Below are 288,358 nucleotides of genomic sequence, written 5' to 3'. Positions count from 1 at the left end.
TAGATAGATAGATAGATAGGTAGATAGATAGATAGATAGATAGATAGATAGATAGATAGATAGATAGATAGATAGATAGATAGATAGATAGATAGATAGATAGATAGATAGATAGATAGATAGATAGATAGATAGATGGATAGATAGATAGATAGATAGATAGACAGTAGGGCTGGGAAAAATATCGTTTTGCGATGTATAGCGATTCTTTTTGTGCCGATACCAAGTATCGATACGTTGATGATGTTCGATACTTTGATGATGTATCGGTCCTTTCGATACCTTATGTATTGCGCTATTTGTGTATGTGTGTGTGTGCATTTTATGGGGGTGCTATTCAAGCTGTGCACGACTTGGCCACTTGGGGGCAATGTGGGTCCTTGTATTGAGATACGTTGTTACATTGAGGAGTAGAAGATGATACGTGTCGTTACATTGAGGAGTAGAAGAAAATCACGATAAATTACAACTTGATTTTTGGCAGCGTAGGAAGAGCATATGCCTGCTAGTATTGTTTGGATCCTTTCTCTGCGTGTCTTCCAGCAGCGTTTGTGGATGAGTGCCTGTTGTTTGAGGGATTCGAGTGCCGTGATTAGCACGCTAATTTTCATGAGCGAGTTAATGGCATTTTTCGTTTTCATTGTGCATTAGCCATGAGCTAACTACATTCGGGAATAAAACGAAGTACTGTGATTTATGTTCGAATGTGCACTGTATGTAATTATCTTTGTTTTTGTGTGTTTAGTTTTACAGTTAACTTCAACTGGAGTGTAATTAACGGCTTGAAACCAACAACATTGGACTCTTTTTGAGGGACAGTTCGCTATCTGCCAAACTGTACTGAGTCTGCTCAGGGAGGGTAGAATACGTATGTTATGTTATGTTTTGCACGTTCTATAACCCACTTTTGGAACATTTTAGGTCCTTAAAGTTGTGCTTTGCGATTGGAGTCTTATTTATATTTTTAATTTTTTATAGCTTCCATTCCTGTGTCAGGAGCAGTTACTGGAGCAGTTGATGGACTTTTTAATTGTGACACTTGAAATGTCAAATGGCACTTAAGTCAAAACTTTGGAAACACATGCCTCAGTTTTTTAGATATATGTTTTTATAATATTTAGGTAACGCAATACGTATCGGATCGCAACCCGAACCTGATGGATGGATGGATGGATGGCTGGATGGCTGGATGGATCGATGGACGGACGGACGGACGGACGGACGGACGGACGGACAGATAGATAGATAGATAGATAGATAGATAGATAGATAGATAGATAGATAGATAGATAGATAGATAGATAGATAGATAGATAGATAGATAGATAGATAGATAGATAAACTATTTTATTTCTCTCCTACTCCTCAACACACAACATGTTTGACAAATGAAGATCAGTGTGACATTGTTTAAAGTAAATCAACCCAAGCTTTAAATGAAACTTACATTGGCTGGTTTCAGTATTTGCAGAGCAGTTCACCTCCTGTTGCCAGTAAGACTTTAGGATTTCAAAAACTGTTGTCTTGAAAAAAAAAAAAAACCTTGTCGACCAGAGAGAGCAGCGAAAGATGATGTCTAGATCAGCTGGTGCAGTGGGTGGGGCATTTCAACAACTGTGACTACATGTATGAATATTTGAGGTGGAATTTCCTGCTCTGGGCCACAGACAACAGGATGGACCTAGGACTTGACGAATTCATCCTACTGCAACAAACCCATGATAGTGGAGTACATTTACCAGGACTGTGAAAGAATGATTCAAGTGACACAAGTCAAGGGCCACTAATCTGGCTGGCATGCAGGACAACAGTTTCCCAACAATTTTTGATTGTTTTCAGTAAGTATGACTATTTCCCCGATTTTTTTGTTTTCATTTCACAAAAACATGTTGTGCTGAATCTAGAACTATGTATCAAGCAAACAAGAACAAAGTAGTTACGACATGAATAAATCAATAAGTATACACACTGACATGATACCCTAAAATTGTAATGGAAATATTACGTCACATAACACTGTTATTGTTTCTGTAATTAAAACCATCCATCCATCCATTACCCTAACCGCTTATCCTCACAAGGGTCGCGGGTGTGCTAGAGCCTATCCCAGCTGTCATAGGGCAGTCGGCGGGGTACACCCCGAAATGGTTGCCAGTCATTCGCAGGTAATTAAAACCTCAAAAACATAATTTATTTAACATTAAATCTGTTTCAGTATTTGAAGTTACTCCCATTCCCCCTCATTGGGGCTTTTAATTTGAAATATTTTAAAAGAAAGGCAGCCAAACTCTGGACCCCCAATAATACAGTGAATGAAACCATATTTCACACAGGGTGAAAAGTAACGTGTGGTTATATTGTTGCATTGATTGAGCTACTACAATAATGTGATATTAATTGTGGGAAAATTATACAATGATCTTATTCCTTACATTGTTTGCGTTATTAAGAGAATGACCGACCAAGTGCTACATGCCAATCTTGACTAAGCCGTCTGTCAATAGCCAAGAATTGTACAGTCTGGGTTCATTCACAATTTTTGTCTTTAAAGTACAGTGCACCCTGCTATTTGCGGGGTGAGGGATTGAGCCCAAATATGAATATAGACTACACATTTCCTATTTTCCCAAAATTCCCATTGGCCATCCTGCCAATGCTTCTGGTGCTCTTGGCTATCAGCAGTGCTAAACATCATGTTCCCACAAAAGTCAGGCTTTCAAAATAAAAGCACACCTTCATTGCCCTACACACTCAAAGATACCATATGACAATGAAGCGCTGTACAACAAGATGAATGAGCCAAGAACCCGCATAACATCTCAAAGTAGACTCAGGGAGTGCTGTGCTCTGATTTTTACAGAAACCCGGACCATTAACATTACACCAGACTTAGCCTTCTAACTACTAGACTACTGCTGTGGTGGAATGTACGCCGCTACATTAAGATGATGGATGAATACTGCTTGATGGACATTGAATTGGTGATAGTAAAGTTCTGACCTTTTTTATCTACCACGGCAGTTCAGTGTTGTGCTCATGCCAGACGTTTATATCCCACCATGGGCTGACAAAATACTAGGCTATACTACGACATTCTAGATAATAACGAGACTGCACGAACAAATGTCATTTTTGTTTCGAGTTTCACCACTGAAACCTCAGAACTGTTCTCGCAAAGTAGCCTACAGATACACGCTGTAGATGGCATTAGGCCGTGAAAGTAAAACAAACATGAGATAAGCGGTACAGAGAATGGATGGAATCTGCACATCCATTTTCTGGCTTTTTGTTTTGCTACAGAAAAACGTGGATATATGAGTTTATCCGCAAAATGGAGGACATGTTATGAAAAAAAAACATGAATAGGTGACTTTGTGAAGTTTTAACTGTTTCAGGACGAGCTATACAATATTGTTGTGAGTGACCTATAAAGCACTACAACTACTCAATATGCTACCCCCAGTGTTGCTTGTGGAGTTAAAACAAGGCAACAAGCTACAGCTCGTAACTATTCATTCACCAATCTGTTCATAAATTATGGTGTGTATTTGACTTACTCATTTATCACTGTAAAAATGTACTGATGCGCAGCCTTGGATGAGGTCCGGCTTCAACTGAAAGCTATCATTTTTACTGTGCCTGACTGATGCAACATTCCATCTACCTGTCCATCAAGCCATCCATCTGTCGACAACCCGCTCCATTCTTTCCTCACTCGTGAAAAAGACTCCCAAAGAGCCCTACCTGGAGCGGGCACTCCGTCCTTTTCCGACTGAGGACAATGTTTCTATAGATTTGGAGGTACGGATTCTCATCTCAACTGCTAAACCCTTGACTAAGAATTTGAACCAGGGACCTCTCAACTGCGATGCAGTACTTTCCAGTCACCCACCATGCTGACATTTGCAGATTAATATAAATGAAATAACTGAAGCTCATTTCTAATCCTTTCTGTGTGGCCTGTGTGATCTGCAGTGGTCGTGGATTACAGTTTTCGTTGAAATCTACATTTCTTGGAAAGAGTGTAAATAGGACTTAAGAACATATTTGCATGTAAGAACCATTGGTGAATTAGGCCCAATGCTGTATTTCTGGTGTGGTTTTATCTCACTGCTGCCACAGCTGTCTTATAATGGCCACTGCACAAATCTGTTCGGGGCTCTCCACTGGCAACGTAGCCATTAAAAGAAGAGATAAGATGAGGAGGCGGGATGGACTGGTCCATGTAGACAGAAATGAAAGACAAGGCCAGAAATGCAAAGCGAGGAGGTCTAGGGGAAAGAGGAGGAGGCCTGGCTATCATACAAGCGGTACAGCGTATGCTTTTGAGAGTAACTCATCCCACCAACCACCTAATCTCCTTTTGAATAACTTAACATTTCTAATAAATGTATTCATCAAAGGAGTTTATTACAAGGACCTGTGAATGGAGCAGAATGAGATGCTCTTCCAGATCACAACTCCTCAATTTGGTCTGTGAGGATTACAGAGAGCACAATAGAGTACAAAAGTCATTCAGAGAGGGATCTACACTAATAAGAATTGAAATAAATCTGCAGAGGGGCAGATAGAAACAACATATATTCCTGCCGAACACATTCGAGAGGCCCTCTCCAAACCAAAGAATAATACTAAGAATATATGGACTGAGATATTTTACTTGGCCGAGAAGATGGCTTTTCTAAATCAACTTAAGTTTCTCAGTCAACAGTTTTTTTTGGGTCTTTCCCAGACAATCTTCACTGACTCTATATAGTTGTTGATTTACATCCAAGCGTAGAACAAAGCAGATTCATTCATAGAAATGCAAAAAATGCTTGTCTTGGTGCGCATGTAACCAAGTTAGAAATACTGTAGTATATTGAAGTGAGTATAAGTTTAATAAGTACATAGTTTAATAAGCAGAAATTGTGTTAAAAGTTAAAAGTCATTGACCAGCAATTAAGTTATGGGGTTTCCCAATATAAGAAGATTAAATTGTGTATTGTTAGCAAAATAAAAAAATTATCTGTTGTATAATGATTTCTGTTGAAATGTGTTTTGTACAGAGCTGGGCATTCCGCCTATGTGACGGACCGCTCCACCTATACACCTATGATGGATGCCCATTTTGAAGGCGATAAACGATAGACAGGAAACTTTAACAGTTGGACTAAACAAAGTCAGAAGCCCATATTTTTCCATCTATGTAACCATCTATTTCACCACCCATCACCACCACCTCGCTGGGCGATATTTGAAACGAAAAACTCACCGTGGCATGGAAGCCACCCGAGCTGGGCATTTTACTAAAAATTTGCAGTCCATTTATCGCCATCCGCCTACAACTGGGGCACCCATCCGCCATCCGTTTGTCTGCCATTTTGTTCGGCCGGACCAAATAGTAATCACCTATAGGCCAGTCCGACAATCATTTTAAACAGGCTTCCGTTTCCGTTACCGTCTACAAACTACAACCAACTTTCACTCGACTTTTCAACATGCCGTCAGCATGGCCGACTGGGAGGACTTTGCTTCCCTCTTTCCTGCCGTTTGGACCACAGGAGTGAGCCTACGTCATTGAAAGGTACCTTTGTTTATATTGCCTTCGGGTGAAGGAGCCACTTGGGTTTAGGCTACTACGTACACAAGCATCGATCTGGCCAGCAACGGTATGTGACACTGGGTTCTGTGACTTTCTTTTGTGGTTGCCGGCTATGGCTAAAATTGATTGGGCCCGTAGATTAATACTGGACCATTTAAAAATTGATTTGTGAAACAAGACAACTTGAGAGGACATTTTATTTCTGTATTTTTCTAATTTCAAAAATAAATATTCTTATTTTGATATAAATAAGAGTATTTACTGACAGCTGGGACAGCCTCCAGCACGCCCGCGACCCTTGTGAGGACAAGCAGTATAGATTATGGATGGATGGAAGAGTGTTTACTGTGTGTGTTTACTGCCTACTTGGAAATGTATGTCACAAGTAATTTTAATATTTTTTAAGTCCAGTGATTTTACTAAGGATATACGAGTAAAAGAAGTTTAAGAGGCATGAGTGTTAGAGTTACACATGCTAGAGCGGCGCCACACGCGCACACAAACACACACACGCAGGATTCCTTGGTGTGTTTCTCAAAATCCCTTCATTAAGGCTAAAAAACACAAGCCAAGTGAAACAGGGCACGCTTTGCTGCGCTTCTGAGACAGTTAAGCTATGCGATGGTGCATGTGTGCTCAGTGGATTAGTTGTAACTGTCATTGGGGTCGATTAGATTTATAATAAAAGTGTAATGTTAGACATATCATCGGCACACTGGATCCTCGACACGTACCGGTAATGAAAGATTTGCCATGTTGACGAGTCTTTGAACTCTCAGACATAATAACCAAACGTTGAACACTTATCTTGCTGCAAGTGAGACACCCAAGCTATTATGCAATAAAATAAAGCTAAAGAGTATTTTCACACTACTTCACCTTGGTCTGTTTTAATACTTAGTTCGTTATCCCTTTTTGTGTGATTTGCTTCGTCATGTGACAAGAAGAAATCAGCAATCTAATGAAACTGATAATAAGAAAGGTGGGGGTGTAGCCCTTATTTATGAATCTGATTTCAAACTTAGCACGCAATCTAGCGACGCCTTTAAAACATTTGAAGTGCTCATTATGCGATCTACAGCCTCATTGCTGTTTTTTCTCGCAGTTATTTACCGTCCCCGCGGCTCGTACGCTGAATTTTTAGATGGGTTCTCTGGGTTTTTGGCTAATTTGGTAACTCATGCAGATAATATAGTGATTATGGGTGACTAACATTCATATGAATCTCCCGTCGGAACCACATAAAGCGGCGTTTCAGACAATAATTGATAGCTTTGATTTCACGCAGATAATTGATGAAGCGACGCATAAAAATGGTAATACTTTAGATTTGGTACTAATCCGAGGTTTAGCATGCTCAAATGTAATGGTGTTACCGTATACTACTGTTATGCCTGACCATTACTTTATCAAATTTGAAGTGCGGGCTCATTACCATCGTCCTGACCACAATCCAAGCTTTAGCAGCCGAAATATTAGTTCTTCAACCACCGCTGCGCTGTCTGAGCTACTGCCCCTGGCAACTGCTTAGTTTCCGAGCTATATTGGTTCGATTGACAATCTCACAAATGATTTTAATGCTTCGTTGCACCATTAAGACATAAAACTCATCTTAAACGGCTTACTCTGTGGTTTACTGAGGAAACCCGCTCACTTAAACAATCAGGTAGGAAGCTAGAGTGCAAATGGCGTGCGACTAAACTTGAGGTCTTCTATCAGGCATGGGGTGATAGCTTACTAATATATAAAGAAGCACTCCCCTTAGCCAAAACTAATTACTTTTCCAGATTAATTGTTCTAAATAAAAACAATCCTAAATATTTATTTGATACAGTGACAATGCTAGCGCAACAGCCGCCGACCTCCAATAGCTCCTCTCATTCAGCCCATGGCTTCATGCAATTCTTTACGCAGAAGATTGAGCGCATTCAGGACGAGATTAAGGACACCGCTCCTAAAACCCTGTTGAATTCCACGAATACTGATGTTAGTAGGGGTATTATAGCTGATAACTGTCTGACAACCCTATCTCTTTTCAAAATAGTATTTCTTGAAAGCCTAACAAAATTACTTGGTGCGGCAAAACAGACAACTTGCATGCTTGACCCGCTTCCTGGTAAACTCATCAAATAATTGTTTACAACCCTAGGACCCTCCGTCTTAAATATCATTCACTTATCACTCACCTCAGGCACTGTACCAGCAGCCTTTAAAACCGCTGTTATTCAACCTCTGCTTAAGCGGCCAAACCTTGATCCAGAGAACCTCCGTAATTATACGCTGGTTTCAAATCTCCCGTTTATTGCAAAAATTCTCGAAAAAGTTGTAGCGCAACAGCTTAGTGACTCTATGGCCGCTAATAATCGATTTGAAATTCTTCAGTCAGGATTTAAAGCCCATCACTCTACTGAGACGGCTCTTGCTAAAGTGACTAATGATCTTCTCTTAGCTATGGACTCCGACACCTCATCAATACTACTCTTACTTGACCTTATAGTGCTGCTTTTGACACCGTCGATCATAACATACTATTAGAACGCCTTGAAGGATGTGTTGGTATCTCAGGCTCAGCACTTTCTTCTTTCTCCGCAGGGATCCGTACTAGGACCCCTATTGTTTAGCATCTACATGCTTCCACTGGTGATATTATACATAAATATAACATTAGTTTTCATTGTTATGCTGACGATACCCAATTATATATGCCGCTCGAGAATATTACTAGAACCGCATTTGTCCATCTCCGTAATATTGCTAAAATTCGTACGATTCTGTCGAATAGTGATGCAGAAATTTTAATCCACGCATTTATTATGTCTTGCCTCAATTATTGTAACGTTTTGCTCTCTGGTCTTCCCATGTCTAGTATTAAAGGTCTGCAGTTAATCCAAAAAGACTCTTGACAAGGATGAGAAAGTTCGATAATATTACTCCGATATTAGCCAATTTGCATTGGCTCCCAGTCCACTTGAGATGCGATTTCAAGGTTTTGCTACTTACCTACAAAATATTGCATGGCTTAACACCTTCCTATCTCGTCAACTTAGTGAGACCATATGTTCCGATCCGAAACCTTCGGTCACAAAATGCTGGCCTTTTAGTGATCCCGAGAGCCGAAAAGAAGTTCGCAGGCTCTAGAGCGTTTTCTATTCGGGCACCGATGCTTTGGAATGCCCTACCCGCGGATATTAGAGGCACTACCTCAGTAGAAATGTTCAAAACACGACTTAAGACTTATTTGTATGATTCTGCGTTTAGTTTAAACTGTTGGCCTCTTTACTGCCGCTTATATTCTTTTTCTGCCCCCTTTTCCCAGGCTTGGAAATTAGGTGATGACGACTGAATTGGAGGTTGCTGTTTTCGATCCAACAGCAACTGACTGCTACAAGATTGGAGGCTGACCACATCCTCGGAGGCGCTGTTATGGAGATCTCTACATTGATGACCATTGGGCCCCTGCTCACTTCATCGATGTCATCTTCCTACAGCACTTCATTTGATTAACTTTCACATCACTTTAACAAACACTGTATAGTACTACAATGTGTATTCAATGTTGCCCACTCGGCATCCATTGCAGCCTGATTATCCTGGAAGGGGGATTCCCCCATCTGTGGTCCCTTCTCAAGGTTTCTCACTTTTCCCCAGATGTTTTTTTTTGAGTTTTTCCTTGCCCTCCTGGGGGTTAAGATCAGGGGATGTCGTGTATATGATCTGGTGCATATGTGAAGCTCTTTGAGACTTTACCGTGATTAAGGGCTATATAAATAAATTTGACTTGACTTGACTAACTGTGGTGTGATTCAGTTGTGATGAATAAAAGATCAATCTTGAATGTTTGAATCACAGTTGTCCATTCACTTCATAATGGTGATCTATCTACAGGTAGCATGTAAGCACGAGGCTGTTGACTACAGGTGCTTAACTTTTCTTCATGTTGCATGTGGTTTCAGTTGGTACTACAGCATCAACTTCTGTTCCTGTCCCTGCAACCAATAAGAGAAGCATCCAACCTCAGGGGTTTGTTGTGATGCATTTACATTTGCTTCCAAGTTTTACCAGCAAACAGAAAATGAAACCCGTCAACTGATTTGGACCAGAGGAAAACAACTACACCCCTTACACTACTATGTCTTGTATGTATGTGTGTGGGTTGATTTTTATCTCCTTTGTGCATTTTCACTTGAAAGTGCCATTGCCAAACAGTCCTCCTGTAATTCTACTCTTCCTCTCTCCACCTACAATATGGCTACATATCTTTTGCCCACACTGCAGATTGAAAGGAATCTGCCGCAGAGGAGAGGACGATCAGAGGGCGCGTAATTGAAAACACACAAGAGAGCCCAGCTGCCAAGGAAGGTGTGGTGTGTGTGTGTGTGTGTGTGTTTGGATGCGAGGCAACGAGGGAGAAAGTTCTGATGGACAAGAGGTTTGAATTGCGAAAGACACAAACTCACCCTGCTTGACATCTGACAAAGTACTAAGTTTCCTCGCCTCCCAAAAAGCATCAAATACTAGTTCTGGGAGAAAAGAGACTTCTGAGATCTGCTGTGTTGACTGGCCCACCCCCTTTTATTGGTGTCAGCCTATTGATCGACATTGTCATCAAACTTTAATAGGAGGCAATAGGGTTCTTCCAAAGTAAAATGCAGTGCTACCCATTTGGGACAAGTCCTACAATTTGCCTTGAATAATAATGATGTTTTATGATGTGTCAAGACTGTGGTCTGTTAAGTAAGTAAGCACCAAAAACTGTCTCGATTTAGCGAAATATCATTTAAGGCCAAATCATCAGATTAAGATAGGGAAAGATTGTGGCTTTGGTGAAAGTTACTACTTCCTTGAGTGTTACACCCCTTTCATCATGTCATTAAGAAATTACCACAATGACGTCATTTGCGATTTGAGACATAAAGCTTATGGCTGGAAACAGGAAGCCAACAGCGATACTGTATATCCCATTACAGCACCAGCGTTTTGTCAAAAACAGCCTCGACGCATAGTTGGAAATTGGACTCCTATTGCTCCCGTCTGCTGTCTCGCTGACGTCATTCCCCATGGTCACGTCGGCTGTGACCACCAAAAGGCATCTGACTTGAGCAGCTTTATTTGATATGACGAACTTGACTATATTTAAAACAGATGTGCTTCAGTTGGGCTGATAACTTTCAAAATAGCCACATCCGTTAAAAATAACTGCTTCTTGTCTGGTCTGTAATTCCACCTGTGGTCCTCTGTAAGAAGACAACAAGAGTCCATTTCTGTCCCGAATAAGCCATTTTTCCTTTACAGGTTCCAGAACGGCCTGATACCGGCTTCGCTTGGCCTGGCCTGGCCTCTGTTGCTTTTCCACTACAACAGGTGCCAAACAATTGGGGCGGGATCAACTGAACTGTGCAAGCCTCCAGTGTGTGGGTCCTGGAATAAAATGTTAAGATTTCATGAGTGGTAAAACCCGGACACTGTTTTTGCATGATGTAGCCACCCCGCAAATTACAGCCCATCAAATGCAAAAAAACTCTCTCGCGGACGATAAAATCAATTTCCACTTCCAGGTTCAAGCCAGAGAGAGATAAGACATAAAAATACAGTATTTCTACACTGCAGAGATGAGAAAAGCACTGACATTCTGTACTTGACTAAAAGTACAATTACTTATATGAAAAAAACAACTTTGGTAAAAGTATTCATACAGATAATTACTCAAGCAAACGTAAAAAAGTACAGGCTCTGCAATGTACTTTGTGAGTAAAAGTAAAAAGTGTTTTTACCGGACATTTCATCCTCATATATAATTTGAGCGCTATTAAATTTGAAAGGTCGTGACACCATATAAACTGACTGGATTGGTTTTAACTGTGATGTGATGAATCATGATAGTAGACCCACCCATTCAATATAGAATTGCTATATGATACCAATGGTTCTCAAACTTCAAAATTTCAAGGTCTTCCCGAGACCAAACAAATGGAACCAAATGGTCTACCACGCTAATTCAGCATGTTATGTTAAACTAATGTCATTTATCAGGGCCAAGCTAACAAAAGGGTAATCATTTAGCTTTACCTTGTTATGTTTTGGAACTCTTTTTGGCGGCAAGCTCATGGATTTTAGGCTTGCACAGGACACAATGGATTCACCAAGAATCGTTCTTCAAGCCGACCCGTCCCAACATTTCCCGCAGGTAAGGCCATGGGTGGGCGTCAGCCCGCTGCTGATTCGAGCCCATATTGTTGACAGATTCAACGTTAACATACTCCACGTCGTCGATCATCTTACTTCTTTTCACCTTCCAATTAAATAATCTTCTGTAGCGGGTAGCATAGCGTCTTCTCGGGTGATGTCATAGCTTGAGCTTGTCAAAGTGACCAGGGAGGAGCAAGGCCATTTCAATGAATAACCGGTACAGTAGAAGAGTGCCTTAAGAGTCCAAGGTCAATTTCTGTACCCTTTCCAGGACCCAAACATGTAATTAATTCAGTATAATCTATTATTTCAAAAACTGCTCTCGCATAGTTTTTCTGTAAATGGGAATATAAATTGGAAGTGTACAATAAACTAGGGGATAGCGAGTTTTTTTTTTTTTTAAACCCTTAACTTGATTTAACTCTCATCTCCACTACCTTAATATTTCTTATGCATCTTACATTATCCCTGATACACTAGGCAGAATGTGTACAAACATAAAAAAAGCCATACAAAAAACTGAAAGGCACACGAATAAGCGAGATCAGCCGATTCACGTACCGGATTCTTGTTTGTGTTTTTGACCAAATTTTATTTAAATTCTTAATTTTAGACAAAACTTGTCTGAACTTGTCTGTAAATTGTAGATACAATATTCGACGCAAGGAATGAGTAAGAATAGGTGATAGATACATTTTTCTGTGTTTATGGTTGTAATTAAATCCCCCCAATTTGGCCGCAGCGGCCACCTGAGAGGCTCATGCTATGTAACACTATTCGCTCCTACTTGGGAGCATCCAAAGTAGGCCTCTCGCTAAGATTTAGTACTATTAGCGCAAGTGCAATTTATACGGAGGACAACATGAGGTTTCTGTCACAGGCCTCTGAAATATGTGTCCGGAATGTAAGCCACGAGGATGAAAAGCTATCAGGGCTGGGAGATAATTCAAATTGAAAAACATGGCCATACAGTTGAATCCCATACTCCAGGTATCCAATTTCAAATGAGTACTGTGCTTGAATGCAATTCAACGTCTGGATTGTTTGATTGTTTTGGGCTGTCTGGGCTCTGAGTCATGTGGCAGTGCTCCTCGGGACACATGCCAAACTCATAGCATATGTTGGAAGGGTATGACAGGAGTTCAGTCAGTATGTGTTTTTGAAGTGCACGTACACACACGCACACGCACACACACGCATAAACATATACTGACAGCCACACACTGAGAAATGGCCTTTGTTTGAACGGTAGGGTTTTTGGCACGCATACACACACATGAATTTTGAATGTATTTGTGTTAGAGTTTGCATACTGACATACACCTCATCCGTCTGCGGGTTTTATTATATTTGTATCATTTGGGCAAATGATGTTTTGCATATATGGGTTTACATGCCTCAATTGTTACAGATGTCTGCCAAACACAACCAATGAGAGGCAGTATCCTTGCCCTTCATCTTTTGGGATGTGGATATCTTCAACATCTGGACACGTCTGTGGTTGTGAGTTGGCAAAGTTAGACGTGTGACATGATCAAAACATATCCGAGCCAGCCTTATCTTAACAGCAGCTTTTATCCGCCATGCCGACCGGTGTTCTGGTATTTTTCTGTATTTCCCCATTATTTGTGTGTTTTTCACGCTTTTTGCCGCTCTCTCCCTTTTGCTCCTTTTCTTCCTCTTGCCCCATTTTGATTCATTATGTGCCAGTTTGGGTAGTGAGGTTGGAGCTCCCCAGACCCTGGAGGGGTATTGGAGCCTTCGGAACACTGCACTCCACCTCTTCGTGCGTGGTCATTGTCAACGTAGGCTAATGGTTAAAGCGAGGTTTCAATGAGAGAGGACAAAAGGTCACTGAGGGTCACTTTGGCATCCCGACATGAAAGGAGCTCCCTGTTTCAATGAGGATTAACGCCCCCCAAAAATCCATTGATTGTAACACTACAAGTGCTGCCAGCATCTTATACATGTGAATTCCCCACCCACCTCCTCTCTTCTAGTTGGAAAATTTCGTTTTCATAATAAGAGATGACGTTCATTCTAAAAGATTTTGTTTTTCCGTACGGTGGAGTGACAAGATGACAAATTTAAAACAAAAGTGCATTCATGGGTAGGTATGGGACTATGGAATGCAGATGGAATCAAACTAGCAGCGCGTACATTTCATGTGAGTAGTATGCACAGCATATGTACTGTAATTTCAGATTCACAGGGTGGAAGGGTATGTGCACATACTGTATGTAGATGTATTAAAACAATGGCATACAGCATTCTACTTCTAAATAGGTTTCATTGCTTTTTGGCAGAAATTGAACCAATAATTGCCTGTCAAAGGCCAAAGGTCTTCTCTCTTAACCCACACGAACACAATCATACATGCACAAAAGACAAACACACAATGCAAACATCACTTAGCGTGAAGTTAAATGAGTTCGGTGTCGGCAGCACTAATGGTCAAACTCTGCTCCTTGACCCCTCAGATGCCTTTCATCAGCCGCGTGGGTGTGTGTGTGTGTGTGTGTGTGTGTGTGTGGGTGGGTGGGTGGGTGAGTGAGCGCATGTGAGGGAATTCAAGTGTCTGTGTGGCAAAAGGCAGATTAAGGTCTAGCGGCAGAGCTCATTTAGAGGTTAATGTGTCAGCGAATGAAATGAATGGACCACGATGAGGTGGAATCCCCAGCACGCAGTCATGCTGTATCCCCGACAAAGCCGCTTGCATTGCACACTCATGTCCCCGGACGTGCTCAATTTGGGTCTACATTTCAGGGTTTGCATCATGGTGAGCCTGGAGAGGAAATGAGATGAGAAACCGGAGGGAGGAAGGTGATGGATGGGGGGTGGGGGGGGGGCACTGTATGCATATGGCTTTGTGACCTTTTGACTATGCTGTACAATAGCCACTCAGTTCCAATCGTCACGTCTCCTCAGAGCAGAGGCCTGGCCACGGGGTGCCGCTTGACTGGGTTGGCACCCATTTGGGAATCATGGGCATCGTTGATAAGTACATTCCTCACTGGCACTAAAACTTTATGTCGCCATGCATCTCGTGGGTCATTATTACAGGGTCCTTCCAAGTCACATTATCCCATCGTTAACTTCAAACACGTTCCTGCGGCCCAGGTCAATCATGCAGAACCAAGCTTATTCAGGGCCATTCCTTGAGCTCCAGTGTTTATGACATGTTTTCTCACACGCAGTGTTATGACAATTCCTCTAATCAGAGACAACAGGTCAGACGAGCGTGATGCTTCTTAATGAATGCACCACTTGAATCTTTGAACCTCTTTAATATCCAACATGCCAAATGAAGTGTGATGCATGTTGTTTCAATGTGCTGCGTTGTTATTCACATCACGATTAAGGCCTCGTGTGTTTCATCTGATAAGAATGGATGCCTTAATTATCTCCACATCACTTTTAACATTTTGGCTGCATTATGTAAGAGGGCCACCCAACATTCTGACGTGTTGGATTTGCAATTAGGACTACAAAGTATTTCACAACGAATCATGCAACAGTTTCATTGTTTTTGTCAATATTTCCATGCAAATCAGAGTGAAATCTGGAAATTCTTTGCAGAGCCTGTTGAACTAAAGGCTCCGGGGAGCCCAGCACACATGTGTGTCACTGATTAATACTGCAGGCTTTCCCAAAAAATGGGAGGTTGAGGAAAAACGAAAACACCAACTATCAAAAGAAAAACACAGATTTCCCATCATCATCATCTTCTCTGTCACAAGCCAACAGTGGACGTTCTGGGAAATAAGTTGAGCGTTAAACCTTATGATTCAAGGGTCAAACACCACTTCAAAATGCATCACGCCCACATTGAACGTCTTTCACATTTTAAACCCGCATACACGCAACCATGATAAGAAAAATGGTAAAGCCACTGAGCTCCCCCAACATTCACAAGGATATGTGTGCTTTTGATATTGTGGTCGCTAAGTGAAACCGTGGCCCTTTTTTGCACACTGTGCCGTGTGCCAAGATAGGCTCTGGAACGCTGGGAATTCTTTGCACAAGGGTGCTGCAGTCTGTCCATGATATACAGTATTATTACATACATACTGTGCATCAATGCTTTGCGTTATTATGTGGCTGTGGTTAAATTACAATGGCATCCATTTACTTTTATTTTGATATATCTTGACACACCAGATGGTTTGTGTCACAAATCCACCTGGGTGAGAGATGATAGAATCTGTTTGTAAAAGAGTTCTGAAGTTGACTGAGAGGTTGAAGTCTGCCACATCTATTACAATCCAATCAATAAATTGCATACATTTTGACAGTCTTTTCCCCCGTAACAATTAGTAATGACAGAGCTCTTTAACATCAAGGTGACCAGATATCCTCAAACCACTTTTGACTTACAGGACTTACAAAAACCATTAATAGATACTTTAGGGAATCTAAAGTAACGTGCAGTTGTGCTCCTAGTCACCCATTAGTTGGCAGACATACAGGTACAGTTGTGCTTGTAGGTTTAGTAGCACATTATAATTCAGAGACAGCAATGGGGTGTGGGGTTCCCACATCCTCCTTCTGGAGTCCTGTCTGTGCCACTTTGTAGGAGTGACCACCCTGAATCCCTGGGCTTGCATATCCCTCTCGGATGGATGAACCCGTCCGTCTCCCAGTTCTTAATGTGTTGTGACTCCAGACACATCTAATTTCTAAGGTGCATGTGTGGTGGTGTTGTTTCCCTGGCACGTTCCCCTAAACACACGCCTATGGGATTTGGTTGCTTGGTGCGGGCTCACTATGTACTGTATTGGACACATACAGTATGTGTACAGTTTGGCCCAGAAGTATTTGGACAATGGCTATTTTACCTATACCACGGCAATAGAGCAGCTGTAATTTAAAACATTTCCCAAAAAGGTAACTTCACAGTAGAAGATTTACCATTCATGAATTATAGCCAACTCATATAGAATATCTTCATATTTACGGGTTAAAAATAATTTGGACAACTGACATTATTGTAAATATAATAGGGGTGTAACAAAAAACGTTTTGAATTGGAAAATTGGTTTTGACGTGAGTGCATCGAATTGTACACGATCGAATGGTTCCACTTCATATATATATATATATATATATATATATATATATATATATATTCTAATAACCAACAGCATACACCTTCGATGATTCAATCTTGTCTTATTGTAAGGCATGTATGCAGTTTGCAATTTCACCTCTCAGGTGAATGGTTGACACAGATATGACAAGAAACAACAACAAAAAATTGTGTTTTGACCTGCTTTAAACCTGCCAGATTTTGTGTCTGCACCATATAGTTTTTGAGCATACTTAGTGGAGAATACTCCTATGGTAAAGGAAGCATTTACGGCAGAACTACTGTATTGGACTCACACGCACTCCCACACTAATCCACCAAAGGACAAACAGCTTTTGTTTTTGTCATGCAAGGACTGGAGAGGCAAAAGAGGCTTCCCTGGGAAAGGGCTGTGGTGTTTGCTCTCTCCAAAAATCACCGGGCTCATTAGAGAAGACATTTCCGAGTTGGAAAGGCACACACAATACATCACACTTCACATCACTGACCTATTTACAGGGTGGCTTGCAACATATCGATAAAACAGGTAACAGGCCACCACAAGGGACAGGTCCATGCATTGCAGGGAACATATCAAGTCATCATCTTCTGGAGTTACATTCAGTGAAGGCTGATCCTACTGAGCCTTAGACGCCTATTAGACGTCTCATCTAAATTTAGACCGAAATTCACCCGTCTATAATCGGTCTATATTCTAGCCCGAATCTAGACAATAAATTTAATCCAGTTTTAAATTAAAAATAACTAAGTTGTATAAATGATGGCAAAATGTTGTTATTGATCAACGTACAGAGAAATTTAGATTTAGACTCGATTTTAGATGTCTGAATCAAGATCTCACACCAAATCTGCACGATTGAATTCAAAACAGGAAGTCCTCAAATTATGACGTACGCGACCTACGACGTTTCGACTTTACGATGCCCATGCCTCTTCCTCCATTTTGTCCCCAGCACTATAGTGACTAAGTTTACATGCAGTCAATATTCGGGTTAAGGTCAACATTTCATATACTCAAACATTTGAAATAACCTGTTTAAATGAGTGAGAGGACAGAGTTGCTCCGGCATTTGAATAATCCCCTGTGAACAACGATGCATGGCGTTGTGACACAAATGGACGTCATTTCCACTTGTTACTTTCAACTGTCAATAAAACACTTGACATTCATGTCACTTATCACAGGAATGAAGCAGTGCTCCGTCTCTGAGCTTGTTTACCTCAGCTTATGTTTTTATTTTAATGTATTTTCGTTTTTTTATACTAAGTATTTTGACGTAAATGTCGACTTTAATGGTGAAATCCAACATACGCGGAAATTCGGGTTACAGTGTAGGAACGGAAAATCAGCAACTTCCTGTACCTTAAATATTTTATGTTGACCAAAAAAATAACTGCACACCTGGATCAGAGTAAAATAAAATGCCAGTTCACACGAATGGCGATTGGGGCCTGCAGCCCAAATCTAAATAACCTTGGTACTAGATGGTATTATCTTTATAACTCTATGATACCCCTCCACTAGGAGGCAGCAATGCGCTTCAACTTTTTGTTGATCTGACGGAAGAAGAAGAAGTGCGAGAAGAGCATTTGGAGTGCCAACAACTTTTGAGTTGGACACCTATTGCTTCGAAAACAAAAACTGTTTCTCATAGACGCCGAGAAGGGCTGCTTATAGGTGAATGCTCGATTCTACATTATTGAAAATGTTGTTTTGTCCTGCATTGTTTTTTCATTTAATTATCAATTCGTTTTCAGCAAACCGAGTGCGAGTAAGCTATAGCTTGCCTGCTAGCTTGCAATTAAGTTGCCATCAATTAAACATGGTGTTAGTTGTTTTATTTTTTAATAATTTGGAAGAAAAGTGCTTCTGACACACACGTTAAGGTTATATGTGTTGCAAGAATGTAGGTGTGAGTGGGGGTTAAGTTAACCCTCTTACCATTAAAAAGGATTAATAACAATAATTTTAAAAACTTTTCTTTCATCCTTTTTAATGATAAGCACTTCGTGTTTCACGAAATGTATAAAAGCTGGAATAGGCTCCAGCACGCCCGCGACCCTTGTGAGGATAAGCGGTGTAGATAATGGATGGATGGATAGGTTTGTCGTGTATTACACGTCTGTATGACATTAAGATTCTGTAAAGGGGTTTAAATTTGGTATAAAAGTAAATGTCTATCAAACAACGTCTATAAATAGGCGTTCATTAGCAGTTATTTGAACGTCTCAGATTAGACAAGGCATATAGACATAGTCGTCTTTTAGACATCTATTAGACGGCTAGTCTCAGTTTAGGCGGCTAAAACATTTCATTTTTAGACCAGTGGTCGACCGATTTTAGCCTTGACGTCTCAGGCAGTGATTCTCAACCAGTGTGCACGAATGTGTGCCACGCGAGATCATCAGCTGTGCCGCTGGAAATTATCCAATGTCAATTATTTTGACAAAAAAATATATATTCTAATTTAAAAGAACTGTTTTGTTAATTGATGTATTTCAACCATCTATCGTAACAGGCAAAACTATCAAATATTCTTCCACTAGATGACAGAAGGTACATAATGACCCTGTATAGCCACCTTCTTGTGAATCGTTTTGCTAAGTGGCGTGCCGTGAGATTTTTTTCGATGTGAAATATTTGCCTTGGCTCTATAAAGGTGGAGAAAGACTGGTAAACCGAAAAATGCTCGGTGGGATGAGGATGATTTAGATGTCACAGAGAGAATAAAAGGAACAGAATTCACACGGATCAAACACACTTGCTCAGACAAACAAACCGCTTGTAGTCCATGAGACTTCCTGCTATCCTTGATTTATCTACTTCCTTCATACAGTACATATGTGCGCAAGAACTTTGCGAGCTCCCGCTCACAATTTCCCTAACGCGAGCCTCCAGCCCCTGCTGATGGCTTCCATGTGTTGTGTATCTGCGCTGAAATGTACCTTTTTCCGCGGCAGAGGAAGGGCAACCCGACACTATGGTATCCCCCAAAATGCCTCCTCCTGTGAAAAGCCACCATTGAAAAGGGAACCATAAAACCTTCACTTAGATGAGCTCATACATTTTCAGCATGGCCCCAGTGTAAAGCCCAATGCTGCTGTGCTGTAGGTTATACAGCCATGTCTACAGTTCAGAGGAACTTGTGGAATTGAACGCTGTAGAGAATTCAACCCAAAATTTGGAGACAAATGCAATTTCAACCCAGTGTGACCTTAGCAAGACCTCAGCGCAATAAGCATCAAAGTAGGCTACAATACATCGAGCGTAGTTTTGTTCTTTAGCCTTTTTTGTTTGTGTGTGAGGTTTGCATATTTTTCCCATGCTTGTGTGGGGTTTCTCTGGGTGCGCTGGAGAAACCAAAACCACGTAGGTCAATTTACAGTCATGTCCTTGAGAAAGGACTTACACAAGATCTGTGTTCTGCCCCCAGATGTGTGACATGTTTGCTTCTTATGCTTATAAGTTGTGGGTTAAATGCAGAGAGCATATTTCGCTGTACCTATGAATAAAATTACCTCTACAATTGATGTTTAAAGGCCCTCATAGACCAAAGCGACGTCGGAGGTCGTGAAGCATCGTGGCGTCTGAATGCGCCGTCTGTTTGGTGTAGTGGCCTCCGTCGTAGTGTCGTAACCCATCTGTAAGCGTCTTGGGGGCGGTTACGCATGTTGAATCGCCGTCGCCAGTCGTGACATTTGGTCACTCGCTAGCAAATCAGAACTCGGGGCACCAACGGGCAGTGACAAATGCGGAAAAACAGTGAGCACGCCTCCGCTGCCTTAATCTTCTTACATGCACAGGAGCGAGGGTTGACAATGTAAGTATTCAACATTACCGTGCCAAGAACGTGATGGTTTACTTCGCGTGGGAGTTCATCGTGAGCGAAGAATATAGCTGAATGCATTGTTTAGGATTTTATAATCCGCCCCCGGCCAACAGCTTTCCGGTTAGATTTTTCTAATACTGCCGCCGATGGTATGGAAGGGTATTACATCTTATGCATGCTTCAGAAGGTACCTTAATGGTCAGCGTCACTGTCTGTCGTTGCGGTGTATTCCTCCAGAGTGATGTGCAGACAGCCGGCCGGACTCCACAGCGGGTAAGCGTCTGTTACTGTTGGCCAGTGTCTTTTTGGTCTAGCTAGGCCTTAAAACTGAAATACATGGGGTGACACAAGTCACTTGTGTGCTGCGCCTTTAACATTAACTCCATACTATTTTGTTGTTTCTGTTTCAACTGTAAGAGTGGTTAAACAACTTTTGAAGTGTTTACAATGTTTAAAGAATGCAAAGAATGTTATTGTTTTTAATGACTGTGGGCAATAAAAGTTTGATGCCGGCAACAGTTTTGATCCCGGAACGGATTTATTGGACAATATATTCAGAACAATGTATTCAAGAGTCAAACAAATCTTTGGGAGAAAGACAAATATGTATTAATATGTCTTCCAGGCTTCTGCATTACTCCTTTTGTGGCGCATCAGATGGAGCACTATCACTGACACATCATTCTCTTGCTGTGCCCAAAGAGAATAATAATCCAGTCATCGAAATTTACAAAAGGCCGTTTGATTTTTAATAGGCGTGAGAATGTTTGCGTAACCTCTTCATATGCCTACTCAGCCCAGAAAGCAGTCATATGTATTCATAGCTTTTCTTGTATCTGCGGTGTAACACCATCCCTTCCTCTTGTCTTGTTCCCACCTATCCACTTGAGTCCAGTTGTTTTGAAAGGGTGGTTACATTCGCTGTTATTGTATGATTTCACAGAACCTCGCCTTCCAGCCTTTGAAGCGAGGAAGAGCCGAACGAAGCTGAGCAATCCCTGCTGTAAGCCTCAGTCCCGCTACCAGAACCTTTCCCTTTCTCACACATGGTCAAATTCTTCCTGACTCCTCATGCAACTGGAACAAATTTGTCAGCTCAACAGAATTTGAGGGCATTTTGGAGGTGCACACAGGACTGCTAGCCTGTTGAAGTTGACCTAAGGCTATTTGTCCTGGTTGAGTCCTTTGAAAATAAACAAGAGGACAGAGGATCTTAGTCTTGTGAAGTGGTAAGATTTCAGGGGCAGAGGAAAACAACAATTACCTAAGGTGTTATGGACATTAAGTGCTGAATGAGAGCTGTGCAGAGGCAGAGATCTGTGAATAAATAAGCAATGTTGGGATAGTATCTGCTATGGTGCAAACACCGATGAAAGGGTGACATAGAAATATAAAATAAACTTCATCTGACTTGGCACTGACCTCCTTTGTCAGTGTGCAACCGCTGGGTTGGAGGTGTTTTCACCGGGTGCAGGCTTTCCGCACTCAGCTTTCACAATATACACATGGCCACAGACCCTCGGTTCAAGCCTTATTGGAACTAAGGACAACAACCAAAAAAATTCATGTATTGATTGAGGAGTGCCCTAAAGAGGTATCACTTTATGTTCAGTCAGAGAGGTGCAGATCTCACATCTTGGTTACTTATTTGCAGTATGCTTTTGGAGTATGTAAATCGGATGCCATATTCAACTGAGCTTCCACGAGTAAGGTTAAAGCACTCTTCTCAACACTCAACAGAATCGTTAGCATTCCATTCCAGGATGCTGGTTGACCGTTGTTTTGTTCAAATTTAGAATACATTTTTCTCATATAAAATAATGAGACGTTGCCGTTTTAAAACCTTTATCAGTTTAAGTCACATCTCAACTTAACTGTCACACAAGAGCAAAAAAGAAAAACCTGAACTGCTCTTAAGAGTAAATCGTGCAGCCAACTTGACTTTGATGACTTATGAGGACCATAAATAAGGTTTAGTACTTCAAAGGTGAGTTACACATAAATACGTCATGCATCTTGCTGTCCATTCTTTTAGTATTATACTTTGTACTTTTCATGCATAGCCAGATGAGAGAGACTTGTACCTTTGTCACAATACCAGTAATTCTAGTTTGTGCTCATTTTATCAGTTGTGCTTTTACTTTGTGATGCAAACACAAAGAGATACAGGTTTATGTCTATGGTACTTGCCAACAGAATCCTTTGTAACAGGAATTGTACATACTGTTCATCTACCCTATGCTATGAAGTAAAAGGGATCCAAGACTGGAAAATCTAGTCGTAAACCTGTGAGAGATTGCAGTTACTGCCAAACAACAGAAATTCAATCCCTGGTCATACGACCGGTTGGGAGCTGCCAATTTAGCTTCACCCCCCCCCCCCCCCCCCCCATACATGCCATGGCTAGCAACGTATGACCTTGCTTGGAATATAGACTTGAATTTGACTTTTCAACTGGCCAATTCCAACACATCACAGAACAGAGGTTTGACATTCTCCTATAAGCACTTCACTGAATTGAACTGAATTTGAAACACATTTTCAATTCCTTTTAATGAAAATTATGCTTAAACAATGTGCTTGGGCAGTTGCACTAGTGTCAGGGATTATTCAAAGGGGCCAAAGGGATTTTGTTTGGTTTTGTTTTTTTTCATTTTTCAAATGAACAGAGATCAATGCAGGGTCTGGATTACGCCAAGTGCCGGTCCCAAGACCGGATAAACAGGGAAGGTTGGCCGCCGAAGGGCATGCTTCTATAAAACCGATGCCAAAATGTCTATGACTCTTGAAGTTGGAAAACATATTCAAAACAGCAACCCCAAAGAAGAAAAAGCTGTGATGAAGAAGAGAAGATAAGAAATGCATGTTCTGGATAATGGGCAACTGGTGAAAATATTGAGAGAAAAAAGTGGGGGGGAATCAGCAAATATGCAAATTTATGTGGGGCGCACATTGAGTATGCATCGACTGTAGTTTTATGTTGTAATATCATCATTCACCACTAAATGGCAGACATGGCTAAGTTAGGGGTCTAACACTGTACTGTAGTACAGCATGATTAGGCCTAATAATTTGTGTTTTTTGTGAAAACATGTACAAAATGTGTTCTTGGACTTTTGCTTTCTTGTTCAATAGTTTTGTGCCTTCCCTTTGCACTGGAAAAAAAACATGCAGTGATGTCTTGCGGTTATTTTGTTATTTGCTTCAAACCCTTTGTTGCCAGGTTAGGTTTGTGGAGTTTTTATACTCTATTGAGAAATGTAACATGAAAAAAGAAATACATTAGTTTTTCCCAGTCGCTTTGGGACATTTCTCAGATCAGAATTAAATTCCTCAAATCTACTTGTTCAATCTTGACATCATTGCGTCACTTGTGCACATCAAAAAAACAGTTTCTCATCTCTTTGGACAAGTTGTAAATGCTTTTGTAAATCCATGCAAATGATTATATGTACAACTTTCTGTTGTTTCCGGCATTATCCAATGCTCATGTCAAGTTGATCAAAATTTATCATCACGAGTTTCTGTTGAATTTTCTCACACCCAACAACATTTTGGTGTTAAGTCAACGTATAAGTCTTAACATGCAAAATGGCTGAATAAGTTGTCATAATATACATCAATTATCTGAACCGCTTAACCACACAAGGGCTGCGGGCGTGCTGGAGCCTATCCCAGCTGTCTTCGGGCAGTAGGCGGGGTTGCCAACTGGTTGCCAGTCAATTGCAGGGAACATATAGACAAACAACCATCATACTCACAATAACATCTAGGGACAATTCAGAGTGCACCATTAACCTACCATGCATGTTTTTGGAATGTGGGAGAAAACTCACGCAGGCAGGGGTGAACATACAAACTCCACACAGGAAGGCCGGAACCCATCCTTGCTCTGGATTAACATGGTTGCTAGAGCTGGGCATTTGACACATTTTTGCCGGTCCGTCCTCCATCCGTAACTGGAGTACCCTTACGGCCTTGTCCTTCCATCCTTATTCATAAAAATTTTCGCCCCCCGACCCTGTCCGTACTCGTCCTTTTAAAGCGCTTCTCTCCTTGCATTCCGTCGGTCAGTCCAACCCCGCCGCAAAAAAAAAAAAAAAATTCTGTGCACTCAAACATTATTTAAAGATAATGCTGGCTAATTTTCTGTGCACATCCACTTACCGTCTGGGAGTATTGTGACTGGATTAAATAGTTTACAATTGTTTAACCAAGATACCATTTAGCTGCAACACAAGCCCGTCGTGATATGATGAAGATGATGATGCCGACTGGCTCAAACCAGGGGACATCAAGTGAATATTTAATCTTGAGTTATAATGCAATACTATTGCGTTTTATTGCAAATGTTTGCCTTTTTACTTGAGACGTTTTCATTTTTTATAAAATAATTTAGCAAAATAACACAATGTTATTTTATGAGGAAACAAAGACTTCCACTTTCGGGTCATTTAAATGGTAGAGATTTTTAAGGTCTAAAGATGTCCCACACAAGGACATCGCAAGCAAAGGGATAAGGTACTAAATGTCAACAGTTAACAAAACTATTCCAGATTACACGAAAAGACAGGCTGGGTGTGTTTCTGTCAGTGAGGTGAAATGGCTGACTCCTGTGGTATTATCCATGGCATTAGATGTGTTGAACCACTAGAGGGCAGAATATGCATGTGCAGTGTGACTACTGGGAAGCATTGTGTAGGCAATTAATGAAGGCGGCTTCGTAGAAGAGAACATGCAGTGACTGAATATTTATTCGCATTAGCTTTAGCACAACTAAAGCTACGTAATCCTGCAGCAGCGGACAGTCAAGCGACATGCTGACATCATTCGCCGTTGTGCAGGCTCTGACGCTGGGTCTCATCACTTTTCGTACTAGTAGAACTCACGCTATATGTCTTGTTGAAAAATGTCCTGCACAATTGGGTAACTAGTGGTGCGTTTCAAGTGTTCCGAGGCAATCTTAGTCGTTTGCCCATTTCGCCGAGTTGGTTGGGATGAACGTTGGCCGCCTCGTGACCACGTCACACGCATGAGGGACGATTAGTGGGCCGGACTAAAATCCACCTCCGCCCTTGCTTAGCCCAACCCTTTTTTTTTAACTTGTCGCCCCCCATCCTCCGTCCCCAAAATGGGCGTGCCGCCCAGCTCTGATGGTTGCATAGTCAGTTGAATTACTCAAAAATCTATAGGCACACATCAGTATTAGTATTTGTATTAGGTCATTAACCATCCATTTATCTATTTGGTACACCTTGAACTGGTCACCAGCCAATCACAAGGCACATATAGATAGACAAACCATTCACACTCACATTCACATCTATAGACAATTTAGAGTCTTCAGTTAACCATGCATGTTTTTTTAATGTGGTAGGAAACCAGAGTACCCAGAGAAATCCAACAAAGGCATGGGGAGAACAGGCAAATGCCAGACAGGGAGGCCAGAGCTCGGATTTGAACCCATGACCTCAGAACTGTGAATGGCGTGTGCTAATCAGTCCATGTATGGCTTGTGAACCAAAACGCTAAAATTATGCCTATAATATAAAATGAGGCATTTTTACGCTCTGTGGCATGAGCAAGCCAATTAACAAGGCTAGCTATGTGTTCCTGTTTGCAACAAAAGTATAGACCTGTTGCTTTTGGATTTTCTTATGATTGTTTTGTTAATAGAGACCGAGGCAGCTTGACATGATCTTGTCAAGTGCTGCTCCTTAATATTGTTGTCCTCTGTCTCCATCATCCCACGTTTGCCCTGTAATCTTAATGGGTTAGCGTCCATCTTTACTTATAACTTCAGGCCACTGTTGTCATCACTTTTCTTCTGTGTTTATTCAATGTCCAGCCCACCAGCAATCTCAAATCAGTAGGATCAAAAGGTACTATACCACCACCCATTTTCAATATTGCATATCCTGTGCAGGATGAAGGGTTCGCCAGTGCAAATCACTGGATTACTGTTTTGTTGGTACTATCCCTGACAGACTCTATTCCAACAGAGTCAAATGAATGTGAGCTAGAAACTTGGGTTGAAAGGATATTATGATTTGAAAGCCATGTTTTGGTTGTCTATGAGTCTCTGTAGTAATTGTCATCATAGTTTATGGCTTCAAAAAGTTCAGTTTGCTTGAAAAGACAAACAAACTTGTTTTAATTCAACCGCACAGGCCTATCTGACCTTGTACAGTAAACAAACAAGTAACATACATCAGACCCTTCGCTGCATACTCCACCTCAAGTTACACAACATTCACTTGTTAATCATTTTACAAAGTCTACAAGATTTTATTAATTGTGACCCAGCAGTGAATTAACATTGTCACACTTTCACACCAAATACAAATTACGGCCATCGGTGTCCACTTGTCCCCATGTTGTCTCTTGTTTGGTGGGGTGAGGCAATGCATGCAAGCGATTGTTGTGATTCTAGGAAGTGGGGGAGCACAGCGCAGGCCAATTGGCCCTGCACAGACTTGCACAGTTAACACAGCTTGCAAGAGCCATGGCCTTGCTGCTGATATAATGTCGTGGCTCACTGGGTCACCATGAGTTCCTAATGACCCAAACAAATACATCCTCTATCCCTGTGTGTTTCATCTGCCTGCCTTTGCTGCCTCTGATTCTATTTTCCCAGTTCGTGCCATTGCATGCGCCAATGTTGATAAGGGGACCTTCACGAGCAATTACAGACAATTATGGTGCTCAAGGTCGCTCCGCTAGCATGCGAATGTCTTTTAATTGGTTTGTGCTAGCATTCAAGCATGAGACAAATAGAAAAATAACATCTTAATTGGATTTTTATCTTACTCTCAGATGCCATCATCTCAATCTAAATTATTTCAACTGAATTGCTTCACCTAGAAAAATTCAAATGTAACAATTACTTTTTGTCCCAATACGCTGAAGTGAAATAATGCTCCCAAAGTAAGACTATTCCAGACCACTCTACAATGGAAAGCATCAAAAATAATCATGTGATAGCATGAGCGTACATAAACTAGACAGTCTAATCATCTGAGACCTTTTTTTTTTTTGTCATTGTTTGTACGCGATGATCTTAACTCAGAAGGTTGCTACTTGTGAAACTCATTAGGCAATCAAAAGTTTTTGATAAATGCAAAGAAGGATTGGTAATCTTCACCACCACGTTTATGGTTTGGTCGACTGCACAATTTCTCTGATGTATGTTTTTTTGCTTGCTGTTAAGATATAACAAGTATGCCGAGCATGAGAAGAACAGTACTAATTTCACCCATCCATTTTCGGCACTGCTTATTCTACCTCGGTAGCGCAGTCGATGTGGTCAGGACATTGCCTGGGGGTTGAGTATGAGCTGGTTTACTGAATGAAAAATAAGGGTTAACAATGAAAATACATCAAGGCACTAATACAGTACGTAATTTGTGTTATGGGACTGTTATTATGAATGGCTACAGCTTTAGTACTGTTATATTAGTGTTTGAATGGTGGATATAAGATGTGTCAGTTTTGTGATGTTATGAAGTACAAATACTAATTCAATACAACTTGACTTAACTGCTTTACCTGAGTGGTCTTAGTGCTTTTCCTTTCACCTCTCCAATGCTCCACTCTTCCAGTCAGCCACACCCACCTCATTAGCCAGTCTTCTCCGCTAGGTGATGTGCGGCCGTCCTGTGCTGAAAACTTGTCGTCGATAAACCGTCATTCGCCAAAACGTAGTCGGCAACAGGGTGTGGCCGTTGACATAACGCCTGAACTGCTGTGCACAAAGTGAAAGAATAGTCCTGCCTGTAGAGTACTGACCGTTAAAAGGTAGCTCAATTGGCAGCTGGATGTAGGTGGAGCCTGAGTTGTTTGATCATTTTTATTGCCATTTACTGCTGTCAAATCACCCGTGAAATCACATTTTTGAACGTTTGTAGGTACTGTCATTCAAGTATCATTTTCATATACTTTAAAGAAGACTGTTCTCTTTCATCCATCCATCATTGTGTGTTCCGCTTGTCCTCATGTGAGCTGTAAAGGAATTTGAGTTGTATGCAATATGCAAATATGAAAGGGTAGATGGCAATTAAAAAAAAAAATCTGATGTTGTCATGTTTGTTAAAACTGTGAGTACAACCTGACAATAGTAAAAGTGTCACGATCTTTGGGAAAAAAGCCCTCTCTGGCCTCATGTTGTACCTCTAGTTTTTATTTTTTTAAAGAAGCCACCGCACACAAAGAAGAAGAACCAATCAGAGACAGGAAGCATGAATGATTAGATGTCAATCATTTGCTTCAACTCACCTGATTCAAATGATCAGCTCATCAGCAAGCTTTTCCCATGCCTGTTAACAATCACTCATTGAATCAGGTGTGATGGCGCTAGGGAAACATCTAGAACAGGCTTGATTGGGGCTCCCGAGGACTGGACTTTGATTTGATTTGGACTCGCATTAGAATGACTATGGAACATTAGAGTACATATTTAAGTGTCTGAAAACAATATAATGGACATTTGAAAATCAACAGAACAAAGCACGTACCAATTGCCGGCCTTGCCAACCCAGTTAATGAAGGATCAGATCCAGTACCTGAGGTGAGGCCAGGCTGAGTGCTCCCTGCCACACTTTAGCATCTCACCCTGTATTTCAACAGAAAATACACAAATTCAGCAATTTTGACTGTAAAATCATGGATGTTATTGGATTCAAATAAAAAAATTAAAATAACGCACGGACCAGAGTAGTAAAATAAAAATGAAGAATAATCATAACTTTTTTTTTTTTTATTTCTCATGATGCAGATGAGGCTCTTGCCTCTCCTGCATTCCTCGACCACATGTTGCTCTCCAAACAGACCTAAAAATGAGAGTGTTTGTGGCGCACAGAATTAATTTACCAGAATGATTAAAGCCATCCGTCCATTATCCGAGCCGCTTACCCTCACGAGGATCGCGGACGTGCAGGAGCCTATCACAGCCGTCTTGGGCAATAGGCGAGGTAAACCCTGAATGCCAGACACCAGTGGGGCACATATAGATAAACAACCATTCACACTCACAATCACACCTATGGACAATTTAGAGCAGGGGTGTCCAAACTTTTTGCAAAGAGGCCTAGATTTGGTGAGGTGAAAATGTGGGAGGCCGACCATTTAGCCTGACATTCTGTTTTACATGGAACACCAATAAATCCAAGCACATTTTAGCAAACCAGTCTGCCTTTCGTTTTTGCCTTTTTTAAATTTAAAATTCAAGATTCTTAAACATTGTATGTATTTTGGTCCTTTTGAAACATGACATATCACTGGCAATTAAATGTTCACATGTTTTTGGAATGTGGGAGGAAACCGGAGTACCCGGAAAAAACCCACGCAGGCACTGGGAGAACATGCAAATTCCACACAGGAAGGCCATTGCCGGATTTGAACCATGGAACTCTGTACTGAGAGGTGGACGTGCTAAGCAGTCGACCACTGAGCCGCCCAGAATGAATAAATGCCATTTTATTTTGTTTGCATTCAGTGCTGGTAGTTAATTTACTGTTTTTAATTTTATACGTCAATTTAAAAATCTGAAATACGCTATACAAATAAAATTGTATTGTATTGTATTGTATAAGAGACTGGATACACTCTAAACTGGTCGCCAGCCAATAACATGTTGTCCTTCATGTTATACAAAAAAACCCCCTCATATTTTGTTTAATGAATTTTGGATTGGAACAGGGTGTCAAATTCTTTATGGGCCACATCGTATTTAGGGTTTCAGAGAGCTGTATATGACTGTGAAGCCAAATAAATGTATAATGGCCTCATATTGCGAATCCCTCAATTTTCAACACTGCTTATCCTGTTCAACAATTTAATGAATAACTAGTTTTGAAATCAGAGGCAAGTAAAAATTGTTTGTTCAAATATTTTAATTTAAAAGGGGGATTGGTAACAAAAATGCTTGCTCAACATTTTTAAAAGTGAAGACAATTTGCAATTTTGTTATTTTAGCAAAAAAACATGAAGTCGATGAGCATAGTTTGCTTTCTTGGGCCACACAAAATGATTTGATGGGCCAGATTTGGCCCCCGGGTCTTGTGTTTGAAACTTGTGGTTTAGGACATACTTATGAAGAATACTCTGGTAACGTAAAAGATGACAACCTTTATTTCTATGGAGTTTTCATATTAAAAACTATTGAATTAAAAGAATAGAAATAAAATCTGAATGACCTGGCATTGGCCAATGGGGCACATATACTTAATATGTACACTATTCTATATCATTTCATATGCATTGCAGGTGTGCATCGAGTTAAGTTTGCTCTTTTACACATCTCCCTCCTCTGGATTAAAGTCAGGTTATCTACACACCCACTCTCAAAAATACAGATAACCACGTGCTATTGGACACAGACTTGGACACACTCTCTCAGGAACCCGCTCACCTTAGCTGTCGAGCTGAATTCTTCTACGGAGCACGCACATTGTTGGCTGCTGCAGGAGCAGTGGAGGCAGGACACGGACATGCTCTGGTCCCATCTCCAGTCTTCTTCAATATTTCATCGGGAACCTTTCTCCCGTCCCCTGGAGCCCAGCGGCCTTCTCCAGCATGCCAAATCAATTCTTTATTCTTCCAGTGCAAGCAGCTGTCACTTGTCTGCAAAAGGGGAAATAAAAACGGTTAAAAAAACAGTTTGCATACCTTTGCTCAACTATTTGTCTTACTTATTCCCCCTGGGTTTCCCGCAGCGTTCCTCTTCTTGCTGCCCTGTGAGTCCGATAAAGTAGTCAGATTTATGTTTAGCCATAAAGCAATGAATGGTATGGTCGTAAAAATGTTACTTTGAGGGTGGTAGCTGGAGAAAGTTCAGCCACGGAATCAGGACTCCATTATAGAAGCAGTTATGTCACGAGATTTCACGTTCATCAATGATATATTTTTTGGGGCGACAAGACAACTATTTGTCACAATTGCTATGTAATCTACAGTATCACATTCATCAGTGTTGAAGGACACTCTTATTTCATTTTTGGTTCTAACATGCTATGGGCGGCAGATAGAGAAGCAGTAACTTTTATTTAGCACAGCTGATGAGAATGGATGATGGAATTCACATATGGACATTTTCTTTTCTTTTTTTTAATGCTTCACTTTTTTCATATTATGGGGTGATTGTGAAGATGAGTGGAAGGGAAGGGCAAGGGGGATGTTCGGGATAGCCCAGATCCCAAGGCGATCTCTGACAGAATAGTCTCTCCAGCATGCCCTGGGTCGTTCCCCAGGCCTCCTCCCGGTGGGGCATGTTTGGAACACCTCACCAGGGAGGGATCCAGGAGGCGTCCTAACTAGATGCTTGAGCCACTCCATCTGGGTCCCCTCAGCGTGGAGGGTAAAGTGGACAAAGCTTCTCACCCTATCCGTAAGGGAGAGCCCAGACACCCTGCGGAGGAAATTCATTTCAGCCGCTTTTATCCAGGATCTTGTTCTTTCGGTCGTGACCCACAGCTCGTGAACATATGTGAGGGTAGGAATGTAGATCGACCAGTAAATAGAGAGCTTCGCCTTTTGGCTGAGCTCTTTCTTCACCACGACAGACCGATACAGCAGCAGGCGCTGCGATAATCTGCCTGTCGATCTTCCGCTCCATTTTTCCCTCACTTGTGAACAAGACCCCAAGATACTTCAATTCCTCTCCATGGGGTAGGATGTCATCCCCGACCTGGAGAGGGCATTCCACCCTTTTCTGAGGGCCGTGGTTTCAGATTTGGAGGTGCTGATTTTTATCCCAACCACTTCGCATTTGGCTGTGAACCGCTCCAGTGACTGTTGGAAAATGCGGCGTGAAGAAGCCATCAATGCCACATCATCTGCAAACACCAGAGATGAAACACTGAGGCCACCAAACTGAACTCAACACCTTGGCTGTGCTAGAAACTAGAAACAAATCCGATTTACAATGGCTTGCGAAAGTATTCGTAACCCTTGAACTTTTTGACCTTTTGCCAGGTTTCAGGCTTCAAACAAGGATATAAAATTTGATTTTTTTGGGGGGGGTGAAGAATCAACACTAAGTGGGACACAACCAGTCGTCCTGTCCCTGCAGCTGAAAAACACCCCCACAACATGATGCTCCCACCACCATGTTTCACTGTAGGGATTGTATTGGGCGGGTGATGAGCAGTGCCAGGTTTTCTCCATACATACCGCTTACAATAAACACCAAAAAGTTAAATCTTTGTCTCATTAGACCAGAGAAGCCTATTTCCCAAAGTCCCATAAGTTTTCGCAAGCTCTATGCGGACGAGGCTTCCGTTGGGCCACTCTGCCATAAAGCCCCAACTGGTGGAGGGCTGCAGTGATGACTTAGTGGAACTTTCTCCCATCTCCCTAAACTGCATCTCTGAAGCTCAGCCACAGTGATTTTTTGGGTTCTTCCTTTCCTCTCTCACCATGGCTCTTTCCCACAATTGCTCAGTTTGGCTGGACAGCCAAATCGAGGAACAGTTGTGGTCTTCCCAAACTTCTTCCATTTGAGGACTATGGAGGCCACTGAGCTCTTAGGAACCTTGAGTACTGCAGAAATTCTTTTATAACCTCGGCCAGATCTGTGCCTTGCCACAATATCTGTCTCTGATCACCTTTGACCTCATGATTCTCATTTACTGAACTGTGAGCTGTAAGGTCTTATATAGGCAGGTGTGTGCCTTTCCTAATCAAGTTCAATCAGCATAATTAAACACAGCCGGACTTCAATAAAGGAGCAGAACCATCTCAAGGAAGATCAGAAAAAATGGACAGCATGTGAGTGAAATATGAAGGCTTTTTTTGTAAAGAGTGTGAATACCTATGACTATATGATATTGCAGTTTTTCTTTTTTGATAAATTTCAGTTTTTTTTCTGTCAAGATGGGGTGCTGAGTGTACATTAATGAGAATAAAATGAACTTTTTTGATTTTTGCAAATGGCTGCAATGATAGAGAAAGTGAAAAATATCAAGAGGTCTAAATACTTTCCGTACCCACTGTATATATACAATGTATACATGCAGACGTGGGCATTCAGTCTGACCGATGGACCGGTCTGTCTGTCCATCTCACTGATGGACGATCGTTTTGCTGACGTTAGACAATAGATGGGAAAGTTTAAAAAAAAAAAAGGCAGACTAACCACAGGCGGAAGTGCATTTTTTCCAATCTATGTAATCATCAAAACTTGGTCAATTCCAAACAGGCCTCACAGTCCATCATTGATGGATGCCCATTTTGCTGATGAGAGATGGAAACGCGAACCAGACTGCATAGAGTTTATACGTACAGCACTAAAGAGAGAATCATGTGTTATTCAGGCTAAGTGCAACATTTATGTAATAGAGCTAAGGGTTACTAATGTAGCTTTGAATACAGAGACGGTTTTACAGAGAAGTTCTAGTGAGTTAAGTTTTACATTCATATTTTTATTTCTGGAAAGAGTAGGGTTAGGAGTTTGTGGAATGGTTGTTTTGAAGCCCCACACTCCATGACAGAAGGTGGCAGTAGTGCACCAAAAGTTGTTTGCCAACGGCTAAAAGACAATCGAAGAAGATGAATTCAAAGAAAAAAAAGTTATTTTATTGTAATGGGTACTTTATTTCAGTTTCGCTCATCTCCCTCTGACGTGCGTTGTGGGGCTACTGGGCTCCCTCCTTTCGACGACGTGCAACAACCGCAATCGGGGAGGCAACTCCTGCCTTGGAGAAAGCTATCTCCTGCGTTTTCTGACAGTTAGGCGACAAAAGCTGGAACGGATAACACTGATAAAATTGACATTTGCTGTACAGATTCGCAATGTACGGCGTACCTGTTTGAAAAGGTGTTTCCACCTGTACAAATTACACCGAAAGCGTACAACTTGACAGATCTGGAAATCATCCTCTACATCTTACTAGTGCAGGTGGATGTAGTGAAGTTGCTGGTGTTGTAAGCCAGACAAAAGGAAGTTGCTGGAGACAAGAAGGCAACTGCTCTGAAACATGAATTGAAATATGAATCCACACAAAATAGTCACTAGATTTGTGTGACAGAACAAAGTGTCCAAGGCAACGCAGCTTCGTTCCCATGCATGCTGGGACGACTCACGTCTGTAATTGAGACACAGACAAGCATTTAAAGCAGCACATACCTGTATTCAAGTGAGAAGTCCTTTACCGGGGGTGGGAGTGGGGTTTGAATTTTATGGCAAATATCCATCAGTGTGAAATTTAAAAAACAGCTTGCATGCTTTATGACACATTTAAGTTTAACTTGAGTAAGCAGGAACAGTTCAATTTCACTCCAATTGGCCTATTCTCTAATTATTCAGAAGACTATTACAAGCCCTAGGGCCACATGCACATTTCTGCTCTTGTTTTGACAACAGAAACCATTCGGTATGTTATGTACTCTACTTTTACTCATAAAGCACACGTTGGAGAGCAAGAACAAAGATACTTGATTTATGATCAATGCCTGCACAAATCTGAAACTCTATTGCTTATTTGAACACAGACTGACAAAGACAGCAGGAACTTACTGGCCATAACATTAAGTATACCTGATACAAAGAAGATCAATTAAAATGTCTGCGTTTACAAAGCAAATGAATAACAGGTCTTTACGACTGCTTCCTCAATAGAAGTCTTGCATAATCTTATGCAAATGTCTTGAGCTTTATCAGATAGAGACAACCAGTTCTCTTGGTTATGTTTTACTGTTGGCCTCTTCAAGGCTTCCTGTGCTTTGAATCGCAGGAGGATGACACACAGATATGCTGCCCCATTGAGGACCTGATCACAGAGCTGACGCATTGAGGGATAAATAAAGATAAGAAAATGGCTCAGATGAAAGAAGGTGAAAGCTGCGTCACCAGCCGAGTCGCACTTTAGATCACGCAGCGTCTTCGGAAACGCCCTGGATTATGATGGTGTAAATCAGACATGTCCAAAGTCCAGGCCGGGTGCCAAATGCGGCCTGTGTTCAAATTTCCACTGGCCCGCGGCCTCTGGCATAAAATTAATCATGTGTGGTCCATCAGTACTGTTGACCACAGTGAAAAATACACGTGTAAAAAAAGCTATTTTATATTTCGCCAGAAGATGGCCGCACTCTCGGGTGTTTTCGCTACGAGCGCGCTCTGCCTCTCCGAACGCACCTCTCTGACCTCTCTGTCGTATTAGGTGTCAGAGTGAACCCCTTGCTGCATGACTAAAATAGAGACGAGCAAAGAACAAGAACGTTGACAGAGAGGGCCGTTGCTTCCAGTACGAGTGGAAATTGGCATATTTTTTTCACTGAAATACAAAACAACCGTGTTTGTCTAGCTAGCCAAGAGACTGTGGCTGTTTTCAAAAAAATAAAATATCAAGAGTTACGACCAGACGAAACATGCCAAGTACGACAAGGTGACTGGTAACGAACGCCGTAAAAAATTAAAGCAAGCTGTATGGTCGCCCCCCCCCACACATCTTCACCTCACCAAATCTGGCCCTCTTTGTAAAATGTTTGGACACCCCTGGTAAAAGACTTTCGCATCTAAACGTTTTTGCCTGTTTACAGCGCCAGTCACATTCCTGCACGGGGATTAATGTGTTGTCTGGGTACTGGAATATTTTGTGATGAAGGAAGCAGCAGAGTGGTGCCCGTTATACTGTCAGTGTTAACCGGTCATCGTGTTCCCTCTTGGCTTACTCTCAGTAGATAAGAATGATGGAGCCTAATTGTGTTAATTCAGCTTCTGTGGTCACAATAAATCAATATAAATTTACCAAGGGAGAAGGTCACGACGGAGTGCCCATGTAAATAACAAAAAACAAAACGCCACCAGTCAAGAGGTACGAGATGAGGTGGTTGTTGGCTTTGTAAGCAGCCAAGAGGAAGTGACGGTTCGGTGTCAAATCATCACAGCCAGCAAAACGGTTGGCTCCTTAGAAGGGAAACACGGTTCTCCTGGATTCTAACACAGAGAGGAGGGATGGCAAAAGCCAGGAGGGAGAAAGATCCAGGAATACAAATGTAGAACATTTTAGTGGATGGATTTCCATAACCCTTCACCTCATCACCCTTTGCCGCCCTCCAAATTTGGGCCCCCTCCCTCTCTGGCATGGGAAGGAAGTCAATGGTGGGGGTAAGCGGATGAGAGCACAGGGTACCTGCCATGTTCAGCTATTATTCTTTGTTAAACACTTTTTAGCACTGCTCAGCTTCTCTCCAGTGGTTTTCATTAAGAAAGGAATCAACTTGGTTTTGCTAGGACCCCTAATCAAATCCAGACGCCTCTGAGCTTTTAATTGATGCAAGATGGACCTCCGTGTTGTACACAACTGGCTTAATGCGACAACTTATCCCATCACTACAATAGTGTTTCCCAATGAGTCCGCGAGAAAAACATCCCCTCATTGAGGGAAATCTAGGAGGGTTGTTGTTATCCCTCTGATTTCAGAGCACTGTTATTGTTGAAACAGCCCCAGACTGCTATTTACTACCACACGAGTCGCTCCTTCTGCATAACATTATTTGCATTGCACTTGGGCCCTGCCTTATTGTTGTTGGCTAATGTTGTGAATATTAGTGTGGTACATTTGCAGGCATGCCGTTAGGGCATATGTGTGTTGCAGTGTGTTTTGAAAGTGGCTGGACGTTGTGGGACTGTGTCCACCACTAGCCAGCTGACTGGGCAGGGGAGCTTGCTTTTAACTGAAAGAAAACAAGAGTCTGAATGAAAACGACATGCTCGGAGCTGAGGATGTTTTTTTTAGCTGCAGCCAAAGTGGCAGTTCCAGTTCTTGCTGGAACCTCCCTATAAAGATAGTGTTTCATTCAGCTTTTAGTTTTAAATATAACCAAGGCCACTGCAGATTTGTTTTTTTTCTAAAAATCCATCTCTGACATGATGACAGGTCAGCCGAACCCCTAAAATTGCATAGAGAGCGATAATCTACCTGCTTCCTTCTTTTTCCCTACCCCTTTCTCCTTAATCACCTGTGAGTGTTTGGATTTATTTGAAAACCAATATTAATAATTTGGAAATGTGGCCACTCCGGCTCCTGTTGAGAGCCTCTCTCTCTCTCTCTCTCTCTCTCTCTCTCTCTCTCTCTCTCTCTCTCTCTTTTTTTTTTTTTTTTTGCTCATTTCCTCCTGAAAGTTCCCTTGATGTTGGTCTTGTAGTGTTGTTTTTAAAAGGAGCGTGAGACCTGAAATTTATTACCCCTCTATAGAACAGTCAACCAGTTTTAACTCTTGCTTTAATTGGTTTTCAGCTTTCAATATTGTGGCAAGTGACTTTGGCAAACGGAAACACAGATGGCAGTAAATATGGTGCAGTGTAGCAGCTTCTGCAACTAAAATATACTTCTTGTCAGAGAGTTTGATACTACCATATAATGGCAATTATTATTTTTCATACAGTGGCTGATTGTAAAACTTTCAAGCATAATAGTAGCCTGCTCAAACACATACACAGCTTGTTTGTGTGTTAGCCAGATAAGTAGAGCTGAGCATCACCTAACCGCCATCGCGTTCCGTCCTGCATATTTAATCGACCGCGTGGTCCCGGTCAATCCCTTGTCGTCGATTACGTAATCTTCACATCACTAGCAGGCGCTTCACAAGCAAACGCCGCCAAAAAATATTAAAAAAAACAACAGACACACACACACACACAGCGTGGTGATCAGTGAAATAAAAACAATATGGGGCACATTTCCTTACGTCTGTGGGACCGCAAGGTACACAATACTGTTTTATTTTTTATTTTTTCCTTACTCGGCCGCGTGTCAGGACTGCGGCACGTGTGTGTGACGTGGTACAGGTTAAGTCCGTTCTCTATGTCGTTTGGCTGACTCGACTGGCTGGGACCACGTGGGTCGATTAAATATGCAGACGGGAAATAGGCGATGCCCAGCTCTGGCAATAAGTCGCCACTATCTTAGCTTAGTTTAGCGACCTACCAGCACTACAGTAGGAATCATATTGTCAGTCGGGAAAACGTAAGGAAAACCACAAATGCAAACTTTTCATATATCTGTTCGAATCAGATGAAATGTTTTTGTTTTTTTATAGCAACATAGGGGCCTGTGTTTGCTATGCCAGATTAACAGAGTTGGGCGTTCTGTCCCAGAGGCGGAGCGGTCCGTCTAGGATGGACGGACGGCCATTATTGGGATGGAGGACGAGGGACGTCAAGTTTTAAAAAAGGGCCGAACTCAGCTAGGGCGGAGGTGGATTTTAGTCCGTCCCACTAATCCTCCCTCATGCATGTGACGTGGTCGCAACGTGGCCAAAGTTGCTCTCAACCTAGTCGGCGAAATGGGCAAACGACAAAAATTGTCTCAGAACGCTTCAAACGCACCACTAGTTATCCAACTGCGCATACTTACTTTCATTGAGAACGCCCCGGCGGGAACGCTGTGCACTGCACATGCTCGGTGTGCTCTCTTTTTTTCTTGTCCCAGTAGTGGTAGCTGGCCGTGTCATATAGCTCGGGATGTCCGCAAACCATAACGGTAATCTTTTCGTATAATCTTTGCCACAGGACCCGCCGAGTGTACAGGACGCTATGTGTGACGCAGTACTCCCCGATGCTGGCTGCTGCGAGGCGAAGAGGGAAAAAGGTTAATTTGTATTAGAATGGACGAATGGGACGATTTCCGGTGCTTCGCTTCGCATCCCACCACTCCAAACGCATCATCCGCACCTCCCCGCACGCAACCGCGCCTGCCCGCGCGAACTGCATTTAACAATTCTCCTTGTGGCAACACACCTAATTTAAATGATCCGCTCATCAGCAAGCTCTGAAGAAGCTTGATAACGATCATGATCTCTTGAAACAGGTGCGTTGCAGCTGGGATGGATGAAAAACAGGCAGGACACTGGCCCTGGAGGACTGAGTTTGGACACCCCTGCATTACATGTAGCACCCCAGAAACTGCTCCTGCGTGATTTGTTTCTCCACACATGGACTGATGGTGTCCCAGCTCCGGAAGCGGAGGGGAAACCAGTGAGCCAATCAGCAATCCAAAAGGTTGACCAATGGAAGCGCTCCCTGGACAGGGCGTCCCCACCCATCCGTTCAGAGACTGACCTCTTTCATGTCCGCTGCATTGACATATAATAAAGGATGACCACTGTTAAAAAAAAAAGGAGTTACATTACAACTCTCGACTCGCTCACTTCATCTCCTTACACACATACAACATGTGCTGGCAAGTGGTTTGTCAAACCGTTAACCCACAAGTGGGTGCCCATAAGGTAAGCGGATTTGAAAAGTAAATTAGCCAGCTAATGAGCTTTAAACAAACCTCTGCCGTTAGCATCTCTTCCGCCGTGTCATGTACGGACACTTTTTGTTTTGTTTTTTGGGTGGGGGCGGACGTAAGGACGGAACCGCTTCAAAAGCACAAGGGCGGAGAACGATCACTTTTATGAATAAGGAAGGAGGGACGAGGCCGGAAGGGGACGGAGGACGGACCGGCAAAAGAGGGTCAAGTGCCCAGCTCTGCAGATTAATATATCACATTTTAATGCTTCATACCCAGAGAAAAGTCATTTTACTTCATTTCATGCTGATATTAAACATCAAGTCAAGAACGAGTGGGAAAAGGATGATAGGAACATTAAAATAGTAACTTTGACAAACTATGTAATTCTTTTGTTCATTCACAGACGTTAGGATCACCTTATATTCTTGGGGATTGTTTTTTCCACTGAAATAACATTGAAATAAAAAAACAAAGCTCAGCAATTCTGAAAATATTAAGTTATGTATTTGGTGGAATATTAGGTGAGCCAAGGTAAGAAATTATTAATTTAAGACCTGCGGCAGCTGGTGGAGTTTTCTCCTCACTATCTATCCATCCAAACATATAAAACACATAAAAATATACATATACACACACATATAATTGGACAGGAGTGCACATAAGTGGGGCGCCAGTGCGCATGAGCACTGCAATTTGAATAATGCGCTCCATTTCAAGTCCGTCACCACGCTTGCGCACAAGAATCATGCAACTCGGTCAGTCAGCTTAATTGCTATGCAGCCTCAATTCGAAGTCAAGCCAGTCACCACAACAATTGCTTCCTAGGGTCAACTTCAAAATAAAAGTTAAGTAAGACTGACTTACTGTTGCTTAACTTACTTATACTACGTGGTAGCGTCACTTTCTGCCAATGCGACATCCGCAAAATGTCGTCTTTGCTTACAAACCCCAAATTCCTTGCATCAAAAGAGGAGTTCAGAACTTCCATAGAGAGAAAAGCAATCAGTCATTTTGCTCATAGCCAATTTTTTCTCATCGTTCGCGTGGGAATATGTACCTCGTGCGATGCTTTGAGAGGGTAATAGGAGGTATGAATGATGTTCTGCTATTCATATGCAATGTGTCTGCGCTAATGTGTGCGATGGTGCTAAAAGGAAACGTCAGCCACAAATCATCAAAGCCATGACTGCAGGAGTGAGCTGTCTCCTCCAAGACACAAGCGGCAGGAAGTGTGCACATGAGCTGCACAGACTCATATACTGACTGCCATTGCAGATCATAAACTTTCAGCTTTCATTGTTACCAAGTAGCAGTACTTTATCTTCTCACTATGCGTCGGTCCATGCCCAGAATTTGCTTTCCTTTGCTAAAATGCTTTTCTACTTCCCCTCGCAACCCCGCCTGGTCCCAGCTTGCCTGATGGTTGCTGCAGTGCAGCTGTGCGTGTCCTGATGGAGGGAGGCCCAGCTCAAAGGGGCAGGGAACAGGCTGATTATTAGTACGCCGGCGAGAGGGAACTCTGAGCGAGTCAAAGAGAGTTGGCCTTTGCTGCACTTCAAGCTTGTTTTTCCAACCACGCACTCTCTCCAACACCCCCACCCACCGTCCTATTCCTTGCCTCGTTTTTTTTAACGCTACAGGGGTCAGCTGCTGTTTATGACATGAAAATAATGCACGAAGCACTGTCAAGTTTTTAGGACGATGAACAGGGCATGTGAGATGATTCTGAACAAAGAGGCGAGAGGAAGCAGAAATATTGCTTACTCCCATTCAAAACATGAAATGACTCCAAATGAAGCATCTGGTCCGGCAAACGATAGCAGACTTGCGTGCGTGCGTGCATGTGTGATCCTGTGCTTTCACAACATCCTTTCAGTGGCCTGAATGGGAGGGGAGGGCAGTGACACAGACGGTGATGAGAGGAGAGGAAGCATCGGCCATAACTAGCCAACATCTTCCAGCGGCCGTCTCCGATGCAGTACAATGGGACCTTTCAACGCCAGTGGAGAACAGAGCTGCGCCCATTGTGATAAGTGCATAACAGACCTGAGCAGTTTGATGTGCATCCAGAATCCAGATTCATGTGCAGATTTCGATCAAAACAGGGAGTGGTTGAGAGGATTTGTTGATGGCTGGCCTCCCTGTGAAGTGGATAGGCCCAACACAAATAAATCCTAATATAATCCTAGATGTGGTTAGACACAGCGTGAAGGGACTTTTGATCTACCCCTGAAATACAACCCTTTTTTTTTTTTTTTACATCTGCCTCAGCAAATTGTCAAACTGCTTCACATTGCCAAGAATATCACACTGACCATAGAAAGGTTCAACATTTTAATTGTATTTTGTATAGCACCCACTTCAGGCACTTTCCACATGATGAATGTTCAATACAATACAATACAATACAATACAATTTGATTTATATAGCGCATTTCATAACACCTAGAGCTGCAACAAAGCACTTTACAAACAATACAATAAATAGAACAAAAACAATAAAAGGCTGTATACATGTATTAATAAATATAGATATAAATAATATATAAATTATAAATAAAAATATAAATAAATAAAGACAATAAATTGACATAAAACACTATGTACAATATATACACTATATACACCGGAAAAGAGCCGAAAATTTCAGGTCCGATCAAAAGCCAGAGAAATGCATCGTGCTTCTTTGTGCGTTCAAGAGACCAAAGGAAAGATGTCAACGAGAACACTGACCTCTCACAGGAAGAAACTTTGAACAGAAGCAAGACACAGTGCGGGGTGGTCATCTGCCTCAAGCAACTGTCTTGAGAGGGAGAGCCAGACTAAATTTCATACCAGTAGAAAAGGTACCCTAACCCAACCCCCAAATTGTTTTTTCGTTTAACAAGCCATCACTTGGTCAGCTATTTGCTTTGTGTTTCAAGCCAAATTTGAATAATGAATATTTTACAGTCACCAATGCACTTCATCGCCATTAATTGAACACGACAACGCTCACGCACAGACTAACAGGATCCTACACTAAGCCCCGTCGAGCCACATGAGCCATGTTGTGGTAGCCCTCCCAGAACCCACACTGGCACTACATATTCATGATATAGTGCAATAAGTTTCAATGATTATTTCATACTTACCACCATAACTTTATACTGTATTATTTAATTAAGCCTGCAAGACAATAATAGTTGAGTGCAGTTACTTTTTTGCATGTCATTTTTTTTCAGGATAAAATAAAATCAAATATTTAATATTTTACATTTTCTGGCTTTACTGTATGTCTTGGGTAAATGGTAAAAATATAGAATATTACATAAATTTAAAAAAAAAGCAACATCATATTGATTTCATTGTATTTATTTATGAAATTTGTAATGGCCTGGTTGGGTCAGCATCAGTGAACTTCGGGTGGCCTGACCCAGTTAAGTCGTGGCCACCGGCGCACAGTTGTTGTTGCAACTTTCCAGCTTGTCCCAGCTTGTCCGCAAATAATTACACGTTATAAAAACTGTTTATGTCTTTATATTCTTTTTTTTCTTATGTTTCACTTTATTGTTTCCTCTATTTTTCTATCATAAAAACACAAACAAAAAAAGATTGTGGTGGTTTGGAGGTGGGGACAGTAGACGATTACATAGATGGAAAAAAATGCTCTTCCGACTATGCTTAGTCTGACTATTTTTTTTATTTTTTAGGCTTCCCATCTATCGTTTATCTCCAACAAAATGGGCATCCGTAATAGGTGGATCGGCGGACCGGTCTGTCACATAGGTGGACTGCCCAGCTTTGCGTAAAGGTCATGTGTCATCTTCCAAACCGCTTATCCTGTACAGCAGGGGTGTCAAAGTCAAATGGACGGAGGGCCAAATAAAAAAATTTGCGACAAGCCGAGGGCCGGACTGATAGAATGTTCATTGAAATTTTTTTAAATGTCCAGATTGGATCGGGTCCTTCGCGCCTGCTGATGATGTCACGCTTTATATTTCTGTAATATATTTCTTTGCCTCCATGTTTGTCACCCCCCCCGGCTGTTGTGTTTTTATGTTCGTAGTTACTAAATAAAAAATAAAGTACATTACTGCTACTTTTGCGAGGCAGCTCGTACGTCACTGCCGCTTATGACCCGAGAAGAAGCCGCTGCCCGTCTTGAGAAACAAGATCAGTGGAACGTTTGCGTTTCTCCTGCCAAACTGGAAACAATTTTCTGGTTGACTCGGGTTGCAAGATTGTATGAACTGTACATAATGTGAAGTAAAACGGAGAGGATCATATGATTGGTATTATGTCTCTAGCTGACTCTGTTTTAGAGTGGCAAGGTATGATTGTGGGTGCTCCTGTCAGAGAACACAGGCCCGTATTCCACTTGACACGTCTATTTACTGTGGTCTGCAACAACACAGACAAAGAATAACCTAGCAACATCATCCAATGCATATCAATTAGTTAACAATATGCCTAAACTGTATTAAGCAATTAAACAGCCAAACAATACATACGATACACATTCACACGTTTCATCACTAGAATAGTAAGCATACTAGCCGAAATAACTAACTAGTGTTCATCAACGTGACATCACTCACGAGAACATATCTATGCTATTATGTACAGCAGTTACCTGACACGAACCTAAATGATTAAACCGACCTTTTAAGATTTACACCCAACAACAAATGTGGTGAAACACGGGAAATCTGCAACTACTGAGTTTGCTGGCACAAACAAACTACTGGCTAGCTGTGTCGAAGAAGGAGAAAGAAAAGAAACCACGTTTCTCGCTATCGACACTTAGTGATCGAGGAGTGTTCAATGCCTGCTCACAGTGTGGGACATCTCAGCATTACATCGAAACTCAATAAAAATATCAAATGCCAACAATTACTAATAATAAAACAACGTGAGAGTTCTAACATGAAGTATTTCTTAATAAAGCGTGTTTTACTCCGAATAACTTTTCACCACAGTCCGATTCTGAAAGCCACGAAAAGTGACGTGAAGTCTTGAGTCGGCATGTAGACGACCGAAGGACGATCCTCGCAAAAGTAGCAGTAATGTTCGTTATAACAACAGCCAGGAGTTGGTAAACATAGATGCAAAGAAATATATTACAGAAATAGTGTAATGAATTGGGTTATTTGTGTTGTGGTCGAATTTGTGTCTTGCCAAGTTGTTTTGTTTCCAAGGTTAATAAATGCATTGTGCGGCTCGCTGGATGGGACGGCATGCGAGCGACAGTAACGGAGGACAGCGTGACTGAAAGGTTGTCGTACTGTATTGGCATCGGCTGCGGCCCACAGTAGCCGGTTGGACTAATAAAATGTGATAATTAAACTACGTCCGTGTTCTTGGAAGACGCTACAGTATATTTTACAGCGTGACGTCATCAGCAGGCGCGAAGGACTTCTGCTACCTACACCGGCTTGCTACGGGCCTGATCTAATAAAGCAATAACATCCCAGGGGCCGTAGAAAACCTTCTCGTGGGCCGGAGGTGGCCCGCGGGAATGGACTTTGACATATGTGCTGTAGAGGATACGCGGTGTGGAAGATGAAGATGATGATGACACACATTGCTCATAGTTGGTTTTACCTCTGTTGGCTAGAGCATTTAGAACAAGGAAGAGAAAAAACTGTTTTTTTAACATACACCAACAACAAAAACGAACAATGACTGTGGTAGAGACGGAAATGGAGATGTCACCATGAAAAATGTCACAGTAAGCTAGACCTTCACAGTTAAGGCACCAACCCTAACTATAATAACTGTTATCATAAAGTAACACTGTTGTTTAATAAATCAAGTTTTCACTTTATCTACCCTTGGTACCAAATCTGGTAGGCGTGATTCCTGAAGATTGTGTCCCTTGTTCTGCCTTTGAAGACTGCACAACCAAGACTTGGGAATGATGATTTTTCTTTGTGTCCCCCACTGGAAGTAAATGTAAATAGTGTGATGTCATACTGCAATAAAGGGTAATTGGCCATTCAACCCCAAAGATAAAAGAGACAGGAGAGAACTGTGCACTCACATTACACAAATGGTTTTGAATGTGTTGTCACACATTCTTACATACCATTGTAGCACAGAAGTGAGAGTTCCATACAAACGAATCAATGTAGAGCAGAGTGTTTATCGCCACACCATGCTGTAACTACTAAGACCAGTACCTTAATACTAGGACTACCAGGATTTTGAGACTGTAAGACAGGGGTGTCCAAACTCGGTCCTCAAGTGTCCTGCCCGTTTTCCATCTATACGAACTGCAACGCACCTGTTTCAAGAGATCATGATCGTTATCAAGCTTCTTCAGAGCTTGCTGATGAGCTAATCATTTAAATCAGGTGTGAATTGGAAAACGGGCAGGAAAGCGGCCCTGGAGGATCGGAGTTGGACACCCCTGCTGTAAGAAGTATCTGAACTTTACTTTACTTACGAGACCAGTCAATTTGACGGAATGCGCTTTGGTGCGCTCTAGCAATGATGTAATTGACTAAAATGATTATAACTCACTGTTTGAGTGTCTAATAGAGGTATTTTGGTCATTAAAATTTTATTGTGAGTAAAATGTAATGTAAATTATGTCATAAATGAATGAGAAACAATTTGACCTCTTATATTGTCCCAAGCGGCTCTCGCGCTGCGTGCTTGTCAGCTGTTATAAAATACAGCTGGTTTGGAGCCAAAGGAAAGGAGACGTGTGCCACAAATGGCTTTACTGCACTTCACTTTGAAGAAGAGGACGCAAATCCGAAGTACGGCACTTAAAACAACTGTTATGTGCCCTGAGGCAAACTAAAAGGTTAGGATGAGGAGGCAAAAATAAAGATTCAAAAAGTACACATTTATTTTGGCACAAAGTAGCAACACAAAATCACTGGACTCTGAGATGGAGAAAACTATTGTATACTCAGGAAAACAAAATAGCAATTGAAAATCACCTTGCTCAGGGAAATACTCATAACAACAAAAAAAGTAACTAGATCACCGGGCGTTTGCGACTCTAGGGGCTGGAACGCGTGGCAGGAAGGAATGGGCAGCAACATGGCGAGACACAGTGTGGAGGTCGAGGAATCTTCCAGCACAGAAGCAAGGAGAAAAGTTGGTTAAATAGGCTGGCATCTAATCAGACTGATGTGGCTCAGGTAAGTGGTTGCGTCTCTGCCTCTGAGTTCAGCCCCACTTCCTACCACACTCCACCACTGCAGAGAGGGAGGGGCCCAGGGAAAGAAGGGGAGAGGCAGGAGTTTCCAGAGAAACATAGTAAGGGCGGAAACAGAACCATGACAACAACTCCGTCCTGATCGCACCCCGGAACACTTTTTTTTCCATAGGGGAATCATGTCAACAAACACCACATTAGCTCATTATTTTATTTATTTCTACAGTCTGGCATGCACTACCCACAACATCATGACTATCACATTCAACAGCCTTTTATACTACTCGAGACAACGCTCCTTGGCCGTCGCAGAGGGATTTTGTTTTACTCTGACAAGCTGTGTCAGCAGAGCAATTTATCCTCAGACTCGTCAATATTTTGAAGCAGATGTAACGCCTCCTCTACACTATAAGATGTATTCGTTTTTTTATCGATCATGGTGACCAACAGCCTTTCTCAATGCAACCACTGGTTGCTATAGAAACCTGGCGGCGCCGTCCCAGCGCAACGTGCGTAAGAGTAAGTAGAACCACCAAATTGACTGGGAAGCTGTAATTAAAGAAATAATGACTCATAACTATTTTTATATTGTTTAATACCATAAAATTGCACCATGGTAAAAATATATACAGAATTAGGAAAAGTTAAGAGGCCAGGAGCATTTAATGTGTATACACGCAGAGTAAAAACACATCAAAGTTTCAAAACAGTCAAAATGACTGCTCTCGTACACCTAGTCTTAAAGGTTGGATGAACCGTTCCTGCAACTGCATGGGTTTTCTCCAGACACTCCGGTTTGCTCCCACATTCCAAAACTATTCATGGTAGGTTAATTGATCACGCTAAATGTGATTGTGGTTGTTTGTTTGTCTCTGTGTGCCCTGCAATTGGCTGTCAACCAATTCAGGTTGTACCCCACCTTCTGCCCGAAGACTGCTGGGATAGGTTCCAGCACCCCCGCAATCCTCTTGAGGATAAGTGGTTTGGATAATGGATGGATGAAACTCCAAAGTCAACCTGAACGTTCTTGCTAACCCCTTTTCTGCACTACAGCAGAGGTGGCAAAAGTACTCACACACTCTAAGCACAAGCACAGATCATCGTGTAAAAACAAAGGAGTCTGGTAAAATCAAAAGGACGGATTCAACTTCTTAAGTAAAACCTTTTTTTTTTTTTTTCAAAAAAGTACAGAAGCCTGTGGTTTTTGGCTGGCATAAAACACAGGCATTCACCAGGAATCATTCGCCAACAACTTCAAAAAATGTTCTTAACAAAGCCATGGATGGGGAATAACTTGTTGTTTTGTATTGTTGTTATTGCTCCCTGGGTCACCTACCCCCATTTCGGCGCTGTCCCTGTTATTTTTGCCTTCTGAGTGTCCTCGATCTCAATCAATCAAGATGTCAACCAACGTTAACCTATTAACAGCTTTTTTACATTGTGCCATTATACATGGAGTTTGAAAAAAGGTAACAAGCCTCCTTTAACGAAGTAGAGAAGAATAAAAAGGCAGATATCTGCCCAAATGTAGGGAGTAAAAGTAAAAAGTCATGAGAAAAATGAGTAAAGTACAGATACGTGCAAAATCGGCTTTCATCCACTGCCAGCCCTCCCAGTCAACATGCATATCTGATATAAATTGCTGTCAATGGCAGTGAAGTGCAGTAACAACGTATTTGTGCTTCGTTACATCCCACCACTGCACTGCTGACCTAGTTCCTATACGTATTGGAATGCAATGTTTTCGAGGGGGATTTCGAGAATCTGAAATTCGACTCTAGATAATACCTTAAAATAGCCTCAGCGGAAGTGACCTCGGGTGACATGAGACACCCGCTTAAAGGTAGTGATTGTCTTGTTGGTCTGGATTCTTTCTGCAGCTACAGAGAATCTTCCCAACTCTGGGCCATTAAAACAAACAGGGAGGTCCCTGAGCACAGTGCTTTGGACAAAGGTTAAAGCAATATCCCCCAGCACTATTCATTTCAGAGGATCTGACCCACTCACCAGCTTTGATCTGCTCTCTCACTCTGCCCCGCTTTCTCTATAGCTCATCCAGAGCTGCTGAGGAGGTTTGAGGGTGAACGGGCATTTAAGTATAAGTGTCAAATGGGCGCGAGCAAGTCGGCCTGTACCCAGATTGGAGGGTGGGTGTGTTTGTGCGTGTACACGCATGTGTGCATGTATGTGTGACGGAGGCCCCTCGAGGAAAAAGCCCATCCCTCAGGCTGTTTACCTCCACCAGAGCAGTTTATTTGACCCCTGATGATTTAGATGCATAACCAAATAAAAACATGCCTGCGAAGTTCAAACAGCTAGTGACGCATAAAGGGTGCATGGGGTGGGATAGCGCCGTGTTCAATGATAGCTCACAGCTGGACCTCCCTGCCGCGGCACCTCGAACAGTCGAAACCCAACGAGAGTCCAACTCACCACTGGACTACTCGAGAGTTACTTGAACGTCACCCTGAAGTCTGGGAGTTCAAACCAAAATCGTTCATTTCAGGTTTATTTTCAATGGGAGAGGGGAAAATTTTGCATACTATGTTTATTACCACGGGGCAGATTTCATCATATTTCACTATTGTGAATATTTGGTCATTTGTGCAATCTTGTTTATGTTTTGACAGGGGGAGCATTGTTGTGTAGCAACGGATTCATTTATATAATTTCTCAATGTTGTAAGCACTTACATAATGGCCCATTCATTTTGGATTGAAGTGCGTTTCCTTGCACGGCCCCTCAACCTGCAGCCTTTGCGACACACACCCACATGCTCAGTCAGGTTGGTAGGCTTAGACCCTTTCTCAGATCCTTCGTAGACCCTTTCTCAGATCCTTCGGATACTTGGACGAGCAGCAGCAGATGCGCAGGTTAATGTCAAATTTTACTGCCGCAAATAGATGCTGGAAGAAGACTCTGAACTTTGGAAAATGTATCACATTAACTAGAGTGAGTCGTAATTTTGAATTGATAAATCTGTCAAATTTAGTGAAGGTTCATGAATCAATTTCATAGTAAAAGCTGTAAATTTTCCCCATCATCTACACACCCTCATCTGGATATTGTGATGCAAGTAGGTGACGCGGGACTAAGTTCTCAAAATAGGGTGTTTTCTTTTAGTGCTCAGTGATTAACCCAAGTCCCAGACTAATAATAGTAGTTCTTCTAGTGAACTATTTATTAATATGTTTGTTTAAAACCTAAAAGTAATATTTGAATGCTTAAAGTTTACGTTTACATTTTTCAGTCTGTGTTTGGAGTTGTGTCCGCTGCATGCGTCACTGAAGAACAAAAGATGGGGCATCCATGATGTACAAAGCAGTGTGGGTCAAAATTGATAGCGGCTTTACTGACAGGTGACAACTGAATGGAAGAACATTTAGAAAGCATTTCCCAACCTGCGGCACGGTGGGTGATTTTTTAGCACATCCGCCTTGCAGTGCAAAAGTCGTAGGTTCAAATCCGGGCTGCAACCCCCCTGTGCGGAGTTTACATGTTCGCGCCTGCCTGGGTTTTCTCTGGGTACTCTGGGTACTACAAATCGTGCATTGTAAGTTAATTGAACGCTCTAAATTGTCCCTAGGTGTAATTGTGAATAGTTGTACGTCTATGTGTGCCCTGCGATTGGCTGGCAGCCAGTTCAGGGTGTACCCCGCCTACTGCCCGAAGATAGCTGGGAAAGGCTCCAGCCCGCCCACGACCCTCGCGAGGATAAACGGGTCGGAAAAGGGATGGATTTTCCAACCTGCTGCATGCTTCTGTCATACTAGAAGCATTTGGAACAGTGATTTCCAATGTTATCTATGCCTTGATCCATAGGTCCCGTAAAACATGTTTCTGTTTTTGCGTTCGAAGATGAAAATGCCAAAGTCATTCTGCACAGTTAGAATATATTTATCGATATGCAAAAAGAAATTCTATACTATATGAAGGGCCAAAGTGGACCCCTTTCAAAAAGAAAAAAAACTGGCAAATCTTTCGCAGTGCTGTTTGGGGACCCCTGATCCAGGAGAAAACACAGAACAAACCCCGCATGGTCTCTCACTTGTGCTTGAATAGATGCACAATAGCGCCAGAGCTTCCACTCATAGCTCCTGCAACACCCTGACGCAGACATATAAATCTGCCTTTACACTCCCTCCCAGTAATGGGCCTTGGCTGTGGTAAGCAGCTTGAAATAGAAGACGCAAAGAGGCTAAAAAGAGATAACACAAGCAAGAGGCAGCATTCAGTAGTGACAGATGCATTTAGCAGCCCAAGGTGGCTTTGCTCCCCTCTGATAGTAACCAGCAGCGGTAACAAAGCGCCATCAAAAATGATCAGCCAACCGTGGCAGGCTAAATTTGGACATGCGTGCAGTGGACACTGACACAGTAAGAAGCATCTTCACAGAGGCATCAGGTGAAGGAGACAGCAAGAGAGCATCATGAATATGAATCCTGCTTAGGTAAAATAACAAAAGAGGAAGGTGACAAAAATCTTTCCAGGTCCAAATGTAAATTGAGAAGGGGAGAAGAGGTGCTAAAATGTTTTTTGAGCTCCAAGCGTGTTCCATGACTGAAGCAATGACCTTCCAAGTCAGTCCTGTGTAAAATGCATCTGACATCACTCACAGAGGCTTTTCCATTCCACACTCTCAGAACTGTTTTATTTGGACTATGTGATGGTCTAACACTCCATTTTAACTTACACACACTCACTCTTTTGTACCGCTGTGCGCAATGACACACACATGGCCCCAGTAAGTGATTTCAGAACGGGTGATGTTCCTTCAGTAGACCCAACCTGGTTTAACGTTTGACTCATGTTGCCATTTAAAAAGTGACCTCATTCCAAACAGAGGAAAACCCTGATGGATATATTGGAACAGTGGCAGGGTACCCCCACATCTCTGCCATGTATGATAGTGATCTCATAACACTGAGTGACGTTATTTTTCTGGAAACACAAGAAGCCACGTGATGTCAGCGCATGGCTCCTTGAAGCAAACGGACAATCAGAGCACACATATGTCTTACTTTATGTACAGTACTGTACTGATGTCACATGGCTGTTTTTCCTCCAACTAATTGATGAAGGGGGGAACATGTTTGTAATGGCTGTTAAGGAATAAACCGAGAATAATCAAGCAGATTACTTGGCTCGGCACCGTCTTGGCTTTGCCAGCAGTGCGGCTTTGTGCTGGTAAATATTTGCTGTTAGCTGAGTTGCGTGGCATCGGTACATCACAGGGACATTCTGTGTTTCCCAAACACTCGGCCGGTGACGTCAGGAGGCACTAATGATATTTAACAAGCCCACCCAGTCCAGCATCACCCCGTAAACAACCCTGATGTACCCTTAGTCCCATGTCCAACTACTTTGCAGCACCGGAGAACCCAACACCCACTTAACGCGGCCGCTTGCGCGGCGTGTTGTTTTAAGGCAACAAAAACAGACACGCGGCTCAGCGCAACCTTTCGTAACCTCAATTCAACGTTCCCGCCTTAACTGAGTCGTTGCAGGCGAGGGGCTGCTTAGTGTTGGCCTACTGAAGAACATGGCTCAGCTGTTTTCATGTGAGGAAAACCCTGTCAGATAATTAGAAAATAAGGGGAAAAAAAACAACACAGATGAATAACTGGAAAACCCATAACATCACCCCACCGAACAGCGGGAAACAGATAAAGCGCCCCCTCTTTTGAGAAAGAACAGTGCCGAGGAGAAAACAAAGAAGAGGTGGAGAATGGAAAAGTGACAGTAAAAAGTCATCGTTTGTGACTGATTGGCGACCGTTTCCAATTAGAGCGGCGGACGACAGGAAAAACAGAGGCAGGAAAGAAAGGGGTTGCCGGGGCTCAATTCCATCCGGCAAACCTCACACACCCACACAGATGCGTGCACGCACACCCACACACACACACGCGCGCACACACTCAAGAATTTGCATGGAGCAGAGTTTTCCAGCGGGAGCCCAATTTGTGTTTGGGCCCACTTACACTCTCATATTGGGCGGTATGATCTCAGCTCAGACTGTGGCTGAATGTCTGTCTGTTTGTAGGCGGGATTCTGTCGCTCCTACATCAGCGTGCTCATATTTCGCGCTCATGCACATGCACATGCACAAAAGGTGTGATACGTGTGTTTGTATGCTGGCAGACATACATGACACATTGTGTGTGTGTGTGTGTGGGGGGGGGGGGGGGGCAGCCAGTGTGTCTGACAGTGGAGCAGAGGTCATGCTAAGGTTGGGATGAAGTCAGAATGTAATTATGCGTCAATGAACCGAAGGGGAAGTAATAAAGACCAGCTGCATGTTGTGTGACTCTTAAAGTTCCACTTAAAGCAAGCTGCACTCTCTCTGCTCTCTGGCACGATGTTGAGCAGGGGAACACACAGTACGTTATGCTCCAAGCCTCAAAAATGGATACAGGGAAAGTTGAGCAAAATACAAACATGCTTGAACACACACAGAGACATTAGCAAAGAGCACAGTCGGAAGCAAATAAAGAGATAATAAGAAGGGGCAAAATATTTCCTCTCGTATTGTAAGGGGGCGGGGTTGCCAAGGTGACCTGGCATGCGGCCAGGGATAGCGATGGTCACTTAGTGCATATATGGCTGGAAAATGGGGTATAAAGGGAGGGCAACACACCAGGTGGTTTCACTCGGGTCTCCACTGCCTGCATCAAAAAAAACAAAAAAAAAAGAAAAAGGGAAAGGAAGGGAAAGAAAAAACATCAACTGGCCCGTCAAAAACAAAGAGGAAAGGGAGAACTGTATTCCCCCCTGAATGAGCCTCCTTGACTCAATCCCTTCTGTGATTCCCCACATTTTCTGCCTCTCTCTGTTTCCTACTTTGTCCGAAACCTTGCTTTTCCCTGTTTTGCTTTCTTTCTTTCTTTTTCTTTCTTTCTTTCTTTCTTTCTCTTTCTTTCTTTCTTTCTTTCTTTCTTTCTTTCTTTCTTTCTTTCTTTCTTTCTTTCTTTCTCTCTCTCTCTCTCTCTCTCTCTCTCCCTTTCTTTCTTTCTTTCTTTCTTCACCTTCTACGTATCTGACTCACTCAGTTTTCCCGGCCGGCCCTGCCATGCATAGATATCGTATCCACCAACAGTAGCCCACAAGTGCCTAGCAGAGAACCCCCGGGGAAGACTGTGAGGGGGGTGAAGGCCTCCCAGCAAGGCCTGCTGTGTCCAGGCTGACACAAGTGAGTTGAAGGGAGCGCTCCTGCCTGATAAGATACTTACCATATATCTGGAGACATATGAGGGGAGAAACACAAATTGTCTGGAAAAACTCATAGTTCAGCTACAAAGCGGGTCATCATACTACCAATATTAACAACCAGAATCGCTCTGTTGAACAATCGCGGGAATAAATTGTGGAGCCCTGCCTTTGTTTGTTCAAACCTTAGCAGCCACTTCCTGGTTCAAGGGGGCTGGTGTAAAATAACAGGACCATACAATTTCTGAAGCAGGGCCTTGTGAACAGGTCTATGGATATGGCAAAAAAGACAAAACAAATTCTTTGTGCAAAAGTGGAGGGAAAAATATCTTGAAGAAAGATTTGTTGAGCCATTACAGCAGGCTAATTTCTGGTTCATGGAGAATGATGTTTGACATTAAGAATAGTTAAGCAAGATCATTTGTATTTGGTGGACTAGTTTCATAGCGCTCATTTTTCCAGCTGCATTTCAATCTGGCTTTGTCAGGATTGTACGGTTAGAATAAATGGTTTCATTCTTGGCACACATTCGTCACTGTCAAAAAAATTCATGGTGATTGTTTATGTCCCACAGTTGTTGCGTTGTCAGCTAACATGACAGCCAACAAACATGAAAATACTTGCTGGTTGGAGGTAATAAATACATTGGCTGACCTTGGCAAAGGAAATACAGTACTAAATTTTCCATTGCACAACTCATATAGGCTCACCTTCTGAATATCTCTGATGTTTGTCGTAAAGAATTATGCATTATTAACTGTAAAATAAATAATAAGACATTAAATCAAAAACACAATTACAAAAAAATTCTTAAACTTTCCTCACTTTCCTCACTAATGTTCTTTGTATATACTACAAAAGTAAAAAGTACGTTGAACACAACTACCACTGCTTCTTTTGTATTTTCCCCAGAATTGGACCTGCAGCACACTGTGTCACTGATAAAGATTTACTATTCATTTACATTTCAAATGAACGCTACCAGTTTTGTTGGTGACTTGATGATTTCACAAGTGCAAAACAACTTCCTTTGGATTTCAAGGTATTTTACCACAACAAAGAATTATTGTTGACTTCCAATCAGCATTATTTCCATGGAAGATAATACTGACCAGTCATACCATCAACAGTATTGCAGTGTTTAGGGATTGTGGTCAATTTACTCACCCCCAAAATATGTTCTGAATATGGAAACATTTTCCACTGGGCTATAATATAATGAGTAATAAAGCCAAACTCAACTGGTTTCCTTTATGGTATCACTTTTCATAGCTCATGTTGTGCAAGTTGTTTTGTTTTTTTCCTAATTCAATGCATTAGCCTATATGCAAAGAACAACAAGTGCTTCAACATGTGCTAATCCTCATTAAAAAAAATTACCAAAGGCCCATTAAACAAGTCTACAGAGGAGGAAAAAAATTGATTTTAACCTCTGCTGAGTTCATACATGCTTGCAGTGTTCTGGTAATGTATGGCTTATGGGATCCCATGAAAGTATTTATGAGTTATTGGGAGCTCATGAAGGGAAGGGAAGTGGGGGGCACAGCTTAGATCGTACAGCTCAGCTTGCTGGTAAAGGGAGGAGGGCTAAATTCCATGAGCTTCCAGGAGAAAAACAAGCACTTTATCAGGGAAAGTACAAGTCACTTGGTCCTGATGTGGCCACTGGAGTCTGCTGTCAGAAGCGAGCTACGTTAACAGATCCTCCGCAGTCACCAGTCATCCCCAAAACATGTGGTTCCTGTAAAAACAAGCCCAACTTCAAGCACCCCTGCCACTATCCAGTCACACTGGCCGCTCAACAAGGAGAGAAAGATGTGTTTTTTCCTGAGGGTGTCCCCTGTGGCTGTGATGTCTCTGTGTGCGTGTGCGCGTTTGTGCCCGTGTAACACAGGGGCTGTTCATTATTTGAATGTCAAGGTTCACACCATAACACTGCAACTGGGATTCATTTAGATGAGACTTAGTCAGGACTGCTGCTGTTTCTCAGCTCCATGCCAGTCTTGGCCAATTTGGATATTGAATGGAAAAGTTTAAACATTTACATTTTGCTTTTGATTTTTTTTTTTTTTCTGCCATTTTCCTTCTGTTCTTGATCATTGGTGGAAAGACGGGAATAGCTGGAAATTGGGGGACAACAGGCAGTTATGTTGGACTTGGGAAGTAGCCAAGGGACACATCACAGTGATTGCTTTGTAGTCAATTGGAGTTGGAAAACATCTCAAATGCTCACAATTACATTAAAAGAGAAGTAGCTCAATAACAGCAGAATGAGGTGGGACTTTGCAGTTCTGAATAGAACTAGAAGGTCATTGAAAATATGAGAAAATCAGTGAGAAGGTTTAGTCAAACCCAGGATAAGTTGACCAGGCTGCTGCAAGTGGAGTTGGTGTTTTGCGCTCTACAGTGGCATGTACCCAGCTACTGCAGCCACGAAAAGAAACTTCATACTTGGTCTTGGCAGCTCCGTTAGATTTGATGGCTAACTCTCTTCTACGTATGTGACAATCCAGAGTCATTAACTACACAAGCCTCTGGAAAAGACAACACCTCCCCTCGCATTAGATCTAGAAATGGATTTGGTAAGGGAAACAACCGCGCTGTCTGGGGGAAAAAAATACAGCACCTGAAAAACACATCACAGCACAATAAAATAAACATCATTTCTCATGTCTAAACCACTGACAGACAAAAGCACATCGAACCAAAGGCAGGTTGGTGTCAGTGAGATATCCTGAGAAGCTTACCCAGGACGCAACAGGGGAAGGGCGGACACAGCTGGTTCCAAGGTGGGCTTCTGACCACCAGGCCAGCCCTGAGCCAAACAGATGTCCGCAAAATGGAAATCCTATGCAAAAGAAAAAGGAAGTCACAACACAGGCGTATCCTGCTTCATTAGAAGTTTCTAACCTCGAGCAGGCTATGACAGCCTTGAATGAACGTGAGCGTTGAGTGTGAGAAATTCTATAAACTGCAAGTTTTGCGGAAAAAAAATCCTCATGCTAAAATGGAAAAATTGTCAATTGGCATACTTGTTTGTATCCACCGGTTACAACAGGCTACTTTCTGCTGGAGAATGACAGACGATATTGGGAATAGTTTGGCAAAAAACATTTGCATTCTGGCGCAAGTGGAAGAGTGCCATGGAAAAAACAACAACCCTACGTTGGGTTTTATACTTCCATATATACCCACCATCTGAATATCAGTGAATGTTTTTGGTGGAGTCCAGAATATTTAAAACTTTTTCAACCGCCACAGTCAACAATACAATTGCGCATTTGATGTCAAACAATTTGGAAACAATCAAAAGTCGCACAAAGCTGTTATCATTTGAGACGTCACAGTAAGTGAGTATTGCGTGAGAAATCAGCGAACCTCACGAAACTTCAGCTCAATGACAATCAGTGCATGCGTTTTGCTTTTTCTTTGGCTTTTTTGTAACACATAATGCAAAAGATGAAGCAGCCTCAACAAGGAGCGTTAAGAGAAGAAAGAAACAAGTTGGGTACAATTTCACCATCACTTTCACCTGTTATTAAAGTTAAAGTTGAATGCTTTTTTTTAGTATAAAAAAATTTTGGCTTTAACATTACACTTCTGTAATTTGTAATCAAAGTTATGACTGACTTTTACTAATAACAGTGGTTAACTTTTCACACGTGCACGACTTTTAAAGAAGTCTGTCCGTCCGTTTTCTATACATCCGGTTTGTCACGTGAGGAACAGAATTTGGACCCAGAAGCAGACAGGACACAGAGGTGGAAAAACAGTCTTAATATACAAAAATACAAAGTAACAACAGCGTACAGGGTTGGATGCAGAAGGCAAGGAAGACAACGTGACGTTCTGTCAATGTGTGACAATGTGTCACTGAGCAACTCGAGCTTAAAGACGGAGAGCGGAGACCAGCTTCAGGAGAGGGACATGAAAAGAGAGGGTCGAGTCCAGCGGGTGGCCCTAATATTGAGCACACAGGAGGCCACGCTTGAGGGGAGGATGGCTGCAGGGCCTGCGCGGCCGGAGTAGAGTCGGAGGGCGGCTGCAGGGCAAGCTGCTCCTCGGAAAGTCTGCTGTCTTTTGTCCGGCTTCATTCCATCCACTCTCATAGGCTAGAATCCTGAATTCACTGCATTCCCCTCTCAAAATACTGCAGCTGACTGAGAGCCCTGATATAATGCCATTAACCATTTGCCAGGTGACTGATAAAGGGCTGATCGAAGCCTCTACCCATCTCCACAGAAAAAGAGGCAAATGATTACAACATCACTGACTTTAACTCCCACAAGGATTTGTCTGATAACAATAGGCCACAAGCTCCTACCGTCCCGAAATATTGTTCAGGTGACGGAACGTCAGTGAAAAAGTGAAGCGGCAGCCGGCGAGACGATCACTCCGTGATTCGAAGGTGAGATGGGTTGGAGCAGGTGGTGACGTCTACATGAAAACTGTGAAGTCTCTATCTACAAAAGTCCAAACAACAGAAAACAGGGCTGGATGCAGAAGGCATGGAAGAAAACTTGACGTTCTGACAACATGTCACTGAGCAACTCGAAATAAAACCATAGCAAATGACATCAAGGACCCAACCATAAAACCGGCACAACCAGTCACAACACGGTTGTCACTAAGACTGTGGGTGAGGATGAGCCAATCCGAGTTTACTTTGGCCGAGAGATGATAAACAACCTGGACTGGTTGCCTGTCAATCACAGGGCTTGTTTATATGTATTGTGGGAAAAAAGCAATTCCTAGGAGACCATTTGTTTGAAAATTTGAAGTTAGATCCGATTGTGATCAACCTTAGAGGTTGTGTTGTGCCCAAGATATACTACTTCGACACATACTGTAACTAAAATACAATATAAAGCCAAAGTATTCAGACACACTTCTTAATGAGTGAATTAATCAACCAATTGTATGCTTCCGACTTTGTGGGAACACTTGGAGAATCTTTTCTGTTCCAGCGTGACTGTGCCCCAGTGCACAAAACAACGTCTTTAAAGTCTTAAAGTCTTTAAAGTACTGTAAATGCATGCTTGGATGATCTATCTATCTGACCTTAAAAATGCTGTTCTGTAAAAGCATAAATGGACACAAATTTTCACAGAAACACTCCAAGAAAAGTCCGCCAAGTAGAGGAAGGTGTTCTAGCTGCAAAAGTTGGGATAAATTCCAGATTTTCTTCCAATTTCACTCTCTGTGGGTTCAGTTGTTGGGTGGCCAAATACTGTTGTCTATACAGTATAGTGTATCTCATATGGCTAGAGCCAAATGTGTCTTTCACCCATTAGACCATATAACAGTCATTTCTCAGCAAAGGATTGAATGTGCCAGATTTGGTTATGTAATGCAAATGCTGCATTGAAAATAATCACTGCATGAATGTGTGTATTAGGTTAATAGAAGTGCACTGAAAGATGGTCCACCCGCCAGTAAAATTAAAATGAGGACACGCAGCTCCAAAACCTCCACGAGTCTCCAACACACACTACTCTAAACGTTGTGAAATCTGTTTTGAAGAGCCATCCGTGTAATTGCGTGTATGTACATAAGTATGTTCATTGAGTTCTGCCAAACACAGAACCATTTAAGGTCATTAGCCCGCCGTGGTTGTATCTGCTTTGTGCCTCAATGGCAACTTCCTAAACACTTAGATCCACTTGAATAGAACTTCCAACACACACATGCACACACACGCATACACGCACACACATAGCCTACATAACATGGTGTATGAGGAGCTGAGATGGGTTGATATCAGAATTAGGAGACGTTACCTGAAGTACATCCAAGGTAGACTACAACACAACAACCAATCGATTATCAAATTAATCGCTAATTATTTTTGATTGTTCACAAATAAACAAATAAAACTGTGAAACAAAGCCCTGGAACAACTCTAAGGGTCCTATTTAGATGAGACCGATTCAAAACAGTTGTGACAGACCTTATTCCAAAATAGAAGACATTCATTTTTCCCTCACAATTTTATACGCAATGCCCCCATAATCACAATGTAAATAAAAGGGTTTTTGACATTTTCACAAATGTATTTTTAAAAATACTGACAAGGCGGCACGGTGGTCAACTGGTTAGCATGTCCGCCTCACAGTTCAGAAGTCATGGGTTCAATCCCGGCTCCGGCCTCCCTGTGTGGAGTTTGCTTGTTCTCCCCGTGCCTGCGTGGTTTTCCTTCGGGTACTCCGGTTTCCTCCCACATTCCAAAAACATGCGTGGTAAGTTGATTGGACTCTCTAAATTGCTCCTAAGTGTGATTGTGAGTGCGGTTGTCTGTCTCTGTGTGCCCTGCAATTGGCTGGCAACCAATTCAGGGTGTCTGACAAATCCCATGCACTTTCGTATTCACAGCCTTTGCCGCGAAACTCAAAATTGATCTCAGGTGCATCCTGTTTCCACTGATCATCCTTGAGAGATGCCTACATCTTAATTGGAGTCCACCTGTGGTAAATTCAGTTGACTTGACACACCCCTATATAAAGTTCCACAGGTGAAAGTGCATATCACAGCACAAACCAAGCATGAAGTCAAGGGAAATGTCGGTAAACCTCTGAGAGAGGATTGTTTCGAGGTACAAATCTGGGGAAGTGTACAGAAAAAAAATGTAGCTTTGAAGGTTCCAATTAGCACAGTGGCCTCCATCATCAGTAAATGGAAGGAGTTTGGACCCACCAGGACTCTTTCTAGAGCTGGTTACCTGTCTAAAAAGAGCAATTGGGGGAGAACGGCCTTGTCAGGGAGGTTACCAAGAACCTCATGATGACTCTGTCAGAGCTCCAGCTGTCCTCTGTGGAGAATGGAGAACCTTCCAAAAGGACAACTATCTTCGCACTACTTCACCAACCAGGCATGTACGGTAGAGTGACCAGATGGAAGCCACTCCTTAGGAAACGGCACATGGCAGTCTGACTGGAGGACTCTCAGACCACAAGAAAGGAAATTCTCTGGTCTGATGAGACAAAGATTGAACTCTTTGGCATGAATGCCAGGCGTTGTGTTTGGAGGAAACCAGACAACACTCATCATCTGACCAATACCATCCCTCCATTGAAGCATAGTGGTGGCAGCATCATGCTGTGGATATGTTTTTCAGTGGTAAGAACTGGGGAATTAGTCGGTATTGAAGGAAAATGAATGCAGCAATGAACAGAGACATCCTGGATGAAAACCTGCTCCAGAGTGCCCAGACTAGGGTGAAGGTTTACCTTCCAACAAGACAACAACACACAACAACAACAGCCAAGACAAAGAAAGAGTGGCTTCAGGACTACTCCGTGAAAGTCTTTGATCGGCCTAGTCAGAGCCCAGACTTGAATCCCATCGGCCATCTGTGGAGACAACTGAAAATGGCTGTCCACCGACGCTCCCCGTCCAACCTTATAGAGTTTCAGAGGCGTTGCAAAGATGAAGGGGCGAAACGGCTGAGAGGTAGGTGCCAAGCTTATGGCGTCATATTCAAAAAAGATTTGAGGTTGTACTACTAAAGTTGGAACAACAGAGTATTGAGCAAAGGCTGTCATTACTTACATACAAGTGACCATACAAGTCAAGTACCAACAGCCTAGTAGGTAAGATGCCTTTTCATCACCCTCTTCTGCAACTGTACTTAGTGTTTTAATGTACAAATGTGCTGACTGGCACAGATTGTTTTGACTTATTGGATCTCTTCAGAAAATCAAATGACATGGCCTTTTAAAATGTCAAGATATGTTCTTTTCTTTCTGATGGAACCAGTAACCCTGTTCAACAAGTGAGAGCATGAGTGCAAATAGTTCCTGGAGAAGTAGTAATGGATTATCACTCTCGCCCGCATGGTATTCTCTTTTCTAACCAGCACAACAACTGCTGCCACTTTTGGCAGCATACCATTGAATTGTAGAAAGTCAAAAACAAGCTTGGAAAAATACTTTTGAATTAGGGGAGACACAAACGGGAATAATTGCATGACTCTTTAATAGTATCAGCCATTACAACTTTAAAAGGTGAACTCATTATCACCCTTGCTGCAATCATCAGGTGTTGGGCCACTATAAAATGAAACCTTTTCTAATCCTGTTTTCCCTTGTTTTAGCTGGAAATATATAGTAAGTGATCCTTCACTTAATGTCGCCTCTAGCTCAAAATGTATAGTGACCTCACTTTCGTCTTTAGATATTTTATTGTCAAATACAGAAGCTTGTTAATTCTACATAGAATAGCACAGGCTGAACAGTTCGAGTCAATTTTAAGACAGAACCAGAGTAAATGCTTAGTCAGAGCTGGGTGCGTTGAAGTGATTTTGTTGTGAGTAAAGGACCTCCTAGATGATAAGACTTATTACTGAAGCAGACAGAGATGAGGTCACTTTCTGAGGGGTCCAAGGGAGGTTGTGTTATTCCTTGGAATAAGACTGTCAAGACAAGATCCTGCTGTTCTTGAACTCTAAAATTCCTTAATGTTCAAACTCCAAAACTCCTCTCATCAAACACAAAATCAGAGAACAGTTGGTAAAGTGCTTACCGTATTTTCCGGATTATAAGGCGCTACTCTTTTCCTGATTTTTGAACCCTAGAGCTTTTAATGTGATGTGATTTATTTATGATTATTTTACTGACGAGTTTCAAGCCATCTTCCTCCATAGTCTCGTCACATCTGATCAATGAAATTGCCGACGCCCTCATGCCATTTGCGGTTGCAGTGCGTACGCGGGCTCTGAGAGTCAAATACGGAAGTGTTGTGTGCGTGTGTGTGTAGCGGTACGCGGCTGTGTGGGAGCAAATATAGAAGATATGGTATAAAGTTGAGAGAAAGTAAGCAACTTGAGTTGCGTTTGATGAGCGTAGTGAACAAGTGCTATAAATGCAGCCACCTCAATGCGACACTCGTCTCTGTTGTTTGATTTGCGACCGACTTCCACCATTGCTGGCAATGGACGACATGATAGCAAATCCGGTCATGGAGTGACAGCCCCTCACAGACTTATACAATACATTCTTTTTTTTTTTTTTTTTTAACTCACTGACTTATTATATAAGTTCATGCATCCCCTGCGTCTCCCCAAGACATAACAAAGTGATTTCCAAAGGCCCCACTGCTGTGTGGAGAAGCTCTGTGGCGAATTGGCCTCATGTGACAACAAGAGAGAGCCTGAGACGTTGCTTCACTGTGTTCGGCATTGTTTGGGAAAAATAAAAGCATCGTCTTTAAGTTGAATAAAAATAATCCATCTGTGTGACCTCTTTCTTTGCGAATATCCCATGTTATAAAGTGAAGACCCGCGGCTATTAATACGAAGCGGCCAATCGGTCTACAAAAGTGTTTTAATGGCTGAATTTAGTTGTTGCGGCTTTGTAGTCCGGAAATTACGGTAAAGTTGAGTATCATGATCATGGATCTAGTTTTTTATTTTATTTTTTTTCAGTACCGTTTAGGTTTGCTCAGTGGCATATTATCCTTGACATCATATATCAATCATTATTTTATTTGATTTAATGTAACCAAACACTAATGTTGTTTTTAAGTGTTGCCTTTTCAGAGAGCACAGTTCAGCACTTACAGTATCATCTGCCGTGAATTTATTAGACCTCTCCATGGATGAGGTTAAGCCATTTAATTTTGTAACTGCAATATGCACACCAGGGCGGCACATGTGCATTTCCTCTGAGACAAAAACACAATGAATGAAAGATGATGCGCACAGTGCACCTTCTGTATTACTCATATACACAAACATGTGCGCAATATGATTCATGATGGCAGGGTGGCAGCATGCTCTCGCCAGGAAGTATGAGAGATGAGATTTAAAGATGAGTGCCGGCCTGCCCAAGCCTTGTTCCTTAATCTGCAGTGTTCTGCACAGACACACATGCACCGTTGCAAACACAATACACAAGCAACCCACCCCCTTCAGTCCGGCTGGAGCACAGTCCATTTAATGCCAAACAATCACATGAGGTGGAGTGTGGGTGATCCATTGCATATGGTTGAGAGGAAATTTACACACGCCATCCATTCATTTGCTTAGCTGTTTATGTATGCTTAATTAGAGCACCATGTCCTGTCACCAATTTGCAAAACAAATCATACATCTGCAGGCTAATGAACCGGCAAAGTATTGCGTAATGTTTAATGTCTGCTTCATTGCCTTTATGTACAGTGCTCACAGAAGGGTTTCATAAATGGGAAGATAATCCCATTAAGATACACAGATACGTTTAATGAGCAAACCTGCGGTAAAAATATTGTATGCGTCATGTTCTCACAAACAAGCACCTGCTTTCCCAATGCTTACACACATGTGGTCCATACAGTAAACTGTTGGCTGGTTACCGTCTCAGTACAGATATGTTATTTTACCCTGTTGCCATTTTCCTTGGTCGCCAACCACAACACAGTTTGGAAACTTAACATGGATCAGTTCCCATCACTGCCGTTTCATAGTGTTAGATTTTTCCAGAGTGGAGAAATTCTGTTTGTTTTTACTGCTACTGTCACACGTTCAGCAGCCCTGCATTCTGATTCATAGTGCAGAGCTGACAGAGCTTCTTTGTATCATAAATGTAGCTTGCTAACTGTGCTACGTAGGTCATATGACACATAACTACGACACTCCACCTGAAGCTATGGAATCATGCATGAATTAAAAAAAAAAAAAAAATCGCCTAAGAAAATTGCATACGCCACAGCTTTCTCTTTAAATCTTTGTGGACAGTAATTTCAAGCACTGAACAGGCGCAAAAGTAAACACACATAGTAGTGGGATAAACGTAAAGTAACTGACAGCTGTCCATTCGCATATTCAGTGAGAAAGTACAATAAAATGTAATACTTTCATTAGATTGCTTTCTTCAGCATACTCCTCTGCACAGAAGAGACTATGGGTGATGGTGGGGAGGAAAAAAAAAAAAACTCCCGATCACATTCACCTGATGCCACATCATATCATTATAACACAAACCCTGTTATATTTACTTCTGGGGAACACTCCGGCGCAGGAAGCCTCTATAACATTGTTTTTCCCTCCCGTTAAAATGTCTGTGTTCTAATAAAACTTCGGGGGGTTCAAACCCGCAGCTCCCATGTTTCAGCTTCCAGGGGGAAAGGGAAAGCTGAGTCACCTGAGCCTGCCTGTGGGCTCCAGCTCTTTGTATCCATCTCATAGTGCTTTTGGAAAGGTTCTTTCTCCCTTGGCTTTAAAAGCAACTGTGTGGCAAAGAAAAGATGATCTCAAAGAAAAGGTGGAATTGATGTTGTCATAAATGTTGGCAATTTTCAATATAGCTTAGCCTGTTCAGGGTCGCATTCAAGTCATAGAGTATGCTATTCACATTTTTTTTCATTTGGTTCCTAGGTCCAGACCAGGTGTTTTTGACATGGTTTTCTGCTACCCTGGTGGATTATGTCCTTGCCCGCTGTGTGTGTAGCATTGATATTTTTACAGTTCAATCAAATTCGACTTCATTTATGTGGCAACATCTGACAACAGTAATTTTTATGGTTTTATTAGTATGTCTGCAGTGCATGATTTCCGTTCGGTATTTTTTCCCATAATGCCACGGGGTATTGACTTGGCATGTGCACAGACACAGATGCAAAATCGGAAATTGACACAGGGTACATTTACAAGTGGACAGAGACCAACTCATGGTTTCCTTGCTTGGTGTGCACAACAGTTTTAATGATAGCATTCATATTTGTGCGTTTTGCGCTGTTGTGAGCGTGAACACAGCCGACTTGTTTCTCCGCCAATTGAAGTGACTACTCTCATTCCCTTTGAATTCTGCATGCTAGAGAGGCGTGCTGATAGTCATGACGCGGTGGAAGAAGACATTGATTTGCTTGAGTCCTACGGCAGGTCAAGGTGCGCAATTTTATAAGGATCTGCAAGCGGACCTCCATTGCGGCACCGTCCCAGGGCAACGTGCGTAAGATTAAATAGAGCCGTCAAATTGACTGGGACGCTGTAGTTAAAGGAATGATGACTCGTAACTATTGTTATACTGTTTAATACCATAAAATTGCACCATGGTAATGAAATATATACGGAATTAGTAAAAGTCAAGAGGCCAGGAGCATCTTATATCTATTTACGCAGAGTAAAAACACATCAAAGTTTGAAAACAGTCAAAATGACTGCTGTCGTACTCCTAGGGTTAAGGGTCTATGATGCAATTTGGGAATTGCGCACTGCTTAAGGGTAACTGGGCAGAGATATGATACGTTTAGTAGGCAAACCCATTGTCATCAGTGCCTATGTAACGCTATCGGTTCAAAAGAATGCGGACGGATGAATGAATGAACGGTGAAAGCAACAATAGGAGCCTTCATGAGTCATGATGTTGTCGGCGATGGGAGGCCTTCTCAAGATGTTGTCAATACAATAGAGATCAAGCTTACACACACACACCTACACACAAACAGATATGTTACAGGGAACAAGTGAGGACAGAAGGGGCACAGCAAAAACAAAACAGACCATAATCACAACACACCAAGGCAAGATCGATCTGTTGTTGAAGATATCACAGAGAGAACATTTGAATCACAACTAGCTTTGAGAACACTGGGATATTGTGTGATCCATATATAAACTGTTACAATAAATAGTTTAGAAACTTGTGTGGATTCCCTTCCTTTTGTTTGTCTCAAAGAGACCCAGTAATCTCTCTCTGCAATGGAGACCCAGTTTCTGAGGACAGAGGTAGCCCGTCACAAACGCTTGACTACATATGCAACCGGCGTACTTTTGAGTGGTAACACACAAGGGTGATACTTACAAAGTTTTCACTTCAGAGCACTAGATAAGAGTCAGACTGGCTCTGCAGTATGCAACATTAACTGGGCACGCACCCCCTCTCTCTGGCTGCATCTGACTTGGGTCCAGCATCCAAAGCTGTGGGCTGATGTTGTTATTGTTATTTTTCATGCTGAGACCAGGAGTACCTGCCAAAAAGTGCAATAACAAGACCTGGAGGGCCTGTGCATTTCTCTGTGCTGTGCTTTATTGGTACAGGGGAGCACCAGCAATGACGCCTGTGGACAATCAAGAGCCAATTTGCTGAGGGGCGGGGTGGGAGATCAGCCAGCGTATGGTCTTTTTCTTTGTCTTTCCTCAGGCGGCAAGTCATTGTCAGACAACCGCCTCCGCTCGCTTCTTGCTGTGCGTCATCAACCACCACAAGGTACCTTATGGAGAAAGTAATGTCTCACTGAGATGCAAAGATATTTTCCTCATATATACACGCAAGGTAAGATTTATAGGATCGGAACATTACTTACAATGGGACCTTTTAGTAAGACAAGATTTATATGAATTGCAGTGTTTAGGCATTCCACATTATGTACCATAACCATCGTCTAACTTGTTGAGTCACCATCCCATATGGATCCATATTTTCTGGCTGTGTTTCTTTATTTTTCACTTTGGGAGTTTTCTATGATGAAGGAATTAGATGTACTTATTAGAATACAACTCCAAGACAAAAACCCTAACCCTAAAACCCACATTGCAGTGATAGCAATTACAGACTGGCATTTTATATTTCAAAGATTAACTATGTGGTAAATTAGCAATCAATTAATGAATAATTTATTTCTTAAATATCATGTTTTTAATGGAATAGAAGAATACATGTTAGACTGCTCTTAACTCCTGATCCAATACCATTGTTGATAATGCCGACAGGTGGAGATGGGTCTCTGCGTTTTGTGCTGGTGTGGCACCAGACAGTGCAAGTGGGCTCCCTCCTCATTAAGTACAGAATGAGCTGCTAGCAACTTAAATCCGTCCACAGACGTTTTTTGGGCCTACTCCAAGGCATTTTGGTCTTGTTGGGGCTATAGGGAGGCTAATGTAGTAGCTAGTCGTTATTAGCCAATAATTCTTTCCATTGTAGTGTGTGATCTGTGACTCTATATAGACAAGTTGAAGTACATAGATTATAACAGCAATAAGATGTCATCTTTGAAAACTACTGATGCCAGTGTTAGTTTTCACTATGCAATAACAGGAGCGCAACGTGACAGACGCTGGCTCATAGAATTGCAGTTGGATGTCTCCCCAGAGCCCACATGGGATATTTATTCCAGCAAGACTGACATACCAAAATTCACTTTAAGATGGTCCATCCCAGATGGTGGAAATTTTTCTCTTTCATCTTTTGGGTTGGACTTTAGAAGTGCACCTGGCTCAGCAGTCTCTTTTGCATTAGCTCAGCATCCAGCTATGTAGTTCATAATCAGCACAAATGTACTTTACACAGGTAAAATGAACACAACATACATTACAATGCAATACATTTTTATTTATATAACGCATTTCATCACAGCTAGGGCTGTAACAAAGCCCTTTACATACATACAATAAAAAGGCCATAATATAACAAGTGGTGCGCTCCACGCACACACATTGTATTTCTACTACTACTACTCCTTCATTCCCACCCCTGTTTGATCTACAAACAGGACAACACACTATTCCCACTTCCCTTACCGTTCCAGTAGTGTGACCGAGAGTGCAAACTCAGTAGTTCTACTATAGCTTGAACTTGGAAGCATACATTGACGCATATACACTCACCACTGGCGAGACGCCGCAGGGCGCAGGCGACACGCTGACCGCTCCATCCAGGAAGTAGTTTACGAGTGCCTTAAATAAGGTTCATGGGTCAATGGGACGAGAATTTTTTTTTAATGTTTTATTAAATGACATGTTTTCCATTATTTATGAGTGGACAATGTGGGGCCATATTTATACAGATTCTATTGAGATTAATTATGCTTAAAATGACCTATGTCCTAAAATAAAAGTAAACTAGAGCGGATTTTATTCAATGATATGTTCTGTTTTGATAGATAGGGTTTTTTCATTTTTCTGTAACATCATGTAACATGTTCTGAACGCCCGAGTATGTCATGCTTGATATGCGGAAACAGAAATTAGACTCACTGGAGTTCATGCATGACACTGGCACATAAACTGTAATAGCTCCACTTGCAAATGATGTAGTCGGCCGTGCATGTTGTGACGTGGGAAATTGGAGACTGCCTTGCAACTCCCGATTGTGCGTCAGTGTGTGACCCAACCCTCATCCCCGATAGTGATGCGGGTGCTATTGAGATATTTTTAAGATGATAATGATTATAATTTGTTCAATGATTTGATTTCTATCACGATTCACAGGGATTGTTCAACGCTGGTGTCATATTTATGAATGAAATATCATGAGGTCCACCGCACACGTCCGCAGAGCGCCGAATCTGTCTGCCTGCGCCCAAATACACCAAAATCGCATTAGACCACGTGCGCTGCAAAATAGACCGCCTTTTAACCAGTGTCAAATTTAGTCTACTTTTTGTCACCAAATTGGGAGTTGCGCTGTGGGGCCCAGAAGTAACCCCAGTGAGACGTAATGCATCTACCAAATCCACAAACACGCTGAACCAAACCATTTCCCCGCCCCGTTTATATGACGAACGCAGACTACTTTCTGTCAACAAATTAGCAGGTGCGTCATTCGCTAGGCTGCTTCACACGCCGGCACGCCCACGGCCCCATGCTAGACTATTTTGCGCTGGAATGAAAATGAAGTCACACTCGTTTTTACACCAAGTGCATGGATGACAGTCTACCAAAATAGGGCCCCTCAGGTCTGCGGCCAAGGACCAAGCGGTGCATCAGAGGGGATTGAGCCTTTTCGACCGCTGGTCCTTCCCTTTGGAATGACCTCCCATTGGATGTTAGGCAAGCCCCCTCTCTGTCCACTTTTAAAACCCGGTTGAAGACACATTTCTATTCTCTGGCTGTTGATCTGACCTGAAATATTCGTCTCTTTTCCGGTGTCTATTGTATAGACATGTTAATTTATTGATTCCATTTTGTTGTATTATGGCTATTTTGTTGTTTGTATGTAAAGTACTTTGTTACAGCTCTAGTTGTTAGGTGCTATATAAAGAAAGTTGTATTGTATGGTATTGTATTATCACCTCTTTCAAATCACATCCTTATTTCTTCATTATGATCAGGAGAAACCTTGATAACCAAAGTGATCTCCCAGTGTGCAGGATATGACTGTCTTTAGAGATTTTATAGTAAAAAAAAACTAATTTTGCTTACGTTGTGGTATTTAGTGCAGCCCACATTCTTGCTGTGTTCCTGTATTCTGGTTAGTGAGGACATTTTCATGTCACCCCCAAAGATGTTGGTTTTAATGTTTAATCACAGCAAATTACTCTCAATCACAGGTGTCAAACTCGGTCCAGTGGGACATATTAGGTCAACTAAATTCTTTTCCAAGATGACAGTCAACCTACAATTTGATTTGGGATGAAAAGAAATTGAATATATGCCGGTCAAACTAGCTCAAAACTGACCAGGCAATGTTTTAAGTACCATTATAATATCCTCAACTGGTATGCAAGTAGATGAATAAATTAAACAATGTCCATAATATGTCCATACATAAATTGTGTTCACGTTGACTTTTGTGAGAAGCGACGATTGCGGTAATGAAGGCGCAGCAGAAGGATTGCCTACCACGTGTGTTCCCGTGTCACAGTGTGTTCCATTTCTGGTTCATCACATTTCTCATTTTCACCATCATTGGTATCCCCTTGCTGTGGTTTCCATCACACAAAAGCCAAAGAAAAACATGTGTGTGGAGTGAATCTTTTAGATGCTGTGCTGAGTCTTGCGAAATTTGCTGAAGGCAAGCATGACGGTGGATTGGAATGTACTGTATGTACAGTATTTTTACAGGACATTTTGGTCAATTTAAATCTTGTGACTCTCATTGGCCTTGTCACACATGCGGGAGTGGTGGTAAGATTGTGACACATGACTTACGTGCTCTTCCTCAAAAAGCAATAAAAATTGAGATTTTTTTTCAACTGGATCGTATTTCATTACCAAACATAAACACAGTAACAGTAAATCTGTCATTTCAATTTGCATTACCTGGAACCCCTTCTGTGTGCAAAACAAGACCGCTTTGTTAGTACTGTTGGGATACAATAGCATTGCTTTATTCGACAGGAACTAAGACACATAAGATTTAAACCAAACAAACAAACAAAGCACGGCTGTAACAAAAGCCGGGCGCAAACGAAAGGAAATTCCAATCAAATAAATTGTCATTTCAAACTAATTTGGATATTTGTTGGCAACCTTCAGCGAAGCAGAAAGTTCAGTTACATGGACAACAAAGGAGTTAGTGATACATGGAGGGGTGGCTTCAACTATTGGGACGTCAGTGGAACCCCTCAGACCTTGGTACACCCCCCACATACTGGGGAAAGCCCACTCATTCCATCAAACCTATTTACATAACTCATGGAGAAAATTAGCCTTTAGTAGTTAGCTTTTTCCATGAGCGCCACACAGTAGACACGCTGTTACAATAATTGTCCTCTAACACGAGCCGAAGGCACATAGTACAGTATTTACAGTAAGAAAATAAGGACAGGGGGTATGTGAGAGGGAGCAAAGGAAACCAAGAGAGAGGGAAAATGAAGGAGAAAGAAAGGAAAAAGTGCTGAGCAGGGAAAGTGAGTGGGCTTCCACAGATTTTCCCCTAGCACAAACACGTCCACTGTTGATTTTTGTCATTTTCTTGGCTCTGTCAAATACAGTAGTTGGCAGGAGAATAAGCTCTCTGGTGGTTTGTATGACTTGTTGTCATGGGCTTAAAGGTGGCTTCCCGCTGCCTCAGCGTATGTGCCTTCCCTCCCTCTGTCATGACCCCTGTCCCTCTCATCTGCATACTCTTATTGACCACACTTTTATTCATTCACTCGTGGCCAGGCGTCACTTCTGTACATCTTTGGAGAGATTCCCAAACATTTTATGATGGGAGGAGAATCAGGCAGCCCAGGGAACCCATAGATGTACTAGGGCCCGGGCAGGTCCAATTACTACTAACAAGCCATCAATATGCAGAGCAAGTCCTGGAGCAGGCTCGGCAGAAAAAAACACGGGGAAAAAAGTAAAAGTGAACGAAAGACAGAAAATAATGCGGTTCTTACGAGGAGGGAGAGAGAAATCTGTCTTTACAATCCCCTGTATCGGCCTGCCAACTTTCTGCTGGCTGTTGGTAGTGCGGAAATGAGAGCGTGCTAGATTCTCCCCTCCCGAGAATAACACAAACCCTTCAAAGCTCAAATCAAACACACAAGCCACGTCACAGGAAACCATTTTGAAGCGTAAAACCTCCCTATGGGAGCTCCATTTGAATGCTGCGGGTATGCGCTGCCTTGCTCGCCCCCTGTGCCCCCGCCCACCGCTACCACGTCCCCCATCGCTCTCTCAAGGCTTCGACCACAACCTAACCCGAACCACACTACCTCTCAGACGACAAGACTCCTTTTCACTCCTGTCCATTTCTCTTACTTAATCTCTTTTTTTGCCATTTTGAACTTTCATCCATAAAAGAAAAAATACCCATGATCAGAAGCAGATAATTGATGACTTATCGGATGGGATGGATACTCCCGTTGATGTCAGACAACATACATTGCTGTATTTGAATCCTTATCCAAATCATCAGAAACATGTAAGGGGTTCCACGTGACATCACTCTTAAAAGTTTTGTGGAAACCAGTTTTGTAACTTTGTGATTAATGCTGTCTGTGACTGTGACTACCTTACTACTTGGAAATGACAGATACGAATCAATCAAAACAACAAATATAATGTTGGTCTAAGATTCTTCTACAGTACTAGAGCTCAATAGATCACGCCAATGCCATTTTAGGGTCAAAGGACAGCCTTCTATGCTGACGTCTTCTGCCCTTGAGCCCACCTCTCATCTCAAACCCAAACCATAAGTTGTCGTAACTACGCCCCCCCCAAGCCAAATCTCCCAAACCACCTCTTCCCTCTCCCTTTGCTCCTTTTCCTCCACTTTGCCTGGCAATTGAAGCACAAAGGTCAGAAGGGCATATGGGAGGCAATCACAGAAGTTTGTTTTGGCGCTCTCTACCCCGACACTAAGTCCTTGGCTGTGCAGGAGCAATGTCGCCACCTTGCCTGCTTGCTGCCTGGGAAACAAACACATCCTTAATCACCCAGAGGCCCCTGCATTCGCCAAGGCCACACTAGTTGAGCCCTGTCTTACAAGCCGCGGCCAAAAAGGTTGGGGCTGCATCTGGTACACTCAGGCCATACAAGTCGGGCTCTATCTACTGAAGACAGGCTGCATTAATGGCAGCCAAGCAGTCAAATCAAGGTCATGCTAGTTGACTATGGGTTGTTGAATCGGGGCCAGCGAGTACGCCAAGACGTTCTAATGGAGCCCCGATGGCCACACGTAGGACAGAGAAGTTGAAACTCGTCAAATAAATCCAGGTCACAAACGTCCAGTCATGCTCGTTGAAATTCGGCCAGAAAAGACTGATCTATTTTTGGCTGAGTGAGCACTTCTGTCATTGGGTTGGCTAAGTGTTGGATAACAGTGGGATTCTCTGACGTAAGTGGTGTGCAGCTGAGGGTTGGCAGCTAAATGAAATGCAAGGCAGGAGACCAGAAGCCATTTAAACCAAAGATAAGTTAGACCTGTTGTCTTACTCCATCCATCCTGAAAAAGCCTTAAAAATGGTGCTTACCACTTCCAAATTACTCTTTCACCGTTTGAACTTTTAAAGTAAGTTCCTAGGCACTGTTATTTCATGCTTCAATCAATATGAAAATGACAAGTACAAGCGCCAACAAAAATTAACTCTTATCACCGACGAATGAATCGGAATTTGTAGTTACTGTAATGATAGCGGTGTTCCAACTCATTTTCATGCCAAAGCAAAAACATTGGTCGACTCTCCAGCTAAAATATATGCCATGACGCAGCTACAATACGTCATTATTTTGTGCTTTTTTGGTTAGAGGGGGAAAAAAAGACTCTTTATTGTATGTATACAAGTATTTGGGTGAAAATGACATCACACTATTCAGGGCTCAGGTAACGACCAATCATGGCTCTGATTCAGAATGCAGGTCAGCCGTGATTGGTTCTTACCTAAGTCCTGAGCAACTGTGACAAAATGGCTGCCCCCTAAAATGGCTAAAAAGGAATGAATCAACTCTTATTCCACAAACACAATATTTAGAATGCTTTGTTTTAACTAGTGGGCCTGCATAGAAGACATTCTTGAAAAAAAACATGTTTGGGTTGACTTCCACTTTAAGTCGACTGCTAGCTAACACGAATTTCTTTCTTTATTTATTTATTTACACAAGAGTGATATAACCAGTGGCATAGATGACGTAGGGTGGGTGGGTTTTGTAAACCCTTGAACGCATTTCAAACATCTTTTTTTTAAAAGTAATGTTGCCGTGGTTGACCCTTGGCAGGTAGCACGGATACATATAACTGGGTCACTGCATTGTTTTGGGGGGATATAAGCGCCAATTCCCCTCACCCCACACCACGCCCCCACTTTGAAATGATCCATGCGTCTATTGAATGTGATTGGCTCAGCCGCTCAGACGGCGACTGTTTTTTTTCTAACAAAAAGCAAGGTAGAGGATATTTTCAATTGCAGACGATTAAAGAGGAAATCAACCCAAACACATTTCTTTCAAGAATATGTTCCCAGTGAGGCACGGTGGTCGACTGGTTAGCACATCCGCTTCAGTGCAGTATTTATCAGAATGCCTTGTTTCAACTAGTGGGCTTGCATAGAACATACGTCTTAAATGTATTTTATTGTAATTTTATTTGGTGTATTTATTTGTATCGGGATTGTGTTGGGAAAATGTTATTTATGTTATAATGGTCATGTAATGCCATTTATCTATTTATTTATTATTATTATTATTATTATTCAGCCATCCATTATCGATACCGCTTATACTCACAAGGGTCGCGGGCGTGCTGGAGCCTATCCCAGCTGTCTTCGGGCAGTAGGCGGGGGACACCTTGAATTGGTTGCCAGCCAATCGCAGGGCACACAGAGACAAACAAACATCCGCACTCACAATCACACCTAGGAGCAATCCAGTCAACTTACTATGCATGTTTTTTTTTAATGTGGGAGGAAACCGGAGTACCCGGAGAAAACCCACGCAGGCACGGGAAGAACATGCAAACTCCACACAGGGAGGCCGGAGCCCGGATCAAACCCACGACCTCTGAACTGTGAGGCGGACGTGCTAACCAGTCGACCACCGCCCTATTCTTATTCTTATTCTTATTCTTATTCTTATTCTTATTCTTATTCTTATTCTTATTCTTATTCTTATTCTTCTTATTATTATTATTATTATTTTCCTGTTTTATAAGGGCTTGGGAAAGGGTGTATAGGAGCCATATAGTGTTATGAGTGGGTTCTTCCTTTTTGGGATGAGCGTGTTGTGCACGAGCCGAGAGAGCGCACACTCCACTTTCAGTGATTGGTGGTGTCACCGGAGGGAGTGGTTTTACTTATTAGTAGTTTCACTCACCTGTGTTTGGTTTGATCTTGTGGTGAAGTGAGCGTGGGGAAAAACCTTTTGCTGACAAATTATTGTGGCGTAGTTTGAGTCGTATGCAACATTAGGGTGGGAATGGATGGCAATAAAACAAGGCACTTCTTGCAATTCTAATCAGTGTCATAGTCTATTCCTGGCTTACTTATTCCTTACTTTGTTGGTTCTTTTTCTGTCCCCTATTTGTATGTGCAATGTCGAGCCCCATTGACCTCAAAACCCATGTGGGATACAGCCTAGCTACACCACTGGATACAACTCTTCCATCAACAGGGTTGCTGTTAATATAGGAAGAGAGATGGTTGAGAACTCAATGTTCTTTTGGGGTAATATGGTGTTTGTGAGGTTTTTCAATGAGCACATTCACGTTTCACTAAATGTTATTGTGACCACATTGGTACAATTTTGACAGTAAGAATCATACTCCAGGGTCGTAAACAGACCTCAAAGAATCCCCTGAAGAGACATCCTGTTAGTATGTTCTGGTTTAGCCATTATCCACATACACACACGATGATTACTGCACTCTTGAAGCTGTGCTTTGTCTCCATTGGACATAGGACAATTAACCTTGAGGCTCTGCGGGTGATATGAAAAGATTAGAAAACTATGTTTGACTATGCTTGATGAAAAAAGACAAGTTCACAAGATCTCATTGCTCAAAGCAAAAATAATTCACCCAACCTTGGAGACCCATTATTATGTTTTAAGCTCGAGTAAGTCGCAGGCAGATACTGAGAAGTGATAGACCCCCTCATCCCCATCCAGCCCACCATTCAGCTAGGCAGTAGCTGGAGCACTAAGCGGGTACATGAAGTGCTGAGACCAGACAGCACTTCCAAGAAGTTCAGCATCAGGGATAATTCTGTGTTATTGACTTGGCATAGTCTCCAGCCAGTACAATTCCACCAGTGAGGGCTCCACTGACTTTGAAAGTTTATGTAGATCTGTGTGTGTGCGTGTGCTCCCTTGAGCATCTTCATACTCCAGACCAGGCTATGTGCTCTGCAACCCAGATGGGTGGCCAGGCCACAGTTGATTTCTGTTGTTCTGTTATGATAATTAAACCCATTTGACCCAGTGAGTCTTATGCGTTTTGTCTCTGTAGGCACGCACACGCGTACGCTGTACATGAGCCAGCGCCACCCTTATCTTTTGCTGTTCTTACAATTGTTTTGCTGATATTAAGTTGCTTAACATGCAGATATCAAAGAACTGGACGAGCAAAGTAGCAGTCATGTGCTAGAGGACCACTGCATTGATGAAGATGCTAACATAGTTTGGGAGTCGAATTACATATAATGCTCCAGCTTTAGCTGCAGTTTACTTGGCAACCACTATTATACAATCTAAAAACAGTTGGGTTAAAAATAACACAATATTGGGTAAAAAATGGACTGATCTGCTAATTGGGTCAATTTGACCCACCTTCTTGCGTTGTTGGTTGTTTTGTAGAAACTACCCATTTTTGGGGTGGCTTTCTGCAAAAACAACACAGAAAGTTGGGTGGATGAGTTTGAACTGCTGTCATGCATACCAATAGCATATCAAACTAAATTTACAAGATCTCAATTCTATTCTCCTTTTTTTACAAGACATATTCCAAATGAAATTGTGCCCTCAACAAGCGATGTTAAATGAAGGGCACAAAAGGAACAAGCAGAGCTGGGCATTCCTTCCCAGGGACGGAAGAGTCCGCCCATTTTGAGGACGGTCGGGCAGAGGACGAGAAATCTTTTAAAAAGGACAGACTAGGCAAGGACGCAAGTAGGTTTTCGTCCGTCCCTCTTATTGTCCCTAATCGGGTCAAGTACCGGCTGATGTGTTTTGTTGGATTCCTTTAAAAAGCAAGGCTGCCTGCTAAGCCTGCACAACACTGGAGTGCTCTTTTATGTGTGTTCCCTCCCTACAGTATTGTTCTCACAGCCATAGTTTTCCCTCTAGTGGATGCCCATTTCACTGACAAGGAAAAAAAAAAACACTGAAAGCTATAACCCGGAAGCAGAAGATGTTCATTCTCCTCCTAAAATAACATTGCTTTATTTTGCAATAATCATTTTTATTGGGAAATAACACAATAAAAAGTGAAAAGGTGCTACAAAACCCAAATTATTACGCATTCTTAAATATTCTCGTGATGTCCCCTAGCTTGCTCCGTACATTCACCTCATCACCATCATCATCATCATCTTCATCATCACATCACGAAGGTGGTTGCTGGCAGCTAAAAGCTATCTTAGTTAAACAGTTGTAAACAATTAAATCCACTCACGGTACTCCCAGCCGGTAAGTGGATGTGCATAGGAAATTAGCCAGCTAATGAGCTTCAAATAATGTCATTTTAATTTGGGCAGCTTCGGAGGATGGGTGGGGGTGTTTGGGGGCTTCGGGGGGACGAACCGACGGAATGTAAGGACGGCTGCGCTTTAAAAGGACGAGGACGCACAGGGTTGCAGGACGATAATTTTTATGAATGAGGACGGAGGGACGAGGATGGAAGGGTACCCATCGTCGCGCTGGAGGACGGCCCGGCAAAAAAGAGTGCCCACTTATGGGAACAAGTCAGTTAGTTAGTGACACGTTTTCAAAGTTAAGGGAAGCTGTTTTCTATTTTTGCATTTCACAATTGACAGTCATTAACTACTTTTTCCACTTGTAAAAAGATGTGCAGTTCATCTGTGATGCCACTTACTTATGTCCTTGAAACACCATCATGTTAACTGTTGACATTGTTCAACTAATTTTATATTTGCATGCAGTTAAGTATGCTACAATGTTACTTACAACTACAAGGTTTTATGAGGATGACTGTTTGACTTCTGCAACAGATTACCATAGGTGGGCAGTCCATCCCGGGGGGCGGAACGGTCCGGTCCTCCGGCCCAGCCAGACGCCCATTTTTGGGGCGGAAGGCGGGCGGCGACACGTTCTAAAAAAGGGGCGGGCTAAGCAAGGGCGGAGGTGGATTTTAGTCCGGCCCACTAATCGGCCCGCATGCGTGTGGCGTGGTTGCGAGGCGCCCAAAGTTCAAATCAACCTACTAGGCGATATGGGCAAAGACAAAAATTGCATCCTAATAGTTCATACACACCACTAGTTATCCAACTGCGCAGAATGTTTTAAGGACATACAGTCACAGTGTCAGTTGTCCTGCTACACTTGAAGATTAAAATCAATCTTCTTCACAACATGACAACAGCTTTGCCTTTAGAATGCATACTCTTTTTTTTCTTGTCCCGGTACTTGTAGTTAACCGTGTCATATGTAAATATTTAGTTTTATATTTTGCTATTTTGATTTTGTGAACATTCTCAAAACTCGACATATTCTGTTTAAACAATTCAAGGGTTATTTCTGTGCATTATTAATATACATTGACCAGTTTGTAAATATGCTTGTTGGTTCTGCATTGTCTGTTGTAGCAAGGGGTGCATTCATTAACGAGAAACACAGGGGCACTTGTATGACATAGATTGCGCCCATAATGCACAGTGTTATTGGCTCATGCGCACAACGGCTCTCTGCCGTCTGTCACTAACAATGCGGTGCTTACAAGATCGCTACATACCAACGGGCTGTGTGCGCCTCGTGATTGAAGGTTCAGGTAACATGACAGATGAAAATCAGCTGGTATTGGTAACCTTTGCATCGACACCATCGACATTCACAGAGCCTTAAAAAAGAAAAGCAAATACATGAAGTGTAAACGTGATACTTAACGAAACCATTGATCACGTTTAGGATACAGCAAATTATTGGCCAACAGTTACATAAATGTGTCCATTAATTCAGAAGTCTTAACATTGATCTATTTCGCATCCGCTGCATTGAAATACAAATAATGAACGCTGTTAAATAAAGCAAGCAGTTACATTACAGCTCTTGACTCGCTCACTTCCTCTCCTTACACACATACAACTATCTCTCCCGCGACGTCATGCACGGACGCTTTTTTGGGGGGGGTGGGAGCGTGCGGTGTAACGGGGTCGGGGGCTGATAATTTTTATGAATAAGGCCGGAGGGTCGCGGCCGGAAGGGTACCCAGGTCGCGGCGATGGGGGGCAGGGAACTGACCGGCAAAAAAGGGTCAAATGCCCAGCTCTGCAGATTACTTACATTTCCATTATTTGCAAATGGCAAAAATTGTTTCCCTCAAAAAAAATAAATAAATACATAACCAACATACCACAACTTCATGTTTCTGCTTTACTGGATGTGATTTTATTGCCTTAAATTAGTGCTGCAGACAATTATGTTTAATCTGCTCAAAACAAAACAAACAAGCCATGTTTGAATAAATTGGAATTGTTTCATGCAAATCCAACAATGGTGAAAAACAGTACCCAGACAAGTAAAACAAAACTTTGTAGCACCAAATCAGTCCCTATTCTGGTAACAGGCTGAATTTATTCTGTACATGGAGTTTAATATCTTTATTTGACAGCTTTTTGCACTCAAAAACGGAAACGATTTTCATAGTGTTTCATGGCGGAACGCAGTGCTTCTTTGTTCTCCAAGTAACAATAAATAGCCTACATTCATTCCAGTGTGTCCTTCCTCAGTTGTTGCTCCTGGCTCTCAGCCAACAAGTGTATAGATGTGAGTACAGTCAGACTGTAAATATACTGTATGGGCACCGTGGGGCCGCATTAGGGTACATATTATCGTGAATGGTTTACACACGCACATGCAAACACACGCTCACACACACAATCACTTATGGGGTGACAGAGTGCACTGGCTGAGCTCTGATGAACCAATGGCAACCTGGGGAAGGAGGAATGTGGATGGCGCTGGTCCAAGAGAGGCCTTCAGAATCCTCAGCAGGCTATCCTGGTTGTCTTAGAGAACACAAGTGTGAGTGTGTGGGAGTATGCTTCTGTCCAAGATGATGGTCAGGGCTGTAATTGTATATCCAGGAGTGTGTGTAATTTTTACAGTCAGTTGGACATGAATTGTGACAATGGAGTGTATATAACGCTCCCGCCTTCAGGCTAGTGTAAGGCCTGAATACTATTACTATTGCATGGTCGATATACAATTGCCACAACATCACCACCACACTAATTCCAAATCATTATTAAATCAAATCCGCTGCCTTTTTAAAAGATAATTGTATGCGACGGTTTTGAGCGATACTCTCAGAGAAGCATTAATTTGGAAACTATCTTTATTAATGTGGTTGCACATTGCAGAAGTGGAGAACTGCTGTGCACTTATATGTTTCATGTAATTCAGGGAATATCTCTAAGCGCAATCCGAAAAAGATGCAATGAGAAGAATATATATTGGAAGGTATGTGAAGTCAGCAAACTCTAGTGTGCCGCTACTAGTCAATGTTAAGAATAAAAGACGTTGACATCTTTTTACAATTTTGTGACAAAAAAGTGTGTGTGTGTGTGTGTGTGTGTGTGGGTGTGTGCTTGCGTGTGTTGAAAAGTGAGTTTTTTTAGGATCTGTTAGTTGTATTCTTAATAGCTATAATTTAACAATAATTTTCATTACACAATTGTTTTTTGAAAATTTGATATATGCCCAAATAGATTGCATTCAACCTTCAATGTTGCACTGTATACAGCCTATCCTCAAAAATACAGTATGATGTCATGCAGGTTTCAAATGTGAACTGCAGTTGTAGAAACAGGGTCATGTGTGCACTTGACTAATGCACAACTGAACAGAGGAAAGGAAGAGAGAGGAGTAGGAAGGCAAAAGTAGAAGAGTGGAGGGGCTGCTTAAAATATTCAACCTCCCTTCCATTAACCAACCATGTACGGATGAGAACACGACCTGCACTGTACATGAGTCTGTCTCATGAGAGTGAGAGGCATGGTGCTCAGTGGGAGTGGACCTCTTTCAGCCAGTAGCCTTTAAATCCAGCTCAGCATTTTCCCAGTGATGTCATCTCTTTTTCACTTGTACTTCAGCCTCTTCCCTATCTTCATCACCTCCATCCCTTTCCTTTCATCCGTTCAATAGATTTGTACAGGCTGTTTTGTGTTGCCATCTTAGCTATTTTTTTTTTAACAACACAGCAAGATGCCAGTCAGATGAGAGGTATTTTAAGTGTGCAATTTCACCGATCACCAGTTATTTTGAAAGATGACCTTTCCTAAAGTTAAGATATCATTTATGATGTTCACTTAAATTGCTTTCACTCTCCTCCATCCACGCATATGTGTGCCAGGCATCATTGTCACAATCATGTACAGAGAGAAATGAAAACAAATCTCATTGAATGGACCTGGCTGAACACACCATGAATTGCTATAAGAGTTGTAGCAAACATGCTCTTTTTATAGATATGATAATCAGTGCCCGCTAATTATTTCGCTTATAAAACCCATCCGCAGGCCACTGAGCACCGCACAGAAGGACAGACAAAAAAACAAAAATGTCTTACTGTTGTTTTTTGCGGAGCCTATGTGTTAGTCTCCCACGACGGCCCACACCATCAGTTACCTTCCAAAGGGCAACAGATGCAGGGCCATGGACTTATATAATGGGTTAATTTATTGGCCCCTCTCGACTGAAGCCAGAGGGCAGCCATCTTATGTTGCCACTGTTCCAAACAACCTGTTATTTTTTCACTGAAAATACTGTTATCAGTGCATGTTTTATACTAGGATCCCTGTATGGAGTAATAAGTAGGGTTGTCAAAAGATTTAAAAAAACAAGAGAGATTAATTAATTATGATCTGTAATTAATTGATCTAATCAATCTATTTTTTAATCTCACTTAAACATTTCTGAGAAAATCTCCAACGCCCCCCATTATCTGTCTGCATGTATCTGTATTTATGATGTTTATATATTTTTCTTTCCATTTGCCACCTTGAGGAACTGTTTTTCACATTTACCAGCCAAGTGCTAGCTGGTTTCCGTTTTCACGACAATCAGTGCAAAATGAGTTAAAGTTGCACTCACCATCAGTAAAGTGTCCAGTCACCCCCAAATAACTGCGGTTGCAAGTTGAGGTCCAGTGATCTATGGTTATAGCCAATTTGTCAGAGTCCCCCACCAAAACATCAAGATTGCCTTTTTTTCACCGTCATATATCTTGCTGATTTTAGTCATCATTGCAGTCCTGTATGATGGCTCATTTGACGCTGTTTGAAACACCTCACTTAATCCCTTATCTTCAACTATGTTGATCGGCCTGCAGTTCATCGCTATTCACTTGGCAAGAACATTTGTCAGCCCGTCGGTCGCAGACTTGCTCATACGCGGGCTGTTCTTCAGTTTAGTTTGGCGAAGAGCTGTGCAATGGCTCGCTACATTAGCGTGTTCGTTGCTATCATTAGCTGTGGCTTTAGTCGCGGCTGGTGGTGGGCTTGAACTGCTTCTTTGGTAAACAAAGTCCTTCTTATAAAGAAGGCATTTCACTCTGCCTTTATCAATAGTGCCGTCAGGGACTTTTTTACATTGACCATTGATCGGGCCAACATGCAACATCCATTTTCACGTCTTATCTCTGCTCTTGAACTTGCCCTCTCACCTAAAATAGGAGGTTATGCCAAACACAATGACAGCCAATCAGTGTCTACTTCAGGGTGTGACACTGACCTTTGCTTTTTACACCGGCAACAATTCAAGCATAAGCCCCACGCATCAAAATTGATCTCATCATCATAGAGAAACAGTAAAGTTAGAGATTCAAATTTAGATTAATGCGATTAAAAAAAATTAACGATTTAACTCTGACTGTAATTAATTGATCACAATTAATGCACTAATTTGACACCCGTACTAGTAAGAGCAACTCAAAAAAAAATCACTGTTTGCATCCACCATTCATAGTATATTACCTCAGTATCATGAATCAGGCCTTACAAATGTTAGATTTCAATTTTGCAGCAAATGTTGTCCTGAGGAGCTTCGTTTAATTTCATTGTTCATAGTTCTGACAAAATAATGCAGATGATTCACAAGACCGTACTGTGCGTTCTTGATATCAAGAAACAGCTAATGACCGATCGGGCAGCAAAACGCTGAGCTGTTGGGCAGCCATGATTTGATATAGCTACTTTGACAAGACAAGTTCCTCAACATAGCTTGTGTGGTGCCCTCTCCAAGGTAACGCAGAGTAATTGAAGCCGTTGTGCAAGGTATATGCCATCAAAAACAGGCAACATAGCAATCCTACCTTTTAAAATCACTATTGATAATTATTGTAAGGAATCATTTACATGATCAGTCTTCACCTACGTGAATATGATGAATTATTAACAATCTAAAATTAAAGGTCATTTGAGCAAATTAGTTATTTCAGAATGTGTATTAAACCGGTAGCCCTTTGCATGTACCAGTACCAGTCTCCGAGTTTCACAAAGGTTAGTGACCCCCGGACTACAGTGATGACCATAAACCCTCAACAAGTTGTGCTAGTTAAATTGCAAGCATGCCTCAAAGGACCCAATAATAGCTCTGGGTCCATAAAGAAAGGCATCTGGGCTCAGGTCTGGACCGGATTGCGCTTACTGATGAATCCTGCCTGAGATGCTTACTGACTTGAAGTCTCACAAGAAGTTTCTGAGCAACACTATGTTTTTTTTCCTTGGGAAGGATTGATGATGTTGGAACTCCAAACTGAACTCTAAATTGTAAATTGTGACTTGAAGGCATACAACCTTGGAGGTACTTAAAAATACATTTATAAGTGTTGTCAGACTTATTTGTTTTGGGTGTCCTGTAAAAGAGCACCAGTTCCTCTCTTTTGGACACTTTTTTTTGAAAGTTCTTGGCAGGAGGCTTGTTCTCAGCTAAGTGCTTCAGTTGTGTCTATTTAGATGACATGTCTATCCTGTTTGAATGGACGGGGTTTAAATCAGGAATCAGTGGGGTCCATACCATCTGTTGCAGGAATCCTTGTGTGATAGTTCCATAGAGACCATTTCTTAAAAGACCTTTCTGGACTCTCGCGGCGTAAAACCAGAGTCTCAGTTAATCCTGGCAGTGCCGAGCTGCTGGACAGCTTCCAGTTCAAAGCTTGATGTTAGCTTGATGTTCCCTTTGTCTTTTTTACTGTCACTTTTCTTGGCCTCTACACGGTAGTGAGCCCCCGTTTATCGTGAGTGATACATTCCAGACCCACCTGCAATTGGTCAAAATCTGTGATACAGAGAGACATTAAAATACATTACATTAGATATATTAAAAATGTATTTTTTTTTGTACCCCTCCCATACATTTTAAACACATCTAAACTAATTAAATCATATGTAAACTTATGAGACACACTTTTAATGTTTTCCTTCGCACTCTGTTACTCTCCAAATTAGCAGGCTTACTTCATTCTGTTCATTTATCACTCACTTTTGAAGTTTACTGTAAAACTGACATAAAAAAAGAAAAGATTCAAGCATTGTTTATTTAAACACCAAAATGTTCATTCAAGCATAGGATTTCATATAACATAAATCCACTATCTAAACGCTATCTTCCATCCATCCATCCTTTGTCTATACCGCTTCTCCTCACAAGGGTCGCGAGGAGTGCAGGAGCCTATCCCAGCTGTCTTCAGGCAGTGGGCGCGGGACACCCCGAATTGGTTGCCAGCCAATCGCAGGGCACACAAAGACAAACAACCACTCGCACTCACAATCACACCTAGGGGCAATTTAGAGTGTCCAATCGACCTACCAAGCATGTTTTTGGAATGTGGGAGGAAACTAGAGTTCCCGGAGAAAACCCACACAGGCACGGGGAGAACATGCAAACTCCACACAGGGAGGCCGGAGCCGGGATCGAACCCACGACCTCTGAACTGTTAGGCGGACATACTAACCACCGTGCCGCCCTTAACGCTATCTTAAAATGTGAAAACGCGGATTAATGGAAATTAACAGCTGTTACGTATTGTAAACCTTCATACACACAACTGCTACTTTAACATACAAGGAGCAGCAATACCTACAAACATATAGAATACACAATAGTCACAGGCGAAGGTACAAGTGTAATGCCTTGATGCTGTATTCAAACAAAATAAAACAAAAAAAGTGATCATTTAAATATCAGCTTCATGAACTGTGATATGGGGGAACACTCTCTGCAGGACATTTTGTAACCTGTAAGTAGTCTAATTCATTGGGAAGGATCACAGCTTCCTCTTGCCGATGCACATAATTCTATGCATTATTTATCTACATCTGTCCTGTCCTTCACATAGTATATGTAACCTCAAAGTCAAAGGGCCTGCTACGTCTGTCTTAGTTGTGCATCTACACCAGCACACCACAATTTGCATCCACAATGACCTTTCTCTCTAGAGCTCATTAAATGGCAAGGCGCTTATCGATACAAATTGCCTCTCATTATGATTAAGGAGCTTCTTGCTGATGCTTGCAGTGAGTTGGGGGCAGACACTCTCTGGTCTGTCCAGAACAAGGTCATTACAAAGGATGGTAGAGCCACACTTTGCAAGGAGGAACACAGTAGGAAATTAGCCAGGTTCTTCACTCAGCTGTCACTTAAAACGACAGCATTGTAAGACTCAGTAAGTAAGACTCAGAGTTGCAGATCTTCATGTCACCCTGTATCATTCTTCCACTGTGAGTAATATGACTACGACAGTCTATCAGGAAAAATTAAAAAAAGCAACGTATGCACCATAATATTGCAAGACTAGAAATTGCTGCTTCCTCAGAAATAGTAAAGAATGAATATGCTCACAGAATGTGCTACAGGCCTAAAATGCAGGTGAGCGAAACTACAGCGTATAGTGTTGGCTAAATTCATGTATTGTACACAATTTACAAAAATCTCGAGATAGCATGAAGTGTTTCTTCATACTTTATATGTAGATGTATGTTGGTGTGTATATACATGTGTATATTTACATAGGTTTTACATTCTTTGATTCTGATTCTGAATGTTTACTGTTAATGTTATACATTAACGGCTACATGATGCCGCTGTCTCTGTGTGACCTATATCTTTGCTGCTGTAACGCTGAAAATTTCCCCACTGTGGGATCAATAAAGGCCTTCTTATTCTTATCCTTCTCATCTTAAAATATACCCCCTACGGGCTATGAGCAGCATAGGAATGACATTATAGTAATTTGATTGGAAGCTTATCAGTGGAATTGCCCTTTCCTTGAATTTCTGTGCTCTAAATTCGTAGACGTTGCAGCTGTGGTCCGGTGTCAAAAAGGCCATGGAACCCATGGATGTATGCTTGTATTTGCTTACAAAAAGCACATTTCAACCTGTCTGGCGGCCGTCATGGCCAGAACCGGCCCGCAAATACAGCGGCCGCCCGGAAAAATGTACAGATTTTCCCGAAATTCCCAATGGCCACCCCGCCCCTGCTGGAGTCACAACATTACTGCCATGTCATTGCCGAATCGCTGCTTTTTCAGCTTATTCGTAGTTCAGAGTACTTCCAGCACACTCATTCTAACTGAGACTCAAGAGTAATCCTGATGCCGTTTTTAATCATTCTTTGCTAATTGTCTAGGGGAAATCACATAGCTCTTCTGTCCTTTGGTCTCTTTAGTGTTCTGTCTTCTGTATGGCTTTTTTCATCTTGTTATTATATCAGAACTAACTAAAAAATACAGCATTTGTTTTGTTAAATAACAACACACTCATTCTGACCGAGTCACACGTTCAATAGGGTTGACTCCCACAATGCATTTGAGAGGTCTAAGTCATAAAATCAGCAGCAGAATGATACTACTCACAAAAAGTTGGGGATATGGAGCTTTCTGGTAAAATTTCAGGACCATAACATTTCCAAGTGAACTTAATTTAACCCTCTGTAAACTTTGGAATGCTTGTACAATTGTTCATTGTCTCAGTACTTTTTGCACAAGCTGCTGTTCTCTAACAAGGTCCCGACCGTCAAAACTTACAACAGGGTTGTTGTTTTTTCCAAGGTCGACCACTTCTATGCCTTTCTGTGGCTCTTCCAGTCTGCATGTAATTCTGTTATAACTTGCTGATGACCCTCTGTGTCACTAAAAGCTCACTTCCACGATGAAGATCGTTTCAGCAAGAATTGTAGTTGAACCGGGAAATCGATTGATCGAAACACACCAGTAGTTCATTTTTCCGTTCATTCACCTCCCTTGTTAGAGAACAGAAACACTGAACAGTTGACTGTTGAGTTTAAAAGTTTAGACATGGTCAAATCTAGTTCACCTGTAAAGGTTAGTGAATTTTAGTTTGTCAGCATTCAGGTCTTGGCTTGGCCAGTTTGATGACTCAGTCTGCTCTTCCACTCATCAGCTAAAGACAAACAAGGCCTGTGGCAACGGTAAATGAAGCTTACTGTGGATGCATAAAGCTGTCTCGTAAATGTTGGTTGAACATGATCTATACATGTTATGTAAATGACAATGTTCCTGCTGTATAGATTTGGGGGTAAATGTTGCATTTAGTGGTCGACCCTCACATACTGTATGTTCTTTTCTGGCAAGAATATCTCTCATCTGGTTTATTCACAACCAGAAACTATGCAATTTGGGCTGAATTTCCACATCTTAATATTCAAAATATGAAATTATATACTTTTGAAAAACATCTTAAACCGGAATGATTATTACATTCCAAGTAAATCCCTGTGTTTACGAGCAAAAATATGAGCATACCATTATTTTAACTTCGTTATGAAACGCCAAGCATTCCCTCAAATTAAAAACAGACTTCAGGCCATTATGTGTCGACTACCAGTGAGTCACTCAATTGTTTAACACCTCCTGCAGCCCCAATGTGATTTTGCTCACCAACTTACTCATCAGTGCGAGCAGCAGTGATCTCATCAATTGACTGTCTGACAATTCTCTGAAAAACAAAGTTCAAATCGTTTTCAATGTGTCATCATCCAAATGTGTTCAGTCAATCCAGTGACGAATGATCAACAAATTAGCACCTATGAAAAATGAGGCAATGCAATTTTCCACCAGTGAAAACCACAAAACACAACCATAAAAAAATAGTAAAGGGAAATTATTCTAATTTTACCATGTCCTCACTTCTCACTTATTTAAAATAAGCTAGTGAAATTGGACCCAAAAGTAATGAATTGCAGTGGTTGACTGTCCACATATGTAAATATTCATTCACTTTGATAGCTATAAAAAGGTACTGGTCGACTGGTTAGCTCGTCCACCACACAGTGCAGGGGTCGTGGTTTTGAATCCGGCCACGGCCTTCCTGTGTGGAGTTTGCATGTTTTCCTCGCGCCTGCGTGGGTTTTCTCCGGGTACTCCGGTTTCCTCCCACATTCCAAAAACATGCACTGTAGGTTAATTGGACACTCTAAATAGCCCCGAGGTATGATTGAGAGTGCTTGTGTCTGTGTGCCCTGCGATTGGCTGGCAACCATTTCAGGACCCATGTGAGGATAAGCGGATTGTATAATGGATGGATATATATTCTTTTTTTAAATATCATATCACAAATACACTTTAATCACTAGCTGAAGTTAAGGATGAAATAGTCACAAATCTTAAACTGGCCTGAATGTCATCATTTGGATCTTTGCATCATTCTGTGAGAAATGAATGAAAATGTCCCAAAAAAAGACAACTGAGAATTCTTGTATCCTCACCAATGAAATGCATTCTTCCGTTCTCCACAAAAATGTGTTCTGTAGTTTTTTGTATATTTAGATTAAAAACTACCTCCCACAGTACAAGTCATTGCTTGAAGACCCATGATGGAGAAAAAATGTGCAAACACATCGCAATGAAGGGGTGGGGGGGTTATGGTCTGGGGACGAAGAAGTGGATATAATGAATCCACTTCAAAGTCGCATTCATATTTTATACATATTATAGTGCCTGGATTGTTTAACTCTTCATAGGCTGTTATAGTGTACAATGAAAAAGTTGGAAATTCTGAATTGCAAGCCTGACTTTTTTGTTGTTGTTACTGAACGATCTTTAAAAGATATCTTATAATTACTACTATGAAATAATGTTCATTGTGTTATATGAATCCTTATTATTACTAGCCTCCTTTGCTGATTGAAACAAAGCAAGTACATAAACACAGCAGACGGAATAGCTGAGTAATAAGTAGATCACTACACTGAGCACTGTTGAAAATCACTTTAAAGCAGCGCAGGGGGTGAGCGGTTCCAGGCAGCGCACAATGGGCCAACAGGATCAATATTGACATTTTCCTTAGTGATAGCAGAGTTGGCTTTCTGCGGGTCGGGGACCGGACCTTTTGTATGAGCCAGCATTTTGTGGTCACGGCTGGGGGACACTTACTGTAACCTTGGCCCGCAGACATAATGGAGGGTCTGAGCGGGCCTGGGAGCTATCCCTCCCCTTTATGGGCCTTTTTACCGTAAGAGAGCTCAGTCCTCCAGTGGCCCGATTCAATCACAGATCATTACTTTGTCAAAAGAGCTACCAGACCACGTTGGCACGTGTGCGGGCCGGCTCGTGTGGCGAGCAGCAACTCGGAGAGCCGGTTGTTGAGTGCAGCAGTCATGGGAGATGAGGCGAGGAGAGCAAGAAAAAGCAAGCGCACCACTTTTGGGCAAGTGACTGTTTATTGCCTCTTATTGCAACAAGCAGTAACAATTAGACAGATTTTCTCAACTTATGGCAAGAGGTGCTATAACCAAATAATAAAACACTCTCCATGATGTTGCTTTGCTGAAACATCTCAAATGTTGTTTACCTAAATTGGTCAATTAATCCGAGGCAAACTCATAAAAAGAAAAGGATGTGGGTTGTCCTGGTGGTCTCTTCCAACTGGCTGCAAGTCAAAGCTGTAAGGGATACCACACCACTTCTGTTAATGCTGTGTCAGAGGAAGACCAGTGTAGAAACATGAGGAAGAGGGAGAAAGATGGACAAAGGTCACAGACATCAAAACTTGGTGTTTGGTAACAGTGGAATGGAAGTGCAGAATGGCTTGCTCAGACATTTTCAGAAATAGACAGATAAAATATATAGTTGCTTGAGTAACTTTACCCTTGATGGTCAAGGCACTGCCGGCCACCAGCTACTGTATTTCTATACCGGTACTTGTATGTTACTTTAAGGGAAGTTGCAGGAAGACTTAAAGGACTGTCCCAAAACTTTAGTCCAGGGTATCATTTTCACTCATTTGATTTAACTCATTAAGTCCTGGAGCGCATAACCGTGTTTCTACCACTAGAGCCAGGAGCGCTGTTGCGTCTTTCTACTTTTTAAACCGGGGGAGTGGATACGTCACTGTCCTTTTTCAATCCAATTCTCCTTCCCTTAGCCAACTTAATGCATCAGAATATACAAGTGACGGTGTCGCGAGACCGCGGAGGATGTCGTGGAATTTTTTCGAGCCGTAGGTAGGCTAATGGCAGATGCCGTCGATCGCCGGGAGCTCTGATTAAAGTAAGTAACGGCAGTGATATATAGACGACGTGCACGACCAGTGGAACCAGTCGAACGTGATATGATATGGTTTGTAGACAATTACGATATTGACGTCTTTGTAACAGAATAGAGGATGGTAATTACCAATCGATTTTTAAAAAATTAAAATAGTGCTTCTCTTGCACTGACACTGTTATTTTCACATCTTCGATTGAAACAGTAAATAATAATAAATTGTGCCTGTGTGATAGCCACATGTCGAAGCTCTTTAATTCTTTTGGAATTATGTTTCTGTCTGCTTCAAGGGTAATTCCAAAGGCGACCTTAGATTTTGGGGAGCTGTTGAGAAAGCTGCTTTAGGCCTTAATAGGTTAAAGGGGAAATCAACCCAAATAATCACGGCTCAGCTTCAGAAAACAGGACAGCCGTGATTGGTCGTTACCTGAGCCCTGAGTAGTTGTGATGTCATTTTCAGTCGACAGAGAGTGACAAAATGGCCGCCCCCGGAGATGGCTAAAAAGGGGTGGATTTTGCTGCTGAACTCATATTCCACAAATGCAATATTAATCAGAATGCCGTGTTTCAACTAGTAGTATTCTTGAAAGACACAGTTTGGGTTGACTTCCTTCTAAGAGGGCTTTATTATGTTAACATTTTAACATGAACAACAGTTAATTTTTCTTAACACTTGCAACAATGGTACAAATATTAACATGTAACTTAAAAAATAGCCCGTACAGCTAGATTGTACATGTACAACGTTCGTGTTTGTTATTCACTTCAAATGCGATTTCCGAGCAAACGCAATTTTGTGGGAGAAAAGATGTGGCGCGAAAGAAGGAGGTGGGGGAAACAAAGTCTCAGAGGAGGTCATCTGAGGTGATGGAGGTTCTGTAGGGTGGGATAGTTTCATGAAACACAGAGGCCGGGCCTTTCGCCCCCAGTGGGGATTCTTTTTTGGCTCCAGTTACTGCGGTCTCACAAAACATGCACATATACACACGCGCATAGGAACAGATGCAGACATGTACGCGGCATCCCAACAGTTGTTTCTTCGATGTGTTTCAAGCCAGTGAAACAGCCTCCGACCCTCCCACACACGCAGTTCCCAGTAGGTGAGCCGCCTCAGAGTCCGAACCACTCCGTGACCCCTCCTCTCCTCGGGTCAGGTTTCTGCCTCTGCTTCTCGTCCTCCATGAACTTCTCCTGCATCTCTTCCATGGAACCCTCTGCTGGTGTGCTGATCTTTTCCGGGAAGATGTCAGGGAAGGCGAACGTCTGGCCTTGAGCCTGAAGTACAAAGTCACCAACAGACCAAAGAATTGATTGACGACAACCGAGAATGATCAAATGAAAAAACATTGAAACTAAAGACGTTTAAATGATGCAGGATGCAGACACAAAAAGTGAGATTTGGAACGCAGGACTGCACTCTACCCCGCGGCATTATATTCAATGGTTGTACAAACACTCTTCTCCCCCCGACTTTCAATTTCTTCAACTCACTCCTGGATGTAATCTCCTGCCTCTCTCCATTTCTCTGGTCCTGATTTATTCAGAAGTAAAGGATGGTATCCATTATTTATTCCATACCAATTTCTGGCCATGGCTAATGCATCGCTTGCCCACCAGTCTGTCAGGTTGGTGTGTAGTACAGTGTATATACACACACACACACACGCACACAAACCCACACTCAGGTCAGTGGGTGCAGCATGCACACATCCAACACCGTCTGTCCTTCTTATCCTCTCCAATGGACACCTGGCAGAGCCTTTCAACTGGAGCCAGACAGATTATTGCAGTCCTGAAATGACTCCACTGCATTCACAGCCAGATCGTAAGCAGTGATCACTGCTTGGATTGTGTGAAAATAATAAATCATCATAAATCAATCCTCCAAAGTGATCTATGGTTGCAAACACCGTAGTTCACACCAGAAACAGCTTCCACTTGACAAATCCACTTTAACACCTCCGGTGTTATTTGGACATTTTTTTTGTACTTTTTGGTGTTTTTCATTTTTTATCCAATCCAATCCAGTTTATTTGTATAGCACATTATAAAAACAATACTGTTACAAAGTGCCGCACATAGTATATATGTCTGTGAAATCACAACCAAAGAATATATGAAGAAATAAATACATAAACAATGAAAATAAATGAATACATTAAAAAAAAAAACACACAGAGGAACACAAAACTCACGCTGTGTTAAAAGCCAGAGAATAAAAGTGGGTCTTAAGACGAGACTTAAATCACTCGACTGAGGTGGCCGTTCTAATACGGAGGGGCAGAGCATTCCCGAGTCTGGGAGCAACCACTGAAAGAGCCTTTTCCCCCCTGAGTTTTAAGGTTCGTTCTCGTCCTCCACAAGAAGGTGCTGGCCTCCTGACCTCAGTGCGCGCACTGGACTGTAAACCTTGATGAGGTCAGTAATACTGTATAGTTTGAGGCCAGTTTTTACATCAAAAAGAAAGCATTGAAAAAAACACTAGGGTGCTGATACTTCACCAGGGTTGTTAAAACATGCAGAAATTCAAAATAGCACCATGCTGCAGTTTCTAAATTATTGCATCTGTGAGAGGCAGATTTACACGAGGTTGTTGTTAAATGGACATTTTTGTCCCATTGACTCCCATTATACAGTGCCTTGCCAAAGTATTAACCCAAAGTAAAGTATTAAAATTTTAAAAATAAAAAAAAAACTGAAAATTGCCATGTGTATATGTATTCACCCGCTTTGTTATGAAAACCCTGAAATGCTCTGGTTCAACCAATTACCTTCAAAAGTCACATGAATAGTGAAACAAAGTCCAACTTTGTGCAATCTAAGTGTCACGTGATCTGTCAATAGATATACACCTCTTCTGAAAGGCCCCAGAGGCTGCAATACCGAATGAAGAAGCACCACTAACCGAACGCCACTATGACGAACTCTCCAAACAAGTCAGAGACAAAGTTGTTGAAAAGCACAAGTCTGGGTTGGGTTATAAAAAAATATCCAAATCTTTGATGATTCCCAGGAGCATAATCATCAAATGCAAACAACATGGCACCAAAACAAACCTGCCAAGAGAGGGCCGCCCACCAAAACTCACAGACCAGGCAAGGAGGGCATTAATTGGAGAGGCAGCCCAGACACCAAAGGTAACCCTGGAGGAGCTGCGGAGTTCCACAGCACAGGCTGGACTATTTGTCTATCGGACCACAATCAGTCGTACACTCCATAGAGCTGGGCTTTATGGAAGGGTGGCCAGAAGAAAGCCTTTACTTGTAGCTAAAAATAAGAAGGCACGTTTTGACTTTGCACAAAGGTATGTGGGAGACTCTCAAAAATTAAGAAGAAAGGTGCTCTGGTCAGATGAGACTAAAATTGAACTTTTTGGCCATCGAGGAAAACGCTATGTCTGGCGCACACCCAACACATCTCATCACCCCAAGAACACCATCCCCACAGTGAAACATGGTGGTGGCAGCATCATGCTGTGGTGATGTTTTGCAGCAGCAGGGACTGGGAAAGTGGTCCGAGTCAAGGGAAAGATGGATGGTGTTAAATACAGGGAGATTCTTGAGCAAAATCAGATTGTCAGTGATTTGAGACAAGGACGGAGGTTCACCTTCCAGCAGGACAATGACCCCAAGCATACTGCCAAAGTAACACTTGAGTGGTTTAGGGGGAAACATATAAATGTTTTGGAATGGCCTAATCAAAGAACAATTCTATTCGGTTCGACTCAGTGGGATTACGATTTGATTCGATATTATACGGCTCAGTTCTTTTTTGTCGTCATTTTACAAATATCTGAAGGCACGTGTCAGTACTGTAAATGTGCCATTTCCTTCACTATTCGATACATATCTCGATATATTTTTCAAAGTGTAGTTCAAGTGCACTGGCACATATATGTGCACGCATGTTTGTGCCGATCAATCAAACAATCCTGACAAACGGTGTTCCTCCAAAATAACTGTAGGCTACTTGCCAAGTGTTTTTGAATATTTTTGTGTGCACGTGCGCGAGTGTGCAGCACGCGCATGTCCATGACGAATGAAAGGTCTGCCCACAAATTCAAAAAATGCACTTGTTATTATTGTTTGAATCCCTACTCATATTGCTCTTGCCAACTGTTCATGTGCAGATATGAATATATGCTTGTGTGCACACGCGTATGGGCACACACGTGAAAGTGGTTGAAAGTAAAATAAAAATTAAAGAATGACTGAGTTATCACACGTCAAACGAAGGACCATTTTTTGTATCAATTAACGCGAACCAAGTAAAAGTAGACTAACACTGGGGGGGTTATTTATCTCAGTCCAACATCATGAAATAAACTGCCAGCACTGTATATCAAATATTCAGTTTAAACATGTCAAGTACTTAGTTTGGGTTCAGTGAGTAGGCATAAAAGAATGGGCCGACTCTGATGTGCATGTTACATTGTCTGCTTCCAACCCCCGCCCCCACCCCAAATACCAGGAGAGACAAGCCTTTCATTACCACATAGTTTGGTTTGATTCCCAAGAGTCAGACTGGAGTGGGCTTCCAAAACCTTTTAAAGTGAGAGAACGCAGAGGGAGCTTTCACTGGAATTATTATTGTATATTTACGCGGGTTCATTACGTATACGGCCAGGTGCAAGTACATGTTGTGTACGTGTTTCTTTCTCAGTTGATATGAGACTAATAGGCACCGGCTGCTTGGTTTACCTCAGCTGCTATCAATGACTTGATAAAGGAACAACAGTGACTCAACTCTTAATACCAACAATAACAGAATGACATTAGACTATAATCAATTCATGCGTGATGTCAGGTCACACATGCAAAACAGGATGTTTTTGACATCAGTGGACGCTCTTTACCATGAGTGAAAAACCTGCAGAAAATGTGAGCTTTTCGCCTTTCAAGTGTGTATGATTGTGTAGAGAAAAAGTCCTTTACCAAAGCAATTTTACACATACCTACATTCTTAGCAGATTACGTCATACTTCCAACACCTACTCTCTCTATTTACCTGGCTGCAAGATGAAACAGTGCCATCATGTAAGAAATACTACAGCTATAAACCGTACTGCTGTTTCATAAACCTTTCCAATTCTAGCACGTTAATACTACACTGCACATTTTTTTTGCCTGTCACAGTCTTCATTTTAAAAAGCCACTCCCATCTTGTGTTGATTGCTGACCTCTATGAATGAATATTCATATAGTATAGAATTATTTATATGTATGGTGAAAGGTGAAAGTTGGCACGTCTGACTCACAGTAGAGCAGTACACGGTTCAAATCTTGGTTAGACTGAGTTTGGATGTTCTCCTGTGCTTGTGTGGGTTTTCTACGGGTAGTTCGGCTTCTTCCGGCATTCCGAAAACGTGCATCGCAAAACTGAACTGAAGACTAACTGCTTCATGGGGGGAAATAAAAAGGTTTTTTGTCAATGTTACCCGCAAATGGTGACCAAAAAGTTTTTGGGCCTCAAGACAAATAACACCATGGGGAAAAAAATCTCCAGCTTACCCATGATCCTAATGAGGATAAGCGGTACAGAAAATGAATGGAGAATCATAATCACACACAATATAATACAGGCATTACGGCGTTTCGATTTTACGACGCCTGTGCCTCCTCCTCCGGCATTTTGTCCCCAGCACCACAGTGACTATGTTTACATGCGGTCAATATTCAGGTTAAAATCTAAATTCAGATTTCTGAAACATTCTGAATATCCCGTTTACATAATTGAACGGGCAGAGTTGCTCCGGCATTTGAATAACCCACTGTGTACGGCGATGCACGGCGGCATGACTCTAATGGACGTCATTTCCGCTTGTTACTTTCCACTGTCAATAAAAAACTTGATATTCACGCCACTCACCACAGGAATGAAGCAACCGGTTTCCTCCTCACTCCGAAATTGTGCTTTTGCTGCGTCTCTGAGTTTGTTTACCTCTGCTTATGTATTTGCAATGGGTTTCGCGCCAAACAACGCACTTCCGCATACATGCACTTCCTGTACTACAAAGACCAGTATTCCTCTGTGTATGCACAGAGTGTCTCGATCGTGTCTGTGCGCGCCAGCAGTATCTTTGCCTTTTTCGCCCCCTCTGGTCCTTTTCCATCCACTTCTCAGCATTAATGCTACAGCATCTTATGTTTTTATTTTAAAGTATTTTAGTTTTTTTATACACAGTATTTTGACGTAAATTTCGACATCAGTGAAATCCGACATACGCCGAAATTCAGGTTACATCGCCAATGTAGGAACGGAACTCGTTCGTAAAATGAGGACTCCCTGTAATACCAACTGAGCGCTATGAGAGATATTTGTAATTCCGGAGCATCCAAGCATGAATTATTTTAGCTTAATGAGTTTAACTTTTTCTTTGTCTTTCTGTGGCTTTTTTTTTTTTTTTTTACAACACTAAAGGACCAGCCCGAGAGAGAGTGCAAAGAGAGCAAACAACGACACATAAGGCCCAATCAAACGTCACTCAGATTGAATTGAGTGCCGTCACGTAACAATTACAAGTGGTCAAGAGCAGTTAAGGACATCTCGACAAAGATGAATCTTCTTTGCTAATAAGTGAGACCCACCAAGAAATTAACTCGTGACGCTGAAGTCCATAAAATAAAAAATCAGATTATTGGCTGCAGGTGTCATCCTGATTGTGTTCAATGTTCGCTGGACATATTTCTGCAGCCAGTGAGAAAGCTGTTGCAATCTGTCTGAAAATAATTCATTACATTACAGCACGACTTAACCTGTGTCCCCCTCGGCCTCAAAGTGCTCCCTGTGGAAACATTCTGTCGTGTGTGGCTGTCTGCCTCTCCCCCCTTGTGGAGTTGTCTGTGTGAAAGAGAAGTGTGTGTGTTTCTTTGTTTGTGAGCGTGCGTTTGTGAGTGAGTGAGTGAGTGAGTGAGTGAGTGAGTGAGTGAGTGAGTGAGTGAGTGAGTGAGTGAGTGAGTGGGCGGGTGGGTGGTTAAATGGAGAAGATTGAAGGTAGGCCAAAAGGCAAAGTTTTGGCCTCAATTCAATTGGAAGAGCTTTTTCCTCACCCCATCTTCACCAAGCTCTCAATTGAATCAAGCTGCCGTCTTGGAATACAGTGGTCTCTCGTTTATCGCGAGGGTGACGTCCCAAAAATAACCTCTTTTGTTGCAATTATTATACAGTGTTTTAAGGCTGTAAAACTCAACGTTAATTTTTCTCTTATTTAAACATGCTCAAAGTTCAAACCTTAGTAAGAAACAGAAGTGTACTTTATTTTCATTATTATTATTATTGTTGTACACATTACTAATATTGTTAATTTTATTTTATATCAAAACAAATGACAACACCTAATTTACCCTCCTGTTATGTAAAATGTTCGTTTCTTAATATTAAAAACATTATGTGATATTTTTTGATGATTAAACATTAGAGCATATCACACTGACCCATGAACATTGTTAATAAATGATCACAACAGGAAGTTAAAGTCCCAAACATCTGTTTAAGATTAAAAAAAATGTAAACATTTTCATAGAAATAATGATGACAAATTTTTAACTAATGAAATTAATTTTAATGAACAACATATGAAGCAAACGCATCGTTGTTCATATGAACAAGATATGAAGCAAAGAAATCAATTTTGACTATCTCACGCTTCCTCTGACTGTCCTCCTTCCACCTGATGCGGCTCTGCTCTATAGCGTTTTTTCTATTCTCCTTTGCTGAGAGAAAAACATAGTTATAGGCAGTTGTGGCCTGTTTGTTCTCTATGTGGCGAAAAGATGAGAAGAAACTGACATGCCACTTTCAATTAGATTTGAAAACGTAAGAACGAAACACGAAAGGTCCTGGTGTTCTGAAATTCCTTTCTACCCGTCGAGACGTGCGCATGCAGTAAGTGTTTTCGTCGGAATTTTGTAACTTTTTGTCCTACATTTTGGTGTTTGTTTTCCGTTATAGCTTTTAAGCATTTTGTGTTTTCTTGTAGTAGCTTTTGAGTACAGTAAGTATTCTCTAGAAATGAATCATATTTGCATTGCCCAATCTTTCCTTATAACGGAATTTCCTTATGTGGGAAACCACTACGATACATGTCCTGTATAAACGTGCAAGTATGTTAACAAAATACATGTGTAGCAAGTTAACAACACAAGCAATATAATAATAAACATTTTACTAAACAAAAACTGCACTATAAAATACAGGTTTATGAACAAAATACAGTACAGTATAACAAACATGGTCCAAATACTGTTGAAAAAAATACTGTAACACCAATGCAGTACAGTACTGTACTTAACTAGAGTAAACTGTACTGTATTTTTGTTGACTTTTCTGAGACTTAGGAAAAAATGAGTCTATTTTGAGTTGTTGTGTTGGCTTCATTCTTTGCTGTATGAAAATGTTTGTCTGCGTATCATACAGTTTTGTTGCTCATTGCAAGTAACTGTCCCGTTGATCATCACTGATGTCTGGTGATTCTGGTGCATACAAAAGGACACGTTCATTTACGCCACTGTACTTCGTCCGTCGAGCCGCAAGCAATTTCCTGTGAGCAGGCAAACTGCTGGAATCGTACTGAGTCAGAATCGATTCCTTGTTTTTCAAAGTCTCGTAGATTTTAGTTTTTCGACTCCAAGTGTCTCCTGGATGTTTTTTACTTTGTGTCCAGCTTCGCTTAATCGAATGCATTTCACTCTCTCTTCCACACGGTCATTACCGTTCTTCTTCATTTGGACGCCATGAGCTACAGACGAAAATGTAAATGAATACATTTAAAATCTTTTGCAATTTCAGCAAAACGCATGCCAAAGAAGTAACTTGCGCCGTTTTTTATCTGATAATGGCGGAGCGGTCAAAGTTTTTCCATAGTATCGAGTGGAAACTGCTTGAGTTTGCGCTACTGCGGGCTTCGCTATGGCTTCCGGGTTCCGGATACAATACCGGAACGTCGTTGTAAGGAATCGATCGTTAATCTAATATATTAGTAGAAAATTTAATGCATACGTTTTTTTTCCCCGGTCACAGTTTTTCCGTAGTATAGAGCGGGGACTGTTTAAGTTCGCGCTACTGCGGGCTTCGATATTGGTTCCGGGATCCGTTGTCAGGAATCGATCGTGAATGTAATATAGGAGAAGAAAATTTAATGCATACGTTGTTTCTCCGGGTGAGGGAATTTCCGTTTGACAGAGGTCCATAGGTGGGAATACTTACTGTACAGTGTTGATCTGTTGACCACATTCATCACACAGTGTATGTATACCACACTCAATTGTCTCATTCAATTGTCAGGACGTCCTACCTGCTTGCTCTTCCGTGTACATATCTTCTTAAGGCATTTTAAAAGTTTTAGTACCAATCTGAATCCAAACAAAACAAGCCAAAAATTCACGGTAGTATTTTGGCTGTCAATTTAGCCTTCGGTAGGACGTTTTGCAAAAGGTAGGATATCTTGGCAGAACAGGATGTCAAATCAGCCTTCGGTAGGAAGTTTCTATGGGGTAGGATAATTTGGCAGAAAATAGGGGGTTCTCAGTTTACGATGGAGTTCCGTTCCTACGGCAGCTACGTAACCTGAATTTGTACCTAAAGCTAAATTTAAACTGCAGGCAAATATCACCCAAATCGGATTTTTTTGCCCACATGACCTGTATCTGATTTTTTTTGTCTGAACAGCTCAATTCCAAGGTTTTCAAATCCAACCTGAGTCACTTTCATTCATGTGGTCCTAGATCGAATACGGATTGTATTTTGGGAATGCGACCTGAGTCTGAACAAACAGCTTGCATGTATCCGACCTATAAGTCATCAAACGCCCAATATACGCTCCGCGCGGGCGGAGGAAGGCAATCTGCTTGGAAGGCAGTTGTCTACTCTTGAGTAACAGCGGTGACTATATTTGACTTTAACTTAATCCCACCTGAAACATGAAGCATAAAGTGGACATTTGTGGTAATAATATAATCCAGCCACACAGATGTTTAATTTATTATGTGTGGCAATTGCATGAGAAGACATCTTTAGTTGACACCTCTACCAGAGATCAGCAAGATGAGCAGCTCGCTATGCGTCTCCTGACAGAACACAACCGGCACTCAGTGACTGACAAAACGATAGTGATGGTCTGATTGGCTGAATCAGTAGATACGGGTATTCTATCATGACTCGCCAGATTTAAATGGAGAAAATACAAAATAAATAACACAAATAAACTTACACTGACAAAAAAAATATGGTAAATACCGGCAGCGCAAACCCGGAGCCCATGATGGAGGGGGGTTATACTTTATTTTCGAGTGGCCAAAACACCATATTTCTTATCTGTTTTTTAGCCTCAGGAAACATAGCTAGAAAACCGTTTTAGTTACACACTAGGAAAGTGAGTGAGCTGGGAATCCAGACGCATAGCCCATTACTTTACATCTTTACTATGTTGACCACTATTAGGTTTCTAAGGTAAAATAGTTAATTCAAGAAAATGTCCCCAAATCTAATCAAGGTTCAAATCCAGCATGTAAACGCTGAGAAAGTTTGGAAGTAAAAAGAAATGGGAAAAACGCATACAAAGAACAGTTTTGTTCTATGTGACCTTTGCTTCAATTTCCCACAAAATGCCCAAGGAGTACAAAAATAGCTTTTGGAGGGAAAAGGTTTTGTGTATTCAAGTCTAATATTTTTTCCTTATGAAAAAAAAGGAAGCAAAGAAAATGCTGCGTGTCCGGCAGCCTTGGAATGCATGTGAAATCAATACGAGGAAAATGTGAGCAGGGTGAGTCTTGTATTATTCATAGGCTGATACTTAAGTATGAAATATGGAAGGCATAGTTGTCCTGACTAGATGTGTTAAAATGTCCTCGATAAAGAGGGGAAGGTGCCCATGCATGTCTCTCTTAAACTTTTTGTCTGATTAGAACATCATGGCGCAGTCACCTGCTGTGAGTACAAAAGGTTGATTCAAAAACGTTGTCAAATGTCTTTAATAAATAAATTAACCCTGATAGTATTTGTAAAAATTTGATCTAGCTAAAACAATAAAACCAAATACATCAAAAAATAGAAAACTTCCATAGGCTGAGATCAGCCTTTCTTTTGTGGTGTCTCCAAATTTCGGAGCACTTGTTGAGCTCAGTCGGATGTGAATGAGCGGCGGAGTTACGTACTCCAGCTTCTTGGGTGACCGCGCATGAGCGAATTTGTGAATAAAGGAACTCTCGCTGAGGTCAGAGGGTTTTAAAAAGGCTTTAAACAGTCTGACAATGTGACTGACTTTCTATCAGTTTTTGAGGAGGGCTAATCCAAAAGCCTCTTGTGAGAAATTGCATCCACAAGGCAGTTCATTAAATAAATGCAACCAAATGTTGGTGGTCTGGCCTTTAACTATGACCAAATCTGAAAAAGAGGTGTTGACGAACACAGTGAGAAATCTCTTGAGGCAGCGGGTCTTGTGGCCGTGGTGGCTGTGTGCTGGATGAATCATATCGGAGTAGACATTTTGACAACTGATGGAGTGTGCGGGTGTTTGCCGTGTTTATGTGTGTGAGTGAGAGCGACAGAAGGTATGCAAGTTGTGGTTTAATCCAGTTTTCACCACACGGTAGGGGAGTCTGGCGGACTACAGAAAGAGACCACAGTGGTGAGGTTACAGGGATTAGAGTTGGGGGCGACCTCAGTCTCAACGAGTACATGTGCAGTCTGCGACTGTGCGTGCGTGTCAGGAGGCTGTGTGTGAATCCGTGCCAGTGTGAATGAAACCTATTCATCTTGTGTTGACTGAGCGTGCATCATGCCCTTTTTAAAGAAGTGATGACTGAAAATGAAATGTCGACAGACACAGTTTCTTATTTTTGACTTCTGACCAACACCACACACACACACAAAAAAGGACAGCATTAGGAGCCATCACATAGAGTATTTGCAAGTCAGCCTTCTTGGGCCTAACCACAGGTGAAAAATCTACCTTGTTTTAATTTTCCTTTTAGTTAACCCTTGTATGGTGTTCGCGGGTCTGTAGAACCCGTTCGGTTTTTATTAAAAAAATTATAAAAAATGACCCAAATGTAATCCTGCAAATACGATGAAAATATTTAAAAAATGTACCTGTAATCTGATTGTGTTTTTTTTTCTGTAATTATAATGGAATACAGTCATTTTTTTGGTATTCTGAATACGTAATGCCGGTAAATGTATTCCTTTACTCCCCAAGCCTGCTTTGAAATGAGATTAAAGGAAATATAAAACATGATCTAGTCGTCAATATTAAAGCTAAACGTGAACATGTCCCGCAAACAGGTTTTTTGCACACGTCATGCCATTGCAATCTTTGTAGATTTGCATAATATCATACAATTGAGTGTGGGTTTTTTTGTATCTACAATAACTGAAAAAAAACAGCTGAGGGGAAGTTGGAAAGGCAGGAAAGAAGATGTAAAAGTTGGAGGGATGAGGCAAGATGACTGTAAACAGCTTCAGCAGCCAGGCCTCTGGGTGGCCCACACATTCACTCTTACTTTCTCAATGACACAGAGAAAGTCAATTACACTCAGAATCTCTCTTCACTGTTGCTTCTCTGTCCCGACCTCGGCCCAACAATCCAAAACCAGAGGAGTGAGGGACAAATGTGAAGATGAGGAAGCGGTCTGTGTGTGTGTGTGTGTGTGTGTGGGAGGGGGGGGGGGGGGTGCGCGCGTGTGTGTGTGTGTGTGTGTGTTGGCGTGTCTGCGTGTGTGTGCGTGCGTAGGTGTGTGTGCGTGTGCGTGTGTGGTGGGGGGTAGTTTGTGGTGAAGGTTGTCCCCTGCACAAAATCTGATTCAAATTAGTTCTGAAGAAAACATTTCCTCTCCCACGTTTCTGTAACCATCATACGAAAATATGACCACTAGTGAGGTCATTTGGAGGTGCTCCATTGTGTCAAAACAGTCTCGGGTAGAAGAGGGAGGTCTGGAAAGGTCAGATGAGATTGCTCTGTTGATACTGATTCAGTTGTTTGGGTAATCGACTGCCTCATCTGGATTTTAAAAGAAGTAACACACTGTCAGAGAATACAAATGTTTGCTTTTTGATTATCTTAAAATACCTTCACTAAATTTAACAAATCTATCTTATATATTGTCATTTATTGGCATAGTTGCCACTAGGGCATCCAATGTCAAGTGTACAATTCAAACAAGAAATCAGAGAGTAGACGTATGCCAAAGTTTAGAAACTTGTCAAGTGTGAAATCAGAGTGAAAAAGAGTGAGAGTCCATAATTAACCCTTTCATGCATAGTGGTCACTACAGTGGGCAGCTATTTAAAAGTTGCTTTCACCTACAATAATTAATCTACATTTTTAAAAATAATTCAAAGCCTGCAATGCATTAATTATGATTTCATGTTATTATTTAAAATATAAATGTAAATTTAAAATATAACCTAAGCTTAGTACAGAATGCTCCTGTTATGGTTCTAAATGTGGAGATGAGATTCTGTTATTCTGTCGGCGAGTACAGTATAGACTCAAACAGTTCGTACAGAAGAAAATTATATTTGCCTTAACAGGGCAATGTGATTGAGCATTCTGGACAGAGAGCGTCTCTTGCATACATGCTCAAAGTGTATAAAATAGGTATGATAATATTTGCTGCTTATTTGCATTTGAGTTGGCAGAGGGTTTTCAACCAATATAATCTGGGAGATTTAAAAATACAAGCTCCAGTTTAATATTTTTGCTTGCCATAAGACGTTCAGTATTTTATTGTTTAACTCACCTGATTCTGACTGGACGGAGGGTCGGTGCTGCAGGGAGCACATCTAAAAGGCCAACGTCTTTGACGGTACTCTGATACAGTACTTCCACACGATATGCTTAGCCTTGTTCATCATGCAGACTCCATTGCACGATATCATCTTACTGGAGGTTAGGGCTGTGCAATTAATTGAAATTCAATTATGATTTCAATTATTACACTCCACGATGACAAAATTGGCATAGCCGTAAAAAAATGATTATTAATACTAATTTTGAGTTGTTTTGAGGCATGCACACACGAGTTACTCTCCAAGCTAGCTAGCTAGCTAGCCAGCCAGCCAGCCAGCCAGCTAGCCCGCACCCCGCAAGTCACACTGCACACTCTCCTACTCAACGAATCTATTTAACCATCGTTTGGTTTACGATGATGTTATGATACACCAAAGCAAGAAAACACAGAGTTAGATTTGGCGTCGTACGCAACGCAAATCTCAGTCGTTGAAACACTGTCCGCAGCAACCCCCACCAATCAACATCGGAGGGACACAAAAACATAATCTATTGCCCGGACAAGGCTTCCAAATGTTTAGGGCACGGACTCGACTTCGCAATCGGCACGAGGGACTTATTTTAAAAAACATATATTATGCAAATATACACTACTTTTACTAGCACAACAATAGAAACCATGCTAAACATTATGACTGTGACTTAAGTTAAATTTCTTGTGTAGTCTATAATATGAAGTCGAATTTTTTGTGTTCATTTTTGTTCCAAGTTGCTTCAAATGCAATTTGCAAACATATTATTGGTCATTATACTGTAATACAGTTTATATATGGCCTACTGTAATTTAGAAGTATTGTATAGATTACTTACTAGTATGTAACAGTCAACATTTAAATTAGTTTGACCCAATTAGCATATTAGATTTATAATTTATCAGAAGCAAATTACTTTAACTTTGTTTAATATGTGTAAATATTACTTTAAAAACAAAACAAAAAAGGCTCCAGGCAAAGGTCTAAATGTATAGATGAATAATAGCATGTCTGTTAATCTGTCAAAATTGGCATTTTACTCCAAGCAGTTTACTACTTTGACAATTTATAAGTGCATAACAAGTCAACTTGTTTATACAAGGAAAACCATACTTTCATTTAAACATTTGCACTTTAAATTTTTCTTAAAAATAATAAATTTAATAGATGTTGTTGGATCCAAAATTAACTGAAATTATTATAGCGTTTCAAATAATTTTTTCTTAATATTTTTCACATGTTTAATTAAACCTGTTCTTGTTTCGTAGCAAAAAATAAATAATCATTTGAATAATTGTGATTAATATTTTTTTTTCATAATCGAGCAGCCCTACTCGAGGTGTTGCATGAAGCAGACTGGCCGTTTGCTTTCACGAAGTTAAGCCACACTTACGACTGCCGCATTTCGGCATTGACACACAGTTCTACTTCATTAGTGTCAACAGACCAGGCCACCATTACACCATTACATGTATGGTTTACGACTTTTAAATATTAGCTATGCAAAATGTCCATGACTCTTCTAAAATTGCAGAACATTTTAATTTTCAAGGATTTGGAAAATTCCTTTTCAATTTCCTTAACCTTTCCAGGTTTTTCATGACCATACAAATGCTGGGATAGTTACATCAGTTAGCCTCACCAGCTTAAGCTATTCTGATCGCTGATAGTCTTAAAATATTCATACCAGCAGGAACATGGAACTGGCTGCGAGGAAAGAGGGCAGCAGGGCGAAGTGAAGCTCCATCTTCTCGCCTAAATGTTATATTATCCAATAATGCGAGCGACGGCAACAATTGTGTGACAATGAGAGCTTTCTTCATAGCACACAACAACCAACATCACATCACTGCTTTATGACATCATATTGTAACAATTGCCATGGTATGGGATACAGCCGTACTATGCTATAAGTGTGTGGATATATTTGACCAAAAATAACACCAGTACCATGGTCACTTGCAAAATATGCAAGTGACCATCCTCAATAATAACAAAAACACGAGTGAAATACAGTAGAAACAGTCAAATAAAGAAATGTTGATTTTTAGTCTGACGATGTCCTGTCTTGCGACAGACACGCTATGGAACACTGAATGAGACCAGCCGACTTACTGAAGAGAAAAACATGCAGTGCTCCCACGAATGACAACAACTACATTCAGTGTAATGATGAGTTGTACTTGCATTTGTTTCCATGTCGGGCTGCCCAACAAATCGAAAAAAATTTGACCAGTTAGAGGCAGACTTAAATGTGCATCGCCACCCAATCTTTGGACATTTTCGAGGGGAATTACAATTAATTAGCTAAGAAACACATTGAGCTTCCTTATTTTGCCACATGAAAGAATATAAATTATTTCATTACATAATAAAAATATCATATCTTTAGGTACATAAAAGTTAAATATCACAATTACATTGCTATTGTCAACATTCATATTGCATGTTTTTCCAAAATCGTGCAGCCCTATTTCTATGCCTTTACGTAAAATTGATCCGTAAAAAAGGTTGCAGACCGCTGTTATGTCCTGAAAAAATACCAATGACGTCACTGGGAAAATATCAATAAAATCATCGATTAATTGTCTTTTATCACATGGCAGTTAACTACAAAAAAAAAAAATCTTTATTCGTTTAACCTCTTATACACGATCAGTAAACAAATAATTGTCCTTCGAAACCCTTAGAAATACTTACAAACTTATTCATGCTTATTTGGGACAACGATCAAGAATCAGACAGGTGTATGAATAAGGTTTAAGGAACAGAGACTGTACAGTGTGTCCGGTGAGACATAAATACGCATGAGTAAATACCTCTGCCTGGTAACAAACTAAGCACGTGTGCGTTTTCATGTCCGGGCATGTCTGCTCCCAGCCAGCTACTGGAGACACTGGACCTTGGTAAGAGAGCTCTCAGGAAAAGGATCATCACCATCGAAATACACACCCAACCACCCACAAAGATGCTGACATCCATCTGGTGTTGAAGTGGACACTAGGATGATAACAACAACTAGGGACAACACAAGCAAATATTCCCATGTTAGATGCGATGAACAACAAGCGGTGAATCAGATTGCCTTGACCTCCCACTTTTATACCTCACACCTAAACCTTTTGAACCCCCATGACGCACACACACACACACACATTAACAGCTGTTCACTATCATTATCCCTTCCATCTATGTCACCCCCAACCCCCACAATGTACCCCATTTCTCCCTCATGTAAACAACAGCCCCACCCTTTCCATTTCAATCACCTCTGCCTAGCAGCTGAACTATCTAGGCTATCAAACATACTCGTATACACTCTAAGACCCCTGCACAAACACAAACACACGCACACACATAGAGTCACCCCGACGTACGTAAACATCCAGGCAATGCCCCTGCCCCCTCTTCGACTCTCAGGAATGCACGGCCAGCTGGTGGAGAAAATAAAAAACGAAGACGCATAGCAAAACAGGAAATGCATCAGCAGGGGCCTATCAGAGGGCTTCATCAGGCCAGTGGCAGCCCAACTGAGAACCTGGGTGGTGCCGCATGCTGATTGGCTGATCAAAGTGGCAGCTGTGTCATTATAGGTCAGGGGGTCAGGGGTAATCAAGAAAGGTTACAAGCATGCACCTTTGTGCATGTGTGTGTTGCCATAGCTATCTAAATGAGGGGGAACTGGAGGAAATATGGTAGGAAATGAGGATGATTCCAGAAGATGCTGCTGGATGAGAGACAAAGTAAGGATCACTTGGAGAAAACAAAAGAATTAAGAGATAAGAGATAAGGACATTTGAAGCCATTACGACACCCCCACACACACGGTGTCTTCTAAACACTTGTTACGCTTCCTAAAATTAAGGCTGTAAGGCGTCAGCTAGCTACCATAACTATTGTTCTAGTTCCATACTTTTGCGGAGGTTCTTCTTTGGTTGACACTTAAAAGCCGGTACGGGAGCTGAACGGTTGCAATGGCAACCAGCCCTCAGCCTCCACAAGGACCCACAGTGCCAAAACGAGCATAAACTCACCAGGATTTTACCTTTGGCTACAACGCGACGTGGGATCCAAGTTAATGCAAGCAATTTTAAACTACAATCAAAAAGAAAAATTTACAGCCTCCAGCAGCACACGTGACGCTTAACATTAAATTCTGAACGCAGACTATAATCAGCAGCTTGTGCTTTACCATGCTTGTACTGCCTAATGCACAGGGCTCCGATACTCCGTTTCACATTCGAACAACATTCAATTTCTGATCTGACCGGTCTGAGTGGAGCAGTGCGCGTATTTCCGAATTAAAAAAAAAAAAAAAAAAAAAAAGAATGGTTTTGACTGGTCCGACTTAGAAGCAAGAAAAATAGCACCAACATAAACCTTCTGAAAAGCGAGGTAAATCTGCAATAGAGTAACCAAACCACAAGGTAGCGAGGGAATACTGTAAATCGTTTGCCTACTAAGGTGGAAATAATCAATACCCATTCTCTATTTTTTATTTTTTTTTGTTTGAATGCTAAAAATAAAACAAAAATGACTGACAATGAAAAGAACAATCACAAAAATTGCTGATGCTATTGGTGATTCACTATGACAATAAATCGCAGCACAGACGTAGAATCAGTGACAGTTGAAACCATTCAAAACAAGCTCTGCATTTGACATTTCAAAGTGGATGGTTAAGACAGTTTCCCGTCATTTATGCTTGCTTTCCACTATGCACTCTAAAACGTACATACACAGTAAACAGATACACACTTTATGAGTTCTCCCAAATCAGAAGACACAAAGGAAAATGAGCGTTTTCAGCAAAGCTTGAAAAACATTTCAGTTTATTGGGCTCAGCACCAGACTGCTTCCACACATTTATTTACGAAATGTAAACACATTCATTAAAGTATCGGCCCATTCCTTCCTCACAAAGATTTACAATACGAGAATGGTAAGTGAAAAGGGGAAGAAGGGAATCAAAACAATGAAAATCTAAAATACCTGACAAAAAAATTATTCATAATAAATACGCAGTTATAATTTAGTCACAAGGTTTGTACTTTGTGTGGCAAAAATGGGGGTTGTTACAATTCAGGGAGGTAGATTTTTACAGACCAAAAAGGGGCAAAGCAGGACTTTGGAGGTCAAGGAGAGTCTCGTTGGCCACACAACCTGGTTTGCTCCCCGTTGGGCGTGTCTATTTGGCTAAGTCCTTTAGGGCATTAGGGACCATTATTCTAGGGGCAAGAAAGTCATCGCGAAACAGGCATAGCGAGCCTTCAGGGTCGACAAGATTGACCATCATGTGGAATTGGTTGTCAGGTGTCATGTTCGAACAAGAGAAGAGGACAGCGTCCCCGGTTTGCGTATGAGTTAGCAAACGGTTGCTATCCAAGAAGGGGCAGTGTTGTGCGCCCCGAGTGGGTAGTTCCACTTGGCAGAGGGGAAGGGTGATCTGTTGAGCTTCGGCGGCGTCCCGCTGTGCTTCGACGTCAACAAGTTCGGCTTCAACGGTGCTCACACGATGATTGGTTGCTTCCAGCTGTGCTGTCAACTCAACTTCCTGTTAGTCTTTAACCTCAAGCTGGTGTTTCAACTGGTCAACGTCTATGTCGCTGTGCTTTAATTGTGACACAAGATTCAAAACTAGGGACCCGAGCGTTTGAACGAGGGATTTATCCTTTGAGGTTTTGCTTTTAGCATCACTCATGAGCTGAGCGATGTTTTGGGTGTCGGGGTCAGACTTTTAAGTGAATCGGCATAACACGGAATAAAGTCTTTTGTTGTTCCAGCGCTTCGGGGTTTTCAAATGGGCTCGCATTTTCACAAGGCTGCGCCATGTTTTCACTTGAAAAAAACGCTTGGTTTTCGTTACTCGCCGTGGCAGACATTCAATTAAAGTGGAACGGGGTGGCGTTGTTTAATACGCACCCAAAAAGTGTTCGCAAATTTGGCTTTGTGGTCACTCAAATGATTCCGAAAGTGATTTAATTCAACATTAGTACACCGAAGGTATCGCTATTTTGAGGGACAATCAACTGCTTGAGAACGGCAATTAATTTATTAACTACTTGTACGTAGGTCAATAATTAAAGTTATCAAGTGGTGTAATTAATTGTCACGGTTGTTTGAGGTCTTGGCTGTGGGATATAAAGTTACCACAAGACGGCGCGTTAAGTGCGGATTCAAACCAAAAGTGCACACTAGGTTTGAATTGTGTTAAGCACGGTTAGAGCTAGGTTCAACACTGATGAAGTGTATTCACAACATACTGAGGTTCTTCTTCTGATAAGACAATTCAGGGTGAGCCCGAACAGCAATGTGAAACAATTTAAGTTTTAAATGGCCATAGTGGTGTTTGGGGCTCGGTTAGGTGGTTGGAGATGATTGTAAAGTCAATTGGGAGAGAAGAACAAATGAAAAATTGAAAATGAATAAATTAATTGAAATAAGTAAATAACTGTCCAGAATTGTAAAAGTGGACAAAAATGGTTGCGTTAGATGCAAGCTTATGCGCGGGGAAATGCCATGCTAGAGTGTTGACTAGGGGTGTAACGGTACAACTGTGTGTATTAATACGTTTCGGTATGGCCACTTGCGTTCGGTTCGGTCCACTTATTAGTTACAATAATTGTAAGTGTTATTGTATGTATTTTTTTCACAAAAAGTGTATATATGTACTGTAATGACAACTTGGCTTTAACTTGAATACTTAGATGTGTCATAGGCTGTTGCTGCTGAGTGTTTAAAGATTTCAGTGTCTTAATAATCAAAAAAATTAAGAGATCATTATTGTTAGTGTATTTTTTATTCTGGTGTAATTTCTTAGACTATCACCTAAATGGTTCACTTTTATTTATTTTTTCGGAAAAAAAAGTACAGTTTACTTTCATCTTTCATCTTTATAAAAAAAAAAAACGAACCGAAGTTTTAAAAAAAACGAACCGAACCAAAACGTGATTTAGCGTACCGTTACACCCCTAGTGTTGACCAGCGAGAACTTGGAAGTACTGTACAATAAATGGAATAATCAAACAAAACAACCAAAAGAAAATAAATGGGTGGTAATGAGAAACAAAGAAACGAAAGTAAATAAAATGAAATAAGATAAATAAATAACGTGTGAAATTGTAATCCGAAAGGTACCAAATTTACTTAAACTCACAGCGAATAACTTATCAGGAAGAAGGAGTGCACTAACTTTGATTTTGGCTGTCGCGTAGTAGTGACTGAAAATCTCCAAGCGATGGAGCTGTTGCACTGCAGTAGAAAATTTATCGGCTTGACAAGTTTGCCAAAGCGACCGAATTGGGCAGATATTTCAAATGTGGTTAATTAGACCAACAGCTCCACAAATTAGACCAATAATGCGTTTTAAGAGTAAGTGGATAAATGACTTTATCTCTTTAATCCCAGCGGTGCCGTATGAGTAACGATTGCAGTTGCGGCGATGTGTTAGTGTGGCAAGAAGTGGTCTTTGAGCATTGACCAGTCAAGCTTCATTTACACAGTTGCAAGCAAGTAGAAGAGCAATCAGCGATCTCACTTGAGAGCAAGCATCGAAGCACAATCGACAAGAAATAACTGCAGTTTTAGCAGCTAGCAAGCAAGCTGGCTTTGCCAAGCTTCCGGGCGCGGCTAACGTAGCGGGGAGCCACACCACACACAAACACGCAGAGCTAACAAATTAGCACACAGTGTGCTCAATCAGCACAGACGCGCTGAAACAAGAGTTTGTAACAACTATTCAGCCAGTTTACAGTGACTCAGTCTTCTCCGGCGCAGATTCCATGCGCGGAGGAAATGCCCCAAAACCTACGAGGCTCTTACGTGTCTAGGTAGCTAGTCTAGAGACGTGAACGGGGGGGGATATGAATGCTTCTCCAGTGACCAGGCTTCGTGGCGCACTAGAGTGACTCGGGCCTAGGCAAACGTACGCGGAGGGAACCTCACGCAAAAACATGCATGTACAGTATAAATAAATGGCGATCATTCACTAACTTTCAGCGTAACTGACGTCACAACGTCGACAAAATGTATTCCAGGTTTACTGAAACTACAAATAAGCACAATCGTTTCTCAAAATACCAGCCAAAATATAGAGGCTGTTTGAACCCCTCCCCCAAAAACATTTTATCAAGTTACAGGTTATGTCATCGGGGCTCCTGTTCGAATATCACCTTAACAACTATATCATCAAATGAATTTAGAAGTCCAAGAATGGTTTATACCTCTGTCTAATTTTGAGGATGGCATACTGCTGCTCACCCTTATTGAGCTTACTTTAAGGATGCTTCAAAGGCTCTCAGTAGGGTAGGGTAGATCAAAGTATGATGATTTTACTGCGGAAGGTTGAGTTTGATTTATAGATTGGCAGGAAATAGTCAGAAATGCCACATCTTTTGCAGTCACCCTAAAGAGGCCTACCATCTACTTCCCATTATTCCAGCCCAAAACATCACTTCACCAGCTCCTGAACCATCCAAAGTCGAAGCTAATAAAACCGCTTGAAAACTAGTGCTCATGTATTTCTGAGCCCACTCCAAATGTTTCTCCTTGTGAGAATGGTTCAGTGGCTGAAATACTGTGTCATGCTAGAGTGCAAACAATTGGAGGTCCTGCATGGAGATGCTATTGGGCCTCCAGACGTAAGCAACTTCAAAGACTTGCTTGCAACTCATGAGTGGATTTTTAAAGGATTTGCACCATGGACCTAAAATAATCTAAAATAACTAATTTGCTCTCCGGATCACACACCACACGCAACTGATTTAACATTATGAAATATATATATTTTTTAATGTGTTTTTATTCCCTGTGTAAAGGCATTGGACTACTCTGCACTTTTCATCAGCAGAGCAATCCCTTCTTTTTCCCCCAAAACATGACCTGCTTAACACTGTGAAACTACTGTATATAATTTTCCATTAATTAGGCTCACCTCATTGAAATTTATCAGAGGTTTAAAGGACAGGACATACATATGCAAACACTTTCACACAAAAAATGAAGCCCAAATATTTATTCAACTTCAATTTTACATACATAATATTTTGGAACAAAGTGTACGGTATATTCGAATTTTGAAAAAGGCATTGTAATTTATAAGGGGTGAAAATGGGCCAAACACAGAGGGCGATGAGGGCAAAGCGCCACAAGTTAAACATGTTAATTGATGTGATAAGCAAGGGTGAGGCTGGCCAGGGAAGGGAAGGAAGCGGAGCGACAGCCAGGCAGACAGACAGGGCTGTGTGAGGAAAGCCTGTGTTTGCGTGACTAGGTGAAAAGGAAGAAGAGGGAGGGAATGAGAGTGCGAGCCACAGCAATCCAAATAGTTCAAAATAATAAAATTCCTTACAGATAAGCAACATTTCCCCGTCGAGCCGGCAATAGAAAGAATCGGGGCTGGGCACCCACATCCTGCGCCCCTTCCCACCACCTTCCCAGCTTGATCAACACATCGGCAGTAGGCTTCGGTTATTTGTCAAAGCCTTTATATTGTCTACTCTTACTCATCAACAATTTAATGGCACTGTATGCGTGAGGAAATTGTTTACAAAGGGACCAAGAACTGCTGTCATCCATGCAACGGTTCGGAAAAGCAAAGTGATCCATTCTTCTGAATGGGAAACCCCTCGTCTTGTTTTTGAAGGGGGCCAGTTTAGGGGTTGAAAAGTCTGTGTGTTATTTAGAGAATATAAGGAGTCACATTTGTTAAAAACAAAAGTGATTGATTTTCAAGCTCAAGGGGAGGATTCTACTGTGAGTAATATCTAAGAGTTGGCTAATTATTCAATGTGTATGTTTCCAATTGAACAACATCAACCTCAGTCACACAAATGAAATCTAGTGAAAGTGTGAGTGAAAAAAAAAAAAAAAAGTGAAATCTTTGCTGGGCCCACCAAACCTCCTAAAAAAGTGTTGTTGCAACTGCACAATTCAATTCTTTCTTTCTTTATTTTTATTTAATGGAGATATATCCCCCACCAAGATGTCTCTCAAGGGTTAATACGTTTACATTTTTAAGGCAGCAGACCATGAAATCAGCTATGATTGCACTTTAACAAGGCATTTCTGACTTGCCAATGAACTTGTCTCATCTCCCAACCCTACACCACACACAAAACCCTAAGGATCTACTTTGAGGTAGCAAAAAGGCAAAATAAAGTGGTATGCACGGAAGAATGGGTCAGTAAGAACGAGGCAAAACGTTGCCATCTAGTGTCAGTCAAACAGAGATATAAGCCATGTTCCCCTTCACATTACACTTAACAAGGCAGTTTACACATCCCCATTTGTGTGTTGTCTCTCATTCAAACTGGGACGCAGGAGCCACGCAGGAAATAAATGGTTGTCAAGTGAGCATCTTTGTCTTAGTCATAAAATAATCTGTCTGGAGCTTCCTGTTTGTTACCCTGCGGTCAATGGCCAGTGCTTTGTCACTCTATTCACTGGCCTACAACAACACACACGTTACCCTGAGCTGAAAACAACAACAACAAAAACCTAAGGTGTTCGTTGGGGTTAGGGTACGTTTATGTATCATGAAGCACTGCAAATGTTTTATAAATTGAAACAAAGATTTGGGCCCTTTTGTGTAAACTGAGTTTCATATTTGTAACTTACATCAGTCTTTCTCAACCTTGGGTATGCGTACCTCGGGGCACATGAGCACATTGCAGGGGGTATGTGGAAATATTTTATAATTAATTTCCCAGATCAATAACCTGTGGCAGAGCCGCTCCCGATTCACAAGATCTGCACGTCAAATCAAGTGTCTCATTAAAGTTCAGACGACTGAAGAGAAAAAGTAAAACTGGGTTTGAATAGGATTCTTCTGGGTTTGTTAAGTTTAAATATCTGTTTTATCAAAGGCGCTCCACTTTTTTGTGGTAAATGTTGAGTAATAAGACATTTTTTAAAATGTTAATTCTTTAAAAAAAACAAAAATTATTATTTCAAGGCAACATACTTTTTATTTTGGTTTACTTTCAAGTAAAAGGAATACAATGTCTGAGAATGAAATGGTCAAATTAAGCTAGATCAAATTATTTTAATTTAATAATCAGGTGTTCTACATTCAACTTTTAGAGAATCATCAACACTGATGCCTGAGGGGGTGCTCATGGTATGACAAAAAGGTTTGATGGTACACAAGCCAAAAAGGTTGAGAACCGCTGACTTCCATGATGATGTGTCAACGTGGAGTAAAATCAGCTGCCCACGTCATGACGATGTAGGACCACATTGTGACCACACATTTGACCATCTGTGTGCCTCGTCTCCCTTCTGTTGCGCAGTTTCCAAAGCTTTGCTTTGACTTTTTTTGAACAACTTATCTGTGCTGATTGTATGAGTTTTAAAGTTGAAATTGACTACAATGCTGCCAGCGAGCACAGAGGAATGGTTAGGCACACATCTTGGCTCATCTCTGCTTGCTTTCATTAGGTGCAAAAACAAATGTCAAGCAAACATTAACTCATGTAAATTTCTGTGTTACATGGCTGCAAGCTTCCCACAGGTGCCTGGAAGTGCCATGCGCCGCCCAACACAAAGAGAACGCTAACTGTGGTTCCTCCCCACTTGACCTCTGAAAACAACATGAGGAAAATGTCTGAGATTCCTTTCCATACATGAATTTCATCACCAATTTTGAGGAGCATGTTGGGGGTGTCAGCTAATCCTGCATATCTTGCTTAGGGAGAGGAAGACAAAATGTTTGAAATACTTAAATGTTTAGGAAAAGGACCCTGCAACAAAATACAGTGTGGCCTTTCATCAAGTTATTGATCGATTTAATCGATATAATTAAAAAAATAATTTAACACGTAACATTCCTAATACCCTTTTTTTGGGTTCAAGATTGAATGTTATTTTTAATCAACTAATTAGTTTTTAGCTCATATACGACATCTCCTGCCGGCGCTGGGGATTTACGTCAAGCACGCAACACAGATCATAGCGGCGAGAAAGATTCGATTTTTAAGACGACACAATGCGTTCACTTGTGTGGAAACACCGGATTTAGCAAGAAAGGAGATTGTCTTAACAGGACGGTCGCTGTGTAAAGCCATTGCAAATGCCAAGTGAAATGTGATGGGAACACGCATCTCGACCGGCATCACAAACAGCAACACACGTGAATGAATCAACAGCAGTGGCTGCCGTGCAAGGTAGTGGGACTGGGACAGACCAGAAAGGTGTTGCTGCATTATTTATTCAAAAACTCGATAAATCTACTCATGCTCAAAGTATTACTTATTACGTACACACGTTTTGTGCATAAATTGGTGCGTATGCACGGTTACATACATAATCACAGCTTAATTTAATGTGAAAATATACAAGTTTAATACTTATATATATATAAATACATTATTGCACAAAAGAAAATACTGAATATCGTATTGATATATTCAGTACTTTATCAAGGGGTTTGTTTACACTGATGTTTTAATGCATAAAATATTATTCTGATAATAAGGTAAATTAGTGTATAAACCGGGAACTAGTTTGTTCTGTTCCACTTTGTTCATGCTAGAATTTTAAGAGAACTAGCTTGTTCAATGTTGCTGTTTTTTATATTTTGGATTGAGTAAAGCTGAGTTGGTTTTAAAATAAAATCCAATTAAAAGAATTCTATTGTTTATTTGGCGTAATAGGATATATAACTAGGTATAGAGTTATTTACAAAAATGGTAAATGTTACTGTTTAAAACTATCATATTGAAATATCGAAATTGCAGTATTGAATTGTATCGTTCAAAAAAATTGGAATATCGATCACTTTGTTTTGTTCCACCCATGGCATTCAATATCATTCTATGATATTCAATATAATTTCACATCAAATATCGTTCAATATCATTCCACCATATTCAGTACAATTTCACATCATTCCATATAGTTGAACATCATTTAATATCATTCCATCTGATTCTCAAGCATTTTTCATATAGCATTTCAGCCTTCACACACACAATTTCTCTAGAAATTGCATTCTACAGTTGAGTTTTACAGTTTATAGGTTCCGTTTATGGTGGAAAATGTTCTGGAATAATTTATCGACTTGACGTCATTCTTTTATACAAACACAATACAAATCAGAAAACTGTGGCTTTTGAACAGCGTGAGTAGACTTTTTATACCCACTGTTTATGACCTCATCCTCTATGGGGAATCTGATGACTGGCATTTAACTGTATCATTCAGAAATGCAGGGAGCTATCCAACAACCCATTCATATATTCCCAGCGTCACTCTCCCGGAGCTTTCAACATGCACCCTCATCACTCAGCTCCCTTAAGTGCTGCAGCTGGCAACCAGAAAAGCGTACTTGTTACTGCTGCAACTCCAAAAGAGGAAGAGAGGGAGAGAGGGACGGAGAGAGAGAGAGAGGCAGAGAGAGAGAGAGAAGGAGAAAAAAATCTGACCTAAACTAAACACAAATGTAAATTACGATCAAGAGTACATAAGTGGTGCATATAAATGGTGCGCAAGTGTACATAAGCCCTGAAAATATGAATATAAGTGCACCAGATTCAAGTGTGTTATTGTGCATTTGCGTACAAAATATTTTAATCACTTAAAATACTTTTAAGTCATGGAAGGCCATGGAAAGGCTAATCATTGTGATATATTTTCAGAGGTAGGAGTGGGCCTCAGTAAAAGATGTCCATACACATTCTGGGGTCAGTTGGTCACCGTTATTTTGACATTATTATCAACGTATTTACAATTATCTTGAATGTGTATCAATGTGCAAAACATTTCTATACATTTCTGACAGGGTTCACATTTTTCAAATGATCCTGCTTGTAGGGGCTCATCTTTTTCTCATGTCATACAGAAGAGCGATACAGGAGGAGGTAGACATATTTGGGGGAAATGAGGCGAGGCTTTTCGATCTCATTTCATGGAGGCGTGTACTAAACGTGAGGTAGTGTCATTGGCGCATTTAATAAATAAAACGTCTGCATGGCTGCATTACTACTATCACCACAAATGTCCACTTTATACTTCATGTTTCAAGTGGGAATAAATGAAAATCAAAAATAAATAATAACATTAATACATCGGATTTATATAGCAATTTTCTGGACACTCAAAGACGCTTTACAATAGATACAGTATTCATGCGCTCATAAATTCACACTCTGGTGGTGGTTAACTACATATCGTCGCTGTCATGTGAAAAACACTTATCTCCATTTTTTTCATTTTCTTATTTTTACATGAATCATGTTTCCGCGTTACAGACGCATTTAATTGAAAATTAAAAAAGTTTCCAAAATTGGAGATTTTCACAGGACAGAGACGATATGTAGCCACAGGTGCCCTGGGGCAGGCTAACGGAAGCGTGGCTGTCAGTGTGCGACTAATGCCCCTGATCACCCTTGCTAAGGAGTTTTAATTCTTCTTTTGGAAAATAATTTTGGTTTTGTTTTTTTGATTATCAAGATGGGTGAAGTGTCTTGCCCAAGGACACAACGACACATGACACAGACAGCGGGATTCGAACAGCCAACTGTCTGGTTGCTGAACGACTTGCTCTACCTCCTGAGCCACGGCCGCCCTGGCAACTTTAGGGATGTAGCGATTAATCGAAAATCGATTTAAAATTGATTTAAATTGTTTAAATTATGCATTGATGTAAAAAAATTAAAGAATTAATTGGCAACGCCATGATAACCATAGCCGCTCTCTCATGTCTCTACTGTAAAAAAAACTGCATACGCACATTGCGTAAATTACTTGGACACTAGAACTGCCAACATTAGATTACTAACACGACGAAGATTAAAATCGCCTGCAATTAATTTGCGCAGTCTACACTTTTAATTAAAAATTTTATTATTTGGCGCTGTGTTTTCCCTCAAAAATGTCTCCCGTTGGCTGTATGCCTGTCTGCAACGCACATGCGCAGTAGTGGTAATCTGGGTCGTTCGTGACATAAAACAGAAGCATTGTGGGTAATCAGTGTTAGCGTTAGCAACAGAGTCCGAAAGTGTGGGCGCATTTTACAAAATGACTCAATACGATGTAAATCCCCCTTTCATAGCAGCACGGTTCTGACGCTAACATGTTGTAGCATCTACTATGGATTATGGAGGCATTAGTCAGCAAACTCATGTTCATCGAAAACCAAAACATAGTTTTTGTGTACCCGCGGTTGACATCAAACAGCAAGAAATAAATGTGCACGTCCACTCATTTCCACTTCAGTCTCTGTAAATATCCTGACTCCTCATTAACAAGAGGGGTTATTCATGGAGTCACTTATTTCCTAATTTCTCCCAAATTTATCGAGAAAACAGAAAATGACAACTCTTTTCATTTTCCTGATCAAGAAATATATCAAATGAACTTGTTAGTGAAAACATGGCCATCCCGGCCCCACCGTGACCCCACCGTCCCTTTAACAGCAACAACTACCACCCCAACAATAAAAAACATACATACCTAGGTAGTTAGAATATACTAATTTACAGAGCTGGGCATTCCGTCTATGTGGCGGACTGATCCGTCTATCCGTCACTGATGGACGACCGTTTTGCTGACGGTTGACGAATGGTGTGAAAATAGAAGTACTAAGCATATTCGGAAGCTCTTTTATTTATTAATCTGTCACTCATCTGTAGTCCGTCATTAGTATATTTTTCGCGGCGGGGCTTCGATGGCAGCGGCGAGGAACAATAGTGACTTGTAGTTGCCTGGGGGGTAGATTTGATTGATGGACCAGGCTGTGACCTGGCTTCCATGGCACTCTTTCTCTCTTTCTGTTCAAATATCGGCCAGCGGGGTGGTGGTGGGTGCGAGTGAAAGTTTAGTCGGAATAGCCGACGGAAGCCCATATAAAATTAGAGGCAGACCAGCCTATGGACCGGTACTATTTTTCCCCCAGGAAAAAAAGGCGAATGACGGACGACGGAAAGGTACCCACACTGCAGACGGATGACGAATAACGGACGCTCAATTTTTAATAAAACGTCCAGCTCTGCTAATTTACAGTGCTAAAAAATTATGTTCCTCCTAATCTTTAAGGTTATTTTCCATTCCAGGTGCATACCACATTTGGAATGTGTAGATCAAATTATGCATATTAGAGAAGCAAAACAAAACGTTTTGGATTAGGTTTAAATAAAAACAAAATTAAAAACCAATAAAATGTTTATTTTATTTTTATTTAGCACAGTGCTTTTCCCTAATTTTTACTCATGATTTCACTCCGTTCTACACAAAAAAATAAATAAATTCAGAAAAAAGAATTGGTGCCGAGGAAAAGTGATATATGTTTCCAAGTATTTCTTTTGGTATTTATTAGGGATGTCATGACATCCAAATGTCACGATACGGTAATATCACGATGCGAACCTCACGATACGGTATCATGATATCATTATCATGATATTGTGGAAGGATTGGCGATGTATAAAAAGCTCACGATACTGTATAAAAGTTCAAAATATTGTAAACAAAAAAAAGAGCTCATTAAAAAAAAAAAAAAAGAATCACAATATTCTGTTTTTGGTACATAATAATAGCATGCACAAAGAAATAGGCTGGGCCAGTCATGCATTGGCTCAGCAGCGCAAGGCATCATGGTCTATGTAGTTCACAATGTGTTCGGCTGAAGAGGGCCGACGGAGATGATGAATATTTGCAGGTATGACTGATTTCTAGGACCTTTTATTGGTTATATTATTGTTCATATGATCAATAATCTGTTGAATTTCTGTTTAATTTGGTTGGCAGTGTGTCTATGGTTTCTTTAGAACACGAAATACAAAAAAAACAATAGGGACCTCGCTGCTCATGTCCTAATAAAATAAACATGAGCAATTGCATGTAAATGTCTCTCCACAACGCTAATTAGCTGTGGTCCTAATTCTACATATAGTTCAAATAGTACAGTTAACATTGACCTCAATGTACAGTGTATAAATGACCTACAATGACCAAACACCTAATATTGAGGCACTGACTTGCTAATGCACGCACACATTGTGAATCGGGTCAATTTGTGGAGGAACTCAAATGTGTTATGTTCCCCTTCATTTGGCGATTAGCGTGGGTCTTATAACATAGGTGGCAAAAACATGCATCAAATTAAACTGCACTAATAAACTAACCACCAGAGTGTAATGGAACTGCACAAATGCAAAACAACTTGGGCTTTGAAATAGATATGCTGCTATTAATATCGTGATATGACGACGATGATATATCGTGGCAATTTTAATATCGCGATTTTGCCAATATTCTGACATCCCTATTATTTATAGTTTCATAGTATTAGTACAACTCAGCATAGTGTATAGTTGTTGGCTCCATTTTAAAATGCACTGAACATTTACAGTTAAAAAAAAGTTAAGGCCACAGTATCGCCTTCAATTTCAATTACTCCATTATTTTTAAACATGTCAGAAATGCTGGTACAAGCTGCAAAGTTTAATACCAGATAAATGTACTTTCATCTTAATTGTCTTTATAATTCTTTTGTACATACCTTGAAGAATTCTAGAGGTCATATAAGAGCAGGTGCTTGTTGGTGCGATTATGCTGCGATTTACATATGATCTGATAAGTCGAGTAATCGCAACAACGCTGGTGATTAGTCGACTAGCAAAATAATCGTTTGTGGCAGCCCTACTTGACACGCTTCCGCCAAACATCACTGTGTATTGTGTTTTTGGATCGCTGCAGCACTACACTAGCGCACAGAGTATGGGTGCAGGTTATCCTTTGAGAACAAGACCCAAATTGTTATATGCACTCCTGATTATCATGAATACTGTTCCAGAAGGAAAATTATAGTACATTTGGAGTATGTATGAAAAGTCAAAGGTGACAGAACGTATTGCTTTTTTTTAAAAATGAAAACAACCTCTAAATGGTATGATTCTCTCTTTCAGTAATGATGAACATGATCAAAGAAGGTGGTTATAAATGATAGCCTATCCTCTTGAAGTCATCTAATGAATCAACACCTATAAGGGATTTTTAAAATAAATTCAGTCCTGACAATGAGTCACACGGAGATTATAAAACAAAAAATCTTCAAAAGAGCCCTAAAAATAAACAAAAGCTATATTGACAAGAAAATGGGGTCAAAAGTACAACGTCAAATTGGATTTTCCCCGAGTAAGCCTCACGGAGAATCAAACAGACGGAAGTGTGAGAGCTGACTGCAAACATCTTAAAAAAACCTTTCCTCCGAGCATAGCCCTTAGCTATGCATGAATCCAGTTTCACTCTGACACATCAGTCGCCGTGAAGTGTAGCCAGACCTAAAAACAATCTAATCGACAAAAGATTGTTCATTGCTCAACTGCTGTTTTTTCTTGCCAGCACCACAGCATCACAGCACCAGCACCTCCACTCTATAGCACACAAACATCCCTTGATAACTTTGCCCTGTCTCTGGACCTCCCAATTTTGGCATGACTCCATCATGACCTGATTCAACTCCAATGGCTACTGCACGCATGTGCACAAGCACACACACACACACACACACCCGCACACACACCCGCACACCCCCACACACACCAGCACGCACACGAACACACACGCAGAGGCTCTTTACCCAATAGTTGTGTCACCCCCTTAGACTGAGGAAAATGTCCGTCACGGAACCCCGCTAACAGGAGGCCTCCCCTCAACCACAAACTAAGAGTAAAGAATGAGAGAGAGAGAGAGAGAGAGAGAGAGAGAGAGAGAGAGAGAGAGAGAGAGAGAGAGAGAAAAATGTATTACAGCTGCAATAGTAGCTGATGGAGGAAAAGATGAGGGTGGAATGGGGGCCTCGGTGTGAGCATTGACCTACAGAACACTCTCCCACATGTGGAGTCAATTAGGAAAAAACTTGTTTTGTACCAAATGCTGCAAAAGAGAGCGTTTCTGTGTGTGTGTGCGTGTGTGTGCGGGTGTGTGTGTGTGTGTGTGTATGCGAGAGAGGGGGAGAGAGAGCGAGTGTGAGCGAGTATGGGGTAGCAGAGGGAGCATGTTTTTACAAAAACAATCCAAAGAAATAGGCTCCATATACCTTTTATATCGACTTTAAGAACAAAAGAACCTGCAGTTTGATATTTCTGGCTGCTGCTCACCAAGTGAGCATGATTGTAATTATAAAGTAATTGAAGGCAAACACTTATCCTTTAGGGCAGGGGTCGGCAACCCGCGGCTCCTGAGCCACATGCGGGTCTTTGATCTACTGGGGGACTTTGGAAAATAAATAATGAATGCTTAACTTGAACTTGTTTTCATTTTAGTTTATTCGTTTTTCAAATATCATTCTTAATTTGACATTATGGTGCTCTTGTGACATTAAAACAAAAAACATTTGTATTCATTTATTAATTTTTTTGTTGCTCAAAATATGCCACACCTGCAGCCAAGATTTATTGAGCTATTCGACTGCTGGTAGATAAATCATGGATAAGGAAAGAAAATTTTCCAAAGAAAACAGAACATTCAATGCCACGCCCTACATAAACTACAGACAGTCCTCAAATTACGACGTACGCGACCTACGACGTTTCAACTTTACGACGCCCTTGCCTCCTCCGGCATTTTGTCCCCAGCACCATAGTAACTACGTTTACATGCAGTCAATGTTTGGGTTAAGGTCAAAATTCAGATTTCTGAAATATTCTGAATATCCCGTTTACATGAGTGAGCGGGCACAGTTGCTTCGGCATTTGAATAACCCACCGTGACGGCGACGCGCGGCGTTGTGACTCAAATGTACGTCATTTTCGAGTGTTACGTTCAACTCTCAATAAAACACTTGATATTCATGTCACTCACCACAGGAATTAAAAAGCCGGTTTCCACCCCGCTCCAAAAGTGTGCTTTTGTGCTGCGTCTCTGAGCTTGTTTACCTCGGCTTTTGTGTATTTGAAGTGGGTTTCGCGCCAAACACCACACTTTCGTATACAAGCACTTCCTGTATGACAAAGACCAGCATTCCTTGCGGTTGAGCATTCGCAGAGTGTCTCGGTCGTGTCTGTGCGCGCCGGCAGTAGTCTTGCCTTTCTCGCCCTTCTCTCCTTCTTCTCCATCCATCTCTCAGCAGTAATGCTAAGTACAGCATCTTATGCTTTTTATTTGAATGTATTTCCATTTTTTCATACCAAGCATTTTGATGTAAATTTCGACTTCCGAAATCCGACATACGCGAAAATTCGTATTACGCCGCCAGTGTAGGAACGGAACTCGTTTGTTAAATTGAGGACTTCCTGTATATTAAAATACAAACATTGTTCACAAGCTCACAGATGACAGCTAACAATCGTGTGAGTGTGAAGATGAAGGTGACGTCTTGATTACAGCCCTGACGTGCTGACGCTCATGTGCACTAAAGCTCAGGAGCAAAAATCACATTAGGTAAAATGTGTATTTTCATTGGCTATTATCTAGCCTATACATATTTGACAAAGAAAAGTGAACTAGGAGTCCTTGAGTAATACCGTGGTTAAAAAACATGCTCGAGGCATTTTTTTTCTGCAGAGTACCCACTTATTTACATGTACACTGTCAGGAAAGAAGAAGTCAAGCTAACCACAGCCAACAATTGTTCATGCTATGCATGACGGTAACACGCCACTAACGCGGTAAGAAAGCCAACTTCAAAATAACCATATGGACATCAATGCCTCGGTACGCTCCCGGCAGCATGTCGCGGCATAACGGCTGACTTGAATTGTCTTCTGGACTGTGTTTTTCAACAACACGTCATCCGGAAATAACGTTCAATTGCTAATTAAGGGCACTGAAAAAAACAACTTCATTATGCTGACATTGATGTACTAGAGTACATCGCCTGTTGCCAGCGTTTAGCGACGGCTCTAGCACTAGCAGCTACCAATACTTACTTTTCAAAGAGAGTTTTTATACATAAATGACTTGGCACACTGATGCTGACAGCCTGATGCAATTGCCGTTCCTAATGATCACTTTATAACAAACCAGGCTCACTCAAATGTGCTGTTTTAGAAAGCAAAATCACTACTGAGGTTCTGACATTTTTGGGCAGGTTCTGAGATTTGTCTAAAATCTCACCAACGATTTTAGGGAGAAAAAGAGTGTGTTGCTAAGCACGGTTTAAAAAAAAAACTGTAATTACCTAAAAATGAAAAACAGTTGGCCCCTCCATGAGCCGTCATCTTATCGTGGTGGTGGGGGTTTGAGTGTCCCAAAGACCTAAGTTGTCTGGGGTTTTAGGCCCCCATGGGTCACCCATGGCAAACAGGTCCTAGGTGAGGGACCAGACCAAGGACGGCTCAGAGACCCCTTATGATGAATACAATTAAAGGATCCAGTTTTCTCTTGCCCGGACGTGGCTTACGGGGCCATTTTGCAGCCATTGCAAATGAGAATCAGTTTTCAACTTTCAAATAAAAGGTAAATAAAAAGATAAGTAAACAATCAACAACACTTTGACTCTGTTTTTGTAGTTGACACATTTGAATATTGATTGTATATTTTGAAGTTATCAAATATGTTTTAAGATACGCAATAATATAATAACTTTAAAAGTAACATAGTTTGAATTCTATGTTCTAAAGACAGAGTGTGAAGTAAGCTTGGCCAATCATCTTTTGTATAATACTAACAGCTAAGACTATTTTAAGCATACGCATGGATTCACTTGCATTTTATGATTTATTAAATATACCTTAGTTATGCCTAGGGTTGGGCATCATTTGAATTTGGACAAGTCTGGTTCCTAATGATTCTCGATTCCGATTCTTAACAAAAAAAAGTTATTTTGGGGAAAAAAAAAAAAATCACAAAAATGTCTTTGTTCTTCAATTTCATGAATTTTTTACTGTTTGTGAACTTTATTATGAATTACTCAAAGGGCTGTTTTTAACATATATCATCCATCCATCCATTATCTGTACCGCTTCTCCTCACAAGGGTCGCGGGGCGTGCTGGAGCCTATCCCAGCTGTCTTTGGACAGTAGGCGGGGGACACCCTGAACTGGTTGACATATATCATTATATATTTATTTTTTATACTTTTTGTATTTTTTACAAGAGCTTTATTTTTGAGAAGTTGAAGACAATACAATAATGCAGCTGTTACTGAAAGCATGCTACTGAACACCAATTGATTGGCAAACCTTGTCTTGCTTTAGAAAGAAAATATATATGACAAACACAACGCTGCATTTTAAGGGCAAGCAAGGAAAGTCTATCTAATCTAAGCAGTCTATGTAACCATAGGATGTATGTGTATATGTACAGTATGTATGTATATGCTGCAGCTGTGTATGCTATTAGATAAGTATTAGCTGGATATGTGCATTTGTGTGTTGAATTTGTTGGCTCAATGTTAGTATTAGACGTACTTAGCCGATTTTGACTTTGGGTCATGAGTCGCATCGCATCAGTTCTATGGCTAGGCGTCGGCCGAATGAGCCAGCCGGGCCGGCCCGGGCAGGAACAGCCACTCCGCGAAGGGCGACTGCTACCACCGCGGTGTTCCAGCGGCCGCCGATGCTGTGGAGATCCGTGGGGTCCGGCACACGGCCAGTGTCGCCACCGCCGCGGCCCACGCTTGCCGGCCGGCACGAAGCAAGCAAAGGGGCTGACCGAGAGGAGCACGGCAGCTCGAGTGAAGGTGAGCGACGCAGCTTCAGCGGGAGGAGGTGTTGTGCGCCGTGCGCACACTTTTTTTTTTTTTTTTTTTTTTAAATCAGTCTAACTTCATCTTCTTCATCCTTAGAAAAGAAAGCATTTCCTTCCACTGCTATGCAGACGACTGTTAAATCTACATATCCCGGTGAGCAAAAAAGACGCACTCTCGATAAGACCTCTTTTGTCCTGCCTAGCGGACATCAAAGACTGGATGGCAATGAATTTCCTATATTTCAATGAAAAGAAAACAGAAGTTATGGTGTTCGGTCCCAGTGGCTCGTCTCCATCCCACCCTGTTGACCTGGGCCCCCTGTCTTCATATCTAAAGCCAACAGTCTTAAACTTGGGTTTTAAAATGGACAGTGATCTTAAATTGGACCAGCAAATCAGCGCTGTTGTAAAGTCGAACTTCTTTCACTGGCTATGGTAAAGCCCCTCCTTTCCCATCAGCACTTAGAAACGGTCTTCCATGCCTTTGTTACATCTCGGCTAAATTACTGTAATGCATTTTATTTTGGAGTCAGCCAGTCCTCCCTCAAACGTCTCCAGTTGGTCCAAAATGCTGCTGCTGCCTACTAACTGAAGCTCGGAAGATGGAGCATATAACACCAATTCTGGCCTATCTTCACTGGCTCCCAGTGCATTTCAGGGTTCGATTTAAGATTCTCTTATTTGTCTATACATCATTAAATGGCCTTGCCCCGGCGTACCTCTCTGAGCTCCTCCACTCCTACGCACCTTCCCGCAGCCTCAGGTCTGCGGACCAGGCGCTGCTCGAGGTGCCGAGGACCAAGCGGAGCCTCAGAGGGCATCGAGACTTCTCTGTTGCCGGTCCTTCCCTTTGGAATGACCTCCCATTGGATGTTAGCCCCCTCTCTGTCCATGCTTAAAACCCGGTTGAAGACACATTTCTATTCTCTGGCTTTTGATCAGACCTGAAATTTCCGCCTCTTCTCCAGGTGTCAATTGTGTTTTATGTTAATTTATATGCTTTATTTGTTTATATATTTTTTTATTTATATCTTATATATTATTTATATCTATATTTATTAATACTCGTGTATTACAGACTTTTATTGTCTTTATTTATTGTCTACTGTCTGTAAAGTGCTTCGTTACAGCTCTTGCTGTTATGAAATGCGGTATATAAATAAAATTGTATTGTATTGAAACTTAGCACCGACATTCTAAAATCTGAACGGTCCCGGGAGAACCGGAATTAAGGTCCTAGTTCCACTCGATTCCCAGTTCTCAATGCCCAACCCTAGTTGTGCCTACTAGTACTATCATATTGTAACAAGAAATAACGCTAATTTGACAATGTGGGACACTAACCCACTGTGACGTGTGCGCTCAGTGCTAGCAGAATAAACGGACCAAATAAGTTATCATGTGTAATTTAGAGCATGGAACAGCATCGAATTTCAAACAATAACGCAAGGCTATTAACCGTAGCCTACCTATCTTTAGTCGATTTCTGACTGGTTTTGTATACTTCCCATGATGCGCACTGCCGTTGTCTTGACGTGACGTTTCACTTCTGAAACGGATCAAACTTCGGAAAAACGATTACTTTGTCGAATATACCAAATAGAAATTTTTTTTTTTCATGCTTTGTTTTTTGTATTATGTTTAATTACTTTACTTAAACTTCATTTGGCATTTTCTTTAGACTTGAGCTTTAACTGCAATGATGTTTAAGAGTCTTAGGGTGTCAGTAATGAGTAACAAAGGTCATCAGTCTCATTTGCATGATTTACCAAGAACTATGAGTTGCGGTGGAAATGCAAACCACCTGGGCCACAGGAACTTTGTATTACTAGGAATTTATTTTACCAGAAACTAAATGTTCCTGGGTTTGTTGGTGGAAAAGTGGCTAATGTCTCCCAGCTGGCTTAGGAAAACCTCGGGATCCCCCAGGAGGAGCTGGACGATGTGGCAGGGGAGAGAGAAGTCCGGGCTTCCCTGCTTAAGCTGCTGCCCCCGCCACCCGACCTCGGATAAGCAGAAGAAAATGAATGGATAAATGAATGGATGAATGAATGCATGAAAACCAATTGGTCGTTCATTAAGTGGTAATGTGTTTTTTGTCTTCTGTAAATCTGTACTTATAATTGCTCTTTAACCGAGCAAAAAAGATAGCTACATACCTGAAGTGTACTCGTATTTTTACTTGAATTAGAAAACTGACTGCACGCTCCACAGGAGTGAACTCAACTCACAACTCGGGGGGTATACAAATGAGGCAGGTGGGCATTCATTCTATGTCAGTACAGTGGTAACCTCTACTTACGAAATTAATTGGTTCTGGAAGAAATTTCTTAAGTAGAAAATGTTGTAAGTAGAGACGTGTTTTCCATGTAAATGCCCTAATCCATTCGAAGCCCCCAAATATTCAGACATAAATGTTTTATAAAGCATAAAAATGCATCAAAACATGTAACAAATACATGTTACAATTGCACAATAAATAAGAGCTGTGCATAATGTAAAAAACAAAGAATAGAGTAAAGAATAAAAATGATGGTCGTTTACCTTTTAATTGCTGTCCTCATCGCTTTTTGCCCTCTTTGGTTCATGTTCTCTCTCCGAAGTATTTTTTGCCTGGCGTTTTGTAAAGAACTGATTTAATAACATGGCGACTGTCGATACATTACAAGAGGCAATATTTTCCTGTTGAGGCGTTTTGTAACTTGAAAATTTCGTATGAAGAGACGTTCGAAAGTAGAGGTACCTGTGTACCTCTACTCCTGACTTGTGTTAGATTAGGGCCAATTAATAATCAGATACAGTAGGTGACTTGAGCTAGACCGTTGTGTCACTGTGCCCTTTCCTCCTGTTTCGGCATCTTTCTATTTATATGCACTCTGGTAAACATATCTAGTTAGAACCAGTTAAGATCGTAGAGCCACACTTTGTAACATGGGCTAGGCAAAGCTGCCCTCCTGAAAGAATATTTAAAGAATAGCAACCAATTGGACGGATCAGACTTCTTACGCACCTTGCAGTAAAGGATCCACGGCCATGTCTCAATCTTCCTGACATTCATTGAATAGTTCAACTGAGAATATGCAGTCTTCTGGTAGTTACTGTTAATATAACATAGCGAGCATCAAACATAAAAGCAGAGCCGGGGGCGAAACGGCCTGGCCCGCCGGCCCAGACAGACACCCATTTTTGGGGCAGAGGGTGACCCGTTTTAGTCCGGCCCACTAATAGGACCGCATGCGTGTGATGTGGTCGTGAGGCACATCAACCTACTCTGAGATATGGGCAAATGACAAAAATTGCATCCAAACACTTGAAATGCACCACTAGTTAGCCAACTGCAGAGGAGATTTTAAGGACATAGGGTCAGTTGTCCTGATACACTTTAAGATTACATTCAATCTTCTTTACAACACGACAACAGCTTTGCCTTTACAAGCATTACGGTGTAAAGCATGGCAGTGAGATCATTGTTTGTTGTGTGGTCCTCAGTCATGGTTTTCTAAAGTAGAATGCATACATGTCCAGAATTTTGCTCAGCACATTCATGGTGGGAATGGGAACAAATCTAAATTAAAAAGTAGTGTTTAGAATTGTGGCAAAATTCATATATTTTTGTGTCATGGTGCTTTTTTTTTTATGAATTGAATGAATAAGCCACCACCAGTCTGCAAAGTGCTGTCAGTGACAATCATTGATTGGCTGTCAGCCAGGAAATGCAAATCAGTGCATGAGATAGATGAATTTGTAAAATGGTATACAATTTATTTAAGTTCTTTTAACCAAACAATATTGTATTTTTAACTGTATTGCATTGGTTCAAGTAAAACAATTTTCAATGTTTAAAATGCAGTAATATATCAATTCTGAAAGGAAATATGATCCTTTCCACATATATTAACTGTAAAATTAACAATGAATAATTGTTCAGATTTTTACAATATGTTGCCTTGAAATACATACAGATTCATTGTTATTTATATTACAGATTTTTTATGTCATGATTTTACAGCATATTAATGTTAATTTCAGAATTGTCTTTACAGTGCAGGTAGAATAAGCTCCTCACTCACGGTTCTCCAAGCCTGTTCTCTTTTTTTCTTGTCCCGGTACTTGTAGTTAACCGTGTCATATATAGCCCAGTATATATATTGTTTTATATTTTGCTATCTTAATTTTGTGAACATTCTAAAAACTCGACATATTCTGTTTAAACAATTTAAGGGTTATTTCTGTGCATTACTAATCTACATTGACCAATTTGTAAATATGCTTGTTGGTTCTGCATTGTCTGTTGTAGCAAGGGGAGCATCTATTAATGAGACATACAGGGGCACTTATGTGACGTAGCTGCGCTTTTCCCGACAAAGCAGAGACAGCTTCTGTACGGGGGCAGACGGCGGGGTCGCAGGCCGATAATGTTTATGAATAATGACGGAGGGACGAGGCCGGAAAGGTACCCAGGTCGTGAACAGAGGGCGGACCGGCAAAAAAGGGTCAAGTGCCCAGCTCTGCATAAAAGAACCGGGCAAAGATTCCGCCAGAACTTTTCACTTGCATAGTAAATATTCACATTCCAATCCATTTCCACTGTATTACTAATACTTGCCGAAACTACAACGTTTTCAATTCAGATTTTATTGTGCAAGTTTTGACACAACATAAATCTTAAGTATAGGTTATACTGCTTAAAAACCAAAAATGTCAAGTTAATGTTTAGACCAGCAGTGCAAGTATTATCCACAAATTTCACACACCACATGTTTGTGTGTATGGACAAGAATTTTTGCAGTCGAATAGAATTTGTTTGCCTGACTTTGGTGCGTCTGTTCAGTCAAAGACATTGTAAATGTGAGAGTGAACGGTTGTCTGTCTATATATGTGCTATGCAACTGGCTGGCAGGTCAGGGCAACCAGTCTAGGACATGTGCCTTCTGGCACACTAGGTTTATTGGACACAAAAGAGTTATGCGGTGTCTGAAATTTAAGACTAGTTGGGTGGAGGCCCTTTCAGAAGTGGTACTGGCCCCTTAATGTCATAATATAAAACTTTTAAGTTGAGAGATTTTTTGGTATTTAGCGTCTTTGTACTGTATAACTGCATTCATGCAGTCAGTAACACTGACCATGTGAACACATAGAAATAGATTTTTAAAAAAAAGATCACTCACCATTAGCGACACTTCAAGGTGACCAGTCAGATTAAGTTTTTATGAAGGTATGAAGTTAAAGGGACGGTGGGCCCGGATGGCCATGTTTTCACTAACAAGTTCATTTTATATTTTCCTGATCAGGAAAATGGAAAGAGTTGTGATTTTCTATTTTATCAATACATTTGGGAAAAATTAGGAAATAAGTGTGTAGTGGCAACTCTTACTGCTTTCTTGCCACTGTAGGAACAACCAGTTTGACGCGACAGATATCTTCCCTCTCAGACTTTTCGGATCTCGTTTACTGAAAAGGAAAATAAATACAAACACAAACCAAATCCTCGCCTATTCCTATTATAGTCAACTTGTCAACATATGTTCGATGATTCTTTCATGTGTCTAACGTTGTCGGTCAGAAAACTGTGTGACCACCACCCGACCTTCTGAATGAGAATGAATGGCACGTCACATGACCAATATATAATCAACTAATACTACGTACGTGCGTTACTTAGGGGTGATTAAACACGGTTTCCTACATAATACAAAACTAATATTCCCTCTTTCATAAATTTACACATTGTGCATCAAAAAATAATATTTAAGAAAATAATAATAATGAATTCAAAACAAAAACAAACATACTTTTTCAATATGGCCCTTACATTTCCGGCCCCTAATTGTTTACGCTATGGGCTGAACAATTACCCAATATGAAATAGCACAAGAGCCATCAAACTATGAAAGCTAAAAAAAAATCAATTCAGTCCAGTGTAAAAGTCCTTGAAATCTTCATGTCGTCTCCTGAATCAAGCAGAGCTTACTCACTGGTCTGTCCAACTGACTGGTCTTCATCTGTACAACAACTCGCCTCACCACACCTTGTGCATCAGGCAAGGTTCTTGTGACCCAGCCCATCATCCAGGAATTGCGTGGTGCAGCATCGTCCACTATCAAGACGACTTGAAAGTTCCTCCTGGGTCTTGACCACTTCTGTCGAATCTGGAGTAATGGCAAGTACTCTTTGAGCCATCTGGTCCAAAACAGGTCTGCAATATATTGCAACTACGGCCATTTTCTTCGAGCATACTCGTCATCTCGGGAGAAGATTCCAGGAGGAATGCTGGGTTGTGCTTTCAAGAGTAGTAAGTGATTTGGCGTCAAAACGTCAAGATCACGGGGGTCGTCTGATGTCAGGGTGAAAGGTCTGCTGTTAATGATGGACTCCACCTCACACATTACGGTTAACAGACTCTCATCATCCAGTAACTGTTGTTTGACAATTGATTTCAAGATCTTCCGTACTGTGCGAATCTGTTTTTCCCACACGCCACCATGATGAGAAGCTGCAGGGGTATTAAAGATCCACTTCACTCCTTTATCCATCAATGCATAGGCAATTTGCCATTGGTTCAATTCTCGAAGAGACTCACGTAGCTCTAGCTCAGTGGCAACAAAATTGGTTCCATTGTCTGAACGCATTATCTTGGCTTGATCTTTTCTGCATATAAAGCGGCGGAGCGCATTGATGCACGAATCGGTGTCCAGACTATGGGCAATCTCGATGTGGACAGCCCTTGTGGTGAGGCAGGTAAAGAGTACGCCATACCTCTTTTCATGGCTTCGTCCCCTCTTCACCTCGAAAGGCCCCAAAAAGTCCACCCCTACGTTCGTAAACGGAGGCTGATCTGGTATAATGCGATCCAATGGCAGATCTTCCATTTTTTGCTCTCCCGTTCGACTGTTGAACCTTCTACAGACAGTACATCTTGAAATGATGCCTCTGATTGCTGAACTTACTTGAAGTATCCAGTACTTGGTGCACAGCTTGGCCAACATGTAGTTACGTCCACAATGTCCTATTTCTTTGTGGACATGTTGCAAGATGAGAGCAGCGATCCGGAAACTCCTGCAAAGAATTACAGGGTGCTTTGTCACTTCTGGCAGTGACAGTTTGGAGAGACGTCCGCCTACTCGCATGATTCCATCCTTCAGAAAGGGATCCAGTTTGTAGATTGGGCTAGTCTTCCTCAAATGTCCACTGTTTCGTAGAGCTAACATTTCTTCCGGGTTAGTTTGTTGCTGACTAACCCGTATCAGCTCATTCTCAGCCTCTTCTAGGTCTTCTATGGTGAGCAAGGTTGGCTGAAATGTCATCCTAAATTTTCTTATGTGCTCTGTTGCCAGCTGCTCTTGGTGGTTTGGCTGGCTCTCAGTCAATCTGACTTTGTCCATGAAGACCTTACTTTCTTCCCTTAGGTTCAACTTCAACTGTTTCAGCTTGAAAATCCACACCACTTCTCTTTTCAGCTTCATCCATTCATAGTAATGCAGGACTAACTCATTTAAGGCCAGTGCCTTTTCCTGTCGATCCTTTTCAACATTCACAGCACATGATTTGACTTTGGGATCATCTTGGGGTAGGTCTTTCAGATAAGGCACTTCAGGCCAATCTTTGTGAGACTTCAGAAGGAAACTTGGGCCTAGCAACCATGTCTTGCTTTCAATGAAATTTTTCACTTTCATTCCCCTTGAAGCTTGGTCTGCTGAGTTGTCTCTGGACTTCACATAATGCCACTGGCAAGGATGGCTACGTTCTCTTATCACAGTGACCCTGTTTGCGACAAACGTCTTAAGGCGGCTGTGTTTGTGCTCAATGTATCTCAAAACTGTGGTGCTGTCGATCCAAAGGATGGAATCTTGGAGTGGCACTTGCAGTTCACGTCGCAACATCTGATCCATCTTGACAGCCACCACTGCAGCTCTCAGTTCCAGCCGCGGGATTGTGACACGTTACAAAGGAGCTACCTTTGCTTTTCCCATCAAAAGACACTTCTCCCCATGTGCCATAGCCAGTCTCTGATGCATCGGCGAAATGGTGTAATTGTGCTGATTGCACAGGTCCAAAGGTCACTGGATTCACGCACCTTACTGTGAATCCCTCCAACAGATTCATCTCTGCCAACCATTTATGCCATCTGCGGGCATGACAGTCCTTGATCTCTTGATCCCAGCCGCATTTTTCTTCACATAGGGTCCTTAGGATCTGCTTTGCGGGCAGAGTAACTGGCACCACGAACCCTAGGGGGTCGTATAATGCGCTGACTATAGACAGAATCCTGCGCCTTGTCATAGGCCTTTCAAGAACATTCAGTTGAAACTTGAAACTGTCTGAGATGGTGCACCATTGGACACCCAAAGCTTGCTCCATGGGAGGCATGTTGTGGCTTAGGTCCATGTCTTTCATACCGATTGCACGATCTTTTTCCTGGATGGTCGACAGAACAGCTTTACTGGAACTGACCCACTTAGTCAACTTAAAACCACCCAAGGCACATAAGGCTCTTAGATTCTTCACGAGCTGAATTGCTTGAGCCTCTGAGGGGACTGACTTCAAGCAGTCATCGACGTAAAAGTTGCAGAGAATGTTATCAGCTGCTTCTGTGCTTGCTGTTCCCCTGTTGTCTTCTCCTGTTTTCCTCAAGGCGTAAGATGAGCAACTGGGTGGAGACATAGCACCGAAAAGGTGAACAGTCATTCTGGATTCTTCCATCTTTTCACTTAGGTTGCCCTCTGGCCACCACAGAAAATGTAGAAGATCAGCATCCTCTATAGGCACTTTAACCTGATAGAACATGGCCTTGACATCTGCCATCAGCGCCACTGGTTCTTGCCTGAATCTGACGAGAACACCAATCAGGGTATTGGTAAGATTCGGGCCCTGCAGCAACTCATCGTTTAGAGAGACTCCTCTGTTGGTTGCTGTGCAATCAAAGACCACGCAAGTCTTTTTTTTTCTTAGGGTGGAACACCCCGTGGTGGGGAATGTACCACACCTTGCCATCATCACGCTGCAACTGCTCTTTGGGAACCTTGACAGCATATTTTTTCAATGACATCCTTCATGAATGTCTTGTAGTCTTCATGGAACCTTGCGTCTCTTTTCAATTTCCTTTTCAGGTTGATGCCGCATTGTTCTGCGATACAGTGATTGTTTGACATTCTGACTGCCTCATCTTTCAGTGGCAGGCTCACACAGTAATGCCCATCCACCAGTCTGGCTGAACTGCTCACCAGAGACATGAACTTGCAGTCCTCCTGTGACATTTCTTCTTTATCTTCATAGTCACGCTCTGGGAAATTTGTGTTGTACTGTTGTCTTATCATCTGTTCTATTTCAACAACTGAAAGATAATTAACTGTGTGGCTCTCATCAGCGTCGCTCTCTTTCACACTTCGTAGAGGCCCGTTTATCACCCAGCCTAAGGATGTTCGGACTGCATAAGGACCACCTCCTTCACTATGAACCACTTGCCATGGTTCCATGGCCTTCGGGACGTTGGTGCCTGTGAGCAGGCCAACCTCAGAATTAATCTGAGGCAGAGACACATCTTTCAGATAAGGCCAACATGCAATGTATTCCTGCTTGGGTATGTTCTTTTTCTGAACTGGTATGAAGCTGTGGGTGTATACCCTGGACAATTCTATGTATACGTCTTCCTCCACACCACACACTTCTAAGTCTGACAGGACAAATGTCTTCAACATATTACTATCACCTGCTCTGCTACAGCTCATGGTGGTGGTGAAGAATTTGTGTTCGTCTGCCCTTGAGTTTCAGGTTTCGTAGAAGGTCTTCAGTGCAAAAGCTTGTGGTGCTGCCAGGATCCATAAAAGCATACGTTTTCACATATCTATCACTCCTCTTAGATTTGACCTTAACAGGCAAAACAGCTAATGCACATTTGCTTCCCACCCCAAAATAGGAACAAGCTTCATTAGACACACATGCGTTGGAGATTTCCTCACTCTCAAGGTTGTCCTCTTTCTTTCTTTCAGCGGCCACGCTGTCTTCTTTTTCCTTATCAACGGGCACACTGTCTCCTTTTTTTTCCATGTGCAACAGGTCTGGATATATTTGCGAACATGTTTGACACCTTTTCTTTTTGCAGTCTTTGCTGAGGTGTCCTGGGAAAAGACATCCGAAACACAGGCTTTTGGATTTTAGAAAATCCAAGATTTTCTGTAGTGGTTGTCCTCTAATTTTCCTGCACTCTGCCAAAATATGTTTGTTTTGGCAATAGACACAAGGCTTCTGAAAAGCGACTAACAGTTTTTTTAACTGTCATATTTTGTTCCTTTTCTTCTTGCGGCGCTTGAACTCCAGTAGCAAAACTGCAATTTCCCTTCTGACTACTTTTCCTGGCATGATAGTCCCTTTTGCTCTTCCCTTCCTTTATTGCATGAGGCTCAGACATACTTCCAAATAGGGGATTTGTGATGATCTTTTCCTGGCGATCAATGAACTCGACCAAGGCTGAGAATCTTGCACGTCCTCTCCCCTTCTCTTCAATTTCAAAAGCAGTCACTCTCCACTTCGTACGCAATTTATAGGGAAGCTTAGAAAGAACAGCTTGCATATTAGTGGGGTGGTCCATCTCCTGCATGAACTCCAAGTCTCCCATTGTGTTCTTACAGCCAGTTAGGAACAGCGCATAGGCATTTAGCGCTTTACCATCTTCTTGTTTGATGCTAGGCCAATTCAATGCCTTCTCCACATAAGCATTTGCTATCTTTAACCCGTTGCCGTAGTGTTTCTTCAAGAGTCTTCTAGCTTCCTTGCAGCCTTTTTCAGATGGCATATGCTCACAGCTACGGACTAGTTCAGTCGCTTCCCCACTGGTATGTTGCTCTAGGTAGTAGAACATGTCTTGATAGGTATCAGCTTTGCTCTCAACAGCACGTTTGAATGATCTAATGAACGACTTGTAAGTGAGCGGGTCACCAGAACCTCTTTACGTGGTAAGGTTAACAAATTGTGCTGTTTAACAAGCATCTCTGTGATGACATTTTGTCTTTGTAACACCTGATAGAGGTCGTTGTCATCATTCATTTGTCTTGCAACCTGTCTCTGGTTGCTACCAACTGGCTGGTGTAATCCAGGACCAGTGCTCCCTGCTACTCTTCCCACTGATGGCTGTTCACGATCATCATTTTCCTCCTTCACCTGGCGTCTTGAGGACGCGCTGGAGACATAGCTGCTCGTCCCATCATCATATGACTCCAAAACGTTCAATTTCGCTGGTGACTCTGCAAGCGCTCTTTCCACTTCCAACTTCTCTTTCCTAGCCTTTAACTGTGCTTCTTCCAGCTCCAAAGCCTGCTTTTGTTCCAATACTGCTGCTCCTGAGAGAAGAGCCGCGTGCTCTGCTGCCTCTTTGGTGCATACAGCTGACACAGAGATCCTTAATGATCTTCTTGACACACCTGAGGCTGATTCACCTTTAATCGTATGTCTACAATGCTGTAGATTAATTTGTGAAACACTATCGCCCACATCAATGCCATCTTGTAGTTAAACATCTGAAGGTGCAATCGGAAACACTTTTATTTTCTCACACTGATGACTGACTCAATCCAAAGAATTTTCCATGTATTCCTTTAACGCAGTTAATTTGTTACTGAACCATTCCTGATCCACTTTCCTTGATTCCTCATCCAACAAAGGAATTATGGCATCATTCACTTCTTCTATTTCTTTATGCATGTGGCACACATCACTTTGCAAGAGATTCTGAATTATGTATACATCTCCATTATTTTGCATTAGCCTATCTATTTCGTTCATCTTGGCTGTGAGTCTGCCAAGCTTTCCTTTTCTCCTTCCAATCAGACGATGCAATTTGTCTTGCAAGGCCTTTTCAGTGGGCTTTGGTGCCCTCTTCTGGCCAAAATCGGCGGTTGTCTGTTCCTTCTCTAGATCGTCTGCCATGATTATTAATTGTGCACAATTCACTAGCAAATGTCCAAATAAGTGAACCTTTCCAACATCAAATGCTACTGTCTTTTAAATTCCTACCGTTCTAACCTTGTTCGGTCGGAGTCACTGGAGGGACCGATTACAAACTTTTCATTGGAAATCGTTGTACTTTCATTGCTTATAATGTCCAAAAACGGTGATCAATTGGCACCAAACTTTATGTGGACATCCTTACTAATGACCACTTCAACATATCGAAAGGATTAACTTCTCCGTGGCTGATTTATAAGAATGAGGAAATGTGGAAGTGAGCATGAGCTACATAGATTTATGCTGGAATGAGCGCACACTGCCTCTTTGCTTAAAAAAAAAACTGCTTCTTTGCTGATCACGGTTAGGACGAGCGAGGCATTTAATACCAGTCAGGATATTTAAGAGACTTAAGTGGGAATGAGTGGACGTGCACATTTATTTGGATGAGGAATGGCCACAGTTTTTCGACCGACAACACGTCGTGGAACGTAACAGCCGAAACAGTACGTTCCAATGCGGCCACAATCGGCTGTACAGTCAGCCTCCTCGCTGGAACTTTTTGTTTGCTGAACATTGATGCTTGTTGGCGGCTGCAAGCGGTGTCGGACAACGCACGCAACTGCTTGGGAGGCAACCCCGCGACATGAAGACACAGGCTCATGATCACCTCCACACGCTGCACGGACAGTAAGGAGCAAATGTTGTTGTGCTAACGCTTTTTGTTTTAACAGCCTGAAGCTAGTTGTTGCTATTAGCCGTACCGTTATCCTACCTTTAGCCGGGGAGGGAAGGGGGTGGGGGTATAAAGCTCCAATCTGCCTGCCCTGCTGCAAGCTGCCGTCTCCCTCCTGGGAGTTGACACGAGTTTAGCGTCGCTAAATGTCCAAAATATAAACCAGTCGGGGTTCATGTGCGCATTCATGCTCTTGTCCGCTTCAGCCTGTGTAAGTGGAGAAGGGATCGCCACAGTATTTTTGATTTCGTGGAGGTGATCATGATGAGATCACGTTTTATGTCAATAAATCCAAACTATTGTGCAGAACACTTTTCTACTTTTACAGGTTGAAGTGGACAAGAGTAGTAATGTGCATTTGAATTTTGGTGGCGATCGGTCGCCGTTTTAGACAACAGAACTGACAAAGCGAGCAATATTCCCACGCTTGGCTCCCTCCCGTGACGTGGACAGCTGAGACCGAAAACATAACATAAGCCACGCCCCAAAAAGGGGCGGGGAAATTTGTCGTAAACCTAATCGCAAAAGAAGTCCTTAAATCACTCCAGAATCTTTTGAGGTGGGAATTTTAGTATTGATATAATTTTTACATGCAAACCATATATTATATAAGTGCCAATGTTAAGATCATCCAAGTGTCACTTTAAGTGTTTATGAAGGTAACAACACAGTGTTGTAAAGCAGTGGTCTCCAACCACCGGGCCACAGAACAGATGAAAGAAAAAAAACGTATGGTACTGAACTTATTTATTATCCGAGGTTTAATTTTGAAAATGTACCGAATTCTCTATGTTACATCAGTCTATGACTGACTCTTGACGCATGTCAAGATGCTAATTGTCTCAATTGCATAGGGCTACTATTAAACCCACAAGATAGCAAAATAAGTTTAAAAAAAAAAAAAAAAGACATATTTGGAAAGTTTCTTTGCAATGGGGAAAAGGCTCAGTGAGGATTTAACACAAGAACCTCTACCCAAGAAGAAAAAGAAAGGTGCATTTCACAGATAACATCAGGAGACCTATTTGAAATATGGATTTATCGCAACAGGTGATTCCCATTAACCACACCCGCTCTGCACAATATGCGGCGAATGGCTCTACAATGAGTCAAAGAAGCCTTTAAAACTGATTTGTCAACAAATTTACGGGTCTTGAGAGCGTCATACGTGATGGCTAATGGCATTGTTAAGGCTAAAAAGTCATTAAATATTGGTGGGAAAAAAATTGATTTGTGTTTATTGTTGTAGCATTCACCTTTCAAGGACGCACACTGGAAAAGGCACAAAAAAATTCTCTCTTCAAAAACCAACACCTTTGACGGGTCGTAATTCTCGTGACAGCAGCCCATTCTTTAATTGCTTAACAATCTGCTTATCACACAGGTCACTATCTCTCTCTCCCCTCTTGCTCGACCGCAACTCCAAGAGCTACAAATGCCATTGGTGTAGACACACATTCAGCCTCCCCATGCATTTGATTTTCTAAAGAGGGCAGGGCATCCATTCAGTAAACAAGACTGAGCATTGGCTCAGTGTTGTTTACTGAACTTTCGGTGTTATATAAAAATGAGATTCATCTTAAATTAAAGATGGAATTAACCTAAAATACCCTTATATTTTGCTCCATCCATCAACAACCAATGACACAATAACTTCACTACCCAACTTTAAAAAGTCCACAGATGGCACAAAAAAGCGAAATACTCCAATATTCTTACATTTTAGAGCACAAATGTTAAAGTCAAGGTTTTCTACGGCCCCTGCGATGATATTGATTTATTATTAGATCCGGCCCGCAGCAAGCCGGTGTGAGTAGCTGATGTGATTGGGTCCTTCGTGCCTGCGAATGACGTCACGCTTTAAAATATATAGTAGCGTCTTCCAAGAACACAGACGTAGTTTAATTATCACCTTTTTATTAGTCCAACCAGCTACTGTGGGCCACAGCCGACGCCAAAACAGTACGACAACCGTTCAGTCAAAAAAGAGCCATGGCTCCCATCTTCGTCCTCGGCTCCTGTCGCTCGCATGCCCTCCCATTCAGCGAGCCGCTCGATGCATTCATGAACCTCGGAAACAACACAACTTGGCAAGACATACATTCGACCACAACACAGATAACCCAATTCGTTACACTATTTCTGTCATATATTTATTTGCATCTATGTTTGCCACCCCCTGGCTGTTGTTATAACGAACATTACCGCAACTTTTGCGAGGATCGTCCATCGGTTGTCTACGTGCCGACTGAAGACTTCACGCCACTTTTCGTGGCTTTCAGAATTTGATTGTGGTGAAAGGTTATTTGGAGTAAAACACTCTTCATTAAGAATTACTTCATGTTAGAAATCCCACGTTGTTTTAGTATTCGCAATTGTTGGCATTTGATAATAAATTCATTGAGTTTCGATGTAGTTCTGAGATGTCCCACACTGTGAGCAGGCATTGAATGCTCCTCAAGCGCTCAGTGTTAATAGCGAGAGACGTGGTTTCTTTTCATTTTCCTCCTTTGACACAGCTAGCTAGTAGTTTGTTTGTACCAGCAAACTCAGTAGTTGCAGATTTCCGGTGTTTCACCACGTTTGTTGTTGTGTGTAAATGTTAAAAGGTGAGTTTAATCATTTAGGTTCGTGTCAGGTAACTGCTGTACATAACCTTGATATGTTCTCGTGAGTGATGTCACGTTGATGAACCCTATTTAGTTATTTTGGCTAGTATGCTTACTATTCTAGTGATGAAACGTGAATGTGTATTGTATGTATTGTTTGGTTGTTTAATTTCTTAATGCAGTGAATTGTAATGTTCAAGCATATTGTTAACTAATGGATATGCATTGGATGATGTTGCTAGGTTATTGTTTGTTTGTGTTGTAGCAGACCACAATAAATAGACGTGCCAAATGGAATACGGGCCTGCGTTTTCTGAAAGGAGCACCCACATTCATACCTTGCCACTCTAAAATAGAGTCACCTGGAGACATCATACCAATGACGTGATCCTCTCCGTTTTACTTCACATTATGTACAGTTCATACAATCTTGCAGCCCAAGTCAACCAGAAAACAGTTTCCTGTTTGGCAGGAGAAACGCAAACGTTCCACTGATCTTGTTTCACAAGACGGGCAGCGGCTTCTTCTCGGGTCAAAAGCAGAAGTGACGTACGACCTGCCTCGCAAAAGTAGCAGTAATGCACTTTATTTTATTTTTCATTTAGCAACTCGGAACATAAAAACACAACAGCCAGTGGGGTGACAAACAGAGGCAAAGAAATAGATTACAGAAATATAAAGCGTGACATCATCAGCAGGCGCGAATGACCCGATCCAATCTTGACATCTTGACATGAAAAAATTTCAATGAACATTCTATCAGTCCGGCCCTTGGCTTGTCGCAAAAATTTTTATTTGGCCCTCCATCAATTTGACTTTGACACCCCTGTTTTAGAGGGTCTCTCCAACTAATGCGTCTTATGCAGCTTTAAACAAGTGATTTCCGATCTGTTTCTCGTGACTGCTAAGGTAGTCCTCTATTGTAGTGGAAAATTGACCACCCCAAACTGAGGCAAGTAGGGCCAAGTATACAGCTGTGGCAAACTGAGTACATACAGTGCAGTGGAAAAGGGGCTTCAGTGTTGAAAAGTCTCCACCCCCCACCGTGAACAAGACAGGAGTCAACGAGCTTATGTTCTCAAAACAACACACAGACTGGGAAGAAGTAGACGTGGACATGTGTCTTCTTACCAGCTGAACATACGCTACTTTATAGTCAGGCTGCTTCACCCTCTGGTTAAGGTGATTCCTCTTCTTGTTGGAACCTGGCAAATGAAGAACAGCTGATATTACTTAGATATGTATTGTGTAATCATCCCATAATGCCAATATGAAATGTGAGACAGTCATACATTTACATGGCACAGAATAAAATCTAATTAGGGCATTTGGTTAACTGAAACCAGACCTTTAAAATACATTTAAAGACAAGTGAACTGACAACACTGAAAACAGGATTTCTATTAGTCAGACTAATAGACACTGATTATTTGATCTTCATTACATACATGTTATAGAAAACACAACATTTAAGTCCCAATGGAAAATGGTATATTTTCCATAACAAATACCTAGTTGTAACTCTCCATCACAAAACGCAATGTATACTTAGACATGATGCTCAATAAACAACAAATCAGACCAAACACAGATTATTTCTTTATTTTTCAGTTCTGGTGTATTAGATTATTTTTGTTGTTTATTCAAATTTGGAAAATGAGGAACTTTCAACTTTACCGTAACATTCGAACACATGGCATCTGCCTAGGGGTGGGCGATATGCCAATATTAGATCTTTAAGCGGTTTAGCGTGTTCACGATCTCATAAAGCCGAAAGATCGTTTGATCGTCCACATTGCATATTCTAAACAGTTTAGCTCTATGGCGGCGCAAAGCCGCTGACGCATATACCCGACCAACCAATCACAGCACGCACAGTGCACCGTACATGACATTACCCGCTTCCCTGTTTGTTTGTATAGCGGGAGGCTATAGCGGAAAGTCACCACGAAGCAGAGTTGGTTCTGAAAAGAAACTCCACATCCACAGTGTCGATTTGGTTTGGCTTTTCCTCGGAGGAGAAAGCGCAAACCAGTTATTTGCAAAGATTGCAGAGACTCGGTTCGGACATCAGCGCCGACAGCCAAAGCAAACGGAGATCAGACCATTGGTAGCCGGAGAAAGCCGCTCGCTCCAAGCTAACGCAACCCACGGTAACACAGTCATTTAACAAAGGCACTCCATAAGAAGAAAAAACAAGCAAGCAGTGTAAAGAAGTAACTGAGGCAGTGACTTATTACCTTGCTGAAGACATGATTCCCATTAAAACAGTGGAAAACAAGGGGTTTAAAAGTCTCTTCAAAGCTTCAAAGCTGTGTTTTTATGTTTACCTTTTATGTTTACATTCACTGCACATTTTGATAAAAATTTTCACTATTAAAATTAAAACCAGTTCATAAAGCTTAGCTGTCTTAAAATGTTTTTTTTTTCTTTTAGAGTTTTGTATACATTTTAAATATGTTTTATATGTTTAACATGAGGACAATGGTCAGAAATGTGCAATTTAGTCTTAAAAAAATGATATAAAAAGAATCATGATAAAATCGTGATTTTATTTTTTTTAAATCGTGATATGATATTTTTGCCATATCAGCCACCCCTACATCTGCCTATAACAAAATACGGCCAAACTGGAACACTCTGCATCTCAAACTAAAAACCAATCAAGAGTAAGTGGGAGGGGTGGAGTATGTAACCGATATTTGGGTAATAGTGAAAGGTAAATGGGCTTCCTCTACTTTGCGCAAAATTAATCAAAGAAATTGTGACAACCACCCATTGAGCCATTATTATCAAGTTATCTTCCAGTCTTGTTGGAATAACAAGACGATGCGTTGATTAATTTTCTGGTCAAACAAAGGTCTGCATAGTTTGGGTCTAGGTGGAAAAACAAGAAACTTATCTTGTTGACTAGGGAATGCCGGTTAACCACTTGCCCAGCTGGAGATGATAATGACATCATGTTCTTTCTTGTCAAATCTCACCAAGTGGAGGGAGGACAGGGGACTTGGGGAGTGAAAGTGGTGTGTGTGTGTGTGGTAAGGCGGGGAGCAGAGTTGTCAGACGAGCAGCTTTGCATCATATACATAAATCAAATGCCATTTCTTTCTTAAATTAGTGCCAACTTAGTACAGTATGTAGACGAGAAAAGGAGTTCAAGAGTAACTCATCTACCAATATGTATGACAGGCCAATGGCCAGGTCATCAAAATGCTTAAATCCTTTTGACAAGTTGCTGTGGGTCAAGTCAAAAGGCAGTGAGTGTCAATGATGTTGCCACGGGAACAGTTGTATATTATAACGTGAAAAAACAAACCTTCCACTGTAGTCATTTGAGTGTACGTGTCCTTGTCTGGTACATGTAGCTAGTAGTCACGAGAATGGCAGCCCACTGCTCGGGGAAAGCCGTAAGCAAAGTTGTAAAATGCTAATACCCTCCCTCCTCAATACAACTGGAGGTCCCTGTGCGAGTGAAAGACAGAGGTAAGATGTGTGTGGTTCTAGGTGTATTTGCGGTCACGTTGCTGAGAAAATCCACAGGGAAATATGACTACCTTTGTAAGACATTGACCTGTCCCTCCATAAACAATTAAATAACTACCCAGTCGATCCAAAGACACACACTAGCATGTTGGAAAAAACATTTCAACTTCAGGTAATCCTTTCCAAACATATACAGAAACACAGGCAACGCTTTCATAGAATGCTCACAAATGCAACCACTCCCACTTTCTCCCACTTAGAGATTGCGGTTTGGCAGCCAGATATCACATTACAAATCCCAGACCAGAAGGGTATCCATGGTAACGCCTTCCAAAATACCCCTGACTACCCATGGAGGGAAGAAAGGGTTGGTTGCACCCCTCACTCTTTTTTGCTTCTTCCTGTCTATATGCTACCAATGGAGTGGAACTCTCAACATAGACAGGGATACCTTCTCTGACGCACTTGACTACAGAATCACAGAGGCCCCGAAAGATCCCTTTCTTCGATAGCCGCCTCTGCCAATGTACCAGTCCTCCTGTTTCCATCTACACTCCTCCTAAGGGGCTCTCCTTTTTGCCAATCCTTAATGGCACGACCCTAGTAAACATTGTTGATGAGTCTTTCACATGTAGGTTAGGGACGTATATAATATTCCCTGTTACTATAGCTACATATTGTTACACGTTTTTACTTAAACATCTGAATTAAGTTGTATTGTCTTCTGTACAAGCATACAGAATTCAATAACCATACAATTTTCAAAAAGATGTGGCATGTCTCATTAAAACGGTTTCTAGAATCCAGTAATTTAATAATTTTCAGCCTAATAATGCAGAGGTCATTGGTTCAAATCCCAGCTCCGGCACTCCTGTGAGGAGTTTGCGTGTTTTCCCTGTGCCTGTGTGAGTTTTCTCTGGGTACTCCGGTTTCCTCCTACATTCCAAAAACATGCATGGTAGGCTCATTGAACACTCTAAATTGTCTGTAGGTGTGAATGGTTGTTTATCTATTTGTGCCCTGGAGATGGTTTGTAACCAGTTCACAGTGTGCCAAAGACAGCTGGGAATAGGCTCCAGCATGCCCGCAACCCTAGTGAGGATAAGCAGCTTGGGGAATGAATGAATGAATGACTTATTTTTGACAGCCTGTTTACAAATGCTGTGCAATGAAATCAAATTCTTACACCTTATTTGGAAGGCAGACATGCAAAGTTCAAGACACGTCTAAATGCTAGAACTAGCAGAAGGCTCAACTTAACTGTTTTAAGGAATTTAGAATATCTCAGTGAGCGGCAATGTGGCAGTATGAGACCTCATCAAAACACAAAACTCTTTGTCACTAACAGTATTTGTGTGGGTCACAGTCAGCGGAATGGTTCAAATCATTCTACAGACCAAATTCATTGTCTATGTGCTCTAGAAAAAGTACAGATGTATGCATGCTTTTCAGTTGACCCATGATTGTAACATGTAACACATGATTGCAACAATTCCAGGGAAGTAGACCCTGAGTATGTGGGATTGTACCTCAAAGAGAAATTATGTCTGATCAAGAAAAAAATCAGAGGAAGCTCTGGGGGTAGACCTGAAAAGTGGCCGTTCAACTTGGGTATAAAAATAAAATATTTATACAGCACATTCAGAAAGTATTACAATCCTGTTCAGTGTTTTGATGTTGCAGCTTTAAATTTTTTTTAATTTCACCCCTAAGTAATCTACCATCAGTAAAGCAAAAAAAAAAACTAAAAGCTACGATAGCAAAGCACACAAGTAGTGGACTGTTTGCTGTGACTTATATTCAATATTGAACTAAACCTTCCATTCTAGTACAGTATACGCACATGCATTCACAGCATAAACCTCATAGTAATCTGTGTGATGTGAATCCATCTGTGTTCAATTCAAATACAGGACATGACTTGGAAAGACTGACAAAGTATATAGTAAAAAAACAATCCATGGGGTTAAAGGGACTGCCTGGAAGGACTCAGAGACAGTATTGTGGCAAGGCACAGAACTGGGCAAGGTTACAAATAATTTTCCGCTGTACTTACTCATGTTCCTAAGAGCACAGTGGCCTCTATAATTCTTAAATGGCAGAACTTTGGAACAACCAGGACTATTCCTAGATGTGGCCACCCAGCCAAACTGAGCAAACGAGGTAGAAGACCTTTTGTATGAAGGGTGACCAAGAAACTCTGCCTGAGCCTCAGAAATTCTCTGAAAAGATGAGAGTAAGTGCCAGAAGTACAACCACACAATCTTGGAAAGGCGAGGTGGTTCCTTCCAGAATATTGGTTTGATTTGTAAGACATTGACCTGTCCCTCCATAAACAATTAAATAACAAAATACTTATTGTCCCAAGTTTCTGCCATTTAATCCAAATTCAAGTCATATTTCAGTTTTCTCAAACATTCTATATAGTAGTGGGTCATGAACAAAAGAAAAAGTTCAACGATACAAGGGTACGAAATGACTTTCCTGTGCAGGGTGTCCGGACTCTACCTGAGAGATTAGGGTGAGGAGCTCTGCAATACGGGAGGTGCTCAGAGAAAGTAGAGTCGCCGCTCCTTCGCATTGAGAGGAGCCAGATGAAGGTGCTCTGGCATATTCTTTTGCTACGTTCATAGCAATCACGGATGAGAGTTCCGCTTCGCTCTATTCGCTAGCGTTTCACCGCGGGAAATTTGCGTGCTGCAGCCGCTCATTCGCGCTCAGCGGAGAGGGGAGGAGCTCCGCTTGGGCGTAGACGACAGCAGCATTTTTCAACATCGCAATCAAGTGGCCGATACTATGCAATGCAAACAATATTGCTATCTTGGTAAAGTTCAGGACGCGGTGTGACTGTGTGTGACGTAGAATGCTCGATGCCAATTGGCTGCCGCGAGGCGAAATGGGGAAAAAAGTGAATTTGTTTTATATGCGACGAATGGGCGAATTTTCGGTGCTTATCTCCGCGTCCCACCGCTCCAAACGCATCATGCGCCGCCCCGCATGCAACCACGCGCGAACTACATTGACTCCAATTGAATCGCGCCGCCAGAAACGCTCCCAACTGAATTGGCGTGAATGCAGCATTAGGATGATCCAGGACGCCTCCCTGTGGGGGGGAGCTCCTAGAGATGAAAGACGTCATGCTCGAGAGACTATGTCTTCTGATTGGCCTGAGAACGCCTTGGGATCCCACCAGAAGATTTGGAAGAAGTGGCTTGGGACTGGGAAGTCGAGGCTTCCCTGATAATTTGCTCACCGCGACCCGACCCCGCGTAAGTGGAAGAGGATGGATTGATGGATGAATATTTATAGAATAAAATAATTTCAGAGATATCACTTATCTTATTTAACAGATGCGATCAGTACATAGTAGATATTCTTGAGACAGTGCCAAACTGTGGTCAATAAATATCTGTGAAATATTCGTTATGGACCAGTGAAAAGACACTCACCAAACTGTATCCTGGTGCGGACTTCTCCCACTGGAACATTGTATATCTTCTCCAGGTAGTTTTTGACATCATATTTTGTCATTCTGCACACAAGACAGCCGGACAGAGGCGAGAAAAACCCACAGGTAGGTTCCAGAAAGGAGAAGAAAAAGATGGGTTATATAAAGTATCTTTAGCAGTGTTCAAAGAGGAAGTCAACCCAAATGTTTTCTTTTAAAGAACACGACATTTGGATCAATATTGCGTTTGTGGAACACGAGCTAAGCAGTAAAATCCACCCGCTTTTGTCCATCTCGGTGGCGGCCATTTTGCCACTTGTTGCCAACTGAAAAAGACATCACAGTTGCCCAGGGCGCAGATAACGACCAATCATACCTCAGCTTCAGAAAACAGGTGAGTCGTGATTGGTCATTACCTGAGCAACTGTGATATCATTTTCAGTTGACGAGAAAGTGTACAAATGGACGCTTAACTCATACTCCACAAACGCAATATTAAACTGAATTGCCTGTTTAGACTAGTGAAGGCGCATATAACATATTACTGTAAAGAATATTTTGGGGTTGACTTCATCTTTAAGGGTTTATAATGTTTCTGTATAGAAATACAGTAATAGATGCTCAGTCATTTATATTCCCTTAAAATATAGTACCGAAGAGCAGGCGCTACATCAAACATACTTTATCATTCAGATTTTATCCCTTTGTGGCATAAAAAGACAGGAGAATACAAATGTGAGTGTCAGTCTTTACCCAATTAGCTCTTTGTGTGTATTGATCGAGCGAAGTGAAATCCTATACAGGAAGCAGACCTGGCACCAGCCAATCTGCTGGACCATTCAAGCTCCTGCTAACCCACTGGGCAGCATTTGAAACGCACTGCTTTGACCAGAGGAAGAAAGGCTTTTAACTGCTAATCAATTTAGCGAATTTGATTAGCCTGGTAGAGAGCACTTCCCAAATGCATCTGACAAAGTGCTTTATAGTGACGCTGTGGTCTAACATAAGTAGCTCAGCTATGGTGTCTTCTATCACATTACATGCTTCTTTGATTGAGTGGGATAATGTTTATGCCTGAATTTCACTAAGATGCAACACAAAGTCTTAAAATGTTTGAAAAATATAAGGTGAGGCAAAAAAAAAAAAAAAAAAAAAAAAAAATCAATTCTGTGAACACAAACTCCTTTAAATTCAGGATGAGGTCTCGTGTTCCATGCTAGACAAGGAATTTTCCACTATAATGGCATACTGCTGGCAAAGATGACTTATTTTTATGAAGACCTGGTTGTTAATCTCTGAATTTCTTAATAACTAAGACAAATTATGATTTGTGGGCTGACAATTGAAATGGCCTACTGTGCATACAAAGTGCGTCATAAAAGACATATTTCAAGAGTTTTCCCCTTCGAATGTAATGGTCTATAACTCGGAACTGCCTGCAGCCGTTGAGCTTTTATCCACATGCATTTATTTACCTAGTCGTTAATGCTTGATTTGAGTAAATACCCTCTTCTGTGACATCATCAAGAAATAAGCACAGAGAGTGATGATGAGAGACCAGAGTCCTGAATCTTCGGCTGCAGCTCTCATTCATGTGAATTGGACCCAGCCAACGTTGCATGCGCTTGCGAAATATTTTTACCCCAACCTTCCATCCATCCATTACCTATACCGCTTATCCTGACAAGGGTCGCGGGGAGTGCTGGGGCCTATCCCAGCTGTCTTCGGACAGTAGGCGGGTGACACCCTGAATTGGTTGCAATGCACATGCTGTTGGCAACAGGTGTAAAAATGATGTTCTATAGGTAGCTCTGATGGAAAATGTTGGAGAGTACCGCAAGCGCAAATTAAGCTTGAAGTGAAGGAATTAGAAGTCTTAGTGGAACAGGCAACCAAATAGATTATGGAGTTAGAAAAAAGAAAACTATCATTCCAATCATTTCGGGGAACCAGCAGCAGCATAAAAGCCCTGCTTTGTTTGAATTAACTCATCCTGAGTGCATGGCAACTGGATATGTCTGCCCATCCTGTCTAACATTGCATTTAAAACTTGGTACTGCACACCAGAAAACCTAGGCTGCAGATACCAGTAACAAATGTCACAGTGGGCTGAAATGACGGAGACGCAACGAAATACAGACTTGAAAGGAGTTTTGTCAAAGGTGATGTGGCATGACTGGCTCCAAGTCAACATTCATTCGTTCAAAGAAGCATTCAAAATTGCATTGCTGTCATGCTCATTGTTGTTTCTTTTGAAACATGTTTACGCAGGTCTATGCTGGCACTGCTGTGCATGTCAATTTGCAACTGACTTTCAGACACGGTATTCAAAGATGCAAAACCATTCATCGTTTTCAAGTTTGATAAATCACATTGTGTGTGCTAAATCAATCTAATTTACATATACTCCTCCCAGAACGTGTAAATCGAAGTGCTCGTTTCACCCGGCTCGTAAAATGGGTTTCACAACTATGTGTGTGAGCGACCAAGTTTGCAAACCTTTATGTAGTGAAAACCTTGAGTAGATTTACACCTTCAGGAAACCGGAGTACCCGGAGAAAACCCACGTAGGCACGGGGAGAACATGCAAACTCCACACAGGGAGACCGGAGCCGGGATCGAACCCACGACTTCTGAACTGTGAGGCGGACATGCTAACCAGTCGACCACCGTCCCTACTGGTTATATTATCATCATTGCTATTATTACTATTGTTCTTGTGCCATTATGTAAACCCATTTACCCATTTGCCCATATTTCTAATTATAGGTGTACCAATCCGTATTAACAGAATCCGGTATAATCGAGTAGTGAACTACGCTTAACAGCATTTATTAATATAGTAATCAGTTATGGATATGGAAATGTATTGCCTGTGGTTTCTATTATATATAATACTATTTCTTGTTATAGAATTAGCGGGGTATTAGAAAGTATTGTAATAGCTTGTTGATGAAATGGAGATAAAAGGGGTAGGAATATAAAAGTATACATGTACTTCTTCCTACTCCTTTTTGAACATGTGATGTATGTCTGTTCTTTTTTTATGCACTTAAAAGACATTCCTTTTTTGTTGGTTGCTGTTTTTTTTTTCTTATTTTATTTATTTTTTTCCTATATGTTCGAAATAAAGCGAAGGAATTAGGCCTCAAGTGTGTGTGCAGAACTAAATCGGGGAATGTGGCATATCCATTTCTAATATGGGATACATAATCATTCTATTGTTATACACATTCAAAATACTCTGCAATATTAACTTTCAATATTATTGCCTCGGGATGAGTGAAAAAAAGGAACATTTAGTATTCTACAATTGTTGAGCCCTGAATAGTCAGCAATTCGTTGTCTACAAGGCACAATGAGCAGGGCTGCCCAATCAAAATGGGCTAATTTCAGCAAGACAAGAAATGAGTTGTGTGAAATGTAATATAATTCTTGATCCTTGATATACAGATACATCACACACGTTAGTGAGACGGGTGGGAACTCTTTACAGTATATTGTGGGAAAAAAACATATGTTGCTTTTAAATCAATTATCAAGTGGTGCAAAAATAAGACAGTGATTGATTAAATACAGACAGAAACTAGATAAACGTGCCCTTTTTGGGGCCCATGTGACATTATTTGACAGTATTTGGGGCATTATACTAGACTGTTTTTGTTGTTCCACTATTCTGCCATTACGCATACATACAGATTAACCTGCATTCTTCTGACAGACAATCGCAGATGAAATTTATACACTGCTGTGACCTTTCAAGCTTCTGGGTGTTTCTAAAAGGTGGATTTACTCACACTGTGCCAAGAAGATTAAGAGTATCAGTACCAAATAGTTGAGAGTGGTCTAATTACACCTGTGCCCTTAAAGCACAAGGTAGTTGAAAGGCCACAGCCCAAAAAGTACAAAACACTAAAGTGGCATATTTGATGGCACGATGACAACAATTGCCCCTTCATGAGCCGTCACCTTACTGTGGGGGAGGGGGTTGTGTGTCCCAATGATCCCAGCAGTTAAGTTGTCTGGGACTTCATGCCCCGGCAGCGTCGCCCATGGCAAATAGGTCCTAGGTGAGGGACCAGACCAAGCACGGCTCACAGACCCTTAATAATGAATGTTAACATTGGATCCAGTTTTCCCTTGCCCGGACGCGGGTCACCGGGCCCTCCTCTTGAGCCAGGCCTGGAGGTGGGGCTTGTTGGCGAGCGCCTTGTGCCCATGGGGCCCGGCCGGGCTCAGCCCGAAAAGGCAACGTGGGTCCCCCTTCCCATGGGCTCACCACCTGTGGGAGGGGCCAAAGGGGTCGGGTGCCCTGTGAGCTGGGCAGCGGTAAAAAGCAAGGACCTTGGCGGCCCGATCCCCGGCTACAGAAACTAGCTCTTGGGACATGGAGTGTCACCTCTCTGGCAGGGAAGGAGCCCGAGCTGGTGTGTGAGGCTGAGAAGTTCCGACTAGATATAGTCGGCGGGTTCACCTCCACACACAACTTGGGCTCTGGTACCAGTCCTATTGAGAGGGGTTGGATACTCTTCTACTCTGGAGTTGCCCAGGGAGAGAGGTGTGCGCATACTTATTGCCCCCCGGCTTGGCGCCTGCACATTGGGGTTTGCCCCGGTGGACGAGAGGTGCCTCCTCCGCCTTAAGGTGGGGGGATGGGTTCTGACTGTTGTTTGTGCTTATTCAACAAAAAGCAGTGCAGAGTACACATCCTTTTTGAAGTCCTTGGAGGGTGTGCTGGAGAGCGCCCACCCTGGGGACCACATTGTTCTGCTGGGGGACTTCAATGCTCACGTGGGGAACGACAGTGAGACCTGGAAGGGCGTGGTTGGAAGGGACGGCCCCCCTGATCTGAAGCCGAGTGGTGTTCTGTGATTGGACTTCTGTGCTCGCCACGGATTGTCCAAACGAACACCATGTTCAAACATAAAGGTGTCCATATGTGCACTTGGCACCATGACACCCTAGGCCGCAGTGCTATGATCGACTTTGTAGTCGTATCATGGGATTTGTGGCCGCATGTTTTGGACACTCACGTAAAGAGAGGGGTGCAGATGTCAACTGATCACCACCTGGTGGAGTGTTGGCTCCGATGGTGGAGGTGGGGAGATGGATGGATGGATGGATGGATGGATAGATGGATGGATGGATGGAAGATGATGATAAGCCAGAATGGCTCCTCCATTGACGACTTCTCTCTTGGAGATATTTTCATAGGTGGGTGGTTACTAACAGACACTGGAATGTTGATAGCTTAACAGATCTGACAAGAAAGCGAAAATTTTTAATATTCTTGGACTTTTTTTTCCCCCATCTGCGTTCCTTGATAAAACGTAATATAACATCATCAGCCTGTACTGTGAAATAACTACAGGTGGGCAACATATCACATTTTCAGAGCAATTTGTGGATGCTGTCAGGAGCATGTGAAAGCATGTAATAGTACATTTATAATGATGTTAGTATGATTATAATAAAGTAATATTTTGTACACACGGGAGCTAGTGACACTTCTTATATTTGTCTGATGATTAACATTCAACTAACACATTTAAAGACAGGTTTAATGATTGATTTACGTCAGCCAATTGCCCAACTCTAGGCTTGAAGCGGAAGTCAACCCCCAAATATTTTTTTCCAAGAATATGTTCCCAGCAGGCCCGCTAGTTGAAACAAGGCATTCTGATTCATTTTGCGTTTGTGGAATATAAATTAAGCAGCAAAATGCACTCGTTTTTAGCCATCTCTGGGGGCGGCCATTTTGTCTTCTGTCAACGGAAAATGACATCACAACTGCTCACAACGACCAATCACGGCTCAGATTCAGAAAACAGGTCAGCTGTGATTGGTCGTTGTGAGCAGTTGTGATGTCATTTTCAGTCATTATTATTTCACATCTAACTTAAGGTGAAATCCAAATAAATCATCACATACAATAACATTAATGCACACAAACCATAATATTAAACCATTAAGGCCTAAAGCCTCTGGCTCAACATCTCCCCAAAACCTAAGGGCGACAATCACCCTCTCAAACCTGAGGTTCTCCCGGAAATTCAACACCTACAAAATAATTGGTATCTTAGCCCCTGTAGCAGATCGAAACATCATTCCAAAAGAAGTTTGCTTAGACATGTTGCTTTCACACAGGTCCGAGTTTATTATTAATTACTGTTTCAATCAAAGATGTAAAAATAAAGTGTCAGTGCAAGAAAAGCACTATTTTAAAAAAATGTAAAAAAATAAAAATCGATGGTAATCGGTGATTACCTTCCCCTTTTCTGTTACAAAGACATAGAAACCGTCATTGTCGACAAAAATATATCTTAACTACATATCACGTTCGACTGGTTCAAAGTCCACAAGCCCGTCGTCGAAATCATTGCCAGTACTTATTTCAGAGCTCCCGCAAACATCTGCACGTCCGACATTATTCTATAAAATTCTGCGACATCCTCCGAAGGGTCATAACACGTGGATATTCTGATGCATTTAATTGGCTGAGAGACCAAGAATTGGACTAAAACATGACGTAAACGTTCTCCTGGCTTTAAGGGTAGAAATGTGGTTATGCGTTCCCGGCCTTAATGGGTTAAAGCGAATCACGTCACAATGGTTCAGTGTTAAGAATGAAACAGAAGAGTTGTTTCCTGCAAAAATGAAAGGCCAAATAAAGCCGCCACTCATTGTCATTCTGCCCTCCTGTGAGCTTTAGGTGGAGACACACACTCAGTACCTCAATACTCTCACCTACCAGACAATACGTATCCAGAAATTGCTCAACACTAAGTATCAACATGATAAAAGTAGACTTTCTCTAGAGAGACAGCCACTGAGAAACCTGAGACTTGACAAGAGAAAGGAAAGCTGAGAAGTTGAGAATATAAGAGCAGCGTGTGAAGGATTACATTTATTGTTTAGGGGTTTGCTCTGACAAAAGGACGGAAATAGATCAAAGAGTGGACTGTAGAAGTCACAATACAGAGGTGGTCTGTATCTTAGTAAGTTTGAAGCAAATCAAGCTGCTCACTCTAATAAAGTATATCTAAAAGGGCTTTAACATTCTTGCCATTGAGTACAAACTCAGCCAATACAATGTGAGGACAAGTATACCTGTGGTAACAAGTATGCTTCCTCCTTAACCCATTAAGGCCTAAAGCGCCTGGCTCAACAGCTCCCCAAAACCTAAGGTCATCTTTGGAATTACCCATAAAAACCTGAAGTTTTCCCAGAAATTTAACACAAACAAAATAATTAATATCTCAGCCCCTATAGCAGACATAATTCCAAAATAGAGAGCTTGGACGTGGCTTGCACACAGGTAGAATTTATTATTATTTACTGTTTCAATCGAAGATATAAAAATAACATGTCAATGCAAGAGAACCACTATTTAAATTCAAATTTAAAAATCGAGTGGTAATTAACATCCTCTATTCCAGTGTTTTTCAAACACTGGGCCTATATATTGTCAGGTGTGCCGTGGGAAATTATCTAATTTGTGTGCCTGTGCGGTCTAGCGCCTGGCAGCGTAATCACACTGAGTAAGTATCAATATGAAACATTAAAAATACTTTTTCCTTTGTGTTTGCTTCCTATTCAAGACTTTATAATATAACATCATTCTTCAATGTTAAAAAATGCTTATATAAAAAATACAACACACATTGTTAAAATAAGCTTTTTTTTTTCACAATTTCAGCTGGTGGTGTGCCGCGGGATTTTTTCAATGAAATAAATGTGCCCTGACTCAAAAAAGTTTGAAAAACACTGCTCTATTCTGTTACAAAAACGTCAATATCATCATTATCTACAAACCGTATCATATCACGTTCGACTGGTTCCACTGGTTCAAAGTCCACAAGCGTGTCGTCTACATATCACTGCCGTTACTTATTTCAGAACTCCCAGTGATCGACGGCATCCGCAATTAGCTCGAAAAAATTCCGCGGCATCCTCCGCAGACACCGTCACGTGTATATTCTGATGCATTGAATTCGCCAAGAGACGGAGAATTGGATTTAAAAAAAGACACAGACGTATCCGCTCTCCCGGCTTTAAAGGTAGAACGACGCAACAGCGCTCTCAGCTCTAGTGGTAGAAACGCGGTTATGCGCTCCCGTCCTTAATGGGTTAAACGAAAGTTGAGTTGGCAATACTTTAACAAGTCCCAAAATAGGTATTCTATTTGAATTTCGACCTTGAGGTATCCATGTTGCTGCCTCGTCTAAGCAGAAAACTGCACGTTGAAAATAGCGGTGGTTAGATGAGTTTTTCTCAGTGGCTTTGGTACATTTCTCAGATGAGAACTGAAATTCAAAGAACTACTTGTTTAAACTTCACATACCGGTAATCGATTAGTGTCATTTGTTCAAAATTAAAAATAAAAAATTGTTTCCCATTTATTTGAATACGTTTGCAAATGCTTTGGTATATCCATAGAAATTATTACACTGGTCAACATCAAATTTTAAATCAGATGGCTTTACGCGTCTAAAAATGTATAATTAATTAATTTGATTTAAAAAATGTCTTTACTTTTTTTCTCACTCATTTGATTTTTGTGATATTTTCATTTATGGTTTTTAAGTTTGACCTATAAAAATGTGCGCAATACATATTTTTATCACGCGTTGTAATTTATGGACCGTAATTTATGACTTTTCAGAGAAAACCTCCACCTTTTGCTGCACCTAACTAGGGCTGCCACAAATGATTATTTTGCTAGTCAACTAATCAACAACAGTAGTCGCGATTAGTTGATGACTAGTCAGATCATATGTAAATCGTGGAAGATTGCACCAGCAAGCAGCTGTTCTTATATCACCATCATTATCTTAAAGCTTGAATTATTTAAGTCTGACAGAAGTTTAGGTATGTATAAGATTAAAGATTAGCTATGTACAAATTAGTAATAAAGACTATTAAAATGATAGTACATTCAACTTTGATTAAACTTTGCACCTTGTACCAGCATTCCTGACATGTTTGTAAATGATGGAGCAACTACAATTGAAAGCTGTGCTTAATAATTTTAGCTGTCAATGTTTACTGCATTTTAAAATAGAACCAAACACTATACACTATGCAGTTGCGCTATGAAATACAAAAAGAAATGCTTATAAAGAAGGTGAAGATGTATTGTTTTGGGCAGGTGTGTTTGCTGGTGTGACGTTTCAGAGGCTGGGGGCACGATGAGCATAGACTTTGAAGTATTTCCAATGTCACTGGCTTGGTTTTTATACACTTTTAATCAGTTCAAGCTTCAAATTACCGACTGAATGTATTTGTAGGCACAGTAGTAATATGTGGATGTGAGTGTGCAATAAGGTATTATACAACTTGAATTTAGGAGTGCCTGGAACTCAAACAAGCAGGGGTTTTTGGAGGTTAATGTCAAAAAGTGCTTTATTTTCCGTGGAAACCGGGTCGAAATGGCTCTTTGACTGTTAAAGGTTGCCGACCCCTGGTCTAAAAAGTCAACAAGAAGCAGTTGTTTGTTAATTTGTTAATTAACGTGCTCTGTTGACTCTCATGACATACAAAGAGGTTAATTAGCTTGAAAAGGGCTTCCAACTTCCCTTATGCATTTGAAGAGGAACACAAACATGTAGTGATCACCACGGTGATAGCGGCATCGTTTGATCCAACAGGTACAGTATTGTACAGCTGCCAAACAATGGCGGCTGCTGTTAGGAAGGCTCAGTTTCCTCAAGTCAGATTACAGTGAGAAACCACAGCATGGTCCAGTTTCATAGTTATTAGGCAGGATAGTTGCATAAAATGTGACTAAGAACTAGACTGAACATTCTGTTCAGCGTTGTTTTTCTGTGTTGTGTGTATGTGCCTTTACCCATGCCAGGTGAGGGTAATAAGTTGTGAAAAAGGGGTAGTGGGAGGAAACCTAGAAATCTGATGATGTTCCTTCAGAAGTGAAGGGAAAATGGTGACAGCACAAAGGTTTAAGAACAATCCAAAGACAAAGAAATACGTTTCTGTGGTAGGACAATCCAGGTGTCTGGCACAGAAAGTACCCAAGAAAAACTGGTTTTAATTTGCTATGCGAAAGATTTTAAATTTACAAAAAGGCAGACTGAACAAAAAAAAAGGATGGGGGGCATAAAAATAAGAGATAAAGCTATAGCTAATAGAAAAATCAATGAAAATGCAAATAACTGAGATTAGGCAAAGCAAAATATGGATTATTATTAGATTATTAGTATTCCTCTGCGCAAGTGGAAAGATTATAGTCTACATATCAAAACAAACGTTTTGGCAAAGCACAATGTAACACCGATTGTTTTATGCAGTTTGTGAAAATGTACAGTACGCATGAAAATAAATGTTATGAAGGCACTCAGCAAAGTGTCAGGTAGGTTAAGAAATAAAGACAAAACTATTTACACCAAAATCTAAGGTACCATTAGGGATGTAACGATTTATCAAAAATCGATTTTATATCAATATAAATGCATAAAATATGCATCGATGCAGGGCTGGGCCGATAATTCGATATCAATATGTATTGCGATTGACACGTGATCGATATCTATAGAAAATGCAATAAAACACTGATAGAGAAAAAAAAGTGAGAAAATAAACCCGATCGCAGCATGGTGCGTGATGAAGGCAGCTCGCTTCCGCCTCCAAACATGAAGAAGAAGCGTTTAACCCATTAAGGCCTAAAACGCCTGGCTCAACAGCTCCCCAAAATCTAAGGTCGCCTTTGGAATTACCCTTGAAAACCTGAAGTTCGGCCGATGCCGATACCGTACCGATACCAGACTTTTGGAAAAAAATAAAAAATAAAAAAATAAAATAAAAAAAGATATATATGAGCATTTTTTTTCTTGTAATTCTAAAGAACTGCATACTCACTTGGATGTAAAACCATTGCTATCATGGCTTTGTCAGACTTAAAAACCTTTGAGAAACAGGAAAAAATAAGAAATAATATACACAAGGTATCTTTGAGAGAGATTGTCTCGGATTAATTACAAAAGTTCCTACTCGCCGGCGCCGATACCAGCATTTTAAGCGGTATCAGGATACTTGCCGATACCAGTATCGGTATTGGAACAACACTAATGATAACCCTATTAAACACCCCCGGATGGAGCCGCGGTGTACAAGTAGAGGAGTTCTTCTCTTTGACATGCTAGCGGCAGTTAGCCTTATCCGACACCGGCATCGCACTCAAGGTAAAATCAAGCAAGTAAAATATGAATGGACTATGGCAATAATGAGTCCGCTAAAAAGATAAAAGTAGTCCTAAGACGGTTGGTCAATGATAATGTATGCAGTGCAAGAGAGTATTTGTTCACTTACATTGGATGAAAATTGAATGGAGGCTAATATATGTGTCAACAACTGCTTTGGGGTAGACTTAATGCAAATAAGCATTTACAATGCACGGTTTGAGGACAAACTGCACATTACACTACATAACAAAGTACACAAAAACAGTTAACTGTTATTTAAAGAAAAGATTTAAAACTAAATCAATAATTATCAATATTGACTGATAAATACTTAGATTGTGACAGTTTTTCAAACATCTCTCAGCCCTTCTAAGCACATTATGTTTAAAATTGAGTTTATTTCATCTTTATATCAACCAGTTTATTTCACTCTTTCATCGTTACATTGACCTTTTATTAAAGGTTAAGTATTATTTCAAAATCCCAAAAAAGTCCCAAAAAAGTGAAATATGTTTCCTGACGACTGTACACAGGCGTTGCCCCACATGGAGGGGTGTTTCCAAGCGAAAATACACAAGGGCAACAAAAAGAGTGTGCTGTGACAAGACGGCTATTACACTTGCTGGAGTTGTGTGGGGAGCGATACTGTTTGAGCTATCGATGCCTGTGATACCACTAAGATTGATTCTTCAATTTAAACATTGAGACGTTTGATACTTCAGTCCTTTGAGGCTCTTTATTTGCAGTATACCACAAAGCAAAGCGGACCATCATTGATCAGTTATGCGAATTAGGACACCGATTGCAAAATTGACAAAATATTCAAAATATCGGCCAATCAGATACAGCCGATCATATCCATGGAAAGTCTTAAAACATTAGTGGGTTCTTGCCATGCACCTGTGTCACCTATCCAAAAAACTTTAATGGAAATCAGTTGTGTTGCTTTGCTTTACCCACCTAAATAATTAACATGCCAACCAAATAAAGGTGGGGACAACAATAAGCCTTTGCCCTTTTACGCTTGCTGGAAGTTTAAAAAAAAAAAGGGGGGCGGGGAGCTCTTCCAACGGATAAAGACCCTTTAAAAAAATAAAATAACAAGATTACCTACAATTAACAAGCATACTTGTTCTTGTAAGAACACATGCTAAAATATGGTAAATCCTCACATTTTTGGCTGACTTTATGAATCAATCAGACACACATAGCCTGCTAAAAGCTAAAATACCCTTATCCATTGGAAATATTCGGTCATCACATAGCATATGAATGGACTTAAGTTTATCATATAGGAGGAAAGAGTAGTTTAGGCATTTCTTCTCTCACAAGCAGCCCCTTCGGGGAAGCATCCTTCTAAGTTCAAGTTTGCTGTGAACGTGTGAAAGTGGCTTTTGAAACAAAGGCCACATTGTGTTAAATGCTTGAGAACACCAACATTACCACTTCTCATTAACAGCTGTTCAGCATTACAATTTATCAGCACGAACAGTGCCTACGCTAAATAGGCCTAACAACAGCTTTTATGGCCATAATAATTCGTGAATAAGTTGGAGTTGACATTTGATGTGTCACTATCTGTCCATCTAAGGCTTTTGTTTACGTAGATCAACGAGCCGCGGACCTGTACCCGGCAGTGCGAGAAAATGTGTACAGTAAAACCTCTGAAAGGTTGAATAGTGAAAAGTGTTCTGAGATGCTAACGTTTGTTCGGATTTTGAAAGTTTTTCAAAAAGTCAGTTCCATCAGAAAACCTTAAAACACTGTACAGGCAACGTCTTTAAATGCCAATATAGAAGACTAAAAAAATTATATTCTAAACAGTCTCACAATCTTAAAAGTAACTTAAACACTGTATTAATATACAAAAACACCAAAAACATGCATGATGTGTGCTGTGCGACTTGAGACGCATTTTTTCTGTCAAATCATGGTCAAATTTTGAATTGAACATCAATGGCGTTTGGCTTCAGAGGTTTCTCTAGCACACAGTTGTCAAACTGATCCTTGAGGGCTTGCTACCCTACATGTTTTAGAAGTTTCCCTCCTCCAACACACCTGATTCGAATGATCAGGATCATTATCAGGCTCCACAGCTTGCTGATGAACTGATCATTTGAATCAGGTGTGTTGGAGGAGGGTAACATTGAAAACATGCAGGATAGTGGCCCTCGGGGACCGCAGCAGCATGTATGTATGCTTATACAAGCGCCGCATGTTTACACACGAAGCTCATACCCATACAGTGAGAAGTGATCACATATGGTAATACTTCCTTCCATCAATAATTCAAAATGTGGGCCAAGTCATGCATTGTGTAATATCACATTTTACCCACTTTTGACAGCATTTTGCCAAACACATTTGTGTCCACCCGGTACACGGACACATGCACACAAACATGCACACACACAAAATTATATAAGCATTCTTGGAATTCGGCAGACATGAGACAAGAGTCACATTAGTAGGAGGCCAAGCACCTGGATGAACAGATTACAGTCAAAAACCCACCAGAGACCCGTCTTAATCTTATATTTTTCTCCCCAGCACAGGCTTTGGACCTCTCAGTTCTGTTAACCTCAGTGACCTTGACTCACAGAGGTAATCAGAATCTACTTGACAACAATCTTCTGTTATATTTCATGAAATAAAGTCATACTGTAATGTGTTGCTTTTCAAATCTACCACACTCCCGAGGTGTGGAATGGATGATTTCAAATCAGTAAATGTGCATAAAAACACAAGAGGAAAGATTGCTTGGTGTGATGCCTTAATGACCTAAGCGAGACAGACAAATTGGATAAACATTAGGGATTAGTGCAACATAGCCGTGTGGAGTACCACACAGTAAATTACACCTGACAAACATGTTCTTTGTGTTCAAGTGTAGTCAACAACTCTTGACAAGATTTAAAATAGATAAATAAATAAATAGATAAGTGAACATGAGAACTCTTATGAAGAGTGGATTCGTTTGGTAATTCGTTTGTAGGGTTATGACATAACAAATAAATGGAACGTACTTGTACAATGTGGAGATAGACCGATATCTTTTTTTCAGGGCCGATACCGATACCAATTATTAGTAGTCAAAGAGGCCGAGTTCAGGGATTGCCCAGGGTCATTAGCATGTCTTAAAAAAGTTAAATGAAAACTTAAAAGCGAAACTCCACCCAAACAATTTTTTTTCAAGAGTATGTTCTATGTAAGCCCACTAGTTGAAACAAGGCATTCTGATAAACATTGCGTTTGTGGAATAAGAGTTAATCCACCCATTTTTAGCCATCTCCGGGGGCGGCCATTTCGTCACTTCTGAAAATGACATCAACTACTCAGGGCTCAGGTAACGACCAATCACGGCTGACCTGTTTTCTGAAGCTGAGCCATGATTGGTCTTTACCTGAGCCCCGAGCATTTGCGATGTCATTTTCGGTCGACAGCAGTGACAAAATAGCTGCCCCGAGAGATGGATAAAAAGGGGTGGATTTTGCTGCTTAACTCATATTCCACAAACGCAATATTAATCAGAATGCCTTGTCTCACTAGTGGGCCTGCTGGGAACATATTCTTGAAAAAAATGTGTTTGGGTTGATTTCTGCTTTAAGTAATCGCTCCCCATCGTTTTCTACAATAAATAAAGTTTTCAAAATAACAGAAATGTTAAAATTTCACTTATCTTTGTTTTACTTTCAAACAAAAGGTGCAGAGTATTCCCAGGGTCAGTAGAATCTCTTATAAAGTTAACTGAAAATTTAAATGAATAGTTGCTTGAAGTTAACATAGTTTAAAATTGAATTTATACTGGCCATCAGATTTTAAAAAAGGCTGATGTCGATATTAGTTAAAATGCTGAATATCGACGGCGCCGATAATTGGCCTGGCCGATAGGTCTATCCCGAGTACAATGTACTGTATATTTGAAATGCAGAGTTAGTATTAAAAATTGAGCATTTAATTGGGAAATAAGGTGAGGTTAAGTCAAGGTATCGGTATGCATGGCATTTTCCAAAGGACATTTTGGAGAATGATCACTGAGATTTTGCTTTCCTTAACTCTGTTGACTTTAATATTGGCGCCTAAAGGTGACGAAAGTGGAATCTGGCAGACAGTCATAAAGCCAAATAGTTTTTACTTAATTTTGACTTAGCTTTTGACTTCCACTATACTGTCTGTGTACGCCATTAGCAAGTCATCATTGCAACACGGCACAATAAAGGGGACCAAAAGGCGCTGAAAGAATTCTGGACAGCTGACTGACGCTTCTGACTTCTGTTATTAAGGTTGTCATACCACCTTGTGGCCATGATACAAAGCGCAGTCATGTTAAAACATTTTGGCCTCAAGTGTGAAAGGATTTCCTGAAACAGTAGTTTTGACTTTCATAAAACGCATAAAACAATCGATTGATTGTAGAATTTGAGGTTTGAGGTCTCTTCCTTAGATTATAACAATTATAAGGTTCTGTTGATTGGTTGTCGGCTTATCGTTAATGTATGAGAAGCATGGCCATGGAACTATTCTCTATGTATGCAGGGTATTTTTGTTTTTCAGGAAATCACCAGCTTGAGTTCCCAGACACCACTTTGTACAAGTTATATTAGAACTTATATTGCTACAATAATACTATTTCACACTCTCATTTACACTACCATCGCTTATTTATTATGATGAAAAAAAGGTACCCAAGTTAAATATATATATATATATATATATATATATATATATATATATATAAAACAAGTGAAAGCAACACATGAAAACACAAAATACTATATACAAAAGACACCGCAAAACAGCAGAAAACCTTCAGTCTCATGTCGGATCAAAAGCTGGAAATGAATCGTATTCAAAGATCAAAGAAAGCTATTATATCAGTCTTTGAATCAATATACAGGGAGTGCAGAATTATTAGGCAAGTTGTATTTTTGAGATTTATTTTATTATTGAACAACAACCATGTTCTTAATGAACCCAAAAGACTCATTAATATCAAAGCTGAATATTTGGGGGAGTTGGAGTGGGGCTTTTTTTGTTTTAGCTATTTGAGGAGGATATCTGTGTGTGCAGGTAATGTGCATAATTATTAGGCAACTTAACAAAAAACAAACATGTACCCATTTCAATTATTTATTTTCTCCAGTGAAACCAATATAACAGCTCAACATTCACAAATATACATTTCTGACATTCAAAAACAAATCAGTGACCAATATAGCCACCTTTCTTTGCAAGGACACTCAAAAGCTTGCCATTCATGGATTCTGTCAGTGTTTTGATCTGTTCACGATCAACATTGCATGCAGCAGCAACCACAGCCTCCCAGACATTGTTCGGAGAGGTGTACTGTTTTCTCTCCTTATAAAACTCACATTTGATGAGGGACCACAGGTTCTCTATGGAGTTCAGTTCAGGTGAAGAAGGAGGCAGTGTCATTAGTTTTTCTTCTTTTAGGCCCTTTCTTGCCAGCCATGCTGTGGAGTACTTGTATGCGTGTGATGGGGCATTGTCCTGCATGAAAATCATGTTTTTCTTGAAGGATGCTGACTTCTTCCTGTATCACTGCTTGAAGAAGGTGTCTTCCAGAAACTGGCAGTAGGACTGGGAGTTCAGCTTGACTCCATCCTCAACCCGAAAAGGCCCCACAAGCTCATCTTTGATGCTGACGCCAGCAAGGTATAGGTGGGGTACTGGTATGGGCTGGTATCCTCAACTGCCAGTGGAGATTAAACTTTCGCCAAATGTAGAAACTTTTAAGTCCAGGTTAAAAAAAATTCTGTTCTCATGCGCCAATGCATGAAATCGGCACGGCATCGGCACATTTAATATTTTATCTATCTTGCTTTTAATCCTTTTAAACTAATTATTCTTTGTGATTTTGATTTTTGTAATTCTTAATGTTTTATTTCTCTTTCTGATTGCTTGTGATGTTTTATGTAAAGCACTTTGAATTGTCTTGTGCATGAAATGCGCGATACAAATAAACTTGCCTTGCCCTTTTGAAACTAAATATGAAAATGAATGAACATTCCCTCGATATTCAAATTTTTTGGCACCCACCTGTAAATATACAAAAACATGTAGCCTGGCATAACGCTTCATGGCTCTCTTCAAGTAGTAAGATGTAAGACTTACTCCATTGGGACGCGGAACTGGACAGTGTCAGGAGGCTGCTCTTTTCCAGGCCTCACCAGCGTCAAGAACCAGTTTGGTCTGAAGAGTCTCAGCTGTGGGTTACCCAGCTGGTGTAAAGGATATCTGCAAACAGAACAATGTCCACTTTTTTAAAAAATGTTCCTGTTACGGAAAATTTTATTTTTAATTGGTGTGATTGGCTGACGACCAGTACAGGGTGTAGTACCCCGCTCTGGCCCAGAGTCTGGATGGATGGATGGATGGATGTTTGAATTACTTGTAAAGAAACAGCTGTGGCAAGCATTACCGTCATGCATAAAATAGTTTTACACATTAACAGCTTTCATGGACTGAGAAAAGAATTCAGAATGCAGTACTGGCAATATAGCACTTTTACTTTACATGTGTTTGTGTATCATCAAGGCTCGAAATATTTAGTTTTTCTTTGCAGAGCAGTTTTGCGAACAAACTCATCTGCAACATATACTGAACATAAAAAAAAAATCACTTCATAGCTGTTACCTTACACATATAAAAAAATATGAAATCTTACAATAATACTATAAACTGCTGTATTGGTTCAGTCCGTAGTCAGGTGACCTCCAGATGCATGCCACCGAATAAGGAAGTGCCTTGGTTTGGTTCAGTGACATGCGTCCAACTGAGGCGGCAGCACGCAGGTGAGTGGTTGATGTGTGTGTGTGTGTGTCGCGTAAGTGTTGAGTGTTCACCCTTGACACCCACAATGGGGTGAAACAAATGAGTCCAAGCAGCAGGAAAACAGTTTGTTGATGTGTAGGACAGTTGGACATTTGTACGAGTCCGCGGGGAAACAGTTTAAATGACACTTGGCTCCGCGGCAACAAAGAGCATGGCGAGTGCTCATCTCAGCTGCACCCTTCAGCAAAGACAGTTCGCGCCAGTCAGGGAGCATTCAACGGCACTCTGTCACATTATCCCCCTCCTCCATGAGGTTGGTAATGTGCGACAACCTTGACAGGTAATCCACCACAACATTGGATTTGCCTGAGCGATGCGAATCCAGAACTGGAACGCCTGGAGGGAGAGGTACCAGCGGGTGAAACGGCTGTTGTGGTCCTTCATGGAGTTAATCCACATCAGAGTTGTGTCTTCAGGTTGAACTCTCCCTGGCAAGTAGGATTTCATGCTCTCCAGAGTCCATTTGATACCCACGCCTTCCTTCTCCACGATGGAGTACCTGGGTTTACGTGGCAACAGCATGCGGCTCAGGTAGAGCACAGGTTGTTCTTCCCTTGGAGCACTTTGTGCCAGGACAGCGCCCGGTTGCACTGCTCAGGTCGAACATCGCGTCACCCAAGCCGGTAACCAAGGTATCTCGCCTCCACTATCGTCCACTGACACCTGGCAGCAATAGGCGTCAGGCGGCCTTGTGGATCTGGCCAAGGACTCGCCCCAAATGCATTGCCCCTAAGATGACCACATCATCCAGGTAGGCAGCACTGCAGTCCTCACACCCGTGCAAGACACGGTCCATCAGGCTCTGGAGAGTGGCGCATGCTCCATGGAGACCGAAGGGCATCACAATGAACTGGAAGGGTCAGCAGGTATCCGGAATGCGGTGTAGGGGCGACTGGATGCATCCAGGGGTACCTACCAGTAGCCTTTACCAAGGTCCAGGTTGGTGATGAACCTGGCCCAGACAATCTTCTCCAGAAGATCCTCGATGCAGGGCAGTGGCTAGGCATCAAACTCTGACATTGCGTTGAGCTTCCATGATTTGATGTAGATGGAATAGTTTGCTTTTAAAGGTGCAAATGTCATCTGAAGTGGTGACTCTTTAAAGACGAAGGAATTGCTCCTCCTCTAGCCACCTCTGTTGCGTGCTGGCCATTATGTTCAGCGATTCAACTCAGCTTTTGATTTGAACACTTATGCTAGTGAGCCTGCAGGAGATGGGAAGTTTATATACTCGGTGAGATAATTTCACAATGGCAACAACAAATTGGTAATGGTAGTCTCTCTCCATTCCTTCCTGCTCGCGTCACAAAGCTGCACTCGTTTTCTCTCCCTCTGGCCTTGCTCTACACCAGGATAGTAAGGCAATGAGGTCGGCCGCTCTGTCATGACGCTGTGGGTACGGGGATCGAGAAACTTTCAAGTCATGGGAACATTTATCCTCATCCTGCAGTTAGTATGCTTGTCATTATTATTTTATTATTGGCTGTCTTTTATGTTTTCATAACCTCAATTTTGCTGCATCTGCACCATAGAACGTGACAATAAAGGCTTTCTATTTTATTTTATTCACTTTTTCTTTGTTACGGTGGTTGTTTTTGTGACCTATAAACAAAGTTGAGTTGAGCGTGTCAAAAGAAGCTGTGGAAGTCCATGTTCACATGGACATGCATGTACCGTGAAACAGCAAAGGGCTCATAAAATCAGTTGATCGCTTCACCGACACTTGGATAACTGGAGCAATTAGAAAGGTAATATGTCATTTCAGTAACTTGATGTCATTGCAGGAGACAGTGAGGATATTATAAAGACTTTGATGCTGTCAATGCTATGAATTAGACTAGAGACCGAAAATTATCACGCCGTCTGCATAGAATCCATTGTACCTTATGCCATCTAAGGGAGTGGAGAGTCACTACACATGGATTAGGGCTGTGCAATTAATCAAAATTCAATTACAATTATGATTATTATACTCCACAATTGCAAAATGAGCATAATTGTAAAAAAAAAAAAAAAAAAGATTAATATGCATTTACTTCGATCGCCCTATGTTTGTTTACACAAGGAAATCATACTTGAATTTCTACATTTGCACCTTTTTTGTATTTTATAATAACTCATTTTATAAATGTTGTTTTGTCCAAAAGGAACTTACATACCTATTTGTCTTTATATTGTTTTATGTTTAAACATTTTTTTTATTTTGTATCAAAAATAATTGATCGTTTGAATAATCGTGATTTCAGTTATCACCAAATTAATTTTGATTAATATATTCTTTCATAATCGAGCAGCCCTAACATGGAGGAACAAAAATACTGTACATTATTTACAGAAAATTTATAAGTGAAATTGGTTTTCCACAACACTTCTAAAGAGGCTGATGTGCCATGGCACAGTGGCTGGGAATTACTGGAGTAGGTTGTAAAGTGGATTCTGCTTATGATGGGTAGTGTTCCAGGTAGTTGACGGGGCAGTGAGAAACTAGCACAAGTTCCGCAAAACAACAACTATGGCTACTGACAAAGTAGAATTTAAAGGACACACATTTTGCAGAAAGGGATCAAATGATTGTAGGGCAACAGTTCATTTGCAAGTGAGACGACTAAGCTATTTAGCTTTGTATAGAACCCAATTCATTTGAGCTGCAGCCCAGCCACTACTACGTTTGGATCTTGCTTGTTTTTAGCATTCCAGGCTAACACGAGTGATATGTTGCAAAACTCTGTTATGGTTCAGTGTTCAGTACACATTCACCGCCTTACCTCACACAGACAAGACAAAAACACAAAATTAGCACAAGTCTTGCAAATCTGTAAACTGGTGATGCTAGCGTTATAAATCTTGAGATGGAGAGATGAACTAGGTCGGATGAACGTATTCGCGCTTGTTATTCTAAATGAAATAGTATAGAACGCAAAAACTTACAGTAGTCTCGTTACTGGCATCCTTGTTATGGGTTGTTGTTACATACAGGTAGGTTTGACACGTTGTATGTTTTGTAGGCTTTCCAAGGTTGTTTCAGCAGGACATGTGCGCGTACTTCCGGGAACAAACTCACTGCGCGTGCGCACCAATGTGCACAGGCGCATTGGGCAATGCAGGGTGGAAACTTGCAACGCTGGGATGCTTACCCACCGTCCACACTTGCTCGTTTTACTCGGATCTGTGTTTGGATATTTGTTTGTATACAACGTCGTACTTACAGTGTGTGAGGAATCCTGATATTCATGGCCCCAGTTTATGTAAGCACCAGCATTTTTGAAAACGCGATCATTTATCTTTCAATTGTTGTGTTTTCAAGAAAAGCAGGTAATCAACTATCAATTGCAGTCAAATTTTATTTTGTTAATTTGCATTGTAAATGTTAATTTAAAAAATGCTGTAATTCGGGAATATCTCTTGAAATTTGTGATCGTGTGTGAGATCTTGTTGCATTTCGTTCCCCTTTTGCTCCTGGGACCATTTTTTAAATGTAACTTATTTTTATTTTTCAACTATTTGCTATTCATATTACCATATCGTACAACGTTGTATTTGGGGATAATACATTTGGACCTACAAATGTGATGCCCTGAATACAATAGTGAACATCAGAAGTCATTTAAGACATAGATTGAACTGCCGAATTTATCAAAACTTGATTTCTCTGTGATAAAGATAGGGAAGGTCACGACTGCTTGTGTGATCCTCAGATTGTGGAAAGATATACTGCATCACCACCAAACGTCAAACAATGGATGGAACTGATGTCGCAGACTGTATGATCAGTTGGCTAGGATCAATGATGATGTTGAGAACTTCAGGCGAACATGGTAGCATTTTCTCCAGTTTAATAATGGAACGGTAAGGTGATGAATGTTACTTGTTTTGTTGTGTATTTTGAAGATTATTTAGTGTATCCGACGTCATGTGTGGGGACATTTGATACAGACCTTTTGTTGCTTGTTGTTTTTGAGGAAGTTCTACCGTGTGTTTGTGAAAATTAGTTTTTATTTTTGTTTGTGATTGTTTGTTTATTATTGTTATTAGTGTTTTTGAATTCTTCAAAATTTGAATAAAAAATGTAATTACAAAAAAAGAATACTTAATGTTGGAGCGTTCCAACTGGCACACGCTTCATCACTCAGTACATGTAGGCCTAAAGAAAGAGCAGTAGAGGGAGACTCTGTCCCACTTATCTAACAGAAGGCGGTTGACATGTCATTGAATGGAACTGGCCCTTAAAATAAACCACGCTACTATCTGGGATGACAGCCTAATTGTTTCTCTTAGTTTAGTTGAAAACTTCATCAAGGCTGTTATGCTAGATATCGGTAAGTATATCTTGAAAAACTACTGGGCCAGTTTTTATAAATGGGATGGACAAAGAGGAAACCATCACGTTTGCGTGTGACCAAAGAGCAAATCCAAGATAGTTAGCTTTTCTGTCCTTACCAGTTCAATATACAGTATACAGTAACATCCATCCGTTTTTTTATTCCCCTTCATCCTTATAGGGTCGTGGCTGAGTTGGAGACTATTCCTGCTGATACTGGGCAAGGGGCGAGAACTGGTCTGAACTGGTCTCCAGCTAGTCACAGAATTTTCAGACAAATTCTCTGCTCTCTTGGGACATGAGATGATACTGGAACATCCCCAATACCATGAGACGTGTGTGCATGTGTATGAAGCTTCGCTAGTATTTAGATTTACTGGAAGAGGCAAAGGCTGGCAGAACATTGATTTCTTGAAAAGTTCTGTCCAGTTGGACCAAATTACTTGTTGTCCCTAGGTTTATTTCCTTCCATTAGGGAAGGTTTTGCTGCTTCTGCTGCCGTTATGCCATGATCCTGTAAGAACTGTGGGCCCATGTATGCATTCTCTCTTGCCATATTCATTCCAACCTTTGTCCACATGATGTTATCAGTCCTGCTTGTTTTCCTTCTCTCTGGCCTCCCCTTTTCTTCAAATTCTCCTTCGATGGTCATCTGTACTACACTATTTGGAAGTCACACTGCAAAAATGAACTGTCTAAGTTTAAGAAATAAATACTTGTTTTGACAGGATTCAGACTGAAAACAAGTGACATTATCTGGCAGTGCAGTAAGATAATTACACTTGGTAAGATTTCTTGAAATAAGAAAAATTTTCTTGGCTTTTGAAGAGAGAGAACTATCTCAAAATAAGTGATGAAACACTCATTTTAAGCACTATATTAGGTAAAAGAAAGTTGAAACTAAGCTATCATGCTTTTTTTTTGGAGTGGGGGCAGAGTACCTGGAGAAAACCCACACAGGTACAGGGAGAACATGAAAACTCCACACAGGAAGGCCGGGGCCAGATTCAAACCCACAACCGCTGTGCTGTGAGGCAGACATGCTAACCAGTCAACTACCATGCCACCCTGGAGTGCACCAAAAAGTTTAAATGAAGTGCATTGATATTGCTACATCAGTAGTTACTAGGAGGTTCTTGAAACAAGTTTTTACAGTTAAAAGTTCTCTGTAAACATCAGCTATAGCATCAAACTGAGACTTTTGACAGTAATTTATCTTATTTTGCATGTAAATGAACCAATTTTAGGATCTACAAACTAAGTAAGAAATAAAAGACAAATAATGTTAAAACTATATTAATAATTACAAACTCTGCTCTTACATAGTATATTAATCTCAAAACAAGGTCAAAAAGAATTTTTAACTTGATATAAGATTCAAAGTCCTGGTTAGATAGCTACATTTTTACAGTCCATTGTCCCTTCATACAGGTCTTCTTTTCTTCCTTTTCTCTCTAACTGGGCAAGCAGACTGCCTTTCTCTGTTAATTCTACCCGTTGGCAAAAACAGACACTGGTCTTCTTGTCTTTCAAACTGACCTGCAGCATTCTGCACCATACCCACACATCAAAGGCCTTTATCTTCCTCATGTGACTTTGATTCAAAGTCCATCTTTCCCCACCATACAAGGCAATGCTCCACACTAAAGATTTCACCAGCTTTTCATTTATTTTCAGGCCAATCTCTTCTGCCTTCCACACACCAATTAGCTGACTGGTGGCATCTCGCGCAAATGCTAATCCAGCACAAATCTCAGGTTTACAGTCTGCATCAATTCTAACCATGGATCCAAGGTGTTTGACTTTGTCTTCTTGGTTGATTCCATTTTTTCCAAGGAAAACGTGTTCTTTGTTTCTATGCATCATTACGCAAGTTTGGCAGATCTTATGTGTTGACAAAAATTCTGGCGGTACTCCAGAGCTTCTGTTTTTTTCTGCTTTTGCAATTACGGTGGTATCATCAGTGTAGCTGACATTCCATGTTACTCTTCCTTCTTCTTCTTCTCAACTCAACTCAACTTTAGAGCACTTTCAAACAACCACCACTGCATACAAAGTGCCGTACATGAAGCGTTAAAATAAAATGACTAGATTACATTGAGTTAATAATGTAAAGTATCACAGAGACTTCATACTTAAAAGTTTTTTTATGCTCAGCACACCACAAAGCTGCATAATGTGTAACTTGTATATGACCGTTTTTAAGACCTGTAACGGGGGTACTGCTCTCCTTACTTTGGAATTAGCTTCCATTTTAAATGTTTTTGCTGAGAGGTCAGTATTGCAGGTGTCATAATGTGTTTAATGGCCTGATAAAGGGCAGGGTATGTGACGCCCTAAAACACATGCACTTGCGGCCCCTCACACTGCAAACACATGCTGTATGGTAAATGAGAGAGTCTTAATCATTCCGCTTGTACTGATTCCAATTAAATAGTTAAGCGCCGCAATATTCATTACGGAAGTGGGAAAATGACAATTTTACTGACACTGCTAATCTGTGTGTGTGAGAGAGCACCACAATGAAGGTTCAGGTCTGGGCATTGGAAAGTGGCTGTTTATATGACTGGACAAAGAGGGAGAAAGTGAGAGAGGTGGATAGACAGATGGAAGCAGTCCGGTTTACAGCAATGTCAACTCGCCAAGAGTGGGCGCTTGGAAATTTCCCATCTTAAAAGCAGCCTGGGACAAATTGTTGGTATTGAATATCCTGTAGAGAAAATAAAGGCAAGTTGTAAATTAAAGATCCAGACATGTACAGTAGATGGAAAGGTTGCAGAGAATAGTGAGGCCTCCTGTTTGAGTGATTCCCCTGAAGCTACTTTGCCTCAAGAAAAGATATCCGCAACTTCCTTTTGCCTAGAACAAATTACATCACTTTTTAAATTCGTGTGTACCGTCAGGATTTCTCATTGCAGATATCTACGAATCAGTTGCAGATAGCTGTTATGTGAATTACGGATATGAGGAAGCGGGTTGTAGATATAGTATAGTAATTTTGGCCCTCATTTACCACGTACGCACCAATTTGTGCACAAAACGTGCGTAAGCAGTGACGCTAAAAGGGGTTATGCACCATATGCGCCGCATAGGGGCGCTGTCTGTTATGTGGCTGCATACCTCACAGAAAGTAGGTAGTTGCGCCCCTGTGCGTACGCATGTAATGTGATTCTTCATTCATCAATTTTGTGCGAAGTCTGAGAACAAATTTAGTAGATCCTCAGACCATATGAACAAATATTGACTGTGTCATCAGTTGTCACTGAACGAGTGACAGCAGTAAGCTGACCGAAGTGCGAAGAAAATGGGACGCTACGCATCATGAATACGACGGTGATTTTGCATATATGCTCAACTTGTCCTAAGATTCCTAAGCATTTATTAGTAAGTGAGGCCCAATGATACCACGGGCCCCATGTGAGCTGCCTTGCCATAAGTAACACTAGATGAGGCCTGAACTATGGAGACTGAGACTGAACTACATAGTGACCACCATCTTGAACCGCACTGGTCCCGCCCCCCATTTAATTTATTTCTATGAGACTTAGGACATCAGCACACTCCAAAATATCATAACTTGCTGAATTTTTAAACGATTCTCATGCAATCTCATTTTTTATTTTTTTTATCGTCAGACGTGGCTACAATAAAAAATAAAAATCAGTGGGCGTTGAAAATGTTTTTACATTAAGCCTGTATCTCACTGAGCGGTGAAGTTTTGCAAATGTGTGCACATGTTGTTTTTTCGTGATGGTTCGTTCAAGGTCAGAAACAGTCACAAAGACGCTTGTCAAAAGCTTTAACGCTTGCAAACGGTTTTTCTCGTCGCAACAAAATTTTAACATGTCAACATTTCCTGACAACAAGAAAAGGTGTTTGCTACCGCTCGCTGGTATCTGCGAACGTCTTGCGAGCGTCTTCGCAACCGTTTGCGACCTTGAACAATGCTTGATGAAAAATCACCATTTGGGCCTTGCGCAAACACTCGCCAACCCTCGCTGTTCAGTGAGATACGGATTTTTAAGTTCGGTACATGTACCACTATTGGTATGTGGGCTTCCTCTAGTGGTGCTCAGTTTGTACTATGTGGCAAAGTTCTTAGCAATATGAATGGATGAAACCATCTCAAACACCATCTTAAGGCCTCTTTATACTTCCGCGTACATATGGGCAACAACAGCCACATTGGATTACCTGACCAACGCATTGTGCTGCGCAGCACGTTGGCAACATGTGCAAATATAGCGCACGTTCTCTCTTGTGATTGTTCCATTTAGTCACCTACTGAGATGACATACAGTTTTCCCTGGCTCGGTTCTTTAAGGGTAATTTATTTGTCACTGGAGGAGAGGATCTGCAGCACACAGCTTGTTACTGCTGCTGCAGATGCTGCTGCTGCTGCTGCTGCTGCTGCTGCTGCTGCTGCTGCTGCTGCTGCTGCTGCTGCTGCTTGGACACACGCACGTACCACCTTCGTTGGCACCTTCCCGATCGACTTTGCAATACAATTAAATGCATCATCGTCATCTAGGTCCCTTTGTTCTAGCAGGCCCGATATCCATTGTGGTCACTGTCGCTTTGTTCATTATTCGGCCATTTAAAAACGCCGAACAGAATTGGCCAGAAAAGCCAGAGGAAATTCCACCCAGTGGTGTTCTAGTCAATATCAGCCGTAGCGACACCCTGCGACTTTGAGTGAAACATCAACACATTTTCAAAACAATGCGTGTGGGTTACGCGCGAGTATAAAGACAAACTGTGCGCGGCATTGCGGAAGCTGCCCACGTGTATATAATGAAGCCTTTACACCCCAAACGCATGACACTTTTGGACAAATGAGTGGATTTAACCCCACCCCAAAAAAACCATTCAGTTGATTTTTACTTTTAGAAGTTCGAACTCCTTAATGATGGCACACCACCAAACAAAAATGTGACTAAAATTATATTGTCCTGAAACCAAATATGTGTGATTGTAATGGAAGAGCTTTAAACTGTTCTGCTTGTGGTATGGCATGTGTGAACATACCTTAATAGCCCCATACCACGTTTTTTTCTTTATAATTTTTTATGTCCCTTTATCAGGTTTACAGGATAATTTTGGATCTTAATTTTATGACACAACCCACTTAGATTCATAATTACACCCATAGCAACGCGCTAATGCAAACAACAAAAAGGCGAATGGGCATGTAAATGGACCAGTTTGTGTAGTTCAACTGGCTTCCACATTAACTGTCTCCCGATTCCAGCTGTGGCCGTTCGGTCACCCCGAATTGGTTGCCAGCCAATCGCAGGGCACACAGAGACGAACAAACATCCGCACTCACAATCACACCTAGGGGCAATTTAGAGTGTCCAATCAACCTACCAAGCATGTTTTTGGAATGTGGGAGGACACCGGAGTACCCGGAGAAAACCCACGCAGGCACGGGGAGAACATGCAAACTCCACACAGAGGCCGAACCCACGACCCCTGCACTGTGAGGAGGACGTGCTAACCAGTCGACCGCCGTGCCGCCCCAATAGCTTACCATTCTTCAAAATCTGAGTCTCGTCTCCACTCGGGCACAACACTTTCCTCGCCTGAGCATCTGGCTCGTACTTGTATGGTCCAACGTACATCATGCCAACAACCTTCTCTTCCCCCAACTCATCAAACACCTGGATCGCCTCAGATAAGTTTGAAATATCGCTTTCCAAGTTGATTTCTGACCGGATTTGTACACTTTCCATGTTGCGCACTGCCGTCGTCTTCTTGACGTTTGATATCTGGGTTGGCGCTCGCCAAGGTCTCACTTCGGAAAAACGATTACTTTGTCAAATATATGAAATAGAAATGGGGTTTTTTCGTGCTTTATTTTTTCATGCCTTTTTTCTGAAATTACTTCACACTTAAGCTTTAAAATGTGGAAATGTATTTGTAGGGTGTATGAAAGCTTATGTTGACGAAAGCGTCGTCTACAAAATATGCCCAAACACAGCATTCTAGCTCTGAAAGGAGATTCTCCAAAAATACATTTAAGCAATTTATTCCACAATTCCTCTGTGATTGTCAGATGGTTCAAAGTTTTAGCTTTGCGCAAGACACATGTGCATTATCACTGCTCCTTCCATTTTTCCTGAGTTGAGTGGATGTTTAATAATCATTAAGTGAATAAAAGGTATAGAGCAGGGATGATGCTACCCGGGGTTTAGGGGGTGTTCTAGCCCCATCAGCAATCTGTGTAGCCCCAGTTAAGACCCTCGAGCATTTTATCTGATATACTAAAATATATTTATAATTTAGTTTCGCAGCCCCCATTGGTCAACCCCACTTTAGCCTCGGGAGAGAAAAAATCTTGGAACCGTGCCTGGTGTTGAGTCTACGTTTCAATGACGCTGAATTAAAATCCACACGTGTTTTGCAGGCTTTTTCCACCACATACTCTAGATGTCAAACATGTGACAGACTCATTTTGACCTGACAATGGGAAAAATGAATTTTGATGTCATGGGACCAATATAAAAGAACCCAATTTTGGATCAAATGTGTTCATTAGGAGAATGTAATGTTATTCAATATGTGCACGCTGTCACATCAACTTAAAGGTAGTTGCAAGCAAAATGTTTTATCATTAGAAGGTCAGTATTGTGACGTTTATGCTTTTTTCGGCACAGCTAGGCTTTGCACAAATATTGTACCACATAGAGTAGGTGAAACTCTTTCTATCACACACAATCTTTTTGCCCTTGCCCCTCTGCTATCAACACTAATGAAGCAGTAGAAGATATGGCCAGTTCCGGACTGATTCCTTTTTTTTCATGTCCCATATTCACACTCTCTAAGGGAGTGGATGCATGCCACTCAACAGTTCTCTGCCTATTTATAGCTGCAAGGGATGGAAATGGGTGTGGGAGGGGGGTTGTTGGATGGTGTGTAAATTCAGACATCCCCCCTCCCCTGGATGTTCCGTTGAAGTCATGAGCCTGACCTCTAACCCAGGAGCCTGACCGCTGCACTCCACATATTGAACTTGAGCAGGCACACATGCTTGAATACATTATCCTGTTCTCTTGCCCCTGACAGAGTTATGTGTTGGATTAGAAGCTGAGGGGGGTCTGACATACATAAACAGGGACAAGAGCAACTGATCTTCAAGGTATGTCAGCCAGCACCTCTTAGGACATCTGGTGTGACTCGGTGGAAGACCTTAACCTACCAACATAACAACATTGCTCAAGCCCCGTTGTTCTTTTTATTATTAACATTATTGTCATTGACATTATGATTATTAAAAGAGAAGTCCGAGTGAGTCTGAGTTGTGTCATTTTCTTAGCGGAATTCTGACATAGCGCTTAAGATGTATGAGATTGTGTACTGCAGCCACTAAATATGCACTGATTTAAGGCACCCTATATGTGGAACTGCATGTGTCAAAGTGTGGTTCAATGGCACCATGTTGACACTGTGATTCCAGACACAATGGAGTGGCAGTTCGAATACTGATCATTGCCACCTTGGACCAATCACACTGCCACTGCCCCCTTTGAGCAACACATAAACAACATTGTTGCCATCAAGTGTCTTACAAATACAAAACCAGACACTGCACTCAACAACGCTCATGTCTAAAATAAACTTTGATTGATTATGAATACAAAATTATTTCAGTGCTATTGATAAATGTACTGGCTTACAATTAAATTGAACAAATTACAAATGTGTTTTTGTAGTCTAAATAGCATGCTTCATATCAAAACTAAACCATTTGCCCCATTTTATTGTGTTTGGTCCTATATGTTAAATTCAGACATTCATTTTTGTTATTTAAGTTTTAATGTTAATTCACCTCATTGTACGTGCATATTCACTGCTGTAATTTGACTGATTGATCAATTGTCTGTTTTAAATACTGCATGTGATCCTCTTCAAACTAAATCTTGATAGATACACTGATAAAAATGTTGTTCTGGATTTATTAAATTGTATTTTGTCAAGTGGTTTCTTCAAATAAAATAATTTGAATCCAGATATATTTTGTAAGTAGACTATACATCTACTTAAAAATCTATCTGAATCCAGATGATTTTACTTTGTGCAACCACTTAACAAACTAAAATGGAGTCTAGATAGATAGATAGATAGATGGATAGATAGATAGATAGATAGATAGATAGATAGATAGATAGATAGATAGATAGATAGATAGATAGATAGATAGATAGATAGATAGATAGATAGATAGATAGATAGATAGATAGATAGATAGATAGATAGATAGATAGATAGATAGATAGATAGATAGATGGATTGATGTAAAAACATACATTGAAAAGAATAATTTTAATCAAGTGGAAAAAAATTCCAATGTCTAAAAACGAAGACTGTTAATCAATGAAAACCTTCAAACTCCATCCCCTTTGCGTGTAATTTGTTGTACCACATGACACAATATATCCTTACCAATTAGTTGACTATGTCAATAGCCTGAAATATTTCAGCGCTGTCATTTTTTTTGTCAGGCTGACATCCTCCTCTGCTCTTCAAGAATATACGGAATGCCACAAGATCAACTGTGGCTAAGGTATGGAAAATGTCCCCACGAGTCAATTCCCGCACGACGTCTGTGACCACGCACCCGAACGCGCCCCAACTTCCAGTGCTTGGATTGTACACACTTTACGCACGCAGAGCGCACGGATAGTGCTCGGCCACGCATGGGGGGTCTCTCCCTTTCCAAGTCGACCTTGGCCGCTTCGTCCACACTGGAAGCTCTACTACTCTGGCAAACCCTCCCGATCCCCGCCACCCCCCACATTTCCCTCTCTCCGCCTTTCATGTGAAGAAAGAGCGCGGCGTTACGTCAGACTGCGGGGCAAGCGAGAGCGCGTCGTGGGCACTGCTGCCAAACTCCGCTTGGGGCAGCTCACCACTTTACTGCGGCCAATGCACATCGAAAAGTCAAGCTTTTTAAAACAGCGGCGCTATGTGGTAAGTCAACTATCCATTCCTGCTGTTTTGCTACCCACACCGATATCTTTACATGGCATGTCTCTATTGCTGGTACAATTGACAAAGTGCCACACGGTGTAGGGCGTACGTGTGCAGATAAGAAAAGAAAAGACAAATCATACACTTACACCGGATGGCACGATGAAGCAGCAACAGAGTCGTTTGGCGCACAGAGCTTTCTGCAGTATTTCTTGGTGTTTGGTTTATTGCTGATCTCAAAAACAACATGCCTCACGCTCGAAATAGGAACCCTAGCCCCATTCCAGAGGTAACATGGGACACGGGCTTGAAGGAGATGAACGAGACGTGGAAAGGAGCGATAGCGTGTCTCGGGGTGGCCGTCTTCTTTGTAATGACCATTGGGATCATATACTGGCAAGTGGTGGACCAGCCCAACAAGAACTGGATCCTTAAGGGGACTTTGAGCGGACTGATCTGGGAAAGAAGAACCCACTCGCTGATCATCCAGACCCTGACGGAGGACAAGACCTACGTGGAGATAGACCTCGGGAACGTGGGGAACCCTGACCTGGAGGTCCCCTTCGTGAGGAACCTGTGCTGGCTCAACAAGACCGAGTTCTGTTACACGTGGGACGCGGTGGCCGAGATCAAAATCTCACTGGATGTGAATGAGGACACGGAGACCGAGTGCTACAGTATGACCTGGACGCCGGTGCAGTGCCATGTGCAGCTCAAGGTAGGCTGCCTCTCGCGCTCATTTGTGTTCATTTGGAATGAGACGATTTTTACGCATCTCATTTTACGTGCACACTTTTTTTGTTTGATGAAAGAAATTATTTATAAAGTTGTTGAGTCGGTACATTTTCAGCATAATTCAAAATAAATCCACTCACTACGTACACCTGCACAGTCTAAAATACCAGCGGTGAGAATTGCAGATTAACTCAAACTGTCTCAGGTGCAAGGCAAAAGCTTCACTGATAAGGGCGCAGACTTTTTCATTCATGTTTGATGTATGGTGTAATTTATGCTTTGTCCCCAAAGCAAATAACTCATTTGGCTTTTATGATAGAAAAGGCTTGGGGACACACTGATCTAAAAAGAACCAATCAATCTAAAAACGTCTATAAAAACTAATAATGCCCACTTGTGGTATAGCTGTATTAAAATGATAATGATAAACAATAATGTTTTTATTATTGTGGGCGTTGTTTGCATTTGTGTAGAATCCAACTGCATCCTAAGGAGTGCAGTCTGTAATATTTTTGCTCTCTCACTGAGCTAAAATAAAGGGAAGCAAAATATTAGAAACGCCTCTCTGCTCTTATGAATTGCAGTTGCACACACCATTGCAAACTGTAACTTTGATAATAATTATTGTTTACAATACTGTATTGTAGCAGAGTCAGAATTGAGCATAGTTCGATTATTTTACCCAACTCATTTTATTAGATGGGTACATGTGTAGGCCTTTATCGTTGTGCCATGATTGTAGGCTCCTGCTGTGACTGAGTTTGAATGCCACAATTTATATAACAATAAGAATTTTCTGTTCATTTAAAGCAAACATTATTATATGCATGACGTCTCATCAACCACAATCCATTGTTCTGTTTTAAGTCTTCTATATACTGTATGGAGTTACAGACACTTCAAGCATGCCGTATCAAAGCATTTGTTTTTAACTAGACTGGCACATATTGTACTTTTCCTCGGCTTAATCCTCAAACACATTTCACTATTGGGATGCTTGGCGAGGTTAATCTGTCCCCACCATAACTCCCTGTCATGTGGCGTGATTGCATGGGCTCAGAAAATCTTTCCAAACACACAATTTCCCAAATCCTGCTGGCACTCAGATGACCACTTGGCGGCCCTCCTAAAAGTCTTGAACAGTGCTCAGACTTAAGCAATATAACGGAGCTTTATTGTGTTTGTCTCGGGGGGGGGGAAAAAACTTTTTTTTTTTTTACAAAGATAAGAAGGATTAGTCTTGATTGAAGTATTAATTTTAGGATTAACAGCTTTGGTTGTATGATGCAGTCCAATCAAAATGCTGTATGACAGTCATGTCCAGCTCCGGTCCACGATGGCCACTGTCCTGCATGCTTTAGATGTGTCCCTCCTGCAACACAGCTGATCAGGGTCCTGCTTGTTTTAGATGTGTCCCTCCTGCAAAACACCTGATTCAAATAATCGGCAAGCTGTGAAGAAGCCTGAAAATGATCCTGATCAGGTGTGTTGCAAGAGGGACACATCTAAAGCATGCAGGACAATGGCCCTTGAGTATATATATATATATATATATATATGCAGTGGAGTGGTCTTCTATCACCTATGACTATGATCACAATAATTAAGTAAGAGCATTCATAACACAGTTCTTGCACTGGATCTTGTTTGTGGCATATGAATTCATAGGTGGGCACACTGATTAGTAAATCGAACTGTGTTCGTTTGAAGAACAGAACACTGTTCAAATAAGACATACATTTTTGTAAAATGTGACAACTGCATTCATTACATCACGTAACTGAACCCAGCAATTGCGAACAGACATTAACTGCATGTTAATCATAAAAAAGTTGCTCGAGCAACATAGTTTGTTGTTATGTTTTCAATACATGACAACTTTTTGGGCCTGTCAGGACTGCTTCTCCATGACAAACGTATCCTGGTATGGCGGCGCCAGTGTCAACGGTCAGACGTGGCCCATTAATGATCAAAACGCCACCATGCAGCCCTTCGTGGTCAGCGATCTCAAGGAGAATCCCTCAGGTTTCGGCTCAGCTCTGGAGCGATACTTCCTCGGCTCGTCAGGTAAGCGCTTGTACTGTAAGTCATTTTAGTCACTCAACATGTTAAATTTTATGCGCAGTTGGACTCAAACCTTTTACAGTGACACAGCGTTTTGTGTGTTAAGAAACATGACCCCAATTTAGGGGCCATACAAAGTGTGGGTCGAATCCCAGGGTGTGAGAGAATCCCCCTGAGGATTCTATGTTTACTCCACCACCCCCACCATGCATTATACACTTGTTTGTTTGTGTGCGAGTGTAGAAAAATAATGTGAGTGGCTTCTGGAAAAAGCATGCCCAAAATATAACCCACTAGATGGAGAATTGGCCCATAAATAAACTGAAAAACAATACTGTCCATCACCAGTATTTGAATAAATGCAATTTACATTGGTGAGAATTAGACTAAAAACTTTTTAGCAGTCACCTGTAACGTGACAAAAGTCGAGTCGACGTTCATTACTGAATGATGTCACTGACACTTTTTCAGCAAATAACAGCAGTCCCCAAACTTTTTTGCACCGATTTCATGTAGAGACAAATCAAAACAAATGATTAAATGTACAACTAACGATTATGCTGAATGTAGTTGTTTTAATTCATGGGAGCCCTGCGCAACTTTTGCGTCAACATGCCGGTTTTGTATTGTGTTCCATAGCATAACGTGTTCAAAGATGGGACATTGTAGCCAAGTTAAAAGACAATGTCCTAAAGTGACAAGTGTTGTCTTGTTGATTGGTGAGTTGTATGGTATGAATAATGCATATTATTAGACATGGCATTTTGCAGACCAAGATGAAGGGCCACATTTTCTTGCCTAGTGCAAGTCTAACTGTGCGCATGTGTAGCGTTTTCTTTCTTTTGGTATTTTCCTAAACTCGCACAGGTGGAAGAGGGCATTTGTCTTGCGTATGGAAGGCAGCCTGCTCCCGGCCAAACGAAGCAGCTCCCCTCATTCCATTTAACGTCAGGGCGGTCAAAGCACAAACAGTTCTTGACATTACGGAAGCAGAAAATTACTCGTGTCATGAGATTGGCATGTGCAACTATACAGGTAAACTGCAAGATTTTCCCTTGCAGTTGTCAAATAATCGGTTCAACGAGAAAGAATAGAGGCACAAGCATTTATCCAGAACGCTAACTTTTCTGACTTCACATATGCACACTCTCGACTGAAGACAAAGCTTACGTGAATGCAGACACACACATTTGGAGTGTTATGTAATACAGTGGCAGGCGGAACAAGGGTTCACATGCCTCCCCTTTACAGCTTTAAAGAGGGTGACCCCATAAGCCTTTTCTTCTTAGTTTAGCTTTGTAGAGAGAGAATAAAAACTCCACACGGCATCCCACTAAGAGTTGTTTGAATGTCACCAAGTAACCACTCACAGGCTCATAATGTGTATAGCTCCAATTATAGGAAAGCAATGGGACCAGTATGGTCATAAGAATTTTTTTTCAAATTGTTTTTGGAAGTTCTCTTAACAAAAGACCCAAACCCTTACAAAATAATTCTCAGTTCTTAATCTTCAACAAAGTCCCTGTAATGCTGAAGGCACCATAATATTAGTATGAATTATTATATCCTCCGACTGGAGGATCACACAAATGTAATGAGCAATAATTATGTTCAATCATGACTCATTTAAGTGTGTGAGTATTCTGTGGAGTGTTTGCTGAAACAACCTTGAATTTTACAAATTTTGAACATTATGGCAATAATCCATTACAGGGTACGGACTACTCTTGCAAGATTTGCTGATGTAATGCCTGATTCAAAGTCCAGAGTGCAACTTCATTTCTTACCTGGAAGGACTGGCTGTGTGTCTGCCCAAGTTGTTCTTATGTTCTCAAGTTTATACGTATGTGTGTGTTTTCTGTCGGTACACTAAGTTCCTCCCACTTTCTAAAAACATGCTCGTTAACAGAGATGGGCATTCGGTCCACCCAGGGATGCAATGGTGGACAGACAGACAAGATGTTTTTTTAAAAAGGACGGACTAAGCAAGGACGCAAATGGGTTTTCGGTGAAATGCAAAGATGGAAGCGCTTTAAAAGGACTAGGATGGATAGGGACAGAGGAAGGACAATTCTTTTATGAATAAGGACGGAGGGACGATGACAGAGAGGTCCAAAGGTCGCGGACGGACGATGGAGAATGGACCAGCAAAACAGGATAAAGTGCTCATCCCTGCATGTTAACTTAGTTGAAGACTCTAATAGGTGTGAATGCGAGTTGTAGACTGTTTTTAAAAAATCTTAAATAGAACTCAATCACAGGTATGGGAGAAAAGCATTGTTTTTAACATGGATTTAAAAGCATTCAGACTTGGACCTGACTTCACTTCTCTTGGCAACTTACTCCATTTGTGTGCAGCATAATAGCTTGATGCTACTTCACCATGTTTTGCTTTGAGACCTGGACTCCGCTAATTGCCCTGAGAGTGCAAACCTCTAAATCACCTGGCTTAGACTCCACTTCAGCCATGATGCTGAACTAGATAAGTGGTAGAAGTTGGATGGATTGAACATTCACAACAGACTTTCTACCACATAGTCACTAATATTACCCCATTGCCTCATTACTTGCACATTAAAACCCCACTCATTGAACAGCCAACCATTTCCTACCACTTATGCTCAGTGCTCTGCTCAGTGTTTAAGAGACTCTGCAGCCTATCCAAAGTGACCTGAGACTGATTGCTCATCAAACATACTACAAATTGACTATAATAATGATAATAATAATAATAATAATAATTGTTCTGATTTACAGAGGAGAATAGTCATTCTTCTCCTTCACGTTTTGATGGGAAAAAAATGAGGGAGTTTTTGTTTTGTTTTGTTTTGTTTTGTTTTGTTTTGTTTTGTTTTGTTTTTTTCCCAAAGACATACCTCACAAAGAGCAATGCCCTGGTAACAATAAAAAGTCCCTCACGTATTGATCATTTAAATGGAAAAAGTGTTGATGGCATCCGGGCACAAATCCCAGTCCCAAGTTAAATGCAGTTTATTGAGGAAATCAAACATGGTAGTTTGTGTTTGATATCAATCGTTCAACATGTGAGACGGTGTGTTGCTGTGAGGCTTGTCTCCACTGGCAAGACTGTCACTGTAAAAGATATTTTCAAAGCAGCAGGGAAGAGGAAAGTGTGCCTGACAACCTAAAAGTGACTTGTGGTTCAGCTAAAGATAGCAGGCCAGACTACCGGTAAGTAAAAGTGAGCAGCAAACTAAAATAAAGACAGAAAACCTAATGAAGAGGCACAAAACTGCAAAGTGAAGACCAAGTGGACTAGTGAAGCAGAGACACAAGAGAGAGATGCAGTACAGCAGAGTATGAGTGTTAAATTTGATAGTGTTACCAACTGTAAGAACTTATAGATTTAGCTGTCTTTATCCATATAAAAACAAGTGGGAGGCAGTAATGTCTCAAAGTTCTGCAAGGGGCTGTGCGGTTACAATGGAACCGTTCCTCAGAACCTCTTGCAACATGGTTCGAGAACGCAGGTCAACACTGTCACTGACTCTGTCATCTGATTGGGCGACAAATGTAGACATTTGTTTAAGTGATGCGGCAAGGTACTCCACTGCATAGGCCCATTTTCCGCCTCCGGTGTAGCTGTACAGAGTCGTGCCTATTTACACAAACTGTAATGACTTTATATGTATCTAATTGCGTCACAAGAATAGCTCAGCACACATTCGGCATGACCACATTACATCTCATATTCTCGTTTAGCAAATGTGTAGTGTGTCTTGTCGAAGACGGAGCTATTTCCAAATTTGTTCGAACAACACAGCTGCCTGCAGGCTGCATCTGTAATTGGCAGAATGTACGTGACCGGAAGTGATGAAAGCTACTTTGAATTAAAGACATGTTCAAATTAAATAACTAACAAACATAATGTAGTTAGTTCTTTATTTGAAGTAAATAAAATGGTTTTCACACTTTTTACCAGTCCAAAAAAAAATAAATCACACAAACGCTTTACTTGGTTGAGGGCACGGAGGCGGACCTTCCGTCTCCCTGTGAATAGGCTTTCCGTTCACAAGACGTGACAAGGCTATAAATATTTCGGGCTCACATATACACAATGGCAGCACGAACGACCCCGGAGTGAACCAGGTTGAGTTTGCTGTAATGCCTTATTTCGCGGATCCAGTCAATGATGTCATTGATATATTCTACAAATTATGACATTACAGTAGATCAGTGATTTTGCATAAACAAGGTTGATGTAAATTAACAGTATTCATACTTGAAAGTAAACGATGTTCATATTGATTTTCGTATAGGCCATTTTGTACTGTTGGGCTCTCTCACACTCACCGGGTCAAGTGCCTTTTGGGGCCGTTTAGACTCAGCTCAGATAGCTCACAGTGGACGCGAGGACTTATACAAAATAAAATAAAATATAATAAAAGATGTAGCCGCGACTATCACGCTCGCCCGCTCTTCATGTGTTTTTCATTCACATTTTCCACAATAACCACATCACTTTACACTCACACTCATCACTGCTCAGTGATACGACATATGCAGGAACCTATGCTAAGCTAGGTTAGCTGGATAGGCTTTAACATGCACCGAGCAATTCAGTGGATAAAATAGTGATTGGTGTACTGTATTGGGGTGCTATTCATATTTTTAATATTTTTTAAAATAGTTGCTCCAATGGTCAGAGAAGCCACTGATTCGAGTGACAATATATTTAAGTTGGCGACACTAAAACCATGTTCAAAATAAAAGCAGCGTGTACTTGGTGTTTTAATTTGACTTCCTAAGGGCTGCAGAGGCTGTGGACAGGCCGGATGTGGGCCGCGGGCCCTACTTTGCACGGATGTGCAGTAAATCTTTAAGTTCATCCATGAGGTTGTTGGGTCGGAAAAAAAATGTGCACCAAACAACAACCACTGGTGCGCATCTGAGAACCACCCCAAATTTTTTTACGTGCACCCTTGAATATAATGCAGTACAACAAGAAGACTGCAAATGCTGCAAGGTCACTGAGCAGCTGCCCAATGAAGAGTTGCTAAACACTCTAAGAAGAATGACTCATTTAGCCAGTTATTGCTTTGTTCATCGCAAGTTGTCATCTCCCGTATGCAAGGGCTACTGTAAGAACATTTTCCACAAGCCCACTGAAATGTTTTCATCATGGACAATAAGCAAAATGATTGAATAAATACATTTTGGTTCATATAGGAACGTGTATGCAATTTGGTTTCTTTTCTAAAAACATACCTGGCATCTATATCAAAATCCAGGCATGATATTGCCTTTGGCAGAAGTGATATTAACTTAATGATAAATCATAAGCTGAGATCAAATTAAGGGAAATATGATTAGAGTGTACATTTTTATATCACTGAAGACATTTACTTTATGCAACTCGTGTGATCACACATTAGGAAACCAAATTCTCCCACGCTTTGAACATTAAAACAGATTCATGATCGTAACAGAGCCGAGTATAACGTTATTAAGTGTGTCACTATTTTTTCCATAGGTTGGTTTGGAAATATAAGACTTGCAACATTATCCAAGTTATATGGCCATCAATTTGTTGAGGTTGGGCATAGAGATGAAGTTTCCATTGTAAGGGAATTCATGCTGAGCACACACATGTGCTTCCATATTTCGAAGTGCATTTTACAATCCCATTCCCGTTTGTTGAGGGCACAGGCGTTGTGCATTAAACACTACGCATTGAACTGTCACAAGGTAAAACAGCATTGGCCATCTAGTCCAAAGCAGCAGGGCGCCAGGCGGCAGTGATGTCGTAGGGTCGACACGCCACCAGTAAAATTCGTAAAACACAGATGACGAAAAGACTCTTTTTTGATAACAAAAATCCTCATTTTTGTTATCCATCATTACCTGCAGATTTGAAGGCATGCAAACAGTCAGTCAGGCGTATGATTTTCTTCTGAGGGATGGTGGAAAATATTCAAGGGAAGCTTGGAGTGTTTAAGGAATTCTTCTAAAAATAGCCCGCCGCCCCATTTGCTTCCCCTCTAACTCTTGGGGCACACCACCTTGGCTGTAACCCAAGGCTCCAAACCTGTTTCCCTTTCTTTAAATAACCAACAGAGTCCCACTCGTCCGTGATCGAGGGATACTGTTCACTCAGAGCTGTGTGTGTTTGTGTTCTATACTACTGCGCTTATATAAATCACAGGTTGATAGCTTGATGGGTGCTCACCATGGCATTGTTCGAGGAATTAACATTGTATTGGAATCTTATGGTCAAAAAAGGAACAAATATACAAGCCTTCATTGATTAGCTTGTCCAGTTTCCGTGAGGCACCACAATGTCATTTCCCATAAAAATTAAATATGACTCAAGAAGCCGCACTTGCAAACACTTTCCACCTCGCGTGCACTCGGGTAAAATACATTGGCGCAGCGTGCCGTAGCTGCACACCATTGCACAAGGCTACTGGGTGTCTGGTGTATGCCGGTCGCCTCTTTTTCCACTGCCTGCATTCCACCTCCATCCTTCCATAAAGCTGTAACATTTTCTCCACTGGCCCACTTTGCACTCAGCTACAACTTGGTCGTACAGTTCCGCCTCATGAAACCTTTTGAATTCATGTCAGCACGTTTTGTTTTTCTCTATAGCGATCTGCATGAAAGGAGATGTGACAAGGAGTTAGAGGGTGACCCGATACCCTGTGTGGGAAGGGAAGGAAGCTTCCATGATACAAGTATCTCTTTGACATTATCCGTTGCAAACACATGAGAGGTGCCCAGCTGAGGTGGAAGCTCCTCACTCGCCTTTTTGCACGCCTTGTGATCTGTGAAACTATGAATCGGATTAGAAACGGTGTGCTGCCTGCTCCTGGTTCCTGCCTGCTTGAGAACAGTGCACCTATTGAAACTAGAGAGGGCAGCAGAAGTGAGCCAAACTCTCAGCCTGAGTTCTCAGACGGTCTGCCGGCTCCAGAAAACACTCTTACATCTTAATCTGTTGAACAATTGAACTCTAAATACCTCTTTGGCTACTTGTGGAAAGTATATGAAAATCGCAGATTAGGTCCGGTTGATACTGTCTGAGAACAGAAACAGCCACAAAACATGACAGGGTAGGCAAAAAAATTGAGACTAGTGATGATGAAAAAACTGTGAGTCAGTCAACGGTTGGGAAGCGGTAAGGGTAGAGGGGTAACCGGAGACCAAAGAGACATTCCTTGTAGGGCACATATATCTGGAGAAAAAATTCTTTTTGATCTTCTTTCACTTTTACTTGACATGCTTCCTAGAAAGCTGCACTAAGTGTACAAGATGAACACATGCTGGAATTACTGTATGTCATTGTCACTTTTGAAGTCATTTGTAGCCTAAACCATTGTACACTTTTCAAAATGTTAAAGTGAACACTAATATTGCACATCCCAGATCTGGGGTCATGCGATCAATGGAAATCCATATCATTAACGCCATGATTATTGGTTTCAGGAAACTCTTAATACTCAATATTGTGTATGGCGTAAATATAGGCATGCTTCAAATGAACCAAGGGATAGGTGATTTCTTTCCAAACCTGGATCGAGGTATCATTCTGCCCCTGGACAGTTTATGGTGGGACACAATGTTCTGACATGTCTCGTGTGTGCTCAATTGAACCCAAACTTTGGGGACGGCTCAGTCAATAGCATCATTGTATTTATCATCCAGGAACAGCTGACATACTTCCAGCAACACGCATCAGCATATGCTCTCATATGCCATACTGTACCCCCCACCCCACGACTCCACTGTTATGGAACAGTGCCTTTCTCTCCAATAATGACAAGATCCACTCGTCTTGGGTAAATAATATTCAATTATTAATATTCATTTTGGTTTTGTGTGACGTACTTGCCCCTTAACCGAATAACTTTGGAACACCCTCAACAGCAACAACTGAAATCAAGCATTTTCTAAAACTGGCGAGAGTCGTTCACATCTGTGTGGAGATATTTTGGTCCACTCTCCTTTGCCAAATTGCTTTAATTCAACAACATTGGAGGGTTTTTGAGCATGAACGGCCTTTTTAAGGTCATGCCACAGCATTTCAATTGGATTCAAGTCTAGATTTTGACTAGGTCACTCCAAAGAATCTTCATTTTGTTGTTATTTTTTTAAGGTATTCAGAAGTTGACTTGGTGTGTTTTGAATTATTGTTCTTCTACAGAAACTAAGTGTGCTTCAGTGTGAGGTCATGAACTGATGGCCAAACATACTCCCTCAATTTTTTTTTTCTGGTAAAGAGCTGACTTCATTGTTCCATCAATCACAGCAAGTTGTCCAGTTGTCCATACAACCACCACCATGTTTGACTGTTAGTATGGATGGTCTTTTTCTGAAATGTTATATTTACACCAGGTACACATCTTCCAAATAGTTCAACTTGTCTCCCCAAAGTTCTGGTAAGCATTCAGATATTACTGTTGTTGTTGTTGTTTTTTCAGAAGTAATACAACTCTATATGTTCCTTTTGGTCAGCAGTGGTTTTGGCCTCGGAACTCATTGTTGACCAGTCCATCCCTTATTGTTGAGTCCTGAACACTGACCTTAATTGAGGCAAGGGTCACATACAGTTCTTTAGATGCTGTCCTGGGTGCCTTTATGACATCCTGTATAAGACGTCAGGCTCTTTTGTAGGCTGGCTGTTCGCCACTGTTTCATGTTTTCTCCATTTGTGGCTAATGGCTTTCCGTGTGGTTCGTTGGTGTCCTATAGCTTCAGGGATGGCTTTGTAACCTGTTCCAGATTGATAGGGGGTAGATTCATTATTTCTAACATGTTCTTGAATTTCTTGGCATTTTGTTGCATCAATCTCTTGACCAACTTCATTTTGTCAAGACAGGTTCTAGTTAAGTGATTTATTGATTGAACAGGTGTGAAGGTAATCAGGCTTGGGTGTGGTCTTAGTTCAGTTAGTTGGTTTACATTAAATAGGGGAAGTGCTTGTGTTTGTGGATTTGTCCATGCATAACAAAAATATTGACTGCTCATTTAGGTCCATGGTCTCCAGTTCACTCTTAAGTCAATTTCTTACATGTCTTTCTTGTGCACTTTCAAGATGTAGCGATTCTCCCATCTAGGGTTCTGACCATGCTTAACCTGGAAATCTGCACATAGCCACCAAAGCAGGGGTGGAGCTATGGGTGGGCATAGGTGTGATTACAGTCTGCGATTATTTATTTACTGGACAAAAATCAGTTCCAATATTTATATTTAAAAAATAAATCTTGATATTGATACAAATGTGTTTTTTCATGAACTTTTTAATAAATCCAATACAAACAATTCAATCAGAATACCATGCTCAGAATTGAACGTTTATGAGCCAGTGCCTAGCGAGTGAGAGTTGATCATGTTGCCAAGCGGCTTAATGCGCTTGTGGCGCACACGGGATCAAATGCAAAAAAAATCTATAACTCATAGCCCATTATTATGATGAGTCTAGTTGTTTGTCATTGGCGCTTAGACTCCAAGCCCCATAAGCATGTGGAAATAATTCTCACAGGTGAAGAAAACAGTCCACTGGTGCTGATCCTTTACCAATGAATGATATGATGTCGACACTCAGCCATTTGTTCTAATTTAGTAGGGACACATGCCCCTTCCGGTCGACCGGTTAGCACGTCCGCCTCACAGTCCAGAGGTCGTGGGTTCGATCCCGGCTCCGGCCTACCTGTGTGGAGTTTGTATGTTCTCCCCGTGCCTGCGTGGGTTTTCTCCGGGTACTCCAGTTTCCTCCCACATTCCAAAAACATGCATGGTAAGTTGATTGGACTCTCTAAATTGCCCCTAGGTGTGATTGTGAGTGCGGATGTTTGTTTGTTTCTGTGCGCCCTGTGATTGGCTGGCAACCAATTCAGGGTGTCCCGCGTCTACTGCCCGAAGATAGCTGGGATAGGCTCCAGCACGCCCGCGACCCTTGTGAGGATAAGCGGTATAAATAATGGATGGATAGATGGACATGCCCCTTCCGCAGGTCAGCACAAATCAGCCAAGTCAGCCGGTGAGAACTATCACCTGCCATCAGCGGGTGTGAAGTGACTCAAAATTTAAGTCATTGGGGGAACGGGTGTACCACCGGATTTGTCAGGGAATGGCGTCATTTCAAGGTCGCCCCACCCAGAGTGCATACATTTCATGAAGGTGCATAAGTGACACATTTAAGTCAATAGGAGAGTTGTTGTAGCCCAGAAAGTGTGCAACTGACTTAAGTACAGAATATGTCCCTTTATTGTCCACCCTCTGGGCTCTGCTGCCACTATTATAAGCAAGCAGCGACCACTGTGGACATTATTAATATGTCTGTAATTCTTGATATTTGGGGTATTTTGACGAAAGCATGCCACAGACATGTTAATAAGACACCTTGGAATGTGTTTATATTGTGAAAAAATGCATACATCCGCTTTCAGGACTGGGGGTTGTATTTATGCTTTGCTTTGTACCATGTACAGTAGTTGCCCTCAGTATGAAAGACATTGGATGTTCAATAAATATTTTTCGATATATACAGTCAGCAACATCTGTTGTCCAATTTGGCGGTCCTGGGTTAGAATCTCAGCTCAGGCCTTACAGTGTGGTTCTAAACTGCCCATTGGTTGTGAATGTAAGTGTGAATGGTTGTATGTCTATTTGTGCTCTGTGATTGACTGGCAACCTGTCGATAGTGTACCTCACCAACAGTCAACAAGCGGATTCAGTTACACTCATCCTAATAGCACATTTCATACTGGATGAGTTTGCAATCAATGTTCTATACATCGAGGTCATATTTTGACTTGCATTTCTTAAAATGAGTTTGCATTTGTTTTCAGGATCAAATTCTTGGTGAAATATGTGAGAGTATGAGTCAATTAACTAAGATCTCTCCTGTTTTCTACCTTGCAGGAGTTGCAGTGCTGGTGTCTCCTGACCACCCTCTGCAGCTGGGGCTGGACAGCAGACAACAGTTCTGTTTGCAATCACTGCCGAGTATTGCGCTTCTACCCCTGCAGTACACTGTTTGTGTAGCCAACAATGTGAAGGCTGTACACCAAGAAGCAATGAAGCAGCTTTCCCAGCTCACTAGGGAGATACCCGACATGAAGGCGCTTTGGTAAGTGCTTTGGAGGTGGATGAGGCATTCGCAAAGAGCTCATAGAATGGATTGATTGAGTGGACCATCATAACTCGAACCCAATCCATTTCATGAGACTGCTCCATCTTCGATTTACTTGGATTACAAATAATTCTTAAAAAAAAAATGGACATGGAGGAAGAATCACCATTCAATATTTAAATGGTTAGAAATGCAAAAGGATGTAAATGTTCCATTACATTTCTAGAAACTGAATGAAAAGCCTTCAATTGGAGGTTTATATGAAGTATTCCTTAAGGACACCTTTCTTTTTATTTCAGCATTAGAGCTACAATTTCCATTTCCATAAGAGCTCCTACATACAGGAACATGAGAAATATGACTTTGGTGATTATTAATTTAGGGCAATTGGGATGTAAACCTTTCACTGGGTGGTAATCAAATACATTTGATAAGAACTGTAAATTGATGGACAACTACCAGTCCACCCGTTTTTAGTCATCTCTGGGGGCGGCCATTTTGTCACTCTGTCGACCGAAAATGACATCAAAACTACACAGGGCTCAGGTAATGACCAATCATGGCTCACCTGTTTTCTGAAGCTCAGCCGTGATTCGTCGTTACCTGAGCCACGAGTAGTTGTGATGTCATTTCAAGTCGACAAAACGGTCGGATTTTGCTGCTTAACTCATATTCCACAAACGCAATATCAATCAGAATGCCGTGTTTCAACTAGTGGGCTTGCAGGGATCATATTCGTGAAAAAAATATGTTTGAGTTGATTTCCACTTTAAACAGGTAACATAAAAAGATGGCAAACCCTCAATGGTATTATTTATTGCATATGACATTTTGAAATTTTGGGACAAATTTTAGCAAGCATCATGAAAGTTGACGCACATGATTTGGTTTTGTGGGCCACATAAAATGATATGGCAGGCCACATCTGGCCCCTGAGCCTTGAGTTTGGCATATGTGCTGTCATGTCATGTAAATCTAAACTCTACTACAATTATCATTGTTCAAAAAAATTGTTGTAAGTAAATGTGGAGCAATAAAGTACATTCGGTGACTAATTCATTTTTCAGTCAACTATCCTTATCATCATCAAAAAATTGCACTGTAAATTGCGCAGATTAATTTGTGTATAATTCCTTACAGGCTACCATCTTGGAAGCTCCTCAGCAATGTGGATTCAGGACTGAAAGTGGAGAGGGAGCTGAGGACCTTCTCTAATCGGCTTCGAAGACACCAGCTAGGGGATGGAATCATCAGCCTTAATGAACATTCCACCAACCTCCTCTCTGAAATGGTACATGCTCTTCAATATATACAGTATAGTGCTAAACTTATGATCAGCCCGGCTTCTATCTTCACTGTGTCAGGCTGAATTGCAAGCACATGTCCCACCTGTGAATGTGCAGAAAGGGGAAAATCTTTTTTTTTTGTAGTTCTATGTAAATCTTACTCAAAATTGCTATTATCTCTCTATTATCTCTATTATTATCTCTTATTTTTTAAACCCAAATTACACTACCCTTTCTATGCGTTTTGGTCTGTCTGTCCACTCAGCAATTGTGGTTTAGATAATCAAACTCTATATTTTTTGGACAACTTTGTTTTTTCCCTTAAATGGTCAATATTTGTTTTGCCTGCTTAAACTGACGTTGCTGTTGTACATCTCTTAAGCGGCACTGCAAACACGTCATTCAAGTATGAGGAGCTTAATTACAGGGCCACCCACCATTCACAGAAAGAAGCACCTTCATATTCTCTATTTTCCACTTTGAAGCTGACAAGGGTTCAATGGTCAAGGGCTTAAATGTGGACAGCGGGCAGAGATGAAAGATTTTACTTGAAGTAGATTTTCAGAGAAAAGACTGCTAAGAAACACGGATAAGGGTAGTCTGGTTCACCAAAGAGTCATCATGCGGGGGTGAAAAAAGAGAATACAGTGTTCAAGAACAAAATATTATTATATACCTTTTTTTTTTTTACTTTCCTAAACAAACAACAACAGCAAAATAATACTTGTGTGGCCTTTAAAATGATAAAAATGCTCATTTTCAAATTGCATTCACTAATACAGTACATTTATGATTTAGGATGTAGTTCGTGGATGTCCTACTGCAGTGTAATGCAATGTACTTTTGATGTTCCCATAGTACCTACGATACATGAGGGTAGCAAAAGATTGTTAACGCCTCTCATTAAAATGTAGTGAAGTTCTACACTGACGAAAACAACAACCACAATATCATATTCATGCTGGATTCATACTTAGCAGGCAGCGAATATTGTGTCCATGAAGTGTTCTTCCTCCGAATGTTTTTGGACATTTCCAAAAAACAGAATCAGCAGGGCCTCTCTTAAGTATATCAAAATCAATACCAGATAAAAAATAAAATCAGTAAAGACTGCTCACTGGGAATGTAACAGGAACATTGGATGGGAAAAAAGTTCATGTAACGATGAGATCCTGACACCCCAGCTCACTGCTGTGCAACGACCTCAGAACAAAAAAGACAAGTCTTTCACATAATGGGCTCTATTTTCAAAGAAAGGGTATCTGCTCCTTGGTACAAATGCTGATGGATCCTGATTTCCACATCGGCACTAGAATCTTTGTGCAATCGCCATTTTGGTTTCACGGTCTTCGCCAGGCTGGGTGGGCCAGCACAGCAGAAGTGTCTTGGAAATGTGCCTGGCAGTGACAATTTGGTCGGACCACATCTAACATGGGCAAAGGGTAGACAGCTGGTCTAACATGACGTATTTCATCCGTAAATACGAACAGCGAGCATCAAAACCTCTGAAACATTCTACTCTATTTCAAAACTCATCCAACTGCAGCTGTGGGGAACACACAAACAATCGGGGGCGGGAAGCAGCCTCCAATTGCCCACACGGCGCAGATGTGCTTCCGCTATGTCGAGAACCTCGTGCCCGACGAGCGTGCTGCATTTAAAGGGAATGAAATGAAAATGAAAGTCGGTTGTGACCACTTCCACGGCGGCACAGCTTTGCCTCCCACAGATCCGCCAGCCTGCACTCGTCCTTAGAATTACCAACATCGGTTCTAACCCGCCTCCACGCCAGCAATATGTTAATGAAAGCCCTGAAGTCCAAGCGTCTGCCCAAACGCACGCACGCCACCTTGGAATGTGAGCCCGTTGCGAGTTCAGGAGGTGTGAAAGAATGAAAATATAGAAGTAGAATAATCCATTATCTTGGTGAGACGAATTTGCTACCCACATGAAAATACTTTTCTGGTGCATTGAAGATATAAAACACCAGTTTTGTTCCTATCATAAAGTCTGAGCAGAGCACACAGTGTTGATGATGGAAATAATTCTACAGCAATGAGACAGGCAACAATGATCCTTTTATTTCCCTCCAGTTTTATTGGTATTCTGAAATTATCAGTCACAGGTCAGTTCTTTTTCATTGCAGTTTTATGGAGAAAAAAAGAAACACATTATATTACTGTTGGCATGAGACTATGTCGGTCATGTAATCATTTTGCGTCATTTCTGAATTTAATGACTGAAGTGTGCAGTTCTTTTTCTGTAAAGCAATTGGTTTAGTATTTGAATAGAAATTCATTTGTACGTACATTTGTTAGGGTGCCAGAAAAAATCTACTGCATAATACTGTATGTTCTAACGTCCCTTTTCTTCACATTGCTGTTTCGCAACCTGGTTTTAACTTTCTGTGTTCTTATATCACACCATTAGGTAATCTAGGATTAGTATCTGACATTACATGAACATTCCAAAGGATTAATTTAGGTGTTAAATGGTTCTGTTTGAGGTCATTTGACACAGCTGCAGTCAAACTGGGAGACATTGGACTATAGAACCAAACATCAGAATGTGGACATTTTAATATGTTGGCAGTGTGTTTGTGAAATTATTAATGAAATATTGTGAAACGAGGCTGGACTGAGTCTTCTGGACAAAAATATTGGGACATCTCACCTTTATTCGAAAATAGAAAATAAATTGCAGCTACAACAGCTTGGTCGGTTCGGGGAAGACGTTCTTCTCATCTGGGGGACTTTTTTTTCTCGCTTTCGTCCTGAAGAGATTTCAAACTTCACCAATGTTTGATATTAGGGTATGGAACTCCCAAAGGTGGGGTTGAAGTTCTTCAACCAAAACATGTCTCTATGGAAATGTGTTGCCAAAGGTACAAAAGGAATACATGCTTTTGTCCATAAAATGTACTTCTGTCTCCTAAACATTCGCATTTCTCCTTAGGACCACGACTACCTCAACAGCAGAAAGAGGGGGGCGTCAAAGAGACCCAGCAGGGACCTCCCACTTGTGAAGCTTCTTAACATTTCCGTCACTCTGTCCCCTTTCCTGAGCGTGGACACCACGCAGTTCCATACGTCTCTCATGGACGGCACTGAGGCCTTCTGGCTTAGTCTCCCCTCGGCGCCTCATGGACATCTGGTGAGAGGAAACGTGTGCGGTTTACGGTCAACACTGTTTATTCTCAGTTATTCTCATCTTCTTTGAGGACCGTAGACAATAAAGCCATCAATGCGTTTCCATTCTAAAGGTCCCCTTGATGACTCAGTGGCGAGGGAAATTCTGTGTAAAGCTAAATGTCACAAACCCAGGAGCGGTGAGCTGGTTCCTGGACAGAGTGGGAGCCATACAAGCCCATTTGGGAATGGAGTATATCCTTCTGGAGGGGGGTGAGAGGAATCTCTTTGAGGAGCAGGCCCTGCGGCCACCCGAGGCTCTTGGTGGGGACACATATATCAGGCTGCTGGCTGACGTGGCCGCCCGAATTGGAGACTCCACCATCATGTCAGCGGGGACAAGGTGCACTGTCAGATTTGTTTCCGACCTATTTCTAAATAACCGTTCTGCTTATTATAACCTGTTTGTTCCCCAGGTCTAGCCACAAACCAGTGTTTCTCAGGATGACCCCTCTGCTGTCTGACTGGAGCCCAATGGGCCTGAAGGGCATCATTCCCTCTCTGCTACATCACACTCTGCTGGGATACAACTTCCTCATTCCTGATGCAGTAGGTAATACAGCGTTTTATAGGTCACTTGTTTGACTTATATATATATTAAAAAAGGGCACAATTCTCAGCGGATATGTACAAGGTGGCCACACTACAGGCTGTGGAACTCTCTCCATCTAGCCATCAATCCTGGAAACAACTCTCAACTAACTTTTGTGCGGGAGGTGGCGTAAACCCTGTACATTTGCAATTAATCATAGGGCATATAGACAAGTAATCATTTACAGTGGACACTTTGTTGAGAGTCTTCAGTTAACTTAAAATGCATGTGAGAAACCACAATCAAGAAAAGCAATAAAAATGCAAATTTCACACAGGAGGGCCTGAGCCAAGATTCAAGCCCTGAGACTGAGAACTGTGAGACAGACATGCTAACCACTAGAGCTCAGACTCACACCAAAAGTCTACATTCGCTATTCTTATTCACATTAGCCACCGAATGACTGAATCAACTCGCATGGGTTACTCAATGTACTTTTGCGGGAAAAAAAATCATAGTCCAACAAATGAGAGAACAAATTTGATAAAAAATGGTAGAATGGAGGGCACGTCCTGTAAAATCCAGTAAATAACCTTCTTTTTTTCCCCAAAAAATTATCCCAAACTGAAGGGGAGTATTATACACAGAGCTTAATAAGAAACAAAAATATCACATTGTTTAGACATGTACCAGTAGCTAGGCAGTACTTGGGGGTTGTAAAAAAATAAGTTAAATTAATATAAATATAATCACTGATTTATAGCGCAAATCAAACACAACATAGCTCAATATACTTCACACACATTTAAAAGTAGTTACAAACAGACGTAAGAGATTTAAAAGTAAAGAAATAAAAAAATTACCCACTAAAACATAGGTATGTGAAAAGAGCATAGTTTTAAACTTGGATTTAGAAGCAGTTTTGAATCTGTATTCATTAATATTCTTCACTCTGCTAGAATATGAGCAAAGGACCATATTATACAAAAGTACAGAGACAAAAAATGCATTATAGGAATGATTTTGGGGGCGCTGTAATTCTACACAGGTGTGTGTTATTCATGGGATTTTACGGTATATTGTGCTTTATTTTGATCATGTGTTTACAAAGCCATATTCAATCTCATTCGAACATATAAGAGTGTAGCATACACTGGAATGTTGATGCAGCATATCAACACACGGAAACGTTCACCTTTTTACTTTAGCCTCCAGGGTCCTGCGACGTATCCTGACCAACGGCAGAACAAATGACATTTTTTCTCTTTGGTCCCATTTTAAATTAATCTATGTTGCTAGCTTCATCCTACGCAGCGCTAAACTAAGCTGTCAGGTCTAGCATCCAAGTTTGAAAACTGACTTTCATCTGTTGCTAGCACGCCATTAGCCGGCCAACAGCCGAGTCGACAAAGGTTTGATGCAAAACTAGGACAGTGAAAATTAAATAAACTAAGGTAGAAACAAAATGCTAAAGACAGGAAAACTGGAATTACTTACATGTGGGAAAAAGCATATGGGCAAATAACAAGGAGCAAACAATTTTCCATCATTCCAGAATTTAGAAACCTAACTAATGATGATGCCCATCCACTCGAACAAAGGCAGTGGGAAAAAAACTAACTATTCAGTACTAAAACACAGGCTCATATTGACAGAGAGCTCACCGGACACCGCCGGAACTACGGCACTTTCCAGGGCTTCCTAATAGCACACGCACTTGAACTTTGTCCCTACGGGGCCTTCATTTAGAGTAAAAACCAACAATGTATGTGAAATGCGGGGGTGTTCTGTTCAAATGAATTGTGCTTTTACATGATAAAAGCCCCTGCATCTTTTGTTCGTACAGGTGGATCTCTATCTGGAGACATGGTCACAGATGAGGAGTTGTATATCCGCTGGCTGGAGATTGTGTCCTTCCTCCCTGTAATCAGCTTCCATACACCCCCATGGATCTGCGGAGAGGACCGGGTAAATACCCTTTTTTCTCCCTGTTAAATTAACCATACACAAACCTTAAATACAATATCATACTGGCAGTCTTCTGACAGGACCAAACGATACTTAGTTGGACAGCACCTTTGTAGGTATCCTCCCCCTGCAGAGACATTTTTACAACAAACTGGTTATTATTCAGTTGATCATGAAGAATCCACTTGATTTTGTGGAATTATTTGTTGATTCATTGCATTAAAGCAATAAATGCACAATAGATTGCACTGCAGGACTTGGCTTCACTCACCAGAGGCGCTGTTGATTGAGTCTTTCTCGGTTAGTGTGCGGTATTAAGAAGAAAAACAAGATGTTCAATCCGGGAAGGAGAGCAGCATCCACATAGACTCCTGCTATGTGGCACAACTCTTGCGGGCAGCGTTATTCTGCTCAAAGCAAATATGGACATCAAAACAGGAGTCGGAAACATTCAGAGAAAGATTTTCCCATCCCATTGAAAAAAAATCATTAGAGATTTGTGGATGGAATTTATTCAAACCTCTACATCAGGATGCAAATGTAAAAAATTAATTCCAACACTATTATCATCATCGAAATGTTATGGATTCTTCCTTGACCCATCCTCTACCTTTCCAAAAAGTTTTGTAATGTTGCAAAGTTTCCTGTGTGCTGGAAGGTGAGACTATATCATTTGAATTCCAGAGCGGTCAGCAAGCAAACTTGTGAAAACGGAATTATTCATCCACACATTTATCCAGACCCCCAGTCTGTAAGATGTTCTAAAAAGGAGTGGAATATTTCCTCCGCTCATTTTAACAATGGAAGACTGCTCGTGGAAATAAAAGAGAGCACGGCTTAGGCTGTTAAGTGAGCCAATAGTCTCTCCAATTGTTGTGCAGGTTGGTTCCCACGAGAAGATGCTGTATCCAAACACGGCTTTGCCCCCTGCAGGAGGGTTCTTATCTACTTGATCCCTCCTGCTGTTTGCTGCATGGCATCAAAACATACCCTACAGTCTGGGAGAATCCAGTGACTTCTCACAATGTAGAGCCGGGTTCAAGTATCCTGAACAGACAACATTCAATGTTTGTCGAGAGAGGGAAGACACACCACACCACGTCGTCCGCCTGGCGCATGCACGCAATAGGAGTGATGGACTGGCCCCCTCCTAACATTACCTGTGGTTTTGCGATCCATCTGTTCTGAATTATAATGTCTGTTCTGGATTTACAGCTCTCTTACACTCTGGCGAACCATCGGAGCAGGAACGATAATGAATTTAAGGGCAATACTCGGAAAAGTACATAGCTTTATATTGCTAGTTAAACGTTCCATGAGTATTTGACAAGCGCGACAATCAACTTATTTATTTTCCTCCTGAGAGAGCAAATTATATTGGTTGTGACTTGTGTTGCAATGTCAGAGATAAAAAGAGACCTTTTGGGAAGCTAGTCAGTGTTTTCCATGTTGGCCTCTGCACTGCTTTCATTTAATAAAGTTTAGATGAGGTGAGGCAGACTAGGTATCTTTGAGGAGACCACTACTCTTTAGTGGGCATTCCATAGTAATTTAAGACTAGCACATCCTGTGCAACTTATAGTGTCACAATGGAAGTGAACTGTTGTAAAAGATCATACCAACATAAACCACTTGGCTACTTATTTAGAACACTCTAATCAAACCCAGCACATTCCTTCAAATGTTCTCCATATTTTATTTTATTTATTAACAGCGCATCAACTATTGCTTTTTTCATGGGATACTGTAGACGATGTGACCCTTAATGGAATGTGCAAGTAAATTACCCAGATGGAGAGAGAAGAACAATTTGAACCTTGTCAAAACCACAAAGTCAACACTGAAGTGAACTGATGCTTGAAGTGACATATTCACACATGGACAAAATTGTTTCTTTTGTTTAAGAAAGAAAAACCCACAATGGTCGCTGAAATAACCTGAAAAGGACAAAAGTTAAATAAGTACAAGTAATTATTGAGAATCGAGCAATGTTGTATGTTTGTGGTCAAATAGAATTATATGAAAAGTAAACAAATGCAACTGACCAGTATACACATCCTTTTTCTATACCATTCTACAGTATACATACTGTATTGACTCAGACAACAATCTTGCCACTAATGGCCGTAGAAGTGGAAGAGATGCACAGTGATGACGAGCACGAGTGACGTGTGTGTGTGATAATAGTAGGGGAGTTGATTAATGGACGAAGAAAGCGGGTGAGTAAGATCAGTCCACAGTGGGACAAGCACACACTAACTGCAAGACCCATCCTGTATGTCATAGTCGACCATCCACGGCTGTCACAAACGAATCATTTTAGAATCGATTATCAATTATTCCATCGATTAATCGAGTAACACCCCATGCACCAGATCACTTTACACTCACACTCGTCACTGCTCAGCGCTTAGTGATGAGACACAGACAGGAAGCTGTGCAAAGCTACGTTAGCTAAAGAAGCTGTAACGTGCAACGAGCGGTCATGACAATTCTTGGCCCTTGTAAAGTAGTGATGTGGCGTACTGTGGCGAAGATTTTGTTTGTTCAATGTTAATTCACTTAAAAACTCCAATTTAAAGCTGTGATGTTGTTAACTTTAGCAGCAACGAGCAGCCGCCAACGCAGACGCTGGCCCAGCGTCACGCGGTTTCAAGTTTCTAATCTCCTCCAGCTCCGCTTTACATGATAAAACCATATTTTTCTCCCTTTTGAGTCTAAAGAGACCACAAACCCTTTGTGTCTTAATCTCCATAAACATACTGTATGTTGCCAGAAGAGTGTGCCCGCAGCTACAAATGTTCGTGCGGAAACACCAAAGTGGCCAAACATTGATTCCATGTGCTGCAAATACAGTACAGATTTTCAAATATATTATCGATTAAATACAGTTTAGAGGCCCGCCCCTTTGTTCAGACCAGTTTTTGTGGTCAAAACAACCAAGTTAGTCGATTTTTTTTCCCAACCCTACATTTATCCATCCAAAATAATTGTTATTTTGCATAAAAATGGCCTAGGCTAGAAGAAGATTGACAACACCCACTGAGCTGCAGCACGGTGGCCAAGACCGCACCCTGGTTTAACAGGACAGATTTCTCTATGTGCTCTGTTACTGACTGGGAATCGGTCCAGTCGGCCTTTCAACTGGAACAGGCTCCAGCTCCCCGTGACTCTCTGTAGGAAAAGCGGTCTGAATATGGATGGATGGACAGATGGACGGGCGGACGTATAAGTGAATGGCTGTCATCCCAGAAGGACGCCTCTTCTAAAGATGATGTACTGTGGTCTGATGAGACCAGACCAAGATAAACTTATTTGACTCGGGTGGGGTCAAGCATGTGTGATGGCAACCAGGTGAGCAGTACAGTGCCTACAGTCAAGCATGGTGCGAGGAGTTTCACGGTCTGATGCTGCATGGAGCTAAACCTCACTGAGAGAACCATAAATACCTAAATGTACTGTGACATACAACACTAAAGCAGAGCATGATCTCTTCCCTTAAGAAAATTGGCTGCAGGGCAATATTCCAACATGACAAAAACCCCAAACACACCATCAAGATGACCACTGCCTTGCTAAAGAGACTGAAGGTGAAGGTGATGGACTAGCCAAGCATGTCTCCAGACCTAAATCCCATTGAGCATGTGTGGGGGACATCGTCAAATGAAAGGTGCAGAGAAGTTCATGGTCTCTAACATCTATCAGCTTTGTGGAAGAGTGGAAGAGGATTGGAAACTTGGAGGCTCTGGTGAACTCAATGCCAAGGAGGGGAAACGATGATGACGCTAGAAAATATTGGCACACAATTTGGACATTTTCACTTAAGGGTGTACTCACTTTTGTTGCAAGCAGATTAGACGTGTGTGTCGAGTTATTTTGAGGGGACAGTAAATGTACACTGTTAACCAAGCTGTACTCTAACTACCGGTACTTCATGTTGTAGTGAAGTGCCATTCCTTCAGTGTTGTCCAATAAAGACATGAACAAGAACGTGAGGGGTCTACTCACTTTTGTGAGTTTCTAAAAAAAAACAAAAGAAGAAATGATCACTGCATGGGCTTTGGTTCACACGTTTTGGCTAGTAACACGTGACCAAGACCAGGAAAAACATACCCTAGCCTTTCTGCTCATATCATTTAGAAGTGTATTTAAGTGGCAAAGGTTTATAATGAAACCAAAATGATTTGTGTTGCCTGTGCTTTGTACTGCAGTGTTGTTTGTAGAAAAGTATCGGTTTAAAATCAAATACAAGAGAGTGCTACAGTTTTACTGGTATGTAGTCTAAGTGATTGATACGCTAGAATTGCTCTAATAGAAAAAAAAACACAATTTAGATTAGCCATCTCCAAAAACATACTGATTTTGAGGTGTGCGTTTTTGTTGCGCAACGTGTGCACGCTTCCATATTAATGTTGTATCCTGTGCTCTTCTTCTGCAACCCAGGTGCTAAACTTAACTCGGATATACATAACAAAGCACCAGAGGGATGTGGTGCCACTCATAGAGAAGTATGCTGAGGAGTGGCAGGAGACAGGAAACCCCATCTATCGGCCCATGTGGTGGCTCTGTCCAGGGGATCCGGTGACCTTCACCATTGACGACCAGTTCCTTATTGGAGACGAGGTAACCTTCCCTCACAATCTCGTACAGTGGGTGAATCCAGACATTTGAACTTTTTTTTTTTGTGCACGTTGCAGGTTCTGGTAGCACCAGTGGTGGAGAAGGGGGCAGTGAGGAGGGACATTTACTTACCTGACGGTGGCTTCCAGTGGCAGGACAGCCAAAACGCTCAGGTTTTCGATGGAGGGACGTTCCTACAGGACTACCCTGTGCCCTTGGAGGCGGTGGGTGTTTTCTTACGGCGAAGATGAGTTGCACGTGACTCATCCTGTTACTGTCTTCTATCGTTTTTGACACTCGTGCTGTTTTAAACTTGCACTTTTTCCACAAGAGACCACTGACCCAGCCTCAATGCTATGAATTGAGACAACTTGTCAAAATATATCTTTCTACTTGCACTTTACATGATTTCTAATTTTGTTTTCCTTTGGTTGTATTTTTCTTCCTTTTTTTAACGAACGTTAATCAGTTTTACCTCTTGGCTGATTTTGTTTTTTTTGTTGTTTGTTTTTTGTTCTGCTTCTTTGTATGTAAGTTCTGGCGAAATGTGTGTGTTCACACACTTTATTTTTGCCTCTCTACAGTCTATGAAGTTATTAGCTGCTGCTGCCTCTCTTGATCAGGAGGAGCAAAGCTAGCCCCTTGTTGCTTAATATGAATCTGAATCTCTCAAGAAGACCAAATGAAATGAAATGAATGTTGGAATGGGCTTTATTGAGGGAACTTTAGCTCACGAAAGCTTTTTGAGGACACAATCCTTGCTCACACATTTTGAAAGAAGGATTTTACTTGAACTTCTTGGGCCACAGGGCTGATGTTGGAATGAATGTACTTCACCCACAAATTGTCACTGTTTTTCAGAATCAACAGACACGCCAGAGTACAGTATATCCCCTTAGCACTTAATTTCTTTAATTTTAATACAAAGTATATGTATATATGTTGCAACCCTAGTGAGGATGAAGCGGTATTGATATGATATTGGATGGATAGAAATATATATATATATATGCTAAATCAATGTACTACTCTTTTGACCTGTTGACACCTGAATGTCCTTGTAAGTACTGTAGGCCACATGACCCTGAGGCCAAGGCACTAATATTGTAATATCTCCGCTTCATTTGAATCTGTTACTAACTTGCTGCGAGGGCTTTTAATAGTCGTCTTACAAATTTTCTTTGTTGTCCATTTTGTCCAAAATTGCCCTCAACAACATCACAGTGGTGGGAAGGAAATCATACAGAAATGCATAAAACAAGCAACCTCTGCTGTACATGTCCACATTTGAATGAGATCTATCAAAAGGTCTGCCATGAAAAACAAAATAGTGCTCAATTTATTGTGGTTTTGTTTTATGGACGTGTAGAACTTAGCTGTATCATACTGAGAGATACTATTTTGGTAAGTTTATACAGGTGCACATCACTGCTATTTGGATTTATTGTACAGTTTAATCTTTGGTAGAGTCTTGAGAATGGATTTTTTACTTGAAAGTCCGATACACTTAAACAAGTACATTTTTTTTCTAGATCGCTCCATCTGCACAGAAATTTCATTCTGCTGTCTATAATAGACTGAATGGCAATAAAGGAAGTCTTGTCATGCCCCTCGTATGATACAGTACAGTGCAAAGTACAACAACGATAATAAATATATTGTTGGTGATAGATATGAAAAGTCTACACACCCCTGTTCAAATGCCAGTTGGGTTTTTTTGTCATATAAAAGTAGGAGACCAAGATAAATCATTTCAAAACTTTTTACATCAGTATTGTCCCCTATAACCAGTACAGTCAACTGAAAAATTTTAAGAATCTTTGTGAGAGGTGAAAGTAAAGGTAAACAACTTGGATAATGTGGTAGCAAAAATGCGCACAGTCTCTTATAAATGGTATATGGCAATGTTCAGACTTAAACAATCACATTCAAACTATTGTTAAATGAGAGCACACACGTGCCACCACTATAAATTTCAGCTGTTCTCGTCGGGTTTTTGCTGACATTGTTCATATGTTTTGCTTTCTAGCAGAAGTCTGAAAGTTTAGCGCTAACACTGATTGCTATTTTGAACTGGACATATTTTTGCTATTTTGAACTGGACATATTTTTTTCCACCTTGACCAAGGCCCCAAAACCTGTTCATGATGCTGCCAACCATGCTTCACTATAGGTCTGGTGTTCTTTTGGCAAGGAACACCATTGTGTTTGCACCAAACATATTTTTGGAATTATGGCCAAAAAGTTCTGACTTGGTTTCATCGGACCATAACACATTCACGCACATGTTTGGGACATTTGTCAGGCAAAGTCTACTAGAACAGATCAAATGTATTTGGGGTTAATCAGAGGCTATTTAAATAGTTTGCAGTTGTGTGCAGATTCCCATTCAGCATGCGTGTGAATGCGATTTCTTTATTCTGAACACAGCCAATTCCAATTAGAGGGTGTGCACACTTTTTCAACCACATTATTTCACTTGATTATTTTTACAGACCCTCCTGGAATGATTGCTTTTTTAAAATTGAGTTGTACAGGTTGTATTTCACGTTAATGGTGGAAAAAAGGAAAAAGGATTTATCTTGGTCTCATTTTTTTTTCTATCACAAAAAACTGGTATTCAAACAAGGGTGTGTAGACTTTTTCCAATATTGTATATCCACTATATGAACTCTCTTCCAGTGTCAGAGTATCAAAAGTGAGAATTTTTATCATTGTAAAGCCTAACTAGACCCTATTGTAGGCAACTCCGGTCCTTGAGGGTCGCTATTCTGCATGTTTGACACCCCTGAGCTAGACCATAGATCACAATATTGTGCAGGTCTGTCATAGGAATTGTACGGTGGGGGAATTTAAAGAAAAAAGAAATGTTTGCATGGCAAAATACGTTTCGTCCAGCAGCACTGAGCTTATCTCACTGCCAGTTAGTGTGTTAGTTATTGTCTTTGGCCATATTCACTTGTTTTTCTCCCCCCATCCTGGCCGTAGTCATTGCTGTTGTACTGTGGAGCATTATATTTATACACTGCCTTCCTGTGGGATGTAAATGGGGTCGGCAAAGCATTAGTAAGGCTGTGTATAGATCAGTCATGTAGTCATGTAGCGTCCTCCTCATTGATTTGTCTGTTATCCAGGGCAATTGAAACAACAACAATAATAACAGGATTTCGCTAGGCTTTCTTGCTAATTGTGTTGAATTTTACCACACTGTGCTGGACTAACCTTGACGTCACATCCATTTCTTCAGTACAGTAAACGGTTTCATTTTCATATGTCTCCTGGGCTAAATACTCTGGCTATGTTATACGTTATCAAGAAATTTCGATATCCTTCTTCATTTGCAATCATATTCAAATTTACAGAAGTAATCACCTTGCACAACGAGACAATGCTTTACACTACTTACTCGACAGTATTCCTTTGGCTTTTATTTAAGTGATGTGGAGATACAGACGGACTGAATGCTTTACCCTACATTTTCTATAACTGACCCCGTTTACTGTATCAACACTCAGGTCTACTGAAGTCTATCCAATCACCAAATGTCTTAGTGCAACACATTGATGTCTTAATCGAACCTAAAAATGAATGTACAATGGACAAACTGTGATTTTCCCACCCGAGCCATTCACCGGCGGAGCTGTACAGTTCCCAATCGTAATGCGTTGCAGAAATGCTGTGGTATGTTGAAGTAGAAACTGCAGGAAATGCTTTGTTATTCGCTCTAACGACTGAGCGGACTGTGCCTGAATTTAATCTGGACAACACGAGTGCCTGGATTATTACAGTATCAGAAATGTACATATTACGATGACTGTGCCATTACAAATGTTTTTTTTCTCTTCTGTAAATCAGAGAATCAAGAATGACTAATTTGCAAATAAAGTTTACATTTTCTTACTACCTCGAGTCTGACAGTTGACATTTATGGAACATGGTGGAGTTTTTATGATTTTGCCTTTATACCCCACCGCCATGGATTTGAAATAAAACATAGGAAAAGTAGACTATCAACTGTACTTTAAGAGGGTTTGAAAAAATACGGCATTCACCCATCACCATTTAGGAGCTACAACTTTATTACTGTTACTTTATTCGACACATACAATATGTTTATGTGGTTATAGTTTGCATTGGTGTAAGAACTTCATCATACTGACACCTGTTTCAATTTTTTTTCTTTTTTTTGGGGGGGGGGGTGACCTTATTTAGAAACATATCTAAGTATGATGCGTGCATTTCTACACTACTAGTTGGTCATTGCAAAGCCTAATGAAGTGGTTGAGCGCATAACCTGTATCTATTGCTTGCTGCACCGGTATGTTTTTAAATATTAGGAACACTTTTTTTTTTTTCTTTCCTCATGTACCTACATCACACATGAGAGATTGCTGAAGACTTACTAGTAAATTACTACGTCTTCACAAATTCCTTGCAATCCAAATAAAGGTTATTGATAGTTAAGGGAGCTTTAAGTGGGAAGGATTCGCTTATGGTAGTCACATTCAGCCCAATCTCCACTGAGCCCCTCGTCCTTACCCTGCGGTCTTGGCTCCCGTCTCCCCTGGGGCCTCGCTCCTCTCCCACTTTAAGACAGGTGCAGCTGGCTGGAGTCATGCGTGGTCCCTCAGTGCCAACAAACAAGCTCACGGTCTCCATTTACACCCTGGCTTTAATCGCTCACATTCAGAAGGCGCTTTTTTAAATCTAGTTAAGATGTGGGAAAGCAGCTCCATGTCAGCTGATGAAAATGGGACAAATTGTGCACTTGCCTCAATATCCTTGCATGATACTTATGTGTCCAACCTCATTGTATGTACTGCACAATAAATCATCTTGCTGCGTATAATCCCAAAATATTAAAAGACGTGCACATTGTTTCTTCCAGACAACAACCATAAAATAACATTTCAATTATTTTTATTTTCAATTAATATTCAACATACCGTAATTAGGCATAGAGTATTCCCATCATTGTCCAACAGTGCTGGAAAAACAGAGGGAGCAAAAGCAGTACATGAATTAAGATGGTGATGTGCAGGTTGCAGATCTCTGTCAAAGTCTACTTTTAGAAAGTGCAAGTCAAGGCTTTAAGTTTCAGTGTCTGCTCTTGAGTGAATGACTTTTGCAGCTTGACAATTAAGTATACAATTGGAGTTCTTACTCTAAAGGAAACTATTCGGTTTGCAAGGATCTGTCTGACTTCTCTCTTGTGTTTGGATTGCAATGACAATGTGTTCTTCAGGTGCAATGACCACATTTTTCTGAGGTCATTGCGGGTCAGCACAAATATTGGTTTATGTAAACATAACTATAAAGGTGTGAATTTGGATATGAAAATGGGGCTTTCTTTTCTTGTATTTTCTTAATCTGTCAAACGAAGGTTCCCAGAGGAAAAGAAGAGTAAGCGGACCTCAGGAATGCAGTCTTGAAATGTTAGCCTGCTATCGGAAGCCCAGGCCAGGGTGACATCAGGGCGGGCGTGTGTGTGCTTGAGTGTGTGTGTGCTTGAGTGTGTGTGTGTGTGTGTGTGTGTGTGTGTGAGAGAGGGAAAAGGCGACTGCCCACGTGGTGGGCAGGAGCTCCAGAGACAACTGTCATCGCTTCCTGCTCGTGCCCTCCTTGGACATGTGTCACCTTGTGATGCCTTTAAACAACTTCCTTCAATGTGAGTGACTGGCTAAACCTTCCCTGGGACAATGACTACAAACACTACTCTCTAAAACGAAAATGAGCATGAGTGCTGTGTGAGTGACCATGTAGGGAGGTGTCAGGTTAATGTGACAATAAAAATGTAATATAAAGAAAACGTTTTTTTTTTTTAAAGCCAACGATGAATCAAAGTTTTAACTATCTGCAAAAACAAACAGATGTAAGGTTTTCATAATTACACTCTGATAAAGTTGGAAAACTGATATTCAATATTCCAATAATGAAAACCTAACAATTTGGTGCAGAGGAACTGCTTGTAGATAAATAGATTGAAAGTAGGATCTCTTTACCTTTTATACAAGTTTAAAAAAATAAAATAAACATAAGCATTTGACTACTAAGTCAACCCAAACATTTTTTTTTCAAGAATATGTTCTATGCAGGCCCTCTAGTTGAAAGAATGCATTCTGATAAATATTGTGCTTGTGGAATAGGAGTTAAGCAGCAAAATCCACCCATTTTTAGTCATCTAGAGGGACGGCCATTTTGTCACTTCTGTCGACTGAAAATTACAGTTGCTCACTGTGATGTAATTTTTAGTCGACATAAGTGATAACATGGCCGCCCCCTGAGATGGCTAAAAATGGGTGGATTTTGCTTTTTAACTCATATGTCACAAACGCAAAATTAATCAAAATGCCACGTTTCAACTAGTGGGCCTGCATAGAACATATCCTTGAAAAAACAAAAAAGTTTGGGTTGATTTCTCGTTTAAAAACCCTCAAGAGTTCATCTTCACTTAGAAGCTTGCCAATAGCAAATGCTTACGATGAAACCAAAAGCGACAGCTTGATTGATTTAGCACAAACAGACAACAAGAGATCATACTCAGTTTTCACACAGCTTTCTGACATTCACTTTATTGTTAAAACTTTTGGTATGCATCAGCTGCTTATAATTTTTTTTTTTTTACCTTAAATTAGAAGCAAACATATACAGCATCATCTTCAAAAACCATGCAGCAGTGTAAACATGAAAGTTTACCGATAAATCATACAATTACATACTGGCAAAGGCCGTCGAAAATAGATCAGAGAAGTACTTAAACCAGAAAAAGAAAAAGACAAATATGCATGTCTACCTCTGTTCGTTGTGCGTTGCTAAAAATAAATTAAATAAAATATACTGACTACATATACACAATAGAAAAGCACTCTATGCAAGACCACCGCTCCATATAGGTGTGTTTCATGATGGACTGGAAAGTAGATGTCCAAACCCCATTTTCTGTTGCATGGCTGATAAAGAGTTGCAACTATACACACTAATGATGTCACAACTTCAAAATGGACTAATAAAACATTGAATTTATTGTGACGTGACAAAATCACTTCAATCGTGGAGTGTACAACAATTAGCTCGTTAATGAACAATTGTGGCCATACACTTTGAATGCGCGAGGGACGTCGTCCCTGATACGGCTCGTCGCGGCCGCATCGTACTGCATCTCAACTACCGCTGCACATGTACATGCTGGAAATAAAAGCACTTACTACACCAAGTTAGCAAACCCTGAGGATGAATACAAGACAAACTTTTGTCGCTACATCATACATTAACACGCAACAACTTAATAGCATGTGCATGATTCGGAAAGGCATAGTGGGGCCACCACTGATGGAAACAGCTCTCAGTCTTCAACAATCAAACTCGATCGCTGGCCCAAACCTGATCATGAGTTTTTAAAATGCTTGACAATCAGCACGATATTAAATCTCTACAAGTGACGTTTGACAAGTCGGGGGTCGTGTGCAATTACGCAACTGCAACACTTGAAATGAAAGCCCTAAAAGTAATCAAACAATGGGACAAAGCAGCAGCAAAAGATCTCACACCACATTGCAAATTAAAATCGTAAATATTGGATTTTGCTCAGTGCTTGAGATGACGGAAGATAAAAGTGATGCTAGATCTGCTCTCGTCTCCCTTTTTGCCCTTTTTACACAAGCGGTTCATCACTAAGGCACTGGTGCGTACAGTCCTGTAAATAGAAATGTTGATCTGCGCACTAGCTTTAGCAAACGCCACTAGAATCCCCAATTTTTCATATGCTTACAGTCCACATAAACACCTCACAAATAAAATGAAAGCAAGGTTTGTAAATGCATCCAAATCAACCGTTTGTTACTGTAACATCACCTAAAAATACCCCAAGTCTATATTTGATTCTGTACAGCTTCAGGAAGAATACACGTCGTATGATCGACCAGAGAAAAGCCGTCACTTGGAATCTTTGTACCCAAGCTGGAAGAGGTCAAGTATGTCCAACATGGCCTGTCTGATGTTGCTACCAAACCGGTGAGAGTCCTGTCCAGAACAAACAAATTGGAACATTCAAACAAATACAAATACAACTCAAAAGGGTCACCATAGTAAAATGCAGGCGAGCGTACAGTTTCTGGGCTGGAGTGTTTGCTGGAAATGTGGAAGTTGATCAGGTTTTCTCCAACGATGATGTAAGACACACCATAACCGTCATCAGCCACCTTAGACGAAGGAAGAAAAAAAGACAAGTGCGATTTATCCCAATCCGTGGAATAAAATGCCATATTCTACAACAATCGGTGTTCCGTAGATTCCATTGAACTGTGTGGGAACCTACCGGTCCAAAGCCGCCTCCTGATGACACATACTCGGGGTGTCTGACGAGGTCAAACAGCTCCACCTGCTGCAGCGGCGTCTGGCTGGTGGACAGCCTCCACGGCTCGGACAGCACCTAAAACCAAAAGACCTCAAAATGATCATACAGCTCTGGAACAAAGTAAGAAAACACAATCTTATTTGTAAGGCTACTTATTAACAGAGACCACTTTAAACATACACAGTAATCCCTCGCCACTTCGCGGTTCGAGTTTCGCGGGCTCCCGAAAAGTATTCATCAAAAAACAAAAATGAAAAATACAACCATATTGCCGAAAGACACATTGATTCAAGAGATGAGTTGACTCTGAGGTTTTGTGCATACCGGCGGGCACTCATAAAAGGCGCGTGCGTGATATTTGTATTTTTTATTCTGGGGTAATTTCTTAGAATATCACCCGAATGGTTCGCTTTTTTTTTCTTTTTTAATGTACCATTTACTTGTCATCTTTTCAAAATAAACATTTAAAAAAAAGAAATCTGTTTTTTTGTACCGAAAATATACCGAAGCGAAGTTTCCAAAAAAAACGTACCGAACCAAAATGTGATTTAGCATACAGTTACACCCCTAATAAAAATTAAAACTTTAGCGTAGTTATTAGCGAACGTTCCGCCACAATGTCGGGGGTTCACAACGGTGTAACAGAGGCGTAAATCCCCCAAAACAAAACTTTCAAATAAATATAAAGTAATAATAATAAAAATAGTATTAAATCATCCTCTACTTTGCGGTTTTTCACCTATCGCAAGGGGCTCCGGTCCCCATTAACCGCGATAATCGAGGGATTACTTTATTTGTCAATAGTTACTTCAAAATTATGTTTTAATGCTAAGAAAGATTTTATGATCCGGACAGTTTGAACCTGGGATTTAATTTTGAATTTCAGGTCAACAAGTATCTTCAAACGGATGTGTTTAGATTTTAGAGGTTTTGCTGTACTTTTTTAGCATTTATGTCACATCTCGATATAATTAGAGTTAAACGTGCAATTTAAAACCTTTTTTTTTTTGTTACAACTGTCATTATGACCTGACAGTAGGACAATAAATCCCCCTCCATCGCAGGTTTCGGGTTCACAGACCGTTATTTCGCCGTTTTTTTTTTTTTTCCAGATACAGTCACTAACCCTTGTGTTGTCCTAAATATAGTCTATTTGGGGGTGTATTCTATAACCGAGCAGTAGATGGCGGCACACAACCTATTGTAAGTCAGTAAAATTTCAGAGATGAAGAACACAGAAATACGGTCTAATCCCGAAGTCATTTGCACAAAGCTACAGAAAGCAATGGCAGGAGGTTCATTTTGTACATCATTGTGAGATGTTAAGTTCAGTTTGTTTGGAAAAAACGGGTTTGTTGACAGTACTGTAAACAGCTCATACCTCCTTGAGGAACGGCGAGTCTTCTCCCAGGTACTTGGAAACCACGTAAAGACAGAAGAGGTGGCGATCAATGCCCATGCCAGTCATAGCCAGGCGGTACATGTTTTGGTGCTTCTCTGATGCAAGTTTGAGCAACTTCAGACGTTGTTCTCTCTGAGAGAGAAGAGAAGAAGTGTTGGTCCGCATTAGCGTAAGGTAATACACAATAGGAGAAGCAACTGCAAAGAAAGGTGTTTCTTACAGTCTCGTCTCTGATCATGGAATGGACAAAAGTGCACGTTTCCGTGGTGCAGGACCGGACAGTTTCGGTTCGACCCTCACGGAACAAACGGGTCATGGAGGCTTCATAGGTCAAGCAGAACTTGCCCTTGTCCTGTTTGGTGATAGGACATTCATACTGTCATCCTTTTTTATTCATTTATTTTTAATGTCACTGATTATTAATAACAGCATATTGTGGTTTGAAATTGTGACTGCCCTCTGCTGGAATTCTAAGCATCAGTTAACAGAAAATTCTGCATCTTCAGATGCTATAAGTGAAGCTCTTACGATATGTGTAAAAGAAAATGAACATCATTATGCATCAGTCACAAAGGAAAAAAATGAAATAAAGTCAGAATTGGGACATCGTACTTTTGTTGAAATTGATAATCACAAAAATAGTGTGATTTTACAAAACCAACTAATGATATTGACTTTTTTTTTATTAAATATACACATGCTGAAGCACTGCATATCAGACAAGCAGATCATGCTGCTTTGTGATGAGGAATGTAAAAAAAATTCAGTAACACTTGAGCTGGCAATCAATTGTGTGGGATTTATGATTTTCACCTACTAAATTTAGAACTTAGGTCGTGTTATATTCTAATATCATGACTGGCAGAACTTCAACTTTTTACTGCAATGTTAATCTGTTTTCTCATGACTATTCTGTTACTCAGATCTTGTTTTCTTTTCAGTGACAATCTCATTTACATTTCCAAAATACTCAAATGTTTGATTGATTACTATGATTAATGTAGAAGACGTGGATGGATATTGATATTTTGGGAAAAAAACAAATATCAGAGCTGAAATACAGGACAAAATGTATAAAAATTCCCACAAAGGTCATTAATTGGTAGTGTGCTATTATTGTACCATACTATTTTAGTGGTTGGCCAGGGAGCTGAAAGTACAAACCCTGTAATGAGCCAACTGCAGGGCAATCTGGATAAAGGCATCAGGACTGGTGCGGCACTTCTTGATGAGACCCTTGCCGAAATCGTTGAAGGGGAAAATGTGGCTGTCCACATCATCTGCAAGAGTCCTGGCAACTGTCAGTGAATAGTCGATGATCCCTTGGCACTAAAAGAAATGCAAAGGTGACATGCTTGGCTTAGCATATGTACACTGTTGACAACATATTTAGTACACTTTTCAATTAACATAACATTAATGTAAGTTGCTTATGCTCTTTGCATCCAGCTAAGACTAGTGCAAGTACTTAGTGCAACCAGCAGGGGGAGCCAAGTCCTGTGGTAATGCACATCTAAACTATAGCTTCTCTTACCTCATTGGTGATGTCCCACTGCAGTCTCTGGGGAGCAGGCAGGTTGGGATGGGGCTCCCCACAGCAGTGCCCATCTTCAGTATAGCCAAGCTTAAATGGGTCCATGGAAAGCACATGCTGTAAAACAACATATTTCAAGTCAAGCGATACTATTCTTTCAATGGGTTGGTGTTTTGAAACACAACAGCTCGACAAGAATATCATCAAAAGGACAATTACACACCTCCCAGAGATGACCAATGATTGGAGCATCAGCCCAGGAGTGCTCAGCATTCAGACCCATGGTGCCATTCTTAAAAACTATCAGGTTAAATGATTTATCAAACCACCTAATTAAAAAGGGGAAACACCATCAGTGTATTCAACAGGTTTGTAATGCAACCAGGGTGTTTTTTTTGGGTGCATCTTTCCAACCTGTCGTAGCACTTTCCATGGAGCAGAGACTTTGCATAACTATCCAGAGACTTGACTGGGCTGCTTTCGTCAAAGCGCTGCTCTGTTTCGTCCAGGGTGACGAAGAAGGCCGCCTTCTCAATGGCATCCAGAGACTGCTTGTTCTTGCCACGGCTGAAGTAGGTGTCACGGCCCTTTGCCCATGGCGTCCTGCACAGAGATAATGAGTGTCAAGCAAAACATAAGTAAACATGTATTCAATTTGTTATTTCTTTGCACAAAGTACAAAGAAAATAATTCTTCATTAGGTTTTTCACAAATACAGTGGAAAAAGTGGTTGGCCCCTTCCTGACTTCTTGTTTTGTTTTTTTATTTTGTTTGTCATATTTAAATGTTTTCCAACATCAAACAAATTTAAATATTAGTCAAAGACAACACAAGCAAACACAAAATGCAGTTTTTAAAGGAAAAATCCAAACGTGCATGGGTGTGAAAAACTGGTTGTGCAACTTGTGCCCCACACTTTTTACCCCCATTAAAACAGAACTGTGGTTTATAAAAGCTGAATTCAATTTCTCTAGCCACACCCAAGCCTGTTACTGCCACATCTGTTCTCAATTAAGAAATAATGTAAAAAGGACCACCCATGCTTTCATCGGTCAATCTCGTGCAGGGAATGTTTAAAATTATAGTTGGAGCGGCCGATGGGCGATTACTATTTGGTCCGGCCAGACAAAATGGCGGATAAACGGACGGCGGTAGGGTACCCCGGCTGTAGGCGGAAGGATTGATGGACCGCAAATTTTTAGTAAAATGCCCAGCTCTGAATAATTCTCTTTGGTGCATACCTGCTGTACGCATTTCCGTCTCTCTTCCGCAAAACGGGCATCCGTCAATAATGGACTGTGAGGTTCGTTCGGACTTGACCAGGTTAGTTATAATTACACAGATGGATTACTAACCACTCATATCCGTCTATGCGTCGCCCATCCTTTTTTTTTTTTTTTTTAAGTTGCCCGTCTATCGTCAGCTAAACGGGTGTCCATCGTGGATGGATATACGGACCGGTCTGTCGGTCAGACAGAATGCCCACCTCCGCTCATAAATGGTGAACGCAATTGACTGATGCTGCCATGCACGCACCTGTCCCCTGCAGTAAGTGCAGCAAGTCTCTCCTCTCCTGGCGCGGGCTCAGACTTGTCAGCCAGGATCCTCTCCATCTGCTGTTCGATCTCCCGTGGCAACAGAAGCCGTCCATCATAAAACATCCAGACCTTGAAGAAGCGCCCTTTGTGGTACACGGCTATGTGTTTGCTCTCATTGGTGTGCTGAAGGATATCTAGAGGAGAAGCACCACTGGTAAGTTGCAGAAGGGTAAACGGTCGCGGAGGAACAGCGGTGCTGTTTGGCTGTTTGCTTGTGTACTCTATACAGCCTCACTGAAACTAATTAGATCTGCAGTGCATACAGAGAGTATTCAGACCATCTTTATCACCTTTGTTGTTGTTTGTACAATTTGATTGGAGACCACCCGTTTTAAATTAATTTGACTGAATATGGTTTAGAAATTTGCATACCAGTCTATTTGAGGGCCTCGCAGCTGAGAACGCATTTTAAAGCAAAAATCTAGCCCCGGTGTTGAAGGAGCATCCTGGAAGCTCATTCAGGATTGCAGCAAGGCACAGATCAGAACAAGGCTACAAATTATATGCTGCACTTCTGATCCACAATTCAAGAGGAAGTCAACCCAAACATTTTTTTCAAGAATATGATCCCTGCAAGCCCACTAGTTGAAACATGGCATTCAGATTAATTTTGCGTTTGTGGAATATGAGTTAAGCAGTAAAATCCAACCGTTTTTAGCCATCCCAGGGGGGCGGCCATTTTGTCAATTTTGTCGAGCGAAAATGACATCACAACTGCTCAGGGCTCAGGTAACGACCAATCACGGCTGACCTGTTTTCTGAAGCTGAGCCATGATTGGTTGTTACCTGAGCCCTGAGCAGTTGTGATGTCATTTTCGGTCAACCGAAGTGACCAAATGGCCGCCCCCAGAGACGGCTACAAATGGATGGATTCATACTTATTCCAAAAATACAATATTTATCATAATGCCTTGTTTCAACTAGTGGATTTGCATAGAACATATCCATGACAAAAATATGTTTGGGGTGATTTCGCCTTTAAAAAGGAAGAAGCTCAGAACCTTTAAATCCGAGTTACTTTTTCGGGTTAGGATCAGAATACTTTCTGAATGCACTTCACAGTAAATATGATCTTACGGAAAGACAGCTGTTCACGTTTAGATGCATCATTTACTGCGATCATTCAAAACATACATGTAGCTCTTGTGAAACGACGATGTAAAACAGTCAGTGAGATAATCTAATGGGAAACGGAAGGGAGTACCTGAGTGAAAAAGGATGTTTGAAATGGAGGACGTGCAGGAAGGAGGATGTAATGTGGAAGAGTTTGATGCAAAGCTTGTGTGAACAGTACCGTGCAGCATCAAGACAAACCAGTTTGGTATGTTCAATGCAAACTAAATGATCATATTGTCTTTCTGATGCGTGTAGTGTTCAAACAACCACTGACCTTGTTACAGGCATAGACCCCGAAACACCAGTACTACACATGCATATAGTAAGTCTGCTCTTCTTTCTCATCTCCAATAAAACTGCTTATTGTGACGACTACTGGGAACATGTAATTGTACAATAAATGTGTTTTACAAATCATTGACTCCTATATTCTTTTCTGAAATGTACCTAAAACCCGTATCTCACTGAGTGGTGCAGGTTTGCGAGTATGTGCGCAAGTAGAGAATGTTGTTTTTCTCATCAGGGTTTGTTTAAGGTCGCAAAGATGTTCGCCAGCACTTTTAACGATTGGAAACAGCTCTTCTTGGAAATTTTGAACATCTTCAAAACCCTGACGAAAAATCGGGCCATGAGCAAATACTCACCAACCCTTGCCGCTCAGTGAGATACGGGCTTAATCTATTTATTGATGCTTGACCATTAAAAGCATTAAATCCTGTCATTCATTCAAAGTTGAACAGGTGAGTCAATTAAACTGTTTCTTGTGCATTTCAGTTTATTTAGAAATATTTCAAATTAGAAAACGTCAGCACCTCAGGTAGCCGAACATACAGGCAATTTCAGGTTATGCGTGCCAAGGAGATGGGTGTAAATACAACTGTTTTTAGTTTGAAAAATAGCTTGGATATTAGAAAAAATGTATTAGATGCATGCATTAGACATCAATGTTAAAAGCATATCACAAACCCGAATTCCAATAAAATTTGGACATGTGTCAAATGTACATGAAAACAGATTATAATTATTTGCAAATCCTTTTCAACTTAAAATTTACTTAAATTGAATACACTAGATAGTTAATGTTCAAACTGATTTTTTTGGAAGTGAGGGGCACAATTCACTCATTCTGAATTTGATGTCTGCACCAGATTAGAAAAAAAAGATGGGGCGTGTTTAGCAGTGTGTTAGATCTGGACTGCTGGCAGGCCAATCTAGTGCTCACTCTTTTACTATGAAGCCACATTGTTGCTGTAACACGTGCAGAACATGGCTTGGCATTGTCTTGCTGAGGAACGTGCATGAGAGAGACACTGCTTGGATGGCACCATACGTTGCTCCAAATCCCGTATGTACCTTTCGGCATTAATGGTGCCTTCACAGATGTTACCCATGCCATGGGCACTAACACACCCACATACCATCACAGAGGTTGACTTTTGAACTTTGCGCTATAACAATCCAGACGCTCGGTGCTTTTCCTTTCTGGCTCAGAGGACACAATGTCCAATGTTTAATCTGAAGTGTGAACTTGTCAGACCACAGCACACCTTTCCACTTTACATCAGGCCATGCGGCTAACAATGTTAACTGACTGTGGTTTTCTGAAGTGTTCTTGAGCCCACACGGCAATATCCTTTATAAAATCATGCCGGTGTTTAGTCCAGTGCCGCCTTAGTGATCGAAGGTCAGCGGAATTCCAATTTGGTTTGCAGCTACCGTGCAAAGATTTCTCCAGATTCTCTGAATCTTTTGATATTATGGACCGTAAATGATCCTTAAATCCATTGCAACTGTAGATTGAGAAATGTATTTAAACTGTTGGACTATTTGCTCATGCAGTGGTTTACAAAGTGATGAACCTCACCCCATCTTCGCTTGTGAACAACTCAGCCTTTCGGGGATGCACCTTTTATATATCATCAAATTCAAATTGAGGATTTAAAAATAAAACAACAACAAAAAAAACTGAAAACGACATTCATCAGGTTGAACATTTAACATCCTGTATTTGCAGTGTATTCCATTGAATATGGGTTGAAAAGAATTTGCAAATAATTCTATTCTGTTTTTATTTACGTTACACAACATCCCAAATTCACTGGAACTGGAGTTTCTATGATTATGATAAAGATCTACTCCATCTTATCATCTCATTTGTGCCCACTCAGATGTCAATCACTGTCCTGAGATAAAAAGTGCTCCCTATTGAATATACACTCCCCAGCGACCTTATTAGATTGACCTATTCCACTTCTTTTTAATGCAAATACCTCATGATCAGCCAATCAACCTGCAGTAACTCAATATATTTGGGCACATGGACAAACTGCTGAGGTTCAAATGAGTCTTCAGCATGGGGATTTGAAGTTACTTTAAACGCAACATTGTGGAATAGGTACCACAAACTTCAGGCACTGCTAATCCATCCTCTGTTCAAAGGCCACATTTCACTCCACCACTGTAGTTGCCTCCAATTGTGACGGGCGGCAGTTAAGTTTCCCACTTCAAAAACCCAGGCAACACCACATTGAACACATCAAACAAGATGAGACATCCATGGAGTACAAAGGGGTCTCCATTTTTTGGGCCATTTAAGACACATTTTATTCTAGAGGAGAGTGAGTGCTGCAAGAAAGTGAGGCTGTGGCGATGAAATATTTAACACTGTATCGTTCAAAGCTAAAGCAAAATAACAGGTTAACTAACTGTTAGCGTTTTTTGTTACGCGTCATCAACCGTTACAATGACACGCTGATAACGAAGATGACAATATAGATAAGAAACCAGCAGAGGTTTATGTCACCCCATAATATATAGTACCTCATAATACCCAGTTTTGTCACTGGAAAGCGTCAATTATGAGTAGAACCATATCGAGCAGAGTAGGTGCCATACAGTGGGAAATGGGCAATAATTATCTTTCTCTATTGGTCAGAGAAAAACCTATGTGCATTAAAGGACTGGTAAGACTGATTAGAGGTGACAAAAAGACAGTGCCGGTAAGTCACTAACTGAAATATGCAAAAGCGCATGCCTGAACACACGCAACACATTAATACCTGAAGAAGAAGCGCAACAGTGGAAGAAGAAACAACCAGAGAACAGCCCTGTCAGCTAAGAACAGGAAACTGAGGTTGCAGTATAACGTGGCTCGGTGCTGCATCACATCAATAGTTTTGTCTCATGATAGTGGTGTGACGCAGTCATTATGTAGCCTCAGTTTGGGCTTCATTTTGTACCAAGTGAGTATTATTTCAAGGCCACAGTCTACTTCCTTTATAACCCACCACGAAAAAAAACTGCACTAAAATGGCTTCCAGATTTAACACATTTAAATCCAATAGAGCACAGCTCCTTTGGGATGTAGCTGTCGCGGCCCAGCCGCCTAATTGGCAACAACTGTGACATGCCATTCAACATGAGCCAAAATACACCACCTAATGGATTTCATAACATCAGAAATTAATCTGTTTCCAAATGCAGAGTCCAAGTAGGTATACGCAATAAATAACTAATTAAGTGGCTGTAAATGTCCAATTTAGCAATTAGTGCTTGAATATAATAATTGTCATTCATCACAGTTCTCATGCCAGGTCAAGATAGTTGGTCTTGCAGATCTCACCCACCATTTTTTACAAAGAACTTCGCCTTCAGCCACATGCACATTATTCACCATCTACTGGGTCAGAATTTTTCCACAGACAGACAAAATTTCCCAAGGAGAATAACAGTCAAGAGTAGCGTGGAGTAGGCAACACTGCAAACTCTACCTGTGTCTACACCTGGGACACGACTGGTGTTGAACATACGCTCGTATTGGGCGGAACACATGGGAATAGTGTTTAGGAGCATGAGCTGAAAAGCAAGAGGGGAGAGTCAAACAAATCGAGATGACATTCTAAATCACCATAATCCAGATAGAGCAGCAGACACACACCTACAGGGACAGAAGCATGGATGAGATGGAGAGGAAATGATGAGGATTGGTTTGATAGGCAGCAGGAGGAACCTCAGAAGGCTGCCAGGGGAGAGGATTTAAACAGAAACCAGTGACCAACCCTTTCAATGCCAACAGCAAAGCTCTGATATCGCCAATGAGACTACTTTTCAGAAATACATCACCTATGACTTGCATTCATTTTAGAAGTAACATCTATGACAGCCAATCGGAGATTGGATTGTTTCAAGGCTTTGCTGTTGGGAAAGAATCAAGGAGGCAAGGGGTTTCCAATGGCTGCTGCCATGGGTCACAGGGAAGGGGGATGGTTCAGAGGGTACAGCACAAGTCCCCTCATCTTACCTGTCTCCAAACCAGGGAGGCGGGTAGTGTTAAACATCCGCTCCCACTGAGCCGAACACAGAGGAACCTTGTTTGCCAGCAAGTATATCTAACGCAGCATCCGACACAGCGAAAGGACAAGACAGTAAAACAGAGACAACTGAATGTGAGTGTTTAACATTGCAAGCCCATGCATGGGGATTTGTACAAATTTATACAGAAAGTGAGTCTTTGCAGCTGAGGCCAGTGTGAGTTGACGCAATATACTGTAGAAAATGTGCCAGGATTACGTTGGGATACTAGAAATTTGCATGTCGGCATCATGCGGGTTGGGTGGGGAAAAAAAGGAAAGGAAGGAGTGAAGGTAAAGCTGGCAATACATCTGGCCAACAGGGAATTCATTACGATTCACTCATTCAACTGCGCTCTGAAGAAACAGAAGGGCAAGTTAAAAATACAAGAATAGTCTCACTTTGCCAGTCATCAGGACAGAATCTCCATTCATTTAACCAAGCAACAACTGTGAGCCAGTAAAACACCCCACAAGCAGTGAGTTCGAAATTTACAGTTACAAGTGTTGAGCACTCTGAACATGGACAAAAAAACCTGCCATATAATTGATTTGACTAATGAATCATTTAGAGAACAAAGCATTTGTACTGCACTGACAAGTAATGGGGTAAGAATGCGAGAACTCTTAAAACGTTGCTCCATACTCACTGGCTTGATTTGGGCTCGGTCAAGCATCCTCCTGTACAGCATAATGGCATGAATGGCATTACCTGCTCTGGCAGCCTGAATCGCGGTGGGGAACACATAAAGGAAGTCCTGGGGACAGAAGAGGAATCATACACTTGGTATAAGATGTGCCAACGTAATTAAAATGAAGAGAGGGAATCAAATCATGTTACTGTTGACACCTTGTATTAATGACGGAAAAGTTGGACCACTGTGCAGGTTCCCAAATGATCAATGGCTTAAAGTGGAAGTCAACCCAAGCATACTTTTTTTCTCCAGAATACGTTCTATGCAGACCCATGAGTTGAAATACGGCATTCTGATTAATATTGCGTTTGTGGAATATAATTTAAGCAGCAAAATGCATCCACTTTTAGCCACCTCAGGGAGCGGCCATTTTGTCACTTCTGTCGACTGAAGATGACATTGAAGTTGCTCAGGGCTCAGATAAGGATTGGAATGCCCTACCCGCGGATATTAGAGGCACTACCTCAGTAGAAATGCTTAAAACACGACTTAAGACTTATTTGTACGATTCTGCATTTAGTTGAACTGTTTGTTTTGGCCTCTTTACTGCCGCTTCTATTCTTTTCCTGCCCCTTTTCCCCAGGCTTGGGAATTAGGTGATGACGACCGAAATGGAGGTTGCTGTTTTGATCCAACAGCAACCGACTGCTACAAGATCGGAGGCTGATCACATCCTCGGAGGCGCTGCTATGGAGATTTCTACATTGACCAGTGGGCCCCTGCTCACTTCACCAATGTCATCTTGAGGCAGCACTTTATTTGATTAACTTTCACATCACTTTAACAAATTATTAATATTATTACTGTACAATCAATTTACTGTGTGAGAGTTCCTACCATGGCATAGTAGTTGCTGTTCACCATGATGGGCCCTCGACCCCTAAGGTAAATATACTCTTCCCACCAGTCACTGACCTGTGATGATGCATGAGGAGAATGGCAAAGACAAATGTGAAGTAATAACATGAGAAAACATTCTATCAATAACAATTTGAAGGGGTAAAATAATCATTTATAACTCACGTAATTGGAGGCCCACCATGACTTCAGTTTGAGGTACCACTGCAGTCTGGGACCCAGATTCATCTCAAACTCCCTAGCCAGTCCCTTCATTCGTTTAAACTGTTCATCATCCATTAGTGGGCGGACTGACTCGAGGTACTAAGCATTAAAACCACACGTAAGGGAAAGGCACTGGTTAAAAGAAGTAGAGCTACAATGTTAATTCATTGCTAAGGTAAGGCTGATGATGACATAGCCTATGCATGAGCATACATATTACATTAATTGTTCAGCTAAGGCTACAATAGCTAAATCAGAAGGAAAGATCTTTGTCAAGCCAAGTAGACAACAACCCTTTTCCTGAGACAGAACATACCCTTCTGCAGGTATCCTTAACAGGTGGAACAGGCAGCCGTGGCAAGGAGTTCTGGAAACTATAGAGCATCGGTTTCCTTCCAGAGAACACCTTAACTAACAACTGGAAAACAAAAGCTGTATTACTCATTTGAATGTGTTGGCTTCAGATAGAACTGACACCAAAACTGTCATCTTGTTAAATAGATGACGTACAAATCAGGTTTAACTGGCACTGCAAATTAATCATTTAAGTAGAATAAACATAATAAACCCTTAATGATCATGGGAAGTAATGGCAAATCGGGCTAAAGTAGGTGACCGTTTTGAACAATCAGAAGTAAAAACAATGTAAAACATTGACAAATTCCTACATGTGTCGATTGTTGAGTATATGGAGAGCACTCAGACAAAAATATTACAACAATGCTTGTGTCTCACCATCCACAATCGAGTTGACCAGGATACTGAGCCATGGCGTGCATACATCCAGCCATGCCATGACAACAGACACTTGAGGACATTCCTCATGATCATGATTATGGTCACCCATAGACCTGTGCCCACCAATACCCCACCAACAATCTTCTGACTGTCTGTAGACATATATTTACTGCACAGAGGGGGAAAAAAAAGAAAAATAGAAGTTATAAAAAAAGAAGAACTTATACATCATTAACAAATTAAGTAAGCAGGGTGTAACATAAATATTTCCAAATACAGTAAATACAGTTCTTGTTTAGAACAATGTTTCTCAACTTTTATTGAACGATGGCACATATTTCACCTCGGAAAATTGTTCACATCACACCACTTCGCAAAACTGGATATACAGTATACGTTAATTATGTACTTTTACGTGTAGTGGAAGAACATTGAATTGTTTTGCCTGTTGCTTTATGTGCTTGGCATACAAATTAACAAAAAATATATTAGAAAATAATATTTTTTTGTCCAAATAATTGACATTGGATCATTTCCTCCGACACACCTGATGATCTCTCACAGCACACTACTGTGCCACGACACACTGGCTGAGAACCACTGGTGTAGAAGATATCTTAATTTGAGTCACCACTAAGCCAAGCACAGCACTAATAAACACACACACACATATAAAATCTGACATGTTCCGTCCTGTTATTGATTTGCATGCAGTCAGAATGGTGCTCACCTAATAGGCATGTGTTGTCCCAGTTTGGCAATCAAGCCAAGAGATGGATCCAGCTGTTTGTATTTATTGTACGACATGTAAGACACGACCACAACCATGAAGCCAGCAGGGCTACCTGGGTACACACCAGTCATAACTCCATTCTGTGAAAGGTTAAATGGGACAAAGAAGGTCATGGAAACAAATATTGACACTGATTTATAGTCAAAGTAGGATAGCTGATTATGAAGACAATGTTATCACTTTATTGTGTTTGAGTGGTAGGTGTGTAAAGAGCCAAGTAGTACAAAGGTATAACACAAAGAAATAACAGGCATCGTATGTGTGAGTGAGCGATCTAATAGAAGCAGATTAATATAGACCAATCGACGCAATTATAAAGGACAATATTGTCAAACCTCAAGATCAAGCTATCAGGGAGTAATTTATTGCCAAAGCAAAAGACAACTCTACAGCAAGTTAGTAAATAGGTTGCATCAGTTCGGTAAGTGCATTTGAGACGGCCCCATTTGATTCAATCATGCAAACAGAGTGCCTTTCACCTTGAAGCGAATGAATCTTTTCTTCCACGAGTGAAGACCAGAGAGGTAGATTTGGCGCAAAGCCTCATGGCACAGCTGCAGGTCGATGCCATCTGGGGTGACAGTGAACTGAAAGGCCACTGCCTGGTGAGCTTCTGCCATGGTGGCTGCTTCTGTGCAAAGTTACTGAAGGAAGCACACAGAGAAAAAGAATGCCCTCATTAGGCATCATGAAGAAAACACTGGTGCATACCGTGCACATTTTATTTGCACCTTTTAATAGACAATCATTGAAGTGGAAGGCATTGTGATAAAAAAAAAGGACGTGTTGCACGATAGAAGTTGTTCTGCTCATGTTTAGCACCTTTGAAGTGACAGATGTGTCATGGGTTGTTGTTAACACTGTTTAGTTATTGATAGGACCTTTATGGCCGTTGCCTCTTTGAAAGTGACCGAACCTTTGAAAGTAGCAAGCATACCTGAATAAGGCAGGGGCACAACAAAATTAGGAAGAAGCCTCCATAATGTAATTCAGGGATTGCATGGTTGCTGCTTGTGCTGTATGCTTATGTGTCGTCACTGGCTCATGTAGTCTCTTCAGAATTCAATGACTGACTGATTATTGCATAAACTGTCTTTCATATTAATTAATGCTTCAATTGCCTTTGCCTCAGTATTCTATAATGTGTAACAGATATGATATTGTTTGTTGTAATGAAGATTCATTGCTGAAAAATATAATGGAAAGTACCTTGAAAAAAAAAATCACAACTCTTATCAGCCCTAATTGAAAAGGACACAAACCACAACTAAACCTGTGATCAATGAAGACACCATCAGTGTCAGAATGTAGACCATGGGTCTCAAACTTCTGGCCCATGGCCAATTGCAGCTGGCTGGATGATATTTTACGGCCCCCTACTCGACATTGTGTTTAATGTTAGTACAGTACAGTACATCTAGATAATTAGATGCATCGTGATGTCAACGTCAGCATTTAGCAGAGTAAGCTTTCAACACAAAGGTAAAAGTCTTACAAGGGCATCTGACTATCCTCTTACACACTGGCGGTAATCTTTTCACTGCATCATGAACCCCCAGACTATAGGCAACCACAAAACTTGTCAACTATATGCAAGTGTTGGTGAACTATGTTGGTGAGGCATGCATGTCGTGTGTGACATGCAGTGCACTCAAATGGGCATTAAAACGGTTAACCACATAGTCAGTAAAACCCAGCTCGTTGTTTCATCAATGCCTTTGTTTATTTGTGTTGGCCTCTCACGCCATGCTAGCAAGGGAAAGATATAAAATCTATTTGAATGGCTTTATATTAGCCAACAGGTTAACCAAAAATCATGGCAATTACACATTTACGGATATCGCATAATCAGTTAAAAATGTTCGAGTCAGCGTGCCCTGATCTGACCATGGGACCAGCTGATGATCAGCCCTACAGACAGAGCTTGCCAGGGAGGAGACCAGCCCACATTATGTTTAGATTTTGAAGACAGTATAAATGTGAGGGCTGCATGTTTGACCGTGCCCTTTTCTGCCCTCGCCCGTCTCGGGTGAGAGCATTTGCGGTAATGGACAAGCTGCCCAGATCTGATCATTGTAGGATTCTTGAACTTCAAAGATGGAAAAGAAAACAGATGAGCAAATTCAATCGACTTGTGTGAGTCTTTATTTACATTGGGTACCTTCTTGAAAGATAAAACGAACATGCATTGAGTAAGTAGTTGTTTTATAAATTGCTATTTGGGCTTATGCCCTAGAGACCTGCAAAACATTCCAACAAGATGAAATATGCAAATAAACAGGTTATTTTAGCACTAGCTAGCAGTTGATATGACGCAAGTGGATGGATTTGAAATTGGTCCAAAAGAACGTGGGTTCTGCCATTGGCCACAGCTAGGGATCCTGGAGCATGGAACGTAAAGACGGAAGCGCTTTAAAAGGATGAGGACGGAAGGGGTCGGAGGACGATTATTTTTATGAATAAGGACGAAAGGGGCGAGGATTGTAGGGTGCCCGGCTTGTGGACGGAGGACGGAAAAAAATTGTAAAGTGTCCATCTCTGTGTTTTAAGAGGCGTTTACCATAAGGATTTTCATGCTTTACAGGTAAAGCACAAAAAATGCATTTGAACAATCAATTTACGTCTGGACGTTTATAAGAGTTTATCACTATTGTGGAAGGCTCACGATGACACCAATGACAAAGGGAAAGTCCAGATCTCCAGGCTGAAGGACACGCCGTATGGGTATTTTCAATCCGCCAGGAAAGCAGCGTCTCCGCAGACCGCCCCTCCCCCTCCTGATCACATGATCCAGCCTCCACTGCAGAAACTGGGGGAAAGGTCGCTGAGCAGTGCCACTCGCTAGGATACAGCGGAAAACTGGAAACAGCACGAACAAACCCTCCCACGCATGTCCAAAAGCATGTATGCTGTGCTGCTTCCACTTTATAGAAAAATAATTTGAGCTAATTTGGCCATGCTTCTTAAAAGATTCCCCCCGGTGGTAATAAATCGAGGCAACCACCCCCACTGTCATCGTGCGTAACGTCGCTTACGTGCATTACAGATTTCACCGTCCCGTCATCAACTACTCACAATTAAAATGTGCCGTCACAACCAAAGTCCTCCAGAAGCACGAAATTCTATAAGCAAAGACGCACAACATACGTGTCTTGCATTAATAAAAGCTATGGGAGGCGCCACTAGAGCACGTGCTCCGTCAGAAACTGGGTCACTCGCTTGCACCCCGGTGTAAATAAACCATATTCTGTGTTTTCCATGCAATAATGCACTGCAGCCTTCTTGGTGATAAAGCTTTCAACTGCATCGTGTTTCTTACGTGTTGATACACAAGTCCAATCCACAACGCCACCGGGTTTTTTTTTACTTTATCGAGCAGGTGAAACCATAATATGAGTAATTCCTAGTTTTATGACTGTTTTGTTTGCATCACAGGCCACCGTGACGCATAACCTAACCCAATTCATTATTACCGAACGATAGCGTGCCCTGTATGCGTCCATGACAATGAATGACCTCTATTCGCACCATTGCCTGCATACATGTTGCGAGGACATCTTACCTAGTGATAGTGCCACCTGGACAATGGAACGCATGGTTCTAATCAACGACCGAAGAGTGTTTAAAAACGACTAACAACAAAAGGCCTCAAAACTTAATTTAACAACCTGTGGTAGAATGACGAGTTGCTTCTAAATTGAGTCAAACATTTCCTACTCTAACAAGCTTGAACATTTTTCCCTGACTCACGAAAGTTGGAGTCTTTCTCATACGCATAAAAGGGGCCACACGAGTCGCTCACTGCACCGTCAACTCAACTCACATATTCGAATGGACTGCACCGTAAACCATTTGGACCATGTTCCGTCACATTTATCTGAAAGCGTTTGTGTTGTCAAATCCGTCGCAGCCATATTTAGTGAACGCTCCGGTGAGTTAAATGAGACCACGAAAAGACGCAATTACACGGAGAGCTTTTACTCACCGAGCCTTTCTATGAATCCGAGAGTTGTGTGGAAGACTTTAGTGTCTGGACACAATGTGACACCGTTCGGCTGCTGAGAGTGCGGACCGCTAACGTTGCTACAAGCTATGTGAATGAGAGCTTGTGTACACCGCCTGCTTCTTTTGCGACGTCACGTTTGTTCCGAGTGGAACAGCGCCTTGTGGAGGACCGTCCCGGTATTGTAAGAGGTAAGTGAGGACACCAAAAGGTGACGTCAGGATTTTTGCTTGCTCGTAGTACTGTAAGCCTTTTTTCGACTGTACTCCACGTTCTTGTCAATCAAACACTAGCACGCAAATTCCAACCACTGTGCAGTGGATCAGGTAGGGGAGTTTCTAGACCGCCTAGGGCCCCCAGGCAGCCCCGGACTCTGGACCCCCAAATATGAATAGGTGCCATCATGTCTTGATCTCGAGATCCTCCTCATCACTTGATGTCAATATTGCTTGAAAAAATACACAGTAAAATCGAATCAAATAGCGTCTTACTTTGATTTGAAAAGTGTTGCTGTTGTTGTGATTGTTGTCCCAAAAACTTCAGCAAAGCATTTTGAGGAAGAAAAAGGGAAAAGGAAGAAGTATAATAAATATGTTTACTTAGCTTGATTTAGTACATTTGTGCCACAAACACATTTAAATAAAAAGTTTCAAAACAAAATAAAATCGCTACTGTTGGGACAAAAATATGATTATAGTCATTTACACTCAATATTTCAGAGCTGTGGAAATATTCATCAACAGCTGTTTACAGTAATAATTTAAAGATAACATTGAACTTATTTTTTCTTAGCCACAAATTCAATATTCAATATTAATATGTTTCTATTCCAAGCACAAGTTTGTAGGCCTACTTCCCGGTGGCTTCAAATGATACTTTACACTGATAAGTTACTTGAGTAACTTTTGCAACCTGGCTAAAAATAACATTTACCTGTCCTGTGTAAACACATTTAAACACAAACACACACACACAGTGTCTGGTAGGAGTTGTTCATTGAAATGGACCAATATAAAAATAATAAAATAATGGATTCATGAGTTATAAACCACCAATTGACGGTGATTCACTATACTGTATATTTTTTGGTGACATTTTTTGTTTGGTGTTTGCTGAGAGCTTTTTATAGTGTAAAATATGTGCAGAGACTAGCCAAAGGTTGGGAAAGACTAGCGTAAACTCGTAGTATTTGTTTTATTAATTGTTATTTACTGTTAGAATAATAGGTCAAATACTTGCAAAGATATGAACTAATCCAGAGGTGGCCCCATCCTACACATGGCCCTAAGCAAAATTTTATATTAAGGCCTTCTTGTAGCTCATTTCAAGGGGATTTTTCCCTACAGGGATTGTAATGAGTATAATACATTAAAAACAAATAATTACACCACATCTGTGGTCTGGGGTTAAGTTTCCAAGTCATAAAGGACTGAGTGTGATATGCAATATCATCTAGGTTTAGACAAACAGACTACAACAGCAAAAACAACAATCATCTGCAAGAACAAATAAAATCACTTGGATATACTGTATAAAAATAACCTAACTGTACAAAACAGAGCATTGAATTAAAATAAAAAACGAATACTTAAATCATGATGTAACTCAACTGAGGTGGACCGAAAGGTTAAACAAATATATATATATTAAGTGTAATAATTATGCCCTTAAAACTATGTAAAAAATGCAAAAACTTGAAAAAATATAAATAAATTCAAATAAACTTCCATAATCCAAACATTTAACTTTCTTTCAAACCCCGGAGGAAAATAAAACTTTCAGGCACTTTTGACTGTTAAAGGCTGTTGGGGGCCCCAAGGTGGTCATATGCGGGTGCTTACCTGGTTTATACCTTTGTTCAATTTTGCCTTGGTCACGCTAAATATAATTTAAAAAAAAATCCCATGCACTTTTGCAGTCCATCTATGATAAGTGACAAAACAACAATTTGAGGTAAACAAATACAATATATACACACATCAATAAATAAATATCAGATACTTGTACCTATGTTGGCAAAAGATGGGTGCATCTCAGTAATTTAGAATATCATAGAAAAGTTAATTTATTTCAGTATTTCAGTCCAAAAAGTAAAATCCATATTATGAACATTAAAAATAATCTTTGTGCAGTGTACAATATATGAGAGCTACTACATGTTTAACAAATTATCACTAGGGGGCGCAATACGTTAATGCTAATAAAGCAATAAATTCAAGACATGAGACATACATACAGCGTAATTGTATCATGCAAAGTTTATTCTTTTGTGTGAGGAAGCTCTTTCAATGTGGTTGCACACACATCGTCTTAGTAATGGTGATGTGTTCAGAATTATGCAATCAACTTGAAATTCATGTTAAATGTGAGTGAGCACACACTTGCCGCCAAATTAATGTGCCTCTGATTAACCCCAAATAAAGTTTAGATGTTTTTGATGCTCTAGTAATCTCTTCCCCTTGACAGCATTAGACTGTGCAACAAGAGGGAATAAAACGGTGCACCTCTTTTATGCTAAATATGTTAAGGGAACTCTTCTTGAATATTTGAATTAAAAATGTATGTGTTTATCTATCCATCCATCTTCCAAACTGCTTATCCTCACGAGGGTCGCAGGTGTGTTGGAGCCTCTCCCAGCCATCTTCTTGGGGGGGTACACCCTGAACTGGTTGCCAGCCAATCGCAGGGCACACATAAACAACCATTCACACTTATGGGGACACGTTCAATCTCATGTACAGCACTTTGGTACCGCTGAGATTGTTGTGAAAGTATTTTCTAAATAAAGCTGAATTTAGTTAAAGTTTAAGGTATACAGGTCGAAAAAAGTCACATCACATGTGGATGTGTGACTTTCTGCTTAATTACACTTAATAAACCAGTGAATTTTCTTAACATGATCTTTTATTCTTTTATTGTTTTTTATATTTATATTTTACGATACACTGTTTGTCAATTACAAACACGTTACAACAAATGTTAAGGGGCTGGAACTAAAGTGACCAGATCCAAACTCACCAGATGTGGCACAGGGAGTATGCTTGTAGGGGACAATGTGGAACGCAGCTGATGCTCGCGACGGACACCAAAAATGCATATGACGCAGCTTGTCAACTGTTCAGTAACATATAATATAATAAACTGTAACAAAATAACAATTATAGATCTACAAATAAAAACACATCACACAGAATTGCAGTTTAAATCATCTGCAGTTACAAAAATACAAAATCACAAACTGCTAGTAAAAAGGTAAATATCTGAGACATTAATATCAATAGGACAGGGGCGGAGCCAGACGTGGCTAATGGGTGGGCCTGGAAAAATCAGGGTGGGCCTAAACATTTCTCTCACTGAGCGCAATCCTCCTATCCCGACACATTGTATATTCAAATAAAATGACAAAATGAATAATATGAAGTTCAGATCCTCCTTAGACAACCACAATTATGCCATTCTTAATATTCAATACAATAAAAAACAATGAAACACATACTCAAAAATAATTTCATAATAATTTACAAAAAATGTAAAAGTATTTTTTTTCATGAATCTCACTGGGTGGACAGTCTGTCAATCTAGCTCCGCCCTTGCAATAGGAGCTCACAATAAAGGCTGAAATTAGTCAGTCTCATCATATCTTGAGGTAGATGCACTTTAACAATAGTCACACACAATAAAACCTTGTCAAATCTTAAGTGAACATGTAGAGCATGAAGTGCAGTAACAATTTACTACGGTAACAAAGACAATCCAAACAAAGACGGGCTACTACAAATACTGCAATTCAAATTAATTTCAAATTAAACAGCCACAACATAAAACGATAAATAAAACAAGAAGTATATCAAAAAATAGTCAGGAGATAACAGTAACTACAATAAATTCAGTTGTAAACAAATGTGTCCACCATAGCAGCACTACTCACTTCCAGAACCAAGGAAAGCACTGATGAAACACACTAGGTTATGTCCATCACAACTCAAGTCTTTCAGTTTTCTGCGTAACAGCAACAGCAGCCACAAAGTTCACAGAAAGCTTTATCTGGCTCGTCTTTCACTGGCTTCACCCGCGGACAATGAGTTCCCAGACCTTGTTGTAACTGCATTTCATGTTCTTTGCAGTCTTCTTACTTCCCTTAGAGTCCTCCATTTTCATTAATTCATCACAAATTACTGGAACGCGTCGCTAAAATGCTTGTTTTTGGTAGGCGTATCTTTAAAAACAACTATTGCCTGCATGTGCGCCCGGCTGTTTGATTGACAGCATACCCCTGCCTCTCACAGTCTCGCACGCAGACAGTCACACCAGCCCGAACACCATACGCCCCCCCCCCCCCCCCCACACACACAAACAGCCTGAGACCCGCCCCCATAATAGCCTCTACTGTCGTTGTCTCCTCCTAGCACACAGGCGTTTAATAGAACACAAGATTTTAGACGCACGTTTGAAAATTGGTGCCTGCCGGTCAGACATGCGGTACAGCGTGTCAATTTGTGGGACGTATCAAAAATCATTTAATGCGGGACAGTCGCGCGCAAATCAGGACATATGCTCACTCTAGCTGGAACGGATGAATGGCATTACATTTCACTTCATTGTGGAACATTAATTTGAACAAAACAACACTAATAAATATATAATTCAAACAAATACATGTGAAAATAAAAACATAAGCAAATAAATAAATGGGCTTCATCTAGGTACGTTATCTGTTTAGAGCAACTCACTCAGAAGAACTACTGTAAATACAGGATGGGGTTGTAAATGAGCGTGAAGAAGAAGCTCTTTGTTGAGACGGAAGTGAACTGACATCATCAAACATGTACCAAACCGCTGTGCGCGTGTGAGGTGAGCGCGCTCCTGTGCTGCTCGCGCGCGTGCGTGTGTCCCAACAGTCACCAAAGAGCCGCCTCGTGCCGAACAGCTGCCGCTTGCCAGCTCGTGGCATGTGCAGATGACTTGACTTGAGCAGGGTAGGGGAATTAAGTCCGACCACAGCTTCGATTTGGGGACTACAGCAAACAACCGTTATTTTGTTTTTTTGGGGCAAGCATGCTAACAGTGACATGAGCGGCTCCACTGGACGGCGAAGGAGATAATGAGAATAGTGGATTTTGTTTCCACTCGTTGGTTCATCGTAGAAGAGAACTCACTCCAAAGGTAAGCACAAGCGCCGGAAGTAAGCGTTAGCGTTCGGACTGTAAATGTGAATTATTTCATTTCGTTTGATAAATTTCTAATTGCAGCTACACTATAGCTAGTGTTTGGGTGGCCACTTACTGTAGTTGATGTCACCGACCAGTTAGCGCTTCATATTCATTTTGGTTTGTTTTACAACTCGTAAATAAACCGAACCAGTAAAAGAGTTTGAGTTCGCAACGCTTGTCAGTTGTTGTTAACGCTCTGATCAAACACTGCCGTTGGCAGGTAGAGTATAGTAAATTCACCATCCCTTTAAAAACACACAATTAAACCCTAAAATTAGAGGTTCATTCATTTCACCCTGTGTAGTTTAAGGCACTGTCAAGGCAGACGTTCCCAGGGTGTTGAATTGCACGCAGACGTCATTGTGACAGCAAACTAGTCTATTACCTTACACTATCTGTTTACAGTAAGGTCGCAGAGAAGTAAGAAACCAACATTCTTGGGCATCATTTAAGTGTTTAATGATATACAACGCTGTGTGTACATGAATGTGTGAAAACCTTTTCTCAGTCAGACTGGAGTATGTGTACTGATAGTGATAACGGTTTTGATAACCACTAAACCGATACTTCAGCATTAGAAGTAGGCCAGTGGCTGTTTTGCTGTGCTATGTCATCCATGCCCAGACCTCTTTCGAACGTTCACTGTGCGTCTTAACTGGTTCATATAGGGGGAGGGGGGAGGCCACAGACCATTTGAATGGGAAATCTCTTGTAGGACAGCGCTCATCCTCCATCCCATGCCAGATGTCATTGTTTATTTTGTGTGTTTTGGTCTTCAGTGTAATGTAGCAGATGTGCAGGTTGCTATTTGTAGGTGTACCCTGTTCTGTAAAATTACATGGCGATGCAATGTTTTAAAGATCACAAGAGTGACAGAAGGTATAAAGCTGACTAGTTCTGTAACACTGGTCACTATCTGATTTGTTTGCCATCATAACCTGTAAGACAAAAGTGACATTTTAACATCCCTGGTTTAATTGTCACACAAGAGTAAGTAGTCAATCTCTGACGGCTAAAATAACACAAAACTTCTCACCATCATCACCATCATCTTCCAAACCGCTTATCCTATAAAGGGCCGCGGGGAGGTGCTGGAGCCTATCCCAGCCGTCAACGGGCGAAGGCAGACTACACCCCGAACTGGTCGCCAGCCAGTCGCAGGGCACACACAGACACCGTCACTGAGCGGGAATCGATCCCACGCTGCCCGCACACAACTCAGGCGTGTGTACCACAACACTATCAGTGACACAACTACTCACCATTTGATGAAATATAACAGGTGTGGTGTTTGAGTGGAAAAGCGCGCGCTGAAAGTGAGTCAACTTCATGCATTCAGGTGTTAAAAAAAAAAAATCATCAAGCTTTCCGCTTTACCACTGTTCCCTTCCTCTCTGTGGTGGCATTAGCAAACTACACTTGAAGTTCATCCTTGAGCTGAATTCTGCATGGGATATGCTGTAGTCTTTCATGCTATGCCGACATCTTGCATGATGGCAGTCGCACCTCCGAGTTTGGTTACTTTCCAACCATATGACCTGGAGGGTGTTTGATTTGTCACGTTCCATTGTATTGCTCACACAGATGTGCTGTCTCTGCATAGTTTGTGTCTGAGGCTCGATTTTAAGCAAGGTGAGGGAAAAAGTTCAGTCATTTTCCATAGTTAAGCCTGGAAGATTTCTTGTAGTGCAATTTACCTTGTGGGCAAAGAGTAATGCTAATCAATGACTGAATCACGTTTCTTAGAATGACACACTAATTACAGGATCACATTACATGACATGTCATCGGATCGTCTCATGAAGACCTATAGCTGCTATTTTGAGATCACTTATAAATGTATTAATCCTGTAAATCATCCATACTCTGCGCAGAAATTGTGCCTGTAAATTCTCATCACATAAGGATGGTGATAATCAGCACATAATGGATATTGACATTCAGAATCATTAAGTGTTTTTCATTTAATATAAAATAATTATAACGGCCAGTGAACACACAGCCCCAGCATTATTGATCTGAAAAAATAAGATTATCACTTGAATAGAATAATCCACATCATAAAGAAGACAACATATTACAATTATGACATCACAGTAATTAAAAAAAAACAAAAGCAGTAATCCTTACACGAGTTCACATTTGTCCCATGAGTAAAACACAAATGACTAAATTCATTATGGGATTTTATTAACCACTCAATCATCAGAACAATGCAATCTCGGCTCTTCCAACAATGTTGTAACATTGTAAATCTGAATTGAATTAACAATAATAGGCCTATTTTTAGCACATTGTGTTGAACAAGCTGTGCTGTGGGCATGCTGCCACTTTAATTGGATGCAATTTTTCTCAGCAACAAAACACCACAGGATTTCATAATGCAACATTAAATGTGTCAAAATGGTAGTTATCATTTGAAATTCAATCCTTTTTGTACTGAGAAGACCCAATTGGTCAGTGACATGATGTCCAAAATAACTGTTTGAGTTTGTATGAACGCTATATTAGGCTTTTTGGGAAATTCCCTCTGCGATTGTTTCTACAGTTAGATGTGCTTCTGCTCGGGAATACATCATATTTAGGAGGATCATCTTTGTTGTAGGACTGTCCCTTCCCATGTATAGTACCATAATCCTCTTTTTGTACTTGTAAACATTACGGAACATAAAAACTGTACCGGTACTTTACATCATCAGCAGTGCGACAAAAGCTTTTCAATTTAAACTAGCTGATGGTGGAAGTGGTTGAATTCATTCATAAGTAACATTGTCTGACTATGGTTCCCTAGCTACGTGAATTATTTAGTCTGTTTGGCATTGCAAGACAATCCAGCATGTGCTACAGTTGCAAGATTGTAGTGATATTCCAACAGTGAAAGTGAACAATACATTTTTTTCTTTGTGCTTGTCTATGGTCTGGGATTGCTTCAGAAAGATTGGCCAGTTAACAAGGATATTTTTAAGACGGTCTATATTGTCTGTACACCGGTCATTAAAATTGTAGATGATAGCTTTTTGTTTACTTTATATTTTTTTTTTCAACAGTCACTGCATCATTGCCAGGAAGATGCTTCATTTATGAGACTCTGGCTTCTTGAGTATGATCTTGTGGTTTTATTTTTAAGAATAACGTTCCCTTGACATTCCTGCCCCTCTCATACCACCGCACTAAAATATTCTCAGAGTCTGGGAAACAACTGGCTGGCCAGCCATTCCAGTATCTATAACTTTGTGGTCATTGTTATATTTAGGCAGCCCACCCCCTCCCCAAGGTAATGATAGAGAAGCAAGGACAGCACCACGGGTGTTCTGGGCCTAACACACATGCATAGTGAAGTGATAGAGCCCACCCTGAGTCTCACCATATAAACCTTAATATGTGGAAATTGTTGGGTAGGTTTTGGGTGGTGTTGGTGAGTCTCTGCTTGCTGTGTTATCAGCTTTGTAAGAATGATAAGGCCATTGCCACAGTGGTGGCTCTTGCTCCTTGAGGGACCACAAGCTATTCTGAGCCTTTTTCTTTTTCCACTGACACCCTGTGAATGGTTCACCCATGGGTCACAGAATGCCTATGTAGCTACTTTTTTTTTTCAATACAAAATCAGAAACACTTTTACCATAAAAAGAGATAGAGGAAAAATAGAGGCTCAAACAGAAAATAAGTAAAAAACAAAACAAAACAATAACACCCAACTGTATACCAATAGGTGTTAGCGTGGAAGTAGTGGAATCTCCAAGGTCAAACAAAACCAATTTCCTCCATGTTGTTTTTCGTTTTATTTAAATTGATTATACTGATTATAATCACTGAAGGGAAAATTGAATTTGAACTCTATCTGTATGTTGTTTTGCACACGACACAGAGAACCAGACCTCACACATGCAGGCATGCAAGGAGATGTCAACGTAAAAGAGAACGCAAACGTTGCTCTGCACCTCTTAAAGGGGAAGTCAACCCCCACATGTTCTTTACAATGTTTTATGCAGCCTCACTAATCTAAACACATTCTGATTAATATTGTGTTTGTGTAATATGAGTTATGTTGTAAAATCCTCTTGTTTTTGTCCGTCGTAGGGGACAGCCATTTTGTCACTTGTTGTCGACTGAAAATGACATCACAGTTGCTCAGGGCTCAGGTAACAACCAATCATGGCTCAGCTGCAGAAAACAGGTGAGACGTTTTTAGTTGTTACCTGAGCCCTGAGCAACTGTGATGTCATTTTCAGACAGAAATTACAAAATGGCGACCCCCTGAGATGGCTAAACTCATATTCCGCAAATGCAATATTAATCAGAATGCCATGCTTAGACTAGGTGAGGTGCATAGAACATATTATTGCAAAGAAAATTTTGAGGTTGACTTCCGCTTTATACCTGAGGGGTAGAGGTCAGTGCCTTCCTTTAGGGCACCTCAGCAGTAGTCAGGAAACAAACCAGCATCCCGGTAACAACTAATGTAGTTTTCTTTCTTTGTGTCTGCAGCTTGACTCAATCCTCTGGTTCCAAAGCGCAATTCCTTACACATAACATGAGTTGTAATCTGTAATGATAAATACGACTGCGAACCTCAGAAAAATGGTGCAGATGTGCTGACCACCGTCCACTGTGCTGCTCTTTAGAGGTTACACTGTATTCAAATAAGCTCTACGCTATTGTCGACCATGCTTTCCTCCAAGTCAATAAACAAAGCCATCAAGTTATCAGAGAGAACTCAGTCGGAGTGTCAAGCACTACATCATTTTATTGTCTGTCTGTCTTTTTAATTTGACGTACTGAGTGTTGTGCCAAGAAGAAAACAACCAAAACCAATAACTAAACCTAGGCTGCTTGTCATGCCGGAAAAAGAATTGGCTCACATGAACAAAACGCACAGGATGTATTGTGTTTAAGACCTTGAGACCAGCTTCCTGTCCATCTATACAGTGAAGCAACACAACATCTAAAATCATTGTTATATCTTTCGCTGAAATGGGCAATCCCCTGCCCCATCCCATTTATCACCATCTTATCCTAATTATTTACTTCCTCGAGACCTGTGTGCTCACTTTGTCTCTGATATTCATTAAAATCAGCTGTAACCATGTGGGCCCTCAGATCTGATCATGTGTAAATTACAGCCATGTGGTCCCTTTTTACCAGCATATTGTTATGAATGCCTGCTGCACAACAAAACGTGTTTTGGAGGTCCATGTCCTAAATGATCGCAAGGGTGACTGAATTTAATACTTAAAAAGATGTTGAAAGCCTTGACGAGGACACCTTGTATTCCATCCCTTCATTAATAGTGACCAAACAATTGTTTGTCATTTTTACTCAACTGATCAAATTGGTAACTGACATGATCAAAAGGCATGACATTGGTGTGAAAAACTGCAGATAACAATTAATTTCCCGAAACAGTAATAATTATTAGCCTTGTTGTAAAAGAGAAAACAAATCCTTTCTGTGCTGGAGCTAATGCAGTCAAACCAAAGCAAGTTTGCACATGTATAGTTAATGGCTTACTAGTGTTGGGACAACCGCTGAGGATTGACTACCGTAATCATCCCGTGGCAAAAAGGTCTTCTCGGGTCTTCCAGTTACTTACGAATGCCAGACTCTTAATCTAAGATTTTCATTTTCTCTAATGTAATACTCAGTTGTAAATCCCGAATCAGCTTAAGTTTGATTATATACACAAAAATAGATAATCAGGGGATGAAAAACATGGAGAGAGCTGCAATGATTACTTACATTTCGGATTAGTCAATAGACATTTTTTTGTTTACAAACTAAGATGGTGCACATTCACTCAGTGTACAAATTAGGGTCTCTCTCCTTTTTTTTTTTAAAGAACATTAGCTTTCTTCAAAAGATAAAAATAAATTCAGTAGCATATTTGAGATCCCATCTATAAAAATAAATTCAGTAGCATATTTGAGATCCCATCCATTAAAACCTGTTGCTTGGACTCAGCAAAATAGTTTGATTTATTCTGATTGAGTCTGGCGCAAAATGCTGTGCGCTACAACAAGAACAACAAATGGCGTCATCTGTATGAAGTTGAGGTACATCCAGATACTCTCACAACTATTCCAGCAGCAACACTTAATTAGATAATCCATTATTCCATCATTATTTTCCATCAGTCGATTAAAGACATTTTGACCAAAAGATGCTCAAAGTTCCACTATTTTTTAACGGACATCTGACAAACAATTGTCTATAAGCTACATAATGAGTAAACCACAATTCAGAATATTTTGCAAACTGTTTGAGGTTAGAAATATGCGCTGAGAACAAGTTAGAATTTGAGCTTTATGTCATAACAGGACCTGATGTCTCTCAGACCTCTGTCCCAAAGGCTTGTATCCTTTAAGCAACCAGTTTATCACCATGTAGTCACCAGAGAACAGTTGTTGCTTGGATACTCAAGGTACTTTACTTTCTGTTTAAAAAGTGCACCCAACCACTTCCGCACAGCCCTCATTTCCCCACTTTCTTATGACACACACATAATTAGGACCCAGGCCCACATTTTTGAGATGCTAAACATGAACGTTTTTAAAACAAGTTAGTCTTAAGTCTATCTTACTTACCTTGACATTTCAACATTTGGAAGGACACAATTTGAAGTGTCTCAGTTATACTGGCAATAACATTAACGGAAATTTGAGCTGATAATTTGAGACTTAATTCAGATAAAGGTTTTATTTCACACTGTGCAGTTCTTGTTCAACCTGTTGTTGAAGGAGTGGCAGTCACTGGTTTCCTTTTCTTCCTGACACACAATACTATCTGTTGTCAGAAGACTCAACACAGGAAGTAAACATTTTGAACCTATATGATGAAGCAAAACAGCCCTAGGATACCGTTACAAGCTGTGGATCATGGTTTCAATCAATTTTGTTTGGAATTGGATGAAAATGATGTTTGTCAGCGTTTTCTCACAAATCATGCTTTTAGTATGACCATATGTAAATAATTTGTAGGATTTTAAAAAAGCAGTGACTGAAAGCCTTATGCACATTGTAGCATATCATCGCTGTCCTCTGAAAAATACTTGCTGTCCATTTTTTTCATTTTTCTCATTTTTACATAAATGGCGTTTCTGGGTGTTGTTGATAAATGGCTTTTGCTTTGCATAGTCGAGTTTAAGTAGCACCTTTTGATGATATTATGGACCATGGATGAGAAAATCCCTAAATTCCTCGCAATTGTACGTTGACGATCAATTTGTCCTTTTTCTCGCAAAGAGGTGACCCTCACCCCATCTTTGCTTGTGAATGACAATTCAGGGAAGCTCCTTTTATCCCCAATCATGGCACTCACCAACTCAGGCTCCTGCAGAGCTTTCTGATGAGCTTATCATTTGAATCAGGTGTGTTGGAGGAGGGAAACATCTACAATATGCAGGATAGTGGCTCTCGAGGACACCCGGAGTAGGACACCTGTGCTTTAACCATGTTTAAAGTAAGTCTCTGCTTACATCCACAAGGCACGTGCAGGAACCTGCAGAGTTCTCCTTTTACATCCTCTATAGGGTGGCCAACATTTTGTGCTCAAGGGTCACATTTTGATTTTGAAAATACAGGCCAGGTTATTTGTAGATGAGGTAAATGTAATTGGTAATCTGGCCATGATAAATAGGTTAGTTTATTTTCAATAATAATTCACTCTCTTTTGGATTATCCATCCTTTTGTAAAATAATTTTTTAACACTGCTTGTCCTCATGAGGGTTGTGTGTGAAAGGATCCTAGCCCAGCTGACCCTGTGCCGGGGGACACTCCTAATTACGTCACCAGTCATTTGCAGGGATAAGCAGACAAACCATTCACAGGCACACCTGATGATCTCTCACGGCACACTAATGTGTCGCGGCACACTGATTTGAGAATCACTGGATTAGAGAACAGAACGGCCCCCAGGCCATACTTTGCCCACCCCTGCTCTAGTTTGTACGGAAGAGGATTAGGGTCAGTGGGGGGGAAAAAATAGGTTGGCAAGATTCTCGCTTTTATCTCAGAATTCTGACTTTAAAGTGGGAATTCTGAAAAGTGAGCATTCTGACTTTATTCTCAGAATTCTGACTTCAGAATTCTGAGAATAAAGTCAGAATTCTGACTTTAAAGTGAGAATTTTCTCTTTAAAGCCAGAATCCTGACTTTAATCTCAGAATTCTGAGAATAAAGTCAGAATTCGGAAATAAAAGTGAGAATCTTACCAATTTTTTTTCCCCCCCCCACCGGCCCTAATCCTCTTCCGTAAATTTGCCTGTTGGTCCTCCAATAAATGCTTAATAGTAGCACAATGTTAAAACCTTACCCAGCCCTACACAGCAACAAGTTGACAGAACAAAAAAATGGTATGGTCTCTAACTGGGAAGAAAGGGAGAGTTGTTTGATGGAAAGCAGAGAACAGCAAAATACATTTGTTGAGTGATCTTGTAAAACTGCCCACCTGTTGGACAAGAGTGTCAGCTGTTGTTGTTTTTCTATGACCGTTAAAACCACTGTTACTGAACCCTACTATTTATTTTACCTTCCTTAATTAGCCACCTTGAACATTGAGGGTGTATTTTCCATATTTATTTATTTATTTATACATTTTCCTTCCTATGATACTACTTAGTGAGTGACAGTGACTCATTTGATGTGCTGGAGTCAAAGCTGTATGTTTTCAAGATGCACTTTTTCACCAATGATGAACCTTTGCGTTGCAGGAAGTGCATTTTGTTGTCTAACATGGTTGATAGACACAAGTAAAAGGTCTTTGTGTGTTTGACATGTTGTGTTGACACCTGTTTCAACACAACATGCCACGCAAATTGCCTGAGGTCATAGCTGGTAACACATGCTAGCAAACATCAGTAAAAGTCTTCCTCTTATTCCTACATTGTAAGAGGAAGAGTTGTACTCTCACAGTGTCACTTAGTTTATTTGGAGAGACGCATGAACATTGTCTATCGTAAATGCAGAGTGTAAAAGAGAGTGTTTATGGTGTTTATTCTTATGCATTTACGGCACTGGTTTTTGCTATCCACTAGTTGGATAGGTTGATCTAGAAAACATCTGAGCGAAGCTGAGCGTTCAGCCACTTCTCTTTGTTGATATGCAACTATTTCTCTGTAGATTTGTTGATAAGAAGGTAATTGGTGTTCTTTGGTATTCAAATGCCTCTTGTACTTGTAGTTGACAAACACCCTCAAGGGATTAGCATAGAAATAATGTTAAAAAAGGGCCAGTCAGGATCTTTCCATTCTCCAAAACATTTGTGTTATCAAGAATGTCATGATTTAAAGCAGAATTACTTGTGATACAATAGTAACCTCTGATAATAAGTTCTCTATACCTTTTCTTGTGTTTAAGCCATGAAGAAGGACATTGACACGCTAATAGCAGAGGAACGTGCTGACATCCTTTCCAAATATGACAAGGTGAGAGAAGCAGAAATGCATAAACTGCTGCACCGAATTATGTTGGCACTTCACACAGACAATGTTTACTTTACATTTAGCGAACATTAAGCGAAAGTAAAGTGTCAACATGGATCTAAAAATACTGTTTCCTTGACACACTGGCCCATTTTTTCATTTTCTCTTCATATGTGTTTGGCATGTTTTTGTTTCAGGGCAGGCAAGAGGGTGTCAGGATTGACCCTTGGGAGGATGCTGACTACAGCATCTATAAGGTGACAGATCGCTTTGGCTTCCTGCAGTAAGTTAACCAGCTGTAAGGGCTGACATTGTTTTGCTTACCCCATATTCCTGTTTTTATCCACATGGTTTATTTTGTAATGTTCTATATGTCTTGATCTTTTACTTTAGTGAAAAAGAGTTACCGACACCCAGTGTGCTTGAAGAGAAGGTATTTATTTAAATGGAGCCGAGCTAATGTTGACTATTTTGATTGCATTTTGCCCCTGCATATACCAGTGTCTAATGTCGATATGTCCTAGCATTTATGCATTTTCCATAATGTCCTTCCTCAGCAAAAGCAGCAGGAGATTGAGCGTGTGGAGAAGTGGCTAAAGATGGTGAAAAACTGGAGCAAGTATAAGAACAGCGACAAGGTGCATTCTCTCTCCTGCTTTGGACATGCCCTTTTGTTTTATTTGGTTGTTCATAGACTCTCAACTTTAATTCAGCTTTCTTGAACTACTCTCGGTGCAAACTGCGGATACACTTTTAATAACGTATTGCATGACTGTTAGTGATTAGGGCTGCACAATATATTGAAAAAATATCAATATCGTGTTATTGGCGCATGTAATATGCATATGGCAAAGACATGCAATGAGTTTCTTATGTAATTGTATGTTTTTTTTCTGAATTTGACCAGATGTCAGATGCCAACTTATATGTGCATCACCATCTAATAGTTGAACATTATCTAGGGGAATTACAGTTAATTAACTAAGAATACATTGAGCGTTCTTGTTTTGCTGCTTGAAAAAAAAAAATCCTTTCATTAGATAATAAAAATGTAATTTCTTTAGGTGCATGTTAAATATCACAATAATATCGATATCGCTAGTCAACAACCATATTGAATGTCACGTTTTTCCAATATTGTGCAGCCCTATTAGTGATAATTAATACTGTACAGTACATCTACAATAAGTCAGTCTCACTTTATCTAATTTAACCTTTATTATATACAATGACAACCTGGTTAGTACTTGTTTAAGTACTTGTCAGGTGTTGAGTGTTCATTAATTTGCGTCTTATTGTCTAATTCATATTTGTTTAGGGCTGATTTCCAATGTAATTGTCCAGGGCTGTCTATTTAAGCCCCAATCTCCTTTCACTCATTAAAATGTAATTGTTTGTATTGTCACTCTGTACTGTGTTGCAGTTGGTGAAGCGTGTTTATAAAGGCATCCCCCTCCAGCTAAGAGGCCAGGCCTGGGCCTTACTTTTGGACATAGAGAAGGTTAAAAAAGACAATGAGGGAAAATATGAGGTGTGAATCAGACTAGATCTGTCAGGCATTAGCTCCCATCATTCTGTCCCATAACATTTGTTTTCTTTTTTCAGAAAATGAAGCTGCAGGCTCGCAACTTCTCCACAGAGATCAAACAGATTGATTTGGATGTCAACAGAACCTTCCGGAACCACATCATGTTCATGGACCGCTTTGGAGTCAAGTGAGTCCTTCTTTAACGAGGTTCTGAGGAACAGCTTGTATTTGAACTGTCAAAACATGTTATTTGATAATTGTTTCAAATTACACACACAGAACTGTTAAGGCACTTTGAATATAATTGTAATTTCATTGCAGCTTGATATTATTACATTAACATTTCACTGTCCTTGCAAAGGAAGTGACAGAGCTAAAAGTTTTCATCACAAATGTCTTCGGCTGTTGTCTTTGGTTATGTATGGGGCCATCCGGAGTTCTCGTTTTGGATTCTTTTCACATCACAAGTTCAGGTTTTTTATGCTGGTGTCTGGTTAGGCGTGACCTTTTGGCTTGTCTCTGTTGGGAGGTCCCCATCACACACACACACACACACACACACACACACACACACACACACACACCCCACACACACACACAGGCACACAGACTAAAGCACAGTTTCCTCCTCTCTCTATTTTATTAGCCTTCCTGTCAGTGCACGAAGCCCCACAGGAAATGGCATTTATTCAAAAATGTGCACTGACATGACGTGCTCATACAGAACAATTACATCTACAATGACCTATTAATTTGACATCACTTAGATTTGGGTATGGAAGAAAACATACACTGAAATTTCATGTCAGACTTTAACATTTTTTGTAGCATACCGTACATCACGGTGTTCTCTCCCACAGTTGAGACCAAGTGAGACCAAAACACAGCTCCATCCTGCTTTGTTGCCCACTCTTTCCCTTACAAGTCAACAGCTGTCCCCCACAACACACCCACGCACAAACACATGCACACACACACACACACACACGCACACACACCCCCACGCACGCACATACTTATACACTCCTACACACGTGCATGCGTCAACACCGGCCACTATTTAAAGTTCCCTTCCTGCCTCAGTCCGTAACTACATGTATATTCTTTGGGCGCCTGGAAGGAAGACATCCTCTGTTGTTCGCATTAAATTTGTTAACTCCATATGCACATGCAAACTCACACACACATGTATGCGCGCAGACACTTAATGGCAGGCTTTATATATAGTTAGTGTGGTAACTGGGAAGAAAGGGAGAGAATGACTGGCTGACTGTTTGATGGATTGATTCACTGACTGACTGACTGACTGCTCAATGTATTACTCTATGTCCCCTCTAGGCCCTTTTTAAATGAATTGGGAACTGAAGAAATAGACTAGAAGAGGAAGTTCTCCCTTATGATAGTACACTACATGCTCTAACTGTATATACTATATATTCCCTAAACTGATAACTGCTAACATATATAGTATATGGTTTTACATCGTTTTTGTAATGGTTAACCCACCAATACGTAGAGGTTCTTGAACCAAAATTATATTTATTTTTATATATTTTTAGAACATTTGATTTATAAAAAAGAGTAAGCATGTTAATATATGTAACCATGTCAAATTATAGTTATTTACTTGTATTCCAGAACAGGAAAAAAAAGGCCATTTAATTGAATGTTACAGAGATGCTGGCTCTAATTTTGGCCAAGTGACTTTGAAATTTCTCATGAATCATAAAATGTCAAGAGTATTATGTAAAGCACATCAAGATGCTGCTTGTTTTCTTCTCATTTTTTATGAAATTACTTTTAATTGAATCTAATACATTTGTTAACACTATACTTCAGTCAATTATTGTCAGGCTCTAAAGTGATTCTTCCAGCTATTTGAATGTGTGAATGTGCTGGCTGGTGGCGTCAATTTGGGGATATATGGTCATTTCGTCTTGTTTTATGTGACTCCAGAAAACCAAGGGGGCATTTCAGCTTCTCTAATTGTAAACCACTCATATTTTCAAAATAACTGTTGGTTTCTATGTTCCCTTTTCAGGCAACAGGCACTCTTTCATGTACTAGCAGCCTACTCTGTCTACAACACGGTAAGAATATGTGGATTAGCCTCGGCATTCACAACTGCATGACATAACATCATGCAGTCTCATCAGCCAAGACAAAAAATCACCTCAGTGGTGCTGCAGTTATTACAAAAATTGTATTAAATAATTACAAGAAATGTTATTACCAATAACATAAGTATTGCAAAAAAGAACTCTGCAAAGTTGTCTCTTTTTGTCATGTTGGTGATCTTTTGGTGCAATACGTTATTTATGGGTTTGACTTCAAAGTATGTAAGTACAATGAAGCAATCAACTGAATATGTATGCCTACCATTACTCATTTACACCCACATCTCTTCGGCTTCATGCGCGCCATATGACATGTCAATGCAAATGAGGCAATTAGCACAACAGTTATTCAATTTGCTCTTGGTTAATTACACACGTTTACACATATGCTGTGTAAAGATGAATATATATTTTATAAATCTTAGAAACAGATGTATCGGTGGTCAGGATTCCTTGCATGTATTGCATTTGAAAAGGCCATTAAAGGGGGAAGTCAACCCAAACACATATGTTTTCAAGAATATGTTCTATGCAATCCCATTAGCTGAAACAAGGCATTCTGAAAAATATTGCGTTTGTGGAATAAGAGTTAATCCACCCGTTTTTAGCCCTCTCTGGGCGCGGCCATTTTGTCACTTCTGTCGACTGAAAATGACATCACAACTGCTCAGGGCTCAGACAACAACCAATCATAGCTCACCTGTTTTCTGAAGCTGAGCCGTGATTGGTTGTTACCTGAACCCTGAGCATTTGTGTTGTCGTTTTCAGTCAACAGAAATGACAAAATGGCCGCCCCCGGAGAGGGCTAAAAATGGGTGGATTTTGCTGCTTAATTCATATTCCACAAACACAATATTAATCAGAATGCTGTGTTTCAACTAGTGGGCTTGCTGGGAACATATTCTTGAAAAAAATATGTTTGGGTTGATTTCCGCTTTAAGTGTCCCTGTATATTTTCCATATCCGTACACTATATTGGTATGATTCTTTAGGATTTTAACCACATCAACTCAACTGCAGTACAATATTGTGAACATTAAACAAATACATGAAATTAAAGACAACTGAATGAATTAGTCTTCAGAATACAGTGTATACCGATTTCTGTCACTTGGAGTGAGGTTGACATATTGCCATGTTCTTCATTTGCAAATACACAGGAACACGTCAGTGCTCACAAACCACCATCCAGTTCTGTGTTTTTGTTCTGGTAGGGATGTGTTGGCAGTTCCTGTGTGGAAGCCGTGTTTGAGGCATAGGAAATGGGCATGTGCTAATTCCCATTTTCCCATTTTCCTCCACTCACAATCTGCTCAATAAAAAGTGGGTCAGTGGGAGAGCACGAGAGTGAAAATGGGAGGAAGGGTACTGTTGATGGTGGTGGGACAGAGGGGGTTTGTCCTTTCGCCTATGTGACAGCAGAGAAGAATGTGAAGAATGTTGTGTAACCTCAGTGTAATCACATTTACTTTTATCCTTTCAAGGGTACTGCGAATGGGCAATCCCTAGGCCCAAATATGGATAAGGGCAGTTTGTTCATGTTACTCACTGTGGGTTCAAGGTGGTAGAAATTCAAGATGAAGACATCATAATTCTGAAAGTGTACATTTGACCACGGTAAATATTTGAACAGCCTTGGTGTAAATGTTTATAATATTGTCGCAGCGCATACAGGAGGTCTGTGTGGTCTAAGTGCAAAAAAAAAAAAACACACAGGTCCGCATCAGACATTCAGTACGCACTTAAACCCTCGTCTGCAGCCCCGTGCGTGCTCTGATGAAATATGAATTATTCCTCCTATTTGCCAGTAGAGTTGAACTGTCTCCTCTGCCCTGTTCCGCAGGAGGTGAGCTACTGTCAGGGGATGAGTCAGATCGCTGCTATCCTACTCATGTACCTGAATGAGGAGGACGCCTTCTGGGCTCTGTCCCAGCTCCTCACCAACAGCAAACATGCCATGCATGGTAAGACAACACAAATTAAAGTTGAATCAGAGCTGAAAAATGATTGGAGAAACACCAGCATTTTGGCGTTTACAGTATGCGTCCCAGCATTCAGTAACAAAAAGTCATCTCTACAACAGATCCAGTTGAGTAACACTTGGGTACACTTGTGTAAGATCTTCTCATACACATACAGTAGTAAATCTCATTCTACGTTACCTGAGCCCTGAGCTACTCTGATGTCATTTTCACTTGACGGCTGTGACAAAATGGCAGCCCCCTGAGATGGCTACAGATGGGTGGATTTTGCTGCTTAACTCATATTCCACAAACGCAATATTAATCAGAATGCTGTGTTTCAACTAGTGGGCCTGCATAGAACATATTCTTGAAATAAAAATGTTTAGATTTAAGGATATAATCCTACCCCCTCAGTGCAGTTGGTGTATGATTGTTTCATTTGAAATATTGTGTCTTCTCCAGCCACCATGTATGGTCTGCTGATGTGTGTTTTTCCACTGCGCTAGGTTTCTTCATCCCGGGATTTCCCAAACTTCAGCGTTTCCAGGCCCACCATGAGCGGATACTCTCCAAAATGCTGCCTAAACTAAGGAAGCACCTGGTGAGTGACAGCACATTCAGATCAATCTTCTCTTTTCGCTCTTCCTCTCCATGTTGGAGGACCAAAGGGACATCTTACACTAGTGCTTTCATTTTTCAGGGATACCATAGATTCATTTGTCATATGAAAATCTTAACCAGCCTTTTCCTTATAAATTCCTGCTTCACAGGACAAGGAGCAGATGTCATGCGGGGTTTACACCACCAAGTGGTTCCTCCAGTGCTTTATTGACCGAGTGAGTGTTTGCTTTGATTCCCAATCCGTCCATTTTCCTATTTGTCCTGTCCTGTACAGGGTTTTGTAGGCCAGTGGTTCTCAACAGTTCTCTCTCTGGGACCCACAGTTTCCTATTGTTGTAAAGTTGCGAACCACTTTATTAGAAGTTAAGAACTACGTTTTTGGGGTGTTTAAATATAGCCTCTGAAAACACATGTCTGGTAAATGATATTTTTAAAACGCAGTTTAAAATGAATTTGATGTCCTGCCAAAATCATATTGCTAGCTGTGACGTCCGCCAGCCAGAGGCAGAGTTGCACTGTATTTGTTTGCGGAGTAAACTTGTCACAAGATCACACGGAAGTAACAACACTTCTTGTCCCTTTCCTAATATATTCCCGGTGAGAACTTGGTAGCACTGCCTCTGTACTATCCTGGCAAAAAAAATCTGAATACGAATGCATGCAACCTTTTTACTATCTCTCCGTAACGCCCACACACAAAAGGAAAAAAAAGGGTCAGCTACCAATTCTGGCACCCTGGCTATGTGAAACATTACGTACACTACTAAAGGGCCCTGCTTATCTTCAGCTGATATAATATAAACCGCCATATCAAGGAATAAACATTTAAATATCTTGAATTTTTGCGGTCCATTTTTGTTGATTAATCAATTGGGAATAAATCCGTCACGGAAATCCTTTATCACAACACATGCAATATCATTTTTATCTCTGTGCTGTCTTGTTACATAACAGAGCCCCTTCACTCTCACCCTGCGCTTATGGGACATCTATGTTCTGGAGGGAGAAAAGATGCTGACTGCCATGGCTTACACAACCCTCAAGTTACACAAGAGTGAGTATGAGACCCATTGGCTGGTCTTCCATGCTTTGTGTCTGTACGTGTTGGACACATGTCATGCAGCTTTTTGAACTCAACATGGCTGCTGTTGCTATACCGCCGCGCGCAGCCTTCTGGTTGGCTGCCCCCTCACCGGATGGCTTACATAATGCAAGTGGATCCGTTGCTATGGAGAAGAATGGAAGGCTGACTTTTCATTGGTTGCTTCTACAGTTTGAGCATTACTTTGACACAGTGGATACTGTAACAAGCCTGTTGTGAAAGTACCACGTTTAACCCGATAATGAATTGTTGTTACTCCATAGCAGGGGTCTCAAACGAATTTTGGTCGCATGCCAAGTTGTACTTTGTTTTCCTTTAGAGGACTATTTTGGCTTTGAAAAACATCCGCAGTAAATGTAGTCACTTCGTATTATTGCATTATACACAATTGCCCCTGCAAATAATTGTATCTTCGATTGAATTAGAAATCAGAAGTCCCAGAAAATTGTGAAACATGACATAGACTTATTTTCTTTAAGGGGCCACATTAAACTCATTCATGGCCATTGACATATTTATTTGTCTTTTCACAGTCCAGCCATTCAATCCCAGGAATGTATTTATAGTTTGTTTTTTTTTTAAATCCAAACGTATCAAATGTCAATGGGTAAAATAATTTCTGAAAATGTCTGGCATTAAGTTAAGTGATGTGGTAGACCAGATCTGGCTTCTGCACTTTGAGTTTGACACTTATGCTCTATAGCAGGGATGCGCAACTTAAATGCTGGAGGGGGCCACAACCTTTCATTAGTGCTGCTGGGAGGGCAAATACGTACTTCCCAACTAGATCCTTCCATCCATCCATTATCTGATCCGCTTATCCTCACGAGGGTCGCGGGCGTGCTGGGGCCTATCCCAGCCATCTTTGGGCAGCAGGCAGGGTACCACCCTGAACTGGTTGCCAGCCAATCGCAGGGCACACAAAGACAAACAACCATTCACACTCACAATCATACATAAGGACAATTTAGAGTGTTCAATTAACCTATTGTGCATGTTTTTGGAATGTGGGAGGAAACCGGAGTACCCAGAGAAAACGCACGCAGGCACAGGTAGAACATGCAAACTCCACACAGGAAGGGCGGGGCCGGATTCGAACCGACGACCTATGCACTGTGAGGCAGACATGCTAACCAGTCGGCCACGGGCTCATCTGTTTTCTGAAGCTGAGCCATGATTGGTCGTTACCTGAGCCCCGCTCATCTGTAATGTCATTTTCAGTCGACAGAAGTGACAAATGGCCACCCCTTGAGTTGGCTAAAAATGGGTGCTTTTTGCTGTTTAACTCATATTCCACAAATGCAATATTAATCAGAATGCCATGTTTCAGCTAGTGGGTCTGCATAGAACATATTCTTAAAAATATGTTTGTGTTGACTTCCTCTTTAAAAAATATTTGGTAAAAAAGAAGTGTCTATACCGTATATATTATATATACAGTATACTGTATATACATATATATTTATTATTTTTTATTTTTTTTTATTTTTTATAAAAAAATATATAAACAAATTAGGGGGTGTGCAAGTGGCCACTGCACTGCTCTATAGTGTTTACATTATAGCCACTTTATGTGTCCCAATTCTTTGTGTCCAATCAGAGCGTTTGCTGAAGTTTCAGTTGGAGGACCTGAGGGAGTTTCTTCAGGAGCAGCTGGCTGCTTCGTTCCTACTTCCAGACGACGTAGTGGTGGAGCAACTACAGGCCGCCATGTCGGAGCTACGCAGTAAAAAGTTGGACCAACCTCCTCCCGGTACATTCTTTTCCCACATTAACATATCAAACCGTTTGCAGTGCAGACCGGTGATGAGAAATTACTTTAAACACACCACCACACCACAGGATAAGTGCTCAAGATAATCTTTTGGAGCGATCCGGGAGCCATCAGGCATTTGCTGACTTCGATCGCAAGAGAGGGAAAATTCCCACGTTATACTCGATTATCATTATGCATGTTCTTCACTCGACATACAAATTGGGGTTGGAAAACCGAGGGCCCTGTGTATGCATTTTTTTCTTGCTGACACCTTTATCTATCTGTCTATCTATCCGTCTATTAATCTATCAATTTATTTATTTATTTTAGCAAAGTCAGAAGAGCTACCAATGAAGCCCCTTGGTCAAGAGAGGCCGATTCTCCTTCTCCTGCGGCAGCCTGGCTCTCCTCTGGAGGTCAAAAGTGATCTGCAGCCCCTTAGCCAATCGAATAAGGAGAGCATCACCCCACAGCACATCAAGCCCCAGGACTCAAAAAGCCCCGGCAGGTCGAGCACACCCTCGTTGCGATTATCTGACCCAGCTGCGTTGCTTCCCAAAGCGACATCATCTACCTTGACACCTGGTAAAGCGCCTCCATTACCTCCCAAACCAGCAAAACCCTATGCCAAGGTAAATGATGGCAGAGATGTGAAGGAAAAAGCACAAGAAGAGAAACTTTGTCCAGCCCCAAATGCTCAGGAAGAGCCTATGGATTGGCCGCCCCCTTATGAAGCGCCCCTTTTGGATGATCATAGTCTGCCTACAGAGATGTTGGACCTGCCAGATCTGCCGCCTCCGCCATTGTTTGACTCTACACAAGAGGAGCAAAAAGTCAGCCCACTGGCCCAGCACCGTTTCCCTCCCCCATCGGTGGCAACATTAAAGCCATCTCCAGAAGCGCCCCCCAAGTCGCTGGTGTCCCCGCCCCGCGGCTTCACAGTATCTTCCCCTCCCAAGCCGCCTCCCCCGAAACCCACCAAATTCCCCGTGTCCCTCTATGTTCCGGCATCTTCGGGCGACAGGCGGCCTTCCAACACCTCCCAGTACGACAACCTGTCCGAAGCGGATGACGACGATCGCTGCCCGGAGAGGTTGCTGGGTTCCACCCCCGAGGAGGTTCCTTTGGACAGAGACTACGACCCGGCTCGCTATCCGCTGCCTCCGCCTCCCATCTTCATCCCCCCGTCACCGTCTCCTCTGCTGCCCTTGCGCTGCGCTCTTCCCAGTTTGCCTCAGGAGCCGGAATATGAAGGAGATGATCGCTGGGTGGAGCACTCCATCATCATCCCCCCTCCTCCGCCCAGCTTTGCTGACAGACTCTCTCCCCAGCGCTGTCACAGAGCCACCTCGCCCGGCGCTTACTCCAAGCCTTTCTCTCGGGGCCCTAGGGACCATTCTGCCTTTCCGGCCCCTCTCTTGTACACCAGGTCCCCCCCGGGCCACGCCAGATTCTCGGGACAGTCTACGTTGGGGGTGCCGGAGGTTCAATCCAGCCCAGACTTTTGCAGGATGCCTCCTGCTGGACAGCCGCTTCCAAAGTCGGTCACCTTTTGAAGTCGAATTCACATGTTGACCGATCATACCAGTATCAAGCATTTTAGTTCAAAGGCCAGTCGCTGTTCAGTGTGTCTCCACGGCTAGCCGTTTCAGCATTTATTACATATTACACTAATGCGCTGAAGTTTTTATGTACTACTCTGTCCTTACTAGTAAGACCATTCAGCACATTCTAGTAGAATGACTGTCTTGTGTTTTTTTCCAACACCGAATAACATTTCTGTGCACTAGTAGAACACCCATCTTACTAGTGACATTTTTTCCCACTACTATATTACATATCTGTGCACTTGCAGAACAAATAGGTCTTAATAGGGAAGAAATGCTATTGTCATTATTGTGTCATTATTCTATGACACTACTGCACACTAGTAGATTAGCTATGGCGCAAAAGTAGAAGTATCTGTGCGCTTCTAGTTCCACTTATAAAGTGCTAAACATTAACTATGGTAGTATAATTTTATAATGTTACTAGTAGCACACGGTAATGAACTAGTGCAGTTTTGTCTCACTAGTAACTAATTATAATTGTTCTATTAGTGCGCCCCATTCATTCTACAAAGTTTGCAGTAATGTCACACAGTAGTGGGAAATGTGTTGTCTTACTTGAGAAGACGTATTAGTATATGGACAATTCAGCGCTTTAGTGGGATATTTAATAAATGCTCAGACAGCTCGCCATAGTAGCTCCAAGGGTGTTTTTATGTTTTGTTAACATGCCCACATTTCTACGACAGAACCTTTTTTTTATCAGATGTTTTTCAATTGTAATTTTGTACTTAACTGCTGTTTGCCTTGTCATGAATATCGCTTGTGCATCGACGTTCCTGCTTTTTTTTTTTTTTTTTTTACTGTATTGTCGTTTCATACCATATCTAGAGGCTCAAGGAAATGCAGCCAACATTACTTCATGTACGGTTATGTTGAATCTTTTCCTCCAAAGTGTTTTAAATGGAGTCCAAGGAGGGTGTCAAGGTTCATGTTTGGTCCTTCGCTTCCCTTGAAGCCTTCGCTGAGCAGTGAGCTGGCTCACAACTTTTCTGTTTAAAGACAAAATGTATTAAGTATCTTTAGGTCAAAGAGCGACAACATACAGTGGTTGGAGTGTAAACTAACAGAAGGGAGGTTGTGGTGCAACAAGTTCATTCTTTTCTTAGGCAGCATTGATGATTCTGCTGTTACCATTTGTTGTTGTCATTTTATTGATTACAGACAGTGTTAGCTTTTTCTTTCGTAATCCCACGTTGTGTAAAACGATGAAAACACTTGTCATGTATTTGATAAGTAGAAAATGATCGCTTATGAACAACATCTCCATCTAGTGGTGGTCTTTGTGTCTGTTACATCCTGTATTGGTTGTTTAGGGGCGATGCTTTTGACATGATGACATGCCGCATGGACATATGGTTGTATTCTTTATGAAGGCATTTCAGGGACCATTGTGAGAATATGAAGATGTATTTAATATCTTTTTGTGTATACTGTATGTTCAGTCTGAGGTCAGGTCACTTTTAACTTGTTGTACTGGCTCGGTGTAAATATTCAAAAAAAAAATTGAAAGGCACTCAGAGATTGAAGCAGAGCACACTATTTATCAGGATTGATGCTAAATCCCACAAAATATATACTGTACATTATCGCTGTAAATGTTGTACTGCCTGTTAAATTAGACATATCAAAAAGATCTAACAAATGAGCACCATATTTTTAATCAACCAATTTATCTTTTTTTTCTTTTGTTTCCTTTTTTTGACCCACAAACAGCAAAAAGAACAGCCCTTCCCTGGTGGTGCTAAACTGGTTTCTATATGTATTCACTCCTAAGTATCAGATTCTAGATTACAGTATTCTTGAAGACTTTCAATATGAACCTTTGCGTGGTGGTTGTATTACAATTCATTGTGGTGGAGGGTTGGTTGCAGACCAAATGGGGGCTACATGTCTACATATTGCTAATATTTGTCACTGTCCAGTGAAAAGCACTGTACTGTAGCCCAAAAATGTATTTTATTTTCATTTTGGACAAATGAAAATTAATTTTCATCCATAAATTTCCTTTATGACTCATCTTGTTGAAAGTTGCAGGGAGCTGGTGTCCACTTCCCAGTTGACATCTGATGAAGGGCAGATGACCTCGTGGACTGGTGGTCACATGTCAAATGAGATGACCATTATTATTCACAGTGACTCACTTTGAATTTGGGGATGTACAGTATGCTTTTTGTTGGATAGAAAACAGAAATGGTGCACATTTTCTTCCTTCTCACTAGGACATCTGGGTGATTATTTGGTTTTATTGCACTCCCATAAACATGTACCGTACATGTTGGTGTTATGTTCCAGGTGTGCAAAATGCAAATTCTGTTAAATTAAAAAAAAAAAAAAAAGATCTAAATACCCTGGTTGCACTTTATTCAATGACTTCCTCCCCAAAGCATAACATTTGTGTGGTTGGAAAAAAATCACATCAAACTTACAAACCCTTCAAAATGATCTGAAGGAGAACTATATTTTTTGCACTCAATGTAAAATGTAACAATTGATGATTTCTGTGACAAAATATCTCCATGTGTTTAGTATAAATATAGATTTTGTACAAATTAGTGATTTCTTTCCCACTCAAAAGTCAATATACAAGATCAAGACAAACAGGATGGTTAAAGACAGGTTGTGCATACATACATTGAAGCTTGCATGTTAACCATTATAAGTTAGGGATGATATCAACATGATGTCAGTCCATCTGTGGAGGAAGGCCAGCAAGTAACGAGGCACTCCATGACTGGTCAGTGCAGTCACCACCCTTCATATCCTCAGCTGACTCATGAGGCTAGTGAGCGAGCTGATGCTCTCCTTCAGCTTGGAGTCTTCCTCCTTCCCCAGTGACACACCAGCCAGGCGCATGGAGCCGTTTGACCCCAGGAGGCACGGCAAGCTGAAGAACACCTCTGCTCCTATACCGCTCCAGCCCTAGACAAAGAAGCGCACATGAACCACCTGTTAAATATCATTTGAACACTGATTGTGGGCCTAATTATGAAGAAATATTTGTAAAGTTATATCTCAGAAATACTGATGTCTATGTTCTTCCTCGAGGTCAGGGATGTTCAAGTGTTTGCCTTTGAGGGTCACATACAGAAAAAGTATGTGCATGTGTAATGATCAAGTTTCACTTAATTTGCCTGAAAATTGACTACAAATAATGTATCTTCCCGCATCTGTTTATCCATCTGTGATAGCAATGCACAGTAACAGGCAGAACAATAAAACACGCTTCCATTACATGGCAAAAGGTACAGTTCATATCCACTTTTTGAGACATTTATGTCTGGTGTGCTGTGACATTTTTCTCATCTACAGTATGTGCCTTGGCTCAAAAGTTGGGCAACACTGCTGTAGGTCAACATATGATAGGCAGTTCAATATTTAAGGGAAAAAAAATCATGTTGGTTGTAATGGTGATAAAGACGTTTTAGTATGATATCTAAATGTAAAAATTGTGCGCTATCTTAACATTCAAATTATTTTAAAAAACCAATATTGTGTAACAGTCAAATGTATTTGCAATTTTAAATAAAAAGTGACAAGTTGAACTTTTTAAAATGTATTTGTCTTGCAACATTCAACTTTTTTTTTTTAATAAAAAAAATTAACTAGTGTACTTTCTTCCTTTTTTGTTTACCTTGTTAATGTGTTTAACTTCATTATTAGAATACATAGGGCCAATAAAAAAAAATGCAGCAAGTCGCAAATGGCCCCCAGGACAGCATAGACACCCCTGCTCTTGGTAATGGACGCCAAGATTACTGTATGCACCCTCTCACCTAAAAGTGTCATTAACTCATTCAATGCCAAGGACATATTCATTTGTCTTTTCAAAGTCCAGCCATTCAATCCCAGGAATTTATTAATATTTTTTTCTCCCAAATTTTTTAAATTTAATTTTAATTTTATTTTTCTATATTTTAAAACGTTGGGGTAAAAGAGGGTCTGAAAATGTCTGGCAGTGAATGAGTTAAAGGTTTTGGAGAGGTTGATTATAAAACAAATAGATCCCAATTGTGGTGCTAGTGATGAAAATATATGTTTTTATAATGACGTGTCACCTGGGCAAGAGTGGTGATGGAGTGGACTTTTTTCCTATCCGTCAGGATGCTTTGAGTGAGATCAGCAACAGATAAACCAACAGACCATGAACGCTGACCTCGATTCTTCATGATATCAAAGGCTCTGGAGGGACACGTCACACACATGTCAACTACTCAACTAATTTTCAAAAGTCCTTACTTTAATCCTTTGCTGGAATTAAATGAATAACTGAGGACCTTACCTGCCGAGCAGTGGTTTGGTGGAGCTCGATCCTGAGATTTCCAGCGGCTTTTCTGAGCCCGGCTCATTGTTACTCATCACAGGGACTGCGTGAAAAAGTGCTGACAAGTTAGTGTCAATGTGAATCAGTACAAAACTAGCAGGTAGAGCAGCATAGCTGGCTAAGTCAATACTGTACAAGTGAAGTGGCAGCAAAATTCAAAAGAATGGAAACAGCTCACTGAGTGTTTCACATTCGCATTCACCTTTGTTGTCCGAATGCTCTCCGATGACCCAGGCCTGTTTGTGAGTGTTTAAGGAAATATTCAGAATGTGACCGAGACGCTCAGAGTCCAGATTACAGCCGGCCCCGATGACTTGTGTTGGAGGGAGGCCGCTCTGTCTCCATGCAACGTGTGTCATCACATCCACTGGAGAGAAGGCAGAAAGACAATATATACCGGTACTTTTTGGACAGATCTTCATTCGTTGCATTAATTAGGCTCTTCGTTCACCCTTAAGTGAAGAACAGGTTTCTTTTTATGGCTGTTGTTTGCAGTGATATACAACAGTAGTGCATCATCACAAAAGCTGCGCCTAATATTCTAGTGATAAAATATTACACAGCTCTTAGTGTGTACAAACGACAACAGTTCCAGCATGACTGTGCCCCATTGCGCAAAGCAAGGTCCTTCAAAGGATAGGTACCAAGCATACAAACTGCCCTGTACTGAACTTTCTTGCTCAACAGCAGTAGGTGTAATCATTTCCGAATGTCCCCACACCTTTGTCCACAACAGCCTTGTGTCCGTCCGGCGGGCACTTACCCGGCTGAGAAGCGATGATCATGACGGCGCCGGGGTTGAGATGCGACAACTTTGGAATGATGCCTCTGAACAGGTCCACGTTGGTCTGGACCACGCTCACGTACGACTGCTCGCTGCTCCACGCGTTGGCGGTCACCACGATGACCCTGGAGCCCTTGGAGGCAGACAAATCTGACGAGAGCGGAGGCAAAATGTCAAAAATGGCTGCTGCGTCATAGACGGAAAGTACCGAGCTGACGAAGAATGTGGGAAATTCCTTGCCAGCAGAATTGCTCTCGATAGAATTTAATCTAATGTAATCGAATAGAATTTCCCCCTAGTGCAGTGGTGTTTTGTGCTCTAGGGGCCAAATCGATTTTTGAAACAGACGGATGGTTCAGATCATTTGTAGATGGGGTAAAAAAGAAAAACGGTATGTACTGGTTGAGTGGGTATTTTTTTGTGTGGCTGTGTGAAGAACTACACACCTTTGGAAATTTCCACCTTTGGCAGCCGGAATATCTCCAGATCTGTGCTGCCCCCCTTTGTGGAACTTTCGGCAACATCAATGAAGACAAGCTTATCTACTTTACACTGTGGCGGAACAGAAGAAGGGATTCGTGTTTTGTACAAGGCTTAGAATCAGTTCAAAAATATGACAGACAACACTGTGCAAAAATCATAGGCATCATCGAGAACCACAATTCATTGGGCTAACGCAAACATCTGGACTGTTGACAAAAGTCAAAAGATTGTTGCAGACCACTTCCAGCTTCATGGAAGACGTGGACTGGTTGCGAGCCAATGGCAGATTGCGACTCACCATGGAGTTATTACCGAGAATACAGTTCACGTTGAACACATGGCTTCCCGATCCCTGCAAAAATCATCTCTTTCTACCTGCTGTCACTATCCTTTATCACGCTATCTCATCTCAGCCAGTCAAGGCAGACGGTCGCCCCACACCAAGTCTCGGGCCTACTTGCCGTTTCTTCCCTAATGGGAGATTTTCTTTGCCTCCACCGCCTAGTGTGTGGTAATTTGGGGTTCTGTTGTTTTTTTTTTTTATGTGTGAGGAGCATGGTTCTGAACCTGCTCCCGATGGAAAGTGTCAAGAGCTAATGTAAAAGTAAAACTGACTTCATTTTCTTTTCTTTTCTTTTTTTTTTTTACAAAATTGGCACATCAGAGGCGTATTGGCCTGTGCCTTTTTGGACGCAACCCAACAAAGTCGAACAGTGGCGATTAATTTCAACACAATAGGGTCGTGACTTGTGAGCAGCGGGGGATGAAGTGGCGGCCTTCCGCCTCTGACACAGCTCTGATACTACGTTGGAATCTGGCACAGGTGGAACCTAATGTACAAACGCCACACTGGAAGGCCATACACAAGACTCAAGGCCAGAATCTGCGATGCAGACGTGCCAACCACCAGGCTACCGGGCTCCCTATATCCATACCTTGATCCCGATCCTCACCCAAATTGTAACAGTCCTTCATTGGCTTATACAGTTTTGGGAAAATTACGTTTCGTGTACTCCCAATGGCGTTTGTCCTATTTGCACAGTACTTTGTTGAAAGGTGAAAACCTTGGCCAAAATGCTTATCACTGCGGCCATTCCTAAATCCCCTCCTCCGATAACAGAGACTTTGTGGACTGGGTGATCATGGTGTCTGACGGTACCTGAAATTGAAAAAGGTAGAAGCTGTTAAATAGCAAGGGGTTATAGCACAAGCAGAGCAGTTGAAGTGACGTACTATCATTGATCCGGAGATTATTGACAAATGCCAGGAGCTCCTGTGGATCCTTCTGCCCTGCGGTGTTAGAGGACAGGGGAGGATCCTCTTGAAACTTGGAAATCATCTCCTCCAGAAGATACACTACTGATGACTTGGGCTGCATCGGGGGAACAACTCATGAGAGCAAGTGACATTGAACATTTACAGACAAGGGGAGCGACATACGTGATCCCAGTTATGCAACACAGGCAGGTAGATGCGTCCTCGTGCGTCCACGTGTTTGCCCTCCCTGATCATCATGTCTGGTGTGGGCCTCAGGAGGCAAATGGGAGGCGTGACTGGAAAGGAGTCCATCAGCCACAGCTGGATGGGGAAGTTGTAGGAGCGTCCTTTAAGAGCAAAAGACATTGTTGGGCTGCATCACACAACAATCAACCAGACGCTCCCAAATACAAATCTTACCTTCATACTTGACCGGAAGGTTCCCATTCAATTTCAGGAGCTCTTTCTGGGATCCATCATTGAATGCTACAATTTGGAACAGAGGTTATAGTGAGACACCGTGGTCGCCGTGTACGTGTATGTGCGTGTGCGTGTGTGTGTGAGAGAGAGAAAGAATAGTGCCCTTGCACAGAACTCACTATATCTGCCCACAGAAGGGATCATCCCAGGGAAGGCGTTCTCAATTTTGTCCAATTCTTCAAGAGCAACATCGTGGAACTTGTACTGAAATTAGACAGACGTGCAGATAGGCAGACAGCTAATCCATTCAAATACGATACGGCATAAAGATTCAGTCTATTATTCATGGTTTGTTGCGATTCTTTCTTATTCCGATCTATTATTAGATTAAATCCGGTTTATTCTGGTGGTTGTGTGGGATTCCTCCAGCATGGCTCAGGTGAGGCAGTTGGAGCGGGTTGTCTCCCAAAACGAAGATTGCGGGTATCATCCTGAGCCCCTGTGAAAGATTACGAACCCAGAGTTGCTCCTGATGCTGCGTCATATGAGGAGAAAGCTGCCGTGAGGGTGGACAAGCGCTATACAAACCAAAGCCCATTTACAGTCCAATGACAAACGTGTTGGGTCAATTGAAAACTCAAAACTGCCCTCATGTTGTAAATTTGAGGGTGGATGCTTGTTTGGGGTATACTTGCCTTTCGCCTAAAGTCAGTTGTAAGACGTAACCTACTGAAGGCTGTAGAACCAAATAAAGGAAATTAAGGAATATATTTATAGATAGATAAAACCCTACCGACGTGTGAAAATTAATTGAGTTTGCGTGTGTGTGTATGTAATCTACTAGTACTAGACATTTGCCAACCACATCAGCAATTAGGTGAAAATTAGACGAATTATGTATTGTCAATTTCTCTTGCGGATCTAACGCAGAATAATATACATTAAGGTTTCAAAGTGATTCAACGCTTCCGTGTTAAATTATGAAAGACTAAGTCACGGAACGGGTCCAGCCAGTTGTTGACAGCTGATAGGGACAAGCTTGTTAGCACGCTGTGCTGGCCGGCCGGCAATTTACAGCATTGCTCATCGTTTTCCAATCAAAGTCCTCAATCTTGGATTGCGCTTTTAACTCACCTTGGATATGACCCGCTGAATTTTCTCCGAACGGAGGTCCATCTAAGAATGCTTTAATTGACAGCGTTCACTCCGGGTTCTTGCTTCCTAACAGACTTCACAAACTTCCGCAAACTTTCTCGAGTAGCTAAGGTAATAACAAGCCCCACCCATTTCTTAGTCAAGTACGGTGGCCCGAGAGGAACAGATGTAATATTTTTTGACGCGTGTAGTAAAGGACTTCAAATTACACTAAAACTAAACTAACACTAACACATCATGCACATTGGGGAAAGTGGGATGTCAGGAAACAGCTGTTGTTTGCTAGGACAAATATAAACATGATTAAAAGTCTGTATTTATCATTAATATGTACAAACTGTAGGAGGTAAGAAGCCAAAGTATGTGGAGGAAAATCCAAAACATGCAAACTAAGCTATCCAAAACTTTTAACCTTAGATTGACTGCAAGGAAAACCTGCTTCCCACGAGTCCACCACAACATTAACCAGCAAATTCTGTGAAGACACAGCCCTTCCAGATATTTGTTTCAAAATCTTTTATCAAGAAACAATGTTACACATTTTGTGTAGTTAGAATCCAAATTCATGTGAAATATGGTACACCGTCTGTTCAAAAATAGGTACCACTGGCACTGTATACCAGCTTTCAACAAAAACACTCTTTCACACTCAAACGTTACTTTTTGAAAATGAGACTTTGCTTTTGATGGAAGGAAATAAATATTGGGGAGAAGGAAGGGAAAAATGTCACTTGCATCTAACGCCAGAAACATCTGTGCATATTTTGCTTTTAAAGGTTATTTCTTGATCAACTTCTACCAAAATCATGTATCCTCCAAGGTCATTCTGTTTCAATGTCATGTATCACACCTTTCAGTGATTGAGAAAACAAGAGGAGAAAAGTGAACATAACATTGTGTATGCCGCTGTGCTTTACATGAAGTAATGTCAAACACATTGTCCTATAGCTGGCCAGGTGACTGGAGTCTTTCTTGTCCATGACAACAATTTCAAGTGATTCAGTTCATTTTTTCCTCTTGGCAGTCGTCCTTTTCATCTCCTCTTGCTCTTTTCGCTCCTCCTCCAAATCTTCTTGCACAGCCAATTTTAGACTAAGACAGGCAAGGAAAAAAATGACAGTGAGTAAAGGCAGCGCAAAGGCCACAAAATACCCGGAAATGCAAAATCAAGGCAATCCATTTCGTTACCTCCTTGCTTCTTCTTTCTGCATATCTCGCCAGCTGCTCTCCATGAATTTGAGAGCATAATCACTTTCATCTCTGTATCTGTGTGGGATGGTAAAAAAAATAAAATAAACAAATAAATAAATCATACAATCATTGACTTGATAGTAAAAGATGTGAGTAGATCAGCAACCCTTACTTGTTTCGGTCATAGCCAAAGATTTCCTTAATGTGTTTGGAAACCTCCGCCTGCTCATCATCTCCATCATCAATAAAGTCATCCATTTCAGAATCATAATCCTCTTGCTCCTCATATTTTCTCTTGTATGCTATAGTGATGGGTGGTAGTGTTGTACCTAGATAATAGATCAAGAAAAAGGAAACAATTATGTCTGTTATAACAATGCAGTTTTAACTGATCTAACTAGAAATGCATAGTCATAGACAACAAAGGACTATTTCACCGGGAATGCCAATTGATAATACTGTACACATACTACATATTTGTCGCAAGGCCGTTGATAATTTCGAGTTTATTCTAATAGCTTTCGTAGTTCAAAGTGCGCCCGCACTTACATGTATTGATGCAACGATTAATCGGGTAATTATCAAATTAATCAAGAATTTTTTGGGTAACCATTTACTCATTTCGAGGGAATTTGTTTAATTCCTCGAAATTTCAGTCTCCCAACAGTAAATCTTCTGATTTCTATAGTCTTCCATGAAAGCAGACTGCTTATCTTTGAGTTTTTTCAAAATAAGACATTTGCAAACATCAGCTTTTACTATGTAAAACAATAATCAACATTCTTGCCAATTCTATGACATGTTACAGACGAAACCAGTATCTGAATCATAATTCATTTACGTTTGTGCATCTTCTGCATTTGAAATACGGTCCTGTTTTTGGATAACAGGATGAAAATTAAAACTTTTTTTTTACCAGATTTATTGATTAAGCAACAAAACAATCAATGTATTAATCGATTAATAAAAAGGTTGGTTGCAGCCCTACTTACAAGCAACACCTGCATGAACCCAAGTTACATATACGACAGTATTATTCAGTGATTAAATCATTATAAACAAACCACTTTCCATGAGGTTCCTAAAGTGCTACAATAATGCTGGTAAATTTAAAAAAAAAACTGTTTCAAAGACTGTTTGGTTTGGAGGAATAAAGTAAATCGCAGTCTTGCATTTTCTAAAAGAAAAGAGGAAAAAAAAAATCTGGCAAAATCATTGTTGTTTTTTGACTGCCCCTCGTATATATTACTGAGCTGAATGCATATGGAGAATTAATCTGAGTTGATTTCAAACTGCCTCAAAACAAACAAACAAACAAAAAAACATAACTTTCAAGTACATCCAAAAATGAAAAAAATAAATAAATAAATTACTGCACACACCTTAGTTACTTAACCATTGCTATTAGAGTAACTATGTATTATCTTGTTCCGTACTGTACTGTACTGTACTGTACAGTGATCCCTCGCTACTTCGCGCTTCAACTTTCGCGCCCTCGGTGCATCGCGGATTTTTCAGAAGCATTCATAACAAATTAAAATTGAAACAACACAGCCATATCGGCAGCTATACTGCAGAAAGACGCATTGTTTCAAAGATATGAGTTGACTCGGAGGCTTTGTACATACACACAGGCACTCATAAAAGGCGGTGACTGGATTTACACAAGTGGCTTTACTTTTTCCACTGTGTACTATATGTGAGCTGACTGGGTGTGCATCATCGCTCTCGTCCACTATTCAAATGTGCCGTTGATTTAGTCAGAGTCAAGCCGGATACGTTCTCCTCCGTATTTGTAATGATGTCTTTGCTCTTATAAAGTTTTGTAAAAATCGGCTAGTACAGTACAACAGCTGTGTTTATGTCGTGAGCGCAGCGCGCTCCCGGCCGGTCGGCACGGACGACTTAGACATCGCCAAATAAAGTGTGAAAGTGTTTGTTAGTTTTGTCTTAGGTTGTCTTAAAATAGCTTACCTTAACTACAATCCCGCGTTGCATTTTATCCAACGGACTTTATTGATGTTATCGTGCAAAGATAAAGTTAATGCGGCGGCCATGCTTCTTCTTCGTTTTTAAATGAAGTAGGAGGCAACAAAGGGAACAAAGAAGAAGAAGAAGAAGAAGAAGAAGAAGCGGCCGTTTTTACTTTCACTTTTCACGACGACCACGACAAGCATTTTAAAGTGCAGGATTGGATAAATTACACTATGGTATTCTAGTTAAGGTAGGTCAATTTTATGATAAAAATCAAAACGTTTTAACGTAGTTTTTAGCGAACGTTCCGTCGTGATCGTCAGCTGCTGCGGTTGAAGCTCAATTCTTATCACAACCTGCAGCTTTGTATCTATTCTTCATTTTACATTTTTCAAGTTAAATTGATTGTGTAACAAGTATTTAGAAGTGTGGGAACCATGCCAGGGTTCGCAACAGTGTAACAGAGGCGCAAATCCCCCAAAATAAAACTACAATAAATATCATACAAAATAATAATAAGTCCGACGCTACTTCGCGGTTTTTCACCTATCGCGCCAGGTTCTGGTCCCCATTAACCGCAATAAATGAGGGATCACTGTATTGTCTTTTACCTGGTGGTCTGTTCAGAGGTCTGGTTGGGCCTCCTGCCCTGGGGGCCATGCCAGGTCTTTGTGGTATGCCTGGCCGAAGGGGAACACCAGGTCGGGCCCCGCTGACATTTTTGGAAGAGATGGTCTCAGACACCACAGTGCACTTGGGTCTCCCAGGTCCTGATCCAAAGCTGCCTGAGGGTTGCCTGTTGGGTGGGGGGCCTCCGCCAGGAGCTCGCCCTGGTGCGATTGCTGGCCCTGCGCTAGAGGTTCGACCCTGTCCAAAACCTGGTGGCCGGCCCCCTCTGCCAGCAGGATGAGCCTGTAAGCCACGACCACAAGCCTTTGGCGGCGGTGTGACCGCTGGCCTTGCCTGAGGTTGGTTCCCTTCTTTAGGACGGCCACTTGACGGAGGTCTGACCATGGGATGACCACTTGATTTGACTGCAGGATTGCTTGCAAACCTCGGTGGTTCTCCTTTTCCTGAAACTGGACGCTCTTGCTTTGCGGAGCCACCCTGAGTAGGTCTGTTTTTTTGTGGGTTGCCATTTGAAGACTTGGGTTCTCTGACAGGCGTGCCATGAGGCCTGGACTGAGGTGTGCCTGAAGGTCTTCCTTGCGCGGATAAAGTGCTCTCTTTTTTTAATCGAAGGTCACTTGAAATGCTTGATGCATGACTCGACGAAGGCTTAGGGACCGCCTGTTTGGCTGAAACCTGAGAAGTGGCTTTTGAAGGAATTGGGATCTTGGGTCGGTCTCTTTCTCTCTCACCACTGGTGACCTTTGAAGGTGTTGCTACAGACTTTTTCACTATCACATTGGACTGATTGGGCCTTTCCGCTAAACTCTTTTGTGGTTTAGAATTCTTCGGCTCTTTTTCAGACACGTTTTTTCTTAGAGTATTAGAAGTAGATGGAGGCTTGTATTCTCTCTCCGTCTTTACGTCTTTGTTGCGGCTCCTTGCTCTGCGTTCCATCTCGAGCTCCTTTAACTCGTCAGCTGTGCGGAGCCTTTCTTCCTTCACTACCTTTCCTTTTAGCTCCACCGGCTCGTATTGCTTCTTCTCAGCCAATTTGAGCAAGTCTGCAAAGTTCATGCGAGGTGGAGCAGTCTTTGGAGCGCCGCTAGTTTTTTTAGGGGAGGCTCTGGAGCCACTAGTGCTTCCACCAAAACTTGAGTCTTTGCCGGGTCTTAAAGGTTCTGGATCTTGTTCAGGCTCGGAATCTGTCTGTTCATACTCATAATTGTCTTCATCATCCTCTGGGTCAACTGAGTAATTTCTAAATTTTTCTTCACTCTCTTTTTTTTCCCTCTCAATTTCCTGCTTTGTCCTCCTCTTCTTTGGAACATCCACCACTGGGATCCCGTTGTAACCTCTGAAATTGTCTTTCGTTCTCGAAGCCATGGCTCTCGCTTTACGATCAGACTTCAGCTCAACCCTTTTGGCCAGAAGATCTTCCTTTTGTCTCTTCAATTCAGTTTCTGAAAACATATATAAATACCATTGTATAAACAATTCACAATGTACTCAAAACAATTTGCATTTCTTACCTTTGACTCTGGCCTCATTTTGTCGCTTCTTCAGGAGTGCCTGCACAGCAGCAGGATTGACGCCTTTTGACTTCGGGTCCCTTTTAGGGGGACCGGCTTGTAAACTATATCTTTTCTGTTGAAAAAAGGAGAGCAAAAATTATGTAGAGAGAATCTTCTCCAGTCAACATTTGACATGAAAAGACAAAGCAGGCTTTAATGGCTGAAGTTAAAGTCAGTAATGTCACCTACTACATGACTAATGGCGCCACTACAAAATGTTATTCTTATCCTATAAAGTTCGGTCCAAACCTGATGTTCCAGTTTTTTTTGTTACATCTATTTGACTAGAAATCCCCCACAATATCACCCAAACCAACACCTCTCTCAAGACTTGCATACAATAATATTAAGAGCCTTTTTATTACGTATCCCCCGAAACAACATACAGACAGCTCATAGTGGTGACAAACCTAAAAGTGTGTCTTAGTCTTTTTAATTGCGGGTCTCAGGGTTACAGTTGCCCTCAAAGGGCCCATTACAACTACAACAGCTGATAAATATCATTATATGCCCCTGCATTCAGTTATTATCATGTTGAACGTTAACCAATGAAGTGATGGGTGACATCAGAAGGGGGAGTAGTGACACATACTCAACTACAGTGGGACGTGATGCTCCACATGACATACAATTTGGAGTACAGCCAAAATTTGGGTTTAAAATATGCCTGCAAGTTGGAAAACAGGTAACACCTAAAAATAAGATGAGCAAGGAGGATTAGTGATGCTATGTTTATTTTTGTTTCAAGAGTGTTGTATTGTTTTTAGCATAAGCGTAGAAGGTCGACGGTAGATCTGAGCAACTCCGGTCTTCGAGGGCCGGTATCCTGAATGTTTTGATTCAAATTATCAGGCTCGTTAATCAGCTTCTGTGGAGCTTGCTAAAGAGTTGATCATTTGAATCGGGTGTGTTGGAGCAGGGAGACATAAAACATGCAGGATACCCTGCATTTGCAATTGCCCACCCCTGGTTAGAGTCTGCTTATGCTTCTATGGCAACAAATAACTGCGTAAATGTTACTTCGTCGCGTCAGTTCATGAGTGACATCATGGAGCGGTGTACTATGCGCATTTGTACTTAACGCAGTTACTCAATCTAGTCCTTTATTCAGTTTAACTTAACATACTGAGACAACCGTGGCGATCTAATACATGCTATTTTAATTGGCGCATGCAGAGCAACTTCAACATGCTACCAGATGTGGAAGTTAGCAGCAAGTTTGCTAACAGATGCGTCATTCGGAGACGTCACTGACAGCCAAGATGAGCTGGCATTTGTGTACCCACGGTTGGAGACGAACCCCCGTTTTTCTCGATATTCAAGAAAAGATGTTTGCTCATTTCACTTACTTGAATAATGCCGACGTCCTGGTTTTGAGTGGCGATTGACAGCACGTTGTCAAAGTCCATCATGTTAGCAGCATATAGTGTCAGCTGTCTTTTGAAGCAGGAAGATGTGAGTTTAGCGTCCTGCCACACAACTCACACAGCTGTAACACTGGATATGGCGTGTTACGCGTAAACGCCACGTATCTCTTATTAGGAACTTATTAGAGAAATGGGTCAGTTGTGTGGCAAACAGTGAGGTGCAAAACTACAGTACTTTGCGCCTCAATCCTAGGCTAGCATTGAGTAGCAAAGTTAGCTAACACTACGTCAGGGGTAACCAAGAAGCCTTGGATGTGAAGTCGCCGAAACATTAGACTATGAGAAACACTTCAGTCAAATTCAGTCATTCTGAAATAAAACATGAACAACTCAAACAAACACAATAGGCAACTGGTGTTTGGTCGACGATAGCGACGTATAACGCCGAAATGCCAAAGGACTCGGAGGCAGTGCTGCGGAAATGAGCTAGTTCAATGTTACGTACTTCCGTGTTTGAAAGCGCCATTCGGATTCAGTTTAGACAGGCCGGGTTTATTTCTTACATTAATTCTAAACATAAGGGGATGTAATTTAAGTTACATTAAAGTTTTATTTTCAACATCCAGTATTACCAACCTAGTGTCACCAAACGACCTATGATGGATGGATAGTTTAATAGTTGAGCTTGTTAAAAAAAAAAAAAAAAAACATTTCCGCCTGTGACATGGCTCCACCACGCGAGGGCGATATCATTAAGCACACGTCATATGTGATACCTGGAATACTCCAGAACAGGACCGTTTGCCCTTTTCCCGTATTTATTACAAGTACAAAGTAAAAGAAATTAATCACGTTTCTTCATAAAATATATCCTGCAAGTAGATTTTGTGGGCATGCTACTGAATTTGTTTTTATTTTTAATTGTCTTATGAATGTAGCATTTCTTTATTCGCAAACAAAAAACGTCTTCCAACCCAACTTTTTCCTTTAAAAAAAAAAATCAACTCACTATAAGTCCATAACCTTTCTTAGAAATAGAAAGAAAATGAAATGAAACGATAATTCTATGAAGGTAATTAGTAATGAATTAACTTCCTGCAATGTATTTATTGATTCATCCATTCATTTATTGGTGAGGAACAGCGGTTCAGATAACTGATACATTTTTTATTTACTGTGACCAGCTGGTAACCGATTAAAAAAGATTGATTTATTTGTTTTTCCTACCCACCCATCCATTATCCTAAATGCTTATCCCCACAAGGGTCGCGGGCACAAGGTATCCCAGCTGTCTTCGGGCAAACGGCCCTGAATTGGTTGGGACAAACAAAGTCCGCACTCACAATCACAGGGGCAATTTAGAGTGTACAATCAACTTACCATGCATGTTTTTGGAAGGTGGGAGGAAACCGAAGTTCCCGGAAAAAAACCCACGCACGCAGGCACGGGGAGAACATGCAAACTCCACACAGGTAGGCCGTAGCCGGGATCGAACCTACGACCTCTGGACTGTGAGGCGGACTTGCTAACCAGTCGATCACCGTGCCGCCATTTTTTAACTAGTTTATTTTATTTGTGCTTATTACGGATCTCTTGCAATGTTTTAAATTGTTTCACGGCATACAGTTTTAAAAATTTTTTCTGTAAACAAAGTTGAATTGAGTTCAGAGTGCTGTATTAGTAAATGAAAGGATGAATAGATGTTGGTGCTAGATCAGTGACAAGGTCTCCCCCTAGTGGGACTTTTACGCTATTCGTATTAAAACGTTACCCTCGCCTACTATAAATTGAACATATTTGAAGTGTATGTTATTTGATTATTATCTACGTGTACGACTTAACGAGCTATTTAAGATATATTTATGAACTTTATTATATCTTCAAATATTACACTAGCATAGGCTAATAAAACATAAGTATCATATGCAACAAATAATTCTAAATGTGACATTCATGACGCTTTTTTAAAATGTATGTCAGCAGATACATGGAAAACTGTGAAGTCTTAGTGTTATGAGAACTTCAACTGGTCATATTTTTTGGATTAAAACACTTATATTTTGTTTTTTGTTTTGTTTGTTTTTGTTTTCATTTCTTTCATTTTACTTACACAAATTCAATGGCGTAGCTCGATGTAAATAAAAGGCCATCTGCTCCCAGATGTAAACATAAGACAGGCCCTTCCTATCTGGGCGTCACTCACATTTGTCCCGCCTACTAAGGGTCCAGTGTCCCTTCCTATTGGTCAACAGAGCCAAGCTGCTCACCTCCTACAGTATGCCTGCCCGCCCACCGGAGAGAGGACAAAAACAATCGGCATCTCTTCGCTGAAGAACCTAAACAAGAGGACATAACCTACATCTACCTACACAACGTCATTACTAACGTCCTCGACATGGTTTCCCCAGTCACTGTGGTGAGTATCACGTTCACACTAGCGTTGACAAAACGACTGGTGCTGATAGTGGTTGCTAGTGTGATTAGCACAATCGTCCCATAACAAATCGCTGCATGCTTAAAAAACGCTTGTATCATTGTGTTGTCATTGTCGAGTCACCAGTAAAATATGCGTATTTTTGCGCCGTTACTTGTGCATGCCATGTTATACATGGATACCATGGAGGATCCAACGTAATCTCTTTCGGGGACAGCATAATTAATACTTTATGATGCGGTCTACAGTAACAATAAGGTTCTTCCAACACATATATGTTGTCCGTGTCGTCGTTCCCTACTTGTATACGACGACATACATCGGGTGTGTTTTAAACGCAGCAAGAGCAAGTGTACAATCTAGACATTTCTACCAATTCCTAAACTAAAGGGGGAAAGTCACGTGACGACCTTTTGTGTGTGAGAGAGTGTGTTTTCTTTCTTGCGCTTCCAATGACGCATGCGCCATACATAACTCGGCTTTCATGTGTAATAATGCAGCAGCTGTACTTAGCATTGTTTTGTATAGCGTAGCCTACTAATGCCATTACATATTGCTCTAAGTGTCAGTGAGGGAAGATGGTCATTCTAACCAATAGTTCCTTTGCAGTGGCCATGAAGGATTGATGGTGTGCTGTAACTTGGCCCTTTGCAAGTAAATCCTCAAGTGAAGCCTGTGATTATTGTGAGGGCAGGCTGTGTGAAGGAATGCATGCCAGGCAGCCTAGTTCCCATAGTGACGGTGATGCTGGTCAAGCAGTGTGAATTTGTTAAATTAATTTAGACCCAGCCATGGCCCCTGATGGAAAATACACTCGTGCGCTGTCTGAAATCGAGGTGCCAGCTCAAGTTCACCAAAGGACAAAGCTTTATGTTAAGACAACATAAAAGGACTGGCAATCAGTTTCCACTACGTTATGTATTTACAAAGCACCATTCTTTATAAATGTAAAATAGTATATAAAACAGATGTAGGCCATGTATTCTGTTCCTTGGTCTTCAATGGGGACTCATCCAACTTAATCCACCTCTAAATACCACCAGTGTCGAGTTGCAATTGTAGAAACCATCAGTACAGTTCTATACAAAGCATAACGTAACACACAGCCTCAGAGCAGTTCCCAACACACATGATTCCCCCAGTCGATGTAAATGTATTACAGTAGGTGCACATTGATCGCTAATCAATAATAGATTAATGTGCATGTTGAAGGGGCATTTTGCTGGAATAGAGGGGGCATATACAGTGAGAAAGGTCCCAAATCTGAAAATGTATAACAGATGCCAACCTTCTTTGCACTTTCCATTGCTGTTATAAGGCAACATGGCGAGCCAACGGCCCTTGTTTTCTTAGTATTCTGCGCTTCCAAGCCAGGGGCTTGGGTACGATCCCCAATTTGGGGGGTTTTTTTTTGGTTCCATAATATCAGGAACAGCATACTCGGGTTTGCGCTTCGACCACTCTGTTTTTGATACAAATGAGGGACACTGCACGGATTGGCTGGGAAATGTCTACTTCCATCCCACAACAGCGCACAAAGGTGTAAATGCCCCTTACGCCCAATTCTACCTGTGCGCAGTCTATCAAAATGCCAAAAGAAAGAAACTCCACCCATGCGTACGGTCAGACTGTGCTTTGTGCTAGATTTGTGCCCGGCACGAAAATAGGGCCCATTGTATCAGGATGCAGTGTTGTGGCATATTACATGGGAATTACTTTATTATGACTCATGTGCCACTTGTCTGCCAAGGCCATCCTATGTTTCACATCTCTATTTATACGGGCATATACAGGTGGTTTATGTTTCTCTGTATCATGTTTCTGACACTTGAGCAACATGAGTCAGACTGAATAATGGATGTCTTACTTATGGGATGCCATTTAGTGCAGGGGTGCTCAAGTGCAGTCCTCAAGAGCCCCTATCCGGCATGTTTTCCATCTCTCCCAGCCTGCAACACACCTGATTCAGATGATCCGCGCATCAGCAAGCTTTGGCCAAGCCTGATAACGATCGTGATCATTTGAATCAGGTGTGTTGCAGGAAAGGAGAGATGGAAAACAGGCTCTTGAGGACTGGACTTGAGCACTCCTGATTTAATGTTTTACCTGGGTTTTAAGGTTAAGAGTAGCTGGCAACTGCACCTTGATGAATCCTATCCAGTGTGATACATTTCAGGACACTATTTAGTATGTATGTATTGTTTCTACTGTACCAAGTTTTGTCTTGCTATGTTTTTCGGTTCAGGGATTCACAGAAAATGCATAGCATGCATGTAACGCTGTACTGTTTGCTGTTATTATTTTATGATTTGGAACAGATCTTTGTGGCTCAAGGATGTTGTCATTTATTTAGCTATGGTGTTTGCAGAGTATTTTCTAAAATTATTCATCCCATAAGGCTTTTTTGTAAAGAGTAAATTAGTGACTAAATGTACAACTATTTGTTTGGAAAAGGAATGGTCAGAGCAATGTGCTATCAGCAGCTATGACATTTCCTCCGAAATTATGTACCTATTTTCCGGACTATAAGTCGCTACTTTTTTCCTAGGTTTTGAACCATGCAGCGTATATAAAGCTGTAGCTATTCTGTGGATTTTTCTCCCACCGCTAGAGGCGCTCTAACCGGAATTACAATACAAAACAATACAATTGCCATTAACAGGGTGTGACTGCAGTGGGAGGAGTTCAAAAGGCAAGGGCGCTATGCACTAGGCTATGCATTACGTGGTATGCCGAAGTAGAGCAATAAAAGGTGGACCTTTACTGGCAAACTGGAGTGGCAGTGGGCAATGAAATGAAGATGTTGTTATCCTTTCGGCTTTTCCCCTCAGGGGTCGCCACAGCGAAACAAGTGCACGCACGATTTACATTGATTTGGCAAAACATTTTACGTCGGATGCCCTTCCTGACGCAACCCTATTAGCAGAGAAGTACTAGGGGTGTAACGGTACACTCGGGTGTATTAATACGTTTCGGTATGGCATGTTCGGTTTGGTCCACTTGCGTTCGGTTTGGTCCACTTATTAGCGCGAGCTTACGCACGGATGCTGTTTGCATGCGGTAGACGAGAGTGGCGGCACAAAAGAGAGAGCCAGAAAAGAGCCAGAGCTCGAAGATCCCCGCGGACACTGCGGTCTCCTGTTTGGGAACATTCTGGCTTTCCTGTTCCCCATCGCCGATGGGGAAAGGTGCGTGAATAAGTCTGAAAGTTGTGTGCCGACATTGCTACATGAAATCGCTATATTGCGGTTAGTGGCTAGCACGTCTAACATGCACGGCTTCATCCGACTGTGAATGTTTCTTAGAAGAGGAAGCAAGCAGTTTTTTCAGCCCAAAACGTCTAACTTAAATAGCGAGATTTATCATATTGTAGCGTCATCCAGGAACACGCCGTCAGACGTAGTTTAATTATAAGTTTTTTTTTTAATCCAAGTACAACTGCTCACTCTCTTCTTTCTCCGCTGCTCCACTTGCTTGCCGTATGATGCATTCATGAACCTCGGAAACATCACAACTCAGCAACACACAAATCGGACCACCACACAGATAACCCAATTTGTTACAATATGCTGCTGAACAAAGATTTCAATGTCTAAAAAGTGTATACAATTTCATAGACTTTTTAAAGTTACTGTATTTTTTTCATTATAAAAAGAGTTTTAATATAGTTAGCAATAATTGTAACTGTTATTGTATGTATTTTTTTCAATCACTAAAAGTGTATATGTACTGTAATGACAACTTGTCTTTTAACTTGAATACTTAGGTGTGTCATAGGCTATTGCTGCTGAGTGTTTAAAGATTCCAGTGCCTTCATAATTTACAAAATGAAGAGAACTTTATTGTTGGTGGATTTTTTATTCTGGTGTAATTTCTTAGAATATCACCCGAATGGTTCGCTTTTATTTATTTTTTCTAAAAAATGTACCATTTATTTGTCATCTTTTCAAAATAAGCATATTTTTTAAAAAAAGCATCCGTTTTTTTTGGACCGAAAATATACCGAACCGAAGTTTCCAAAAAACCTAACTGAACCGAAATGTGATTTAGCGTACCGTTACACCCCTAATAAGTGGTTCTGTTCCGTTTTAATCAGCAAAGTTGCTGCCATGTTAAAAGGCAGTGTTAGGAGAGAATCTGTTCAGGTATATACATGTACATTTACAGTTCAAAATCATTCTGTAAACGCAGTAAATATCACATTTTTCAACATAGATAGGTGCAGCTTATATAAAGGTGCGGCTTATATATTGTTTGTTCTTTTTTTTCTTTTTCAAATAGAGTGGGTGCTTATATAAAGGGGCGGCATATAGTCCAGAAAATACAGTACCGGTAGTTATTTTATGCTGCATTTACTGATTTCTTTCCTAGTGTTCCTGCGGACATAGTTGAAGCTTCACTCAGACTGAGTGGAGTCAACTACATTTTTAAACGACATCTGAATTTGATGCTGTCAGCTCTAACTTAATTGACTGCAGAGTAGCGCAATAATGATAAAAGACTGAAGGCACTTGGCCCATTTATGCAATTAATGACCCAGCAACGATTTGGTTTGAAGTTTTTTTCTCTATTTTGTCTTCTCTTGTTGGTCTTCTCCATGTTCTTATTGCAAGGCATAGAGCCTTTTTGTTTATGATGCAGCGCTGCCTCAATTAGGTAGATTTTGTTGGTTTACTTGACACAAACAATAGAAAGGAAGTAATAACTTATTCCTGTTAAATTAGAGCAAAGTCACCGGTACTTGCTTCCTTTTCTGCATCCTTGGGTCAGATATTACAGCATTTTACTTTTTAGCAAACCTCTCGAATATTGAGTTTTATACTCAGCATATAAATAAGATACTTTTGTGATCAGTTAAGATCTGATCAGCTTGCCATCCATTTCCCACCTCTTTAATGTCACAGAAGACGGCCTTATACTTTGACTCACAGTTTTATGTACCAGTAGTTAAGAAGAAATACAGTCTAATTTTCAAGTTGAATTACAGCTTTATTTTTTATTGTTATGTTATGTTATGTTATTTTATTTTGGAATAAATGCTGTCGGGAGGCAACTGTAAGCAGAAAGTACTTTTCCTCGGTAAAAGTTAGTGTAATGTATACAGTTGTGATCATAAGTTTACACATGCTTGGAGAATGTCTAAGATGTGTAAGATTCTTTAAAGGAAACATGAGTGATTGGGCAAAACACGTTTTATTTTGAAGTGGATTCAATTTAAACCACAGTAAAAGGTATTTCAGAATAGCACAGTCATTAAACAAAACATAACAATAAAGAAAAATGAGATTGTCCATGTTCATTCATTTTTTCCAAAACAATTGACAATATTCTAAATTGCCAAATTCTGCCAGTGCATGTAAACTTAAGAGGACAACTTTACCTGCCTAATTTGATCTGTATATTCTGAAAATGTGACACATATGGAAATCAGTGGTTTTTAGACAACAAATCAGTTTGTGACATCGTCAGCTCCCAAAATGTAGAGGCAGATATAAGGGAATAGTGCTCTGTTGATGGAATAAGGTAATGGTACTGTAGAGGAGGAAGGACAGGGAGAAACTGACCTGACTGGCACAGGAAGGAGGAAAGAACTGCTGATGAGGACACACAATAGCAGACAAGCGCATAGGATTACAGGCTCTAAGAGAATAAATAACCTCTTGATGTGCATTTTTAGTTCATTATGACTGTGTGCAATAAATCGTTCTTGTGACCATGTGTTTACATTATTTGAAGGTACCGGTAGGGCTAGAACAGGGGTACTCAACAGGTAATCCCTCGGCCACATCCGGCCTGCCGACCGCCTGTTTGTGACCCCTAAACTGTTACACCCCTTTCCTTGATCAGACGAGTTGGTAGCTTTTCGAGTTTTATTTGGCTGCGGAGATGGGCACTTTACCCTTTTTTTGCCGGTCCGTCCTCCGTCCGCGACCTGGGTACCCTTCCATCCTCGACCCCTCCATCCGTGATCAGAAAAATAATTGTCCTCCGACCCATCCTCGTCCTTTTAAAGCGCTTCCATCCTTACATTCGCCCCCCCCCCCCACCCCCCACTTACTTAAAGATTGCTGTTTGTAGCAAAAAGTAACCAAAAGGTGGCCAAAAACCAAAAGGTGACAAATTTGCTCCCTTCTTATTGCACATTTACAAATTTTAAATATACAGGAATTCAGAAAAAATTGCACATTCCGTACCCTAATTCTAGGTCTTCATGTAATCCTGGTGTGTGCATGCGTGGACTTTATCCAATCCACACTCACGCGCACACCTACACACACACCCCCACACGCACACACACACACACATAAACACACACACTGCAAGTTTAAAGCTCCGATACTTGTAGTATTTCCTTTTTTCCTGTGGTTCTTTGTGTTTATATTTAAAAAGAAAAATGTTCTTAATCCCCTCCTGATATATTTGTTTTGTACTCATGCAATATTTTTCCATGAAGCAATTCATGAAGCACGCTTCCATAGTTCCTCAGAAATTAAGATGCATTGTTTTGAGATTATGTGACTAATTTGGCCATTGAGTAGAGTATTTTGAAGGAAGGGCATTGCTCCATTAGATACTACGGCTAAAAACGAGTGTATTAACTCTTATTCCACAAATGCAATATTTATCAGAATGCCTTGTTTCAACTAGTGGGCTTGCATAGAACATATTCTTGAAAAAAATATATTTGGCTTGACTTGACTTTAACTATGAAAATTCACACTCATGGCTGGTGGTGTTTTGCCTCTGGTACTATGTCAGAAGTCTTTGGTACCTTACACTCAGGGCAGCGAGTCTGGAGAAAAAGTATCGAAAAAGCCGACTTAAATGGTCATCGTGAAAGGGGTTATTGTTCCTCAACTCTCCTCCACATCACTTGACCATTGCTAAATCCGGTTGCTCCTCCTTCAGAGTATCCCTTCCTCATGCATACTCCTGCTTCCTCTCTTCTGCCCCACTTATTCTTTTGTGAACGGTGCAGTCAAAGTGTCGCTTTAGCTTTGTCAGACAATGCTCCCACTGCATGGTTTAGGAGAGGGACTTCAAGTTGCCGGTTCTTGCAACATGCCCTTGTATCAGCCGTTTTCCTCCATGGCCCCCTTTCTTCCCTTCTTCCCACTCATCTCATCTTTCTCAACTTTCACACTCAAATCAACAACCTTCATCGGCGCCGACCACCCATCGCTTTCTGCCTTTGGATATTCAATTCTCAGAACCACGGGTGGATGTCATTTCTCGAGGTGTTAGGAAACAGTGCTTTGATTTTTTTTTTTTTTTGGGGCGTGTAACACAATGTACTTGGGCCTCATGCATTTTAACGGAAACAAGCAGGACTGTTTACATAGTCGGGAGTATTCAAGGGCACAAGCCTCAAGTGTAAAAGAAGTACTGGGAAGAAGAGAGGAAAGAAAAACAAGATGTCTGGTTTGTCGAAAAAGAGGAAGAGAAAAGGTTATAGGGAGTCATACAATGGCATAGACGTAGATGTTCATGTGTAAAGCCAGTTTCTTGTTTGAGTTTAGTACACAATGGTGTGTATATCTTCCCTAAGACCACAAGGAGGACAGGCTTTTCTTGCGCAATCTAACGCAAACTACTCTTGCACATAATGAGAAGTACTCTACTTTGAACTACTGTTTGTCTAGACATTGTTTCCTGTATTATTTTTATGGCCATTAATAAATAATAAGAGACAAAGAACATCATAAAAATCAGAGACACAAGAGCATCACATTAAGACTGTAATGATCTACATATTTAATCTGCTTTCAGGTCAAGAGTGAAGGCCCCAAGCTGGTGCCATTCTTCAAGTCAACCTGTGTTTACTTCGTCCTCTGGCTGCCAACCTCAAGTCCATCCTGGTTTAGCGCACTTATCAAATGTCTGCCCATCTTCTGCCTCTGGGTGTTCCTGCTGGCACATGGCTTCAGCTTCTTGGGGGCTCACTCCAGTGCTCGCAAGATCCTTGCCGGCCTCATCTTTTCTGCTCTGGGTGACGCTTTCCTCATCTGGCAGGAGCAAGGCTACTTCGTCCACGGTGAGAAGAAATGTTACAAGCTGAGTTGCACAGATGGCAATGAATTTGACCCCTTAAAGGGCAATTCCTTCAACTTTGTCTTGGAAAGCACGAAAATCCAACAGAAGTTGTCAGAAATTGTGTTAGTTGAGTGTCATCATACCTAGAATTGCCTTATCACTGGAGAGGTACTCTAATTGCTCTATTTTCGTGCCCAGCGCATGTCTTGTGCAAAACGCAGTCCCAACTGTGCGCATCAGTAGAGTTTTATCTCTTGGTATTTTGTAAACAGGCACAGGTAGAAAGGGGTGTTTTCGCTGTGGTGGGAGTGAACACACCCGACTTGTGTCCCAGCCAATGGAAGCAGCTCCCCTTATCCCCTCTAAATTCAGCACAGGAGAGGCGCACACAGTCTTTGACATTGCGGAAGCAGAAATAGACTCGCTGGAGTCCATGCAGAAGATGAAAGCCTGTAAAGTACGGTCATAAGGAACTGCAAGCAGACCTCCATGGGTGGATGATGTAAACTTGGCCAGGACAATCACAGATCACTGCTGTGAAGAGGCCGCCTTCCACGCCTATCGTTCGTGTCCTGTAGAGACCAGACCTTCCCTGAGCTGGTCTTCGGTCTACTTTCCCTCACCAAATAGTTGGTGCGCCAGGTCCCTTTGGAAGAAAATGCCCTCAGTGGAGCGTACATACGCTATCTACAAAAATAGCGCTCTAAAAGTTATTTTGACAACTTGGGAACATACTGTACCTGTACCTTTTTGCATCAGGAGGTATTTTCACCTAGCAGTGTTTTTTGCTTGAGTTTTTCTTTTTCATTGTTGTGAAAGCAAACAGACCTGTGCCCTTCAGTATCCTTTCATTGGTGTTGTACAGAAACAATACAGTGCTGTTGATTGGTCAACAGAGAATTGTGACTTCTGTTTGACAACAGGACTGGATATTGAAGAAAACCAAATGCCTTTGAACAGGATAAGATATATAGAATAAGGATGAAATTGATGTATACCATATGTAAATACTGGATTTAATTAGTAGAAGGGCACAAATGTGTGTATTGTTTTATACAATTCTCAAAGAAAAATCCATTAACACTCTCATGGTATTCAATCAATATCATGATATTTCACTTGATATATACCTACTGTCGGTGATGTAACTAACGACCACCACTGCATGAAGCCATTACTTAAACGCAATTCATACCGCTTGAATGATGGAGGTTAGTGCGTGTGTTTGGAGTTTAACTATAGTTTTATACCCTGGCTCAATGGACATTAGCATTAGCAACATAAGGAAACAGATAGTTCAGCGATTGGCTGGTAACCAGTTCAGGGTGTACCCCGCCTATTGCCCGTAGACAGCTGGGATAGACCTCAGTACGCCCGTGACCCTCGTGAGGATATTCAGATATTCAGTTTAGAAATTGGATGGATGGAAACAAACAGTTCCTGGAAGCCAATCATTGTTCCTGGCTAAGAGGCTAAGATTGAAGTTCGGAAGAGAGTTCATACAGGAAACAGCAAAACAAAGTCACGCTGCACATGACACACTGGTGTATACAACCTGACATTAGGCTTGATAATTTATAGGCCTAATGGCATGTGCAGTCTTGCTTTGTTTTCTGCTGCATACGCATAGCATTGTACTGTACCTTGAGAATTCATAGACTAAGTAAAGACTCAGACGCATTTTACCTTTGTCTGCCACGCCCATATAGATCTGTTATGAGAACACTAAGGGCCTGATTCGGTAAAGGTAAGTTTGCACAAAAAATGGCTTGAACTCGGTTACATATTCAAACAGATGTGGAAGCTGATCTACTAACTGGGCGCATCCAGGATTATGTTGGGCAAAATTGTTGCAAAGTTGAACTGCACATTCTGGGAGGAGTAAATGCAAATAAGTGAATTTTGCCCATGCAATGTGATTTGTCAGACCTAAGACGGTTGATTTTGTATCTTCAAATACCACATCTGAAAGGCATGTGCAAATCAACAATGTTGTGCGTGCTGATGATTGCGGTTGCGTTGGTGAACAGGAGACACTCGCAAAATTAGCGGCAAAGACCTTTTCCCCTTGTGTAATCTTTTATCTTTTTTTAAATGCCAGAAACAAAAACTATCGCGTCATATAATCTATTCGACCATGCAATTTTGGATCTTCCGAAGGATCTAAGAGCTGACTTGGAGCCAGTCACAAGAAGGAGTCATGTGATATTTGCCTATGAAAAAAAGACTCCTGAGAATGTCTTGGTCATATCGGCACACGGCAGCAATTGGTGCTAGCCTCTCCCAGATCATTTTTTGGGTGTCTTGTCCCACATTATAAACACAATGTTACGCAGGATGAACAGGTTAAATTTCACATATAGTCGCTGTCATGTGAAAAACACTTATCTCCATTTTTTTTTCATTTTCTTATTTTTACATGAATGGTGTTTCCGCGTTACAGACATCGCATTAATGTGAAAATTAAAAAAAGTTTCCAAAATTGGAGCTAAGTGTTTTTCACAGGACAGCGACGATATGTATTCTAGATGTTTTCTAGGCTTTCTATTGAGACTGATGTTTTAATTATTTCACAGGTCTGCTGATGTTTGCCATCACTCACATCCTCTACTCATCTGCCTTTGGAATGAAGCCCATCAATGTGCGCGCAGGGCTGGTGATCACAGCTGTGTCCAGTGTGAGCTATATGCTTCTCTACCCTTACCTGTCAGGCCCGTTTACCTATCTGGTGGCTGTCTACATTGCTCTGATCGGCTTCATGGGCTGGAGGGCCATTGCGGGTCTGCAGTTAGCCAATGACCTGTGGACCTGGACCAAGCTGTCAGCCTGTCTGGGCGCTGTGCTGTTCATGGTATCCGACCTCACTATAGCCGTCAACAAGTTCTGTTTCCCTGTGCCCCACTCGCGGGCTATCATCATGGCAACCTACTACGCTGCCCAGATGCTGATTGCTCTGTCAGCCGTGGAATGCCAGGATGTGGAGGTTGCGCGGAAGAGAATATGAGGGGCCTCTCTGTCTCTGTGACAAATAGGTGGTAGCTGCTCCCCGAGTGATCATAGACACATTTCACTACCACATCACCTAGCCTCAGTCTTCATCTCCATTGTTGCCATGGCAACTGGACCACCACAGTCTCGTATGATAGTCTCACACCTCTTCCTTACTATGATGCTGTGGTAGTATTAACTTCAGCCTCTCCCAACAGCAGTCCTCCCTGCCTTTTCTGATCCCTGAATGGAATGCCTCCTGCTACTTGATGACCGTGGATATGTGTACGGTATTGCTAACATACCTGACAGAGTATTAGTTCTTCTTTTTTTTTTCTTTTTTTTTGTTTAAGGGTAGCATGCCATTGGGGACTTTAGGGAATGTGTTGGGGGTTGGTCTGGATTTATTTTATACCTATACCTCCATTACTTTAGCAATACATCGTCTTCACACTCAAGACACTTAAAAATCAACTTAACTTGGTCCAGAAATGCAATTCAATATTTGTGATATTTTACAATTTTTCATCAGGTTTGTGTGTAAATTTGTCACATTTGTGTAGATCCTCATTCAACCAGGTCAAAATTATCCCCCAAAGTTAGATCGAAGGCAGCTGAAAACCAAGAGGTGCATTTGCCTTTGATTTAACTTCTGCGATGTAGCCATAGCTGTCTACAAGAAGGGATTTCTAACTGACTTGCCCATATTGGACTCCACACTTGAGTTGATCCTGTCTTCCCCTGTACTGAGGGTGCTATTTATTTATTTTTTTAAGGGAAGTAAGCGAAAAAATAGTCTTCGCAAGATGTTGTTTGTGCCCTGTACTAGCCATTGCGTTTTGGGATTAAATATTAAACAGATGAATCCATCCGTTTTCATCCATCTCAGGGGGCCGCCGTTTTAACATTTTACAACCCTCTGCTGTCGACTGAAATTGACGTCACAATTGCCCTCGGACTTGCATTGTGAACGTCACGCAACCAAACCCAGAAAACAGGTGAGCTTTGCCCTTTGTAAACGAATGCAGTATTAATCAGAATGCCATGTTTAGTCTAGTTGGGACACATAGAACATACTCTTGCGAAGAACATTTTTGCGTCTAGTTCCACTTTAAAAGTCGAGGCGTTGTATTACCTGCAATCCCCTTCATTCCACTCACACATAATCATGATGTTGTTGTTTGGTCTGCTATTCAACAACCTTAACAACATACCCAGTCTGTACTGTATTAGAATTCTGAATCTTAACTCAATCCAAATTATGTGGAGTTGGTATGTTGGTCAGGTAAAACTCATTGGCCATTCATTTGTGAATGGGTGTCATTATCCTTAGGAGTGATGGATGATCTGTCGAGGGTGTAGTCCATTTTACTCCAATTTGATCTGAGATTCACTCCAGCTTTCCTTAGACCGGTGTGATATAGGCAATACTGAGCTGCAAATGTTGGCATTATGAAAGAAAAGTTATTTTAAGTGACCAGCAATTGTGTCACGTTGACTGAAATGAAAGTGTTTTCTTAATGAAATATGTGTGTGTTCAAATAATGTATCTGGGCTCTCAGAGGCTTTTTCTTAAACCAAAAAGACACCTCTCTTGTCATGCGAACACAGGAATTTTTAGTCACCATCCTTAAAAATGATTATAGCAGCCCTTTCCGCACAGCTTACAGGCCCCTCCAAAAGTATTGGAACTACAAGGCTAATTCCTTTGCTTTTGTTGTACACTGAAGACATTTGGGTTTCAGATCAAAAGATGAATATAAGGCAACATTTCTGAATTCCAGCTTTTATTTTCGTGGTTTTACATCTGGATGTTAAACAACTCAGGACAAAGCACCTTTTTTTTTAAGCCACACACTTTTCGAGTGAGTAAAGTTATTGGAACATGTGATTGATGGTGTTAGTAGTTCCTCGTGTGTCAGGTGTTGCCATTTCGATTGATTGCTTGAACATTAGATAGTCCTAGTTTTTGGCTTTGGGTTTCACCTATGAAAACTGCATTTGCGGTGAAGCAAACATGAAGACCAGAGAGCTGTCTATGGGAGAAAAGCAAACAATTTTGATGGTGAAAGAAGATGGAAATTGACCAGAGCTATTACACAAACACTGGGCATAGCCAATACAACAATTTGAATGTCCTGAAAAATCAAGAAACGACTGGTGTACTGAGCAACAGACATCAAACAGGTCGGACAAGGGTTTCAACAGCAGTTGAAGACAGAATCATTGTGAGAGCTGTGAAGAAACATCCAAAGACAACAATCAGTGACATCGCTGCCAAC

The 288,358-nt window shown here is 41.2% G+C and overlaps 7 protein-coding genes, 2 long non-coding RNA genes and 1 pseudogene across 14 annotated transcripts; 6 read left to right on the top strand and 4 right to left on the bottom strand.

The window, feature by feature from the left end:
- The first annotated feature begins 6,803 nt into the window (after positions 1-6,803).
- On the top strand, positions 6,804-10,893 carry LOC147148438 (uncharacterized; annotated as a pseudogene).
- Positions 10,894-20,869: 9,976 nt separating this feature from the next.
- On the top strand, positions 20,870-24,031 carry LOC147148437 (uncharacterized). The gene is made up of 2 exons (XR_015086567.1): positions 20,870-20,962; positions 21,633-24,031. It is a non-coding gene; the product is annotated as an uncharacterized LOC147148437 (long non-coding RNA).
- A 66,207-nt stretch (positions 24,032-90,238) lies between these two features.
- Positions 90,239-170,863, bottom strand: mrpl23 (mitochondrial ribosomal protein L23). The gene is made up of 5 exons (XM_086029295.1): positions 170,668-170,863; positions 167,020-167,142; positions 149,688-149,770; positions 143,887-143,960; positions 90,239-92,358 (listed from the first exon to the last, which is right to left on the bottom strand). The coding sequence occupies exons 1-5, from the start codon at positions 170,685-170,687 to the stop codon at positions 92,194-92,196; spliced, it is 465 nt and encodes a 154-aa protein (XP_085885421.1). The 5' UTR covers positions 170,688-170,863; the 3' UTR covers positions 90,239-92,193.
- LOC147148435 (uncharacterized) lies at positions 170,858-172,720 on the top strand. Of its 2 annotated transcripts, none has more exons than XR_015086638.1 (3): positions 170,858-171,051; positions 171,435-171,585; positions 172,239-172,720. It is a non-coding gene; the product is annotated as an uncharacterized LOC147148435 (long non-coding RNA). The 2 variants fall into 2 exon arrangements; XR_015086637.1 differs by having other exon boundaries at positions 170,867-170,984.
- An 8,169-nt stretch (positions 172,721-180,889) lies between these two features.
- LOC147148434 (SITS-binding protein) lies at positions 180,890-210,421 on the top strand. Of its 2 annotated transcripts, XM_086029556.1 has the most exons (11): positions 180,890-181,030; positions 181,298-181,748; positions 183,661-183,832; positions 194,714-194,921; positions 196,065-196,215; positions 199,166-199,363; positions 199,473-199,741; positions 199,815-199,951; positions 201,777-201,898; positions 206,342-206,521; positions 206,596-210,421. In XM_086029556.1, the coding sequence occupies exons 1-11, from the start codon at positions 181,026-181,028 to the stop codon at positions 206,767-206,769; spliced, it is 2,067 nt and encodes a 688-aa protein (XP_085885682.1). In that variant the 5' UTR covers positions 180,890-181,025; the 3' UTR covers positions 206,770-210,421. The 2 variants fall into 2 exon arrangements, with proteins under 2 accessions (XP_085885682.1, XP_085885681.1); XM_086029555.1 differs by having other exon boundaries at positions 180,950-181,748.
- Positions 210,422-213,058: 2,637 nt separating this feature from the next.
- cpt1ab (carnitine palmitoyltransferase 1Ab (liver)) lies at positions 213,059-232,322 on the bottom strand. Of its 2 annotated transcripts, none has more exons than XM_086027509.1 (19): positions 232,144-232,322; positions 228,638-228,802; positions 228,096-228,238; positions 227,363-227,534; positions 226,944-227,045; positions 226,589-226,726; positions 226,403-226,480; positions 225,521-225,628; positions 224,822-224,909; positions 219,344-219,539; positions 218,222-218,410; positions 218,031-218,136; positions 217,808-217,924; positions 217,438-217,602; positions 216,494-216,625; positions 216,253-216,405; positions 214,833-214,946; positions 214,624-214,716; positions 213,059-214,537 (listed from the first exon to the last, which is right to left on the bottom strand). In XM_086027509.1, exons 2-19 carry the CDS (start codon positions 228,776-228,778, stop codon positions 214,451-214,453), a joined length of 2,322 nt encoding a protein of 773 aa, XP_085883635.1. In that variant the 5' UTR covers positions 228,779-228,802; positions 232,144-232,322; the 3' UTR covers positions 213,059-214,450. The 2 variants fall into 2 exon arrangements, with proteins under 2 accessions (XP_085883635.1, XP_085883636.1); XM_086027510.1 differs by lacking the exon at positions 224,822-224,909 and adding an exon at positions 224,292-224,376.
- Positions 232,323-237,011: 4,689 nt separating this feature from the next.
- On the top strand, positions 237,012-258,745 carry LOC147148432 (uncharacterized). Of its 2 annotated transcripts, none has more exons than XM_086028394.1 (14): positions 237,012-237,324; positions 246,723-246,790; positions 246,985-247,044; positions 247,181-247,220; positions 247,345-247,425; positions 248,211-248,318; positions 248,393-248,502; positions 250,357-250,405; positions 252,276-252,396; positions 252,903-252,997; positions 253,167-253,232; positions 253,972-254,071; positions 255,720-255,872; positions 256,206-258,745. In XM_086028394.1, exons 2-14 carry the CDS (start codon positions 246,783-246,785, stop codon positions 257,429-257,431), a joined length of 2,217 nt encoding a protein of 738 aa, XP_085884520.1. In that variant the 5' UTR covers positions 237,012-237,324; positions 246,723-246,782; the 3' UTR covers positions 257,432-258,745. The 2 variants fall into 2 exon arrangements, with proteins under 2 accessions (XP_085884520.1, XP_085884519.1); XM_086028393.1 differs by having other exon boundaries at positions 246,985-247,070.
- Positions 258,746-259,829: 1,084 nt separating this feature from the next.
- On the bottom strand, positions 259,830-266,031 carry uevld (UEV and lactate/malate dehyrogenase domains). Its single transcript, XM_086028395.1, has 12 exons — positions 265,885-266,031; positions 264,930-265,014; positions 264,751-264,816; positions 264,514-264,677; positions 264,307-264,445; positions 264,138-264,232; positions 263,037-263,142; positions 262,570-262,740; positions 262,009-262,173; positions 261,765-261,849; positions 261,541-261,664; positions 259,830-260,404 (listed from the first exon to the last, which is right to left on the bottom strand). The coding sequence occupies exons 1-12, from the start codon at positions 265,924-265,926 to the stop codon at positions 260,240-260,242; spliced, it is 1,407 nt and encodes a 468-aa protein (XP_085884521.1). The 5' UTR covers positions 265,927-266,031; the 3' UTR covers positions 259,830-260,239.
- Positions 266,032-266,406: 375 nt separating this feature from the next.
- On the bottom strand, positions 266,407-273,268 carry spty2d1 (SPT2 chromatin protein domain containing 1). The gene is made up of 6 exons (XM_086029562.1): positions 272,603-273,268; positions 271,212-271,326; positions 269,682-271,142; positions 267,269-267,425; positions 267,094-267,171; positions 266,407-266,997 (listed from the first exon to the last, which is right to left on the bottom strand). The coding sequence occupies exons 1-6, from the start codon at positions 272,663-272,665 to the stop codon at positions 266,910-266,912; spliced, it is 1,962 nt and encodes a 653-aa protein (XP_085885688.1). The 5' UTR covers positions 272,666-273,268; the 3' UTR covers positions 266,407-266,909.
- Positions 273,269-274,880: 1,612 nt separating this feature from the next.
- On the top strand, positions 274,881-287,625 carry tmem86a (transmembrane protein 86A). Of its 2 annotated transcripts, none has more exons than XM_086029025.1 (3): positions 274,881-275,036; positions 282,825-283,089; positions 285,665-287,625. In XM_086029025.1, exons 1-3 carry the CDS (start codon positions 275,016-275,018, stop codon positions 286,090-286,092), a joined length of 714 nt encoding a protein of 237 aa, XP_085885151.1. In that variant the 5' UTR covers positions 274,881-275,015; the 3' UTR covers positions 286,093-287,625. The 2 variants fall into 2 exon arrangements, with proteins under 2 accessions (XP_085885151.1, XP_085885152.1); XM_086029026.1 differs by lacking the exon at positions 274,881-275,036 and adding an exon at positions 282,211-282,437.
- The last annotated feature ends 733 nt before the right edge of the window (positions 287,626-288,358 follow it).

Source organism: Filicampus tigris, chromosome 4 (genome assembly GCF_054856515.1).
Source record: "Filicampus tigris isolate MCC_2025a chromosome 4, RoL_Ftig_1.0, whole genome shotgun sequence".
In the NCBI taxonomy this organism is placed as follows: domain Eukaryota; kingdom Metazoa; phylum Chordata; class Actinopteri; order Syngnathiformes; family Syngnathidae; genus Filicampus; species Filicampus tigris.
This window is presented reverse-complemented; position numbering and strand designations above follow the sequence as displayed.

Excerpts from the sequence above, each read along its gene's own strand:
- mrpl23 (XM_086029295.1), bottom strand. The coding sequence starts at position 170,687 with ATGCCAGTAACGAGACTACT. Across the intron at positions 149,771-167,019 it reads CAGTTCCGCGTCCCAATGGA|AATGACAAAATATGATGTCA; the intron begins GTAAGTCTTACA and ends TCTTGTGTGCAG. Across the intron at positions 92,359-143,886 it reads AAGTAGCGTATGTTCAGCTG|GCTCAAGGCCAGACGTTCGC; the intron begins GTAAGAAGACAC and ends TTTGTACTTCAG.
- LOC147148434 (XM_086029555.1), top strand. The coding sequence starts at position 181,278 with ATGCCTCACGCTCGAAATAGGAACCCTAGCCCCATTCCAGAGGTAACA. Across the intron at positions 196,216-199,165 it reads CCAACCTCCTCTCTGAAATG|GACCACGACTACCTCAACAG; the intron begins GTACATGCTCTT and ends ATTTCTCCTTAG. Across the intron at positions 206,522-206,595 it reads AGTTCCTTATTGGAGACGAG|GTTCTGGTAGCACCAGTGGT; the intron begins GTAACCTTCCCT and ends TGCACGTTGCAG.
- cpt1ab (XM_086027509.1), bottom strand. The coding sequence starts at position 228,778 with ATGGCAGAAGCTCACCAGGCAGTGGCCTTTCAGTTCACTGTCACCCCA. Across the intron at positions 226,727-226,943 it reads TTAAGGATACCTGCAGAAGG|TACCTCGAGTCAGTCCGCCC; the intron begins GTATGTTCTGTC and ends TTTAATGCTTAG. Across the intron at positions 224,910-225,520 it reads ACCGAGCCCAAATCAAGCCA|ATATACTTGCTGGCAAACAA; the intron begins GTGAGTATGGAG and ends ATGCTGCGTTAG.
- LOC147148432 (XM_086028393.1), top strand. The coding sequence starts at position 246,725 with ATGAAGAAGGACATTGACACGCTAATAGCAGAGGAACGTGCTGACATC. Across the intron at positions 252,397-252,902 it reads CAGCAAACATGCCATGCATG|GTTTCTTCATCCCGGGATTT; the intron begins GTAAGACAACAC and ends CCACTGCGCTAG. Across the intron at positions 253,233-253,971 it reads TCCAGTGCTTTATTGACCGA|AGCCCCTTCACTCTCACCCT; the intron begins GTGAGTGTTTGC and ends GTTACATAACAG.
- uevld (XM_086028395.1), bottom strand. The coding sequence starts at position 265,926 with ATGGACCTCCGTTCGGAGAAAATTCAGCGGGTCATATCCAAG. Across the intron at positions 264,446-264,513 it reads TGTTGCATAACTGGGATCAC|CCCAAGTCATCAGTAGTGTA; the intron begins GTATGTCGCTCC and ends CCCCCGATGCAG. Across the intron at positions 264,233-264,306 it reads TAATCTCCGGATCAATGATA|GTACCGTCAGACACCATGAT; the intron begins GTACGTCACTTC and ends TTTCAATTTCAG.
- spty2d1 (XM_086029562.1), bottom strand. The coding sequence starts at position 272,665 with ATGATGGACTTTGACAACGTGCTGTCAATCGCCACTCAAAACCAGGAC. Across the intron at positions 271,143-271,211 it reads AAATGAGGCCAGAGTCAAAG|AAACTGAATTGAAGAGACAA; the intron begins GTAAGAAATGCA and ends ATATGTTTTCAG. Across the intron at positions 267,172-267,268 it reads TTTGGCTATGACCGAAACAA|ATACAGAGATGAAAGTGATT; the intron begins GTAAGGGTTGCT and ends CATCCCACACAG.
- tmem86a (XM_086029026.1), top strand. The coding sequence starts at position 282,345 with ATGTACTTGGGCCTCATGCATTTTAACGGAAACAAGCAGGACTGTTTA. Across the intron at positions 282,438-282,824 it reads AAGCCTCAAGTGTAAAAGAA|GTCAAGAGTGAAGGCCCCAA; the intron begins GTACTGGGAAGA and ends ATCTGCTTTCAG. Across the intron at positions 283,090-285,664 it reads GCAAGGCTACTTCGTCCACG|GTCTGCTGATGTTTGCCATC; the intron begins GTGAGAAGAAAT and ends ATTATTTCACAG.